General features: G+C 43.4%; 5 protein-coding genes and 2 long non-coding RNA genes across 29 annotated transcripts; 4 read left to right on the forward strand and 3 right to left on the reverse strand.

Annotated features, from left to right (window-relative positions):
* The first annotated feature begins 12,448 nt into the window (after positions 1 to 12,448).
* Positions 12,449 to 33,416, forward strand: LOC140898618 (serotransferrin-2). Of its 2 annotated transcripts, XM_073312683.2 has the most exons (17): positions 12,454 to 12,726; positions 15,783 to 15,946; positions 17,272 to 17,371; positions 18,572 to 18,748; positions 20,408 to 20,570; positions 20,689 to 20,753; positions 21,438 to 21,595; positions 23,711 to 23,897; positions 24,048 to 24,196; positions 25,073 to 25,163; positions 26,347 to 26,406; positions 27,061 to 27,243; positions 28,046 to 28,202; positions 29,104 to 29,186; positions 30,644 to 30,828; positions 31,256 to 31,442; positions 32,532 to 33,416. In XM_073312683.2, the coding sequence occupies exons 1-17, from the start codon at positions 12,618 to 12,620 to the stop codon at positions 32,570 to 32,572; spliced, it is 2,259 nt and encodes a 752-aa protein (XP_073168784.1). In that variant the 5' UTR covers positions 12,454 to 12,617; the 3' UTR covers positions 32,573 to 33,416. The 2 variants fall into 2 exon arrangements, 1 of the variants encoding a protein (XP_073168784.1); XR_012155040.2 differs by lacking the exons at positions 31,256 to 31,442; positions 32,532 to 33,416 and adding an exon at positions 29,626 to 29,703 and having other exon boundaries at positions 12,449 to 12,726; positions 30,644 to 30,724.
* On the reverse strand, positions 24,344 to 26,687 carry LOC140898619 (uncharacterized). Its single transcript, XR_012155041.1, has 3 exons — positions 26,394 to 26,687; positions 25,416 to 25,485; positions 24,344 to 24,579 (listed from the first exon to the last, which is right to left on the reverse strand). It is a non-coding gene; the product is annotated as an uncharacterized LOC140898619 (long non-coding RNA).
* A 2,573-nt stretch (positions 33,417 to 35,989) lies between the features above and the next one.
* On the reverse strand, positions 35,990 to 72,646 carry PRR14L (proline rich 14 like). 7 transcript variants are annotated; one of them, XM_073312461.1, is made up of 11 exons: positions 72,409 to 72,645; positions 70,952 to 71,106; positions 67,835 to 67,894; positions 67,138 to 67,674; positions 62,193 to 62,274; positions 48,009 to 54,108; positions 43,820 to 43,888; positions 43,107 to 43,275; positions 42,144 to 42,250; positions 40,527 to 40,598; positions 35,990 to 39,650 (listed from the first exon to the last, which is right to left on the reverse strand). In XM_073312461.1, the coding sequence occupies exons 4-11, from the start codon at positions 67,636 to 67,638 to the stop codon at positions 39,374 to 39,376; spliced, it is 7,377 nt and encodes a 2,458-aa protein (XP_073168562.1). In that variant the 5' UTR covers positions 67,639 to 67,674; positions 67,835 to 67,894; positions 70,952 to 71,106; positions 72,409 to 72,645; the 3' UTR covers positions 35,990 to 39,373. The 7 variants fall into 7 exon arrangements, with proteins under 7 accessions (XP_073168562.1, XP_073168560.1, XP_073168566.1 ...); XM_073312459.1 differs by lacking the exon at positions 67,835 to 67,894; XM_073312465.1 differs by lacking the exons at positions 40,527 to 40,598; positions 67,835 to 67,894 and having other exon boundaries at positions 72,409 to 72,646.
* On the forward strand, positions 72,550 to 137,974 carry DEPDC5 (DEP domain containing 5, GATOR1 subcomplex subunit). Of its 14 annotated transcripts, XM_073312467.1 has the most exons (44): positions 72,550 to 72,744; positions 73,204 to 73,290; positions 73,782 to 73,899; positions 74,463 to 74,550; positions 75,185 to 75,231; positions 75,618 to 75,703; positions 76,306 to 76,389; positions 77,121 to 77,170; positions 80,073 to 80,142; positions 82,695 to 82,773; positions 83,132 to 83,193; positions 84,206 to 84,275; positions 85,935 to 86,007; positions 86,881 to 86,984; positions 87,363 to 87,437; positions 88,148 to 88,282; positions 88,946 to 89,007; positions 89,108 to 89,181; positions 91,105 to 91,174; positions 91,658 to 91,694; positions 92,469 to 92,589; positions 93,813 to 94,036; positions 96,260 to 96,463; positions 97,137 to 97,272; positions 99,181 to 99,278; positions 102,866 to 102,931; positions 104,527 to 104,710; positions 106,060 to 106,220; positions 107,390 to 107,507; positions 107,673 to 107,840; positions 108,913 to 109,132; positions 110,044 to 110,177; positions 117,389 to 117,497; positions 120,263 to 120,325; positions 122,290 to 122,441; positions 123,326 to 123,403; positions 123,838 to 123,970; positions 125,022 to 125,130; positions 126,150 to 126,377; positions 130,854 to 131,023; positions 133,878 to 134,049; positions 135,417 to 135,477; positions 136,683 to 136,765; positions 137,163 to 137,974. In XM_073312467.1, exons 3-44 carry the CDS (start codon positions 73,842 to 73,844, stop codon positions 137,456 to 137,458), a joined length of 4,812 nt encoding a protein of 1,603 aa, XP_073168568.1. In that variant the 5' UTR covers positions 72,550 to 72,744; positions 73,204 to 73,290; positions 73,782 to 73,841; the 3' UTR covers positions 137,459 to 137,974. The 14 variants fall into 14 exon arrangements, with proteins under 14 accessions (XP_073168568.1, XP_073168567.1, XP_073168580.1 ...); XM_073312466.1 differs by lacking the exon at positions 73,204 to 73,290; XM_073312472.1 differs by lacking the exon at positions 72,550 to 72,744 and having other exon boundaries at positions 72,759 to 73,290; positions 126,150 to 126,317.
* Positions 137,975 to 142,038: 4,064 nt separating this feature from the next.
* Positions 142,039 to 151,622, forward strand: ANHX (anomalous homeobox). The gene is made up of 7 exons (XM_078848931.1): positions 142,039 to 143,346; positions 144,094 to 144,218; positions 144,450 to 144,573; positions 148,703 to 148,889; positions 149,778 to 149,910; positions 150,284 to 150,576; positions 151,468 to 151,622. Exons 1-7 carry the CDS (start codon positions 143,002 to 143,004, stop codon positions 151,620 to 151,622), a joined length of 1,362 nt encoding a protein of 453 aa, XP_078705057.1. The 5' UTR covers positions 142,039 to 143,001.
* Positions 151,623 to 178,724: 27,102 nt separating this feature from the next.
* On the forward strand, positions 178,725 to 190,317 carry YWHAH (tyrosine 3-monooxygenase/tryptophan 5-monooxygenase activation protein eta). The gene is made up of 2 exons (XM_073313271.2): positions 178,725 to 179,135; positions 188,861 to 190,317. The coding sequence occupies exons 1-2, from the start codon at positions 179,049 to 179,051 to the stop codon at positions 189,515 to 189,517; spliced, it is 744 nt and encodes a 247-aa protein (XP_073169372.1). The 5' UTR covers positions 178,725 to 179,048; the 3' UTR covers positions 189,518 to 190,317.
* A 12,808-nt stretch (positions 190,318 to 203,125) lies between these two features.
* On the reverse strand, positions 203,126 to 214,367 carry LOC140898816 (uncharacterized). Of its 3 annotated transcripts, XR_012155108.2 has the most exons (6): positions 214,205 to 214,367; positions 213,689 to 213,755; positions 211,157 to 211,256; positions 208,742 to 208,871; positions 206,634 to 207,169; positions 203,126 to 205,043 (listed from the first exon to the last, which is right to left on the reverse strand). It is a non-coding gene; the product is annotated as an uncharacterized LOC140898816 (long non-coding RNA). The 3 variants fall into 3 exon arrangements; XR_012155107.2 differs by lacking the exon at positions 211,157 to 211,256; XR_012155109.2 differs by lacking the exons at positions 206,634 to 207,169; positions 211,157 to 211,256.
* Positions 214,368 to 246,814: the final 32,447 nt, after the last annotated feature.

The raw sequence follows: 246,814 nt of genomic DNA on the forward strand, positions 1-246,814 counted from the left end.
ACAGGACTAATATCTGCAGTGAAAATACCTCTGATCTCGGTCTTCTTTAAACCTGGGGAGCCAAATGCAGCCCTAGCCTCAGAGGTATGACTTTACTAGGAACAGCAGTCATTAGCACCACAGCTGAATTAGGCCCAGGGTGTCATAAAGGTGCAAGTACATTTTAAATTGTCTGTAAAAGTACCATGCAATATGGGCCCAGTTGATCCAGTCCCTTAAAGTGAGCAGTTACGTCAGGAATCAATTTGGCGAAGGGTGACCAGATAGCAAGTTTGAAAAATTGGGGTTAGGGGAGAGAAAATAGGAGCCTATATAAGAAAAAGGCCCAAAAATTGGGACTATCCCTATAAAATGGGGACATCTGGTCACCCTAATTTGGCCTAATATGTATCTCCCATATGTTATTTCTCTAAAGTACAGACTATTATATTGAATCTTTCTTAAAAGGTCCCCTTTCTTCAGCTCCTATTACTACTACTATTATTGTTAGGAGATACAGTACCTATACTATATACTATAACTTTCTCCACCTTACAGGGCTGGGGGAAAATCCCATCCCTTCCTGGAGAGCTGGTCTGAGGAGGCCAGGGAAGCAGACTGAAGTAGGTGAGTAATGCTAAGATTAAAGTTAGCCATCACATGGGACTTTAAAACAAACAAACCAAAAAAACCTGCATGTGAAAACTTGCTTCATGCCTGTGTTGAGGCAGCTGAAGTAAGGATAACACAAGATGTAAGTCAGAGAGATGGGTGTGAGGGATTTGGAGTTGCCTGTAATAATGAATAAATATTATGTGTTGACTTGATAATTGTGATGCCTAGTGCGTGTATATATTGAATTAATGCAATAGCAGGATTGTCAGGAAGGACACCCAGGAAAGGTGTGGTGGTGGATACATATCTCTTAACCAACATGTGAGAGACAATCCAAAAGCCATTAATTTTGATGCCATAATTCATCCCTTTGGACCTGCCACACAGGTTGTGGCAGGAGTGACTCAGGCCCTGTGAAGGAGGATGGGAATCAAAAGAGCCAAGAGGATTAGGAGACACGCACTTGCTCAAGGAGTGTACAGGTGTCACGGAGTCCCTGGGTGATGCTCTGGAACTGCTCCCTACGAAGCCAGGCAGGACTCTGGGGAAGTCTCCTTTCTGTGAGCAGCCTGTCTGCAGGACACAAAGCTTACACAGCTTCCACCTTCCTGGGTCTGACCTCAGAGCATTCAGCATCCTCTGCCCCTCCGTGCGCTTCCCACAGCGAGTCCACTCAGGCGGGGTCCTGGGGAAGCCGGAGGGTCCTGCACCCCAACTCTGCAGTCAGACGTGACTCTCAGCCAGTCAGTAACACAGAAGGTTTATTAGACGACCGCAACATGGTCTAAAACAGGGCTTGTAGGTGCAGAGAACCGGACCCCTCAGCTGGGTCCATTTTGGGGGGCAGTGAGCCAGACAACCAGGTCTGCCCTTCACTCCATGTCCCAGCCAGCCCTAAACTGAAACTCCCTTCAGCCCCTCCTCCTCTGGGCTTTGTTCCTTTCCTGGGCCAGGTGGTCACCTGATTCCTTTGTTCTCCAACTCTTTAGCTCTCACCTTGCAGGGGGGAAGGGCCCAGGCCATCAGTTGCCAGGAAACAGGGTGTCGGCCATCCTCTGTGTCCAGACTCCTGCACACACATGCCCTCTAGGGCTCTGCAGTGATTATACACCCTTACCCCACCACCTAGATACTTAAGAACTGCGTAGGGGAAACTGAGGCACCCCCACCATATTTGGAGGAAACGTTAAGAACAGTCCCACTTCGTCACAACAGGTTTTTGAGATGGACACCCAGCCTCCAACAGTTATGATTCTCAGTAAAATAGATGTGTGCGTAGACCTCTTGTTTTAAATCCTCTCTCTCTTGTGATATTTTCTTCATACTGTTAAGATTAAACAACACTTTGGGTTAGGAAGGGTGCCTGGTCCCTGTATTCACTGCTGGGTATGAGCTTCTAAAGAGCAGTTTCCACACATTGTGAGCCTAGGCAGACCTGTTCTGGTAGGGACAGTCAATACATGGGACACTACAGGCCAGGGCCCCACTCTCAGAGTGGTAAAAACCACATGATTCTACCTTAGGAGAGGTAAAGATGGGAGATCTGAGACTAGGAAGAGACCCGAGAGAGTTCAGAGGTGGAGCTAGCCTTGTAACCATGACCATGGGAAAAGTTACAAGGCAACAAATGCAGTATAGTATGTGTCTTGGGAGCTTCTAAGAACAGAGAAAGGAGCAGTGTAGTCCCAACATAGAAGTGCAAAAGAAATAAGTGGGGAATGTGGAATGGGAGGAACACTGGGAAAATGAATGAATATAAGAGGGAGTGTATTAGGTGGGAAGGAAGGAAGTGTGCTGGGAAAGTTGGGAAAGGTGAGGGTTGGGTCACTGCAGGAAAAAAACCAGCACCACCATGACGCTAGGGATTTAGCCTTCTTTCTCCAGAACACAGGAACTGGAGTATATGTGCCCTACCCTGCCAGTGAATAGGAAAGGATATTGAAGAAATCCCTATTAGCAATAGCTTATGCACCAGCTCAGTTATGTGACAATGAGTGATTACACCTCTGTAGAAACTCTGTTTTTAATGTAGGCAGGATGGCCTAGTGTGCAGATAATAGGGCTAATCATATGCCCTCTCGAATGACTAATAGGTAACCCTTCATTCTAAGTGCTCAGGGAAGGGAGAATACATAATACAGGGAAACCTAGATTTGGATTTCAGAGTAACAGCCGTGTTAGTCTGTATTCGCAAAAAGAAAAGGAGTACTTGTGGCACCTTAGAGACTAACCAATTTATTAGAGCATAAGCTTTCGTGAGCTACAGCTCACTTCCTCAGATGCATATCGTGGAAACTGCAGCAGGCTTTATATATACACAGAGAATATGAACCAATACCTCCTCCCACCCCACTGTCCTGCTGGTAATAGCTTATCTAAAGTGATCATCAGGTGGGCCATTTCCAGCACAAATCCAGGTTTTCTCACCCTCCACCCCCCCACACAAATTCACTCTCCTGCTGGTGATAGCCCATCCAAAGTGACAACTCTTTACACAATGTGCATGACAATCAAGTTGGGCTATTTCCTGCACAAATCCAGGTTTTCTCACATCCCCCCCACCCCCATACACACACAAACTCACTCTCCTGCTGGTAATAGCTCAATAGATTTGGATGACATTCATAGTATAACATGAAACAGCAAGAGACAAGAAAGTAAGTAAAAGCAACTGCTCTGGCCTGAAGGTCCAGGTAGGCACAAGGAAATCACTTTTGCCCAGATTTCAAAAGTAAATTAGGAGCCTAAGTTTCAAAGTCAATTAGGAGCCTAATCACACTTAACAATTAGATTGACTAGCTACATCACACAAAGCCCTGGTCTACACTAGGACTTTAGGTCGAATTTAGCAGCGTTAAATCGATGTAAACCTGCACCTGTCCACACAATGAAGCCCTTTATTTCGACTTAAAGGGCTCTTAAAATCGATTTCCTTACTCCACCCCTGACAAGTGGATTAGCGCTTAAATCGACGTTGCCGGCTCGAATTTGGGGTACTGTGGACACAATTCGATGGTATTGGCCTCCGGGAGCTATCCCAGAGTGCTCCATTATGACCGCTCGGGACAGCACTCTCAACTCAGATGCACTGGCCAGGTAGACAGGAAAAGAACCGTGAACTTTTGAATCTCATTTCCTGTTTGGCCAGCGTGGAAAGCTGCAGGTGACCATGCAGAGCTCATCAGCACAGGTGACCATGATGGAGTCCCAGAATCGCAAAAGAGCTCCAGCATGGACCGAACGGGAGGTACGGGATCTGATCGCTGTTTGGGGAGAGGAATCCGTGCTGTCAGAACTCCGTTCCAGTTTTCGAAATGCCAAAACCTTTGTCAAAATCTCCCAGGGCATGAAGGACAGAAGCCATAACAGGGACCCGAAGCAGTGCCGCGTGAAACTGAAGGAGCTGAGGCAAGCCTACCAGAAAACCAGAGAGGCGAACAGCCGCTCCGGGTCAGAGCCCCAAACATGCCGCTTCTATGATGAGCTGCATGCCATTTTAGGGGGTTCAGCCACCACTACCCCAGCCGTGTTGTTTGACTCCTTCAATGGAGATGGAGGCAATACGGAAGCAGGTTTTGGGGACGAAGAAGATGAGGAGGAGGAGGAGGTTGTAGATAGCTCACAGCAAGCAAGCAAGCAGAGAAACCGGTTTTCCCAACAGCCAGGAACTGTTTCTCACCCTAGACCTGGAGCCAGTACCCCCCGAACCCACCCAAGGCTGCCTCCTGGACCCAGCAGGCGGAGAAGGGACCTCTGGTGAGTGTACCTTTTAAAATACTATACATGGTTTAAAAGCAAGCATGTGAAAGGATTACTTTGCCCTGGCATTTGCGGTTCTCCTAGATGTAGTCCTAAAGCCTTTGCAAAAGGTTTCTGGGGAGGGCAGCCTTATTGCGTCCTTCATGGTAGGACACTTTACCACTCCAGGCCAGTAACACGTACTCGGGAATCATTGTAGAACAAAGCATTGCAGTGTATGTTTGCTGGCATTCAAACAACATCCGTTCTTTATCTCTCTGTGTTATCCTCAGGAGAGTGAGATATAATTCATGGTCACCTGGTTGAAATAGAGTGCTTTTCTTCAGGGGACACTCAGAGGAGCCCATTCCTGCTGGGCTGTTTGCCTGTGGCTAAACAGAAATGTTCCCCGCTGTTAGCCACAGGGAGGGGGGAGGGTTGAGGGGGTAGTCACGCGGTGGGAGGAGGCAAAATGCGACCTTGTAACGAAACCACATGTGCTATGTATGTAATGTTAACAGCAAGGTTTACCCTGAAAGAGTGTAGCCACTGTTTTATAAAATGTGTCTTTTTAAATACTGCTGTCCCTTTTTTTTTCTCCACCAGCTGCATGTGTTTCAATGATCACAGGATCTTCTCCTTCCCAGAGGCTAGTGAAGCTTAGAAAGAAAAAAAAACGCACTCGCGATGAAATGTTCTCCGAGCTCATGCTGTCCTCCCACACTGACAGAGCACAGACGAATGCGTGGAGGCAAATAATGTCAGAGTGCAGGAAAGCACAAAATGACCGGGAGGAGAGGTGGCGGGCTGAAGAGAGTAAGTGGCGGGCTGAAGACAGGGCTGAAGCTCAAATGTGGCGGCAGCGTGATGAGAGGAGGCAGGATTCAATGCTGAGGCTGCTGCAGGACCAAACCAGTATGCTCCAGTGTATGGTTGAGCTGCAGCAAAGGCAGCTAGAGCACAGACTGCCACTGCAGCCCCTCTGTAACCAACCGCCCTCCTCCCCAAGTTCCATAGCCTCCACACCCAGACGCCCAAGAATGCGGTGGGGGGGCCTCCGGCCAACCAGCCACTCCACCACAGAGGATTGCCCCCCAAAAAGAAGGCTGTCATTCAATAAATTTTAAAGTTGTAAACTTTTAAAGTGCTGTGCTTAAAGTGCTGTGTGGCATTTTCCTTCCCTCCTCCACCACCCCTCCTGGGCTACCTTGGTAGTCATCCCCCTATTTGTGTGATGAATGAATAAAGAATGCATGAATGTGAAGCAACAATGACTTTATTGCCTCTGCAAGGGGTGATTGAAGGGAGGAGGGGCGGGTGGTTAGCTTACAGGGAAGTAGAGTGAACCAAGGGGCGGGGGGTTTCATCAAGGAGAAACAAACAGAACTTTCACACCGTAGCCTGGCCAGTCATGAAACTGGTTTTCAAAGCTTCTCTGATGCGTACCGCGCCCTCCTGTGCTCTTCTAACCGCCCTGGTGTCTGGCTGCGCGTAACCAGCAGCCAGGCGATTTGCCTCAACCTCCCACCCCGCCATAAACGTCTCCCCCTTACTCTCACAGATATTCTGGAGCACACAGCAAGCAGTAATAACAGTGGGAATATTGGTTTCGCTGAGGTCTAAGTGAGTCAGTAAACTGCGCCAGCGCGCCTTTAAACGTCCAAATGCACATTCTACCACTATTCTGCACTTGCTCAGCCTATAGTTGAACAGCTCCTGACTACTGTCCAGGCTGCCTGTGTACGGCTTCATGAGCCATGGCATTAAGGGGTAGGCTGGGTCCCCAAGGATACATATAGGCATTTCAACATCCCCAACAGTTATTTTCTGGTCTGGGAATAAAGTCCCTTCCTGCAGCTTTTGAAACAGACCAGAGTTCCTGAAGATGCGAGCATCATGCACCTTTCCCGGCCATCCCACATTGATGTTGGTGAAACGTCCCTTGTGATCCACCAGAGCTTGCAGCACTATCGAAAAGTACCCCTTGCGGTTTATGTACTCGGCGGCTTGGTGCGCCGGTGCCAAGATAGGGATATGGGTTCCGTCTATAGCCCCACCACAGTCAGGGAATCCCATTGCAGCAAAGCCATCCACTATGACCTGCACATTTCCCAGGGGCACTACCCTTGATATCAGCAGATCTTTGATTGCGTGGGCTACTTGCATCACAGCAGCCCCCACAGTAGATTTGCCCACTCCAAATTGATTCCCAACTGACCGGTAGCTGTCTGGCATTGCAAGCTTCCACAGGGCTATCGCCACTCGCTTCTCAACTGTGAGGGCTGCTCTCATCTTGGTATTCATGCGCCTCAGGGCAGGGGAAAGCAAGTCACAAAGTTCCATGAAAGTGCCCTTACGCATGCGAAAGTTTTGCAGCCACTGGGAATCGTCCCAGACCTGCAACACTATGCGGTCCCACCAGTCTGTGCTTGTTTCCCGAGCCCAGAATCGGCGTTCCACAGCATGAACCTGCCCCATTAGCACCATGATGCATGCATTGGCAGGGCCCATGCTTTCAGAGAAATCTGTGTCCATGTCCTGATCACTCACGGGACCGCGCTGACGTCGCCTCCTCGCCCGGTATCGCTTTGCCAGGTTCTGGTGCTGCATATACTGCTGGATAATGCGTGTGGTGTTTAATGTGCTCCTAATTGCCAAAGTGAGCTGAGCGGCCTCCATGCTTGCCTTGGTATGGCGTCTGCACAGAAAAAAGGCGCAGAACGATTGTCTGCCGTTGCTCTGACGGAGGGAGGGGCGACTGACGACACGGCTTATAGGGTTGGCTTCAGGGAGCTAAAATCAACAAAGGGGGTGTCTTTACATCAAGGAGTATTTCAGGCAGGACTTCACAGAGGGTTCCAATAAGAAATGGTGCACCTAAGTTATCGTTCTTATTGGAACAAGGAGGTTAGCCTGGCCTCTGATTGATACATGGTTAGATTTACCTCGCTGCACCTTCTCTGTGAGTGACTGCAGTGTGACCTAGAGGAATGAGTCCCCTAGACAGGGGAGGAGGCAAATGAGTACAAAACAAATCTGGTCTATTTCTTGTTTTGACCCACTCCATCTATCTTTTACATATTTGGCTGGCAGCAGACGGTGCAGAAGGACTGCATGCCATCCACATCTCATGGCTGCTCGGCAGAAGATGGTACAGTACGACTGCTAGCCATCCTCATCTCTTGCCTGCCTGGCAGAAGATGGTACAATACGACTACTAGCAATCCTCATCTCTTGCCTGCCTGGCAGAAGATGGTACAGTACGACTGCTAGCAGTCCGTATCGCCTGCCCGCTCACCATAAGACGGTTCAATAGGACTGACTGCAGGACTAAAGAGAATGACCTGGTCAAGTCACTCCAAATTTAGTCCCTGCGCCCATGTCTGCCCAGGCGCTCCCAGCCGACGTGGCCAGGAGCACCTCGGACACGACGAGGACGACTACCAGTCGTATTGCACCGTCTGCTGCCAGAAGGCAAGGGGTTGCTGCTACTGTGCAGCAAAGCCGTACCGCGTCTGCCAGCACCCAGGAGACATAGGGTGACGGTTACCTGAGCGGGCTCCATGCTTGCCGTTGTATGGCGTCTGCACAGGTAACTCAGGAAAAAAGGCGCGAAATGATTGTCTGCCCTTGCTTTCACGGAGGGAGGGAGGGAACGGGGGCCTGACGATACGTACCCAGAACCACCCGCAACAATGTTTTAGCCCCATCAGAGTGCTCTATTGTGACTGCTCTGGACAGCACTCTCAGATGCCCGATTGTTTGCCGTTGCTCTGACGCCAGGAGGGGCGACTGAGGACACGGCTTACAGGGTTGGCTTCAGGGAGCTAAAATCAACAAAGGGGGTGTCTTTACATCTAGGAGTATTTCAGGCAGGACTTCACGGAGGGTTCCAATAAGAAATGGTGCACCTAAGTTATCATTCTTATTGGAACAAGAAGGTTAGCCTGGCCTCTGATTGATACATGGCTAGATTTACCTCGCTGCACCTTCTCTGTGAGTGACTGCAGTGTGACCTAGAAGAATGAGTCCCCTAGACAGGGGAGGGGGGGGAAGCAAATGAGTACAAGACAAATCTGGTCTATTTCTTGTTTTGATCCACTCCATCTATCTTTTACATCTTTGGCTGGCAGCAGACGGTGCAGAAGGACTGCATACCATCCACATCTCATGGCTGCTCGGCAGAAGATGGTACAGTACGACTGCTAGCAGTCCGTATCGCCTGCCCGCTCACCATAAGACGGTTCAATAGGACTGACTGCAGGACTAAAGAGAATGACCTGGTCAAGTCACTCCAAATTTAGTCCCTGCGCCCATGTCTGCCCAGGCGCTCCCAGCCGACGTGGCCAGGAGCACCTCGGACATGACGATGACGGCTACCAGTCGTACTGTACCGTCTGCTGCCACAAGGCAAGGGGTTGCTGCTACTGTGCAGCAAAGCTGTACCGCGTCTGCCAGCACCCAGGAGACATAGGGTGACGGTTACCTGAGCGGGCTCTATGCTTGCCGTTGTATGGCGTCTGCACAGGTAACTCAGGAAAAAAGGCACGAAACGATTGTCTGCCCTTGCTTTCACGGAGGGAGGGAGGGAACGGGGGCCTGACGATATGTACCCAGAACCACCTGCGACAATGTTTTAGCCCCATCAGGCATTGGGATCTCAACCCAGAATTCCAATGGGCAGCAGAGACTGCGGGAACTGTGGGATAGCTACCCACAGTGCAACGCTCCGGAAGTCGACTCTAGCCTCGGTACTGTGGAAGCGCTCCGCCGAGTTAATGCACTTAATGCACTTAGAGCATTTTCTGTGGGGACACACACACTCGAATATATAAAACCGATTTCTAAAAAACCGACTTCTATAAATTCGACCTTATTCCGTAGTGTAGACATACCCTAAAAGCTGTAAAAAATCTCATGCCCTGACTGCCATAGTTATGTTGACCTAACCCCTATGAAGACAGCTAGGTGGATCGAAGAATTTTTCCATCAACATAGCTATCGCCACTCAGAGAGCTGGGCTAACTACATTGATGGATAGGGTTTTTCCATCAATGCAGGAAGTATTTACAGTATAGGGCTATGGGAGCACAGGAACAGTGCCGCTGCTGAGGTTATATAGCGGCTGTCATGTAGACATAACCTAAATCTCTTTGAGAATCTGAGCCTTTTTGATTATTAGTTATTTGTAACTATATAGCAGGTATAAACATTTAAAAAAAAAACACGACCACATTATTTTTGGCAGTGGCCCTCAGAGATGTATGGTCCAGTGGTCTGAACAAGTCTCTTACCTCAATCTCACAGATGGGGAAATTGAGGTTAATTCTTACCTACCTCAGAGGCATAGATGTCCAGTGAAAAGGGAGAGACCTATTAATTTTAAAAGCTAAAAAGTTAGCGTTTTCTATGTGTCTCACAAAAATGTATTTACTGCAATGCTTTCTACTAAGGATCTGTTTTTTGTCACTACAGTGGTTCTCTTACCAATGGCACAGATTTAATTTATTTCTCATGGTACAGAGTGTGTGTAGTTCTCACTAACAGTCTTCAACCACTGGTACACTTACGCAGGGAAGTTGTGAAGGTCAATCACACAGGGGCTGATTTTCAAAGAGTGAAAGCCCCAGATATGCAGATATTTTTACACAATTATCTTTATGCAGATATTTTTACACAATTATCTTTATTTACATGTTTAATTACTCTGCATACACAAATATCCAAAATAACTGAACAGGAAAAGACAGGCACAAGTCGGGTTCTTACTATTTGTAAAGTACTTTACAGATGAAAAGCACCATACTGAATTAATAATTCCTCATGCTGCGAAACTAGAATGGAAACCACAAAGTGAAACAATGCCAGGTAGGTGTAGGACAGACATTTAAATTCAAAAACACCACAACTTCTTCGTGGAGCACTGTGACATTACCCAGAGTACAGTCTGGACCAATGGACATCTGTGTCCCCTCAATTCTTCAACCGGGGGTGACTTTTACACTGCTTCTCTGTGAGACCAACCACTCCTGGTCTGCTCTCTCTCTCAACCTCCAGGATGAAAATCACTAGCCAGCCACTCCTGAATTATATTACAGATGGAAAGCAGCAAATTCCCAGTCCCAGACTTGTCCCCTGAAATGTGAGTCTTGTACTGCCCTGTACCCTCCTGGACAATACAGGCTCATAGAAAGTCCATCATTTCATTAATAGAAAATGATGTGCACAAATCTTGTTATTCCAAATGGAGTTTCCCAAACACTTCAGTCCAAACACACTGGCTTAGATAAAACAAGTTTATTAACGACCGAAAGAAAGATTAAGTGATTACAAGTAAAAAGAAAAGGAGTACTTGTGGCACCTTAGAGACTAACCAATTTATTAGAGCATAAGCTTTCGTGAGCTACAGCTCACTTCCTCAGATGCATATCGTGGAAACTGCAGCAGGCTTTATATATACACAGAGAATATGAAACAATACCTATTCCCACCCCACTGTCCTGCTGGTAATAGCTTATCTAAAGTGATTTCCAGCACAAATCCAGGTTTTCTCACCCTCCACCCCCCCACACAAATTCACTCTCCTGCTGGTGATAGCCCATCCAAAGTGACAACTCTTTACACAATGTGCATGACAATCAGGCTGGGCTATTTCCTGCACAAATCCAGGTTCTCACATCCCCCCCACCCCCATACACACACAAACTCACTCTCCTGCTGGTAATAGCTCATCCAAACTGACCACTCTTCAAGTTAAAATCCAAGTTAAACCAGAACATCTGGGGGGGGGGTAGGAAAAAACAAGAGGAAACAGGCTACCTTGCATAATGACTTAGCCACTCCAAGTCTCTATTTAAGCCTAAATTAATAGTATCCAATTTGCAAATGAATTCCAATTCAGCAGTTTCTCGCTGGAGTCTGGATTTGAAGTGTTTTTGTTTTGTTTTTGTTTTGTTTCCATTTGTGCTGGAAATCACTTTAGATAAGCTATTACCAGCAGGACAGTGGGGTGGGAATAGGTATTGTTTCATATTCTCTGTGTATATATAAAGCTTGCTGCAGTTTCCACGATATGCATCTGAGGAAGTGAGCTGTAGCTCACGAAAGCTTATGCTCTAATAAATTGGTTAGTCTCTAAGGTGCCACAAGTCCTCCTTTTCTTTTTGCGAATACAGACTAACATGGCTGTTACTCTGAAACCTGATTACAAGTAATGAGGCATAAAAGTCAGAATTTGGCTATAAGAAAATAAAAGGTAAGATGTAACTAATATCTCACTTAACAAGCTAAGTGAATTGAAAGCAAAATGTCTCTCTCATCACATGGTTTTGCAGTCTTATTGGATGCCTTTCAGCCAGAACCCATTCACCAATCCAGTGCTCCTTTCCTTGTCTTTCAGACGTTGTGGATGTTGTGAGCAGAGAGAAAGGGAGGAGAGAGAATCTGGGGAGTTTGCTCCCCTTTCTTATAGCAATTCTCTTATTTGAGACTCATCTCCAGCTGGGGTTCAGGCAACAGAAAGTCTGTTTTCAAGGGAACCTCTAGTGTTCCATTACCAAGATGTATATTTCTTGCTCAGACCCTTCTTCCTGCCAAAGAATGGCTGCTTAACCATGTGATAGTCCATTTGAATATGTTGACACCTAGCTTAGGTGTTGGATAGCCTTTTGTCTCTGGGGAACTGGTTGAAGTGGTTTCCCCAGACTTGGAACATGTCTTATACAATAGAACTTTATAACTTCACATACAACGTTGCCACTCATATTTTACCAGGATGGTAGTGTTCAGCAGATGAGTTTTCAAATGATACCTCACCAGGCATACTTTGTACAAAATCCAGTTTGTAAAAAGGGTGAACATGAGGGTACAGACTGTCACAAGCACAGACAGGGCAACTGATGAGTTCTGTTCAAGGTCCACGTGGTGTTTGTGAGCCTAAAGTTACTGCTGGAAGCCTTTGGACAGCAAAAAAAATTAGGCACCAGGATATTGCATGCTCCCATATTGTGTCTGCCTGAAGGCTGTCAGGACTGAACCTCCAGCAGAGGCTTGCGCATGGTAGAGCAGAAAATACACTAATGCTTTCCATCTGTGCCTAGGAATGGGGCCTCTTGCACCTCCTTAATCCTCCTCTCACCTCATGGCTGGCTGCCATTCCTTCTGCCTACTCAGACACACCATCCCTTTTTCAGTCTTCTCTGTTGTTTTTATTGGTTTCTTGTGCTGATGCCTAAACCCATTTTTCTTCTGTCAGCAGCTCCAGTCATTGCATTGGAATCCCTGGTATGAGACAAGAAGAGAAGGCTCTGGTACAGTGGGATTACTGCTGCATTGTTATGAAGGCAGCCACAGCCACCATACTTTTCCTAGCTACCTTCGCCTTGCTCTCGTCAGGTAAGACTGGTACAGAGGGGGAGGGAGAAGGGTGACAGTCATCAAAACAAGTCTCAGGCAGTTTATGCTTGTTCTTTTTGCTTCTTTTGGTTCAAAATGGTTGCTGTTAGGTCTGTGTCTACTCTGATTACTTCAATTCTCATCTGGTGTTAGTCTCCCTGTTTGATCTGTGGCAGATGTTGACTTCATTAGTGATTCTTGAAAACAGCTTAATGCAGCTGTTCCTTGGCACTTTAGTGCAAGGTTGTTTGCTTTGAATAGTTGATGGGACCTGTTTGTTCTCTAACCTTAACACAGTGAAACAATTTAGGCCTAGACTGCCTCTAAACTTTAGGTCAACTTACCTACGCAGTTTAGGACTGTGGAAAAATTTCTTGCCCTAAGCACTGCAGTTATATCAACCGAACTTCCTGCGTAAATGCAGCTAGGTGGATGGAAGTATTCGTCCACCAATCTAGTTACCGCCTCTCGGAGAGATGGATTACCTATATTGACAGAAAAACTCCTTTTGTCAAGGTAGAAAGCATCTGTGCTATAGAGGAACAGCTGCAATCCCATAGCTGTACTGCTGCAATGTAGACATAACCTTTGTGTATTTGGAATGGGGCATCTTAGAAACTAAGGGTCTCTCAAATCCAGCTGAACTATGATTAAAGCATGGAGCTTGGCAGCTCCTGACAGAGTTGGCAGTTTACATAATTAAACGTATACATTTTAAAATAAAATGCTAATTTCTGCAAAAAACAAAACAAAAGCAAAACCCAAATCCAACCCTATATTAAGAAAACATTAAAGTTACACAGCTAAGCACTTAAAAATCAGGGAGCTACAATGGTAAAGTTGAATATATAACACTTTGAATACATTTGACCTGGTCTTTAATTACATGTTTTTGTTTGTTTTGGGTCCTCTCTTCAGTGACATGATCACTTATTATTTTGCATATAACATTTTTTTTTTATAACTTTAAACAAACACACAGCATTTCTTCGTACCATGTATGACAATGTATTCTGGACAAAATGTCAATGAAAGTCATTTAAATTAAGAGTGCACAGTAATCTGTATTTATACAGTGCACCACAGATTAATTCTAGAGTTTAAGATAAGAGTGAAAATTTACTAGCATCTATAGGCCAGTTTAGGTCCCAATCCTGCAAACATTTATGCATGTTCTTAATTTCATGCATAAAACTAATCTCATTGACTTCAAGGGGGTTACTCGTGTGCACAAAGTTAAGCTTGTGCATACATGTTTGCAGGATTCAGGACCAAATCTGTAACTAAATTAGCTTCATAGCTAATTGCCTTCTCCACTGAATATCACTAAGGAAGGCTGTGCTGATGGCTGAAAAGAATGTATAGGATATGGGTGCTAACTATTAAACACATTCCTATGAGAACGTACTATATTAAAAAGCCTACATCAGTAAAGAGACCGACCATTATCACAGCAAAATTAGAATTGTCCAAGAATGAAAAATATTACCAAAAACTGTGCCTATGCAACTGAGGTTATAGAAAATGTTTTATTATATATATACTGTATTATTTCAGAAACAATAATACTTTGCACTTATTATGAAGACTGAACACATATGGAAATAATCAGAGATCAGACTTGATCAGTTTCTTTCGATATGTGCCATCAGGACATGTGATTCTCTCAGAATGCTTTCAAGCATTAGTTAACCTGTATGTCACCCCTGCAAGGTAGGCAGGGATGTTCATTTTACAGATGAGGAAATTAGCACAATAAGAAATCTGTCTCTGTTTCAGATTCCACAGTCAGTGAGAGAGTTGGGAAAAGAACTCAGAATTTGTGATTCACAGTCTTATACTGTAACCTCTAAAACTGAGTTCCCTCCCACAAACCCCACTGCAGGAGCTATGGAAATGTTTAGTCGGTTCTATGTAGAACTCTAACCTGAATGGATGCGGTCAATTTAGTAGCTAGTTCTTTATCTTGTCTCTGCTTTTTAGTATCAGTTCAAGTCTGCTACTGATCTGGGATATACAAACAATAGTCCTCATCCTTTTTACTGACAGTGTCATTTCTGCCCCCACTAACTTTGGGGTAAGGTGTGTCTAGGGTTAATGACAATCAGCTAACAATCACAACTTGACATGTCTACATTAGCTGCAAAATCCTACTTAAAATCATGTTAGTGAAAACATGGCAGCTAACCCAGTTTAAAACATAACCTATTTTCTGTGTAAAGAATGGCCTTCATGATGCTCCATTCAGCTCTATGGGCTGCTTTCATGGGAGAGAGCCAAGAACAGAATTCCAATTCCAGCTCTGGCACTGGTTTTCAGTCTCGTCTTGGGAAAGGCATGTAACCTCTCTGCACATCATCTATAAAACGAGGATAATATTTCCTGCCTACTTCATGGCAGAGTGGTGGGGTGGCAAGGATTAATGTTTGTCAAGTGCTCTGAGAATTTAAAATGTTCTAGAAACATTGAGTATTTACAAGCTACCCCAGTTCCTGTTCCTCCTTGGCAGATTTCAGCAAGTGAAGCAAACTTCTCTAACCAAAGGAAAGTCCAGGAAACAGTTTTTCATTGTCCCCTGGATAACTTAGGCAGCTATGTTGTTTAGGAACAGGCCCAAGCCGTAAAACTCCCATCGTGATCTCAAAAGCCCAAAGTTCGGTAGTGTTTGGATCTAGGGTTTTGGTTCAGCATATTATATATAGTGTCTGATTTTTGCAAATGACTGCTGATTGGGGTATAGATTTCAAACTCACCCTTAGAGTACCCTTTTTTTTGTTTTTTTGGATCTGGTGCTTTTAGTGTGGGCCTCTCATTATTGAAAACAGAATCCTAGCACTGAAGGGGTAGTCACAGGGAAATAGTCAGGAAATGCTGTTCCCATTAAAGATGAGACTTTCCTCCCTTTGGCACTTTGACCCTAGAAACTAGTCTACTTTTTCCCTGTTAAAGAACAAAAACTAAAATCAGCTATGGTCAGTTTCCTCCATCCATGTCCCTTCTTCTGAATCTCCCTCTCCCCATTTAAAGAGCACGTGTCTTGCCTTGTGATCCTTCAGGGAAGAAGTTCAGATGGTGCACGCTGTCTGACCTGGAGCAGAGGAAGTGTGCTGAGTTATCTAAAGTACTCCTGGCTGTCCTACCTCTGGCTACAATCAACTCCTTTGCTAGGGTTTCCTGTATCAGAGCTCAAAATACGCATGACTGTATCGACAAGATCAGGGTGAGTCTGCAGAGAATCCCAGAGTTTATCTTAACCCAAAGTCTAGTTCTTCTGTAGCAGGGCGGGGGTGGGGGTGGGGGTAACTACTACTACACAGAATCCATAGGGAATTGAAATCTAGGCAATCATGGCGATGCTATTTCATCTGTGACAAAATACACAGTATCTGCGCAGACAAGAAGAATCCAGGTGATAAAAATCACTAATCAGTGATACAGTTACTGCTGAGCCAAAACAGAATCTCTGCTACACCTTTGTAATCCCAATGAAATAAATAAGAGCTGTGTGGGAGCAAATGAGCAAAATCTGTCTCCTCCCAGCAGCTGTTAAATCATGAAGACATACCAAAAGTCCCCTTGGCTTTTAGGTTTCAATTCTAGTTCAACTATATTTAACAATTTTTCTGCCCCTCCCCATTTAACCTCTAGTTAATCTTTCCTGAACCAAAGAGCTATCCTTTTTCCAAATAAAAATATCTTTGAATTATAATTTATATGAGATGAGGCAGTGAAGTGACTGGAGGTTTAAGACAGCTTTCACTGATGGGATAATGCTTCTCATACTGCTGTGTGCATTTAAGGACAAATTCCTTTGGGGAGAAAGGAAAATATAGCCCTGGCCTTCCTAGTAGTAGTTCAGTTTCGCTAATGTGTCTGAAACCTGACTGGGAAAAGGGAATTCAGTCTCCATTATCATTCAGCCCTGGCTTCCTCCACTGGATCCCAGCTCTGACTTGGAAAAAACAGCTGCTCCTGAGGTCAGAGAAGAACCTTGTCTCCACCTCTTCATTCAGTCCTGAGCTCCTTGTTAATAGATTATAAAGCTATACTTAGTAGGAGCTGCAGATAGTATGATTAAGGAAGGAACGCAAGAGTATCTGAAAGGTTTCTGGGGATGAATGGTGAGGAGAATACTCAACCAGTATTGGTGGATATGGAAGGAAAGAAAAAAAAAAAAGATCTGGAGTAAAATCCAGACCTCACTGAAGTCAATGGGAGTTTTTCCCATTGACTGCAGCAGAACCAGGATTTCATCCTTGGGGTGGAAGGATCAAAGGAAAGGTGGAGAAGGGATGTCATCTTGCCAAATTAGGTTTGTGAAGAATACTCAGGCTTCATGCAGGATGAATACTGACACAGACAGACATGTTACATATTTGACAATCAATTCAGGTTGACATTCCACCATGCCAAGAAACAGGGATCCAACCAAAATTGAGGCAAGCGTTGTGAAAAGTCTGTGGTGAGAGCTCTAGTCTTCAAATCGCTCATTGTTCCCATGGACGGAGGGACTCTCTTAAATGGATGTTTTTATTTTGAAAAAAGGTGAATAAAGCAGATGCTGTCTCCTTGGATGCTGGAGATGTTTATTCTGCTGTGAAGCTGTATGGCCTAACTGTGGTGGCAAAGGAGATCTATGAGGAAGGTAGGTTAGCAGGAACGCCTGTTTCTAAAATACCTTCACTGTAACCGAACGTTATCACTAAGATAGAAAGCACTACAATGGATAACTAAGGAGACCTCAGCCCAGAGCGTTATAGGAGAATCAATCCTATCCTCAGCAAGAGAAAGTATCTGTTACGTAGTGAGCCACTGTCCAAAGCAGGAATAAAATCTGATCCTCTGCTCTAACCACTACAAAGTAATTTGCCCCATCTCTATGCCTCAGTAGCTCTGAGGAGCTCTCATCTATTTCAGAGGGGTTTTAAGAGGCTTAATATAAGTTTGTAAAGCACTTTGAGATAAAGATGTCAATAATATCCTGCACTTAAATAAAATTTTTCATCCTCCAATCCTGTCCCCAGTACCTATAACCCACCCCTTCTTCTGTCTCTGGAGATCCATTTCCCACTGCATACTGGAGTTCCAAGCCTTGCAGCTAGACTGAAGATACATCCCTACCTTTCCCCCTTATTACAAAGCCCTTATGAAACCACACTGAAAAATGGAAGGGAAAAGAACAACAGGACTGAACAGTGGGTTGGAGGGGGTTGACTTACAAGGAAGGAGTAAGAACTAAAGCCTGGCCCAACCAAAACTAAAATTTCATGATTGAAAAGATCTGAAGGGAGTAAACCCAAAAGGAGAGAGTTGAATTAGAGTGATATCTGAGGGAATAACTGGGAAAAAAGGGATGAAATTAAGGAAGGGAAAAATATTTGGCTGAGTATCAGAATCATCATGGAATTAAGATGTATTAGGCTGTGAAAGATTCAGAAGGTAAGTGCCAGAAGCCCCATTGGTTGCAGAATCTGAAACTAGATGGCACAAATGCTCAGTGCAATGTTTCATGAAAACAAGGCTACACCGGCCTTGGACAGATGGACTGGATTTTCTAATAGACCTTTTCCATCTCTAAGTTCTATATTGCTTGCTTTGCATGTTGGTAGCTCTTGGCTAGCTGGTAGTGTCTTGGCAAACCTGGTAGTAACATAACCAACAGAATGTTCCTTTCAGACCAACTCTCCTTTCCCTGCTTATGCTGGTAACTGCATTTCTTACATTTTGAGACTTTTTTCCTTAGCCCTGGAACAGAGATCCTCACATCGCTGTGCACCGCAGCAGTTGTCCTAAGTTTATTAAAGGGATAGTTATTCTTCCTGTATCTCCCCTTTCCCATCATTAGGAAACTGTGTGTTTGCTGTGGCCATTGCCAGACGAGGAACTTTGGACATCCAGAGGTTAAGGGGGGTGCGTAGCTGCCACAATGGAGCCAGGTGGACATCAGGCTGGAACATCCCACTGGGCTTCCTCCTGGCTAGGAATGAGCTCCTCTGGGATGAGGATCAGCCTCTGAGCCAAGGTGGGTGAGTGGACAGCGACCAACACCATGGGGCCAAGCTCCTGCCTATGTAAAGGAGAGTAAAGTGGTGACAGGTATAACACCTACTGAACTATGCGGAACACACCAAGACCAAAGAGCCTCTGCGTTGGTGGACCAGATATCCACTTGGGGAAGCTTAGCCACTTGCTGCTAGCCCTCTTCTGCCAGTGTCTTTTCAGTGATCCCTCACAACAGAAAATCTATGTTAGCAAGAGGAACAGGAAACATCTGTGTTCTGTATTCAATGGGAGGTTAGGGAAAGGGAAGCACTGTACAGTAGCTTCTACAGCATATCGTCTTACCTTTTGTCATAAATATAAAGGGAAGGGTAAACCCCTTTAAAATCCCTCCTGGCCAGAGGAAAAATCCTCTCACCAGTGAAGGGTTAAGAAGCTAAAGGTAACCTCGCTGGCACCTGACCAAAATGACCAATGAGGAGACAAGATACTTTCAAAAGCTGGGAGGAGGGAGAGAAACAAAGGGTCTGTGTGTCTGTCTAGATGCTGTTTCTGCCGGGGATAGACCAGGAATGGAGTCTTAGAACTTTTAGTAAGTAATCTAGCTAGGTATGTGTTAGATTATGATTTCTTTAAATGGCTGAGAAAAGAACTGTGCTGAATAGAATGACTATTTCTGTCTGTGTGTCTTTTTTGTAACTTAAGGTTTTGCCTAGAGGGATTCTCTATGTTTTGAATCTAATTACCTTGTAAGGTATCTACCATCCTGATTTTACAGAGGTGATTCCTTTACTTCTATTTACTTCTATTTCTATTAAAAGTCTTCTTGTAAGAAAACGGAATGCTTTTTCATTGTTCTCAGATCCAAGGGTTTGGGTCTGTGGTCACCTATGCAAATTGGTGAGGATTTTTACCAAACCTTTCCCAGGAAGTGGGGTGCAAGGGTTGGGAGGATTTTGGGGGGAAAGACGTGTCCAAACTACATTTCCCAGTAAACCCAGTTAGAGTTTGATGGTGGCAGTGGATATTCCAAGGACAAAGGATAAAATTAATTTGTACCTTGGGGAAGTTTTAACCTAAGTTGGTAAAAGTAAGCTTAGGAGGTTTTCATGCAGGTCCCCACATCTGTACCCTAGAGTTCAGAGTCGGGGAGGAACCTTGACACCTTTCTATCGTGCCTTTAATTCCAAAGGATCCCAAAGCCTTTGACAAATGATGGACCTGATTCTTCACTCACATCTCACCAAATGGAGGATTGGATCCTATGGCTGCCCAGCACCAGTGAAATGCAGCCACCTTTGGGATGGAGAGTAGCAATCAGCTGTGGTATAGCAAGTACACAACAGTGAGCAGAGGCTGGTCAAAGACTCCAGGTTCTTACAGAAAGTGCCACAGATTCTTTAATGAACACACAGAGCAGACAGGGCCCTGGTTTTTAAGGGTAGGGGGCCCACATGCAGGAAGTGCACAAAACTTAATTTAACTCCCTCAGAAGGAAGAAAGATGGACTTGACCCAACCAGGCTTTGACCCTGTAGTTTCAGGAAGTATTTCATACCTGAAGCTTGGACAACCAAGCCATCCCCACTGGAGACTAACAACTTTTTACAAGTAGCACTTAAGGAATGCTACTGTTATCTCTTCCAGCCTTTGCCACTTGACTGTTTTTCTTATGTCTACAGTGATCAGTCAATATTTCAATGCCAGCTGCATCCCTGGTGTTGGCGTCACCTTTCCTCAGCTCTGTGCTCTCTGTCAAGGACCGAAATCCTACGTTAGGAACAAGAACCACTTCTGTGAGACCAGCAGCAGTGAGCCCTTCTACAACTCTGAGGGAGCCTTCAGGTGACCTCACCCCCACTCTGCTTGCATTAGAGGTGGCTTGGGGGTTGGGAGGAAGAAGGGATGGCAGGAGGAGAAAAGCAGGTTTAAGTGCTAATGGATTGTGTTCATCTCTCTGCAGGTGCTTGAAGAATGGGGTAGCAGATGTTGCTTTCCTAGATCACTTAACTATAATGAATGGCACAGGTAAACCCAAGTACTCAGATTTCTGTTGGCCTGCAACTTGTATTCTTTTCTACATGGATGCTTTGTGGGGAGATGCCCAATTCATTATCGATTCCAGTTTGAGTTTAATCTAGGCAAGCAACTCTTGAGGGTATGCCTCAGATCTCCAAGAGTCAGAGGGAAATGGAGAGTGGAAGGTTAGGAGGGAAATGGTGGCTCACAGGAGATGTTCTTTGTCAGAACCACCAAAGCTTTCCATTTTAGATTATTGCCTTAGCTCTCAGTCACTATTTATACAGGATGGCTCATCGTATACCAGTGAGGAACCCTTTAAAATTCCATGGGTACCTCTTCTAGAGGAGCAGTTTTCATTGGCCAGGCTTTTTACTTGACCAAAAATTTGCATCATATACTCAAGGTCGGTCGTTCACAGGGGTCTAGCAGCTTTTTTCTTTAAAGAAGATTTAAAATTATTGGTTCTCAGAAAGCGTCTCAAATTCCCCAGCCAATGTCCTTGTGCTTTAACGTCTCTCTTTGGTAAGGGGAGCAGCACAGAGAGAAACCTTCCCTGCTGAGAGTTAGTATTCACTGCCCTGCTTGGGCACTGAGACTTGGAGCAGGCTCCCTTGAAATACGTTGTGTCTCCCATTCCTCTGCCAGGCCGGGTTTCACTTCACAGCTTTGATAGCTGCCCTGTTGTTTTAGATTCAGAACAAGAGGAATATGAGCTCTTGTGTCCTGATGGATCCACAGCAAAGCTGAGTGCCTATGGCACCTGTAACCTGGGTCGTGGGCCTGGGCGTGCCATCATCAGTCGCCACAACTTCCAGAAGATCACCAAGAAATTCCTCACCCTGATCCAGGTAATTTGCAACTGCTAATCAGGTTCCAAGCCCTCTCTGTGTGTAGATGGAATGAGCTAGACTGCAGGTGTTGAGGCTGCTCTGGGACATCCAACATGGCCATCTGCTAGGACAGGTACCCTGGTGGGAGTTCCAAAGGCTATTGGAGAGAGAGGGTGAGCGTGCACAGCCTTTAAAGTTAGATCAGAGTATCAAAGTAATACAGTCTTGGAGAGAGAGGGCAAGAGTGGAGGTCTCTCTCTGCTCTCCAGGATACTAATAGCTGCTTAGTGTAAATTTGGAGAGATCTTTGCTCTCGCTACATCCCTCCATTTGCTATTAATGTGCGGAGGGTGGAGATCTTTAGATAGTAACGTCCAGATCCTCAAACTTATTTAGGTATCTAACTCCCATTGAAGCCAATGGAGTTAGGCACCTAAATATCTATGAGACCATTTTTGTACATCATGTATTAAAATCAGTGCTTGATCCTGACTGGGGCCTCTGGGCATATCAATATATATATTTAACAATAGCGTCCAGCAATTACCAAGAAAATCTGACCCCGGCATCTGCCTGTACCCCCTTTCTCTGGAAAAAGGAGTCTCATTCCCAGTTCCAAGCGTGGACTCAAATCCAAGGGAAAAATAATCTGAAACATACTTAAGAGGGAAGTGCTTGGAAAGCAGTAATGCCATATATTAGGAGGAGGTAATTTAATAGTATGGGCTTGGACCACCCTTGTGGGCACAGGAGGTGGTTTGCCTCTTCTTTGGTCACAGGGGCAGGTGCACTCAGAGGAGAGATTCACCCATCGGGGAGCTTTAAACTTCCGCCAACTTCTGGCAGTGTCTTCCTGGGATACACACAGAACTAATGCGTCTCCTAGGCCTTTTGCCCAGCCACAGCCATTTTGTGGGCTATGCCCACCAGTTCCCAGGTGTCTCTTCCTTGTCTCTCTTCCCATTCCCCCCTAAATAGAACAGATTTGCAATGGGGTGATGGTGCTACAGTCCCAAGCTTTATCCCCTCCAGGTCAGGTTTCTCCCACCCCAGACCCTCACCTGTGCTCTGCTGAGGCACTGAAGCAGGCACTGGGTGTATAGCTTGACTAGGAGATGAGTAAGTGGGGGACAGTGTAACGACATCTGAGTACTCAACACTGCAAATGCTCAGGTGGGAGGAGTTACGCAAGAGGGAGTAACAAGGAATCTTGGCTAACAATTACGCAAGGGAAAATATAGGATGAATATCAGGAAAAGCTTCCTGACAGCAACCTCTATGAGACTCTGGAATAGTCTCCTAAGCAAAGTGGGCAAAGCGCCATCCTTTAGAGATATTTAAAATTACAAGGGACAAAGCACTACCTGAAGAACCATCCTGCTGTGGCCTGGGGAGATAGCTAGGTCTCCTCTAGCTCTAATCTGATTCACTCCTACAAGCTCAGGTAGGAGCGAGCAGTGGAGGGGGAGAGGCCAGGCCACTGAAATTGAAAGGAGGAACAAACAAGGTCTCCTGCCCTTTGACCTCCAAGTGCCCACCACTGTGAATTATTATGCAGTTTGTCATATGGTTCGGGGACGTCTGGGTGCAAGCCCTTGATTACTTCTCCACCCATCCTCATATTTACATTCTCTAGTGGATAAATAGTGCTTGTTGCCTCCGCCTCCAAGCATCTCATATTCATTCAAAACTGAACACCAACTGCATAAGAAAGTTCTTACAACCCTCCATATCCTGCCCCTGAAATAGCCCAGGGTAAGTGAATAATTTAACCAAAACAGATACATCTTATGCTGTAGTCTGGAGCTCCTGCCTGGATGCTGCAGACAGCAGTCTCCCCTGCTGGAGCAGAAAATGAGCATCGCAGCCAATCACAATAATCCGGATGGAACAGGAGAAGCAGCAGTTCCTCAAATAACTGGGTCCCAGACCATGTACAGATGGAAACCAACACTTAAGACTGATGCACAGAGGGTTTGCCCTAATCCCAGGGAGTGTTAGAGTTCTGAGTACGACATTATGATCACCCCGTGCTTGCCATGACTCTAGACAGTGGAGGTATAGCAACAAGGCTGCTAGTCACAGAGGAGATGAGCAGCATCTCTACAGCTAAAGCCATTGTACTTTTCCTAGCATCTCTTTGGGCAGAAGGGAAAAGAAAGGGCCAAGTTTGAGCTCTTCACTTCAGTGCCATTCAAGGGGAAGAACCTGCTGTTCCACGATGCCACTCAGCACCTGCAGCTGCTCAAGGACAAAGCACAGATCTCCCATATCCTTGGCCTGGACTACGTAGCCCTCTTGAAGGGACTAGGCCATGAAGGTGAGAGCTCACCCAAGGGAATGGGACAGAGAGGCCCCCCACCCCTTTGCAAGGGAGAGACATGCACAGACCCAAAGAAGCCAACTGGTAAAGACAGCTCAGTACATGGATGGTGCTAACCCCATTGCACTCTCTGTCCTGCTGCTGCAGGGAGCTCACTGGACAACAGTGTGGTACGCTGGTGCTGCATCAGCAATGCTGAGCTCCGCAAGTGCGAAGAGTGGGCCCTGAACATCAAATCTGACCCCCTTGTCTGCGTCCAAGCCGCTTCAATGACCAACTGCATTGAGCTGATCAAGGTAAGAACCGATATGGAGTAAACAGGAACGCAAGGCACAGGCATGTCTGTCCTTGTCCCAAACACCTGGGGGCAATGGAGATAAACCAACCGAGGCGCTGCAGAAATTGAGACCAAGGGGTCCTCAGGCCGCCCCCCCCCTGCAGCCACTGGGGTATGGGAGAGATAGACAGTTACACAGGTTATGCAGGTTCTAAATTGTCACTGCCACAATTTCAGGGTTAACTGCACCTTTGACAACACCTGTCCTGGTCTTCAAGGGCACCCACTTAAGGTCTCGGGCTCTCAGCCATCATCTACTTGCAGTCCCTCTGCACCTCACTGAGATTCCTCCAGCAGGTCTGACTTGGGGTCCAGTATCTGTCGTTAACCTTTCTCTATAGGCTACACAACAGTGTATAGCAGTTATCAACCAGCCTTCACACAGCAAAATATATTCATTTTTAGGCAAAAATACTAGAGAAAAATGTATAAAAACCAACACACATTCCTATATGCATGCTAACAGCTTATTAGATGTCACCCATCGGTCCTAGTAGGCCAAAGTCTTTCCAATCCTTCTAAAAGGTTCTGCCCTTTGGTGAATTAAAAGAAGACTGAAAATTAGTTTACACTCAGCCTTCTGACACCAAAAAACATTTTTTGTTTGAATCTATGAAAAACCAGATTGAATTAGTCCACACAAACCTCCCCAGGGGATGGTACCTCTCTAAGAGTTGTTTCATCTTAGTGACTCACCTTAATCATCCCCTACAGTTTCCTAAAGAAACTGTGGTAACCCTCCTTCATAAATGTAATATTGAGGTCCCCAAAGATACTGCATGGGGTTGCAATATCGGTCCCGGTCCCACATGTTACTCTCTGATATTGTTGGCAGAGTAATGAGGCCGATGCAGCCACGCTGGATGCCACGCATGCCTACATTGCAGGGATATGTGGGCTGGTCTCAGTAGCTGCAGAATGTTATGGTGAGTTTTCTGTTCCACAATAATCCCTCAGGGGCTGGCATGGGGGAGACCAAAAAAACCCAAAAAACACTACCGTTAAAAACCTGGTAAAATTGCCACACAGCTGTGTCTAGCTGCAAAGGCAGGGGAAGGAGAACCAAGAGATCTGAATATTCTTCCCAGTTCTTCCACTGACTGGCTGTGAGCTCTCGGGCAAGTCACTTCATCTATGCCTCAGTTTCCCCACCTATAAAAGGAAACAGTTATACTGACCTGCCACAAGAGAGATGCTGCAAGTCTCTAATAAAGTGTTTGAAGTGTTTCACAAGCCTTGGATAAAATGCTGTAAATGCAAAGGATTATAGAAATTAATGGATGGGGTGCAAGATTCTTAGCTTTGAGAAACCAAAATCTAGAGAAAGCTGCATCTCCTCAGGAACTTTTGAGGTAAGTCTATACTGCAATGAAAGACCTGTGGCTGGCCCATGCCAGCTGACTTGAGCTGCAGGGCTATAAAATTCTGTCTGTGGCTGGAACCTGGTCTCTGGGACCTTCCTCCTGAAACCAAATATCTACATTGCAATTTTATAGCCCCAAATCCCAAATCAGCTGAACCAGCCACAGCTGTGCCACAGGTCTTTTATCACAATGTAGGCATACCTTCAATGATGGGTGGAGGGAGGTGGGGGAAAAGAAAACTTTTTTCTGCACTTGTGAAGTCCATGACACCACATCCATTTTGGGAACAGGGAACGTGGCAGACCTTAAACCCTTCTCTGATCCAGCATGGCTAGGAAAGCGAGAAGACTATGATCGGATACTTGGATATGAGGAAGGAAACATTCCCATAGTCCAATTTTTCATCTAGCTGAGCAGAGTCCCTCTGTCTCAGTAACAGTCCGTGTCATTAGATCCTCTGCACTGAGTAAGTGCTCACTGCCAGACCCACAAGCCACGTGCACTTCATGGGTTCATTTTTCTATGGCGGGAATGCTGGCAATGTGAGTCCTAGCATAGGCCACCCCCCATCCACTGATTAGACTCTCCCAGATGCATCTTTCCTATACACGTGTGGTGTTCTTTAGTGATTATGTTGGTATCTAGTACATGCTCAGCGCACACTCAGCAACCAGTCACCAGTTCTTGTGTATATGGTTTTGGGTTTTCAAACATCACTCTGCTCTTGCTCGTCTCTCCTGCCCAGGAGAGGGGTGTGCCCCAGCTGCTGGGAGAACAAAGAAGCTGACCCACCTTGCAGATAAAGGTAATGAAGGATCTTTGAGGTATGGGTTTCTCCTTTAATGAAGTGGTTCCACCCGGATGCTCAGGCAACTCTGCTGGGGTAAGACAGAATTCCTAAGACCTGTGAAAGTGGGGTGACTCCCAACTACTCAGCAGAGCAGCTAACAGCAATTGCAGGGCTCTACTGGTTCATACTTTACCGCCACTGAGCCGTGAGGATGTCATGCAGCAGACCCTCAGCCAAAACACCCAAACGCTTTCAAACAAAGCTCCATTAGGGATAGAGGAAGGTTATGAGACAGGAAGAGGAGTTCTCGCTGTATGTAGAGGTCGTGATGGTACCTTGCCCTAGGCTGCGGCTGTTGGGACTTACGCTAGCATAAGGGGCATGCACGCACTGGTTCTGGAAGAAGGAGAATCCTTCTGTCTGGGGGCTAGAGACTTCACTGTTCCAGGCAGCAGTGCCAGGACTGAATTTTTGTGGCTCAGAAGACAATGCAGCTCTCAGTTCCCTGCAACTAAAAGAGCTCAGTACAGACGACAAGGGAAAGGGAGGCAGGAGTGTCATTTTAGGGAGGATACAACCGGTTCTAAAACTTACTTTTAACATAGAGACTGTTCCCGTCCAAGATGTCTTGCTGTCTCAGTCTAACTGGTTCTTGTCATTGTCACACAGCACTGCCACCTGTCTACGCTGTAGCCCTGGCAAAGAAGAATGCCAGGCATGTAAATATCCATAACCTGAGGAGACGGCGTTCCTGCCACAGTCACCTGTACAGTCCTGGGGGGTGGCTGCTCCTCTCCAGGTACACAGTGGGGGCTCTGGAGAACAACACTGTGAACTGTGATATCGGCTCTGGTAAGGACTGCACCAGAATATCTACCAACTGGACAAATGATGGTGCCAAGGGGTATGGGAAAGGAGGAGGGAGAATGGAAAACTTCCGTCATTCTTACACATCACTTAAGACATTCACCATTGCTCCACTATGTCCCTCCAAAATACTCTCCTGGTCAAATGGAGTTCTGGGGGAGCGCTGATAATTACCTCAACATTGGAAATTATTTATAATGTGCTTATCACCACATTATGTTTAAAAATATTAAATACTGCCCATAACAGATACCCCATCCTCTCCATCAACTGCCCTCCATACCCAACTTTAAAACCCATAATTTAATACCTAATCAAAGTGTCTTGCACCATGCTCTGAAGGTTGGCGGATTCAGTCTGTAATGGATCAGAGGGGTCAAGTGTTAGGAACCGAGCTGCCCTCAGTGTGGCTAATTAAAACTTCCAGATATTGGCAGGTGAGCAGCATCCCTGTTGGTAGATAATGTGATGCAGTCAGTATTCCCCCCCAGACAGCCTTACTCACCTGCAAGGTTTAGTTTTACTACTTTGCTGTTTGCTATTCTCCGTCACCCAAGCAGAAGTTAAATTTGTGAACTCTTTTATTGTAGGTCTTAGAGCATACCCACTCAGTGGATCAAGTGTCTGGTCCTCTAATCTTAGTAGCTGGGTGAGACAAAGGAAACAGGCTCTGGAAATGCAAACTATCTTACAATGGAGAAGTCAGTAGCAGTCCCTGTACTGTATTAGGAAAGAACATATTTTTAAATGCCCCACATTGACTAATCCCATAATTTCTCTCTCTTAGCTTACCAGAGTTACTTTTGGAAGGGTTGTATGCCAGGAGCAGACAGGAACCTATGCAAAGTCTGTATTGGAGGTGGTGAGATGGAAGGGGAGAAAGAGTCCAGCAGGTGTGCTGCGAATCATAATGAACGCTACTATGGAAACATGGGTGCACTCAGGTAAGTCCCTCTGTTTGAGGCAAGGACGAAGCTTAAAAGCATCACCCAGAAATGGCTCATTTATTTTGCCTGCTGGTTTTCTAGGCAGGACTCATATTTAAACGCTGGTAACCATAAAGATGGCCTTTGGGTCAGTGTATTTTATTTCAACTGTGATTGCTTTGGGACAGCTGAGCTGGCTGGAGATTTAAAAGTTATATAGCCATTTCTAATGGAAAACTAGATAAGATAGTGATTCTTAACTCATAATCCACTAATGATACTTGGTGCACAAACCCAAGCCTACTCTGAGACCAACTGAAGAGGTAACAATTGCTCCACAGGGTCAGCCAGCACAACTAGTGTGGAATTTGAGCAAGTAGTAGTGCAGGATATGAAAGGCAATTATGTTGACAGGGAATCATTCCCACCAGCTAATGGAAAGAGAATAAAAAATAACTGGAGACAGAGAAGGCATAAATAGAATGTTCCAATCTCTGTAGTTGAATGGTATTAGCTTGGCAGCCCTAGAGACAGAAATCCAGATACAATATGGTATTGCACGCTTCTTTATATTGCCCTGCCAATATGCCTCAACTCCAATTTGGGAGTCAGCTTTAGGAATGAGGAGGTTATTCAGTCTCCAGGCCCGCTGAGACTTTGGTCTGTTTGCTGAGATTGCCAGCAAGGAGGCAAATAGTTATTTGTAACAGACACTCATTCCCCAAGACCTCCACTGAGACCACTAACTCATTTCACACATAGATTATCAGTTGCTTCAGCATATGGTGGTACCTTTTGGCAGCCAGTGACCTAGACTAGACTCAGATTAGTATCCAAACCCTTCAGTCATCTACTGCTCCCAGAAGTTCTAGTCTCTTAATCTGATATTGTGATAAACTATTGCTTTCCCTTGCACTAGGTGTCTAGTCGGCAGTCCCAGTGGAAGGAGCTTTGGGGACGTGGCTTTCCTGGAACATCATAACCTGCTCAAGAATATTGAGAGTGAGATTGTTTGTCCCATCCTTTGAGTATTTCAGCTGGTACCAAAGTTTCTTCCCACACAATGATCATGATTCCAAAACATCCACATACAAAGGTCTAATCTGAGCATGCAGCTGTTTTGTCTGGGTTTCAAGTCACAAGGACCTTTCTGCATTTGAATGCGCCAATGAAGCGCAAAATTCAGTTACAATTTAGTTTGGGGGTGGGGTGGGGAAGAAGAGGAAATAATCAGTGTGAGCAGGAAGACAGGGAGAAACAAGACTTGGAAAGTGCCCATTTGGGAAAAAGACCCCTAAATAGCTCCAGAAAACCCATTGACTCCCCGTGGCATCACAGCCTTGTCCAGAGGCAGCTGCAGTAGTTGTATACGCAAAAAGGAGTACTTGTGGCACCTTAGAGACTAACCAATAAAGTACTCCTTTTCTTTTTGCGAATACAGACTAACACGGCTGTTACTCTGAAACTAGTTGTATACGGTTATGCTTGACCAGAGAGTGAAGAAAATCGGGGCAGTGAGGTAAGAGATACCACAGTATATGCTGAAGTGTAAAACCCTTGCTTATGCTGGGAAATGCTCTGTGGCTCCAACAGACTCTACATAACAAGAGAATTGATCTGACTTTATCATGGTGTGTTATTTTGGACACAAGAACAGTGAACATAAGTGGCTGCAAAAATCTCACTACTGAAATTAGCTACTTGTTCTCAACTAAGTTACTTCAGAAATGGCAAAAAGCAGAGCAGTACAACAGACAGAAGGGCTGCCAACTGGCATGTTTTAAAATGAAAATCAGTTTTGGTTAGAGGCGCTTACAATAGAAAAGCATTGAAACCCCCCAAACATTCCTTTTGCCAATCTTAATAGCAGATAAAACAGATCACAGCCTTCAGGGAGGGAAGGAGAAAAAGAAACTCCATTTTCATTTGGCCTTACAAACCACTAAGTAGAGTCTTCCCAACAGCACATTAAAATTTCTGCCGTCTAAATTCCAGGGAAAGGCGTTTGTAAGAGATTGTGTAGTCTTTCAGAAAAGATACACGTATCTATAAGGAATTGGACCTCCATTTGAACAGACACACTGATTAGCAATTTCTGCAGAGCAGTTAATGGCTGAATGGTCATGGAGACTGAATTAGCTTTTCTCTAAGAGGTCTTTCCAGTGGCAGGTTGAGATGGATTGATGGGCTGATATGGCACTGATATTCATTGCAGTTGTCACAGCCTACAGTCACTGAAATACAAAGCCTCCCTACAGAAACTCCAGTGTGCCCACTATACAGCCTCTGTAGAGGCCTGTGGCAAGTTGAACTTTGAACACAGTGCACTGATTCTTTTTTCCCTTTCCAATGGTAATACTTTGCATGGGATTTCACCTTGTCTCAACTGAGATCTAGCTGATGGCGTGGACATGGGATTTACTGAGCTGAACCCTGCTGCCTCTCCATCTCCTTTGCAGGTCTGCAAAGCTCAGGTTGGGGTACAGGTTATACCCTCAACGACTTTGAGCTGCTGTGTCTGGATGGAAGGCGTGTCGCAGTCACAGACTGGGCAGACTGTAACCTCGGCCCTGTTCCTCCTAACATAGTCATGACTCGACCAGTGACCACCACCAAGATCTACGGCTTCCTGATGAAATCCCAGGTAAGGCAGAAGATGGGAAAGATTGTTATCCTGTTCTGGTTACACACTACTGAAAACCCCATCAAGGTCCAGAGTCCAAAACCTTCCAAACAAAATAAGAAATAAAAGTACCTCCACAGCCAGCACTAAAGGTTTAAGACTGCACAGGAGACTAACGAAAAGACCATTCGGATTCACTAAAGGAGAGTTTCAGCACGAGTAGCTCCTACATCATGTTCATATTCTTGCTGAGAAACAAGCCTCTGTGGTCCTGTAACAGACAATGAGTTAACATGTGGGAGGAGTTTGCAAGAGCCCCAAATAAGGCTAGCACTAGCTGAACCTTATACATCTCTCTCTTTGCGAGGTTGCTACATGGCTGAAAACTCACCTGCTTCATCTATTTTGTTTTCTGCTTTCTGAGTTTTTTCTTTTCTTTTCTGTTAAGGAAACTCTGGAAACAAATCTGGATTCTAAGTTCCATCTGTTTCACTCACAGAAGTATGGAGAAAGTGATCTGCTCTTTAAAGATGCTACTCAGTATCTTGTTCACACAAGTCACCTGGGCTATCAGTCCATTCTTGGAGAGCCCTTCTTTCAGCTGGCAGAATCTGTGTTTAACTGCACACATGCAGGTAATGTGACGTAGTTCATGTTGAGCTAGAACATACAACCTTAGAAGCATGCCTGGACAGTAGCTGTCAGCTCCTACTGACAAACTCATTTTTGCTACTTCAACTACTGCTAGGGAGTTCCCCCACAGCCGAAATTCCTGACAGCAATTCCTGCCTGTGGGCACTGGCATGTGAATGTTCTAGGGCAGTGATTCTCAAACTTTTGTACTGGTGACCCCTTTCACGTAGCAAGCCTCTGAGTGCGACCCTTGCCTTATAAATTAAAAACACTTTTAAAATATATTTAACACCTTTATAAACACTGGAGGCAAAGCGGGGTTTGTGGTGGAGGCTGACCGTTCGCAACCCCTCCCATGTAATTACTTCGTGACCCCGAGGGGGCCCGACCCCCAGTTTGAGAATCCCTGTTCTAGGGAGCTTCCCCACAGACATTGTTAAAATAACCGTTGCTCCCAGCAGAGACAGCACTTCTGCAGTAACACCCATTGACTGCACAGTTTAAAAGATTCTCACACGAGGGGGAAGACAGTGAATAGCTAAGCAGGTTATAGTTTAATCTTGTGGCTAAATCAATGGTAGTGTAAAGCAGGCACAGGTTTATTGAAGACAAGTCCATTTATACCAGCTGTGATTTTGCCCTTTGATCTCCACAGACCAGCTCTGTGGCTGGGGGTAGATGGGAAAGAGTCACTGATTTCTTTCTTGGAGATGCCAAGATTGGGGGAGAGAGAGGTCAAGTTTTTTTACAGTTAAAATTTTAATTTTGCCTTTAAAAGGTACACTGTCACACTGAATTATTAAAAACCAAAACTCTTTTCAATAGTATGTCTGGAGAATTTTAAATTACTATAAAAGTCTTGTATAAAGCTACTGAGAGTAATATCAAGGTATGCAGCTGGCCATCAACAAAATCATGAAGCCAACTATATATAAAGTGCTGTTAAAGGCAGAGTAAAACTGAAAATAAAAAGATTCATACTAGCATTTCAGTTTTACTGACTTTAGGTGTGGTATGTATGAACTGTTCAGACAGAACTGTAATTTTATAGTTGAGAGTTTTAATTAAAAACATTGTATTTTGATTTATAGACATCTTAGAATTCTGCAAACAGGATATCTGCACATCTTAGATGTGCAGACATATCTACAGACATGACACACAGAAGTTCCGCAAGACATCCACCACTGCCACCCAAGTTGAAATCAAGAGATGCCAAGAGGATTTTCACCACTTGAGACTGGCTATTTTCTATTTCATAAAAGCAAGACAGACCTCGTTTAAATACTGAAAAAACCCAAACCTTGCAGTTACCTTGCACCTACTAATATATACACTCCCCCATGACAACTACTGGGCTGGAGGTGCTGATAATGCTTCTCAAATGTCACTCCCATTTCCTATCCAGAAGCACTGCCTGTTACCTACGTTCACTCCACTTGGTGTGGAGTATGGCACCATGCAGAGCAGTACAGATCAGACAGCAAACCTTGAGACTGGGCCACTGGCATCAAAAAAGCAGCACCAACAATTAAGATCAAAACGCAGTATTTCCAGTTTAAACCCCACTCCCCACCCCCACAATTCAGCATCTTTATAGGAAGGACAGGGCCACGCTGAGGGCCACATTGGGCCTAGGAATTATTCCTCCCTTTACAGACCAAGTACATAACACAGGTTAGTGCGTCGTTCCCCTAACATGTTTCATTTATACTACATTTTCATTTAAAACAACTTGTTATCTGAGGTAACTACAACATTACTTTTATATGCATAAATCTTGCGATAGTTAGCTGCTACACACTACCTATATATTTACATCTAGCACAGACAAGTGTATCCATTTCTGCTATGAACAGGGAAGGGTTTATTTCTCTTCTGTTTGTATGACCAGCCAAGAATGTGTACCAAATGAATCAACAGATTTTGCAGTTATCCCTTGGGAAATTAACAATCTATAATGAATAAATTTCTACCATCAGAACCAGTTCCTATATTCTTAATAGGAGGTGGGGATGGTGGGAAGGGAACAACAATGGAGTTCCCATTCTTGTCCAAAAAAGCAGCACATAACAGGGTATTTCTCATGACTGAGAATAATCTAATTTGTGTTCATCCAAACCTTTGGGAACCTTCTCACAATGTATATGGTTAAACTGTTCGCTTTTTACAAGAGGAGGTGCTGGAACACAGTGCAAGGTCTCTGAAAGGGAGTGGTGTCTTGTTCGCATTGTAGTTCGCATTAACTTTAAGAACTCAGTTGCAACCTTGTGGAACCATTGTACGTTACCAGGTACGAGGCGGATTCCTAGAACCATTCTCTTAGTTAGTTAGTTAGAATGGGCTGGGAATGCTGCACAGGCAGCCTCATTAGCCCAGGGTGCAAAGAACACCACCATTCAGCAGGATATTAAGAGTGGCAAAACAAATCCAAGCCAGTCCTCTTCAGACAGATGATAGGAAATTTAAGTAGGGATTGTGAGAGCACGTTAGTTTCATTACTTGTAATTTTTGTTTCCCATGATAGAGGACATCCCCTGGTCTGGACATTACTCATGGACAGGGATCTGTGTTCTCTGCAACATCATTTCATCAAATTCTGCAGCAAGAACTCCTAGATTAGGTAACAAGATTAACATATTTTGTTGCTATGAAATAGCCCTCATTTTCATCCCCTCCCATTTCCACTAGGTTTAGATTACCCTAAATTACCCAAGGGAGGAGGAGTAAGAAGTGAAGGCTAGCCTCCTGCGTTATCTGGAGAACAGGTCATGGGAGCCATGCCACTTAGCACAGCAAAAAAACCACACATAAAACTTGAAAATAATCATTGCTGAAAATATTTTACCACTTTTGATCACCGAGTATTTGACTGTGAAGCATTAGTCAAAAATACTGATGGATATAAAATTTGTTGATGAGAATTTCAACATTTTTGCTGTATTCTCCAGATGGCTTAATTCCATTTCCAGGCCTCTTTTCCTGTGATGTTCTCCAGGTTGTCTCATACATTCTAGGGAAGAGAGAAGCTTGTAGCCATCTCTATCAGCTTGTGTTTCCCTGGCTGCTGTGCTGTTCTCCAAGCAGTCTCTCTACTTCTGGCTCCCCTGTTCCCTGGCTCCTTTCTGCCTGGCTTGATGAAACAGTGCAGGGAGCATGCACTGTAATCCAACTCACTTGCCCTCCTGGGGAAAGCTACCTATAGCCGAGTCCCAATATGACAAGGAAACCAAAGAAAGTGCATCGTGCTGCAGCAAAAAGGAGAAGTCTGTGGCATCTTGGTGTCAAATACTGCAGCCACTGAATTGCAGAGTACACAGGGTCATGCTCCTGGGCTGAATCTGTTCGTTCCGCCATATTTAATGCAAGTTTAGGCTTCCTCATGCCTCCACTTCCTTCCTTTGAGTTCATACACCATCTACTGGACTGATGCAGCACTGCACTTTGAACCCAGGAGGGGACTTCCACAGCTGAGTGTACATAAACTAGTAGAAAACATTAGTAAGACTACTATAGAATGTAGGATTAATAAAATTAAAAAGCATAACAGCTTCAACTGCAAGTTTTGTTTTATCAGCAACATTTTTATAGGTAGTTAGGGTCTGTCCAGAATGCCAGATGTCCTTTGTTATGAGAAATGCGAATCACAGAGAAAAAAAAAAAAATCAGTCTTCTGCAGGAATGACTAGATACAAAACTTTAGAGCAATAAATCTGTTATATCAAAGTGATTAATTCTTAGTTTGAAGTCATCAGCCTGGTTTCTTCCAGATTGTAGTATATGAAGAGCAGGCCTAGTTAATTGTTTCTAATCTCTCATGGGTTATGAATTCTGTCTGACTGTTCAGTGTCTCATAGGCAGGAATTTACAATACCTTACTACTTTGCAGAGGTTAACCTTGTCATGCAACACTAACTGCTATGTATAGTGTAGTAGGCCTGTGTTTAATACCCCAGTTCTCTCCCCACCTTCTTTGGGGCAGCAAAGCTATATAGAAGCAGTGGAATTCAGAAGGAGCAGTGCAACACTCAGCAGCTACCCCAGCTAACCAGTGACTTCTTTGGCATGTTGGTGCTTGCAACATGTAGCCTCTGGTTTGGACAGGAGAGAGCAGAGGGGAAAAAAGGAATGAATCAGACAGGGACAGAATACAGAATTCATGCAGCCCATCCTGCACTTGCCAGTGTTGTTGGGTAGTTTATAAACAGGAAAACATTAGGACCAAGGACCTTACCTGAGCACCTAGGTGGTGTTTGGAGATTTGTTTTTCTGTACTGTACACAAGCCTGCATGCAGTTTCTTCATCTCATGTGTGTGCAAAATGTTACACAGTAGCCTAAACAGTTACTGGCTAAAGAGAAGCAATATTTGCACTTCTATTCAAGGATTTCAAAACACTTTACAGACAATGAATTCATTCTCACAGCTCCATTAAGAGACAAATATTATCCTCCTTTCACAGGTGGGAAACCTGAACTAACTTAAGGCACAAAATAAGAGTGGTATTTGAGGGATTAAAAACCCAAAGTCTTGAGTAAACAACTGAAAGATTCTCAAAAAAAATTTATTTCCATAAATTAAAAACACACACACAAAAGAAAAAAAAATCAGTGGAATTTTAGATTCACAAACTATTAAACAGAAACTAATCTGCAGAGGCATAATAGAGGCTAATGTTACAAAGAGAGTACAAATTTCCATTGAGCTATTTATTAACATGATAATATCAGACACACATCTCATTCAGGCAGTTAGCATCCACTCTCCAGCGGAGTGACTGACATCTACCACACCACAGAACCCAACTCTGAATAGGATACAGTAAATGAGAATGGCTTGCCAAAAACCATATCCGGAAAGCATCAGAACTCAAGCGTACACAGTCCTGGAGATACAGGATCATGAAAGCCCCCTCAATATGCATCAAGTACCTTTTGCTGCTTGGTTTGCAGCTGGATGAGAACATTAAGCTTTGATTTCAGTAAAGTAAAAATCCCATCCATCCCCAGCCAACTACGTTTGTCAGATGCTCAGCTTGCATTGCTGGGCTCTTTCCTGAGAGGGTACATGGGGACAACTCTGCAAATTCTCCTTTTAAATGCACTCTCAGTAATTCACAGAGCCATATGTACAAGGTCTTTTCCATACGACAAAAAAAATCCTCATTTGGGTGGCTCCATCTTAGGAAGAGGCAAGTGTACACTTCCTTATGCTAGAGAAAAATGTCAATACCCAAAAGTTTGCATCCTCCACATTTCTCTCATAAAAAGACTATATGGGACAAAAGCAGCTCAGATTGGAGTTTGAGACACCCAATCATTGCACTATTGTCCCTCACAGTATAAGTTGCTGCCACAAACAAAAGTCAGAGCAAGGCTGCTGCTCTAGGAGCACTGCAAACAGGAACAGAAGTTGTGGAGAAGCACAAAAGCATGATTAAGGTTCGATGACCTGAAGAGAGGGGGCAGGGGGTACCTAGATTAGCTTATACCTTCATTACACAGCTATAAAAAAAAACCCTTGATCATGATAATGCTGAAGTGTTAGAGTTTTCAAAAATCCTGGGGAATGTGGTATGTTGGGGAAATCACAGACCTGAACAGTTCCAGCGATTGTAAGAGAAATGGAGCTGAATATTTTCATTGTGCCTCTCTCTGCTGTAGCAACAAAAAGAGCTTTCTGTGAAATGTTATTTCAAAATGACAATAAACAAGGCTGAGAGGAAAGAAGCAGACAAAGAACAAAAGGTAAAAACAAATTAAATGTTTCAAAGCACATGCTAAGCGGGCAGAACCCTGCTTGGACCTGAGTTTTCTCCCCACCCACCCACTTCACAAACCCCCACTGAGGTTACATCCCAACTCCACCATAGAGCCAGAAGTTCCCTCATTAGCATTAATTCCACATCAGTATTAATTCATTTTGTAATAGTGTGTCATGAAATTCCACATTGTGGCATAAAAATGAAAGCACAGTCAGTCAATATCTGTGCTGATGTCATGAATGTATGGGGAGTTTAAAAAACATTTTAGAAGGCAATATCCACAGTACTGTGATTAGTTATTTTCAGGGATCCCTTTCATGATATGAGGAGGATTGATTAAGGTATCACTTAGTAGCCTCAATGGATCAAATGGACCTGTACAGCAGTAGCCAAAATGGTATGTCAATAGGCCCAAATTTTGCCTCCATCAGCGTAAAACAACCAAAGCGATAGTTTGCATTTCTATTTCAGTTTTCCTCACTGGGTAAAGATGATCAACCCCCAAAACAAGGGTGTAAACAGTGCAAGAATCACAGCAAATGAGCTGAGAACAAAACAAACCCAGAACATTATTCACTGAAGTCACACAGCGCAATCATCCAACATTTCCTGCCTGTTCAAAGTTCTTGAATTTAACAGATGGCTTGTCAGTTTAAGTTCTCTGTCAGGTCAACAACAAAGCTGGCAGACCAGCAAAAAAGATAGCGGGGTATCCTCAACCCATGTTTGGACTGGGTCATAAAGCTCATTCACGAGATGTCTGATGTACACGCTGATTTTGGAGGTAAATAGAAAGTTGCTGTAGGGGCACATAGGTAAAAAAAGTGCAAGTTGCAGGGAAAAGAAACAATGGAACTGTTAAACTTTGAGAATGTCAGCAATGACAGCATCCTATTAAGCTTTGCCTGAATAACTCCTGTAGGCACTGAAGAACAGAAACTACCTGAATTGCAGCTTCAAGTAAGGATCCCAGAGGGGAACACTGATCCCTCAAAAGTATGGCTGAGAAACTACCCAGTGCTACTTCAAATTACGAATGGCCTTAAGTTTTTCAAAACCAAACCAAACCACTTTTTATACATTAGGAGGCTTGAGTGAATCTCTTTGTACAACACTAGCCATTAAGTACAGCACTGCTGTATAGTGAAACTCTAATTATATAAGCTATGTGAAGCTCTATCCCAAACTAGAATTCTAAGTTAAAATGGTAGAAAGATGAGATGGAGAAAAATCTTCTTGGCTTGTTCAGGTCAAATTAGTATTCTTGTCAGAATTAAAAACGCTAAAAAGAGTATAAACTTCACACTGAAGTTCCTGGTGCCATGTCTCTGAGCATAGTCCCACTAACTGAACATTAGTAATATCCTTCTGCTACTCCCTACCTTTCCCCCTCCGCCCAAAGGCAAAGCACCAGCAAACCAGGTTAACAAATCCACTCTACAATTTGTTAGAACTTAGCAATTAGCGCCATTTTTCTTAATGTGGGATTAAAAAACCAAGGCAAGTAACAGTAAAAGGCGCCTTTCATGCAGCAAATAAAGGAAAAACACATACAAAGTGCAACTTGTTTAAGACCTGGTCATGGCTGCTGCTACTGAGTGTAGGAAGGGCAATTGAATCACAGAAGAAAACTTCTGGGCACAGACATGGAAGTAATTAAAAGCAAACAAACTATTTTTCTTTAATTTTTGACGTTTGTGGAATCTCAAGAACCCACCTACCTAAATTCATCTCTCTGAATTCATCTCACCTACCTCTATCGTCAAGTTGTCTGGACAAGCCACTACAGTAAACAGCAGACTCAAATGAATGTGCAAAACTTCAGGAGTATTTAGAATCCTAGTGTCATTGAAGGTGTACTATTTCCTCCTTTACTCTTCTTGTCCCACCTGCAGGTGGTGTTTAAACATTAGCCACAATTTCTAAAGAGGCTGGGGAGGAATAGCATGCCTCCTGGCTGTGCTACACTCATGCAGGGGAATTAAAGGATTCTTTCCTGCATCACTAAAACACACACACACACTAGCACCGCAAAGAGGGTGACAGCCAACAAATGATCATCAGGTATTAGAACTGAGTGGTTGGTAAGGTCTGGAGGAATAGGCAGATCCCTCCCCAAGCAGATCAAAGCATTGAAGGAACTGAGCCATTTCCCACTGGATGCTTCCCTCAGCTTCCAGATGCTTGCTCCCGTTCTTCCTCCTCTGCAAAGAAGGCTTCAAGGTCCATTAGTTTCTGAATCAGGAGGGCATCTAGCTCTCTGCCCTGTAGTGCAGCCTTTTTTGCCCGGGTGAAACTACCCGCCACTTTCACTCTGCTTCGTGCCTTCCTCTTCCGGGGAATAGTGAAGTCCTGGAACTCCAGAATTCGCTTCCTCTTCTGCTGACTGATTGAGATCAAGGATCCATTTTTCTCCTTGGGCTCCTCAAAGATGGTTTCCAGACACCTGGGAAGGGCAAAGGGTAGAAGTTAGAATATCAGAGTGATATACTTCTTCGTTCACAGAAGTGAAAGGAACCATCCTGCAGCATCAGGGAAATGGACTAGATGACTCAGGCCTTTTACATTTCTAACTTCTAGGATTCTACACTTCAATGATCCTTCTGGTGCCTCTCGCATGCAAATTTATCTGGAGCTCATGCTTCTAACCAATGACCACTTCTCTTTAGAAACAGTTTCACATCACCCAGCTGTTAGTATATTTTCTGGATAGTTTCTTGTTGGTGCATAGATATCCAGGTGGAATCTCCCTCTGCCTGTTTTAGTCCAAAAGCGCAGACCAAGGAACAGAGGCATCTTTATCCTAAGGAACAGAGGCATTTAGACCTAGACAAAGGATTTTTTTTTAAAAAGGGGGAAAAAAAATGTAAAATTGTCTGTAAAGCAGCATTCTTGTTATTTTGCACTGAGGTCCACATGGGGTTTGTCCAGTCCCTATATTCCATGTCAGTATAATTTTGGAATATCTTGTTTGCTTTTGAATTTTGGAAATAATGGGTGCTATACATTGGCTGCACAATTAAATGAGTGCAAATAAAAGTTAAATACAAAAAAGTGACATTTAAACATTCAACATGTATAAGTTCTCAATTCCTGCTACTGTAAACGCCCCATCCCCAATCACTCTCAGATATTAAGGACAGATTTTCAACCTGCTTTCTGAATTACCTTTCTTCAGCAGTTCAAATCAGAGCCATCATTTCAACTCTGTTTTGAAGGGTGCTTATTTTTCTCTTTTTATTTCCATAAGACCTGTAGTTTCATATCTCCAACCAGTTCAATTACATATGCCTCACCCCACCTGTTGGTGAATGTAACCAACCTGGTCGCTGGAGGGGACTTGTAGTTCTTGTTTGTGTAAATTTCTTCTAAACTAAATTCTTTCTTCTTCAGCCTGGAAAAACAAGTAGTGAATGAAGCAATGAAGCCAGGGGAATTTCAGAACCATCTTCCCCTACACAGGCAACCTGACATAGAGAAAGTGTGGTTTTCCTCCCACTCCTCAAACTCTATTAATTAATTTGTAATGAGTTTTAGAAAGAAATCTGAGAAGCTAGTTTTGATGAACCTTTCAAATGGTGCTTGACGAAGTTGTGGGTTGTGACCTGGCATTTCTGCAAGGATGAATGCTCCTCCCAGTATGAAGTGATATTTCTAAAAAATGATACTCAAAGACAAAATAGAAACATACCCTCACAGGACACTGCCTTCTGGGTTATGAATAGGGGTCTACCAAATTCGTGGCTGTGAAAATCTTGTCCATGAAATCTGGTCTCCAGCCACCCAGCTCTGAAGACAGAGCAGAGAGCAGCGGTTGCTGTCCGGGCACACAACTCTGAAGGCAACACCATAGCCAGCAGTATTGGAGAAGTAAGGGTGTCAATACTGCAGCCCCCTAATAGGCTTGCAATTCCCTTTTGGGTTGGGGCCTCCAGTTTGAGAAACGTTGCAGAGAAATCGCACATTTTTTGTGGGTTGGTCATGGCACATGGTTTGAAATTTGCTGTTTATGCCGTGACCAACCCACAAAAAAAATGTTCAATTTCTCCGCAATTTAAGTAGATCCCTAGTTATGAAAAATGGAGAGGAGGAAAAAAACATTTCCATGGCACAAAAGGTTAATTAAAATGGATTTCATCTCGAGACTTGGTTTAAAATTTGACTATAGACAAGGGTAATTCTTTTGATGCAATTTCAAATGTAATCTCTGAAGAAATGGATTATCCTCAACCATCCACCAACTTGCCACTTCTGCTCTTCAACAGTGGTCCTGGACTAGAACACGTCAGACTCAAGTAAATTGAAAACGCTGTGTATGTAGTTGACATAGAGTCTGCCCAAATTAACATTCAACTTTGGTTTTCCTACATCCTGTTGGACAGTCAGGTAAGTAGAGACTGCAGACAAAAAAATCTCAGAATTTGGGTTGGTAGGGGATTCTAGAAGGTCATCAGTTTTCTCTCCCTAAACTGTAGCAGGACTGATTTATTTCTAACATACCTGTGTCTACTTGAGTTATTCAAGGCTAGACTATAAGGGGAATTCCATCTCCTTCCTTGGCAACTCATTCCATTGCTGCTTCTAAAGTTTTTCATATTTACTCTAAATATTACTTGGAGTAGTTCCAGTCCATTATTCCTTGTTCTTTCTTTTCTGATTGATGAAAATTGATCTCTGTCCTCTGTAACATTCTATTTGTTTGGAGACAGCTATGTACCTCCTCATTCTTCTATACAGACAACATACTCCGCTCTTAACCTTGGCTTATGGAGAAACTGAGTACCAAGACCACCTAACTCGGAAAAGACTAACTGTGCAAGTAGAGAGAACAGACAGAAGAGGAAAGCCATTTGTTGGAATGGTGATGCTACAGTGCTGGACACACTTCTTAGAAATAGCAGATCCCAGTATCACTGTCCATTTAAGAGAGAGATCTCACCTTTTTGGTCTGGGGAGTCCCATGGGGGTGAGGTTAGGGTCTGGTTTGGGAACAGTTTTCCGGATCCGGATCTGAGAAACTCTCTTGGGCCTCTTCTCTGGCTCAGCCTTTTGGACAAAGAGAAAGAAATATAAAATAAAGGAGCAATTGATTACCTATCAGCAGTGTTCTCTTCCACTTGGGGTGTCCATTTTAAGTGTGTGTATGTAAAACATTGTATGAAACTAAGGCAGGCCACATATCAGGGAAATTTTGTAGTATAACACTTTTTTGGCAACAAAATGTACATGCTCCACGCAATACAAATGTATATCCATTCTGACGGTAATGTATGAAACATCAAGCCATTCAGCAAGGAGAGTGACTGAGTGATGCAGCTTCATCACTGAGTTTCTTCAAATCAAACCTGGATGTCTTTCTCAAAGAAATGCTCTATTTCCACCACAGATTATTGGGCTTGATGCAGGAATCATGGGGACAAATTCTATGACTTAGGACATCAGACTAGATGGTTACAGTGGTCCCATTTGGCTTTAAAAAAAAAAAAATCAAATCAATGAATCTTGCTAATGTTTTTCAGTGCAATATACCAAGGGCTTTCTGGGAAAGGTAAGGAGGAAAGCAGTCTTCCAGAATTCTCTTCTGCTCCCATAGGCCCTCTATCCCTTTATGTTTTGCTTATCTCTTTCTGCTTCAGCACCAACTACTCCCAATTAACACAGGAGTAGCATAGACCAGAGGAATGCAAGGAGCTCTCTCTATCAGTGGTAAAAGCTCTGCCTTTATAGTGATCCAGGTCCTGTGTGCCTGGGGAATGAAGGTCCAAGCTCAGACCTAAACCCTAATCCTTGTCTAGTTGCAATGCGACACTAGATTACTAGGTTAACAAAGCCACCATTTTACTGTGTGCACAAACACTGGCTGCCTGTCTACTTCCACTAATGAAGGCAAGAAGACACTCACTTTTTTCAGTTCGGTGGCGCTCTGGGATGTGGGACATAGTGGGAGAGAAGCATCGAGTTCATCAAAGGGATGGACCTGTAATTCAGGTACTGAAAGCCTGAGTGGAGATATTGCTGATTCTGGAAATGTGCAAGACTCTGGTAGCAAATCAGAGAGTGAATGTTCCAGCCTATAAATTTGGGGGGGAAGGGGAAGGAGGAGAGAGGGAAAAGGGGGATGAAGAAGAGAGAATATTTAGATTAATGATGGATTTTTATTGTGACAGTATTCTAGAATATAGGCCATATTATAAATTAGAACCTTGACTGGATTGCTCCAACTGTTTGCTTTGTTCACTAGATATATTTAAAAGGAGACTGATCTCCCACATAAGCACCAAAGGTACATGTGAGTGAATACCAGTGTTTGAAGTCCAGCTCTTGAACAAGATAAAGTACCTCAGGTGAGAAAATGGACCACAATAATTTCATGCATCTTCATGACAAGCAACACAGAAGGTCTGAAAGGTTATCTACATTTGCTACATTCAGCATCTACTGTTGTGTGTATAAACATACCCATACCCAGCCATTCAGAATCGGTGTTACACTGCAGTTTTGGCAAACAAACCCTTGTAAAGGGATCTACCAAAACCTGAAAAGCCAGACTGCCAGAATGTGGAAAAACTCACGTTCCCACCATATGTAACAAATATTACAGAGTAAGAGTCTTACCTTATCTCAGCACCCGTGGTCCTTGCAGCTTCTGTTCCCTGGACAGTCATGTGTGGTAACACGGCATAACTAGTTCAAAAAGAACAAACAAACAAAGCTAAATTAGGTCTACACCAGAAAAGGGGAGGAAAGACTTCATCAGTATAATCTAGACTCCAAGGAAGCAAAGAAATGTCAGGGATGTCAAAGTACCCTCTCTTTACCCCACTCCATTCCCACCAAAAACCTAACATGACAGCAACCTACATTTGTCATTAGTGTCTAAGATTCACTGACAAATTATCCAGGAGGGAAATACTTCTATTTTCACTTCTTAACTGAAAAGTAAGATGAAGAAACTCAGAAAAATTCAGAAGGGGAGGAAGTTTGTTTTAGTATGAAAGCTAGAGGTGTTTTCAAGAGACCCTGGGTTCTCCATTGCAAGCTGGTTTTGTGTGTTTGTTTGAAAGGTAAATTTAAAGTAACAAAAAAACAAGCCCTGACAGACTTGTCTGCCAAACAAAAGGAGCATGGTAGCCAAACAAGTATGATCAAGGACTTCCACAAGATTAACTCCACATCCTCTCTAACTCCTGATGGAATGCTCTTAATTGATGGGAATATCAAAGTCTATTCTATAAAGACTACTGGCTACACAGATCTATAGAAAAAGGACCAACACAGCAGTTTGGGATCTTCTAAGGCTAAGCTTCTATTTTTTGTATGTGCACTATTCGCATCACACACAAGAAAAATTAAACAACTCAGTTATCTGGAACAGTTTTGATTTCATTTGTTAAGTTTAAGGCCATGTCTACACTACAAAATTAAGTCAACCTAACCTACATTGGCATACAGCCACCACAGTAATTACATTGCTTGTGCAAGTATACACTTTGCTCCTTGTGTCGGTGGTGTGTCTCCTCAACAGGAGTGCCTGTATCAATTGTACTGTCAGTGTGGGGCACTGTGGGACAGCTCCTGAAAGCCAGTAACAATTGAAGTAAACACCACAGTGTCTACACTGACACTGTGTCGACCTAAGTACATCAACTGTGACTCTACACTGCTCATGGAAGTGGAGTTATCAGGTCAGCAAGCAGAGCAGTTACGTTGGCAGAAGCAAAATTTAAGTGTAGACACTTCCATAGTTAGGTTGACATAAGCTGCATTCTATCAAATTAACTCTGTAGTGTACACCAGACCCAAGTCCCTTACCTGTTCTCTCCATGTGCCTATAACTAAATATATTCAACCCTACTAAAGTTAGAAAGCTTGACACTTAGATTGGGATACATGGAAAACAATCTGTTAAGAAGCATATATATACTTTTGCTGTAGAATGCAGACAGCATAGCAGCAGTAGGCATGGAAGACACTTACATAGATACCCGATGAATTTATTTACCACATTTATCATTAAGTGACACATGTACAGTGCTTCTTCTCCACCAGTATTCTAGTCACTACTAGTCTGGCAGTGCTAGAATTTGAACTGGTAGTTTGTGCATGGAAGTCTCACCTGTTGGTAACAAAATATTCTGCTTCATGCAGTAAAAATGCAGGTAAGAATGATGAAAACATTCCACTCCTCTAAAAAGTTTAGTCTCAGAAAGGCAGTAATGTGGAATAAGGTTTTGCTTAAAGTAAAAATTCTGATCACTGTCTGGTAGCAGCAGCTTTACAGGAAGGAAAAAAACATTCCAGTGTTCACTGCCTGGTCAGTTATGAAAAAGCCAAAGCTAAATGAAAGAATCCAACTGGAAGGGAACTTTCTCATCACAAGAAAAGGTCCATGTGAAGCTTAGGCCTGCTATGATTGATAGTGTCAAACTCTGCTGACATTCGTACATGTCAAATCCTTTCCCGATATTCACCCATCCTCATCAGAATAGCCTAATAAATTTTTGATCCTATTAAGTGCGGACATGGAGATGGTTACTTGGCCTTGGCATATATTGCAGCAAATATATTTCTCCACAAAGCAGCAGCAATTCCTTCATGAAAGATTGAGTACAAGATTCAGTCCCCCTCGCACTTCTGCCTAATTTAGAGATTACACCCTTTTTAAAATAAAAATTGAACATCTTACTAGTTTATCCAAATATTTATAACATGTTTTGAGTTTTTAAATTTTTTAAAATATTTCACAGCTTCTGTTTTAAACATTTATGCTGGCTTTTCCTCCCACATTGTCTTATGACCAAATCCTTCAAAATATCACTTTGATTGCCTATTTTAGGAGCAGAATTTGTTCAGTGCTGTACTTGAGAGTTCATTGAGCATCACCCTTTCCAGCTATTATAGCATGCTCCAATGACTTCTCTTTAAAAAAGCTGTGAGTGGGACAGAAGAGTCAACCACAATTTCTTCTCACTTTAAGAACGTAACATTTCTTGGACTGAATTTTAGGGACCGCATACTGCATTTCAGACTCTTGTTATCTGTCCTGAGAAGTACTTAGATTTTACTTGGCTTCTCTCCATTAGTAGTAAAGTACATTTCAGAGTGATTTTTTAAAATTGGCCTTTAAATGCAGGGATTAAATCTTCACTTATGTTAACAGACTGATAGTCTGCAATCACAGCACAGCCTGTTAGATAGTCTGACTTGTGTGGAAAAGAAGAGTGGGAAGAAAGGCTGATGCCCAAAAAACTAGCTTATCAAGGGCTGCACTCAGCATTAGCTTCCCATGCCAAGTGCTACATCTCTCAGCTCAAAATAATAAAAACTCACCTGATACACAGATGTAAATTATAAAAAAAAGGGTTTACATTTTTCTTAGGATAGTGGTGGTGATTAAGAGTTACCAACTCTGCTCAGTTCTCAAACTATGGCTAGACCTGGTCACTCCAACACAGTTATGAATCTATATTATAAAAAGCTGTACTTGAAATATTGCTTCACAAAGTCTGGCAGAGAGATCACAGCTCCACAGGATGATAAAGTTGGTTCCATAGGATACTATTCAGCTCCATTCTTTTACTCCCTAGGAGTTTTATTTAAAAAGTTCCAAAGCTTATGCTTTACACTTGAACTGGTATAGAAGGTTGTCAAGACCTTGGTAGACCAAGAGAATTTAAATCAGTGGACTGAATACTTGATTAGCTCTGGCCAGCAAGGGCCACTTTAAACTTCAAAGGTCTCAGTTCACAGATAGTGAAATGTATGTAGTTAGTTATCTGGCAAGATTTTTTGCCTATACCAATAGCCAAACAGGGACACAGAGAAGCCAAGTTCAACATTTCTTTAGAGATCACAGTGGTAGGCAAGAGAATTCATCAGTTTATCTATTTTAATTTATAGGCTTTTCTATAGTGCTCATAATTGTAGTATTTGAGTACCTCTCAAACAGCCCACCCCTGTGAGGTTAGGCAGCAGAATTATCCTATATTATAAATGGGACAACTGAGGCACAGAAATGTCACACAGGAAGCTTGCAGCAGCTGCAGAGCCAGTGGTCCCATCTCTCTTCATTCCCCATGTAATGCCTTAACAAGTCCACCCTTCCTCTCATGTAATTAGCAGCAAAAGAAAAAAACAAACAGTCTTTATTCCTCTCTTACTCCTTTTCAGTTTGATAAAAAGGCCAAAATTCATCAGTGATCTCGGTGGAGCTGCACTTATTTATGCTAACAGTGCATCTTGCAGGACGGTCAACAGGAACAGTTATACAGAACAGGTTACAATTAAAATTAATGTAGAACAATTCATTAGAATGCGATTAAAAGTTCAACTGGGTGCAACACAATTATTCCTTTCTGTTCAGATTTAGAATTTGCCCAGCCACGTAAATCCATCTGGTCATGGCTCAAGCTAGACTGGTAACTCAGGTGTCTGAAAAACTTTCCTACCTCAAAAATCTAGTAGCTCTGCAGTCATTTAGAACAGAGTTAGTGAAGTAGCTCACCTTTCTGCAATATATATTCTGGTGCATGCTGTGTATGTATTGCAGAGAGGCAGAAGAAGAAGAGTTAGCGGTTCTGCCAGAAGAGATTATTAAAGAAACCAATGAAAACGTACTCAAATTCAGATAACAGAGATGGTTCTGTACGGAAGAGTCTTCTATTGAGCCATTTCCTGAGTGGAGTGTGCAGGAAGTACCGGAAACTGACCCTCTACTCCAAACTCTAATACCCCTCTCCCTCCCCAAAAGCTGCAACTATATACACTATGTATTTATTCTCAGAAAGAAGTTGATGGATTTTACCTGTTCTCGATGCCCAGACTTGGCTGCCACTTGCAGTGATTGGAATGGAGAGGAGTGAATTCGGAGGGACAGGCAGAAGGACCATGCTGGCTCCATATGGAAAGTACCCTGCCCAGTGAGTAGGGCCATGAAGAGAAGAGGTCATCTGATACCGAAGATGGAGACCTTAACCCTTTCAAACCCTGTGTGAATTGTGACATAAACAGTCTCTGGACAGTAGGAATTCGACGGGTTACATTTCTTCTTTTTGTCCAGATCCTGTAACATCCAGAGGAAGAAAGTGCTAACACTGTGTGAAGGCCAAGCATGGAGCACCCTGTTCTTCTTTTAGCTATGAGATTTCTCCTAATGTCATGACTAGGGATTACAGCCTCTGTGGTTGTTAGAGTAGAAGAGTGCAGCTCCTTACTGAGATTAGCGTCTTCCCTGAAAGCTGCTGTACCTGAGTAGCTTTGGGACAGGAGGAAAGAGAAGGTCCATTTTGAAGGCTGTGACGGATGTACTGGTGCCTCTCCTAAAGCTGGTATATCAGGTACACACTGTTGGGATGTAATCCCTCTGAGGTTTATCAAAGAATCAGAGTCCAATTTTGTATGAAAAGAAATTGGGGAAATGGGGGTATTGAAGACTGATGATGGAATGTTGCTACTCAAGTCTAAAATGTGTATTTTGGTGTAGTCTACAGGATAAAGTGCCAATGGCTGAAGGTTGAACATCTTGGTGCACAAGCCATCAGCCTGGTGAGAGTTTAACTTCATGTTAATGCATGAAAAACCTTCCAGTAGCTTTTTAGATCTAAGTTGGCTGAACCTTTCGACCATTGGACGTTCAGAGGAACATTGCAGAGTCTTTAACCTGTGGGTGCTTTTGGGTGGGGCCAGCAGTTTATTGGCCATAGTAGACAGCCTGCTTAACAGTATTGGTTCTTTGGTACATTTACTAAGTTTCAAGCTGTTCAACAAACTGCACCTATTGGCTCTCTGCTTTGACATATGGTCGAGTCTCATGGCTATTTCTGCTTCCATTACTGATGGTTTACATGCAAAATATACAGAGCTGAGGAGTTTGTGTTCTTGCATAGGAACAGTTTCAGGGAAATTCCTTATAAAAGCTGAGCTTTTAACTTTGTTACTTTTTCTTACAGTTTTTAGCTCATCTGGTGTGGGGACCTTTTTGCACTTCCTTCGTGGCTGCTTCTTGAATGAAAAAAGTCCTCTTAGTCTGTGTGTACTTCCAAAGGCACCGTGGATTTCATCATCCCCAGCAAAGCTTTTAGCTTGTGGTTGTGAGAGAGAAACAGGAATGAAAGGGGTATTATCTGCTGACAATTCAATGTGGGTCCCTAAATGAAAGCTCAGGCTTTCCACTTCTGAGTCCATAGTCTTCATATGCTCTGACTTATCTTCATCCTTGGAAATCTTTGGCCTTTTGACTCCTTGTAAAGTGCTATATATTTGTTTATTGTCACTATCATTTATACTGCTCATGACAGCAAAGAGCTGCTCTCCAGGACCTTCGATCTTCATGACTCTCGAAGATGCTACCAGTCCATCTGAAGAACTATCTAAAGGCTCACTATCAAACATCACACTCTCCTGCAATGGGATTTTTGCTTTCTCTTGATCTTTTGACTCCTTTATTTGCTGTGCTTGCCCCTTACGGAGTAGGATGTTTTGAGCTGGATATTCTTCAGTCTCCTCACACATCTTTCGCTTAAGAGTTTGACATTCGCCTACTTTGCCCAATCTCTCTGCATCAGACACCTCATTTTCTGCACTGATTGAGTCATGTGGTATCTTCATTTGGTCTCCTATAACCTCCTTCCTGTTGTCTTTGCTCTGTGAATTTAATTCATAAGGCAGACACACTTCGCTGCAATCGAGACATTTTAAAGATGCTTCTGTGTCGTTTTTTGACAGCTTATTGCTACATACTGTGTTATAATGGACTTCTGATGTTTCTTTGTTAACTAAGTCTTTAGATTGCAAATAATTGTCTACGATTTCTGAAAGCAACTTGACATCTCCTAATTCTGAATGATCTTTAACGTAAGTTTTCCCTTTATCTGAAAGGTTATTCAAACTCCATTCTGGGATCTGTTCAGTAGAGTAGGTTTGTGAAGGCTTTTCATAAGTCTCAGCATTCAGAGGCACACAGCTTCTAACTTCGTCACCGGAACATTTCAAGTCTTCTAGCAAAACTCCTAAATAATTTTTATGGTCAAAAATAGAATGCATTGGCTTCTTTATTTTTTCTGCAGTTACTGCATTTTGCCTCTGGTCGTCTACAGATGGTCTTTTAAACTTCTGTACACAATCAATACTGTCTGATGAAATTACATCCATCTCTTTTACAACTGGCCCTGCACTTACAGACTTCTCCTTGCTGTGAGCATGAGAAGCCGTACACACTTCTAGTTTAACTGCATCATTTAGGGAGCTAATTGCTTTTTCTCTCTCTTCAGATGGGCTGTCGTTGCCATCAGCTCTTCTCTCAAATGACTCTATCAGCTCAAGAGGTTCTATAGCAGAATAGTCATGACAGAGGGCATTTGCTGAAGACGAATCCTGGTCAACTATCTGTGCATTCTCAGATGATGCAGGCAGCTCATCTTTTTGAGGCAGGCAGATTTCTGAGTTCTGAGTTAAAGGTGTTTCTGAAATTACTCCTTTCAAACTGGAAAGCTCTTGATTCACACAGAACTCTTCAGACTGCACTTGATTTACGCGCTCTTGACCATCAGGAACTGTAAAAGTCACAAGTTCTGGCTGAGGACAAGCTTTATTTCTTTCTATGATTCTATGATTTACTGAAGAATCCAACAGTAAGCATGTTTCATTTGTGATCTCTGGAACGAGAGTCATATCTTCTGGTACACATGAAAGACTCTTGCAGGCTGACTGAGACACAGAAAAGGATTCAACAATGGTCTTAATTTTATTTTCCGGGCCCATAACCAAGCTACCCGTGTTCAATAATGCAGAAAGTTTGGTATTTTCTGCCAATATTGTATGTTCTTCTTTTTGATCTTCCTTTGCACTACTGAGAGAGTCTGTGTATTCTGAATGGTTCACATTTACCAAACTTTTGGAAGAACTACAGCCCACCATACTTCCTTTGAAAGTTCCTTGATCTTCCCTTGTACTGCTACCTACATTATCAGATTCTTTTAATTCTACTTTCTCCCCTTCCGATAGATCACTGATGGAATTTGTGTATTCGGAACAGTCTGTATCTACCATACTATTGGAAGAGTTATCCACCATTATTTCTTTGAAAGTTCCTTGAAAACTCTTTTCTCTTAAAGACTCATGAACCAGTGGAGTTGTTTCTTCATCTTTCTTTAGAGTTAATGATTCATTTTCCTTGGAGCGGATAGATCTTTTAGGTTCATCCACTGAACTTGTCAAAGTTTGTACACCAGTGTTGGACATGTCTAAGTCATACTGTTGGAACTCTAGAACTTGATCGGCTACTCGGATTTCATTTTGCTTGTATGAAACCGGCCCATTAAGCTCACTTTGACATGCAAGATATTGATTTCCCATCTGACAAATGGTCTCATTTGGTTGCTTTGAATGTTTAAAACCTGACAATTCTAAGTCAAAGGATTGGTCCAAATGTTTTTCATGACTTGGGATGCTGGAGTCTGTGTCATTCTTTGAAGTGCCGCCTTCAGAAAAATTGTATTCACAAGGTAACACAGTCTTCTTGTACATCTTTAATTCTCCCTCTCCCAGGACTACTGTTGTGTTGCCAAGATCAAGATGGATACCAAATATGGTTTTGTTCAAATCTCTGTTGACTGACTCTTCACTAGTCTCATTTTGGTGACTGCCTTCATGAGCTTTTACACTATCCACAGTTTCTATTCTATCAATTTCATCTTTCTGTAATGCACAAGAGTTAATTTGTTCTTGTCCCTTATCTGTATCAGAAGTTCTCTCTGTGGTGCCAGAATCTAGCCTTTCCTCTGTTATTTCACTCTGGCCATCATAGAGTTTCAAGCTTTCTACTTCGATATTTGTATTTGAAATCTCCACTTCTGATAATCTAGTCGTGGACTCATCTGGAGTGCAAGCTGAATGCAATAGCTTCTCTGCTGTGGAAGTACGATTTGCCATATACTGAAACATATTGCTGCAATTCCAACTATCTTCACAAGGAACAGATTCACATGCTACATGAGTGTTCTCCTCAGGACGGTTGACTGCTTTTTTATCATTATGTACAAGTAAGTCTCCTGTTTCCAAGCCATTGACTTCTTCAGTCTTCAATTTAGTCTGCACTTTAAAAGAATCCTTGTTCAGTGTAGTATTATCCAAGCTGGTTCTATCTGATAAGATGAAGCAGGTCTTGACAGCTGAACAGTGGTCTTTTATACACTGGTCATTATGAGTATACAGGTTACTTTCTTCATTTTCCATATCAGTGACCATCTTCTCTGTAGCCCCCAGTGCAAAGTGGATGCTCTTCTGGGGACCTTCACTTGCTACATTAGAAGTATTGAAATTCCTGTGATTTACTAAAGACAATTCTTCATTTTTATGAAGCAGAAGGCCCGTATGTTGTGTCTCCAGTTTTGCAGAAGCAAGGATGGATTCTTTTTTAGACAGTCTGTACAGGTACACATCTCGGTTTGAAACTATATCAGTATTACAAGAAGAAAGTTCACTTATAACTCCAAGAGACACTCTTAATTTTTCTGCATCATGACTAAGAGCTTCACCTAGTGTAGAAGCAAAGTTAGTTTCTTTGCATGCAGGCAAGTTAACATTAACACAATTTGCTTCTGGAGCGTTACCAAAACTGTTGTTCAGATCTTCTACCACTGAACTGCTGTTGGTTTCCTTTTCAAACAGTTGTGCCTCAAGGGAAACTTCACCTACCTTGGTGCCGTAGTCCAGAAAGTCATGAACAGTAGGAGGAGAGTTTGCATATTTATTGTAGATATTATAGCATGTATGCATGTCTCGAGTCTTAATACTGACAAGGTTTTTTGTGTCCACCAATAGAGTGCCATTTTCTTTTGTATGTTGTTTTACTATATCACCCCAGCACACATCATTAATAAATATTTTCCACTGGTCCCCATCCTTTTTCAAGCTATTAATTTTTGAGGGGATTCTTAAATCTCCTTTTGGAAACTCCTCAGTTGATGAAGCAACAGAACTAGGAACTGGCGAATTAGAGCTCTCTGAATGAACACTTTCTTGAATATCATGCCCACTATTCATGCCACAACTGTTCTTCATAGCAGTTTCTCTCTGGATTTCAGCAGCTTTCCCAGAACCATAGGTGTATGAATGGTCAGTGCAACTATCCATTTCCGATTGTTCGGGCTCATCACTGGACATTTCTTCACTCTGCACTGGAGAGAGCTGTTCTTCAACCATAGGCTTGGAGATCCAGTTCTCTAGAAACTCAGTTCTTTGACTATCATCATCACAGCTTGGGCTTTCTATCTCTTCTGCAAGATACTCCTCCTGTATTTCACAGATCTCAATAGTGTTGTCTTCTAGTGGCATATGTCCAGATTCCAGACTACACAAACTTCTTAATGAACCACATAAAGCTTCAGAGCTTTCTTTTGAGAGAGGCATATCAACTTCAACACTACTTTTAGATACAGAAACAGCACTGTTGTTATGAGGGCTCTTTTCTTCATTTTGCTGGTAAGTCTGGTAACTTGCAGGTGCTGCATTAGTTTCATTAACATGGCTTGATCTAGACAACTCTACTTCTCCAGTCTCTGAATCAAAAATAGCACAACCCATGGTGGTCAACGACATGGTAGTACAGGCTGTTAATCCTCTACATTCTTTTTCTTCTTGTGGATGTTCTTTTGTTGATCCAGTCTCCACAACTGTTAAAGGCTCTAAGGGAACTAAGGTGTTGGTTTCTGAAACCTCACCACCGGCCATGGTAGTGTCTATATCTGGGCATTCATTGTTCTCAGGTGGAAGACCTTTACTCACTCTGTCATTCCTGTGTCCTGCTTTACTAAATATCCTAGTCCCATCAGCCTTCATACCTTGTACTTCTTCAGTGGGCTTTGGCAGAATTTCAGGTGTCACCTGTACGTTTGTTTGGTTTTCTTCTGCACAATAAAAAAAAAAAATCAGTACTGCACAATAAATTAAAAAAAACTTCCGTTTTACTTTCTTCTCTACTTAATATACAATTATTAGCAGCACAGTTTTACTGATTGATCCTTAATCACTTTGACAAACCCTACCACCAGTCTACTTTAAAACAAATCAAAATTATCTTTTAATCCTAACTGTAACCTATTTGCATGGATATTAAACATACCTGGTATGGATCCAATACTCTGAGTTCTCAGATCACTGTAATTCAGGAGTTCAGAGCCAGAGCTCATAGGAGTTCTATCAAACTAGTGGCAGTGCTTATTTTCAGTAGCATTTTTCTGTGATGAACAGCAAATTAAAATACTGTATGTACAGATTTAGAAGTGTGGGAAGTAGACAAGATGTGTATTTAAATTATCTGGTGGGACAGAGTAAGCTGTTTCAAAATTGAATGAATTTATACTGTCTTAATTGTATTACAGGAGAGAAGATTAAAAAGTCTCCTCTTTTGTACTATAACTTTTGTACTGCCAACTACCGTTCTTCTGCAGACAAGGAACTAGAGGAAGATATGTATGCACTGTTGAAATGAAATTTTACAATGGAGCAACTCTTTCAAGAGCATTTTGCATTTTTATTCCCTTTCTCTCTTCCAATCTATCCAAATATTACCAAAGTTAAAAGTAAGAAGCTTGAGGTGGAAGAGACCCCATTAGATTGTTCAAGTCCATTTCAATACCGAAACAGTCTGATTACATCTTCTTTTTCGTAAATCTCTTCACTAATGCCTCTTCTTTCTCTACAAAAAACGAATGCCTCAGCTTCACCTTCAAAGATTTGAATAAATTTGTTTCCAAGTGTATCTTCTTTTCTAACCACTCCCTTTATTGCCTTCTCCCACTCTTGGGTAAAAAGGATTCTCCTTTAGCAGCCTCTACTTCTGTGCCAGCTAGCTTCCATCAATTCACTGGAAAATTTTTCCTAGTTTGATATTTCTGGATTGGGAATTCATGCCCCTTTTATACAGGTGTTCAGAATGTTATCGTTAAGATCACCAAAGATGTCTATGTGTATGGCTCCATGAACACACACAGCATTCTATTCATTCTCTGTCACTACCTAATCACTGAAGTGCCACCGCATGCAGAACTCTTCTGCCAAAGGAAGCATCCGATGAAACTTGCAGGTCTATCTTATACAACTGGTAAACATATTAGTAGAGATTCAAGTGTGTGCCTTACAAATTCCCTCATAAGTGCTACGGTCGTATCTGCCCAGAGAGCTGCCACAGCTCTTAAGGGTAAGGAGCAAGTCCTGAAGGGAGAGTACGAATTCTAGCTTTAGAAGCCTCTGATACACTTAATTTGATCCACTCAGATACTGAAACCTAAAAGGCTACCTTGCTCACCAGGCAGCTGGTATAGAATAAAGACAGTGTAAAAACATCAGATTGCACTGAGATGAACAGTATATTTTGAGTGCCCTTCTAACATCTACAGAGTATTGAACACAAGTGCTGTATTCCATACACATATAGATGGTTAATTAGCCAAGGTGTCCTGACGAACCTTCTGGTGTCAGGATAGAGTGAAGTCTATTTTCTTTTGAATCCAGTGCACTATTAATGCTTCAATGTTGGATTTTAAAGTCCGATATTTTAGATGTATTGTCAAGCCCTGACTTAGGGATTTCAGAACATAACTTTGGCCTTGACTTGTACAGTACTGCATGATTGCACCTCCATTGGTGCTTGAACCCATGACCAGGTTCTATAATACAGACTGTTGGGTAACAGTCTAGATGTAGGTAAGGTGGTGTAGAAGGCCAGCCTTCCCTTTTCAATTACTTCCTTTCAAGTGTCATGCAGCTAAACTTCACTTTTCTGGCTCATGTTCAGAACTGGACCCCCAACTGCATATTTTCTCCTGCAGGGAAAGAAGATGGGCAGACAGACCAATAGACTGATCAGGTCAGAAGACCAAGGCTCTTTGGACACTAAGGAACGATCAGAATCACCTTGGCTCTCTCCTTTATATCATTTCGCAGAGTATGAATACAGGAGGCAAGACATACAGAAAGGATTTCAGCCATCTCTTGGACCGGATGTCAACTGCTCTACCCTTGTGGTTCCTTCTCCTGGAAAGGAATCTGGGAGGTCTTGTTGCTCAATCTTGACATGACTAAATCCAGTGAGAGTCCACTCAAAAACCTGACTTGCAATTAAAAAATAATCTTGAGATGGAAGCTTGAATCTATTAACTGTCTGCTGAGCCAGTTTACCAGGACAGTCGATTTTCATTTTATGAGCTCCTGTCATGGATCCTTCCTCCTTTTGTACTGACTTCCCTTCTGTATGTGCACCCCAGCTGTTCAGGTGGCATCTACAGTTATCAAAATGCTGCTCTGGCTCAGTAATCCTGTGACCCGCTAGATACATATTGTTCTTTAGCCATTAGCACAGAGACTTAGCTATCTTTCCTGGAACCTAAGTGCCACAGGTTGATAAATTGGTAAGATATGCCAGGGCAATTAGAGAAGAAAACTAACAATTTCACGTATAGTCTTGCCCAACAGCATGACACTTAGTAGAAACAACAGTCCTTGGCTATTTGTAGTTAGGGACCTCTTTAGCTGTGTGTTTAACATCCAAGCTCTTTCCTCTCCAGAGAGCTTGTTGTGGCTCTTGCTATCAATTCACACTCTACAGTGAAAGATCAATTTTTCTGGCATCTACCTATTCTTTGTACTGACTTATGACAATAATGTTCTTGTCTAAACATTGAGCTGCATACTGGCTGGCCATTTCCCCTTATTCTCTGTGAGAGCACTCTTAGATATAAGCAAATCATCTAGCAAGGGGCAGACATAGATCTCATCTTGTTTGAGAAAAGTTTACTGACGTTACTAAGTTCTTTCATAAAACTTATGTATATTGCTAGGTGGGAGTGTATTAGAAATGACAGCTACTGTAAGGAAAGCATCCTCTTCTAAAGACAGTGTTATAAAGATGTACAGTCATATCATGTCTCAGCTTGATTGACAACAGCATTTCACCTTCGAAGATAACCAAAAGAGTGAACCTAAGCATTTCCCTCTTGAATCCCAGCTCCCTCAGACATCATGAATTTTGGCCTAAATTTTCAAAAGTGACGAGTGATTTTGTGTAGCCAACTTCAGACACATTAAGGGACCTGATTTTTCAGAAGGTAAATGCTCAATACTACACCTCTACCCCGATATAACGCGACCTGATATAACATGAATTCGGCTATAAAGCGCTGAAGCAGCGCTCCAGGGGGCGGGGCTGTACGCTCCGGTGGATCAAAGCAAGTTCAATATAATGCGGTTTCACCTATAACATGGTAAGATTTTTTGGCTCCCAAGGACAGCGTTATATCATGGTAGAGGTGTACTTAAAATCTGGTCTTCTTTAAGATAAATTGGTACACCCAAAAGTTGAGACAATATAAAAGTTACAAGTCTCTTTGGAAAAAAGTCAGACATTAAGGTCTGATACTACCCTGCATCCCCCTGGGCCTTTGGGAACCAGGAAGAAAGTATGGACCCAGGGCCACCTCCACTCTCCAAACTTCCTCTGTTTCCCAAATCTAGACTGTTGGGTTGCTGCCTCCATATTTCTTTTTTTTCTTTTTTTTTTTTTTTTTACAGAGAGGAGGTAATTCAATGAAGGAAGATCATTGACTCCCACATGCAGATTTGTAACTATCACTTAGCCCTGATGTGCTATGTTTAGAACCCATTTGTCCAATCCAGTTGGGATTCTCTCTTTGCTAACTTTGTGCAACCTGCCTACTAGGTAGGGCTCTAGTCTACTGTAAACCTACTGGAGACCAAGCAGTAAGCAGGACAATACGAAGAGCTTTCTTCGGAAGTCACCCTTACGTCATCCCGGTCATGTTTTATTCCACTTTGATTTAGCACTTTGATTTACTCCCATATTTCCCAAACAGCAGGCATGAAAGGCTTGGCTTGTACTTCCTCTTATACAGTGTAGCACTGGCCAAGGTCTTTCTGTAGGACTCCTTGATAAACCATGTCCACCCACTCCGAAAACAATCTTCCTCTTCAATACCTGAAGGACACTAATGGTTGGTTTGCCTGTATGTCAGCCTTCAGTCACCTTACCCACATGATTGTGAGACATGATTTTAGGTCCGAATGCTCTGTGGAAAAATATTAGGGTGTCCAATTAAGCAATTGCCAGGAAAGAAAAATTCCCCAATGGTGCTCGATGGCTATCGGACTTCCTTACTTTTAAGGAAATTAGCTCAGACAGGGAAACTGTCCAAGCCATTAATACCCTAACAAAAGATGTGGAAGTTGCCATAATTTCTTCTCAGGGAAGAATCTATTCCTTGGTACATTAGATCCTTAGACTGCATCTACTTTGGCCTTAACCATATTCTCATTCAGTCCCAATGGCATCCTCTATAGCTGCAGGCAGCAGAATATACAGCTCCAATGGAAAATATTTGGCTTCCTCACTCAGTTTCTTCCACTAGGAGGAGGCTTCTTAGGAGTGTTCCAGGCCTGCTACTATACTTCAAGAGAGATTCAAAACATTAAGACAAAAAGGCTTGTTCTCCTGAGACTTGGAGTCAGTCTGACAATTGTCTCTCTTCGCAAGCAGGGGACATGGAATTTTCCAACCTACACTTTTTTGGGGAGTGGGGTGGGGTGTGTGGGTGCTTTTCCTTTGATAAGCTAAGTTCCAGACATTCACGGAATGATGATGGGGAGGAAGACAGATGGATTTCTAGAAGATATGTTCTAATTCAAACAAAAATTAATTCAGGGAAGTCCTATAGCTTGTGTTGTACAGGAGGTTAGACTACATAATCACAATGGTCTCTTTCTGGCTTTCCCAGTTTATGAATCTATGTTGCTTGGGCCTGCTCTGTCAAGATATTAGAGATTTGATGAGTTTCTCTAGGATCTGCTCATTCCCTTAATCTGAATGAAAAACAACCGAGAGTCAGGAGAGGCTTCCAACCTTTTTCTCAATACGAAGGGAGGACAAGAGGATTTTTGCCTCCTTTTGGGTAGAACATGTTCAATTTTGCTTCTGTCCTTTTAAGATATTACATTTTTAGCCCTTGTGGCGGATAACCTTCTAAATGAACTGAACATAAGCCAATGCAATGCTGTCCTCCTTGCAGAACAACCTGAAACAGCTCAGCAAAGTACTGAAGGGGACACCACTATCTTGAAATTTAGTCATTTAAAAAAAAAAAATTAGAATAGTTACACATATGATGGCTACTCCTGAGTCCACCTTGCCATATATGGCTTTACCATCACATTCTCCTATTTTTAAATCCTTGTTTGTGTGTGTGGAAGACAGAGAAAACTTATTGCACAGAGGACAGAAATTTGTCAGTAGCCATTCAAATTCCCCATTAATTTTGAACAGGTGTTAAACCAAAAGAAAGTTTAACTGTAAACATTATTTCACTAATGATCACTTTAACAGAAACACTGATTTAATGTAAGTGGCACCAGTGGTAGCTAGTTACTGGAATCATAAAAAAGTAGGGCTGGAGGAGACCTCGAGAAGTCATCAAGTCCAGCCCCCTGGAATGAAGCATGAAGAGGAGTTCAAACCCCCAAAAGGTTGTCCCCTCCAACCCTTACCACAAAAGGAAGGGTCAGAAAAAGGAAGGAAACAATGATTTTAATGTACCATGTAATTTTGAATTTCTATCCAAATTGCTATGTTGAGACCATTAAGGTTGTACAGTTAAGTGCCTTACAAGTTAGGACATATGGTCGAAACAGGACTTAACCTTAACATTGCTTTCTTTTGCAGATGCATTACAATACAGTCTTTAATTACATGATCACATTTCTCAAAAATACAATTTTTTTGTAACTTTAGAAACAGATGCAGCATCTCGTGCTAGGTTTTCATTTTAATAAACTTTTCATTCTTTTATGCTCACATTTTCATTGCTACAATGGTGCAGCAACACTGTAGCTCACGAAAGCTTATGCTCAAATAAATTGGTTAGTCTCTAAGGTGCCAAAAGTACTCCTTTTCTTTTTGTGAATACAGACTAACACGGCTGCTACTCTGAAACCTCTCTTTACTGACTGAATTTTTACATGAAAAGTTTTCTTCTCTGTAACGTGTGTATTTTAGTAGTTTAGGCCCCAACATTGCCAACGTCGATGCACATGGATAAAGTTAGGCATGAGAGTTTGTACAACTGAGGCTTTAATCATTATGTACTATATGCAGTCTCTTCAATAAGCTACAAAGATTTCTTTTGTGAAATTAAATGGATGAGGCAGTTATCTGTAAAACTATTTTAGCTAGAAACATATGTAGCTCATGCATTCCAAAAAAATTTAAACATTGCTTTAGGCTTTACTCTTAAATATGGTATGCTACGTATGTAGGGTTTATTCCATGCTTTTCATATAAGCGACTTTCATGAACTGTCTAGCATGCACATTGTAGTACAAAATATTACAAGAGGCTACATGTATTTAAGAAAAAAATTGTATATCATAATTCAAAAATGGTACATAATCAGATTGTATCACAATGTATATACACAAGACACAGAATTAAAGGTTGCACATGCAACCTTAACTAAGTATTTCCTGATTTGAATGTTGAGCTACAAACATGAGGTTTTCTTAATTGTTTTCAATGGAATTTACTTTTTTTGAAAGAGTAGAAAAATCCAAGAGTTAGCAGACTTTTAAAAAATGGCAACAAGTAAATTCCATAATCTGGAAGCTATTTGGTTTAACACCACTAGAATTCCCTGTCCCAAGCACCTTCTGAGGCGTACATGATTGGGGCCCTTTGCCTTGCTGCCATTCAAAACGCACAGCAGCCCTCCCTAATCTCTTCATTGCACTCTTCCTTGTGCTAGTAGGTTAGCCATAAACATGTACAATGCAGCAGTTTTTCTAGCTGGCATTTTATGAATTGGTAAAATATACTGTGCACCATGGAATTCTCAAACTATTTTCAAATCAAAACTCTTTCCACCAGAACACTCAAAGACACTTAACAAGAGTTATTTCCACATCAAATTTCATTTTGTGTTTACTTCTGGTCATTTCAACAATAGTTTTGTTCAAAGGAGGTCATAAGTTTTGGAAAAGAATTTTCAATTTCTTTATTCAAAAACATCTGAACAGTATTTGCTCAAACATTTGAAGACTTGTTCCATACTTTCAGAGACCAAGACCGGAAAACTGGCCTCCAGGCAAGCATAAATTTGATGTGTTGCTTAAGGCTGGTCTTCTCTTGGTTTTGTTTTATGCTCAGTCTGAATGACAGTAATTCACAGAACAGCAGATACATCTGGTGCCACCAAATTACATGCAGAGACAGACCCAAATTTTCTATTTGAAATACTAGCTCTTTTAGTATGAAGTCAACAGAATCTGTGGTGATTGAGAACTCAAGATAGAACAGGATATTAGCCACAGCCAAGCAGGCCTGATTTGCAATAAACACAGGACTAAAATCAATATATGGTTGTTCCAGAATCCTGGAGTTAAATAGAGTCACAACATGCCTGCTTGTTGTGGAGAAAAAGAGAGAGAATAGCCATCAGATGCAGGCAAAGTGATCAAAGCATGTGTGGACAGAAGTGTGCAGGAGCAGATCATTAACAGGAGGACTAAGAATTAGGGCAGAAACCCTCTCACTTTGGAAACGGCATATTCTAAAGTGTTAGATGGTGACTGAGTCAGCCAGTTATTGTTTCTTTTGCACATTTCTACTGCTAACATTTTCATATAGTTTGGTTTTGAGAAATAAGACAATACAAAACAATAATTACAAACAAGAGTATCTGCACTGGAGTCAAAAAGTATTTCAGACTAAGTAGTACCAAATGCGGACTCTCTTCATCAGAGCATTTCAATCACATCAGCACATGGCCAGGAGAGAGCACAGGATTAAGTTTTGCTATTGTTCTACACAAACAGAGCAATAACTTCCACTACCAAAAAGAACAGAGGAGCTATCCCTGCAATCATTCACGCACGTCTGTGAATGAAAGAGGATCCTAAAGGAAAAAAGCTGAATAACTGAAATACACACCTTTACTCTTCAGAGGGACTGCCATTTCAGTACAGCAGATTCTTGAAAATTCTCCCCCACTTCGGTTTATCTGAGGCGTCTCCTGAAATAAAGGAACAAGTCACCATAGTAGCAGCAACACCTGAGACTAACTGGTAATTATAGATTTCAGAGACTATTCCTAGACTCCAGGGACTGTACCTGCTCAACCAGTTCTAACTCTGGATGCACTAAGCATTAGCATACCACATAATATGCTAGGCTTTTGGGGGGAAATGATGGAGAAAGTCATGTGTACACCATAAACACACTTACAAGGGTGGTAATACAAGAAAGTAATTAAACTGTAAGCACCTAACATGAGAAATTCTCCTTCCTTTCTCACCCACTGCCTCATCACATCTTTCCTCTTAATTTTTTTTTTTTTTTTTAAATTTACTCACTGTTGAAGATACTGCATTAGTCTTTCCTATCCTCAGGAGGAGACACATCCAGAAAAGATTTAAACTCAGCACCAGTAAAGTCTTGCCAAAATAGCAATTAAAGCAGTAAGTGGTTTAAATACAACAGAAAGCGTCCCAATATGAAACAGAATGGTAATTGTTCATCAAACCCCAAACCATTATTATAATCCCTCACAGTGGAATCCCTTGTGCAGATGAAAAACGCACAAGAAAATATTACCCTCCTCACTGTACTACCTGTGGATAGTTAACTCTCCTGCCAAACCTTAACTCCTGCATTTTCTGACTACTTTCATTGTGCAAACTTAGTATTGCATTAACAGTTAAGTAGTTTGCACCCAGATACACATGAAAGGGAATTCATTAGTAAAGGCACTAGAATGTGAAGGCTCTAGAAATTCATTAGTAAAGGCACTAGAAAGGCCAACTATGTGTTCCTCAAAAAGATTATTAATGAATTATTATGCATTTCTACAACACTTTCCTTATGGAGACCTTAAAGTGCTTTCAAACATTGTCTCAATACTGCTTATACTATTCCTTATAATACTGGAAAGGAAAAAGACTAAGTGACTCATCTTAAGTATTACAGTAAATACTGTAAATTGCAAAGCTATGAATAGAATCCAGGCCTTGTAATATTGTACCCCAGTTTTGAACCGCTAAATCACAGTTTCCTTCTTAAGGCAACAGCAGTGTGACAATCATATTTATTAACTTCCCTGCAATAAACCCTCACCCTCAAAATTTTTAAATGCAGACATGCTCCAGAACTGGCAAATGGATAAAAATGTATGTTTAATAAAAATATTTTAATATATTTATCTAAAAAATGACATTCATGTACTAAACATTCTCTAGTATATTTTGTAAAATAATGAAGTCTTAAATGAACAGGAGCCTTAACTACAGCATTTTGCTATTAATGCCTTGCTGAGAAATGGAGAGAGAACTGGCTTTGTGTGTATGAATTATAAATCTATCTACATTAGCAAAGTCTGTTATATTTAATTGGCAGTGATGGGTGAAGCTGATGGATGCAGAGTGAAGACTCTTGATGGAAGAAGCAGTTTTTCTATTTTGTCCCTTGGGGTAAGCTCTGGCTTGTGTGCACTCCAGCTTTAGCAGCTACTTGACATGTTAAAGCCCATGTCACATGTCCAGAGAATAAATTTTCAAACAGAAGCAGCAGTCAATTCACAACTGTACAGTCCAATATTTTCAGAGCATAGATGAGCCAAATCAAGTAAGACACGTAGACTTTTTCTTTCCAGTGACAAAACTCCAAAATCCATTCCATCTCACGATGGATGTTTCAGGTTTTATAAACATCTAGAGCAAATTTATAGTTATCTTGTCTTGCCCTCCACACTAATTTTCAATTAATCAAACCCAAACCCATAGAAATAGTTGGAAGATGTACCACTGATGCAAACAAATGTAAAGTCAGTCTACAGTGGCTTTACTGGAAAAGAAAATAAGAACTTTGAAAAAGAGAAAGTAGGATTAGTCATATGATTAGGAAGATTTCACTATGAAATCAGCTTTTTTTGGAACTGTAGAGAACCATCCTTGTTTAAAAATAAAAATTCAAAACTAACTTCTGTCTCCCATTGAAAACATGCTAAATTTAAATAATTCTCTAGTACAACTCCTACTATTTGCTTTGTAGTTTGTGTACCCACTGCTTCTACTACTAGAAAAAATAGCTTTTTGTTCACTACCCCCAGCAAAAAAGCAAAGTAGTACACTAAGTATGAAGTGTGGTTGTATAAAATTAAGTAACTACCAAATAACAAGCTTTGACTTAAATCTCCTCTCTCACATACACTTTTAAAATGATAGGGGATTTTGGGGAGAGATTCTGCTCAGAGAGAAAGAAAACAGCAGATGCAATTGTAAAGTTTAATGAGCATCTGTAACATTTAAACCATCTTAATACGTATTATAAAGACATCAAAGAAACCTAAATGTCATCATGTGACCACATTATGGAGAGACAATTATTTCTCAGAAATTTAAGTTTGAAGTTCACTTCCCCATATAAGCTCAATTTTCAGTTCCTTAATTTAATCAATCTTTCTCATTTACTGTATTTGCATACTTTCAAGTGTCTGGAATTCCTTGTGCCAAATAGTAAAACCTGTAACACGGAATTTTCAAGTTTTTTTTTTAAATAAAACTTGAATGTTTGTGGGGTTTTTCCCCAGCGAAGTATTAATTTCAATTTTATCTCTAAACTCACAAACTTTTTTGCCTTGGAATAATAATTGGAATGTCAGTGTCTGCTGGACAAAAACACAACATATAAGCTGAGAAGTAAAAAAGGAAATAGAGACACTGATCCACTGTCCAATTATTGAAGAGTTGAGTTGAAAGATACTGCAGAGACTGTACTTAAGACATAAGTGATGTCATATATAGCTTCAGCATCAGATCTAGCACTGTCAGTCATTTTAACCTGGTACCAATAGTATGACCACATAATGGCTAGTTTTGTTACCTGTATTATGACATTTTAGACTACAACATATCCTCCTCAACAGTTGGGAAGACGGACATTTGGCATTTGTGAGGGTTTGGGTTTTTTTAGGACTGCCAATTAATCACAGTTAACTCACACAATTAACTCAAAAAAATTAATCACGGTTAATCGCACTTATAACAATAGAATACCAACTGAAATTTATTAAATATTTTTGGATGTTTTTCTACATTTTCAATATTGATTTCAATTACAACGCAGAATACGAAGTGCACAGTGCTCACTTTATATTATTTTTGATTACAAATATATGCACTGTAAAAATAATAAAAAGAAATAGTATTTTTCAATTCACCTCATACAAATACTGAAGTGCAATCTCTTTATTGTGAAAGTGTAACTTACAAATGCAGATTTTTTTTGGTTACATAACTGCACTCAAAAACAAAACTGTGTAAAACTTTAGAGCCTACAAGTCCACTCAGTCCTACTTCTTATTCTGCCAATCACAAAAACAAGTTTGTTTACATTGACAGGAGATACTGTTGCCTGCTTCTTATTTACTATGTCACCTGAAAGTGAGAACAGACGTTTGCATGGCACTTTTGTAGCCAGCATTACAAGGTATTTACATGCCAGATATGCTAAACATTTGTATAACCCTTCCATGCTTTGGCCACCATTCTAGAGGACATGCTTCCATGCTGTTGATGCTCATTAAAAAAATAATGCGTGAATTAAATTTGTGACTGTACTCCTTGGGGGGAGAATTGTATGTCTCCTGCTCTGTTTTACCTGCATTCTGCATATATTTCATGGTATAGCAGTCTCGGATGATGACCCAGCACACGTTCATTTTAAGAACACTTTCACAGAAGATTTGACAAAATGCAAAGAAGGTACCCATGTGAGATTTCTAAAAATAGCTACAGCACTTGATCCAAGATTTAAGAATCTGAAGTACCTTCCAAAATCTGAGAGGGACGAGGTGTGGAGCACGCTTTCAGAAGTCTTAAAAGAGCAACGCTCTGACGCAGAAACTATAGAACCCAAACCACCAAAATAGAAAATCAACCTTCTGCTGGTGGCATCTGACTCAGATGATGAAAATGAACACGTGTCGGTCCGCACTGCTTTGGATCATTATCAAGCAGAACCCATCATTAGCATGGAAGCATGTCCTCTGGAATGGTGGTTAAGCACGAAGGGACATTCGAATCTTTAGTACATCTGGCATATAAGTATCTTGCAATGCCACCTACAACAGTGCCATGAGAACACCTGTTCTCACTTTCAGGTGACATTGTAAACAAGAAGCAGGCAGTGTTACCTCCTGCAAATTGTAACCAACCTTGTTTGTCAGTGATTGGCTGACCAAGAAGCAGGACTGAGCGGACTTGCAGGCTCTAAAATTTTAGATTGTTTTATTTTTCAATGCTAGGTTTTTTTGTACATAATTCTACATTTGTAAATTCAACTTTCATGATAAAGAGATTGCACTACAGTACTTGTATGAGGTGAATTGAAAAATAATTTTTTTTTGTTTTTTTACAGTGCAAATATTTGCAATAAAAAATATAAAGTGAGCACTGTACACTTTTTATTCTGTTGTAATTGAAATTAATATATTTGAAAATGTAGCAAACATCCAAAAATATTTAAAATAAATGGTATTCTATTGTTATTTAAATCGCACAATTAATTTTTTTTTAATCGCTTGCGTCTCCTGTCCTTCTTTAAAGGTTTTGCTCTTCACGTTGCTACAAACCTGCCAAATACCATTCTAGGAATATTTCTTAAAGTGAAAATAAAGATAATATGTTTAACAGGCATGTAGACAATTCAGACATATATTCACTTAAACTGAAACAGTGAAGAGCCAAACAATTACTCATAGAGCAAGATGCTATGATAGCAAGACTTAAAGAAAGAGAACAAAAAGCACATTGACATCAAGTTCCGAACAAATCCCTCTCTGCTATGTTCAAACATTCACTGTAATCAATTTATTTCTTACCTGTCTCAACCACCACTTGTCTTCAGAGGTTAAAGCACAACATCCAACAAGCTCTTCCTCAGCATCTTGTGTTTCTTTCGCAGATCCTCTCTCCTCTTTCTGGATCCCATTAGCACAAGTGTCCTGCTTCCCCAAGCTTCCACTTTTGGCCTCTTCATTCTCAGCAAGGTTTCCAGCCCCCATAGGCTCTTCAGAAAGGGATCCCACCAGCCCATCAGATGTAAGCTTGTCCCCATGATCCAGGTTATCAGTTTCCTGTGAGCAACTTTCCACCCCATTAATTCTGTAGGACTCAGACAACAAACTGCTACTACGTCCTAGCACAAGTGTTGATGCTTCAGGTTTTGTATCTAGTCTAACATTAGGATCAGACCCAACAGTAAGCTCAGCAGAGATGCTGACTGGCAGTCCAGTGTACAATTCCTGTACCACAGCAGACATGGAGGAATCAAGGGGATGTGGGTGGCTTCTCTCTTGGGACTCCACTCCAGATGATAGCATAAAGGCAGCTGAAGACTATGCCTTTCTAAATTCACCCTAAAAGTAAAGACAACACTAAGTCACTACACAGACACACACACATACACAAAAGTAATCATTGTTTTTGTTGTTGTCTGAGACAAAGGTACGTACACCCGAGAAGCAACAACAAGGGGACAGATATTTAGAAAGTTTGGTCCCTTTTTAAGGCACTCACAGTAGGAGGGTTCCTCAGTCAGCAAACCAAAATGTTCAGCCAGGTTCTTTGAATATTAACCTGAGCATGAATAAGTAATATAAAATGTAGTATGTTAACATTTTATTATAACTTTGCCTTAATAAAAAATTTAAACCAAAAAATAAAAGGCTAAGTGCTTCAAATGTGTGTCTTCTAGAAGAGTATGTTCCAAATGAATTCCTAGTAAGAAAGTGATTCTAGAATTACTGAGTGTTAGAGTAAGTGCCACACAAACCATGAATAAGGTTATTCCTCTCTTCTCACATAACACTTTCTCCCTACCCCAACATCACTTCTTAGCCTAAAACTAAGACCTTGTATGGGTGTCTGTAGAAAATGGGAAGAGAGGTAATGGGGAGGAAAAGTATTTACTAGCACTTGTGGACCTAAAACAGGGTGTCAAACATCCTGCCAGTTTGATGGTATAGTAGTAACCAAATTTCCTTTACTTTTCTATATTTTTAAAAATTTCTCATTAGATAGAAAAGCCATACAAGAAAATGCATCCTAACACATGCACTATCACTTGCCATTCCTTGTGACTTTCCCATTATAAACAGAGGAAAAATATGGTGCTATCACTAGGTTTGTTATCTAAAGTTAACCTTTGATTCATCCTATAGCCGAGAGCCCAACTCATCAGTATCCAATGGCCAATACTATGCTAGCAATATCTATGCTCAAACAGTTATTGCTAGTACAGTTCTAACCATAGTGTCAGCATGACCACAACATGGTTAACCACAAGTGCTCTGAACTACATTAAGTAAAGGGTCACTTAAAAAAAAAATTTTTTTAATAGAGCCCTGATGGAAGAATACTATATACTTAACACTGACATGCTCATGAATCTCCATTGAGAGTTTCTACACAAAGCTACCATAGGCTAGGTCAGGTTGCACCAATCACTCAGCTAACAGCCAACAGAAGGTTAATAAAACCCAATCCTATTACTCAAATGTTGATCTTGCCACTCTTTACACAGCTCAAAAACATAGATGAACATCAATCCCTTCTCCTAGCTCAATATTTCTATGCTATACATAACTAAAATCCTCAAGATTCTTTAAAAAACAAAACAAAAGAAACAATAGGGGAGGAGGAATGTTGCTCAAAAAAATTTAAAACCTTTATCTTCAAAAACTTACACCATTTCTAGCAGTACTGACTAGCGTATGGCTAATTTAAAAGAAAAACAACATAATATGGTCTCAAAACACTAATGAGCTACAAATAAACACAAACTCTGACCATCTACAAGTTAAATAAACACTACGCATGGCTTCTTTCCTCAGGAATTGGTAATAAAAACATGGGTTAAATTCTAGACCCTGATTTTAATCCCTCTTTAAAATGACAATATCAGTTGTAAGCAAAAGACAGCTGAGAGGCTGCAGAATCTTAGCATATATTTACCAAAGATAGGAAGAAGGACCCATTTACAAAAACACTTCAGATTTATTTTCTTCTAGCCTGTCTTTCAGCACAGGAAAAACACATTCCAGTCATCTACATCTTTTCTTGTGATCCAGAAATGCTTCTCACACACACAACCTCTACCAGGTATTAGGGAGGTAAAGTAACTTGCTCAAAATCAAAATAACAAAGAGTTGCAGACATAGGAATCAGAGTAGCAGCTGTGTTAGTCTGTATCCGCAAAAAGAAAAGGAGTACTTGTGGCACCTTAGAGACTAACCAATTTATTTGAGCATAAGCTTTTGAGAGTTACACCTCACTTCATTGGATGCTCATGAAAGCTTATGCTCAAATACATTTGTTAGTCTCTAAGGTGCCACAAGTACTCCTTTTCTTTTTCGGACACAGGAATAGAACCCAGGTCACCCAAACCCGTGACCTGCTCCAACATCTAGAAAGTGGCCCACCAAAAAGCAAACAATGTAAAATAAAATTATAAAAAAAATATTTATAAACAAGCTTGAGTAGGTTCGCTTTAATGAGGCCCCAAAGTTCATTTTTTGGAGAAGCCCAAGGAAAGCCAGCCATCCCAAATCTGAAAATGAAAACAGTTTTTCATAACCGAAGGGACTCTGAAACAAGGCCAGCAGTATCCACAGTCCTTATCCCAGCCATCTCAAGGCCCCTCGGGATAAAAGTACCAGGGCATCAAGCTGGTGCTGTTTTCATCATCCTGTGAAGGATGCCAGGAGACCCTGTACCCCTGTTGATGCACTCACAAGCGGCTGCCCCACACGTTCCCCCAGATGGATGGATTGTCCCCGCATCCCTCCCAGAGGGTGCCCCCCCACACACAGTTGCCAGGTCTCCGCACAACTGCTCCCTAGAAAGGGGTGCTCCCCCACAGGTGCCACGTCTCCACACAACCCCCAAAGGGGCCCCCCCGCAGGTGCCAGGTCTCCGCACCCCTCCCCCAAAGGGTACTCCCTCACAGGTGCCAGGTCTCTGCACAACTGCTCCCCAAAAAGGAGGGCTCCCCCGTGGGTGCCGGGTCCCTCCCTATCGGGAGCTGCCAGCTCCGAACTCGGCGAAAGACGGGACCGTACCCACCCCAAGGCGGAAGGTCCCCAGCACAGCCAGATCGTGACTGAAGTGCGGCCGGGGGGTACAGGGGGCGCACTACCCCTTTTACCTGAGCGGGGTACGGGCCCGCCGCCAGCCCCGCTTCTTCCTTCCAGAGCCGCTCTCTCCTCCTTCCCTCCCCCCCGCCTCCTCTCTATGGTCACATCACTTCCTCATCCAGCCATTGGCTGCTGCTCACTCGCCAGGAGCCAACTGCTGCCTCGCTTGCGGTTTCTTACACTCCCAGTGGGCTCTTCCGCGCACCTCCCTCAGCACGTAGACCGAGCGGGCTCCTCCATGCACCTCCCCCGGCACGCCGTCCCAGCGGGCTCTTCCACGCACCCCCCCCGGCACGCCGTCCCAGCGGGCTCTTCCACGCACCCCCCCCTTCCTCACCTGCCACAACTCTTCCAAGCACTACCACCCTCCTTGCCTGTCCACAACTCTTCTCAGCACCTCTCCACACAAAGGCTCTTAGTGTTCCCAGCTGCTCCTCCCACGCTACAGTACTACACTGTACCTCTCCCGCTGGCCCCACTTCACCACAGCACGACTTACCAAGTGAAATACATAAAGTCAGCAGCACTGTGTCACATACAAATGCCTTGTAGTCTACAAAGAGGTAGAACATGCCCAGGTTCCATGCTGATGGGCAGAACGCTCCTAACAACATGCTACTTGGTGGCATGATATAGTGGAACACATGCCAACTCCTGCAATAAAACAAAATTTGTCCTGTTATACTCAGCATGTGTGGATGAAGAGACATCGGAAAAGTTAAAATCCATGCAAAGTTTGACTGTGCATTTCTCAGAAATGGACAAAGAAGAAAGGCATGATTTTTTTTTTTCATACCCACTTATGTTCCTGAGAAAAGATATGTCACATACCTCCAGATTCACTATCTGATCCTTTTCCCATTGAAAGCAATGGCAAAATTCCTATTGAGCTGACTGGGAGGAAGTTTGGCCCTCTGAGACTTCATATTATTTAAAACATTTAACTCATAATCAACCCCCTAAAAGCCAACCCAACTAGAGCCCCATCGTGGTAGGCACTGTATAAATATATAATAAATTACAGACATTGTCTCAAAGAGTTTACATGCTAAAAGACAAGATCTGGCATTTCTTCTCATTCCTTTTTCTGATCCCTAAGATCAGAAGTGCTCATGTCCCCACAATAGCTATCCTAAAAGCATGTGTTTTCCCATTATTTCTTGAAGTTTCTTTCTTTTATCCCAATTCTGAAAATCTATCCATGTGAGTACACCATTATGCTCTCATGAAGACATTTAGTTTCTATACAAATGCAGGGGTGTGCCCACGATGATCAGTTTGCAGGATTTGGCCTTTGCTGATTTACAGCCTATTCTTCTCGGTCCAGGAGAAAAGAACCTGCATGACATAGGAAGGAAAGAGGACCAAGGCAAAGTAAAAGGAAATAGGGAGAAATTATGGTAAAAAATGATGAGGGAAAAGAAAGAAGCAAAATTTTTAAGTTTACTTATAGCAGTCTAGCAACCGCTTTTGTTTCTGTTTATAATTGTTCATATTTAAAAATTGAACATTTAATTTCAACCTAACAACCAGATGGTGCTTACTTTTAACTAACAAGTAACAATATCCCAGTCTAATAAACTCATTGGGCCTTCAATCTCAGAATGTATTCAGCCCACTCTGGGGTTATTTTATCGTCTAAACTGTAAACCCTTTCTAGTTACCCCACTGAAGCTGCCAAACAGGCAGCACCCGCGGCTGTGAACTTCTAGAATGCTTGAGACTATGAAGCTCAACGCAACCGAGTACGAAGTTACAGTCCGGAAGATCTTTCCCTTAAGGGAACATCAACCGCCTCATCCTCTGACCCCGGCCAAAAGGCTCACCCAACACACTGTCCTCACTCTGTTTTGTCCAAGTCATTCCTCCCCTCCGCCTCGGCCATGGGGGAGGAGTGGCGTTAACCCCTTGTTCACTAGTAGCGAGCCCTTTCCCCCAGCACGACCCCGTTTTCACCTGGTTAGGACTGTCTGATACTGTCAGCTGGGGGCTGCATGTTCCAGGCTTGGTCTCTGCCCACAGGTTTGGGGGACCGCCAGGGAACTGGCTAGGAAGGACACCTTCCCGCCCCGCCCCCGGGCCAGGACCTACAACGGCTTCCCCCGCCCACGGGCCCCGGCTCCCGCGGTGGCGCGGTCCCGCCTGAGGAAGCCTCTCTTTCCCCTCCCGTCTCTATGGTGCCGCACTCTCTCCGCAAGTCCCGGATGAGGAAGTGAGGCCGCTCTGTGGGCTGTGCTGGTGATTCGCCTCGGGAGCCGCCCCCTGCCCTGGCTCCAGCCGCCGCCGGGACCAGTAAGAATCGGGGAGCCGGGGCCTGCTCTGGCCCTTCCCCCACCCCCGTAGTTTTTGGCGTGGGGGTTTATTTGCCTCTCGCTCATCTCCTTCGCCGCGGGGAGCGGGGGAATTTGCCTCCCCTTTGGGGGCGTGGTTGTCATGGGGATGGGAGGAATTGCCCCTTCTCTAGGATGGGGGGGGGGGGGGTCTCTTTCTCTTTGGGGGAGGGGTTCACCCCCAGGCATGGTCACTGCGTTGTTGGGGTGGACACACACCTGTCAGGGATGGAGACACTACGTTTACATGGTCCTGCCTCAGGGCAGGGGGTCTGGACCAGGTCCCCTCCAGCCCTTCATTTCTATGTTTCTGTTTGCTGGGGAGTGTCTGCTCCCACGGGGGCTCGTTCCCACGGGTAGGTGGAGCATTGGACTGCAGGAGATCTGACACCCCTAATTGCGGATTCCTTGACCCCTGTAGTTGTCTGAGTAGCGGGCAGTGCTGGCTGGGGGCCTTTTGCTGGCCCAGGAGTTGTCATTATGCCGTGGGTTGTGTCACTGAGATGAGGTATTGACTCCAGTTTTTGTCATGGGGGGTGGGGATTGATCTGAAGGATTATGGACAGTTTGCAGCTCAGAAAAGCTACAGCATTTTGGTTAAAGAGTTAGGCTTGAATTTTACATTCTGGACTGTGTGTGTATGTGACTCTGTGAGAGAGAAAGTGCTCCTGAACTGTGTTGTACGGTCAACAGATAATAGAAATTCTTTTCTAGTTCAAAGTGTGGCATCCTGTCTTTTTCATATGAAAGACCCAAATTCTATCATAATAGTGACTGTCAAGTCGTAAGTGACCAGCATGACGCATATTGACAAATAGGAAATCTTAGGCAGCTATGGAATTGGTACAAGCGCATTGTTTGTGGAGCATGAGTGATGCTGGTGTTGCTCTGTGAGACTGGAACCTCCAAGGTTTCCTCTTGAAATGTAGAGCTGTAGAAGAGTTTTATAATAAGGAAAGGGCTGAGTTTCTTTGCTTTGTTTTTGTTTTTACTTACCAGGGAGACAAGATGTCATCTGTTCTCTTTACTTGGAGTAGCTGAGAAGAACCAGGATTCAAAATGAGAACCAACAAGGTCTACAAACTCGTCATACATAAGAAGGGATTTGGGGGCAGTGGTCAGTATCCATTGAGTCATAAGTGTTTTTAGGACTGCTGGTTTAATGAATAATCAGCAGTTTTCCATAATTTTTCTAATTTAACAGTGACAAAGCTGATTTCCATTTTTGTTAGGCTTTTTCAAACAAAATATTAAGGGATTAGCCTTTTTGTAACCTACAATGTCACTCGTCAGAAGGTGGAAAGCCGATTGATAGTAGAATACAAATTAAAATCCACAAGTGCCAGATTACAGTAAAAATGTTAGTTTCTGTGACATAAAATATCTTTGACACCTTTTCATTTGTCATTTTGGCCTCCTTTTTTGCTATCCCTGTTGCCTCTTGCTTAGCTACAGAATTGGGAGAGGCTCTAGTGCCAGGTCGTATTGCTGCACATGGATATGTGTGGACTCAGAGTTTGTGGGTCCCACTGGCAGGACCTAGGACTCTGTCTGAAGCGTGTACTGAGTTGTAAATTAACAGATGGATATACAGCATATTACAGTGCATAAGTTCCTGCGTTTTCATTTTTATCTGTTGATTGCAGGCTGCCTCACTGAATTGCTATCTTTGTTTTCCAGATGACGAATTAATGATGAATCCCAAAGTGTTTCTTCACATCAAGCTGGGAGATGTTGTTGAGATTGCACACCCTAATGATGAGTACAGGTGAATTGTCTTTCTGCTAATATCAGCCAAGTGTAGCTGGAGCACCTAAAATACTAATCTCTCCATTCCTTTAGTGTGTAACAACTTGAAGAGTGAGTAGATACTGAGGGACCACTGGGTATGCAATATAGATATTTTGCTGTAGCATAGAGGTATATCTTTCTGTTTGAAAGGAAATAAAGGGGTGACTTTATCAAATGGCCTTCTTCTGTAGTTTGACATGTTCCGTGTTATGTGGCATTAGAGGCTTTGCTGGCCATACTTGGGATGAGTAACAGCTGTTCTTGAAGTAGGTCCTCAGGCCTTTATTTTCTTTCTTGCTGTTACATAGCGATGGTTCCTTAATCCCATGGGTCCTGAGGAATAGGTTTGTATAATAATAATTAGCTTTTTTAGGGTAAAGAATGGTAATGGCTGATCAGATCAAGGGGAAGGGATGTTTTAACTTGTTCTCTTAGAAATTGTCTGGTTCTGAGCACCTTTTCTGCTAGGTGAGTATTGTTAATGCTCTAGCTTATCCCCTATGCTGAGGTGCCTTTACTGAGATGGAGGAATTCAAGCCCTCCATGGTGACAGCAGGATAGATGGCTGGTTTCTCCATGTCGTTGTTCACCTTCTGTCTTCTGTGTTCCAGCCCTCTGCTCCTGCAAGTGAAGTCACTTAAGGAAGATTTGCAAAAAGGTAAGATTCCAGACTCTTATAGTGTGACTATAAGGCTTAACAGAGGAAATCACAATGAAATTAACCACAATTTCTAGGTTTGTTTTGGGTTTTTTTTTTTAAATGACTCTCTTTATTGCAACTTGTCAAATCTCTGCTTTTCTCATGGAACTGTTGGGGGCTGCATGCCTGCTATCTGCAGCAAACTGCTTGGAAGACTCAGGACAATGGCAGTTTCCATTCACATTGTTCAAGTGGAATGTGGATACCTAGATCTAAAATGTATTGTCAAAATAATGGCTTACTTTGTATGTCCACAAGCAGGGCCCATTCTCTCATTGGGGCTATAGCAAGGGATGGATTAAATGGGAATAAGTATTCTCCTATTTTTCTCTTCCTTATGGCAGAAACTATAAGTGTGGATCAGACTGTAGCTCAGGTATTCCGACTGAGACCATACCAGGATGTCCATGTGAATGTTGTCGACCCAAAGGTATGTAATATTACAACCGTGAATAACAATATTTCCATCTGCCTCTGCACTTAGCACAGGGGAAGTCATTTTTTTTTTTTGTCAAGGTGCATATTTCTTTGTCAAGGTCCAGACTCCAGAGAAAATAATAAAAATAATAACGTAATCATAATAAGTAAATAAAAAGATTTCAGGGTTTGTTCAAAAGCATCTGGTGGTCTGGATTCGGCTCACGGTCTGCCTATTGACTACTCCTAATTTAGCACAAATGGGAGTCTTTCAGAGATCTTATTTGCCTTAGAGTTAGAATAAAGCTCCCCCTCCCCCTTTGTTTGTTTTTTGTAAAAAGGTATTTTCTCTTGTGCTTCAGATCAATGCTGGGGGTGGGGAGTGTGCTTAGACCTTTACTTTGAACTTCACTAATCCCCAGAATATGCCAGCCTGCCACTCATGATTGTCCCTGTATTCCAGCCATATGAGCTTTCAGTAGTTGTAGTTTTAGGCCTTCCCTTTTAAGAGCATTTACTTGCTTTGAAAGGGCCTTTCATGTAACATGAGGTCATATAAGAGAGTGCTGTATTGGGAACACACACTGAAATCTATGTACTGATTCCTTTTTTAAGGATGTGACTCTTGACCTGGTGGAGCTGACCTTTAAGGATCAATACATTGGGCGTGGGGATATGTGGCGACTGAAAAAAAGCTTGGTAAGGCCTATGGTTGTAATGTGTGGGATGGAGGGGACACTGTCTTTTCTCACTGTTCAGGAACATGAGACATGAACATGGCTATCATGCAAAGCTATGGAGCACTGAGGAAAAGCTCAAGGGCAGAAATCTGCCTCCTTCCTTTCTGTGTACTAGTGAGTGGGACTTGAGTGGGAACTGTATGTAACAATATTACAGTATTTAATTAAGTTGCTTCACAACCTTTTTCTGGAAAATAGTGTTCATTACTGTGGATCACTGGTAGCCAACAATGCTAATGGTTGTTCATCATACTCTTTGTTCAGTGAAAAGAATTTAGAATATTTGGAGAGGTTGGGTCCAAGTGAACTTCAGCCAAAAATGTGCTAGAATTAACTGTTTCATGACATTGCCATTGTTAGACAACAGCTGAGAATTCCCACATTTCTGTATTCTGGAGTGCAGCTAGTGTCCAATCAGATGAGCAGTATACCAGATAAAGGATAGCTGTTTTTCTTGCTCGTGTGCTCTCTGCTACATTAAACTATATCCCTTTACCTACGCAAGCCATAGCAGAATACTCCCTAGGTTGAGATGTTAATTGTAAATGTGCTAAGTGGCCTCCAGCCTTTAAGGTGGACTTCAGGGAGGGGGATCAGGGTCTCAGGGTTCTAACAACTGTTTCCTATGATTCATTCTAGCTGCTTTGGGAGTTATTGCTTTTTCCATCATCTGTAACTCTTGTGTCTTAGGTCAGCACATGTGCCTATGTCACCCAAAAGGTGGAATTTGCAGGTATCCGGTGAGTGCTGAATTGTCCTGATTTATTCTTATGAGTAGATGTAGAGAAGTGTTTATATGCAGAGATATCTGGCTGTGCAAGTAACTGAATGAAAGAAGAAATGCCTTGGGGGTTTGTATACCATATTTTTAACTCTGCTAGCTATTAATTAATGAAAATGTCAAGGCAGAAAGCTGCTGCTTTTAGCCGTCCTGCCCAGGTACAGTAAACATATTTGTTGTTGCCTGTGCCATTAGATCAATGAGCTGAGCACACCCAATATGAGAACAAACAAAGGGCAGGTAAATTTTCTGCACTCCAGTCTCTGAAATATCTTATTCTCTAGTACATTCCCTCTTCCCATCTCAAAGCTCTAAGTATCCCTTTTCTCCCCAGTTTACCTATTTAATCGATTTGTGGATTATAAAGCCAGAAGAGACCATTGTGATCATTTCGTCTGGCTTTCGGAATAACACAGATCCTGGGACTTCCCCTGAATTAATTCCTTTTTGAACTAGATCATATCTTTTAGGAAAACATCCAATCTTGATTTAAAAATTACCAGTGATGGATAATCTACCACAACCCTTGGCAAGTTGTTCCAGTGGTTAATTATCCTCATTGTTAAAAAATTTGAGCCTTATTTCTAGTCTGACTTTGTCTAGCTTCAGCTTTCAGCTATAGATTCTTGTTATACTGTTATTTGGGAGGTTGAAGATCCCTCTATTATCAAATTTCTGTTCACCCCTGTTAGGTACTTTAACAACTGTGATCAAGTGACCCCTTACCCTTCCCTTTGTTAAGCTAAATGGATTGAGCTCCTGGGATCTTTCACTGTAAGGCATATTCTCCAATTCCAATCCTTTATTCATTCCCATGGTTGTTCTCTGAATCCTCTCCAATTTATCAACATCCTTCTTGAATTGTGGACAACAGAACTGGATTCAGTATTCCAGCAGCAGTTGCACCAGTGCCAAATACAGACATAATATAACCTCTCTACTCCTACCCAAGGTTGCACAGTTTACAAGCATCACATTAGCCCTGTAGACCACAACATCACACTGGGAGCTCATATTCAGCTGATATTATCCATCATGACCCCCAAGTCCTTTTCAGTGTCACTGCTTCCCAAGATAAAGTTCCCCATCTGGTAAGTATGGTTTACATTCTTTGTTCCTAGATGTATGACTTTACTTTTGGCCATATTAAAACACAGTGGTTGATTGTGCGCATCTTATCAAATGATCCAGATTGCTCTGTATCTGTGACCTGTTCTCTTCATTGTTTACCATCCCCCCCATTCTTTGCACAATCTGCCAACTTTCAATGATGATTTTATGTTTTCTTTCAGGTCACTGATAAAAATGTTAAATCGTATAGAACCAGTCCCTGCAGGACCCCACTGGAACCGTATCCTCTCTGTGTCCCCCATTTACAATTACATTTTGAGATCTGCCACCCAATTTCTAATCCATTTAATATGTGCCATGTTGCATTTGTATCATTTAGTTTCTTAATGAAAATATTGTGCAGTACCACATCAAATGTCTTACAGATGTTCAGATATATTAATCAACACTATTATCTTATCAACCAAATTTATAATCTCATCAAAAATATATCAAATTAGTTTGCTGAGATCTAGTTCCCATAAACCCATGTGAATTGGCATTAATTATATTACCCTCCTTTAATTCTTTATTAATTGAGTCCTGTATCATTCATTCCATTATTTTGCCCAGGATCAATGTCAGACTGACAAGTCTATTACTACCCAAGTCATCCCATATACCCTTTTTAAATATTGGCACAGCATTCACTTTCTTCCAGTCTTCTGGAGCTGTTTGATCACTAACCTCCTTTACTTCATATATTGTGCTCAACTGTTTCCAGCAATGAGGATGATGTTTCCTGTAGAGACTGTCACTGCTGCTCTTATGTCACCCAGAGGTGTAGGTATAGGCTTTCCCTGCTATGTGCTGTTTGATAGATATCGCTGTTGATGCTGGACAAGGGAGTGATCATGCTAGTGCAGAACACTAAGCACTATGCTGGCCTTGAGAATTCTGTTGGTAGTGATCCCTCTTAAGTCAATGACTGATGGGGCAGAGGAAAGTATACCAAATGAGGACATGACCTGTTTGTCTGAGCAACACTGGGCCTCATTACAGGAATAACTGAATGTATGTCAGCTGTTTACTGTGGCTGAAATTATCTTGAATGCTTTCTGTTCCAAGAGAGCCATAAAGTATATTTCCCATGGTTACACTGGTTTTTACTTCCCTGGAATTTTCATTGTGTCCCTGTGTTCTGACACTGATTCAGTGGCATAATTCTTTGTTTGGTCACTTCATGGGTGTAGTGCAGGCTGCTTGTTTCTAATCTGGAATGAAAAGGAATGAATTGCACCTGATAAAAAATAAACCTGTGGCAGGAATTCTGAGCAGTATGCAAAAGACCTTAAAGCTCCACATTTTAGTGGTCTTCTTTATGTCATTTGGTGACTTGTGGGAGTTAGTGATGGGACAAATCTAATCATTTGGTTTAGGGAGTGCCACATAATTTGCCTTTGGTATTTGGTGATAACGGAATACTGTTGTGACAAGAGATTTGGTGAGAGGGAGCAAAAGAAGGGTTCCTTTGGATTGGTGTTGAGGTGACAAGAGGGAATGGTTGTGGTAGGGAGCTGCAATGGGAGGTCACTTGGCACTGGTGCCATGCAGGGGCAGCCATTTAAAGTATGTTTTGTTTCAATTGATTTTACCCAAAGACCGTTAAGGGCTATATTAATGTCCCAACTGAATGCAATGTTTGTCGTATCTCTAGCTAGAACATAGCGTGTAGTTCTCTAATCTCCATACCAACTCTCTTTAACAAAGGTTATTTTTGCATTGAATTCCTTTCTTTGTTTTGCTTATAGGGCACAAGTGGGTGAGCTATGGGTTAAGAGCGAGAAGGTCACATGTGGGTACATCAGTGAAGATACCCGGGTAGGATTTTTTAAAAATTTTTCTCCCTTTCCTTCAGCTGATGTTTCAGGCTACCAAACCAGTGAGTTTGCCACTGTGCCATTGGCTATAGCCATATTACTGGTTTGGTAGCAGTTTTGATGTTTAATATGTTACTGTATATCGGATTTCTCTCTATTTGATGATCTCCTTTGGTTGCTCTTTTCTTTGGACTGAGGTTGCTATGAGCAGAAAGTAGGGCTTGATTAATCGCAGTTAACTCACGCGATTAACTCAAAATTAATCACGATCAAAAAAAGTAATCACAATTAATCACACTGTTAAATAATAGAATACCAATTGAAATTTATTAAATATTTTTGGATGTTTTCTACATTTTAAAATATATTGATTTCAATTACAACACAGAATAAAAAGGTTACAGTGCTCACTTTATTTTTATTACAAATATTTGCACTATAAAAATGGTAAATAAAAGAAATAGTATTTTTCAATTCACCTCATAGAAGTACTGTAGTGCAGCAGTTCTCAGACTTCATTGCACCGTGATCCCCTTCACACAACAAAAATTACTACATGACCCCAGGAAGGGGGACCGAAGACCGAGCCCGCCCAAGCCCTGCCACCCGAGCACCATCGCCGCAGGTGAGCGGCCAAAGCTGAAACCCAAGGGCTTTTGCCCTAGGCAGGAGGCATGTAACCTTAGCTCTGGGCAGTGGGGCTTGGGCTTTAGACTTGCTGGGGCCCAGGGCCAACACCAGGCTTGGTAACCCCATTAAAATGGGCTCACGACCCACTTTGGGGTCCCAACCCACAGTTTGAGAACACCTGCTGTAGTGCAATCTCTTTTATCATGAAAGTGCAACTTACAAATATAGGGTTTTTTTGGTTACATAACTGAACTCAAAAACGAAATAGTGTAAAACTTTAGAGCCTACAAGTCCACTCAGTCCTACTTCTTGTTCAGCCAATCGCTAAGACAAACAAGTTTGTTTACATTTGCAGGAGATAATGCTGCCCACTTCTTATTTACAATATAACCTGAAAGTGAGAACAGGCATTCACATGGCACTATTATACCTGGCATTGCAAGATATTTACGTGCCAGATGCGCTTAAAATTGATATGCCTGTTCATGCTTCAGCCATGGTTCCAGAGGACATGCTTCCATGCTGATGACACTTGTTTAAAAAAAAAAAAAAAAGTGTTATTTAAATTTGTGACTGAACTCCTTGGGGGAGAATTGTATGTCTCCTGATCTGTTTTACCCGCAATCTGCCATATATTTCACGTTATAGCAGTCTCAGATGATGACCAAGCACAAGTTGTTCATTTTAAGAATACTTTCACTGCAAATGTGACAAAATGAAAAAAAGATACCAATGTGATAGCTACAGCACTCGATCCAAGATTTAAGAATCTGAAGTGCCTTCCAAAATCTGAGAGGGACGAGGTGTGGAGCATGCTTTCAGAAGTCTTAAACGAGCAACACTCTGATGCGGAAACTGCAGAATGCAAACCACCGCAAAAGAAAATCAACCTTTTGTTGTTAGTATCTAATTCAGATGATGAAAATGAACATGCGTCAGTCCACACTGCTTTGGATCGTTATCGAGCAGAACCCATCATCAGCATGGACGCATGTCCCCTGGAAAGGTGGTTGAAGCATGAAGGGACATATGAATCTTTCGTGCATCTGGCATGTAAATATCTTGCAACACCAGCTACAACAGGGCCATGCAAACGTCTGTTCTCACTTTCAGGTGACTGTAAACAAGAAGCAGGCAGCATTATCTTCTGCAAATGTAAACAAACTTGTTTGTCTGAGCGATTGGCTGAAGAAGAAGAAGGACTGAGTGGACTTGTAGGCTCTAAAATTTTACAATGTTTTATTTGTTATCAAAAATAAATATAAAGTGAGCACTGTGCACTTTGTATTCTGTGTTGTAATTGAAATCAATAGATTTGAAAATGTAGAAAACATTCAAAAATATTTAAATAAATCATATTCTATTATTGTTTAACAGCTCAATTAATCGTGATTAATTTTTTTAATTGCTTGACAGCCCTAACAGAAAGTTTTCATTAACTATTTGTTTTTTGTTTTCTGAACTGGCAGAAAATATAACAGAGACGCTGAAATGTAAACTCTGAACAAAATGGAATTTTACCAAAGGACAATGTGCTGCCCCATTCACCAACAAATACTTTAAGTGAAACCCTTGCAAGTTCCTTTTCATTATTGCTCACTCACAAATTAATGGTGACACATGCTGCTGGCTATGAAGGATGTGGAGAATAACAAATTCCAGAAATCACACGATTAACACTCTCCAGTGCAATGAGTTCAACTATATTAAGAATTACACAGGACTTTGAAAAGCAAACCCCTCAGAGGTTACTGTAGTGCAGTCTATGTAGGCGGAGCTTATGTGTAGCTTAATAATTAATGCCCATGTTAGAGAATGTTGGGATAACTGCTCAGGAGCTAAACAGCTTCCTTCTAGTTAATAACCTTATGAAGCCTTCAGCAGGTATGTCACCACATGACACTATCTCTCACTCCTCGTTAGGTGGTGTTCCGCTCAACTTCAGCCATGGTTTACATCTGTATCCAGATGAGCTGTGAAATGTGGGATTTTGACATCTATGGTATGTAGATAACTTTTTTTCTCACGTACTTGATTTAAATGTCCTGCCTTGTACGTAGACAATGCATTGGAAATATGAAGTTAGGGTCAGTTGCTATTGACACCAAAGTTGTGCTTTTCTTCCCATCATCTAAAACCTTAGCCCTGCTTGTTGTTGTTTGTCGTGTTCCTTTCTCTGGTAACATCAGCAGTGACTCTTAATGCCTGTAAGGTGGGCTGCCCTGATCCTAATACAACTTTTTGTACTGGAACCCTCAAGATAAGTTTACCTCAAAACAGGGAAGTGTGTGGGTGCGTGTGTAATAAAAATAATGGCAGCTTTCTGATACCTTTGTGCTGCTTTTTTTTTTTTTTTGCAGGGGACCTGTACTTTGAGAAAGCTGTGAACGGTTTCCTTGCTGATCTTTTCACCAAATGGAAGGTACTGTTGCAGTTTCGTATAGAGCCTGCTTCTAAAAGAACAAGTCATCCCATGTATTTGTCCATTCTCCAGTATCACTTGTTTATCTAATGTGCTGATATCCTCTTTAAAAAGAGCCACAAGCCGGCTATTCAAAGTTAAAAGATAAGACCCTGATTTTTTTACACATTTAGTGAGTCTTCAGTTGTAATTTCCAGTGGTCATGACTCCCTTAGTCATGGACCTTCACAAACAAGGGCCCTGGCACGAAAAAGTTTAGTTTAAATAAGGAAATCACAGCAATCTTGAATAAGACACTTAAGATAGGGGTGAATGTCAAATCAACAAATTAGAGGGCAAGGGTAGATTTAAATAATCAAGAGCCCTAAATCTTGAACATGTCAAATGCATGCAAAGTGTGTCTGACATTGCCAGGAGTCCAGGACGCGAGAAGTGTACACTTTAGGGTTGTCTTATCTCCGTGCTGCTTTTTGGCAATGTTATGAAACTGATAGGAGCCACGTAAGACTTTATGCAGCTGGAAACTGTGAGATGTGAGTATAGTTTGTTTTAATATTGGGACTGGGGGAAGAGGAGGAGAAGTTGCCCTCTGGTTATCCTCTTGGATATCTCAGTATTTCTTTCTCTCAACTCCTCACCTGGGCCCATATTTCCGTTTTGAAGGGAGACTGGGAGATCTGGTTCAGGTGCTCTCTACAGCTCATTAGTGCCATTTGTTGCATTGGCAAGAAGTTGTCCTCTTAGAGAATGGTGCGTAGTATGCCTCCTACCCCCTTCTACTAGCTTGGCACTACAGGACCTACACAGCAGTGTTGTACAGCCATATAAGCCCTGTGCATTGTTGATTACAGGTGTATCAGTGTTTGCTCTCCTTTTGTTTGTGATCATCTCTGCTCCCTATTCTTTTGTATGTGTGCACTATTAGTCACTTACTGATGAGTGTGTGATTTCAGGGAGAAGAACTATTTTTCTTCTCCCCCGCCCCCAACTTCTTTCTATTCCTCTTGAACAGGAGAAGAACTGTAGCCATGAGGTGACAGTGGTTCTATTTTCTCGAACTTTTTATGAAGCAAAATCCATAGGTAAGAAGCTATTGAATAATAATTTCTCCTCCTTCTCCTGCCCCACCTTTCCATACTCTTGTCTTCAGTCTGTCCCCCTTATCTCTTAGAGGCTGGTGTTAGCTAACAATAGTTTGTGCCAATGAGAAACTTAATTCCATTATTGGGTGCTGTGTTCTGGAGTTCATTAAGAATGTGTTACGCAGGGAGTATCAGTGACCGTGGATGCTTCAGGAGATACGTACAGTCCTCAAAATTGCATATGTACAACTTGCACAACTCTGAGTCTGTTTTTATAATTTCTGTTAAGTCCTTGTTATCCTCGGAAATGGTGGGGATGAGAAGGGATCAGAGTATCTGTAAACTTGCAGAGAACCTTATTTTCTTGTACTGTAACTCAAGTATATTTCAAAAGGTGAGCACAGCTGCCCTTTTTGTGTTAGGTGGATGCACTCTCTGTCCAAAGGAGTCCGTGCCAAACACAGTGGGTGCTTGATCAGTCCCTATGTGAATCCTTTAAGGAAAAACCTAACATGAAAGGATGTGGGGCTGTCATAAAAATAAAGGGAAGGGTAACAACCTTTCTGTATACAGTGCTATAAAATCCCTCCTGGCCAGAGGCAAAACTCTTTCACCTGTAAAGGGTTAAGAAGCTAAGATAACCTCGCTGCCCCACTGACAGACCTAACCAAAAAGAAACAGCCAAATGCAGTTCAGTGGACTGAAGAGTGTCAGAAGGCCTTTAATCAGCTTAAAGCGACACTCATGTCTGACCCTGTGCTAAGGGCCCCAGATTTTGACAAACCGTTCCTAGTAACTACAGATGCGTCCAAGCGTGGTGTGGGAGCAGTCTTAATGCATGAAGGACCGGATCAAGAGTTCCGTCCTGTCATGTTTCTCAGCAAGAAGCTGTCTCAGAGGGAAAGCCACTGGTCAATCAGTGAAAAGGAATGTTAAGCTATTGTCTACGCTTTGGAAAAGCTACGCCCATACGTTTGGGGACGGCGTTTCCACCTGCAAACTGACCATGCTGCGCTACAGTGGCTTCATACCACCAAGGGAAATAACAAAAAACTTATTTGGTGGAGTTTAGCTCTCCAAGATTTTGATTTCGACATCCAACACATCTCAGGAGCTTCTAACAAAGTGGCTGATGCACTCTCCCGTGAAAGTTTCCCAGAATCAACTGGTTAAAATCGTCCTTGAGATGTGGAAAATATTGTTAATCTTTATACAGTTGGTAGTATATTTAGAGGTGCATGTGTCTTATTAACTCTGTTTTCTCCTAGAGCTCCAGGAAGAAATCACAGCCAGTGTTTTCACCCTATCTGTGATTTAGGGGGCGTGTCATAAAAATAAAGGGAAGGTGAAACCCTTTGAAAAGCAAAACCCTTTCACCTGTAAAGGGTTTTGCCTCTGGCCAGGAGGGATTTTCCCTTTATTTTTATGACAAGAGCATATATGCAAATTGTCCCCAAAGTACTCACTCTTGTAGAAAGACCCCTGTGACTTCATTTTTAAACCAAATTTAATATTGTCAGAGAGATCTGAAGTTTTTCTTACAGATTTAGATGTGCTCTAGCAATAACTTCCCTTGGCTAAAAAGGGGAGTAAGCCTTTGGGACCCCCTTCAGATTTCTGAATGAACCATCTTCATCCTTGCTTTCCTCTCCATTTCAGATGAGTTTCCTGAGATATACCGTGCCTCAATTCGGCAGGATCACGAGGGAAGATTTTATGAAGATTTCTACAAGTATATTTTCCCCTGTGACTGTTTTGTGTTTTAGGGGATATTTTTGAACAAACACATATGTAATTCTTATTAATGAGACCCATTTCTTGCTAGAATACATCACAAGGGCAAGATCTTAGCACAATGAGAGACACCCCTCTCTGAGTCCTCGCATATTGACCAGTTCTCCCTACACTCACATTTGCTGAATTGTCTTTCTGAGTGGATGGTACACAACACAGTCATACTGCTGCTTAGTTATAGAAATCAGTGACAAACTTCAGAGGCTTTAGGGCTTTCTCTGTAGTGCTGATGGTAGCATTTTATGTAAGACTTGGCTGTCTTTAGAATTTTTACTTTTTTGAGTAGCCAAAGGACAGGTGAACCCTTTGTGGGTTGCCAGTGCTGAAACTTTGATTATATTTCCAGTTAAGTTCTGTGTCTACTGATCAGGATGGGATATGGTTATTGAAGCTTTCGCCAGCTGGTAAAGTTGGTCCAGCTTGGAATGCCAGTTCCTCCTTTAAAAAGAAATGATGCTTTTCCATATTAAACATAGAACATGTTACTATATTTCTGTCCTACATGTAGGCTATAATGTAAGATCTTGTATAAGCCATAGATTGTAAGGTCTTCAGGGCAGGGACCTTGCCTGCCTTGATGTTTGTACAGCACCTGGCACATTGTGGGTACGAATGGATACCAATACACATAATAAGATGTGTGGTAGCTATCTCACCTTGGAGACAGAGTTGCAGAAGTATTCACTCTCTTCTCTATCATTCATTTCCTCAAGCTGTAGCTTGTGCATCCTTCTCTGCCTCTTAAAACTTCATCTGAGAAGCCTCGTGCTCTCCTTCCTTCCATGGTTCTCAAAAGTTGTGTTCCTTTCAGGGTTGTAGTTCAGAATGAGAGACGAGAAGAGTGGACGTCCTTGCTTGTGACCATTAAAAAACTTTTTATTCAGTACCCGGTGCTGGTGCGACTGGAGCAGGCAGGTAGGGAGATCTTCCTTAGGTGTTTTGGGGGTTTTTTTCCCCGGGGGGAAGACAGGGAGTGGTGGTTTTTTTAAGTGAAACTTAGCTGCAAAGCTTCTAGCTCTCCGTCTAGCAACACTCTACACTGAGGTTGCCTGTTCCAATGCTTATGCCACAAATGACAGTCTTGCTGCCTCCAGTTTCTTGTGGCTCTGTCTGAGGTGGCCTAGGAAGTGCAGGTTGTGATTCTGCATAGGGGAGAGGTGTGGGAATAACTCTGAAGTATAGGAAGTGTCCATTTGTCTGCCTATATTAAAAATGAAAATTTACTAAATAAATTTAATAATTTAATAAAATAATAATTTAATAAAAAATTACTTCTTTCAATCTCTTGTCCAGATGGCTTCCCCCCAGGGTATAATTCTACCTCAGCACAAGGGAACTACCTGGAGGCCATAAATCTTTCATTCAATGGTGAGTAATGAAGCATAAATTTGTGCAAAGTACAGAGAGGTGGGACCACAGAGAGTTACAGCCAATAGCTTTCTGTGGAGTGCTGCTTGCCTAACACTAACCTGTGAAAGCAAGGAGGGGAAAACTATTTAAGTTGTCACTTCTTTCATTCAACAGTAACTAGTCTGTATCTATTTCAGTGAGAACTGATATTAAAGATGAAAGATCTGAAGCTGGACAGTTTAGGTTCTTGGAACAAACTGCAAAGCTGTGTCTGCATTAAATATTTAATTTTCCTTTGTCTAAATGTGTATTGGTGTGGCTTCTATACATCAGAGTCCTCCAGTCACCATAATGCAGTGGCTTTATTTTTTTGTAAAGAGGCATATCATACTATTTGATCCTGTTGTTCACTGTCATTGACATCTTGTGTAAGTGGCAGTAAAGCAAACTCTAGCTGACAGGACAGGCACCCATGTATATAGATGCCTACACCCATCATCTGTGCCCTTCTGCGTAACTCTACTGCCAATCTACCATGTCTTTGAAAATCAGGGTGCAAACATTTTTGGTCATGGCCTTGTAGGCACTAACTGGCTGCACTCCTGTGTTTGGGGAAGGTTGCTTCCTAGCACCATCAGTAGTGAGTTTATTTCTTGAGCGCTTATGAAAACTTTAACATAATTTTATTTTAAAATATGTCTGTTCCTTGATTCTGATTTATCTCATAGTGTTTGACAAGCATTACATAAACCGAAACTTTGACCGGACTGGACAGATGTCTGTGGTTATCACACCTGGGGTGGGTGTGTTTGAAGTGGACCGTCTCCTCATGATCCTGACCAAACAGCGCATGATAGATAATGGTAAAATAGTTTTCATAACGAACTGGCAATGTTTTACAACCTCCATGTATGCAAACAACCTTAGCTCTCCAAAAGTCACCATCACAAAGTCCTGTATCCATCTCAATGATTGTTTATAGCTGGAAGACTTATTTCCATATTAAGTGCAATAATGGGCTGATTTTTAGGGGTCCTAAGCACTTGCAGCTCCAGTTAGTTTCACTGGGATTTGTGAGTGCTCAGCACTTCTTAAAATCAGGCCATGAGGAACTTTCTGTTGAAAGACAATTTTATCTGATATGCATTTGTCATGGGGGAAACTTTTCCTATCTCCCTTCCTGCATGCTGTATAGGTAAACCACAGCAATAACAACATCTGGGCACACCTATGCTCTCCATCATTTTTTGGCATTGCAGATCACTGTTGTGGAAGCAAATCCATTGTGTTAAAGATTAGATGAGAAAGAGCAGCCTGCTTATAAAGAAGGCTGCTTCTGCTTCTCAGTAGTTAATGCAAAGAAAGCATGGGATCATTAGCAGTTTATTGTAATCAGATTTAAAAATTTGGTTCAAATACAGCAGATTTATGTAACTTTAACTCAGACTTGTGTCCTGTTTGGATTAGGCCAGCAGCAACAGTTCTGGATAATATGTGGCTTGACCCCTTCATTTCTTTGTTTTCAGGGATTGGTGTAGATTTAGTGTGCATGGGGGAGCAACCACTGCATGCTGTTCCGCTCTTCAAGGTAACAGAATCTTGGCTCCCCTGAAAGTGCTGCTTATTATGAGACTAGTTGGACAAAACTCACAGTGATTATTGCACCTGTGAACTCTCTCTTCTTTTAGCTGCACAATCGCAGTGGTCCTGGAGATTCTCGCTTAGGAGATGACTACAATATTCCACACTGGATAAACCATAGGTAGGTGTGTTGTTAGGGTTATAGGTAAATATCAGCTAGTGCTGAGCCTTCATGCTGCATGTTCTTCTTCTCCACTGACCTGCTGAAGTCTTCATTTCATTCCATGTTGTTAGTTTCTATGCATTGTGATAGGGTCGGGCCAGACAGCTACAGAAGAGTAATAGAAGGCAGATATATTAGCCCCAGGCTAAGTAGGTCCCTTTTCCCTGGGTAAGGTAATGGGGAGGGTTCCAGAACAATCAGGAACCTTCTGGAGACCATTAAGACAGACAGGCTGATTAGAACACCTGCAGTCAATCAAGAAGCTGCTAGCATCAAGTAAGGCAGGCTAATCAGGGCACCTGGGTTTTAAAAAGGAGCTCACTTCAGTTTGTGGTGTGCGTGTGAGGAGCTGGGAGCAAGAGGCACTACGAGCTGAGAGTGAGAATGTGGACTGTTGGAGGACTGAGGGGTAGAAGCATTATCAGACACCAGGAGGAAGATCCTATGGTGAGGATAAAGAAGGTGTTGGAAGGAGGCCATGGGGAAGTAGCTCAGGGAGTTGTAGCTGTTGCACAGCTGTTCCAGGAGGCACTCTAGACAGCTGCATTCCACAGGGCCCTGGGCTGGAACCTGGAGTAGAGGGCAGGCCCAGGTTCCCCACGAATCCTCCCAACTCCTGGTCAGACACAGGAGGAGTTGACCTGGACTGTGCGTTCAGAAAAACGGCCAAGCTGAGGGCTGCCGTGAAGCTCCAAGGCGAGCAAATCTGCCAAGAAGCGCAAGACCCACCAAGGTAGGGGAGGAACTTTGTCACAGCATGCAAAGCACAAGTAAAGCAAAGTGCATACATACAAAATTTTGAAGGTTATAGAGCAACTTGTAAAGGAAGGAGTCTTGCTCTGAGGCTCCATGTCCAGCAGACTCATTTCTGTCTTTGAAGTTTGCTTGGGCAAATGCAGGAAGTTATGGAAATCAGAATGGACTAGTCAGATCACTTCTACCAACTCAGGAGTAAATCCTGAATAAGCTGTTACGGGTAAGGAAAATGGGTCTGAAGTGGGTAAAGACTGGAGCAAGTATATGATCCTAGTGAAACACTGAGACCTATAAGTGTGATGTTCTCAACCACCAGGCCATGGTATAGTTATATTTCATTATTTCAAGTATCTTTTTGTTAAGTACTCTGACCGTATTCTCTGTTTTCATAAGAGGCTGGGCCAGAGGTTGAATTATCCCCCCTTCCTCTCCCCCCCCCCCCCCACACGTGCACACATTCAACAATATCAATATAGCTGCTGCTAGTAGAGGCAAGTTTCCTCTTCATGTCTCTGCATGCCTGGGTGTCTTGATCACTCACACAGATTGCTCATATTCTGTCCTTCCAAATAGATTGATCTTCTCATCAGTTCTTTGCCTTATATGAAAGAGTGCTCTAGGATTTCTCATCTGAATCTTTTCTTACGGCAAGATGCACATTATCGCAAATAGTTGACTGGTTGCAAATTCAGATGGGAGCAGCTTATAAACAATTATGGTGAGATCATTAGGGGCTAAGTAAATTAGGGAGAGAGTCACCAATGGCACGTAGCATCACATCTTGCAAAAGTTAATGGACGTGAACAATTTTCTGGAGAAAGAGGAAGGAAATGAGAGAGTTCAATTGTTAGATTATTGAGGTGAACTGTGGGTTAAGTTGCATTTGAGAGTCTAAGGCCGGGGCCTTTATAGATTCCAACTTTTTCTTGAACTAAAGTGCTTTTGTAACCATCTATCCGAATCTTTCCTGATGTCTACTTCATCTCTTTTCCAGAAAGAGCCTGGCTCAAAATTCTTCCCTTTTCCCAGTCTGTACCGGCAGAAAATAAACGAAACTCAACACTTTTATTTAAAATGCCTATTTCCTAAAAGTTAACTAAACAAGCTTATGTTTTTCCTTTCCAGTTTCTACACATCCAAAAGCCAGCTCCTATGTAACAGCTTCACCCCACGGATTAAACTGGCAGGAAGGAAGGTAGGCTGGTTGCTGGGATCTCTTCCTGTCATCTGGACAAACTGTTGCCTCCTTAGCTGAGGCATGGTGTTCAGTGCTTATCTTTTCCACAGTCCATACTAATTCAGTTGTGACCTAAAGGAACCCCTGTCTTCTTATCGTTCAAAAATACTTGTAATTCTTTTTGGTGCCAGGCATCAAAGCCCGCTACTAGCTCTGTCATAATTATTACATAATTATTACATTAGAAAGCCTCCGTCTGTCTTGGGAGGGAGAAGGGACACTGGGGAGGAGGAGGAAAAATGTCTCTGGGGGTTGTGACTGGGTATCAAACTTCTGCATCACTGAGATGGTCTGGCTGCCTGATTTGAGTCAGCAGAATAAACCCTGCAGTCTGATACCAAGTATTAAGTCTGACACTCCATCACTGTGGGGTCAAATTTCCTTAGTACATGCTAACCTGTTTTATTTTCTTTATCACATTTCCTGTGTCTGCTCCTCCAGTTGCTGACAGAGAAAGTGAAAAATGGTCGAGACCCCTGTGAGTAATTCAGTACTGGAATGACCCAGTTGATTTAAAAAAACAATAAATGGCTCTAACAAGCCAATGACACTGCAATGAAACCACTATTGATGGGATTGAAAAGGGGATAATTGTGGCAAAAGGCAGAAAACAAGACTCATGTGTCCTGGGATGCTGGTATAGGTGTCTAATCTGACTTCCTGGTATGTGATCAATGGGGTAGGTTCTTAGCCCTGACTGCTTGTCAATGGCTAGAGGAGATAGTGTCAAGTTGATTTATAGGCCTTGGCCCTCTAGCAGTGTGGCTCGTGGGAAGGATGGGCCTTGACTGCCGTGGTCGAGTGCTGGCAATGCCGTATATACAGAATTACATAATCTCTGGGTTTTCATACTTCAGTACCACCTTTTTTCAGGAATGTGCATATGAACAGAAGGGGTAATTATTTTGTCCTTACACAAGAGGTCTTCTGCAAACTTGCACGTCCTGATTTGGAGGTGGTCACAACACCTCATAGAAATAGGAAGACTTGTCTGCGAATGACTGAATGTAAGGGAGGAGTTAATAGTGAGTCTAAATTGCTGATTCCTAGGTGATTGCTTTCCCAGTTGAGCTAATAGATCTGGTTCAGTTGTTCTATACACAAGACTCTTCTATGCGGTTCCTTACCATATATTTGGGGACAATTCCTTGTCTCTGAAGTGATAGCTGGCTGCTTATAATTTGTCCAGCAATCTCAGAGCTTAAACAGTAATTATAAATGAGACTCCAGAATTAAATGTTCTGTGTTCCAGCATTAGGGGCTCCTAAAGATGCTGAGAATGCCCTTCCCATTCAAGTTGATTATGATGGCTATGATGCCCAAGTGTTCAGACTGCCTGGCCCATCCCGAGCCCAGCGCTGTACCACTTTCAGGTAAGACGCTTTCAAGCAAACTGATTCTGGTTCAGCTTCACCACTTCTGTGTGTTTGCTGTTGTATAAAATGCTCTTGGGAAAGATGGGGAAGGCTAAACACCAAGAGCTTAAAACTTGTCTGAGAATAGTGTTTAGAACTAATATTTTTTGCTGGTATCAGTGACCTTCCTGCTGGTGGCCTTCCCACCATACTACTGTGAAGCCACACTAATGCTATGGGGGCAAGTAAAAGGAATAACTATCAATATATTTCCATCCAATTTAAATTTTGCTTGCTTGTTCAAACAAATTATTGTAGCCATTTCTCCTTTTCCTGTGCTCCTGTCAGATTTTGCAAGCTAGGCATGGTTAGGCTGGTTTCATACTTGGATGACTTTTGAGGAACACATCGGAGTTGCTGGAAGTGGAAATGGTCATTCAGAGAGTGGTGCTCTGTCCTCTGAGATGATACCAAACAGAGTGGGTAGGGGGTGTAGAATCCCTGAACAACTGAAAGTGTTAATTTCTGGATGCAAATTGAAATAGAGCTATGACCATGGGGTCACTGAAACTTTGATAGGGTGTTCATCCTGATGTCCTGGCCAAATGCTTTTTTTGGCCAATTACATTCAATCTCCCTAAGTTCCAGGAGCAGTTTCACAAAAACGGGCCTAATGGGGCTGCTTCAGAGTGTCATCAGTTATATCTTTCCTTCAGGGCTTAGGAGGCATTATATAGGGGAGCTTTGTACACAAACATCTGCATACATGGATTCATTCCCTCATGTACTGAGCTGATCGAGTTCAGCTTGGAAAGATGCCAGTACCTTTTAAAGACCTTTAATTTAATTTTAAGGGCACTCTAGAACTCCCTGGGCAGTCTGGTTTTCTAGCTGTGTAGGGCTGGGACTGGTTCCTTCCAAATTCTGTCAATGCCATGGGTGGCTGCAGAACTGTGGGAGGTGCTGAGCAGGCTCCCTTTGGAGCACTGCTGCCTAGCTAGGAGATTTCTAGTGTTCGGTATCCTATGTTGTTGGATAACTATTTAATATGCTAGCTAGGGAAGGCAAATGTGCCATTGCACTCATATATTCAAAGATGGTGACACTAACCCTTTACCACTGGGCTTGGATTCAGCTATCAGTCTACAGGTTCCTGGATAAGTGGGAAGCTGTTGGATCCTCTTGATTTGCCCAGGAAGTGGGATTTCACTTCAGTGCTATTGAACCTATGTATCCTTCAGTAGGTCTGCGAGGGAGAGAGAGAGCCGCACCAGGAAGAGCTCTAGCTCTTATGATGTCTCGTCCAGCCCTTCTGTGCAGAGCCGCAGCCTGCTCCCAGAGGAGGTGAGGAGCCAAGCTTCCGATGACAGCTCCCTGGGAAAGATCTCCAACATCTTGATGATCCCACGGCCTCATTTGCACCAATACGAAGTCAGCAGCTCCTTGGGCTACACCAGCACCCGAGGTCAGACTGAGGCACGAATGGAGATGGGGAAGTCCCTTTGCTGTGCCCATTGGTTGTGGGGTAGGAAGAGAGAGGTCTTGAGTTCATGTCAGTCACTTCCAGAGCAACACAGAGGGGGAAATTTTCGCATCAGCATTCCTGTTACAGCTTTGGAAATGTGTTTATCAGCAATGCACACCTCTGCGCTCAGTACTGTCTCTCCCTTTATACTTGTCCAGTTCCCTTGTGTGTTCTTATTGGCTCACCCTGTATAGGCACTGACACTGATCTGCCCAGTTTCCTTCGCTGTTAACATCTTCCTTTAAGAGATCTGTATTCTTCTGTGACCCCTCCTACCTTTGGATCCTCTGCAATATGGATATGTGCAACTGATGTTCCATTTTCCAAGCCACTTATGAATCTGTATAATAGAATTGCTCTCAGCAGTGGGTCCTGTGGGACCCCCTTTATAACTCCTCTCCATGAGGATTTACTGTCATTAACTATAACTTTCTGGTTATAGTTTCTGATCCTTCCTCCTGCCAGCTAACAGAGCCATTTTGCCATGTTAGCACTGGTGCCTGCCCTTTTTATTAATTTCATTCACTGACAGCATGTGGTACCTTCTCCTAAGCCCTGCTGAAATCTAGGTAAATTGCACTCTGTCCACCTTTCACCGGTACTTTGATGCTCTTTAGAAGAAATCAGTCTGATTTTTTTTTTTTCACTCAATCTGCTCTTAATGAAGGCTGCTTGTGCTTTCCTTTTCACTGCGGTCTTGCCATCTCATCTGACACCAGTATCTGCCCTGTGAAAGGAGTTGGACATGCTGGCCTGTAACTGCCGACTGTCCTATTAAAAATGTACTACTGCTTTTGTTGCTTAAGTTCTCCAGTACTTTCCCTATATCAAGCAATGTATAAATCAAGATGATTGTATTTCAGATATTGCTTTACTTTTTAAGGAGACCATCTGGGGGACTGGGCTGAGGAAGGGGGTCAAAGACTTTTTCCCCATTTCTACCACTGACCAACTATGTGACCTTAGGCAAGTCACTTCCCCTCTGAGTCTGTTTACCCACTGTAAACTGGGGATAATTGATACTTACCTTTTGTAATGTACTTCATCATCTATAGGTGGAAAGTGTTCTATAAGAGCCAGATAGCTATCATTGGGCTCTTAAGAGTTCTGCAGTAGAGCCCATCTCCTCCTACTGATGGATGTCAGTGTATGTCATCTTCTGTAATCTGGAAACTATCCCTCTTGCCTCACTACAGGAGTGTCTGCCCCATATGGGTACGGTCTTAAGCCTCTTCTTTCCCCTTCACATTTTTTGCTATAACTATGCCCAGGATGTACTCTATTAGCTCTTCCATTTCTGTTTCTGTCACACCTGTTTTCTTCTTTAATTGGATCTTTTGTTTTACGGCTTTTGGGAACTCTGTTTCGTTATTGAATATCCTCTTTCATTGTTGTTTGCAGTTTCCTCTGCACTGCACACTTTTATTGCCTTGAGTTTCCTCTTGCATAGTCTGGACCTTTTTGTATTCTTAACTTCTTCACTGACTTTCTCTTAGGTGCCCTGTTTGCCTTTGTCTAAGACACTTCTTCTGTGTTCTCCAATCCTCAACACTTCCTTCTCCTGCATACTTCATTTCTTTCCTTCATTTACACTTAATTCTAAATAAATGCTTTTGTGCTGTGCATCAGATAGTAGTGACTTAATTGAGCTCACCAAGATCTTGTATCCAGTGGTGAAAGCATGCTCTAGTTTAATGATTCCTGCCACTTCTTTCAATGGTTGAAACTGCCCATTTTTTAAAAAATGGAGTACTTAGATCTCCCCTTTGTCCCATCTCTTATAACTTCACTGCAGTTGCTCTCTTTAAATTTCTGCTTCATCATCAATATTTTGTTATAACTTGTCAGGAATGTCTAGAGTTCTGGGTGAGAACCCCCTGTTTATTACTGAAAAACAGGAAGAAATAACAGTTCTTCATGGCTTGTTTAAAAATTGCTTCCTCTCTGGCTTTCCTACTTTAATGCTTTTAAATTCAGAAAATCCTGGTTCTGTCTTGTCTGGACTCCGATTTATAGTGTAATTTCTGGATTAGTGCCGTCTGCCTCCTTCAGCCTCCCTCTGCCCGTCCCCACTTGTCCTAGTGGCTCTTATTTTACTAAGTAGTGTACCTTCTTTTGTGTGGCTCGTTCGGTCTTCTGTTAACTGAAAATTGTGTTTTGCAGATGTCCTTGAGAATATGCTAGAGTCACAGCAACGAGACTCCAGTGCACCAGGGAGGTTTCATGTAGGCAGTGCAGAATCCATGCTGCACATTCGTCCTGGGGGGTATACACCACAGCGGGCATTAATAAATCCCTTTGCGCCATCCCGCATGCCCATGAAACTCACATCCAATAGGAGGCGTTGGATGCACACGTTTCCTGTGGGTGAGTCTTTGTTATAGTATGTTTTTTTGAAACTGTCAAAGCTTTTGAGCTTTAACATGGGGAGGGCACCCCTCTAGATAAGCTGGCAGAGTGAACTGTTCTGGTTTTCTGAGGTAGAGTGCAGCACAATGGGGACTGAGCCAAGAACTGACACAACCTGATGCCCTATTGTCTCTTGGGAATGTTGTCATCTGCTGGTGTCTTCAGTGCTTGAATATCATGGAGCAAGTTTGTGGAAGACGGAGGATATGGAAGCCCAGAGTTCTCCTTTTTTGTTGTCTGCAGCAGATGGGAATTTCTGGTGGCCTTTACTAGACAGGAGATTCTGGAGGGGCTGTGACTGAGCTCAATAAGCGAATTATTATGGAAGTGCACACCTTTATGTTCCAGGTTTGAGATTCAAATTATGAACTATGCGCAGCTTTCCTTGAGTCTTGTAAAAAGGCCTTCCAAAAAGTATGTCTATGTATTTTAGAACGGGAATCTTCAGTACTTCATTTGATACCTCCTGCAGATTGAGAGGACTGTGTCTTACAAAATTTCTAAGGGGCATTTTAGTGCTCCGTATCTATTAGTGGTGCTTCTGCTGTGGAGAAGGAGTTGGGGGTGAATTGGGGAAAACTAACGCAACAGGAGAAGATTGGGTGAGACTGATAAATATATAATTGGATAGGTCCATCAGGAGAAGCAATCCAGATCCACCACCAAACTCGTCAGAACATGGCAGAAATGCAGGGCAACGGGCAGCGGGATCTGACGCACTCCTCTGCTGAGCTGCTGGAGCTAGCCTACCATGAGGCAACTGGCAGGTAAGGCCATCACCCAAGTAAAGAAATTGATCTGAGTTTCAAAAAAAAATGTGTCAAAGGCTAGCCACGTGTGGGATAAAGAAAATAAAGGTTCAGGACATACATATTTTGTAGCATGCAGCACCAGCGCTGTGTGCGTATGCCACAATTATTATGGTCAGGCATAAGGCCCCAGGAGCAAGCATGGGAAATAGGGTTTATTTTCGCTCAGTTCATTCATACTTAGGTTACTTCTTGCTGGCTCTCTGAGACCCACAATCATGCCAGTGTATCGCCCCTGGGATCATCCAAGAAATGGCCATGGCAGGTGCCCCAGGCCTTCAGTAACTGCCTTACTTCTTGGTGCAGGGAAGCAGTTGCTATCTCAAAAGCGGTAACTTGCCATTCCAGAGAAGTATATTTTGAGCATAAGGAAGAGCTTTGCCTTATAGTACTGTTAAGCAATTTCAGCCCTCTTTTTCCCCACTACTGAGACCTGGTGAGAAATAACACCGTGTTTGACAGGATAGGGAAATGTGAAAAATGCCAGGCAAGAGCTGGACTGACTGTAAGAATGGCTACCTGTTCTTCAATTAAAGTTTTCTGTTTACCTACAAATCTCATTCAATGCACCAAACAGTATTGGGAGATTACACAGACCTGCAGTATCAGCATAGTCACTGCATCTTGCCCCCTGCGAGAGCTAAATCATTCATTAGTCACTATGTATATGATTTTTTTTTTTTAAAAGTTATTTTGGAAGTTAGCCTAGATCTAGTGATGGGTCTATCTGCTGAGCTGCACAGTTATCCTCCCACACTCCTCCCACGAAGGTATTCCCTTACTAGCTTTTTAGCTACATCTCTATTAACAAGGTCTTTATTATTTTCTGTATCCATGTTTTTCACTTTTTTCTCATTTAAAGTTTTTTTTTAATGTTCAGTAACTTAATCACTTTAGAATTGTCATTAACTTAATCTCTTTCCTCCGTCATTAACTTTAATGGGTCTGTTTCCTTTCAAGCATTACTTTCTCTTATGTCTTTGTAAAAGTCCTTATTGTTCCCCTTTCATCTCTTGGCTGATATTAACTTTTACTTTTTGCTGCTCTGTCATTTCACTTCAAGCCCTAGCTGTGATTGACCCTCCTTTTTTTTGGTTTCCTCTCCCTTCTCTATTTCCAGTACAGGGTTGTTTCACTCTCCAATCTTTTAAGCAGTTTTTCAGGAAGTCACACTGGTTAATTCTTCTTCTTTGCAATTTTCTTTTCAAGACAAGTTTTTGTCTCACCTTTAAACAATGTTGTCTTTTACGATTCTCTAGCCTCCTCCCACTTACAATGGATATTAATGTTCCCATTACACTACACTTACCAAGTTTTAGTTCTCAAATTTTGCTTTTTAAAAAAGAAATCTATTCATTTGAAGCTTTTCCTTATATGTTAAATTTATGATCACTAACATCAGGCTTTCCTACTCATACATTCTCAGTTGGTTCCTCCCTATTGAACATAAATAGATCCATGGTAGATTTGGATCTGGTTGGAATTTCCATTTTTTAAAGTTGGACCTGTGCATAACATGGGAATCTTCTTCATCCTTGTTTAGCTGTATTTGTCTCCTAGTGGATGCATGGGTAGCTAGTCATCCATGAAATCCATTATCCTGTGAGAAGACAGTATAGGTCACTGCCATAGATTGGGTACCAAATTATAGGGACCAATATTCTGCGTTGGTACAGAATCTCCTAAGATCCTTCCAGGCCTGTCCTGATCCCTGTGTGTCATATGGAGCATTGATTCACCAAAGGCTGAGCTTAGACCCCAGGTTGCTTTTGCATCTAAATTTTGATTAAAAGACTTGACCTAACTCTGAGAGGGGGTATTGTTTCTCTGTAATGAACCAATTTGTCAGCATCTTGTTCTCTCCAGGCACATCACTTCTCGTTGTCCAGGTGACAGCATCTCCTTCCTGAGCTTCGGTGGAATGAATGAGTTTTCAGGCAGTTTGGTCAGCACTAATGGTGCAGGTAATAAACAGTCAACAGAGCAGGCTTGGGGATTTTAAATAGAAGTATGAAAGGACTGGTGATATGGAACTACCAGAGGATGCTATGTAAGAGGATAACAGTCAGAAAGTAACAGAGCTAGGACCCATGGAACATGGATGGGTCCAGGAGCTGTAGGGTACAGGTGATGAATAACACTAAGCACTTAATAGTTCCAAACTAATATATAACTGTACATTGAGAAATTAATGTCCATTATCCCCTCTTATTGTTTTGTATCTGTCTTTCCGCTCCTCTAGTTACATTTTATAAATTTCTTTGTATAGAAAAGATGTCTATTGTTTGTTCTTAACAAATACGCTTTTACAATGTGTTCAGTTGAAAGTAAGATAATCTGTTCCATTAACGCAAAATCTGGTGTCCAGACATGGGGGGGGGGAAAAAATGGAGCAAAATTTTCTCTAATGCTCCATGGTGTGCTTTACTGTGCTATACTATATTGGGTGTTCCCCTTCTTGGGTTAAAGCAAAATGAATCTGAATATGTATTAAAATATCTGAGTTGCTTGTTTGAGATGATTCCATCTTTCTAATAATTCTCAGAGAATAAAGTCTGTGGTAATTAGTAGTGAGCTGTAGGCTTCAAGAGAAGTTGTAAATAGGGTTTTCCATTTTGAACTGTAGGTGCTGGGTTGGTAGCTTTTTACAGCCTTTAAGGCCTAGATCCAACAAAACAGTTAAGCATGTGCCTATTTTAAAACAAGATTACATAATGTGATTAATTGCTTTTTTGGATTTGGGCCTGTGTGAACAATTGGATGAGAATCTGTACTTGTGGAAATAAGATGCACTTTTAAACACTAAATTGCAGATTATTAGGAGTGTCTCTCTTATACTGAGACCCCAGTTACTGAAAATTTCTTCTGAATCTCTTAAAGCCAGTAAAACAAATTCGCCAAACTAAGCGTTCTGTTGCAGTAACTGTCTGTTTGTGGCCTAACTTTTCAAAGTATCATCTACTACAGGGGTAGGCAACCTATGGCACACATGCCAAAGATGGCACACGTGCTGTTTTTCAGGGGCACTTGCACTGCCTGGGTCCTGGCCACCGGTCCGGGGGGCTCTGCATTTTAATTTAATTTTAAATGAAGCTTCTTAAACATTTTAAAAACCTTATTTACTTTACATACAACAATAGTTTAGTTCTATATTATAGACTTATAGAAAGAGACCTTCTAAAAATGTTAAAATGTATTACTGGTACATGAAACCTTAAATTAGAGTGAATAAATGAAGACTTGGTACACCACTTCTGAAAGGTTGCTGACCCCGATCTACTATTGAGATGAAACGTGATAAATGGTAGAATTTTCCAACACTTCGAATGGAGTATTTTAGACTCCCCTTGTTCTCTTCTTCTTTCTAATTTCACGGGTTAATTTTGAGTTTTTGCCTTCCAATGTACAGTTATGATTTTTGCACTTATTACACACATCCCTCCACACAATACAGTGTCTGAAACAATTTGCTAGCAAACTTACTGCCAATAACATTTGTTTGCATCTATAATTGTGTGGAAATCCGTATCAGTTAACTAGTCACTGTAAAGTTATTTCTATTTCATGTCCTTCCCTGGGTTTCATTTGAACATGGTTAATATTCTTACCTTACTTTTATATCTTCCAAGTTGATTTAATTTTTTTGTTTTGGTAGTTGTTGGATTGCACCTCAAATACTGTATATAATTTGTGCAACATGAATGCACGGAATATATAATTTTTCCTAGTAATAAAAATGTTTTCCTTCTTCAACTGTATTGTTTTGAGAAGCCTCATAACCTCTGTAACAGCCACTACATATGTGATTTGTAGGCAAAATTATGTCTATAGTTATCATGCTTCTTAAAAGTCCCTATTAGCATCTCTTCATAACTGAACTCTCTAATGAGCTGAAGCCACTACTGCACGGCTGTGTCTCCAGCCTATATCTTTCCATTTCCTATGGCATGAGCCATCTATGATTCAGAACAGATCTTTCCAACACATCAGGGCATCATTCTCCTGCCTACAGTATAGTTCATCCAGGTATTGCAACATGTGCCTCTTTAGTAAAAAATTACCCCAACTATTTACATTGGCATTCAACATGTTATCTGTATTGTCCAGCAGATGCCAGATGGCAGTTTAGAGAAAACAAGTCTTACTGCATTTTCCTAAGTGGATGGCGGATGTCATTAATGGGTTTGACGTAAGATTAATGGCAACTTGTCCTTGCCTCCTCTTCTGATTTCCTGCCATCATCATGGAATCAAAAACCCATCTGTTCTTACAGTAATTGCTATATAATGTAGAGAACATGATTTTCTTGGATATTCACTCATTGGATAAAATAGTGGGTTCCAACTTTATAAAATCAGCCCCTGTGAATATTTAGAAACTGTGCCAAGTATGTGTTCTCCAACTTAGCTGAACTGTAAATCCATTTCATATCTTTAACATGATAGTTAAGATGTTAAACACAAAGGTTTAAACTCTGCAGTCAGTTGCATTAGTATAAATCCATAGTAACTCAGTTTAACTCAATGTTAGTTTTGATTAAGTCTAGCACAGAGGAAAATTTGGCTCAAAATCTGAAAATGCCCACAAGAGTTGTAATTTTTCCCTCTTGATCATGGGTAATTGTCTCTTTTCCCCTTTATGTGAGAATGGTGCAGACAAGTACAGTTTATATATTGAAAAATAATGAATGAATGTCCATATTTTCAGCACCTTGATTACTTTTATTATCCACCAATATTCTCCACTTAAAAATATTTTAGCAGGGTTTTTTTTTTGTTTTTTCCCCCCCGATATAATCTATTGCAATAATCCTTAGCAGCTTATTGCTTTCCAAATTTCCAGCTCAGTAAGTGCTAAGGCAGCCAGGTAGAGCTATACTGGCTGAATCCAAAGGACCGTCTGTGTGGTTTTTTTTCTCAGAAAGCCATGTACACTGGTAGTCTGTGTCTAAAACATCTGGGCTACCTTGAATCCCCATAATCTATTCTGATAAATTATTTGAACGCTGTAGTAAATCTTATTTTTCCTCTTTTGCTATATAAATATTTCTGTTGCAGTTTCCATTGTTTGTTTTTACTAACTTTAGCATCTTCCTCGATACATTCTATATGTATTAATTCTTCTCACTTTTTTCCCTTAAGTAAGAAAAAAATCTAACCAGAAACATCCTGCTTGTTCAAAAAAAGTGCCCAATTTAGGAAAAAATGGATTAGCCTTTAAATATAAAATCTAGAGGCTAGCAAGCTAAATAATTACGAGTAACTCTCAATTATTTTGTATTGCAAGCGTTTATAAAGGTGCCCATCACCGTGGTATCCATTTTAGTACTGGACCACTTTAATTGAATTTAAAGATGGTGGCTTTGTATGTGTTGGCTGTATTTACATATTTTATGTTATGCGGTGCCCTGAATATCTTGGGGGTGGGGAGAGGCATTATATAATTACTTAGAGCTTTACACACATTTGTCTGAATTTCTCTTGGAGGGAAGAGGAATGAATGTTATGCACAAATGATTATTTGTAATAAAATACATGTCTGCCTCTCATAGGGATGAACCTCAGAACGCAGAACAAAGATTCATTGGAAGATGCTGTTTCAACCTCTCTGGATCCAAGTAAGCGGGAGGGGAGGGTTGGGCAGGAGGCCTGTGTAAACATGGGCTGGGGTGTGTACATGTGCAAAGGCATTAGGGGGTTGGTGAGCAAGGAGTTGGGAGTCTAATTTTTAAGTGTAGACCAGGCCTCAATAGACTGATATAGCTATGTTGCTAAGGGCTGTGAAAAACGTCATGCCCTAAGCGATGTAGTTAGGTTGACCTAACCCTCTCTGTAAAGAGGGCTAGGTCAACAGAAGAATTCTCCTATTGACCTAATTACCACCTCTCGGAGAGAGTTTTCCATCAGTGTAGTTAATCTAACTTCACTGATGGAAAAACCGCTTCCGTTGATGCAGTATTAAACTACAGCACTGCAGCTGTAGTGTAGTTATGCCCTGACTATGTGGCAGCAGTCGGGTTTACATTCTGCTTCCCTGTCATTGTCCGTGGCTCTCCGTAGAGCCCTTATATACTATGGCTTTACTTGTTCCTGTCTAAGAATTCATTAAATCAATAGCTGTATCATTTCCTAAATTCATCCTCTGCCCATAATTTTTACATAAAGAGGTTAAGAGGCTGTTGGACTCTCCTGTGTCTGCTCCTGAACCATAAAGGTTCTGTTTGGTGCCAGCTGGACAATATAATGAGAGAACAGGAAGGCCAGCATTTTATGTACGAGATACCCTTTACTGACGCTTACATGCTTCTATCTATTACAAGAGTATGGGCATGGCTCTGCTTCAGAGAACATTTCTTGCAACAGTCTGTCTTGTATCAGTTCCTTGCAACAATATTTCCCCCCTCATTAATGTTAAAATAAAATGTTTAAGGTAAAGCGAAACAGTTTTGTCAATGAGATCTGTGCAACAATGATTTTTGTAACAGTAATCACCAAGAGCTCTTAGGGCAGGTTGATTCAGGCATCCCTGGACAGATGATTGATGTAGATTATTTGATGTTGAATTATCTGTGTTTTTAGATCTCCAGAATCTTACAATAGCAGTCGAAATTTAAAGGGGTGTGGGGGGAAAGCAGGTTACAAGATACTATTTTTCCTTTCTTCCCACCTCTTCTGGCTGTCTTCTATTTTTATAACTGTAGAAATGTTCTCTTTTCTGCTGTTGTATGCTACCTATTCCAGAAACAGGCTGTCATTCTTTCCCTCACCAACCTCTCCTACAATCATCCAGGAGGAGGAGCTGGTCTGATTTGCTTGTCCAGACTTGGAATGTTGATTTTTTTTCTTTTATATGTTTAATAATATGAAATTGCACTTGATCTGCAGTAACCTCAGCAGCTATTTCAGCTCTAGCTTACAATCAACAGATAATTTAAGGTATTAACTTTGAATCCCATTTGCATGATGGGATTGAATTAGCATGTGCACTGCATTGTTTAACAAACTGTGTCTTTCTCTCCCTCCCCTTTTCTCTCTTACTTGCCTTCTTTCCCTCCCCATCCAACCCACTGGTGACTTTCATTCATATCTTACACTTATCTTTCTTTCCAACTTTCCTCTGTTCACACATCCGTCTTCTCCCTCCCCACCCCTAATTTTTCATGTGTGATCACACGTGCCCCCATTGTCTGCTCCCCATGATGCAACGAGGCAGTTCTGACACTGTCTGCTCCCCCCGTAGTGCCAGGCTTCTGTTGTACAGTTGGGGTGGACTGGAAATCTCTCACTACTCCGGCATGCCTTCCTCTCACCACGGACTACTTCCCAGACCGCCAGAGCTTGCAGAATGACTACACTGAGGGCTGCTATGACCTGCTCCCAGAAGCCGACATTGACAGGTTTGTGCCAACACTTCCTCTAGTACACTCTCTGGCATTGAACTGAAAGGTTCCAGGTAATCCCAGGCAGGGATAATCTGGTGGAAGATGAACATTTTGTGCCTTTCGTACAATATATAGAGTTGCCAACATGGTTGGCAGTGGAATAGATAGCCTTTCTCTCTAGATGACAGCTTTGCACCTTGTCCACTGGTAACATCTGTCCATTTTGCCTCCCTCTGGATGTTTGTTAGAAATTTAGTTTGGGTACAAAACTTGACATGGTTGTTTGTTTTAAAAAAAATACAACCCCCACATTTCTTGTGATAAATGTCCTGGAATACTGAGTATCTCTTAAAAAAATAAATAAATAAAAAAATAAAAAAAATACTGCTTCTCCATCCCCTTTCTAGAGATGCTTTGTTGGGAGAATTTTGGAAGGAACGTGGTGTGATAAACCAAAAGACACTCTGAGATTCTCTTGCAACTCTGCAGTAGCCACCAGACAGCAGAACACTCTTCCCAAAACCATGCGTCTTCCTTTCAACATCTCTGAAACTTCCCACCAACTGTGAAGTAACAAAACAGAGCTATGTTGGCTACTGCCCTGTTAGGGAGGAATAAAACCTCTCACATGAGAGACTGAAATCTTACACTTTAGGCACTTAGAAGGTATAATAAATGGCAGCATTAAAGTCAATTAATCTGCTTGGAGAAATGTCTGCCCCTCTAAGAGCAGGATACCAGTGTTCAGGAGAAGAAGGGGATAATAGGGGCTCTTGGCTACAGCACAGCACTGGGAGTGAGGGCTTCTGGGTTTTATTCTCAGCTCTCCTGCTCATTGGCAATGATGATCTTTTAATCTCTTTGTGCTTTAAATTGCCCCTTTCTGAGGAAGGAAAGTATTCTCCCCTTTTTAAAGGTGTTTGAGTTTTAATTCACGTTACTGAGCTGCTTTGTGACTTTCTGATGGAAAGTCTTATAGAAGTGAATATCATTGTGAATATATTTGCTAAATAGTACAAGTGCTGAAAAATACAACTGTCAGAAGTTTAACTTCTGCTGTTGTAAATAAATCTTGATGGTCAGAATACCTCTTATTCTCACTAGCTTCAAAATTGTTTGCAAAATGCCAGCTAATATTTGCAGACAATTTGGTCATATCCATCCCCATGAACTGTTGATAGAAGCGATAGAAATGCAACTGTCTTACATCCTGATCTTGCAAGTCGATCTGTGCAGGCACAAGGCTCCACCGGTGCAGATTCCATTGCAGTAATAGGGCCTCAACTGGGAAAAGTGGAAACAAGAGCAGGTGTGTGGTCAGTTCATTATGCTGATTGTTCTTGTGATTAACCCCTTGTGCTCAGGAGAGATGAGGAAGGTGTGCAGATGACAGCTCAACAAGTGTTTGAGGAGTTCATTTGTCAGCGTCTTATGCAAGGATATCAAATCATTGTGCATCCCAAACCACAGAAACCAACTACCACTGTACCACCCCCTCTGAGCAGCAGCCCCCTCTACAGCCGAGGTGAGCGTCACCTGCTTTGTAGCTCCTTTTCTCCACAATAAATTCTGTCCTGTCTTTCCTTCACTCCTCTTCCCCCAACAGCCTCCGCAGTCATCAGGAGTAAGAGCTGGTGGTAACCCTCCCTCTCAGTGTGACTCATTCTTTCTCTTCATGTTTTACTTTGTCTTCTGTGATTGGTTACTTGGAGGGAGAGATTTCCAGTTGTTTGTTTTAATAAAAAAAAAACAAACAACCCCCGTATTTCTTGTGATACATGTCCTGGAGTACTCCACTGCAGACAATGGAGAGTCAGCTGTGACTGCAGGAGATGGATATGGGGTTGTGGGAGGGAGGGGATTGCATAGTGTATCCAGGAGAGCAGTTCTGACCTCTATTTGGAGACTTATAAAAAATGGGCCCTGTACCCACTGGGGTTTGAAACATGTAGGTGAGCCAGTTTAACATAGTTCAGGCTAACACAGGTTTAAATAGTTTGCCTAGTCACTGTTGAACAGGTACAGCTATTTCTGAAACTTTTTTTTCTCTCCAGTTTTAGTCTAGAATAAGTCTTTTTTGAAACATGACTTAAAAATGGCTGTGTCCAGTCCAGAGTGGGCATGGTTAGCCAGAACTGTCTTAAAACCATGTTTCCGCTAATGCAGTTTAATAGCCAGTGTAGATGGGCTCTAGATTATGTGGGGGAATGCGGTCCCACTTCCCTGTGTTGGAATCACAGTCTAAGTGCAAGCTTTGATTTAAAATTTTGTTAATGATGGTGTCTTTTGGACAGAGTTAAAGTAAGGGGAGGCTTGAGGGAGGTGAATGTAGGAACTAGAACTATTACCCTTCTTGGTTTCGGGTGGGAAGCGGAGGCTTAAATGGTGAGACTCGTTTGGAAAAACAACACATTAAGGGGCTAGCTCCAGGAATGAAGCACAGAGAAGGATGGAAAATGATGTTGAAATTACCAGCCCATCAGTTAGGTGCACAACACTTCCTGCAGCATGTCTACTGCTGATCTTGCTGAGCAAGCCTTCCTCAGAGAAACAGTATTAAAGATGACGCTTGGTTTAAATTGTGTTTGGAAGCTCATTCATGGAATGTTACAGTATAGGTGCAGTTTGTGCAACAAAGCTGTGACTATTAACATAGGTTAATAGAAAGATGTTCTCTTTATGCATTACTTATAGGCCTTGTATCACGAAACCAACCTGAGGAGGAAGATCAGTATTGGCTGAGCATGGGCCGTACGTTCCACAAAGTCATCTTAAAGGACAAAATAATTACTGTCACTCGATACCTGCCCAAGTGAGTATCTCTCCACTCAAGTAAGTTAGCACCACCTGTCCAGTAGACTTGCTGTCTCCTCCTACCTGTACTTGCTTGGATGACTGTATTCCGTGCCTTCTATTACAAGGAGGAGCTGCCGTTGATAGTGCCAGGATTGGTGAGGCTAGCTTTGTCTTTTGTCAGGTATCCATATGAATCTGCTCAGATAAACTACACCTACAGCTTGTGCCCTTCGCACTCTGACTCTGAATTTGTCTCCTGCTGGGTCGAGTTCTCCCATGAGCGGCTGGAAGAGTACAAGTGGAATTACTTGGATCAGTATATCTGCTCCGCTGGCTCTGAAGACTTCAGGTGAGAGATCTCATTTTCCATCCTAATTGCTCTTTGTCCTATGCTTTTTTTGTTTTTTTGTTTTTTCTTTTTTCCTGTTGATCTACAATTGATCCAACATTTTTCTCCGTAAAGGCTTGAATACCTCTGATGACATGGTACTTGAGGGAGTGTTTGACCTGCTTTCATTGATATGCTATTAGCAGCTCTGTTAACTTATTTGAATTTTACATAGCACCATTTTTGCATTGCCTGATTTTGGTGCAAAGTCTCACGCATGCTGGTATTTGTGATCTATTTTTTACCCTCCTCCATTCCCCGGGCATGCAAAGAAATATGATGATGTTTTGTCATCCTTGGAGAGTTTCCCTGACTTCTCATTCATTTCTAGATACAATTCAAATTTTCCTTCCTTAGTTTTTAAAACCTTCTATGGACTTGTTCAAGTCACAGACCTTGCTTAACTCTACTCCATCCCTCTGTCTACTTTAAAACTGGCCTTCTCTTTGTCCCTTCACAGAGTATCCCCAAAGGTGATGAGCCCCTTTTCTTCTATATCGTCTATCCAGTGAACCCACCTCCTTGTATCTTTCCATCTCATTTCAAGTCTCAGCTGAAATCCTCTGTGCCTTAGCCTGTATATCTTAAATTTATTTTCCTTTGCTTTTTACAGTAAAAACTTGTTACGGCATTGCCTAATGGGTTACATTAAAAGTGAGGGTCCGTGTGACATTATCAACCTGGAAATTAGTTTTTCTGTACTGTGTTTCAACATGCTTGGTGCTAAATACCTCCCACTGACATTCATCCTACTGAATGCCCCATCACATGTAGGACATTTGATGCTTAATGGCACAGCCATGAGATCCATTAAAACCATGGATGCAAGCGAGTATTAACTCCGTTAATTAAAGTGGGAGTGCAGTGGGGACATGGTGATCTTTGCAGATGTAACTCAGGGATATTGTCATCTACATGTTGGACTCTAAGCAAGCTGGCACGCAGCTATGTTTTATAGAATCTCTCATTCACAGCTGTGATGTATGCTGTACCGTCTGCTTTTTTTATTTGTCCATTGTGTTCCTTCCTCCAGCCTTATTGAGTCACTGAAATTCTGGAGGACGCGCTTTCTGCTGCTCCCAGCCTGCATCAGTGCCACAAAGCGGATTACAGAAGGTGAAGCACACTGTGATGTGTATGGAGACAAGCCCCGTTCTGATGAAGAGGAATGGCAGCTCTTGGATGGCTTCATCCGGTTTGTGGAGGGTTTGAATCGCATTCGTCGGCGCCATCGATCAGACCGGATGATCAGGGTGAGTCACTGTTGTAACTAAACCTTAGTGGGGTGAGAGCCTGAATTTTTGAAGCATTTCTAGCCCTCTAGTGACCTTCCCAATTGACTGGCATTGCAGTAAGCGCTGCTGTACTGTACACTAAGCCTGTTGGCTGCATTGCTTTCTGCTCAGAGACAGTCTGTTGCTGAAACAAGACTGATATTTGGGAACCACCATCCACTGAAGGACTCTTGCACTGCTTTGTACTGTGGCAATGGTGAATGTGGGGGCATTGTGCATCCTGCTTCTAAGGGAATGATGCTTGGGAGATCCCTGTTCTCGATGGAATGGAACAATTTACTTTTCCGAACTGAGCAGGCCGAGTGCTGCACTCAGCAGCTCGAGTGGAGGAAGTGATACAGGTTGGTGGATCCGTTGTCTATAATTGTACTTTGAGAATCACCAAATGGCCAGTACTATTAGTTATTGTTTGCAAGTGTATGAAATTCACCCAAAGAGTCCTGTGCAGCTTCAGAAGTGTATAAGTGAAGGAGGGTATGTTTCGTAACTTTGCTAGTTCAGGGCAGTCTAATTATTTTTCCTGTCTTAGGTTTTATCTGAAAGGGGGAGAATGACCCACTTACCTATTTCAGAATAACTCGCTTGTGTGGAGATACTGTTCTGGAATAAATTCTGAAATAATTACTCCATTTTGTGAGCACAGTAATTATTCCAGAACAAAGTCACTTTTATTTTGGAAAAGTGTCCCTATGGGGAGCTATTCTGGAATTGCTATTCTAGTTAGTTTCCCCGTGTAGAGAAGCCCTTGCTCTTTTGTTAGGTGCTGTCTCCAAAATATTATCACTGTTATAAGGTCTGACTTTATTGTTGTTCAGCTGAACCTTGAAGACCTTGACTCATTGTTTCCTCTTCTGTTCCTTTTTGCTTAGAAAGGGGCTGCTATGAAAGGCTTGCAGTTGGCTGGCCCAATCTCCACTCACTCTCTGGAGCCTTCTGGGCCGCCTGTTGGGAAGAAGGGAACCTCTGCCCTCTCAGCCCTGTTGGAAATGGAAGCCAGTCAGAAGTGAGTCTCAACACTTAAGTTAATAAACACCCTTATCCCAGAGCACCCACCTGGCACGGGCTCAGCACATTGGGGAATTTATCATCAAACAAAGGGAACAGCTCAGATTTTGCTCCCTGAGAGGAGTTACGATGGTGGGGAAATGCCATTCCTTTCAGTAGGACTGGGTATGTTACATCTGTACAAGTGCAAGGGTAGCAAAGAGATAAGATTATATTAGTAGCTTACAAGATCATCACCATGGTACCTTGGTGCGTCACACATGAAACATGTTTGTACCACTTGCTATGGGCAGCAGTACTGTCCCTACCCCTGAATTAATCACCTGCCCACTATGAGCAAAATAAGGAAAGTGGAGAGAGTGGTAAGGAAGTGCCTTCGTTTAGATCCACCCAGCAAAGTCTTGGCTAAAAAGATGAGCCTTGCACCAGGCTCTGAAGGATGACCATCTCTGGCACTGACAGTTCAGAGGGAATGAGCTCCACGTTTGAGATCCTCCCCTCCAGCTGGTAGGATACAGCGCAGTCAGTATAGCATTACTTTGTACAGAATTGTTCATAAAACGTTTGGGGATATGGTTTGTAGCGTCCAGTGATATGTCATTAACATCCTTGAGTTATAACATCAGACGGTCTCTCAACTACACTCACATTCCAGTAATGGAGTTCATGTTCATGCTCGTTTATATCCATTAGCTATTGCATATCTCAAGGAGGTAACACATCACTGTTTCCTTTCTATTACTGTTCTGAGGGTATTAAACATCCGATGTAATGTGTGTGATGTATTAAGACTAAGCCAACAGGAAGGCTGTACCAATGTCAGTGCAAACAGAACTATTTCCAGATCGTTGCTGAAGACACCCTGCTTCCAATCCAGTTGTGCCCATCTAGGACTGACAGCAATAGCTCCTCAGATGATCTAGTCCATTGGAATGGTGTGTGGGAGAGAGGCAGTCTCTAAGCTAACCAGATCCCAAACTGTAGAGATCTTTATGGATTAAAACCAAGATCTTTAATGACACAACGAGTTTATTTTGAATCTCCTGATTAATGTTGTTAGAATATTCAAAATCTTCATTATGAACTAAAACACTTCAGAGGAGGTGGCAGGACAGTTACTTCAACTCAGGAAATATAACGTACAGGGAGGAAAGAGACTAAACAGGGAATCGCTGGTGTGATTCCAAATTCCACTTTGTGATCACACAAGAGTCTGCTTTGCTCTCAGTGCTGTGGGTGGATTTGAGAGTAAGTCCCATTATCACAGACATTCTAACTCCTTGTTAACGCCCACTCGTGCTAATCAGTTTTACACACACACTCGAATGCACCTTCCCACACGAGGAGAGAATTGATTCAAGTCCTTGAGCAGGTGACACCAGCAGGGAGATGAGTCTTGCAGAAGGATTTTTGAAGCCACAATTCATACACTGTAGGATACGCTGCTGGTTAATTATGTTTGCGCATTAGTTTTGTGAGCTTCCTTCCCTCTCTATTGGAATACCTTCAGTGTATTTGATTTTCTGATGCAAGACTAAAGCCTTATCCACACCTGAGATTTCAGCCACCAGTGTAGCTGCACTAATGCAAACCCTCTAGAATAGACATGTCTTGCACTGGTCCAATGTGATTGATATTGGTGCATCTTAGAAACTGAGCTACCTTGTTTTAAATCATGTCTACACTAAAGATTAGGTATGGGTGTGGATGCACTGGTAGCTAACAACTCAGTATAAGCAAGTTTCAAACCTCCTAGGGTATGTCTACACTACGAAATTAAGTCGAATTTATAGAAGTCGGTTTTGGAGAAAGCGTTTTTATACAGTCGATTGTGTGTCCCCCCCCACATAAATGCTCTAAGTGCATGTAGTTGGCAGAGTGTGTCCACAGTACCGAGGCAACCATCGACTTCCGGAGCGTTGCACTGTGGGTGGCTATCCCACAGTTCCCGCAGTCTCTGCTGCCCATTTGAATTCTGGGTAAAAAATCCCAGTGCCTGATGGGGCTAAAACATTGTCGCGGGTGGTTCTGGGTACATATCGTCAGGCCCCCCTTTCCTCCCTCCTTCCGTGAAAGCAAGGGCAGACAATCGTTTTGCGCCTTTTTTCTTGAGTTACCTGTGCAGACGCCATACCACGGCAAGCATGGAGCCCGCTCAGCTAACCGTCACCGTATGTCTCCTGGGTGCTGGCAGACGCGGTACTGCATTGCTACACAGCAGCAGTTTATTGCCTTTTGGCAGCAGACAGAGCAGTATGACTGGTAGCCAACATCGACGTAGTCCTAGGTGCTCTTTTAACCGAACTCGATGAGGTTGGGGCGCCTGGGCAAACATGGGAGTGACTCAGCCAGGTCATTTCCCTTTTAAGTTTCGTCTCATGGCGATTGAGTTCTACTGGCAGCGCACTCTCTTTTAATCAGCAGCCAGAAGAAGACGATGGCCAGTAGTCATACTGCACCGTCTTGTGCCGAGCACCCAGGAGATGACGATGGCTAGCAGTCGTACTGCACAGTCTGCTGCCAGCAAGATGTATAAAGATAGATGAAGTGGCTCAAAACAAGAAATAGACCAGATTTGTTTTGTATTCATTTTCTCTTCCCTCCTTCTGTGAAATCAACGGCCTGCTAAACCAAGTTTTGAGTTCTGTCCTTGAGGCTTTGAGTTCTATTCTTCAGGGGGCCATTCAGTTTCTCGCAAAGCCACCCCCTTTGTTGATTTTAATTCCCTGTAAGCCAACCCTATAAGCCATGTCGTCAGTCACCCCTCCCTCTGTCAGGGCAATGGCAGACAATCGTTCCGCACCTTTTTTCTGTGCAGACACCATACCACGGTAAGCATGGAGCCCGCTCAGATCACTTTGGCAATTAGAAGCACGTTAAACACCACACGCATTATCCAGCAGTATATGCAGCACCAGAACCTGGCAAAGCGAAACCAGGCAAGTAGGCAACATCAGCACGGTGATGAGAGTGTTGAGGACATGGACACAGACTTCTCTCAAAGCATGGGCCCTGGCAATGTGGGCATCATGGTGCTAATGGGGCAGGTTCGTGTGGTGGAACGTCAATTCTGGGCTCAGGAAACAAGCACAGACTGGTGGGACCGCACAGTGTTGCAGGTCTGGGACGATTCCCAGTGGCTGCAAAACTTCCGCATGCGTAAGGGCACTTTCATGGAACTTTGTGACTTGCTTTCCCTTGCCCTGTGGCAGAAGAATTCCAAGATGAGAGCAGCCCTCACAGTTGAGAAGCGAGTGGCAATAGCCCTCTGGAAGCTTGCAACGCCAGACAGCTACCGGTCAGTCGGGAATCAATGTGGAGTGGGCAAATCTACAGTGGGGGCTGCTGTGATCAAGTAGCCAACACAATCAAAGATCTGCTGATACCAAGGGTAGTGACGCTGGGAAATGTGCAGGTCATAGTGGATGGCTTTGCTGCAATGGGATTCCCTAACTGTGGTGGGGCCATAGACGGAACCCATATCCCTATCTTGGCACTGGAGCACCAAGCCAGCGAGTACATAAACCGCAAGGGGTACTTTTCAATAGTGCTGCAAGCACTGGTGGATCACAAGGGACGTTTCACCAACATCAGCGTGGGATAGCCAGGAAAGGTACATGACACTCGCATCTTCAGGAACTCTGGTCTGTTTCAAAAGCTGCAGGAAGGGACTTTATTCCCAGACCAGAAAATAACTGTTGGGGATGTTGAAATGCCTATAGTTATCCTTGGGGACCCAGCCTACCCCTTAATGCCGTGGCTTATGAAGCCATACACAGGCAGCCTGGACAACTACAGGCTGAGCAAGTGCAGAATAGTGGTAGAATGTGCATTTGGACGTTTAAAAGCACGCTGGTGCAGTTTACTGACTCGCTTAGACCTCAGCGAAACCAATATTCCCACTGTTATTACTGGTGGCTGCGCGCTCCACAATATCTGTGAGAGTAAGGGGGAGACGTTTATGGTGGGTTGGGAGGTTGAGGCAAATCCCCTGGCTGCTGGTTACGCGCAGCCAGACACCAGGGCGGTTAGAAGAGCACAGGAGGGTGCGGTGTGCATCAGAGAAGCTTTGAAAACCAGTTTCATGACTGGCCAGGCTATGGTGTGGAAGTTCTGTTTGTTTCTCCTTGATGAACCCCCCCGCCCCTTGGTTCACTCTACTTCCCTGTAAGCTAACCACCCTTCCTTCCTCCCTTCGATTACCGCTTGCAGAGGCAATAAAGTCATTGTTGCTTCACGTTCATGCATTCTTTATTCATTCATCACACAAATAGGGGGATAACTACCAAGGTAGCCCAGGAGGGGTGGTGGAGGAGAGAAGCACCAGGAGGGGTAGCGGAGGAGGGAAGGACAAGACCACACAGCACTTTAAAAGTTTAAAACTTTAAAACTTATTGAATGCCAGCCTTCTGTTGCTTGGGCAATCCTCTGGGGTGGAGTGGCCGGAGGCCCCCCCACCGCAATCTTGGGCGTCTGGGTGAGGAGGCTATGGAACTTGGGGAGGAGGACGGTTGGTTACACAGGGGCTGTAGTGGCGGTCTGTGTTTCTGCTGCCTTTTCTGCAGCTCAACCATACGCTGGAGCATATTACTTTGATCCTCCAGCAGCCTCAGCATTGAGTCCTGCCTCCTCTCATCACGCTGCCGCCACCTTTCAGCTTCAGCCCTCTCTTCAGCCCGCCACTTCTCCTCCCGGTCATTTTGTGCTTTCCTGCACTCTGACATTGTTTGCCTCCACGCATTCGTCTGTGCTCTGTCAGTGTGGGAGGACAGCATGAGGTCAGAGAATGTTTTTTTTTTTTAGCCTTCTAATCTTCACTAGCCTCTGGGAAGGAGAAGATCCTGTGATCCTTGAAACACATACAGCTGGTGGAGAAAAAAAAAGGGACAGTGGTATTTAAAAAGACACATTTTCTAGAACAATGCGTACACTCTTTCATGGTAAACCTTGCTGTTAACATTACATACATAGCACATTTGCTTTCGTTCCAAGGTCGCATTTTGCCTCCCCCCCCCCCCCGGCGCGTGGCTAGCCCTCCTCTCATCCCCCTCCCCATGGCGAACAGCGGGGAACATTTCTGTTCAGCTACAGGCAAACAGCCCAGCAGGAACAGGCACCTCTGAATGTCCCCTTAAGAAAAGCATCCTATTTCAACCAGGTGACCATGAATTGTATCACTCTCCTGAGGATAACACAGAGAGATAAAGAAGGGATGTTGTTTGAACGCCAGCAAACATACACTGCAATGCTTTGTTCTACAGTGATTCCTGAGTACATGCTACTGGCTTGGAGTGGTAAAGTGTCCTACCATGGTGGATGGAATAAGGCTGCCCTCCCCAGAAACCTTTTGCAAAGGCTTTGGGAGTGCATCCAGGAGAGCCGCGAATGCCAGGGCAAATTAATCATTAAACATGCTTGCTTTTAAACCATGTATAGTATTTTAAAAGGTACACTCACCAGAGGTCCCTTCTCCACCTGGCGGGTCCAGGAGGCAGCCTTGGGTGGGTACAGGGGGTACTGGCTCCAGGTCCAGGGTGAGAAACAGTTCCTGGCTGTCGGGAAAACCGGTTTCTCCGCTTGCTTGCTGTGAGCTATCTACAACCTCATCTTCCTCGTCCCCAAAACCTGCTTCCGTGTTGCCTCCATCTCCATTGAAGGAGTCAAACAATACTGTTGGGGTAGTGGTGGCTGAACCCCCTAAAATGGCATGCAGCTCATCACAGAAGTGGCATGTTTTGGGCTCTGACCCGGAGCGGCCGTTCGCCTCTCTGGTTTTCTGGTAGGCTTGCCTCAGCTCCTTAAGTTTCACGCGGCACTGCTTCGGGTCCCTGTTATGGCCTCTGTCCTTCATGGCCTGGGAGATTTTTAACAAACGTTTTGGCATTTCGAAAACTGGAACTGAGTTCTGATAGCACGGATTCCTCTCCCCATACAGCGATCAGATCCCGTACCTCCTGTTTGGTCCATGCTGGAGCTCTTTTGCGATTCTGGGACTCCATCATGGTCACCTCTGCTAATGAGCTCTGCATGCTCATCTGCAGCTTGCCACGCTGGCCAAACAGGAAATTGAAATTCAAAAGTTTGCGGGCCTTTTCCTGTCTACCTGGCCAGTGCATCTGAGTTGAGAGTGCTGTCCAGAGCGGTCACAATGGAGTACTCTGGGATAGCTCCCAGAGGCCAATACCATCTAATTGTGTCCACAGTACCCCAAATTCGACCCAGCAAGGCCAATTTCAGCGCTAAGGTGGAGTAAGGAAATCAATTTTAAGAGCCCTTTAAGTCGGGGGAAAAAAAGGGCTTTGTTGTGTGGACTGGTGCAGGGTTAAATCGATTTAATGCTGCTAAATTTGACCTCAACTCCTAGTGTAGACCAGGGCCTAGTTACCTCTTCCTTCTGTTTTTGTGTTGGGCTTAGCAATACATTGTGGGATGGGGGAAGCACCTGTTCATTTTCTATGAAATGTCAATTTATCTTCTTTTCTATATCTGAAAAATATTTGTGTCCTGGCTCTGTTTTGACTGAATGTCCATATTTGAGATACGTCAGCTCAGGCAGAAATAGTCTATAGGTTCATGGTTTAAAAAAAAAAAAAAAAAAGACATAATCTATTTTTGCAGTCCCAACTGCCATTTTCCTCTTAAAAAACAACCAAATGCTCAGCTACTTGTAAGAGATTTTCACTCTAACAACTCCCATCATAAGACAAAGGAGTTGGTCGCGTTTTATAAACTCTAGTAGTATTCCTTTTGCAAATCCTGGTGGAAAGTGCTCTACGTTAGCTGCATTTGCACAAAAGTGTCTGCCTAAAATGGCTGTAAAACTGAGGCTAAGTAGATGTGTTACCAGCAATAATTTAGGAATGATGGTGAGTAAATTCCAAGAGTGCTGGTACCAGATACACCACTGAAAACAAGGAGTGTGATGCTAGTGTACTAGGGGAGAGCTTTGAACATATTCAGAGGGCAGCAAGTATTGTGTGTTAGGAAAAGCAGTTAATAGATTCAGGGCTCCAAGGTATTGTGTATATGGGGTAAAATCATCCTTTTCTAAAAAACTGATAGACCCCTTTGAGCTTGAGTGTAGGGGAAAGCATCTGTCTCTAGAAAGCACACCAATGCTTCCTCCCAAAACAATAGTTTTCAGCCAGTGTATGGTCCAACCTGGGACACTATGTAACAATCTTTATGGCTTTTTATCCTTTGTTTTAGGACCCTGGGGGAGCAGCAGGCAGCAATGCTTGCTGGGAAGAGCTCTGCCCAACCTGCTGAGAGTGGGAGTATTGCCATCACTCCCACCTATGTGGACAGCCCACGCAAGGTAACAACACTCTGGCCCAGTCTCTAGTTGATAATTTCAGAGGAGACATTCTCAAGTAACAGAGAGTTCTTGGAGTGATTGTACACATAGATTCCAGTCTTGCTTCGCATATGTGCCATGCATGTGAGGTCAGATTTTTTTAAGCTAGCAATGTCTGTTGGAGCTGCTGCTGCATCCTAAATGTCCTTGTGGCTCCCCCCACACCCCCAAGGCAGAAAGGGTGGGGCAGGTCCAGCTGTCCCTCAGTTCATTCTAAACACCTGTGACAGACAGAACCCCTGGCGCGTTGGCCTGCTTCTCTGCACACTGTGCTCAGTTAGTCGTAAGTTAGTCTTCTTGCCCATTGACCACACACAACTTGGTATGCTTTATTTTAGACAGGTTCAGGTTTTAAGACAGAAACACCACATACACAGCCCCATACAGGGGCTCTAGCAAAATGGCAGAAGCTGAATCTCCGAGGTTTGAAACCTGGCCCTTGTGGGAAGCTTCAATGCCACTTAATGATGAGCTCTCTAAGTGCCTATTTTGTTTAGGAGAGGGATGTGTTCCTGAGCGATGTACCATATATCACCTCTTTTCTAAGCAAACTCAAAGGCTGCTTAAAATTGTTACTCTGTAAGCCTCATTGGACACTGAAAGGAAGGATGCAGCTCTAGACCTCAGTCCTCCAGTCTGTCATTCTCCATGAGAGCCCCAGGGAGCCGAGATTCCACCCTAAGCCTCCAGGGCTATGTTGACCAAGAAGTTGCACTTATTTGCCTCCGTTCTGGCTTTCATAATGTCTGATGGGGTCGTCATGAGCACTGCTCCAGAGCTGAGGCACAGGTGCCTACTGAGTCATGACACAAGATTCATGAGTCTGACTTGTCTCACGATTAACTGTCAAGGAGCAGCCAACAGCCTGAGAAGGGCCCCTTTGGTGCCCTGGCACTGACCATTAAGAAAGTGCCCGATGGTACAGTATCCAGGGCATATACAGCATCCCCTTGAAGATCTGCGTTGGAATGTAGTTTGTATTGCCAAGTGAACTGGCACTGAAGTTTTGACCTTTTCACTAAGAAAAAAACTTATTTATGTTGGAGACATGGACCTCACTGAGCTCCATGAGAGGACAGGGTCAATACACTTAAACTTGGAAAAGCTAGATGCAGAACGTTAAGACTGAAGTACATTTGCAAACCTTCAGACCTTAATTTGTGCTATAAAATCTCCTCTTAAACCTCTACTGCATAGTAGCCTGCACTTCTGCTCTCCTCTTCCCTAGTTAAAAACCACACTACTTTTTGCATTGCTGGGATTTCACATAGCAGGACGTGGGGGAGGAGAGTGATATGGGGAACCAGCATGCTCTACAGATGGAGGAAGGAATAGCTTGGCTGTCAGTGATTCCTGCTGAGTCCACTGGCAAAGTATTTTATCACATGCTACATAGGAGACCTTGCTCTCAGCACAAATACGGCTGGCCATAATCAAAAAGTAGCCATATTAAAATCTATCCTTCATGGAAGATTTAGTGTAGAGTTCAGACAAGTTCATCAGTCACTGGCAGTGTCCGGATACTCCAGTGAAAAGCTCTTTTATAAATACCTACAAATAGAGATTTTAAAGAGAGCAATGGGTATTTTCACATTCACAGGTTACAGTTAAATGTTTCCATTAGTATATGAAAGATTCCGAACAATAGCAAACCTCATCAAGCAACTTCAGCCTCACCCAAAAACATCAATGAGAGCATGTCTCAGACTTCTGGAATACATCACCTCATGCATCACATAAACATCCTGGAGCTCGGAGCCATCCACCTGGCATGCAAGGCATCCTTGCTGCAACCCCAGGGATCAACAATCCAAGTGCTGACAGACACGACCACAGCTGTGTGTTATATCAACAGACAAGAGGGAGCATTCTGAGTCAAAGTCACACCAAAATGCACCTTCCCAGGCTGCAGGACACTATGGTGGATCAGCTTAGCGGGTAGTTCTCAGCCAACCATGAGTGGTTAGCATGATGAGTTAGCTTGGTACAAAAACCATTCGGGGAACACCTGGCAGTTTGTAAAGTTACTTGTATTAGCATTTGTGATTGGGGCCACAGCTTACCTGCCATGTTCCTGCACCAAAGAAGGTGCCAGGTTTATAACCACGTGGTGAAGTCCCTAAGGACTTAAGTCAGGTGTACATGTACCCGCAGGTACAGGCCCATCTTAGTAACTTCAGACTGGAGAAAGGCTTGTGCCTAAAGAAGGCAACAAAGAATGAAAACACAAATGAAAAGCTAAAGGGCTCAATTGCCTTATCTTTTTTCGGGAGAGAATCTTGGCACAATACCTTGGTTAGCAGCAAGGGAAGAGTCCATGCCAGGTATGTGTGTAGGAGGGGGCGTGCCCATTTAATTTGTGCATGCTTTGACATTGGTGAAAGAGCTTCTTTACAGTGAATTTCTCTCCCTCTCCCTTACACCATAATAGACTTTGAGGCTGTGCTTAGAGCTGCATGTGCTTGGCCAGGCCCCTGATTAGTGTGATAGTCTCATGTGATTGTCTGGGGCATTTGTAACAGGGAGGTGGAATGTCTCAGAGCAGAGTCTGCCGATGCTCTGAACTCTGATCTGCCTGCCTATCTGGATGGAGGTGTCTTTTTGGTTTTTCACTCCCTCCCTGTGGTGACTGCACACTTGCACAATGCTGTCTTTGCTTTTCTTCACCTCCTTGTTCCTGTCACTGCTGCTGCTGCTACTGCTTCTACTTCCTCCGATGCCTTCAGGATGGGGCCTTCTTTATGGAGTTTGTTCGCAGCCCACGCACAGCTTCGACCTTCTACCCGCAGGTCAGTTTTGAATCAGATCTTCCCATCCCTGACATCTGGATTGAAACAATGAATTGCATCTCAGGTCCTGAATTTGTAACTGAGGAAGCTAGGCCTGCGCTAGTTACCACCCGTGCTCATTGGTTTCTGCAGCGGTGAGATGTGCATTGCACTAAAAGGGTAGTAATTAATACAAAGGGACTGCTGGTGAATGCACTTATTTCCATCCACAGCTCTGTATTTGTATTGTGTTTTGGATGCTCCTGAACCCTTCCTTGTTATTCTTTACTTGCCAAATACTCAGACTTTTCCTTTCACATTGTTAGTAAGTTCCTGATTTCTACCTTCACTAAACAAGGATGGCAATAGCTCTTACTTGTCTAATTCTCTGTTAAATATCTCCTGTGGTATCTGCCTCGATAGCTGGTGCTGTAGAGAACCAGGTCAAGGTGCCACCTTAGAATTCTTAGCTTACTCAGGGATGGAAACATTGTGGAATTCACTGTGGTCTCATGGGGTAGTAAAAAGAAAAGGAGGACTTGTGGCACCTTAGAGACTAACAAATTTATCTGAGCATAAGCTTTCGTGAGCTACAGCTCACTTCATCGGATGCAGTGAGCTGTAGCTCACGAAAGCTTATGCTCAGATAAATTTGTTAGTTTCTAAGGTGCCACAAGTCCTTTTCTTTTTGCGAATACAGACTAACACAGCTGCTACTCTGAAACGTGGGGTAGTAGTGTCAGATGCCATTTGCGCACTCCTTAGTAGTTGATTACAGGGTAATGCATCCTCAGAAGGTGCTGCTAGTCCAAGCCAGCTCTGGGGTTGGGAGGGATGAATGTGCTGTAGCTTCAATATGGAGCATCTGCCACTTTTGGCTGTATCGAAAGGGCACAATTTGCAAAGTGTGAGAGCTTGGGTGATGGCAGTGAGGAGAGGTGACACAGAGTAAAAGCCTTCTCCAACCCCCCGAACTGGCTGTCATCCTCCATCAAACTCCCTGCCAAGGGGAGCTGTATGCCTTCAGTCAGGTCCTGTGCTTGACTCTGGGCACTGTGGAATCATAAAGGCAGATAAGCCCTCATTATACACCTGTTTGAGTTAGACTTTCTCTGCCATTCACATCTCCCTCACCCACTCCTCTTATGTAGCTTTTACATAATGTGTCTTTCCCTAAGCCATATGTGTTAATGGCAGATGGCAGCTGATAATTACAGCCTGTCTTTTGCTGAATCTTTCTGCATTCCTGTTCTTTCTGAAAGGCTTTTATGTTAATTTTTGCTAACTATTCAGTCTGCCATGGACTAGTACAAGTGTTTCTGCAGGAGGAAAGTGTCCTGTAGTATCACTCAGTGTCATGGCTGTGGGCGAGTGCCAATCAGTTTTCTGATACTACCCTAAAAAAATCAAAGATAGATGGATTATGGCTTCTTTTTAGAGAGAGAGAGAGAGAGAGAGGTGTGCATGGGTGTTTTTTTATTTTTTGTTTTCCATAATGAAAACTGAAATCCCTCTGGTGAATTCACATGCTTCAATCTCAGAGGAAGAGCAGTGAGCTTTTAAATTGCTCACCGCTTCCATTCAGCGACTTGAGTTCCTGTTCTGTCAGTCACCATGGCTGTGTGGTGGTGCTTATTCTCTTAAATCTAAATCCTTCCTTGTTCGTTTTTAAAATTTGAAAATATCAGGCTGCAGCCAGCTTTGCTACCTTGCTACCAATTCTGTTAGCACGGTTGCTGCTTACTTGGTGATCTTTATGTTAATCTGGGTCAATCTGGGACACTGATGTAATGAATTGCAGAGTTGTCAGTAGCTCCAACTAAAACAAGGCCGTGTTTGTCTTTGTTGTACATGTCTATGGTTGCATAAAGGACTGCTTGCCCTGTGAAGAGTCTGAGCTGGGGTGCTTACGAGAGGCAGGGAAAGTCGAAAAAGGAATGTGCTGTGAATTGTATAAAGGTGTTGCTATGTCTCACTCCTTACAGGTCTCTCTAGATCAGACAGTTCCTCCAACCCTAGATGGCAACATGTTGATAAACACAGGCCAGTCAGCTGATAGGGGCAGCACTCAGCCCTTTGGAAGCTCCCAGAATATAGGAGACCAGGGATATGCCACAGCTGGCTCCACTGAGAACAGGTAAGACGAGCACAGCAGTTCAGTAATGATATTCTGTTCAATACATTCCTCTTGCTGGTTACGGGGCAGGAGGGGTACTTAGCACAGGAAACATAGGACAATACGTGCTGTGCTCATTTCATGTGTGTCAGCACTGGAAGGCACATGTCACTTGAAGATCATGTTCTGTGACTTAGATGGAGAACGCTGTCCTTGAATAGTGGCACCAAAAACCAGCCTTCTAGCCCAGTTGTCCAGCACTGAATAGACATGAGCCGGATTTCCCTCACCGCAACGGTCTGCTCCTTCCAGAACTTTTTTGTGGCTATTCGTGGAGCACTCTGAGAAAGCCAGGGTTTGAATGGGTGTGGAAATCCATATCCCCTCTTCTCCGAGGAGACAGGGGACCCTCCAGTGCATCGTTAGATCAAGTGGGTTGTTGGAATCCAAGGGGTTCCAATCTGGTGGTGAAACACGATGGGGGAAGTGGTATTAAAAATAAACCTACAGTAGCATCTGTTTCCCGTGTTAATAACTTTCAAATGGCATGCTTTGAATTGCTTCTGAACTACAGTGCGTGCAAATAGGGTTTGTATAGCATGAGTAAATCCAGTGCAAAAATGTGCTTGCAGCTTTCACTTGTTCTTCTTTAGTCATCTCTGTTCCTTAAAGGTAACTAACTCCTCCCCTTTGCTCTGTGCTGCACTAAGGAGGTTTTCTGAGGCAAGAGCTGCATGCTTGGACTCTCCTCCCTTTTGCAAATTACTGGCACATGCACCAAGAACAGAAGATAAAACGTGGAACAATTATTGCTGTGAAGAGAAGAAACAGCAGCTCTCCTCAACATCTGTCAAACTAGACTGGCAGATACAGGACTTGTAAACACAATTTTGTTTACTTTCCAGCTCTCAGCAGTCTTCTGCGAGCTCCCTGACTTCTTCCTCTACTCTGATCGAGATTCTTGAAGCCATGAAGCACCCCACGTAAGTTTTGAGTCAAAACATGCCTAAAATCTCACTGTGAGGCTTTGAAGCAGGATTTGATAGGTGGGCCCCCAATGGAAGAGTTTCATGGTCTAGGGTGGAATAGCTTTTCTTAAGTGATCTTTGTATTATTCAGTTCTAGCCTCTCCCAGCAGGAGTCACTGTAGAAATTAGGGTACAAAATGTGGCTACACAGAGGTCAGGTGCTACAGTCCCAGGCCTGCCTAAGCAGGAGTCACTGTAGAGGGAGTAATTTCGGAGCTTTTTCCATTGTAAAATACAATCTTCTGCAGTCTCAGAGACTAACGGTACACAAGCTACAGAGAACTTCAGATTTCTCATTCTGGGTTTTCCTCCTCTGCAGTAGTAATTTTTCTGTCTTCCTGTGTGATTTCAGTTCATGTTAGTTACATGCTTAACTTGTTGGGATTCAGTACAGGGATCCAGCTGCTCTCTGAACAGAAGGGCCTCTCTCCGTATTGTTTCATCAGTGCTGAGGTTGTCCACTGGCTGGTGAACAACCTGGAAGGGGTGCAGACCCAGGCTATGGCCATTGACATCATGCAGGTGAGAGAAATGTCCCATTTACTGGGGAAAGCATAGATCTTGGGAAACTGTGTGTGTGCGTGTGTCTCTCTCTCTCTCTCATATTTAAAATCCTCTTACTAATATAGTTTTCAAGAGTGTCTCCACTACTACGTATGTGTAGGGAAATGTGACTTTCTATCACTAGGTTTTTATACCTCTCCTTCCCCCAGTAAGTATTAGCTTGAGATGGAGATCACAATAAATATGCAACAATGTTTGTTTTGTAAGTCAGATACTGGCTGGAAAAAATATTTTCTTCAGTGGTTTGATTTTAGATGTCCTATCACAGAGCAGCATGATGATGTGCGATAGGTGTTGCATTTTTTTCCCCTGCTGGTGTGATGGTGGCAGTTTTACATACAATCTCACACTGACTGGTGGTTACCAAAAGCCCTCGTTTTAGCTAGGAGTGTAAGTCACTGCAGTGTGATTGTATTTTCTTCTAATAACTGCTTTGGGTACTGGAGCTGTCATGAGAACAATGAGCATAAAACTGTTCTGTTCAAGGATACTTACATAAGTACACACACTATGTGTAATACACACACACGCCCTGTTGAACCACATCAGGGTTTGTGTTTTGAGGCTCAGAAATGCTCTAGAATTCATTTCTACTGAGACTCCACACCACACCAGCTAGCAAAGAGGATCCTAGAACCTTTCTGAGCCCTGAAGCCACATGATGGCTACTTACAGCTCCTGAAAACCCATATGTTAGACAAAGGCACATAAGTAAGACGGCAAACACTGGAGGTAGTACACAGAGTGGAAAGAGTCTAGTTAGTAGGGAACTTCAAAGGGACAAAATACAGTTTATCTGGAAGATGAGGACTTCTGACCCTATTCACTACTAGCCTGCTGGGTTTTCGGCACGTCTAGGGAAGCACTGCTGCCGTTCTCATCTTTACAGGTGAGGAGCTTGAACCTTTAATGTCTCCAAAGGAAAGACTCACTTTCCTAATGTCTCCCCGTTCCAACCCCAAAGCCCCGATTCACCACTGAAAGCTGCTTTTCATTTGTTTTTCTTTAGAAAATGCTGGATGAGCAGCTGATCGTTCACGCATCTGGAGAGGCCTTGCGCACCTTCATCTATGGGTTCTATTTCTACAAGATTGTCGTCGATAAGGAGCCGGACCGAGGTCAGGCTTTTATGTAACTACTGAGCTTTCCCCTATTGCCCTTCAGTGTAGCCCTTGAATTTTGTTGAGTTGTTGTAGGTGTTGCAGCAGAAGTGCATCTTGAGAAGGGATTTGAAAGGGGAGCAGCACCCTTAAATAAATGTTTGCAGGAGGGGGGATGGTGTATAGCAGGGGTCTCAAACTCAGTTTACCTTAGGGCCAGTGCCAGTCCTCAAATCCTCCCAGCGGGCCAGTAATGTCACTGAAGATGGTGTTCAGAAAAGAAAACGTTTATATTGTATTTTTTATTTTGAGTTTCTCAGAAATAATGAATCTGTCATACAACTTTATACAATTCTTTGCCTGCCAGAGAGGTTTTTAGTGTTTGTCAGGAACCTGGCAATGCTTCAGTTCTGTCAGTTTGTTGATGTTTAGCCTCAGTAACTGAGCAGTTTGAAACCTTCAGGATTGCAGCAAGGTGGGCATCAGATAGCTGTGTTCTGTATTTTGACTTGTTTATATTCTCTGTGGAAAAAAATGATGCTGCCTCCGTGGCTAACTCTGCCCGGCGACTGGTGATGGTATCTCTGTCCCTCTCCCCCAGCCAATGGGAGCTGCAGGGGGCGGCGCCTGCAGCAGACGTTGCCAGCAGCTTGTCTACATGCGTCTCTCCTCCACGGGCCGCAGTGGGGAGGTTCTCGGGCCGCAGATGGCCCGCGGGCCGGGATATTGAGACCTCTGGTGTATAGGGATCCAAAGAGATGTACTAGCCTTTGTGAATTTAACACCAAAAAATGAAGGGTAATTTAATGACAGCTGGACAGCTCAGCTCTCCCCATCCTCCTCACCACATACCCTTTAGAAAAGATCACCAGATTTCCTTGAACTGTCGACTCACAGGATGGGAATCGGAGGACAAATGTGAGATCTCCAGCTCCCTCTGAACCTAGACTCTAGAAACTCAGGAAGTGTAATGGTAACCTTGTGTGTTAAGGGGTCTTGTTCTTGACTGACCAGTCTTTCCCATTGCCTTTATCCAGTGGGTATGCAGCAGCCGCCCACCATGTGGCACACAGCAGCAATGGACGATTTCTCCACTTTCCAGAGGAAATGGTTCGAGGTGGCATTTGTGGCAGAAGAGCTCTTGCATTCAGAAATCCCAGCATTCCTCCTGCCCTGGCTTCCCAGCCGCCCAGCCTCTTATGCAAGTAGGCACAGTTCCTTTAGCCGCAGTTTCGGAGGACGGAGCCAGGCAGCCGCACTATTAGGTAGATGCGGAACACAGATGACATCTGGTGAAGTACAAGGGAGTAGTTTTGAAGGGGAATAGCAGCCAACCAAGGGTATGATCTCACGTGGACCAGCAACAGGCTGCAGATCTCATGCTGGCCGTACATTTGTCATGCAGGTGGTCTCATTGTCATGTCTCTGGGATGCGTTTCACTGGCTGAGAGGAACAATCTCTATTCATTGTTACCTAAAAGCAAAAAATTAAAATATTCCCACCATCCTCAGAGTTTGAGGAAGAGATAATACTCCTCTCCTGTCTCCATGTGGAGCTGGTGTGACTCTTCACAACCACATGATGGAGTTCGGTCCCTGCTGTGCACATGGAAATGATGACATGTCAGAACAACAGAGCACCAAAACTTCACTTAACTAAATCTAATGTTCTTCAACAAGTGTTTGCCAGTGGCAAGAGCCCTGGTGATACTCTTCCTGTTGAGAATGGAGTGAAGTGTAGGAGAGTCCTGTGTACAGTGACACTTGGAGACCGTGGTGGCACCAGTCTAGGGTGTAATGGGGAAGAACTCCAGGTCAGACACCTGGGGCCACAATTACAAAAGATACCAGCAGTGTGAATGAACTGGGGGTTTGAATCTGGAACATCAGGGCATGCAATGGGAGTGGATATCATTATCCCATCTTAAAATCTCCTTCCATTGTAAAGCACTTTTCACTAGAGTGCCACAGAGACCACACACACGGTGCCTTTTCTACCGCTAACAGCCAGTGAAACTCACTAGTTATATGTCCTAATATGTGTGCTTTGTCATCTTCTTGTTGCATTTCCAGGCCAGTTTGAGTCACTTGCTCCTGCCATATGCTATATGTTCCCTGTAAAACATGCTAGAAAAGTCCATTGCCATAACTTCAGATTTATAAGATGCATCTTATAAAATCTCATCTAAATTTAGAAAGAGAGAATCCCCAGTGCTCTTCTGTTATATGTTTGACTCCTCTGAAGAGAAGTGACATAACCCTTCTTCTTGTATAGTAACTGTATCTTCTAAATCTGAAGCTATGGTAATCTGTGTATATTTTTGAAAGCTTTGTTCAAAGAGGAACAGCATAAGAAACTGAAAAATGAGGGGAGGGGCCTAGACCAATAAGCTCACAATTCTATTATCTAAAGCTAAAGTGAGCAGGAGGCTCCTTACCTACTACACACTAAAGCTATCATTTTGGCCAGTACAAAACCTTATTGGCATAATTAATGAGCTAGGTGAACCTGAGCCCAGCCTGGTGTCCAGATAATGTGTGGTTCAGAGGACTGAGGCTCTGGAGACCTTGGTTCTGCTCATGACTCTGTCTGGCTCACCATGCAGCTTTGGTAAACCACTTCACTCCTCTGTTCCTCAGTTTCCCCATTATAAAATGGAGATAATGATCCGTAATCAGTTTTGCTGTTCTGGGATGAAAAGCACTTCCATACTGCTGCTGTTGTCCATTCTGGTTTGTTCTAAAGGATGATTGGATTTTCCTACAGTAAACAATGTGGTGTTACCTGTTCTCAGAAAGAAACAAGTTTGTGTGCCACTTCAATGCTGTTTCTCATCTAAACACTCCAAAAACATTACCAGTACATCTGAGGCAGGAAGCTTTACTAACCTCAATGGCAGCCGGTCCACGTGACTTCATTTGTTCCTCTCTTGACTTTGGCTGCATTTGATTTCTTCCCCTCCTCCACCTTCCCTAAATGTCAGCCTGTGATATGAAACAGCATGCAAGTGTTGGGAGCTCTGGAACAAGCTCTGTGTACCCGTAAAATCCTTATCCTTGCCAACTTCCCTATCACTTATCTGATGATTGTCCCTTTTCCCTTCCCAATGAAAATCTGATCTGTGATATATGTAATCTTGTCCCTTTTGATTTATAGCAATGCATGCTGCACTAGTAATTATAACCATGTACATAATTAATCTCTGGTTGAAGAGTAACCTGTCTGCTCCTCTCCAATGTGCACTATAACTCATTAGTTAATACTGGTACAAGACACAGTTGGGAAGCAGGTGAGTTCTCTTAAAATCAGCCAAGCGTATGGAAGCCAGAGGTCTTCTGTTATAACTTCAAATTAGGACCATTTTCTAAGAACCCATTTGAGTCTCCTAAATTTAGAGAGATTTAAAATGCTAATCCAGTGATAGTTTTGAAGTTGTGGGATTGTTAGGAGTGCTCCTATGGGGATTTGCCTCCAGTTGTTTGGTCTGTGAATAGAGGCACTGGGTAAGGTAGAACGAGACAGTTTGCAGTCTTGATAGAGAGTCTTGTGTTACCAGTAACTTGGAGGAGAAACGATCTAGCAGTGGAGCAGGGAGTTCATTCTTCAGCATGTGCTAATTTATACAAATTGGCTGGTGTATTGTTGTGTCTGGCAGCTGCGCTGGCAGACAGCACCTGCCTTCCTTACTGATTTAGTTGCTTCTGCTTTACCTCCTATTGGGATGCTTCCCTCAAACATCCCAAACTGGGTTTCTGTGGTGGTTCATCATTTACGTTACATTGCATGGCTCCTGAAAAGCTGGTATTGTAACTTTAAGCCACCCACAACAGTGCATCTTCAGTGATATCTGAGTAAAAAGCAGCAAGAAAAATAAAAGAATAAGATGTTGGTATGTCTGACAATACCTGGCCTAGATGGGAGTAGGAGGAGATAAATCTTTGCCAGGAAGTGATGAGACTTATTTACAAAAGAGCATCTGCATGCTCTCCAAGATGACACCTCTGTCATTTATTATTATTATTTATTTCGATCTCTTTTTCTGTTGCCAAGCTAAAGTAATTACAGCATAAACAATAGGATGTTGCACTGTTAACCCAGCCTCCTAGAAAATGGTCTTCTGACAAATTAGAGCAGAAGCAAAGGTGGGAACTCTGCCCTTGCCCCAATTCCCTCCATCTTGGCGCTGAATTTCAAAACTTAATTGGGAATTTTTAAATGCTAAGACTACAAAACATGAGCAATTCCTTTTCTCTGCTTAAAAAATACCAAACAGTTAATCAAAGACAGTTCAAATATTCAGGTTGGGAAATGTCTCAGCAATATTAACACAGCCTTAGTGCATATCGTTGGTATTTTATGTCCAATATCGAACAGCACAGAAACATATTAAACTAAGGCATGTAATAAGAAAATCAAGAAATGGCAGTCTAGTTTAAGGGGTAGGGTCCTGGACTGGGAGTCAGGAGACCTTGGTTGTATTCCTGGCTTTGCTGCTGACTTGCTGTGTGACCTTGGGCAAGTCCCTCCCTCTTCCTGTGCCTCTGTTTTCCCTTCCTACCCTTTGTGTCTTAGGGCTGGTCTACACTAAAGCTGTAAGTCGACCTAATGTAACTGAAGTTGATGTAACTTAGGTCGACTTACAGCGGTGTCTACACCACACTCTGTCGACGGGAGACACTCTCCCTCTGACTTACTTTGCGCTTTGTTGACAGGAAAGCGCTCTCCCATCGATTTAGCGGGTCTTCACTAGACCCACTAAATGGACACCACTGCATCGATTGTAGCCGAGTTAGTCGTAAGTGTAGACAAGCCCTCACTTATATAGAGTGTAAGCTCTAGGGTGCAGGGACCTTCTTTTACTATGTGGCTGTACTATGTGGCCTTGCACAATGTGGCCCTGGTCTTGGAGGGGTCCTCTACGCATTACAGAAATACTAATTTAAAAAAAGAAAAGAATGCTACCTAAATGCAATAAGCCAAAGATGATAATACTGTAGGAACCTTTTTGGTTTTTTGCCTTTTTAAAAATTGTAATGTGCAGCCTTAACATTGCATTAATATAGACCACTTTTACTCTGGAAACTAAATGCATTCCTCATCTCCTTTTTGCTGTCATTGTAAACTCTGGAATACTCCTTCCCTGGTGTAAAAATGTGCAGTGTTGTGATTTGTATGGAGAAATGTAAAGAACATTATAATCAAATTGGAATGCCTCAGAGGCAAATGTTACATGGGTAGCCCTCCATAGCACCTTCAGTTCCACACTGGAATACTACTAAATTATAGAACATATTATAGAATGATTTTCCACTGAATGCATCCGATGAAGTGAGCTGTAGCTCACAAAAGCTTATGCTCAAATAAATTTGTTAGTCTCTAAGGTGCCACAAGTACTCCTTTTCTTTTTGCAGATACGGACTAACACGGCTGCTACTCTGATTCCTAGAGGAGGGAGTCCCCATCTACCCCAGATTAGATGTCACTGGACTGATTAGAGTAATAATTTCTGGAGGAGGAATTGGGGCAGCAGAGTTCCCTGGTGTGGGTGGAATTCTCTTCTCCTTTTCATTCTTGTGATCTAGGCTAGCAAGATTCTTTGAGCTATTTTTGTTGGCCCTAAAAGTGCAAGGCAGGGGGATGAAGCAACCCATGCTTAAAACGAATCAGTCTCATTTTAATTTTCTTTCTCTCCCCTTCTGGATACATTTTTTAAAATACTCTTGACTCCGTAACTGCATAGCTGCCACAGTACCCGAGCAGCGAACAGTGACTCTGGATGTGGATGTGAATAACCGCACTGACCGCCTGGAGTGGTGCAGTTGTTACTACCATGGCAATTTCTCGCTGAATGCTGCCTTCGAGATCAAATTGCATTGGATGGCAGTAACAGCAGCTGTTCTCTTTGAGATGGTAAGGGTCCTTGTATTCTGGATGCTCTCAAACTTGCCAAGCTGACTAAATGTGTCCTTACCCGAGTGCGCAGGGAAATTCAGCAAGGCAATTAGTGGGAAGCCAGTGAGAAGTGCTAGGATAGATGCTGTGGTGTGAAGTTTGTATGATTTTGAATGACCATTTTGCTGCTTGTTGCTACTGCTATGAATGTGTGTTGCTGAGTTTGTGTCCCTTATCATTGCTATAAATCAGTGTGTTTAGTCACCCTATCCTAGGTGTAGCATTCTCTTTCTTTTAATGAGTTAAATTCACCCTGTGCAGAGAGCCAGCACGAGGCCAAGGCATTACTTTTAAGTCCCACTTGAGCCACTGTGTAGGATTTGACCCTGTGCAAAGAGCCAGTACAGTGTAACCCACTGTACCTTGAATTTTAAAATGAAAAGCAGTGAAAAATGTTAATGGAGCCCGTGGGGTAGGCAGCCTGTTGTCCCAGTTCAGCAAAGAGGCTTTTTAAAAACCCACTGAAAACACCAAGGATAAAAATACAAGAAGTTCTCTACATTTGCTGTTTACTTTAACTTTGTTTCTTTTTGTAATTTGGCAACTTCTGTATCAAGAAACTGGCATTCAGAAATCCCAGACCGTTTACTCTCCATTCAGACCCTTGGCATTGGTCACGTACATCCTCTTTCTAAATGGAAATTTTGTTCCAGTTAAGCAGTCCTTGGCCATTCACTGTAATCAGGCTAAATCAGTTTCCTTAGAAATATCCCATTTTAAGTGCATTCATAAGAACAGCTATAATGGGTCAGACCAGTGGTCCATCTAGCCCAGTATCCTGTCTTCCAACAGTGGCCAATGCCAGGTACTTCAGAGGGAATGAACAGAACAGGCAATCATTGAGTGAGCCATCCCCTGTCGTCCACTCCCAGCTTCTGGCAGCCATAGGCTAGGGACATCCAGAGCATGGGGTTGTATCCGTGACCATCTTGGCTAATAGCCATTGATAGACCTATCTTCCATGAACTTATCTAATTCTTTTTTGAACCCATTTATACTTTTGGCCCTTACAACATCCCCTGGCGATGAGTTCCACAGGTTGCCTGTGCATCTTGTGAAGAAGTTCTTTCTTTTTTGTTTTAAACCTGCTGCCCATTCATTTCATTGGGTGACCTATGGTTCTTGTGTTGTGTAAAGGAGTAAATAATACTTCCTTATTCACTTTCTCCAAACCATTCATGATTTTATATACCTCTATCATATCCCACCCGCCAGTCGTCTTTTCCAAGCTGAAAAGTCCCAGTCTTTTTAATTTCTCCTCACATGGAAGCTGTTTCATATCCTTAATCATTTTTGTTGCCCTTCTCTGTACGTTTTCTAATTCTAATAAATCTTTTTTTGATATGGGGCAACCAAAATTGCACACAGTATTCAAAGTGTGGGCGTACTGTGGATTTATAAAATGGCATTATGATATTTTCCTTTTTTTTTTTTTTTATAATCTGTCTCTTTCCTAATGGTTCCTAATATTCTGATGCTGCACATTGAGTGCATGTTTTCAGAGAACTATCTACAATGATTCCAAGATCTTTCTTGAGTGGTAACAGCTAATTTAGACCCCATCATTTTGTATGTATAGTTGGGATTATGTTTTCCAATGTGCATTACTTTGCATTTATCAACACCTGAATTTCATCTGCCATTTTGTTGCCCAGTCTCCCTGTCTTCTGAGATCCCTTTGTAACTCTTCACAGTCTACTTTGGACTTAACTATCTTGAGTAGTTTTGTATCGTCTGCAAATTTTTCCACCTGTTTACTGCTTTTTCAAATCTTTTAGGAATATGTTGTACAGCACTGGTCGCAGTACAGATCCCTGGGGGACACCACTATTTACCTCTCTCCATTCTGAAAACTGACATTTATTCCTACCCTTTTTTGCTATCTTTTGACCAGTTACTGAGCCATGAGAAAACCTTTCCTCTTATCCCATGACTAATTAGTTCCCTTAAGAGCCTGTGGTGAGGAACCTTGTCAAAGGCTTTCTCAAAATCCAAGTACACTATATCCACTGGATCACCCTTGTCCACCTGTTTGTTGACCCCTTCAAAGAATTCTAATAGATTGGTGAGGCATGATTTCCCTTTACAAAAGCCTTGTTGACTTTTTCCCAGCAAATCATGTTCATCTATGTGTCTGATAATTCTGTTCTTTACTGTAGTTTCAATCAATTTGCCTGGTACTGAAGTTAGGCTTACCAGTCTGTAATTACCAAGATCACCTCTGGAGCCTTTAAAAAAGGAAAAAAAAAAAAAAATTAGAGCCACATTAGGAATTCTTCAGTCATCTGGTACAGAAGCTAATTTAAATGATAGGTTACATACCACACTTAGTAGTTCTGCAATTTCATATTTGCGTTCCTTCAGAACTCTTGGGTGAATACCATCTGGTCCTGGTGACTTATTACGTTTAATTTATCAGTTTGTTCCAAAACCTCCTCTAATGACATCTCTAATCTGGGACAGTTCCTCAGATTTGTCACCTAAAAAGAATGGCTCAGGTTTGGGGAATCTACCTCACATCCTCTGCAGTGAGGACTGATGCAAGACTTCAGTTAGCTTCTCTGCAATGGCCTGATCTAATTGAGCATTCTGATTTATGTGACATGCCTTAAAAAATAAAATTTTGAAATCTTGTATTTGTGCTGCTTTGCTTATGAAGATGATTGCATGCTCAGTATGCAAAGCAGGCAAAGCCCTTGGTAACTGAGCGTGTCTGATTTGTTGTTGGCGAGACAAGCTGCTCTTATCCACATAAGTACTCCTTTCCATGCAGGTATACACGATGTGATTCATTATTTGAATCCCTTCACAGGTTCAGGGTTGGCATCGGAAAGCTACGTCCTGTGGTTTCTTGCTGGTTCCAGTCCTGGAGGGTCCATTTGCATTGCCCAGTTACCTATATGGAGACCCACTTCGAGCACAGTTGTTCATCCCACTCAATGTTAGCTGCTTGCTGAAGGAGGGCAGTGAGCATCTGTTTGATGGTAAGAAATATTCCCCAGCCAGCCTTGGGTACCTTCTTGCAGGGAGAACTCTCACTGGGATGTGTAGCTAGCATAAAGAATCACACCTACAATATGTTCTCTGGCTGCATAAGATGCCTGCCATTACATTCCCTCCTATCTGCTATTAAGGATACAGCTCATTCAGCATGATGAGGGAAAGATGAGGAGGGAAGCTGTACTTCAGGGCAGTTGGCACACACCACAGCATCATGTTGGTAATGAGAGGTGCCCATCAACAGGGAGAGTTCCATGTCCTTCATTCTCCTCTTTTGCCATGACACTGAATGCTTCTATAGAAACTATGTCAGGTAGTTAACCGTGCTGTCATTTTGTAAAAATTATAAAAGCCCATTCTGCCAACAGCTCCCATCCATCCTGCTAGCCAGTCTGCATTTGTATCTTGCATTTGTTCATTCCCTTCTCTCTGAGATTATACTGGCTAGGCTTCCTTGGTTGGCATCCTCTTTTTGTTGCCATGGTTACATTCTGGGTAGGAAGGTTTGCTTGTGAGATTAAGTGCCTGGAACTGCAATCCTTTTTTTCTTTAGTATGACCTCTCCCTTCCTAGTGACGCTATTGTGGTAAGCCTCAACTGTGAGCCTTGCCCAGAGGTCAGCGCTTCATGAGTCCTAGCACAGAGAGATGCATCATACAGAGGGATGATCTGAAAAGGAACACAGTTTACAAATTTTAAAAATTCATTTTATTGATTAAATTGTTCTCACCCCTGGTAACACTCTTCCTGGAGTCTGACTGTAAATGCAGAAAGAGCAATGAACACTCTACATGTTGTGGTACAGGTGTAGCCCCACTGGCTTTAAATAGGCTATTTTAATGCCTTGATGCTCAAAATGGTGGTCATGCTAATTTTTTTCCTGATCCTCACTAAATAAAAATATATTCATCATTTGGGGTGAGGGACCCTCACGGAGGGTGAGTTGGTTTTAACCCCAGACCTTCCCCCTTGCCAAAACTAAGTTCTTATTGATGCCCAAAGGTGGGCAAAGTAGAAACATGGGACAATATTCGATAGTATCGCAAGAGCAACAAACAGTGAAACCTCCCCTCTCAAATCCTATGTATTTACTGTTTTATGTATGTTCCTTCCAGGGTCATAAAAGCCAAATCCAGGGTTGGTTCATGAATCAACTGTTGGTGTTTTTAAAAAATCCTCTTAATGGGATATTGGGAGTTCAGGGCGAGTGCTGACAGATAAAATAGGACCAAAGGAGGTGGCTTAAAGGAATAGGGGGAAGCACACAATGGAGCTGGCCTGAGGAAGCCTCTTATGGGTTGGTTAAGATTAAATGGTTTCAGCTGACCTTTGTCTGGTTCTCTTGTTTCAGGCTTTGAACCTGAAACTTACTGGGATCGCATGCATCTGCTTCAGGAGGCAATTGCACACAGGTATGTGTGTAGCACGGTAGATGAGAGTCAAATCCATCTTTGGCTATGATGGTGGAGTGTGGTGTAAAGATCTAGTCAGATTTTGGAGCTTTAAAGTAGTACTGTTAAACTTGAGACCATGAGTTATGTGTCTCCTTGAAGTCCTCTGAAAGATACTAAGTTAATCAGAATGTCTTCAAATGTGCACAGTTGGCAGTGGGTGGGAATGGGATGGATGCTCTCAATATGTGGGAGGAACGTTGTCACTCATTAGCAAACCCTATGGATTGTCTTAAGTGTAACATTAGGTTCTAAAGGTGTCCCATTCTCTTAGGCTAGAAACAGGTAAATTGTTGTATCTCTGATAACGACTGTCATCATCTCTGTGTACAGCATTTGGGACAATCCTGATTTGAATCTCTGAGTGATAACTTAAGTGATAATAAGCAAGTAACTGGGATCTGACACCTGTAGTGAGAGGCTGGGAACAAGTTGAGGAGGAATTGATGGTGTTCTTTTGAACACTGCTTAGTGAGAGAAGGGCCAATAAGGGTGGAGGAGTTAATTGGAAGGCACAAATAAGCTTCCCAGTGCCAATCCTTCCTGCCTTTGGCTGGCTGTGTAACATCCCCTGTTATGGGTCTTCACAAAGCTTTCAGTGTGGTCCCTGACTGGAATTTGGTTTCACAGTGCTTAACTCAGGCTCTCTTTCTATCACGGAGAAGGTGGCTCTTGGAATGGACCTTTTCTTGCTTCAAAATGGTGTTTTCTTCAGCCCAGAGGGGGATGTGTGTTCCCAAAGCAGCACTAGTCATCTGGCAGAACTGTCCAGCCTGATCAAACAATTCCTATAACTTGATGCACCATACCAGAAGCTTTTCTGTAGCTTTCTCCTAATTTTTTTTGTGTATGTGTACGTACGTACATACGTGTGTACACACACACACAGAGCTGGGTCCTTTTAACAGACAGCCAGATAACATTCCAGATTGGGTTATTGGTTCTGTTGCTTCATACATAAGCTAGGAGACCAACCCCACCCCCATGCTCAGGAAAAAACAGGATTGGAGAACCTGGGGATCCCTTCCTTCCCTCTTTGCCTCCTTCCCTTTGGACCATGAGAAGGATGTGCATATGTGTTTCCCCATCCCACCCCTTTCCCATCCCATGGGTTGTAGGAGTCCCAACAGGAATAGCCTCATTCTTTCTAGTGTTTGTTTCCCCAGATTTGGATTTGTGCAAGATAAATACTCTGCCTCTGCATTCAACTTCCCATCTGAGAACAAACCCCAGTACATCCATGTCACAGGTGAGCAATGCTTGGCAGGCAATGAGAGCCATTCTTGCACTCCTAGTTCCAATGTTGTTCTTCAGTAGCACTGATCAGCTGGCCAATAGCTGTAGCAGCTGGGACAAAGGGTCATAAACAGAAGGCAATGGAGAGACCAGTCATCTCCTACAATAAGTATAAAGCATTATTACTTTTGCCACGAGTAAAAAGCAGCAGGTTGAGTACCTGCTTTAAGGAATCGATGAGCCTTGTTACCCTTGCAAGTAGCAGTGGGGTAATGCTGAGTGCATCTTTACCTGCTACACGAGACAATAAATGAAACTCAGTCTAGTTTTCCCTTAGAAACATTTGGGTCAGCTGACAGTGCTAGGATCTAGCCTTGACCACGGACTAAACTCCTGTCCGGTTCCCACAGGGACGGTTTCTCTGCAGCTGCCTTACTCCAAGCGGAAATTTTCCTGTGGACAGCAACGACGGCGGCGCAACTCCACCAGCTCAGCCAACCAGAACATGTTTTGTGAAGAGCGCATTGGTTACAACTGGGCCCACAATACCATGCTGACCAAAACGTGGAGGTCCAGTGCCACAGGGGATGAGAAGTTTGCAGATCGGTTGCTGAAAGACTTCACAGAGTTCTGCTGGAACAAAGATGGCCGGCTCGTCCTGTTCTGGACTGGCTGTCTGGATAAGATGCATGCCAGTGCACCATGAGATCGTGCATCTGCAGGAGAGAAAATTAAAAGCGTGGGAGTGTGATGAGGAAGAAGATTCAGAGAACTGCCAGATAAGGCCATTCTTAGGGTGAATTTACCTTGGAACCCAGCCTAATCTGAGCAGTATTCCTATTGATAATCAATAGAAGCTGAGTAGGCTTTTGGGAGAAGAGACTGTATCCCAGGGACACTCCTTTCACACCAATACTCATCACCTGAACAGAGCCATGCTTCAAATAGTTGCATCCCCTACTTGCCAGAACTCACCTAAACTGAGGTGAAGGCAAGACTTTGAGACCAGGGGTTTGTTACAGGGAAGAGAGGTCACCATACGTTTCTGTGACCTTTGGAAATGACCAGGTGTTGTAAGCCTGTGACATGTCAGGCAAAATCATGCCTCACATCTCTGGCATGTATGTTTGTGTGCATATGTAAGATACACTGTATCATACAATCATGGTAAGTGTTTATATGTTTTAATATATTATTAAATAAAAAATGCAGAAAATCAAAAGGGTAATGTGGTTCTGCCATGACTCAGGCAGTGAGTAAAAGAGAAGTTATTGGTGAATAGAGCCCTGTGCAGATACTAAGTGTGTATCCTCATCCAATCCACAGTCCATGGATTTGTAGGGCTCTATAGGTCAATAAAGGAGTATGCAGAGTATGGAGCCTTGCCCGAAGGAAGTTGTTTCTTATGGCAAGTATGAAGCTTTAATGCTTGTGAAAAGGTCACAATTACTTTAAATTTCAGTTGAATTGGGTCTCTGCCCTTTAAGCTGTCAGGACTTGCTGTTTTGGGGTACTCTGGGCCCAGAGATGTGTGTCATGCTGCAGGAGCAAGGAATCAGTTGCTGTAGGGGAAGATCCACGTCTCGGGAGAAATCAATGACTGCTGAACACAAGATGCCGTTGATTACAGGATTGAGGAAGATTGTGAACAGAAACGAGAGAGAGAGATGGGTCATAAACATTGTTTCAACAAAAACGTGTCTTTATCCCCAAAAAGTTTCTGTATCCAAGAACCAGTGTTTGAGTGACTGTATCTGATAGGTTTCAGAGTAACAGCCGTGTTAGTCTGTATTCGCAAAAAGAAAAGGAGTACTTATGTATGTACAAAAGTCTGGTTTGAGCTGCCACCCTCTTCATTTAATTCATCTCAGTGTATTGTAATTACCAGTGCATGTCTGGTTCCTATTACATTAATTTTTTTTTAAAGTTATTTCCTACCATTTTTCCATGCAGGTACCTTGCTGTAAACTGCTGTCACCTAGTTTACTCAACTGCCTTACTATGAAAAGTCCCTATTTTACACATACAATAGCCGCTCCCTCTAACTAAGCTTTTTGTTTAAAAAAAAAAAAAGTTGACTGCTACACTTTCCTAGGGGCAGGGAAGTATTTGGTGGGGGGGATAGAGAAGCGAATCCCCTTGCAATGTTTACTGAAAGGTTTTATAAAGAACCCCTTTTTTAAAACGAGACTGTCCCTATCACAGGGAGTTGCGGCTTTCCAACGTTCAGCTGCCCTATTTACTTCCGGACTGTCCGGTCTACCCTGAAACGTGGTTAGATTTTAAATCCCTCCGAAACTTCACTTTGAGTGGAAACGCTGCCCCGCCTCCACTGGCCCGGGCCTTGCTGTTCTTGCCGCACCCGCGTGGGGCCCTGTTGGATCCCGCACTGCGCACCCCGGGGGGCAGAGAGCTCTGGCCCTTGGCCGTGGGGCGTTTGCAGGCCACGTGCCAGAAATAAACCGGCCTGAGCCCAGGCGGCAACGGAGCAGGGGCCGGGCCCCAGCGCGGGTCCTGCAGGGGGTGCGTTCCCGGGGCGCGTCCCACGGGCGCCGCGTGTCCGGGGGCGGCCCCGAGCTCCTCCCCGCGGCAGCTCCCGGCAGCGCTGGGACTCGCAGCCCGGCCGGCGCCAAGGCCGCCGATGGCCGCCCGCGGGAGGTACAGCGGGGGCCGGGCGCGCCCTGGGCTCGGGCCCCCCGGGCCGGGGGTTCTCCGGCTGCTGTCGCGGGGGACCCGCTGGGCGCCCTCTAGGCAGGGCCCCTAATGGCCGGCTCCCCGCCTAGCCTTTCCCGTGTCTCCGCTGCGGGGAGAGGGGGCAGGACACGGCGGGGGGCCGGTTACAAAGCGGGGGCAGGGCTGAAGGAGGCCCGGAGGGGGTAGGCTCCTAGGTGGGGCAGCAGCAGCCTCTTCTGCGGGCCCCTGAAGAGCGTCTGGAAAAAAGGTTTTTAGGGTGTTCCAGACCCAGCCCAACACCCCTTGGTGGGCTTCCGCCTGCGTGTCATGGAGGAGCCCGAGCCCCCTTGCTTCTAGGGCTGGCATGAGCTTAGCCACTCTGCCCTGCGCCCCGGGGCTGGTTCACACAGTGCCTGGCTGGGGTGTGGGCCAGGCCTGGTAGCCCTGCCCGAAGATAAAGCTTTTTTCTCCCAAGTTCATGGAGTTTTCACAGCTGCATTTGTATTTCGTGGATACCACAGGGGAAATTCATGAGCCTCCATCAGAACAGTGTTAGCTGTCTGACACCGCCGGTGTTGTAGGGGTTTCCCCGGGGCAGCAGGTTTGCAGAAAGGTTGGTGGTGCCCAGAGCCTGCCCCTGCAGACTCTGCTCCCTACCTGCCTAAGGCACTGAGAGGGAGTTTGGGTATGGGGGAGGAGGTCTGGGGTGCAAGCCTTGGGCTGGGGCAGGGGTTTGGGGGGTAGGAGGGGTGCAGGCTCTGGGAGGAAGTTTGGGTGCAGAAGGGGTGAGAAGTTGGGCTCTGGGAGGGAGTTTGAGGGGGGTTGTGGGGAGGGTGCAGGCTCTGGGCTGGGGCAGGGGGTGGGGGTGCAGGAGGGGGGGAGGGATGCAGGCTCTCGGCTGGGGCAGGGGTACAGGAGTAGGGGTTGAGGGGTGCAGGCTCTGGAAGCGAATTTGGGTGTAGGCTCTGGGCTGGGGGTGCGGGCTCTGGGAGGGAGTTTGGGGGCGGGAGGGAGTGTGGGGGAAAGGGGGGGCGGCACTTACCTTGCGCTCCTAGGCAGGGCAGGCTGGGGGGGCTACCCCTAGCACTGCCCTTGCAGCTTCCTATTGGCTGCAGGGGCACTTGGGGTGGGAGCAGCGCGCATAGACATAGACCCACCCCGCCCAGGGGCCACAGAGAGGGGCCGGCAGCCACATGGAGCGAGCAGGCAGGAAGCTGCTCAGCTCCACTGCGCTGCCGGTGGTGGGTGGGGGCCCCGGGTGGAAGGTGGGGCCGTGGGAGAGACCCAGCCAGGAATATTCCTGGTGCCCAGGCACCACGGGCCCACAGAACTCGCCACTTATGGGGGTTTCCCCATTGTGCCCTGGAGAACCAGGAGACTGTTCTTAACCCACAGCATTTGGGACTTCCAACCACTGGATATGCACCACACCACTCTTGCCCAACTCTGAATATATTCAGAACCATAATTTCAGATGTGCGTTCTGTTTTAATCGCTGTGGACTCATGTAGGATGACTTCTTCCTCCCACCTCCCCACCTTTTTGTGTGTGTGGTTTTTGTTTTTTTTTTTAAGTGATGCCTTTATTTGCTTTTGGCTGTGTATTTTAGTTTTCCCCTGTTGTTTGCAGGCTAGGAAATTCTTTTTAAGGTGACTTGTCCAAGGACAACTGGGATCGACAGTGTGGTTGTCTGATGATAAAGTGTTTGTCCTGATTATTTTTGGAGCCAAAATGAGTTATTAAAATGAATCTGTTGTATGGATATTGCATGTCCCTACCTCAAGGACAAGTTGCAGAGCCAGTCAGCACTTAAAATTCTTGTGTGTGCTGATCCAGTGCCCCTTGAAGTCAGTGGAGAGATTCCTGTTGACTTCAGTGGGTGTTGGATTTGTTCCTGTCTGACTTGAGGTTGAAAATTAAAACTGGACTCCCAGTCCAGAACCACTGTAAATGCAATTAGGGCTTTTTCTTCGCTGTGGTGGGGAGTGCATTTTTAACCCATGTTAAGCTAACCTGTGTTAAAATCTTGGTGAAGACAAGGTTGTTGTAGTTTTAACTCATGTTAGCTAGTCAAAGTAAACTCTACAGTAGAATTTCCTAATCTTCTAGCAATAGATTAAAAATAAAATATAAAACTAATGCTAAGCATCCAAATGAAGGCATAATTTAAATAAAAAGGTGGGGGGGGTGAAAGGGGAGCGAGAAGACTTAAGCATGAGCCAACTATGATTAAATGCTAGGGTTTACCTTGACCAGGTAATATGTGTTAAAACCTACAACTGCCTTGTCTTCACCAGAATTTTAACACAGATTAGTTAACAAATTTAAAAATACACCCTTTTCCTCATCAAGAAAAGGCATATGGCTTTGTCTTCACCACAGTAAAAAGTGTGCTTAAATCAATGTAGTTGTCTCAATGTAAAATCCGAGTCGAGACCAGGCACTGAAGTTTTCACCTCAGTGAAACCTGAGACCAACCCCAGCTAGCTACATAGAGGTAAAAATTACCTGTGCCTTATCTCCACTAGGATTATACAGTGAGATGGCCAACTTGATGCAAAAACACACCTTTTTTGCAGTGAAGACAAAGCCTGAGGGTCAGCAATGGATGACTTGCCCATGTGGTCTAGTCTACTTAGCTAAACTCTGTCTCTCAGCAAGTTGCATTCTGTCCCAGGGGTTCTCAAACTTTATTACACTGTGACCCCCTTCTGACAACAAAATTTACTACGTGACCCCAGGAAGGGGGACCAAAGCCTGAGCCTACCCAAGCCCCACTGCTGTAGGTGGCGGGATCAAAGCCAAAGCCTGGGCGATGGGGTTCGGGCTTTTGCCCTGGGCCCCAGCAAATCTAACGCCAGCCCTGGTGACCCCATTAAAATGGGTTCACGACGCACTGGGGTCCCAACCCACAATTTGAGAACCACTATTCTGTCCTATTCTTCAAGAGGAGCATATGTAGCTAATTCTGTAGGTACTCCTTCCAAAGTTCAGTGTGCAGAGAAGTTACCACTTGATGGCATTTACAAGAATACAAGAGACCAGTGAATCACCTGCAGGTCACTTGTCCCTGTAATTTATTGCACTTGTGGAGTTTTAGATGCTCCAAGTCAGTGTTTTTCCAATGGGCAGAAAGTAACTTTATCTCACCGACCCAGATTGAGGTTTTAGTTACCCCATTCTGCTGGATAATTAGATTTTGCCCAACTGGTCGGTGGTTACAATTATGTAGCAGACTAAATTTTTTGTGGGAGGAGCATTTTTATAAATAATTACTTTAAACATGTATTCAATGTATTTTCTCTCTTTACCTTTTACTGATGCTCATTTGCCCTGTATTTTGTTCTCTAAGTTTGATGATTACAAAGTGTTCCACCGTCTTGTCATTTGGGGCAAGTCACTGTACCTCTCTGTGTCTCAGTTTTCCCACTTGCAAGCCTGGAATACTTCTTGTCTTAACAGGAGGATTGAGAGGCTTAACTACTCTTTGTAATTTGAAAAACTCAGGTAGAAAGTGCTATAGAAGTGCAGTGAAGTATTTTAACGTATAGTATAAGGGAGAATTAGAAGCTAGCAATGTGCCTTGATAGGGAGGGGAGTGTTCGTCTAGCAGCTCAAACATCAGATTCTGTTTCTTTGTTGCATAGAAGAGGTGTCCAGAGGAGTGTAAGCATGAAGCGGTTCATGGCGCTGCTTAAAAAGAATAAAAACAAGGACCCTCCCCAGGCCAAGCTGCTCGATCTAGCAGGACAGCTCTGCTGCAATCTTCAGAGCATGTCTCCCAGTCTGGAGAAGCTGGTTGAGGCAATGATGGGGTGCAAGCTTCAGGAATATTTCCTCACCAACATCAATGTAGTCCGAGCCTATGTGCTTGTCCATATCCACAGGGGACAGCATGACACAGCCTGCAGACTCCTGGAGGTAGGAATGTGTTCTTGGTCACTTCAGTGAAACTACAAGGAGGGCAGGAAGTCGTGTTAGACAAGCAATGATAACATACATGTCAGGAGTCAGAACATCAGTGCTTACAGCAACAACAAGTAGGAGACTAGCCTGTTGGGGTCCCTGAGGAGTTTGGGGGAGGGGTATACAGTGCTGATCTCTGAGGGAAATCATGGACAAAACATCTGTTAGTAAAAGAAAGCAATTTTTGGCATGTAAAAGACTCCAGGGACCACACAAGTGCAATTCCCATTAGAATTGGGATCCTTCTTGTGCTTAAAGCTCACCATGTCCTTAAGTGTCTCGCTGGATCAGGTCCTGAGTGCTCAGCCCCTTGTAGGATGGACCCATAGGTGGGATGGTGCGAGAGGATGGACTCATGGGTGGGATGGTGCGAGGAAGCTTGGGCTGCCAGTGATCGTGCTATGTGTGTTCTGTGAAGAGAAGAGACTTCAGCTTCCAGAGCTGTCAACTTAGGTCCATACACCAGGTCTAAATTCACTAGGTGCATAATGAGCTCTTTTCTTGCACAAGGAGCCCTGTGCAGGTTTGAGAAGTAACAGTGGGCCATAAGAGACTCATATTTCTGGGGAAGGCTACCAACTCAGCTGACCCAGTGTGAATCCCTTTCAGTAAGTTTCAGGATGCTGAGGGTTTTTTCCCCCTCTGTGAAAGACATTGGTTGACTGTCTGGAGAGGATGTGCTCAGCCCTGCCATTGTCTTAGTGTTGTAGGGTGAAAGAAAAGAAGGAGCTGGTGCAACTTTGGAATGAGATCCACTACCACAAAGTCATGGAGAAACACCACACAGATTCCCTGACACCGGTGCAGAAATTCCGGTGCAGGAAGAGGTACCTTGGCAGTGGGATGATCTGGTGCTCTTCTTTACTGTGATTTGGGGGTGTGGTGGATGGAAACTCAAGGGCTGTATTCACATCCTAAGATAGACGTTTATTGGGGAACAGGTTTCACCGTTAACCTGAAACTTTGGCCTATTCCTATTGCAATCAATGGCAAAACTTCCATTGAGTTTAATGGTGCAGTTTCGGGACCTTGGTGATTATACTTTCTTTTTTGCCTAGGAATCCTCCACCAGTTTCCCTCTGTCCTGAAGGAATAAAGGATCGAAACTATCCTGAAAAAGTGCGCCAAAAGCTGCACAGATTTGCTGCAAATGTGACAGTGAATCCAAACAAGGATCAGCGGGTATGGATGCTATATGCCACAGTAAGAAAAGGAGTACTTGTGGCACCTTAGAGACTAACAAATCTATTTGAGCATAAGCTTTCGTGAGCTACAGCTCACTTCATCGGATGCATGCAGTGGAAAATACAGTGGGGAGATTTTATATACACAGAGAACATGAAACAATGGGTGTTACCATACACACTGTAAGATTGAAGTGTTCTCCAACTGGTTTTTGAATGTTATAATTCTTGATGTCTGATTTGTGTCCATTTATTCTTTTACGTAGAGACTGTCCAGTTTGGCCAATGTACATGGCAGAGGGGCATTGCTGGCACATGATGGCATATATCACATTGGTAGATGTGCAGGTGAACGAGCCTCTGATAGTGTGGCTGATGTGATTAGGCCCTATGATAGTGTCCCCTGAATAGATAAGTGGACACATTTGGCAACAGGCTTAGTTGCAAGGATAGGTTCCTGGGTTAGTGGTTCTGTTGTGTGGTTGCTGGTGAGTATTTGCTTCAGGTTGGGGGGCTGTCTGTAAGCAAGGACTGGCCTGTTTCCCAAGATCTATGAGAGTGATGGGTCATCCTTCAGGATAGGTTGTAGATCCTTGATGATGCGTTGGAGAGGTTTTAGTTGGGGGCTGAAGGTGACAGCTAGTGGCGTTCTGTTATTTTCTTTGTTGGGCCTGTCGTGTAGTAGGTAACTTCTGGGTACTCTTCTGGCTCTGTCAATCTGTTTCTTCACTTCAGCAGGTGGGTATTGTAGTTGTAAGAATGCTTGATAGAGATCTTGTAGGCGTTTGTCTCTGTCTGAGGGGTTGGAGCAAATGCGGTTGTATCGTAGAGCTTGGCTGTAGACAATGGATCGTGTGGTGTGGTCTGAGTGAAAGCTGAAGGCGTGTAGGTAGGAATAGCGGTCAGTAGGTTTCCGGTATAGGGTGGTGTTTATGTGACCATCGCTTATTAGCACCGTAGTGTCCAGGAAGTGTCTCTCTTGTGTGGACTGGTCCAGGCTGAGGTTGATGGTGGGATGGAAATTGTTGAAATCCTGGTGGAATTCCTCAAGGGCTTCTTTTCCATGGGTCCAGATGATGAAGATGTCATCAATATAGCACAAGTAGAGCAGAGGCATTAGGGGACGAGAGCTGAGGAAGCATTGTTCTAAGTCAGCCATAAAAATGTTGGCATACTGTGGGGCCATGTGGGTACCCATAGCAGTGCCACTGACTTGAACGTATACATTGTCCCCAAATGTGAAATAGTTATGGATGAGGACAAAGTCACAAAGTTCAGCCACGAGGTTTGCCGTGACATTATTGGGGATACTGTTCCTGATGGTTTGTAGTCCATTTTTGTGTGGAATGTTGGTGTACAGGGCTTCTACATCCATAGTGTCCACGATGGTGTTTTCAGGAAGATCACTGATGGATTGTAGTTTCCTCAGGAAGTCAGTGGTGTCTCGAAGGTAGCTGGGAGTGCTGGGAGTCTAGGGCCTGAGGAGGGAGTCTACATAGCCAGACAATCCTGCTGTCAGGGTGCCAATGCCTGAGATGATGGGGCGTCCAGCATTTCCATGTTTATGGATCTTGGGTAGCAGATAGAATAACCCTGGTTGGGTTCTAGGGGTGTGTCTGTGTGGATTTGTTCTTGTGCATTTTCAGGGAGTTTCTTGAGCAGATGGTGTAGTTTCTTTCAGTAACCCTCAGTGGGATCAGAGGGTAATGGCTTGTAGAATGTGGTGTCGGCGAACACTTCAATCTCCCTGGTCACTCGATTACAGACCTAAAAGTTGCAATTCTTCAACAAAAAAACTTCAGAAACAGACTCCAACAAGAGACTGCTGAATTGGAATTAATTTGCAAACTGGACACCATTACATTAGGCTTGAACAAAGACTGGGAGTGGAGGTGTCATTACACAAAGTAAAACTATTTCCCCCTGTTTATTTCCCCCCCTGCCCCCACTGTTCCTCACACGTTCTTGTCAACTGCTGGAAATGGCCCACTTTGATTATCACTACAAAAGGTTTTTTTCTCTCTCCTGCTGGTAATAGCTCACTCTCTCATACCTGATCACTCTCGTTAGTGTGTGTATTGTAACACCCATTGTTCACAAAAGCTTATGCTCAAATAAATTTGTTAGTCTCTAAGGTGCCACAAGTCCTCCTTTTCTTTTTGTGGATACAGACTAACACAGCTGCTACTCTGAAACCTGTCAATATGCCACAGTGTTACTCAGGCTGTTGCTGAAGGTTGCCTTGCACGGGAACAGCAGCAACTACTGTGATCAAAGCCACATAAATGTTTCCAATCTAATCCCTTGTTTCAGTCAGTTTTTGGACTGAAGTTTCTCATGTTTGATCATTGCCCAAAGGGGTGTGCATTTTAATATTTTTTTAAGCTAAAGCAAAAGAAATCCAGTTGTTATGTGGAGCAAAGAAGTGGAAGAAAATGTATTCCCTGTTATAATAGTGTTTTAACAGCTCTAGTGTTGAAATGGCTGGGTGAAATTTGGCAGGGAAATAGCTCTTACTGAGAAGCACTGTAGGCGTTCTGGTGCTAACTGGTTGTGATTTGACTGAATTATAACCCATTTAAAAGTGCACTGAGTTTTCTTGCTAGACTTGTAAAGTTTGCAACCAGGATAGTCAGCCCTTGTGCGTATGTGCATGTAGCTTAGCTGGACAGAGACAAATGTAGTGAAAGTGGCCTTTGAATGAGCCAGGACTTGGCAGGAATCCTTGTCTGATTCCCTGTTTTATAAGGTAAAAACTGCAGTGCTCCTAAAATTTTCACTCAAGGGGCTCCCTCCTTCAAGCCCCCAAGGTTATGGGGAACAGGTTATTCTGGGCATGTTTAGCTTAGTTCTGCATTGTGAAATTTGTTTTTTTTTTTTAAATATTTTTCATTAAAACAGCAGCAACTTACAAAAATCTGTTTTAAGAGAATGCTAAGGTTGCTCAGTTAAGCACTTAAAAGTCAGGAAGTGACAGTGGAAAGTAGCACACTAGATCATTACTTTGTCCTGTTGTGTGCGGGCATTATGATACACGATCATGTAATTTATCAAGTAGTTTAATATAATAGATAATTTTTCTATAGCCTTAGATATGTGCATGTGTACTACTTCGAGTCTCTTAAAGTTATTTTATGCAATGCACACAACAAGCCATTCTTATGCAGTATTCTACTGATTAAATATAACAACATAGAATAATAGTGAAATTTGCTAGCATGCATAAGGTACCCAAGTCTGTGACCAAATTAGCTTTGTAGTTAACTTCCTTGTTCCCTGAATTACACCCCAGGAAGGTTGCACTTCTGATTGAAAAGAAAATATATAATACATGTATGTTGACTAAATTATTAAACTACTTACTTGAGAGAGAGGAAAATCTATTATATAAATAGCCAAAATCAATAAAGACATAGTTTCATTATCACAATGATAATATAGTACGTTTAAAAGTAAGAAAATATATTACAAGATGCTACACATGTATCTAATATAGAAAAAAATGTTATACTGTATTTAAGAAATCTGTGATCATTTAATGAAAGATTATAGTAATGATTATATATAAGGGAGAAGAGTAAAGGTTACATGTGTAACCTTAACTGTGGCATTTCTTGACTTTTGATTGCTTAAATCAAATGTTCTCTTAATGTAGTTTTTTAATGTAATACACAGGAGATTTTAAAGACCTGTCATAGATTATTTCTTAAGGCCAGAATGGACCATTATGAGAGTTTAGTCTGCATAAGGCAAGCCAGAGAATTTCACCCAGTGATTCCTGCGTTGAGCCCAATAATTTGTCTTCCAATGGTAAATTACGTTCAGTTTTAAAAATGTGCTTATTTCCATTAGTTGGTTATTTATATCAGTTAAATTACAAATAAGGCAAAAACCCATTGGGATTCTTGGGGTTCCCTTTCTCAAATAGGATGTCAAGGGAGAATTAACTTTTTCTGTTCTCTTCCTCTTTATGAGCTGATCAATCAGTGGGAGCTATGCATGTTCTCCAGGTACCTGCATAAGGGTCTGGAAGCTCATACTGTCTGATGGCTTTTGGAAACTGGAGGGACGAGCATGGTTATTTGGATGTGCTTTATTCTTTTTCCCCTGATTACCTGGATCTGCAGGAGGGTTTGGCTCAGGATATGAACCTGCAGCCAAATCAGGTCTATAACTGGTTTGCCAATTACCGTCGTCGTCAAAAAACCCGGCTCAGTCGGCTGGAAAAGCTCATCAATTCAACCAATGAGGAGCCGTCAACTCACCAAGCAAAACATCAGCCTGATAGTGGATCCTGCATTCCACAAGCTGCAGGTTGGTCTCCTCCGAGTGGGCTTGGGATATGGAAGCCTGTTTTAGGATCACCTCATGATAAACAGAGGGGTCACTATTAGCTACCCCTGCTTCCTTGGGATCAGTAACTCAGCATTACTGAATCAAGCAGACATGGCAGGATTATGCTCTGGTATACAGGCCTCCTGTTTGCGCTGTCAGCCATTAGTGTGGAAATAGGGAGTTTGTATCAAAGTCATCTCCTCCTTGCAGCACTCTATTCCTGTAGGGCATCATTGTTGACACAATGGGTGTCAAAAGAGTTATAGCAGAGTTGACTCCTACTGCTGCATCCAACTGTTAACATGGTAGACACCACTCTGGAGAGGGTATAGCGGGTGTCATGGCAGTTGACAGTGCTCACGCATTGGTGAAGTTGGCATCTGGTTCCTTCCAGCCCCACACCTCCATGGACGTAGCATGTCACTTTCCTAATGTCTTGCCCTTCACCAGCCTGGCAAGTGAAAATCTGAAGGTTGCACCTACGTCTCTCACACTACCCAAATGCCTTGTCAAGGTTGGACAGGGTGCAAAGCGCCAATCTAGATCATGAATACTAAGAGTTGCTAGCAACACAATAATAGTTTAGAAGAATCCTGTTCCCCAAGCTAATAAGTGGGGTAGCCTGGTGCAGACATGTGACCCTGGAGCCGCAATTCACTCCAGTAAAACTTAGTACAAAACCTGAGCATTTCCATTGCACCCTTCCAGGGTCATAACCAGAATTCAGTCATCAATAATGACAGGGGGAGCCCTGTTGTATTTGCCCACTAGCACCAACCTTTGTTAGTTTCCTTTCGGCATCACAACTGTACTGACCCTAGGGCTCCCAGGAGTATTGGGTCACCTACCCTGTTCTGTGTCTTGCAGATGCATTTCATGCAGGCGTTGGCTCGGAGCAGAAAGAGATTACCCTTGTGCCCTGTGGTCCGGGGTGGGAGCAGTCAGCTGCGGGTCTGGACTGGTCTGCTGATGGGACCTTTTCAAAGTTGCTAGAATCCAGGTGATGTATGAGGGAATCTCATCATTCTAGGAGAAGTGCAGTGACTGCGTGACTTTAATCTCCCTCGCAGGACTGACATTCCCGTCAAGCTGGCAGTGCCCAGTGAGACCAGTTTGGAGTCTTGACTCCTTTCATAGATGGGAGTGATCAGTGCCCCAAAATCAGCTTCAGCCATTCTGAGCAGCTGGCACAGACTCGCCATCCCCCTGGATTGGTGCTCCGGGGTTCAGTTGGCAGTGACTCCTTTCTAGGAGACAGGGGGCTTAGGGGTGGAGCTGCTATAGGTACTGAGCAGCGGTTTCTCCCATTAAGAGATGATCATGCTCTTTGTAGAGCAGTAAAGTCAAGCCTCTCATTCACTGCATCACTATAGCTTTCTGCAGAGCAGTGAGTTACAGGAAATGAGGTCAACTAAAACTTCAGTGACCCCTCTCAACACTGAAGAGCCTACCGCTTTCTGCACTAAGGCTGAGCACAGAATAAGCCTTAGCTCTTCCACCACGGAGACCAGACAGACGTCAAGTTTTACTGCCACTAGCCCCTGGCTGGAGAACTTTGTCCTGTGCTCCTGTCGCTCGCTTCCCTTCCAAACAGAATATCTGGACGCAACGCAGCCAACTCCCAGTGCAGAAGGAGTCTCTGGCGAGAGCAGCCCTGGTAGAGCAGGTAAGTGGAACTGCCCTCTGTTCAGAGCCATTGTTGGTTTGAAAACAACTTGATTTGTTGTCTTAGACCTTCCTGCTTCCACAGGCAGCCTCCTCTGTCTAGTGACAAGCAGGGGAGCTGGACTTAACCTGAGCTCTTGGGTCCTGCTCTCAACAGGTCAGGGAGCAAGTCTGAAAATTGAGATCACTGGGCTTGACCAGCGTTTATTTTTACCCCTGTACCTCTTTGCTCAGGCTGCAGGCCCTCCAGCCACTTCTGTGAGGCCACACTTACTCCTTAGCTGCTCCCCTGGCCAGCTCCCTTCAGCTGTTTGCTGTTCACCTTAATCGGCTACTAGCTTTTAAATATTTAAACCCTCTTGGTTCTCAACAGCCGAGTGCTGCTTGCCCTGGCACTGGCTAGGCAGTCCCTCTCAGCAGGCACTCACCTCCTGGCTGTGTGTCACTCCAGGGCACCCAAGCCCTCCTGCTAGCAGAGCGTATCAGTCCTTCAGAAACATACCCTTTTTCAGTTTCTTGTCCTTACTTGATCTTCCTTGTCTTTTGCACCTCTCCCTTTCTTTCCCCTGCCTTCTCACTCGCTCCATCCTGTCCCACCCCATGTAGTTCACTGATCCTGCAGCTTTCCCTGTCTTCTCCCCCTTCTCTGGAATGGTCTAATTTGGACACATTAATTCATGTCTCCAGAGCTGAGAAGGGAAGTTGGATGGAAGTGGTGGGGAGAGGAGCAGCCAGTCTTGCAGCAGCTAGGTGCCAGTTAATTACTGTGGCTGGCCATAATTATGGGTGTGGGATTGTGGTGCGTCTGTCATGCAGCCTCTGATGAGGAAGGCTGGGTTTGTGGGCTGAGTCTTGTTATCCGCAGCTCGCTTAACATTGGCATTTACTCCAGCAGGTGTCAGAGCTTCTGGGAGCAGGGTCCCTCGAGGTGGCTGTACTGAGGCCAGTTCAGAAAGCATCAGTCACCAGGCAGATTTAGAGATTGAAAGTTTCATGCTTAGAGAAGGACATCTAGGGCCCCTGGAAGCCATTCTTCCCCACAGGTAACAGGCGTGGAGGACACAAGTGAGAATGGAGTTCTGTGCTCCGTTCTTTCCCTGGTCTCCAGGCTCCCTGCCTTTGAGCAGGGCTTTGGGAACAGTGTGATGATACTTCCCACACCGGGGGCCTGATTCTCCCACTGCCCTGGCCTTGTGTTGACGTCTTCATCTGTGCACAGGGGTGTGAAATGCTACATAATTGCACTCACTGTGCGCAGCGTAAATGCCTCCACATAGTACAGGGCAAAGGAGAATCAGGCCCCCAGTCTTGTACGAGAAGGGACAAATCCATCCCACCCCCATCTGAACTGGGTTCAGTGTCTGAACTGCTTGCCCAGCTTGTTTCTAACAGTGGATGCCACCTGTCCTGAGTGTGATGGGCCCATCCTCAATCCTGACAGCTGGGTTTATGGAGCCTGTGAATCATCCTGAAATAGCTTTTGGAGATGCACAGCATCAAAACAAGTTTCTTCCATCCAGCAGGATATCAAAGGTGGCAGTCCCTGAACTCCAGCTGCACTGTCTGTCTGTCTCTGCACCAAGGTTTCTGTCTGTACGAGATGTTTCATGGTTGCAGGTTTTCCCCTACAGGTTTTGCAGCTCATGGGATGCAAAAATGCCCTGGTACCATCGTAATGTTACATAGCAGTAGATGTCACAGAGAAAATATCATGAAGTTGCTTTTGTTTACTAACCTGCAGGAGAAAATACAATCAGCAACCTCCTATCCCAGACCTTCTCCTCCATTCTTTCTACCATTTGTGTAATAATGACATTATCAAACACTATGTAATTAATTCTCACAGAAGTCCTAGTAGATAGATAAGCATTATTATCCCCATTTTATAGATGAGGATACTGAGGCATGGAGAGGTTATGTGACTTGCCAAGGGCACAAAGGGAGTCAGTGTGAAGGTTGGGAATAGAACTCAAAACTTCTCATTCCCAGTCCCTTGCTGAAATGTCTTGACGCTTTTCCTGTCTTCCTCTGCAGTTTTTGCCAGGACTAGCATTTCAAATATCCCATACTGGGTGGTTTGGGATTGCCCAGGCCTGGGGATTGTAATAGACACAATGGGGCAGGGCTGCAGGCTGAGTTCTGGGATTCATACAGTCTTAAATAGCAACTAAAGGTCAAGAAGGATCATAGAGGAGCCGCTGTTGACGTTATGGCTGGATTTAAAACCGTATGTTCTGTTTCTAGAATGAATCATATTTATTTTTAAAATATATTCTGCAATTGGGGAAAATATAGGGTAAATGTCTCCTTGTTGCGGTATGTGACTTGGGTACATAACCAATGTCAAGAAGCTGCATGCCATCCCTCCTTATCATACTCCGGCAGTGGTAACCCTTGCTGATTGCAAGGACACCTAGACATGAGGACAGAGTTAGTTTCCTCTTCTCCTATCCCTGCTGCTACTGCTGCACATTGACTTATTACCTGCCTCAGTTTCTCCCAGGAGGGTTCTGAAATTGGCACAAGATGTAGAATTTTCAGAAGTGACTTAGGCATTTAGGGATCTGAGTCTCTATAAAGGCAATGGGACTTAGGGGCTCCTTAGTCACTTAGGTGCTTTTGAAAATGTTACCCATGGAGACTGGAAGCCACAGAGGATTGTCCTTCATTGTTATGGGCTAGACCTCTAATCAGTGGACATCTGGCCCAATGGTGAAAGGGGAATATCTTTGTGCTTGGTGGGCCACTGTAACCCCAACTAATCTTTGCCTCAGAGGAAAAGTTCCAGTTCCTTCCACTCAATAATAACAACAGTAATTAATAATAATATCACACTTAGCTCCTTCCATCTGAGGATCTCAGATATTAATTAAAGGAGCCTCTCAAACACCCTGTAAGGCATGTCAATGGCATTGTCCCCACTTTACAGATGAGAAAAGTGAGGCCTAGAGAGGGACATGACTTACCCAAGGTCACATGCTGTCAGTGCCTGGAATGGACTTCCAGCCACATGCTCTCACTACCAGATCACCCTCTATCCCTTATTGATTGGTGACAATTGCAGGAGCAGATCTACAGGTCAACTGAGAGCACCTCAGTCTGCTTCTGTGTCATTGTAAAGGTGCTCACCCTGACTGGACTCAGCCTGAAAGCTCATTAGAACAACTCCAGGAGATTTCCTGCATCTCTTCATAGTCTGTCTTAAGCCCCTGGACTGTATCCAAATCCGGCTTTGTGATTTGCAGGGCCCACGGCTACAAGGAAGGAGTGTGGGGGAGGAATTGGACTATCTGGTCATGCTGCTGGGTGGGAATAGTTGTGTCCAGCAAGTAAACTATGGCTCCGTGTGGGGCCCCAAGCCACTGCTTGTTCAGACCAACCTTGCTGTGTCCTCCTTGCTCCTCTGGTTGGAGGGGGTGAAATTTGACGCAGCTCATGATTCATGCAGAGCAAAAGTCCCTAGTGATGGGCATTTGAAACAGAAAAGCCCGCTCACCCTCATGGAGCAAGAAAACCTGGATTTTCCAGACAGCATGTTGGTTTAGGATGCACAAATGCTTTGGTGCTCATTGCAAATTGTGGGTGCTGCCTGCATTGTTGGGAACCTAACTCAGGCTGGTGGGAATGGTTCTAGCAATGGGTCCTCTGCTCTGCATCTGCTGTAAGCCAAGTGACAGTGAGGAGTGTTGCTGGGAGCAGCATGGACAGTACTGCTAACACAGCGGGCAGGATCTGGAGGTACCTCTGAGACTTGGAGGTGGTTATTGAGAGAAAGGGAGAGATGCATTCATCCCATCTGTCAAGTCATCTCCCCCCACTCCCCTTTCCCTGGCCTAGCACCTGTGGCTCTGAGCATAGCCAGCATTTCTGTGGCCCCAAGATGGGACCCTTGGGGGAAAGCCCAGATGTGATGTCTGGATGAGGGGCAAGCTGCAGGCTGAGATCTGAGACTCTCAGCTAGAGGCCTTGACAGATTGTAGAGGCAGCATTAAGGATGTTTTGGTTAGTTCGAAAAGCTGTGTATTTTGACTCTAAAATCATTGTTTTTGTCCTGTTCTCCAGGATAGACACAATCCTTGGTAGATGTCTCCTTGCTGTAGAGTGTGTTCTGGGTACACAGATTCCTGATTTTGCTTCTGTGCCAGCCCTCTTTAGCCCTGCTGGCAGTGACAGTGTTCTCACTGCAGGATCTGTTTAATTAAACCATTCTAATAAGGGTAGGGAGGTGGCGTGGGTTTACGTAAGTGCTCACCAGTCTGTGCACAGAAGCTTCTCCTGCAAATGTCCCTCCAGACCTGCTGCTGTGAGGCTAAAGTAAATGATGGGTCGTGCATGATTGCAAAGGGAACACCCAGGAGGTCTCAGATTCTCATGTGAGCTAACTTGTTCCGATGGTTTTCCAGTTCCCCCCAGGCTGTGCTTGGCAAATCCCAGTGTCCACCTGTTTCCACATCCCATCTGGAGGAAATCCAGGCCTTGGGACACAGCCAGGTAAGAGAATGCACTCAACCTATAAAGGAAGAGACATCGGGAGCGTAATCCTCTCCAGATGGAGATGGGAGATGTGAAGTAGAAAGTAGGGCAATTCTTTAAGGATCATCATGATGGGACAGGTAACAACAGCATATCCCATTGCTGATGTTCTTAGGATGTGGTGAAAACATGCACACAAGTGTTCTATTTCCAGGCTCTTCCACCAGAGGTAGGTCCCCTCCACTGACCAACATTTTCAAATGTGGCTGTCTAAAATTAGTCACCAGAATTGGTATAAACACATAACTCAGTGCTTTGATTTTGATAGGTGCTGAGCACTCAGAATTCCCATTCATTTTCAGAAGAGCTCAGCACAGTCAGTGCGTGTTGGGTCCTGGGCCCTTTTGAAAGGGGGTGCTGAACTCTGTATAGAAAATCCAGCCTTCCTTGCAAGGGAGCCACCTAGCTATTCCAGCCACAGCCTTTTACAAGGTGACATTTTCTTTAGCAGATTGAGCATTGGATGTCTAAGGTTTAATTTCTACTGGCTTTCTCCCTCAGTACAGGTGGGATTTATCTCTTGTAAATGAAATGTTTTTATCTCCTCCCTCAGCCATGGCATCATGTCCCGTCCTATAAAAGAAAGTGAAGATATTGGTAAATTTCTGAGTGTTTCTTTTTGAGAGCTGTGAGGCAGGTTTGACTAGTGTTCTCCTTTCTCCTTTCCTATTATCTTTATTCCTGTGTCCCTTAAAGGTCTTGGATCCTATGTAAGGCAGGCTAGCCTGGCTCTGACATTCATGCACAGTGACTTGGATATTTGGGCCATTGCAATCTCAGGATATTTACAGTGTGATAAGATTTCTTCCTAGGAAGAATATAAACTCCTTCAGTGCTGTCCATTGCTTACTGGCTTTTGCATGCTCAGAGGCAAATCCTTGAAATGGGAATAGCTGGTAAGCAATTTGGGTCTCTGACTGAGAAGCCTGGTATGGGGAATCCCAGCCGTCTATTGCTCACTCCCATTATTTAGTCACAGAGTCCAGTAGGCATTCAGGAAGGATTAGCTCCTGGTGGCATATTAAAGATGTTGATTCATGTCCTAGCAATTCTTCTCCTTTTAATGCTCAGAGACACCCCTCGACCCCAAGGTCTCCGAACCCAATCTAGGCAAGTTGTCAGAGGCCAATTCCCTGGGCAGTGTCCACCAAATACTAGAGAGGGATTTTCTTTCACATAAATTGCTTATCCAACCCTGATTAAATTAAACATATGTCACTGTAGCTGCTGATCCTGCAGAACATATCGTTTAATGCACTGTTTATGCACACTGTAGGAGGTCTGCACAGAACTGTGTATAGCTAACCACCCTAGATTGTGCATGCTTAAATGGTATGCACCTTCTAACAGCAGCTGTGTGGTTTGAATTAGGGATGTAAAATATTAAATGGTTAAACGGTTAACCGATAAGTATTAGTCTCACCGTTAATATATTGCAGTTAACGTTTGGTTGGGGCTGGCGGGGGTGAGGGTGTCACATGATGGGATGGAACTGCAGAAGCGGAACTTTCCCAGCCTCTGAGTTCTAATGTTACTATGACAATTCAGTTGTCACCAGCCAGGAAGGGAAGGGAGGGGACGCATGAGGCTCCGCCCAAGCTGTTGGTGTGACCAGATGTGGAGCGTGTGACTCTGCCACCCCCTCCCCTGAGGGGAGAATCCCTGTGATGGGGGACAGGGAGGAACCTCCTTCCTGAGGCAACGACCGGCCGGGCAGAAGGGGCATCTCCTACAGGGCGAGTGTGAAGTGCCGGTCTGCCTCATGGTGCCACAACCTGTCCCTGCCCCCCTAACCGCTCAGTTCAGACAGCTACAGCCCGTGCCCCCTCAGGAACCCCTATGTGTTCAGCATGGGTTTGTCTGGGCACCCAGACCCACCGGTCCCATGGCCTCCCACGGCTGCCGTACAGGCTGGGGCTCTGGGGATCACTGCCTCCATTTGCAGACCCCTTCCCTCTGGCTTGTTTGCCGTGTGTCTGCAGCGGCTTTCTCGGGACCCGTCAGGTGAAAAATAATATATTTAAAGCACAAATCTTCACTTGGGTGCCAGTACTAGGCTAGTACTGCCTCTGAAAAGTGACAAAGATAATAGATAGGTGGGGTAGATTGTGAACTTGTTAATGATTAAAGGGTTAACCGATATAACCGATGTTTAAATAGGTACTTTTAAAAATATTTACATCCCTGGTTTGAATCTGTTCTCCCAGTGTCATTAGCATTTTAGATATGACATTCTTTACAAAATGTTTCTTACTGTCCCTGAAAAGGGATTTTTCCCCCCGTAACAACCATCTTATAGAAGCAGAAAGTAATGCTGCAACAGGAAATAGTAAACAAAACAAATGAGTTAGTTTCCTTAGTAGGTGACCTGCTTTTTAACACTGCTATTTAAGGCAGCAGCATCCCTGAGGATGGAAGCAAGAAATCCAGTGTGCTGAGAGTTGTGGTGACACATTTCTGAATTGGATGATAAACAGTACAACCTAAGAAATTTCCATCTGACATCCATCTTGAACTACCTGTCACGTTTATTTCTTGGCCTCAGATTTACTGGTGTAGAGACCACTTAGCATCAGTTTCTGTTTTTCTTATACTGATATAATCTGGTGGAACAAATGTTTTGAAAAGATAGTTTAAAATGTCTGTTAACCCTATTGTGGGAGGCAGCTGCAGCTCTGAAGACAGTAACAGAGACACCCTTTGAGCCTCTAAGAGCAGCAGGATGAAGATCTTTATCTTGGAAAATGACCTTTTTACAGCCATAACATGAACCAGATGACTAGGAAAGCTTTGGACATTGATGATGAATGAGCCTGTTCTAAGATTTCCAGGGCTCGCAGTCTCTCTGTTGCTAGAGCTTTCACATTTCTCCCATCTGGAAGGGAGACATTGTGGGTAAACAGTTTTTCCCTTTCTCTCTCTCACTCTGTGTGATGATTTGCCCTGTTGGTATTCAGTAAAAGGAACAAGAATTCCTCTTGCTTTCAGCCCCCTCTGTACATATACTCCATCGTTACCCCGGTACTCCCACACACATCTGTGCTCTTGTATCTCTGCTCAGGAAGGAAAACAGGAGCTCCTCTGCAGATGGTAATTGCATCCTTAAAGGAAGTGTACAATGAAGTTTGTCGTTCTTTATTTTGTCTTTCAGGTGCTGGAGAATCCACTAAGCGATCCCATGACCAGCGACACATTCTGGGCAGCATGGCTCCTCTTTGAATTCTCAGTTGGTGGTCGAATGTAACTCACATAGCTAGACTTTGTATGGTGGTCTGCAGTTCTCCAGTGATTGCCCCTTTCTCGCCAAAAGAGGCTGTGAGATAACACAGTGTAGTTAACTGGGAAAGGAGACCTTTTCTAATTGTTACTAAGTTCATTTTGACTACAGTTTTATCAAGAGTTTTAAAAGTAACAAAAGCAGTGCTCTCTGAGGTTCTTGCCGATCACAGACTTTAACTGGGACAATTTGAAGCTGCGTAGCCCGTTGCAAGTATTTAGTCACTGGTTCTATGGAAGTTAAATTGTTCAGATCACCCCGTATTCATAACTGGGGTGTATCTGGATGAGATGGTTCTGGGTCCACCTATTGTTGTTGTTGATGAAGTTGTGGAAAAAGACCTTCAATTCAAAGGGAGTAAAACCTCAGAAATGTCGTCTACAGTGTGGATGCCCTGTGGGTTTGTTAGGGCTGGAGAATTTGGGACCTAGCTGAGCCTTGATACAAAGCTGCCTCCTCCCGCCTCTGCAGTTCACTTGTGCTGTGAATTCTGGGGCACTGCAAATCCCATAGTGCCACAGATCACACGTTTTGGAGCACTATAGAATTCATAGCACCCAACAAAACTGTATTATAGAGGATGAGATGGGGAAAGCCAGAGTGTCAGGGCCCAGTAGCAGGTGGACCTTGAATTCCCCATGAAGGTCGGAGGAATGGAGAGGGTGGGGACATCTGAACCCTTTCAGTCCACACTTAGAATCCCAACTCCAGCTGGACAGGAGCTCTGCAACTGGTCCTAATGGTTGCCTTTCCCACAGTCTACTGAAACTGAAGGCCTGATTCTCTACTGCCTTGCACTTACACCTGTACAAAGTGAATGTAGAACACTACCATTTTCATTTGGTAGCATATTAAATTGACTTTGCATTTATTTTGCAGGTGCAAATGACTGCTTGAGGTGCAGGGCAGTGGAGAAGCAGGCCCTGTATGTCCCCAAGTACCTTGCAAAGCAGCTTTTGAGTTGTGCAGCCCCAGATTCCCTTAGACTGCAGGAGTATGTGGCCTCTAATAGAAATTGGTAACTGTATTCAGCTGAAGTCTAATACCTGAATTTTGGGCAAATAGCTGAGGCTCCTCAAATAACTGAGGATCGGAGGAGTGTACTGCGAACCGTTCCTCTGTCCAGATACTTTTTCCCAAACCAGCCTCCAAGCCATCTGCTTCTGCTCCCTCTCCATTGTGTTTTTTTGTTATATCACAGATCAGGAGCCCTGCACTTTTCCTTTTATCTCAACCTGGGGCTAAAAAATGGAAATTGTGAGAGAAATAGGGGAGGGGGGGTTCATTTGCACCCAGGCTTAAAAAAACTGAGGGGTAAATCATTGTTTAGCTTTTTAAGTATTTACCTCAATTGTGTATCTTTTAAAAAAAGATTCTGGATCACAAAAGAGGATCCTTCTTGCCTAGAGTCCAGGCCTGGGGTTCACGGGTGGAAGGCTGATGCCCACATTGACTCTCTTGTAATGAAGTAAGTTTGCAAATAAAGGTTATGAATGGACATCTCTCTCCATGGTTCATTTTCCACAGAGTAGAATATTGTGTGGTTATAAAAAGTCTTTTAAAAAGCATAATTCCACCAGGCCTCAGGCACGTTTGTGCTGTGAACCTACTACTGCGGGGTGTACAGGGAGCTCCCTCAGGAATTCATCTCTATAGTTCTTACCTAAGTCTCAGTACCAGCACTGGCATTTGATTGCTTTTTCTAACTCGGGTTCCAAACTTTTTGCATCTGAAACACTTGTGTTTGGAGGGGGCTATATGAGATTGTTGCTGTTTTTTAGTGAGGGGGATTTAGGTGAATTGGAGTGTATATGTGGTCAGGAGGGGAGCAGTCATTTGATGTAGTGGAGGCAGAAGGACTCTTTCAAGTCATTTTGAAATGTGTACTTCCTATCGTAACAGACTGGCTTTGTGCTGTCATTTTCAACACTGACTGGCTAGTTAACCCATCCCTCTCATGTGTAGAATAGTCTTGCAGCATGGAAGGGCTGCCACAGGCCATTTGTCGTTCTTAAAAACTACATAAATAATAAAATGCAGAGAAGAAAATGCTGGTCCCTATAGAGAGCTGATGTTTCAAAGCAAGTCCCAGCCCTGCTTCCGTCTGCCTCCTGATTGGGTATGGATCCTGGTCTGCCTTTAGCAACAGAGACAAATATATCCATCTCCTTCGCAATTGGCTGTAGCATGCTGTCGAGCCATAGCAACAGCGGAAGATGGCTCTGTCTGACAGATACATTGGGCTGCAGTATCTTACAAGAACAATAAAGCAACGGGCACTTCCCTTGTGCATCTAATGTGCAAGTGGCACATGAATAAATAAGTATATTCTGGAGGAAATGCTGGAATCTTCACAAGACGTGGAAAAATAAGCAGGCAGATCCAGAAACTGCTTATAACAGGCATTTCCAGTGTGAACAAAGGGCTGCATTGTGATCTCAGCGACACTGGTGTAAAATCCAGAGTTGAAATGGCCTTCTGTTACCATTCATGAGGGATCCTGGTAAATGTAGACATAGGACACCAGAGAAGGTATTTGATCACTTACCCCCAACAAAATAATCTTCCACTGTCATTATCTACGATACAGTCATTCTGTGCTATGTGATGTATATACATGGAACCATGGAGGGTTCCATGTCACTGTTACTGAAGAGTGATACCTTGAATCACAAGGGAAATTATGCCTGTGCTGTAGTGAGGCATATTTCTGGCAGCTTTCTGTGAAACATCTGGTCCTGGCCACTGTCAAAGACAGAACACTGGATTATTAGACCATTTGTCTGACCCAGTGTAGCAATTCCTATGTTCTTATTGATTACAATTAAAGACACCATTTCTAAGAGAAATAACATGCCAAGGCATGCAGTTGTTTGAGATATCATACTTCTTGAGTGCTGGAGGCAATTATCCTTTGGTCTCTTACCTTACAACAGCAGTCCACCTTGGATTGTTTTGTTATTTTTTTAAAACTATCCAAGAATTTAGATTTTTTTTGTGACGCAAGAATGAAGCTCAAATCAGCAGAATCCCTGAGGTTGACTTATCTGGAGACACTGGTAGCTACTCCATAGTGAAATTTACATGAAGCTTAGTACTTAAAGCAGGAATAAAACCGCTCTGTTTCATGGTTTAATGAAGTAAGCTGTAGCTCACGAAAGCTTATGCTCAAATAAATTGGTTAGTCTCTAAGGTGGCACAAGTCCTCCTGTTCTTTTTGCGAATACAGACTAGCATGGCTGTTACTCTGAAACCCATGGTTTAATTAATTAATTATGTTTCCAAATTTGGTACAAATGCTCTTCAGAGGACAGTTGAATTTTCTAGGTCGTTTCCCAGATGAAATATTTTATTCCTTCTCTTTTAAGGTTTGTCTGTTGTACCCAAAAAATCAAAAAAGTGGGTTCTTCATATTCATCTGCAAGACACATGAAGTCAGGTGGCTGAAGCAGAACCCCAGTCTGACCCCCAGCCAGTCTTTGCATCATGTAGCCTCAATAATATTGAATTTTTATGAGAGACTTTGAGGCGATAAGTGCAGTTGAACAGGTATTTGGAAAAGACATTCTTGCAGAAAGTCTCAAAGGATCTGGCTTTTCATGTTGACCTACTGGGAGCAGAGAGGAGTCCAGAAATATGCTATCATTTCCCCGTCTGTGAGCTGGCACAGACTGGATCCATGGTGAGGGTATAGAAGAAAAGCCAGTGAGTCAGCGCTGTACATCAGTGACCCCCTATAGTGTGATCCTCCCCGCCCTACAAAAAGTGGGGCTGAAAGGAGTTAGTCTTTAAGGAAGAAGGCAGGGAAATTATTTAAATGATGTTATCTAGCACTATCTGGGTCAGTATTAAAATCACCCACTTTGCATCGTGCCTTGTTCTAGTTTCCTGTGGTTTACAGCCCAGATTTTTTGCTGTGGCTTCCTGAAGGTTTTGCCTGTTGATACAATACAGTAAGAGAAACCACAGGAGTGCAGAACTAAACAGGTTCAGGGTAGCCCAGCCAGGGCAAAATCCTGTATTGCCTACTGTGGGTATTCTAGCAGGAAAATGGGTGCAAAGAAAATCTTCACCTGTGCAACAGCAGGGTAGGATTACAGTCCTGTGCTCCCTTCAGTGCTAGACCAGGACCCAGCTAACACAGTGTTGACCCAAGAAGTGTAGCCAGGTCCTTCCCTCCTCCATGCATATGCTGCCGAATGTAGCAGGCTGTGGATATGGATGTATGTGGTCTTCCTGTTTGGAGCAGCAGTAAGAAGTACTGCTGAGCATGTTGCTGCTCTGCACTGGCACTGCTATCATTCCTCCACCCTTAGAAGATGGCACAGCCTAGGAAAGGAAAGATTTTACCCCAAATTGGAAAGCCAAAGTTACAGCATTTCTGTCTTAAAATGCAAGTATGACCCCAGAGAACAAAACCCAGTCTCTGTCTACCCACTGTGTTAAATGATCATGGAAAAAGAGATGGAAATTTGCCATAAGCAACTTCTGCAAATCCTGTTTTGTAGTCACTCTCTGCAAAGAGATGAGTGTTTTCCATCCATTTCCACATAGGCAAGTATCCACATTTCTAAACAAACAAACAACAACAAAAAAACAGCCACCACAATCAGCACCTCTGGGAGTCCCAGCAGAGAGGCCAAGGACTGAGTGGGACATGGAGACTGAGCTGTCACCTTGCTCAGCAAAGATGGTCCTTCTGGGTTAGGAATGAAGAACATTAGCCAGCAGTTTAGGGAAGCTTGCACTGCAGTTGCTCATCAAAAGTTTCTCTGAACTCAATCTGCTGCAACACCAAAGAGGATTAATTATATGGGAAATAGATTTGCCTGCTTTGGGTCCCCTGAGCAGTCTCTGCCAGCAATCGTGTATTGAAATGGTTGTTCAGAGACCTATCCTAAACAAATGGTAGGAGAGGCAGCTTCCAAAGCCAGTATTTTCAAGTGGCTGCTCAGCGCTCAATTTTCAGTGCTCAGCTTGAGTCACCTTGGGCCTCGTTTTCAGAGGAGCACTTTTGAAAATCAGGCACCCTGTGACTCAAGCTGGGCCTCTAAAATAAGGAGCCATTTTGGAAAATGTAGGCTGCAGTACCTTCATTTTGTTTCTCCACCCCATTAATCGTATCCCTAAGGTCTTTCATGACTCAAAATAGAGTGTAAGGTTTGAACAGCAGTAAAAATTATTTCTTGAGAAAGATTTGGGCCAATTTTTTTAAAGTGGCCACTGATTTCTAGTGCATCAGTTTTGGGTGCCCACCCTGAGACATCTTGGACCTGATTTCAGAAATACTGAACACCGAACCTGCATATGAAGCCAAAGGAAGCTGTACGTCCTCAGCCCCTCTGGAAAACACATGCAAAATATCCTATTTTTATTCCTTTTGATGTTTACTGATTATAGAAGGAAGATTTTTCTCTCCTATTTTCCCCTAGTTTGTTCTAGTGAATTTTTGTGATGACAACTTATCTTATTTTCTTGTTTATTCCTGTATCTCTAGTTAGTTTACTTTTGATTAATTCCATTATTGTGACTTTTTTTTTAATTTCCTGTCTCGACAGGCCCGTGGAGGGCATTATGGTCTGAACCAGCCCTCTAAGAGTTAAAGATAAAGCTGCTTTGCATTAGCTGCTATGTGCTCGCCATTGCACAAATGTTCCACTACTGAGCATGCTTCACAGCTCCCTGTGCATATCTTTGAATCATTCTGGCAAGGGAAATCACAGCCATAATCTTTTATTCAAACATAGTGCTCATTCTTCATTGGACTCTGAAGTGAAAAATGCTTGAGAATATTGTATTTCACATTGTGAGGGGTGTTTATCATTATCTCATGCCTGGACAGAGCTTTGAACACGCAAAGGGCTACTGTTTGTAAATGCTGAGTATTATTAAATATTGTGCAATGGCCCCAGGCAGGTTTCACTATACAGATCTCCCTCCCCACTACCCTAGTGAGCAATAGCCTCATTGATCTTGCAGAATCCACTTCCCTTCTCTCTTGAGTACTTCCCCACATTTGCTGAATATGTTCTCACAGCATGACCCCTAATGCTTCTGTGTAGAAACCTGTGTAATCTTTCTCATGCGTCTCTCTATGCCATCCTTTTCCGTTGTGAGGAAGTTTCAATGCAAATGTGTTTGAAATGGTTGGTCAGAGACCTGTCCTAAACAAATGGTAGGAGAGGCAGCTTCCAAAGCCAGTATTTTCAAATGGCCGCTCAGCGCTCAATTTTCGGTGCTCAGCTTGAGTCACCTTGGGCCTCGTTTTCAGAGGAGCACTTTTAAAAATCAAGCACCATGTGACTCAAGCTGGGCCTCTAAAATAAGGATTTTACAGATTATGATCAAGGTGAAATATGATGAATTATAGACCATACCATGACTGCTTGGGAGACTCTACCAGTTGTTAAAATGGGATGTATGGCTTGACTAGAAATATGTGATTGAATTACAGTCTTTCCTAGTTTGCGAGAGATTCAGTTTTTCTACGTGATACTTAAACTGTGCCCTCTCCTGTCTTCTGCTTTGATCCCACCATTGCTTGCAGCATTCTGCCCTCACTGATGTGAAATTATCTCACTTTAACGCAATAACAGTGGTGGCCCTTAGCCTGCTAGACTGTACAATCCATCATCATAGTATCACCCAATGCTTCTAGTCCCAGGTGAACTCCCCAATACATCCCAATCCAGACCCTCAGCATCTCCCTCTTCACCCTTCTGCCCTCTTTACTTCCTGGCAAATTCAAATTCTTCTCTGGAGGAAGCTAGTTAGCCTCATCTGCCCATCACTTGATAACTGCGCCTCTTCTCACTCTCCTTTCCTCAGTGCTTTGCTCCTTTTTCTCTCTCCGCTTCTCAGAGTCCCTAGGGGAAAAGGTCTCCTTGCTGCAGGGGAGGGGCAGACAGAGGGCTGCTTGCTCCAGGGATGAAGAGGCTGTCAGCAGCAGGGACCTTTTAGGCTGCCATTGCAGTGTTCCCATGACCCAGAGGGCATACAGAAGTGTGTGCCTCCACTGTGCAGTCTGCTTCTGCAGCTACCCTCAAGGGTAATGAGAAGGAAGAGGATGCTTCAAAGCCTCTCACCACCTGTAACCACCTGTAACCAAGGCCTTGAAGCAAAATGAGGGAGAGAGAAGATGGTTCTGGGAGAGGGTGTTTGCAGCTTTCCCTGCCATCTGCTTCCTCCTTGCCAATGGCCCCTGCAGCTCTGCCCCCTGTCTGCTGCACTCTGTCCCTGCTCCATGTCAGTAACAGGAGAAAAACTGATCTAAGACAGCTTTGCTCTTCCTATTGATCCAATGTGTAGTAGAGCAGTGAGGACAAATGACATTTTAACAAGGGACTCTAGCCAGCCAGATGTGGCATGTCAGTTCTTTACAGCTGTCTGACATGCAACAAAGTACTGGTTCTGCCCGGCATGGTGATGAGATTCTCAGCACCATAAATGTCCAATCTCTCCAGCGATAAATCCCTGCTCTGTGTGGTAACCATGCCAACAACTTTTGAATCCCATTTTATAAGAACAATATTTCTGAGCTCTGCTGGGAATCCTGGAGCTCTACAGCATTATGCAAAATGCCTGGAGTCTGAAGTTCTGTGGGAAGCCCTGGCACTCTGCAGCGTGGTACACTACATGTAATGCTCTGCTTAAGGGTCTGTCAGCATCTCTGTTTATAGTCTCATTTTTTCAAGGCGTTCATAATTCAGCCCCTAAATATTGTGACAAAATGAATCTCAGTGCACAAGTTCTTAGTGACATACTAATGGTTATTTCTTATTTGTATTGTGATAGCTCCTAGAGGCCCCAATTAGGGACTGAGGCCCCATTGTGCTTGTCTATGTACACACGTTTAACAAAAATAAAGTTCCTGCCCAAATAGCTTGTGTGTTTTTAAATCAATTATCTGTCCCTTCTTTGGCTATAATCAAGCTATCCAAATGCTAGATAAAATCTTGACTGACTTTGGATTTTGCCACTGTCAGATTCGGAACGGTCTTTGATTTTAAAGGAATGATGTTTGACATCATGTGACATGCCATTTTGCAAATTCATAGGAAAGGATGTGTAGTGGTGCAGGTGGCCCACTCCAGCAGGGGTTGGGGCAGAAGCAGCCAGGGAGGCTCTGGAAACCTGCAGCTAATTAGGGTGAGGCTTGTTAGGAGCCAGACAGGAGGCCGCTGCTGGGGCAGCCCAGATATAAGGGGCTGCCCATCAGAGCAGAGAGGAGTCTCTCCCTGACAAGCAAGGGAATCATAGAATCATAGAATATCAGGGTTGGAAGGGACCTCAGGAGGTCATCTAGTCCAACCTCCTGCTCAAAGCAGGACCAATCCCCAATTAAATCATCCCAGCCAGGGCTTTGTCAAGCCTGACCTTAAAAACTTCTAAGGAAGGAGATTCTACCACCTCCCTAGGTAACACATTCCAGTGTTTCACCACCCTCCTAGTGAAAAAGTTTTTCCTAATATCCAACCTAAACCTCCCCCACTGCAACTTGAGACCATTACTCCTTGTCCTGTCCTCTTCCACCACTGAGAATAGTCTAGAACCATCCTCTTTGGAACCACCTCTCAGGTAGTTGAAAGCAGCTATCAAATCCCCCCTCATTCTTCTCTTCTGCAGACTAAACAATCCCAGTTCCCTCAGCCTCTCCTCATAAGTCATATGTTCCAGACCCCTAATCATTTTTGTTGCCCTTCGCTGGACTCTCTCCAATTTATCCACATCCTTCTTGAAGTGTGGGGCCCAAAACTGGACACAGTACTCCAGATCAGGCCTCACCAATGTCGAATAGAGGAGAACGATCATGTCCCTCGATCTGCTGGCTATGCCCCTACTTATACATCCCAAAATGCCATTGGCCTTCTTGGCAACAAGGGCACACTGTTGACTCATATCCAGCTTCTCGTCCACTGTCACCCCTAGGTCCTTTTCCACAGAACTGCTGCCTAGCCATTCGGTCCCTAGTCTGTAGCGGTGCCTTGGGTTCTTCCGTCCTAAGTGCAGGACTCTGCACTTATCCTTGTTGAACGTCATCAGATTTCTTTTGGCCCAATCCTCCAATTTGTCTAGGTCCCTCTGTATTCTATACCTGCCCTCCAGCATATCTACCACTCCTCCTAGTTTAGTACCATCCGCAAATTTGCTGAGAATGCAATCCACACCATTCTCCAGATCATTTATGAAGATATTAAACAAAACCGGCCCCAGGACCGACCCTTGGGGCACTCCACTTGATACCAGCTGCCAACTAGACATGGAGCCATTGATCACTACCCGTTGAGCCAGACAATCTAGCCAACTTTCTACCCACCTTATAGTGCATTCATCCAGCCCATATTTCTTTAACTTGCTGACAAGAATACTGTGGGAGACCGTGTCGAAAGCTTTGCTAAAGTCAAGAAACAATACATCCACTGCTTTCCCTTCATCCACAGAACCAGTAATCTCATCATAGAAGGCGATTAGATTAGTCAGGCATGTCCTTCCCTTGGTGAATCCATGCTGACTGTTCCTGATCACTTTCCTCTCGTGTAAATGCTTCAGAATTGATTCCTTGAGGACCTGCTCCATGATTTTTCCGGGGACTGAGGTGAGACTGACTGGCCTGTAGTTCCCAGGATCCTCCTCCTTCCCTTTTTTAAAGATTGGCACTACATTAGCCTTTTTCCAGTCATCCAGGACTTCCCCCGTTCGCCATGAGTTTTCAAAGATAATGGCCAATGGCTCTGCAATCACAGCCGCCAATTCCTTTAGCACTCTCGGATGCAACGCGTCTGGCCCCATGGACTTGTGCACATCCAGCTTTTCTAAATAGTCCCTAACCACCTCTTTCTCCACAGAGGGCTGGCCACCTACTCCCCATGCTGTGATGCCCAGCGCAGCAGTCTGGGAGCTGACCTTGTTCGTGAAGACAGAGGCAAAAAAAGCATTGAGTACATTAGCTTTTTCCACATCCTCTGTCACTAGGTTGCCTCCCTCATTCAGTAAGGGGCCCACACTTTCCTTGGCTTTCTTCTTGTTGCCAACATACCTGAAGAAACCCTTCTTGTTACTCTTAACATCTCTTGCTAGCTGCAGCTTGAGGTGTGATTTGGCCCTCCTGATTTCATTCCTAAATGCCCAAGCAATATTTTTATACTCTTCCCTGGTCATTTGTCCAATCTTCCACTTCTTGTAAGCTTCTTTTTTATGTTTAAGATCCACAAGGATTTCACCATTAAGCCAAGCTGGTCGCCTGCCATATTTACTATTCTTTCGACACATCGGGATGCTTTGTCCCTATAACCTCATTAGGGATTCCTTGAAATACAGCCAGCTCTCCTGGACTCCTTTCCCCTTCATGTTATTCCCCCAGGGGATCCTACCCATCAGTTCCCTGAGGGAGTTGAAGTCTGCTTTCCTGAAGTCCAGGGTCCGTATTCTGCTGCTTACCTTTCTTCCCTGTGTCAGGATCCTGAACTCAACCAACTCATGGTCACTACCTCCCAAATTCCCATCCACTTTTGCTTCCCCCACTAATTCTTCCCGGTTTGTGAGCAGCAGGTCAAGAAAAGCTCCCCCCCAGTTGGCTCCTCTAGCACTTGCACCAGGAAATTGTCCCCTACACTTTCCAAAAACTTCCTGGATTGTCTATGCACCGCTGTAGTGCTCTCCCAGCAGATATCAGGAAAATTAAAGTCGCCCATGAGAACCAGGGCGTGTGATCTAGTAGCTTCTGCGAGTTGCCGGAAGAAAGCTTCATCCACCTCATCCCCCTGGTCCAGTGGTCTATAGCAGACTCCCACCACTACATCACCTTTGTTGCTCACGCTTCTAAACTTAATCCAGAGACACTCAGGTTTTTCTGCAGTTTCATACCGGAGCTCTGAGCAGTCATACTGCTCCCTTACATACAGTGCTACTCCCCCACCTTTTCTGCCCTGCCTGTCCTTCCTGAACAGTTTATAACCATCCATGACAGTACTCCAGTCATGTGAGTTATCCCACCAAGTCTCTGTTATTCCAATCACGTCATAATTCCTTGACATCACCAGGACCTCCAGTTCTCCCTGCTTGTTTCCAAGGCTTTGTGCATTTGTATATAGGCACTTGAGATAACCTGCTCATTGCCCCTCATTCTCAGTATGAGGCAGGAGCCCTCCCCTCACAGATGTTCCTACCTGTGCTTCCTCCCGGTATCCCGCTTTCCCACTTACCTCAGGGAGGAGGATTGGCTCCCAGGGATAGCACCTGAGAGAGTCCAGTGTTGGGCAGGTTCAGGGGAGCGGATGGTGAGCTCTGGCTGGTTACCTGCTAGGCTGCAGGCCCCTGCCAAAAAGGGTCAAGAAGGTGCAAGGGCTAAGGGGAAGAGGTTCAGGGATGATAGGCAGACAAGGGGAGAGAAGGAGGGCACAGAGGCTGCTGCTAGAGGGTCCTTGGGTTGGGACCCAGAGTAGCGGGTGGGCCTGGGTCCCCCTTTTGCACTGCACCTGGCCGGGGAGGAGCATGGCCAATACAGACTGCAACTTGCCCCTGAAGTGAGGGGCTAGACTTTGAGTTGTGGTTGGCTCCTGTGGCGGGTGCAAGCCAAAGGACTGCCGTGACTCCAGAAAGCAGGGAGAAAAGTAGTGGGCACTGCCAGAGGATATCGTTGAAGCGGGGGAGCAACGCAGGTCCGAAACAGCAGAGTAGAGCAGATAATGGGCAAGATGCCACTTGCAGAGGGCGCACCAGAGCTGGACTGACCTAATTCCCAGAGCAACCAGCGGGAAGCGCCGCTGTGGTGAGTCCCATACTTGAGATATTTTAGACTGAAGAATGGCCATTACACAGGGGAAGCAACTTTTTAAAAGCCATTTCATGAGAGTGTTAGTTTTTTGTGGGTAAATCTACATTCATATGACAGACTAATACAGATTATCTGGTTTAGCAGTTTAAATAAATACACCAGTTTTAAAAGTACATGTTCATGTGTGTTCCTCAAGAGTCTGAAACAGCTTCACATGACTCGAAAGTACACTGCAAGTTTCCAAAAGTGTAGGCACAATTTATGGGGCCAGCTAATTATTACTAGAGAGAACCCAAGCTGCAAAGTTTGTCCCTGGATCCAGCTCTTTCCAAAGTTTGAGCATTTGATCTGTGGTTTTGGTTTGGGCCCATCTTTTATTATTACAGATTAATGTAAGAATAAATAAGAATATCTCCAAAAAGTCTCATTACCCCTTTTTCAGAGCCTGATCCCACTCACAGAAAGCTCCTTTTGACATCAATGGGACTCTTGCATGAGTAAGGATTGGACTGATCATATTCATTCTGCTATGGTTTTAGAACTGATAACGCTGCCTTCTCTTAAAAATATATGCTAAACAAGAAAAGAAAATTAAGTCACAAAAGAACTACACTAAAGGACACAGAATTTGCCAAGCCTTATTCGACCATTGGCCTCTCAAGACCAATATCTTGGCACCAGCCATGATATGTGCATGGTTGATTCTTCAGAGGAAGACAGATCCTTCACCCCATAATGCACCTGTCTCTCGTCCAATGCTGCACATTGGGACAAGTCAAAATCCTATTGACAATCAGTTATATTTTTAAACATAAGATTTTATCACCCATATTTTATGCCTAATTACAGTTTGTTGTTATTGACCATAAAATGTATTTAGTCCCTTTTAAAAACTAATTACAATTAACATTAAGGGTTTAACCTAAACTCCTAGGGAATTTGAAGATAAGGCTAAAATTTAAGATTGACATAATAGGCCAAATTGTACTCTTGGTTACAACAGTGAAAACAATGGGATTGTACTTGGCATGAATGCAAGCAGAATTCACCCCCTGTCTATAACTCATATGAATGAGCTTTTCCCATTCTTGTTGGTAGAGTCTGTATGTCATCCTGCATTTTTAGGGAGGCAGTGTGGTCTAGTAACTCTGTCACTCACCTTCTGAGACACCTTGGACACTTTTCACCTGTGTATGCCTCAGGGTATGACTACACTTAGGGCTGGTCTACACTTGGAACTTACTCTGGCATAGCTCCATCTCTTTGAGCTGTGAAAAATCACACCCCTGAGATATGTAGCTATGCCAATCTAACCGCTGGTGTAGACAGCATTAGGTCAATGGAAGAATATAGAAAAGTAGTGGGAGATAGATATATTAGCTCCAGGCTAAACAAATCCCTGGTACCAGGATAAGTGAAATGGCAGCTGCTCCAGGTCAATTAAGACACCTGGGGCCAATTAAGAACTTTCCAGAAGGCAGGGAGAAGGCTAGGTTGATTGGGACACCTGAAGCCAATCAGGGGCTGTCTGAAACTAGTTAAAAGCCTCCCAGTTAGTCAGGTGGGTGTGCATGTCAGGAGCTGCGGGAGGAAGTTGCGCTGTTGGAGAGGCTGAGTAGTACACACCATATCAGGCACAAGGAAGGAGGCCCTGAGGTAAGGGTGAAGTGGAGCTTGAGGGCTGCTGTGGGGGAAGTAGCCAAGGGAATTGTACGTGTCATGTTTCTAAAAGGTCAGCTGCCAGAGCTGATACTATTAGGGTCCCTGGGCAGGAGCCCGGAGTAGAGGGTGGACCTGGGCTCCCCCCCACACACACCTTTGCCCCCTGATTAATCACTGAGACTGGGAGACAACAGAGACTGTGGAAGGAAAGATAACTTCTCCTCACCTCCCTCACTGGCTTATGATGAAAATGGCTTAGTAGACTGTGACCCTTGTCTCTAGAGAGAGAAAGGTTATGTGCAGGGTCACGGTGAGCCTCTGAGACTAGCGAAATCCGCCAGGAAACACGGGACCCATGGAGGCAAGGACAGACTTTGTCACAACTGGTGTCAGGAGTGGGACTTCGTACACAGCGTGGCAGAAGAAAGAGGTTTTTAAAAAAAAGTGCACTGGGGTTTTGGATTTTTTTTTCTTTTGGTTTGTTTGTTTGCTTTGTGCATTGTGGGTAGTGCCACAAAGGAGGAGGTGGTAAGAGCTCTGGTACAAGCCATGGCAGCCCAGCAGGAGGCCACCCGGGTTCAGGCAATGGCACAACAGGAGGCTATGTGGCTACAGCATATTATTGATGAGCCAGGCGACCCAAGATCGTGCCCTCTTGAGAGAGGTGGTGGACCAGCTGAAGATCCTCACCACCCAGGCCCGGGGGTCCGATGGGACGCGAACCCTGAGGGCCACTGGTTGTCTGCCAAAGATGACGTCAGGGGATGATGTAGAGGCATATCTCCTCTCATTCGAAAGGACTGCTCAGTGTGAGGCGTGGCCTCAGGAGCAGTGGGCCAGCATTCTCGCCCCTTTTTTGTGTGGAGAGGTCCAGAAGGCCTATTTTGACTTGCCTGCCACGGATGCCACTGACTATACCCGTCTGAAGGCAGAGATCCTAGCACGATCGGGGGTAACGGCAGCGGTAAGGGCCCAGAGGTTCCATGAGTGGAAATACCAGGAGAACAAACCCCAGAGGTCCCAGCTATTCGACCTCATATACCTCACGCGGAAGTGGTTACAGCCGAAGTTGTGCAGGCCAGAGGAGATTTTGGAGACCCTGGTCATAGACCATTACATGCGGGGACTGCCGCTAGATCTCCGCTAATGGGTAGGCCAGAACGATCCATCCATGTACGATGAGATGATCACGCTGGTAGAAAGACGGATGACAGCTAGGGAACTGACCCGACTACCCAAGGAAGGCCCCTTTTGAAGCAAGCACCCAACCCCAACCCTGGAAGGTTGGGCAGCCAAACCCCTGGGGAGTCCTAGGTGGAAGAAGGGGGGGGTCAAAAACCAGCGGGGACCCCAGAAGGAAGGGATTGGCCTGAGTGGGGGGAACCCTGGGACTGAACCCCCTAACCCCCGAGATAGGGGAGTGATTAAAAGTAATTACAGATGTTATGCATGTGGGGAGTGGAGACACATAGCAGCACAGTATCCCAGCACCGAGGAGCCTATGCAATGTAACTTGGGGGATTGGGAGGTCCAATGCTCCCTTATCCACCTCGTGGGGGTCGCATTAGCCCCGCATATTTACACCAGGCCAGTGAAGATAAATGGAGCGGAGACTGCAGTGCTTGTGGACTCTGGGAGTGCTATCACCCTCATATCGGGTAAGCTGGTAAAAAATAGTCAGCTACTACAAGCCAAATGCGTAGCAGTGACATGCGTGTGTGGGGCTGTGAGCCATTACCCCACCATCCCAGTGGAGATGGAGGTTCAGGGAAACCCCATTGAGGTGACTGTGGGCGTAGTTCCTAAACTCCCATATCCTGTAGTCATTGGGAGGGACTATCCAGGGTTTGATAATTTACTCCCCCTGGAGAAGCTGGAGGGAGGTGGGGACCCTGAGGACAGCGAATTGTCACCGGGGGAATGTCAACCCCCGATGTTCGCTGAGATTTCTCAGGATCTGTTCTCAGCCCCCCGAAAGACCCAGAAGACAAAAAAAGAGAGGAAGGCCATGAAGGCCTTGGGAACCCGGATCCTGACCCAGGGCCAGAAGACCTCCCTAGTAGGCAGATGGACGCGAGCAGCCAACAGAGAAACTTCCACCACAGAAGGTGAGCCAGAAGCTGCCCCCAACCATGACGGCAGCGAGCTGTTGGAAGAAGCAGAAGCTGGCCCCTGGGAGCTTGGGCAGGTTAGTCCCGGGAGAGAGACTTTTGGGTGGGACCAGGCGGAGGACCCCAGATATGATAACGCCAGGAAAGAGGTGGCCGAGATCGATGGGATACCCGTGGATGGAAAGGTCCGGGGTCCCAAACCTTACTTTATAGTAAAGAAAGATCTCCTGTACTGCATGGTGCAAATGCAGGAGCAAGAGATACAACAACTCTGGTGTCACGAAAACATCAAAAAGCCATATTGAGTCTCGCCCACAGTCACCTGTTTGGAGGACACCTAGGGGTAGAGAAAACCCAGGCACGGATCCTGCGTATGTTCTTCTGGCCAGGAGTACATGAAGATGTCTGGCGATACTGCACCTCTTGTCCTGAGTGTCAGTTACACAGCCCTCACCCGCACTTGCAGGCTTCTTTGATACCTCTTCCAATAATAGAGGTTCCTTTCGAACAGATAGCCATGGATCTGGTAGGGCCCTTAGAGAAGACAGCTCAGGACCACCAACATGTGCTTGTTGTACTGGACTATGCAATCCGGTACCCAGAAGCTGTTTCCCTGCGCAACACAGCTTCCAAGAGAACAGCTTCCAAGGCAATAGCTAAGGAGCTAGTACAGATCTTTGCCCGGGTTGGGCTACCCAAGGAGATACTGACTGATCAAGGGACACCTTTCATGTCCAAGTTGATGAAAGATCTCTGTTCATTGCTCCATGTACAAGCCCTACGGACCTCTGTATACCACCTGCGAACAGATGGCCTTGTGGAAAGATTTAATAGGACCCTGAAGGCCATGATCAGGAAAGTGGTGAGCCGGGATGGGAAAGATTGGGATACCCTATTGCCTTACCTTATGTTCGCCATCCGGGAGGTTCTGCAAGCCTCCACGGGTTTCTCTCCATTCGAACTACTATATGGGCGCCACCCTCGGGGCACATTGGATATAGCCAGAGGAGCCAAATCCCGGAAGGAACATAGTTGAGCATGTACTGCAGATGAGAGATTGGATAGCCCGAGTTATGCCCATTGTACGGGAACACTTGGAGAGAGCACAGGAGACCCAACGAACCCATTATAACCACCAAGCGAAGCTTCGACGGTTCCAACCAGGGGATCGGGTGATGGTACTGGTGCCCACAGCAGAAAGTAAACTGTTGGCCCAGTGGCAGGGACCCTACGAAATAATCAAAGCCGTGGGAGAGGTGAACTGTAAGGTGTGGCAGCCAGGCTGCTGGAAATCGGAACAAATTTACCACATCAATCTTCTAAAACCTTGGCATGATCGAGAGGCATACTTAGTCATGCAGGAGACCCTTCCCCAGGAGGATAACTTACACGAGCAAGTGAGGATATTATCCAACTCGACGCCAATCCAAAAGATCGAGGCAGCCGACATGATTAATCGCAACCGAGATGTGTTCTCTACAAAACCAGGGTGGATGACTGAGACCTATCACCATATCCGCACGATCCCCGGAGCCAAGGTAACATTGAGACCCTACCGAACCTCAGCAGCCAAAAGAGAAGCAATCAAGGCCGAAGTAAAGAAAATGTTAGAATTAGGGGTTATTGAAGAATCTTACAGTCAGTGGTCCAGTCCCATTGTTCTAGTGCCTAAACCTGACGGTACCATGAGATTCTGTAATAACTTTCGCTGACTGAATGAAACATCCCAGTTTGATGCATACCCCATACCACGCATCGACGAACTGGTTGACCGACTGGGTAGTGCCCGATTCTTGACTATACTGGATCTGACAAAAGTGTACTGGCAGATTCCTTTGACCAAAGAAGCTAAAGAAAAGACAGCATTCTCCACCCCGGATGGGCTATTCCAGTACACCGTCCTCCCTTTTGGGCTACATGGGGCCCCAGCCCCATTCCAGCACCTCATGGATAAGCTGCTGCGCCCCCATACTAGTTATGCAGCTGCATACCTAGATGATGTCATCATCCATACACCAGACTGGGGAACCCACTTGGAGAAAGTTGAGGCAGTACTGCGCCCCTTAAGGCGGGCTGACCTCACTGCTACTCCTGCTAAATGCGCCATAGGGCTAGCAGAGGCTAGGTACCTGGGATATATTGTGGGAAGGGGCATAGTGAAGCCCCAAACGAATAAGCTAGAGGCAATTCAAAATGGCCCTGGCCGACACGAAAGAAGCAGGTCCATGCGTTCCTAGGCGTGGTAGGCTACTACCAATGGTTTATTCCCCACTTTGCCACTAGGGCAAGTCCCCTAATGGACCTGGTAAAGGCCCGAGGTCCAGACATGGTAAAGTGGACCGACACAGCAGAGGGGGCATTTACAGACCTTCGGAGGGCCCTCTGTAATGACCCCGTACTCATAGCCCCAGACTTTAACAGGGAATTTATTTTACAAACAGACGCTTCTGAGGTGGGGTTGGGGATAGTTCTGTCGCAAATGGAGGGAGAAGAGGAACACCCGATCCTCTACCTAAGCAGAAAGCTTCTCCCAAGAGAACAGAAATACGCAGTAGTCGAGAGAGAATGCCTTGCTGTCAAATGGGCTATGGAGACACTGCGTTATTACCTCTTAGGACAGTGATTTACTCTTGTGACGGACCATGCACCCTTCCAGTGGATGCAGCGGAATAAGAAAAAGAATGCAAGGGTCACCAGGTGGTTCTTATCCGTCCAACCATTCCAGTTCCACATACGGCACAGGGCTGGATGCCACCCTGGCAACGCTGATGGTCTGTCACGAGCATACTGCCTGGCGTCTCAAGTTGCCCAACTCTATGGTGTTGAGCAGAGGGGGGCAGATATGTGACAGGGCAAGGCCAGATTGCTATAGAAAAATAGTGGGAGATAGATATATTAGCTCCAGGTTAAACAAATCCCTGGTACCAGGTTAAGTGAAATGGAAGCTGCTCCAGGTCAATTAAAACACCTGGGGCCAATTAACTTTCCAGAAGGCAGGGAGAAGGCTAGGTTGATTGGGACACCTGAAGCCAATCAGGGTCTGGCTGAAACTAATTAAAAGCCTCCCAGTTAGTCAGGTGGGTGTGCATGTCAGGAGCTGTGGGAGGAAGTTGCGTTGTTGGAGAGGCTGAGTAGTACACACCATATCAGGCACAAGGAAGGAGGCCCTGAGGTAAGGGTGAAGTGGAGCTTGAGGGCTGCTGTGGGGGAAGTAGCCAAGGGAATTGTACGTGTCATGTTTCTAAAAGGTCAGCTACCGGAGCTGATACTATTAGGGTCCCTGGGCGGGAGCCCGGAGTAGAGGGTGGGCCTGGGCTCCCCCCCCCCCCACACCTTTGCCCCCTGATTAATCACTGAGACTGAGAGACAACAGAGACTGTGCAAGGAAGGATAACTTCTCCTCACCTCCCTTGCTGGTTTATGATGAAAATGGCTCAGTAGACTGTGACCCTTGTCTCTAGAGAGAGAAGGGTTATGTGCAGGATCATGGTGAGCCTCTGAGACTAGTGAAATCTGCCAGGAAACGCGGGACCCGCGGAGGCAAGGACAGAGCTTTGTCACAGTATCCACTTACTAAAGGAAATGCAGCCCTAACAGAATACTAAAAACTGTACAGAATCTATATTTGAAAGTAATAAATGGGCATGTTTTGGGAGTGGGTAGGGAATAAGCACACACCTTTTTTAACAACACTGCAATGCATGAGACTGAGCTTTTTGGATGCATGAAGTGGGATAACAATCCACTGCTGGTCTGCCCTGACTACAGTGAGCTTCAGGGATGGACAAGACAGCTACATTTGGGTTAGCTTTGGGTTGATCTTGATTTTATTTTAACTTTTATTTCTGCAGATGAACAATGTGGTAGCTAACATTTCTGCAGGCATGGCCAGCATCTGCAGGACTTCTGTAATATTGCCCATTAGAGGTAGTTTTTATGTACACCATTTACTTTGTCAATTCTGTAAATAAATATCTAATCACTATGAAATAAAATATATACTAAAATATAAATTAGTGCCATCACTTTTAGGCAGCATCATGTGAACGGCATATTCCCACTGACCCCATTATTGGAGGGTCGTAATAGCTGGTATGCAGGGTTTACAGTGACCAACAGTTTCAGTGAAATGGAAGAAAAAAATAGTATGTGAAAAATACAAAGCTTATATTGAAGGGAGAACTCTTGTGTTTTATTACACATACAAAATGACAGTCATACACAGCCAAAATCATGCACTGGAGAAAATACCCCACAAGCAATGGCTGTACACAGGAGAAACATTGTGCAAAATTGTACAGAGGAGAAAAATCTCTCACATTTGTAAGGCAAGGTATGATGCTTTGCATGAATGCTGTTGGCATACAGCTGACACTGCTGTTTGACCTTCTGAGGCATTAGTCACCAGCTGAGGGTTGCCTGGATATTGGCTAGTGGGGATTCTCTGCAGTGGTCAATGGATTTCATGTCAGCCAGGCCCTTCCTTTCTCAAGGGGTTCGCGACAGCTACCGTCAGTGCTATAGCTACAGTGTGTATGCATGGGCAGCAGGCCAGACCCAGCACCGCCTCCTTCCCTCAGCCGCTCTGCAATACCCCCTCCCTGTCTCCCACCTCCACCTTTGCAGCAGTAAAATGCAGCATTCGTAGTGCGCATGCGTTTGCCCCAGTCGAGTCCTGGTTATTTATAGTAAGTGACGTCACCTAGAAATAGAACGCGGGGGAGCAGCGCCTCCTCCCCTCCCCTGCAGTCTCCTGAACTCCGCCCACCCCTTGCTCTCACAGGGCGCAGGCGCGGGGGGCGGTAACAGTGCGCGAGGCACAGAGCGGGGTGAGACAGGCGCGACTCGCGAGCTGTACACGCTGGTGAGGGAACAGAGCGAGCGCGCGATCTTCGCTCCGCTACGGTCACTGAGGTACCCACTAACCCCTGCCCGGCGAGCGCGACGCGCCAACGGCCGCTGAAAAGCCCGACGGTCACTGAGCGCAAGGCGCCAACGGCCGCGGAGTGAGCGCGTTCGCGCGCCAGGTAGCCCGTGAAGCGCCACCTCTCCCCTCAGTCCCCGCGTGAGAGGGGTGCCGCCGAGTGCCCAGCCCGGCAGTCACCACGGAAGCGGCCATGGGGGACCGAGAGCAGCTGCTGCAGCGAGCCCGCCTGGCCGAGCAGGCGGAAAGATACGACGACATGGCCTCAGCCATGAAGGCGGTGAGTGGGGAGAAAGGTGTTGGCGGCGGCGGCTCCCACGCGGAGGGAGAGCGGGAAGCTGCTCGAAGGCGGAGTTGAGGCCCCGGCGGGTGAGGCGGGCCGCTGGGTCCCACCGGAGGGAGGGAGGGAGGCAGGGCGGGGTGGGGTCCGGCACCACGGCACGCTCGCTGCTGTGTCCCCTCAGGAGTCCTGGGTGGCGCCTTATAGCTCGGCACTGGGAGCCTGGGCTTTATCTCGGCAAAGCTGGGAGTGGAGGGGGCCGGTCCATTTTCAGCCGACGGAGCCAAAATCCCCATGGCTGCAGCGGGGTGTGCAGCCCTTCCGCTCTCCAGCTCCCCCCGCCCCCGCACGCTACGGACACTTCCTCACAGAGGGGGTGTACTTGGGTGCCCCTCTTCCTTCTCTCTCAGCGGTGAGTGTCCGGGGCAAGCGGATGGACTAACACTGTCTCGTCCTGTCCTTGCTGGGGGAAACTTCCTCTTCCCCATCGATCCTGCCCCGCCCCTGTCTGACGCCGGCCCAGGGCCCCCCATCCTCTGGGGTGGGCGGGAGATGCTGGGTTTGACCTTGGAGCGTTGGTTTAGCGCGTCCAGCTAACCTGGGACCAGTCTTAAAGCTGTAGGCGTGGGCTGATGGTGCTGTGTGTGGGGCCCGGTCAGTTTCTGTGTTTAGAGGTGGGTCTGGAGAAGCCTAACATGGCAAGAGGACCTTTTCCTTTCTAGATGTTTCTGTTGCATCAAGAAGGCATGACTGGAGGAGGCCTTACTCGCCAACCTGGGGAGCTTTCATTCAAAGATCATGTAATAGCTGCATCCGGGAACATAATCACTCACAGCACAAGATCCTTCAAGACATGCCTTTCTTTTTCTCAGTGCTATATTGCCTACAGTCTGTACATAATTTTGAATACTGAAATGTATTCAAATAATATTTAAAGGTGGATTAAACCTGCTCCTTTTTAAAACGAAGCATTTAACAGTAACTTGTACTGAACAGGTAATAAATTAGCAAACCGAAAGTCTCATGTCTAAACTTCTCTTACTATATGTGAGATCCAGTGAAGAGTATTTTAGCTTTTTAAAATTAAATGTTGAATTAACATTCAGCATCCTTCCAGCTCGTCTGCTCTACCTAATTCTTATTTATGATCATATTAATTTGTACGGTGTTAGCCCCCAAATGCCCCGCCAGTTCATAGCCATGTTGTGGGGTGGTGCTATCTAAATAGACAGACAGTCCCTGCCCAAAGAACTGGGTTTCAAATGGAGTTCATATCATAACAAAATCAATCTGTCCAAGATCAAAAATGTTATGATGCATCAAATTCTCCGTTTATATCACACACCTTAAAATAAAAATTAAAAAACCTCTCAAATTCTGTTCGGTACTGATTTTTATGGTCTGCTTTGTATGTAATCTAGTACAGCACAACCTGTTATTTGGCTAATACAGTTCTTACACAGAAGGGCTCTTGCATATATCTGTAACAGAGCTATTATGTTTGAAGTGAGAAATTATATTAATGGCACTACTAGATTTGCTAATTGAAGTGGGAATGACTCTACCCTTAGAAATACCTTTCATTGCTCATTCTAAAAAATACTGAATTGGACAAGCCCATATACAGGTTTTAGTGAAGTCTGTTGGTGATCCAGGAAATACTTTGTAAAACTGGGATAAATTTAGAAATACAAAAACGATAGCTGAAATATTTTTACTATTTAAAATTTCCTATTCAAATATTGGAATGCATGAAATTAGAACACAAAAGCAGAGTGGAGCTACCATCTTTCAGGAAATGCTGCGGATAATTAGTGTTTGTCTAATAGACCATTTTAAATTTAAAAATATTTTTCTATTTTTTTTATCATTCCGTCTTGTTTCAAAATCATTCGCCTTTGCTTTACCATATTTCCTTTGCCCTCCAATAATGCATATGACAGTGCAGTTCCTTTCGGGCTCTTACTTCAATATTTGGCTCAATGCATTGAATTTTGACAAAGGTGCTAATTGCTTCTTTAATGTATACCTCACATAAGCAATTAAAAACCAAACTAAAATGGAAGTTAAAATGTTTCCACTTTATTACACATGGTGAAATAACTTTAGTTATTCCTTGAATACAAAAGTAGTTCACTCCAGTTTCTCCAAATATATTTTTAATAAAGTGTTGGTTATCTGGATACTTTTTTGCAGGTGTTCATTCTAGAACATGCTGTAACTTAGAACATCCATTTTGGGCAGGTTTTGGGGAAAGAGTGGGAGCTTATATTGTCTTTCATATAAAAATGTATTATGTGGGCTCTTACAGTTACACACAACTAACACATTTCTTCTAATTTCAGTACGTATAACCTAAGTAAAAAGCTTCTGTCCTTTAAAGTAGCCCTTCCCCTGTTTTAAAAAACAAAAGCAAATATTTTCCTCTGTACATTAGTTTCTCTGACAATTACATGCAAAAATGTAAACTGACGTGAATATTCTTAAACTAAGACATTTCTTAATATGAGGATTCAAAAACTCTTGTGTATAGTGGGAGAAATACATTTCACATTTTCTGCCAAAGAGACTAAAGACTTTAACAGCATGTTTCAAGTTAATGGTAGTTTTGTAAAAAGCTAGTTGATGTAGCAATTCTAATAATTTAAACCTTATAGGAAATACTGTATATTTGTTAAAGTAATAGAACAATTATTAACTGCCGTCGAGTTTTTCTTCTTGGCTGAATGCCAGCCTTTTCCCACCTACCATGATGAGTAGCAAGAGAGGAAGATAAGACTGCAGTGTGACATAGACAGTGAGTTTGGTTTTCTTTCAGAACCCTAAAGTTCCCTCCATGAGAAATAGTCAAATGTACCTCTGTAAAATGGCATTTTGCCAAGGGGTGTGGCACATTCATTTAATAAAACCCTTCTCTAGGGCTCCAGCAAACTAACATTCCTTCTTCTGCTGGACTTCCGTATTGATGTTTTTAATTATTATACAGAGAACAGGAACAGGCCATAGCTGTGAAAAAACAGAGTAAATAAAAATATGCTTTTAGTATAAGAATGGCACTTCATATGTCTGATGTTTGAAAAATTATATGAAGAAGCAATATTGCATTAAATGTTTTGTTGTTCAAATGAATTTCAGAAATGGTATGAAATATTGACTAATAAAAAAAAGAGTTAAGCTTATTCTGCTATATACACCATGAGTTGTAGAACTCAAAATATATGAATTCTTGTACATTTTGCTCAAGATTTTGATTAGTCTGTGTTGCTATTTAGTGACACATCTTATACACTAATTAGAAATGAGTAAGTTAAGTAGAACTGAATTATTAATTTTGAGAGGAAGTAATCTTGAGTAATTCTTGTGAGATATGTGGACTACTGAACTCCTTGCCAAGGCTCACTGCAGATGGAAAAAATATATAGAACATAAATGAATATGGTAAGCACATCATTTTCACTTTTTATCAGTATTTTTGTCTATCTAAAATAGGGCTCTAACTTAATTTTTAGGGAGCTGTTGAAATTTCCTTTTTCACATTAGGTGTTAAAGAATTTTGACAGATCTGCACTTTCAGTATTACATCCTCTGGCTCTTTTTTCTTTTTCCAGTGATTGTCCCTTTTTGGTAATATTGTGTGTGTGGAGAAGCAGGTAGCAGGGATGCTTTTGATGTAAGTAAAAACAACGAGGAGTACCCCTGCCTGCTGCAAGACTGTCTAGCGCTTTGTGCTGGTTTGATACTAAGGGTATGGTTTCAATACAGAGTTAACTTGTGAGATTGGCATCCAAGTTAGCCTGGCCCAAGTGTGAGCAGCCACACTGCAAAGCCATACCCAGATTACTGCGTTCTCACTGATGCTATTTGTCACCTGTGTTTCTCTAGGACTTTTGGGGTCCTATCCCATGTTCTTTGTGCTATGGTAAACTGAGCCTCTCTGAATCTTTCTGAGCCAGTTGTGGGAGAACTTGGGTGCCCAGTTAGTCAGACCTGGGGAGAAGGGTGTCAAATTGTAGAAAGGCATTGGAGAACTGTCAAACTCAAATAATTTAGTGGATGTCCCCACTGCACAGTGGGTGGGTTACTACCTTGAGTTAAATCGGCAGCTGGACTTTAATCCACGCTCTCAGAAAGGCCAGCTAGCCTGAGTTGAAAGCGCAGGTAGACTCAGGTGAGTGGATTTTCTGTGTGGATGCAGGCTTGGCAAGCTGGTCAGTTGCCTAGTCAAAAAGGTTACTTGACCGCTGCTTATTTGACGGTCAAATATTCAGCAAGCATATCCTGATATAGGTGCCAGCCTATTTTTTTGATTGCATCATGGTGCCATTCTTTTTTTTTTTTCGGGGGGGGGAGTTAAATACTTATACCTCATTTACGAAAAACAAGTTACTTAACAGGGGTATTTTAACTCAGAAAAATGCAAAACAATAAAATTCTATCTGAGGCTAATCTTATTGGGGACCATAAAGTCTTATTCCTTTTATTACCGTTGTTTATGTTCTAATAAACTAGTGCTTGAAAATATTTGACCATTTCTGACATTATCTGATCAAGCCTGACTGGGCAATTGACCAGTTATTTTTGAATTGGTCAAATTTCCAGTCTTACATGGATTGGGGGAGGGTGGGGGGGTGTTAGGGGCAACACCTGAATAAGAGCCTGAGTTAACTGGATGAAGACGCACCCTCAGTGGCTCGTTATCATACTCCTAGCACTGCTGTGACTTTTACCATAGTAATGCGAGAGCATGCTTTTTGCTGACCATCAGGTAATAGGTAATGTTTACCCACTGCAAAGCCCAAGAGTCCTCTATCTCCAACAAGAGATGGCTATGGGTATAGGGGAAGAGAAGCTGCCTTCTGTCTTTCAAGACAGTGTTTTTCACCCATGTGTGGGAGATGGTGGGGTTGAGAAGCTGTCTGCATGCCACAGACCTCTACATTACATCAAAATGTGTATCATCCACCATTAATGGAAATTTATTCCTGCAGTGGGTAAAGCAGGAGGTGACTTCTTGATAGCCACCTGCCTTCCATTTCTGCTCCCACAGTATACCCAAATGCTGTTGGTTACTGAAGCAACTTAAATCTGCAGGCCTGTAACACCCTGCTTCTCTCACTCTTCATGCACTGAAGTAAACTACAGGAGTAATGTGATTGGAACCTTGAGACTCCTGTTTGTTGTCCATCCATTTAGAAGGCTATCTGAGTGAGTGAACAATAAAATAGTTCAAAAAAACCCTTTCGAAAAACACACACTAGAAGAAAGCTGGTCAGGAAAAAGAAGATGGACAGAAAAAATGATATCCTGGAACATAGGGCAAGGGTGACATTAGAAAGGAGGGGTACCCATCAGTTGATCACAGAAAGGCAGGGAGTGCTGCTTCAGAAGTGTAGAGCAGTGTTTCTCAAGGACTGCTTTGTAGACCAGTGCCGGTCCCTGAGATTTCCCTTACACAGTTTAGGAAGACAGCAAGCTGGTCCCTGGAATCAAAAAGACTGAGAGACACTAATGTAGAGAACTTCTGCCATGAGCAGAACAAAAGCAGTGCTGAAATTAATTCAGTACACTGAATAGCCTCCTCCTACCATGAGCTGCTGCTGAGTTGCAGATTTTGAGGCCCTTTTCCTCAGTTGTAGACAACTGACAGGCCAAACAGCTGAGGTTACAGTGGAGTTTTACTCCATTCAGGCAGCCCTTGATGAAAAACAGGTCTTTCCAAAACTGTGTTGAGATTTAACAGTGTATGGTCACTACAGTTCTACACTGAGTTTAATGCAGTGTATGTACCACATACTGTATTATAGTCACAATTGTGTACAGAGGTGAATGTGCCCATGCCTATTTTGAAGGTAATCATGTCAGTGTCAGTTTCTACATGAAACTAATCTGATTATAACCCTGTGGTGAGGGAGGTGGGGCAGGGGACAGATAGATTTGGGAATGGTGTGGGTGTGTTGTTTTCACTTGTATGTATTGCTCATCTAAAAAAATATTTTCAGAATATGATTCCAGGTTGAAGATTCATGGTGATGCATAGATAGCTTCAGCATACAACCTACAAGATTCCATACCTGTCATGTCTGACAAAGGCAAATGTGAAGTGGTGTTGGGCCCACTACAGGGTGAGATAGTTAAAGGTACCCTGTACTTTTTTGTACTTTTTTTGTTTCCTTGATTTATAAAGACAGCCTGAAAGCGCTCTTTCTCTCTCACACACACTGCAGGTTTCAGATGTTTTCTGGAAGTTAATCCCTTAATTAAAAGAATGGGTGCTGAATCCTTGATAAAGCTCTTCTCTCAAATATTGTAGTTAAGCAGGTGTTATTAACAGTTTTGAACTAAGAATAAAAATAACTGAGTCAGTCAGGTTTCACTTCCTTGGTACTTGCAATCTTAAAATCTTACTTCTTGTTCCACCATCTGTAGCTTTTAAGGGCAGAAAAATTATTTATTTTATTTTTTAAACAAGGTAGGGGGGCAGAATGAATCTTTTAACAAAAATTCGTTCACTTTCAGGCTACCTTAATAAATCATAAAGTAACAAAAAAAGTACTCACAACGCTTTTTAGGCTTTTTATCACCTTTTTAATACCGTGACTTCTTGTAAAAAAAAAAAAAAAAAAATACTTGCTTCTTTCAAATTGAATGCTAATTGTCCTTCATGACCCTGGCTTTGCACTCACTGTGGGAATTACATGTTTTGCCAAATGACTTCCCCAGTATGGATTTGCAAAGGGACTGTATCTATAGAACAGCTGTGTGGAAAGCAAGCCCTGTTTGTCAAACTATTTTTGGGATGTTGAAGTTACTAAGCTGTTCTTAGACTTCCTTTAATAGGAAAAAAATTCTTGAAATTTATGTATGGCAGACCAAAATCTTCTGATTACCTTTGGAACCACCCACTTAATCTGGCATTGGAGTATGATACAAAGACACTGCTGGTCTCCTTGCTTAGTGGTATTACAGCAATGGATATGAATTAGATGTCCATACTGCTTCTTCTGTATCTTTCAGCAGCCTCTGTTCCAGTTGACCTGCTTGCAGAAATGACTTGAGAGGTCTCCAGACTGTGGTGTTGAGGAAACTGCTTATTTGCCTTGAGGTTGCTGCTTATGTGGCATGCCACTGGATACTGTTCTGTCAGTTCCTCCTGGTCAGTACATAATAGGTCACTAGGAGAAATAGTTAGACAGTTTGAGCTATGTAGCCATATGTGCTGGTGATACCCAGTTCTGTCTTTTTTTTTTTTTTTTTAAATCAAATCCATTAGGTGCCTATCTGTGAGAGGATCCTGGATAATGTTTTTTCTCACAGATACTTCTGGCAAGGAGGGCGCAACCTTCCTCTTGTGTAATACAGGCTGCATTTAGTCTCATGTTTGTGACTTGTTTGTGCCCCTAAACACCTTTTTGGAGTTTCAGGTGATGCAGAATCTAGTGGCTCACTAACTGGTGCTTCTTGTGTGGAGCATGTTAGACCTGTGTTCTCGAAGTTGCACAGCCTCCTATTTTTCTTGTAGGTGTAATAAATTGTGTTCATTTTGATCTATAAAACCACGTGTGGTTTGGATCCTGGCTGTTGTGTAGACTATGTGGAAATTATGTAGCTTTATGTGGAAATTAAGATCTGCTGAGACACTTAATTCAGTTTTTAAAGTTGTTAGTTGTCAGGGGCTTGGGGGAAGGTGTTCTCAGTTGAGATCTTTCCAGTCTGAGCTTTCCTGTGTTGGTCTGATAGTCAGTTTCACTTTTGCAACAGTCCCCTGAGTATTCTAGTTGCTCACTCTTTTGCTTAAGGATGGGTATATACATAACTTGAGTTTCTGTGTGATTGGCGAGGGAGAGTTCTTCAGTTATTTTTGTCAAATGGCTTTGTAATTAATGTATACTAATTTGCTGTCCAGTATCCACGTGTTATAATGCACTTTATTTTCAACTTTCACACTTTTAAAATTTTCATTATGCACACAGTTGCGGGGAATTGGGGATGCTAAAGTTTGAAGTGGAAAGGAGAGAGAAACTGAGGGGGAAAGATATAAAGGCAGGAGTATGAGAAGCATGAGCATGGAAAGAAATTGGACAGCTGATGGATTACATTAGCTTTAAAAAATATGCTATAGATACAGTGAACTGAGGCTAAACATGGTGTATCGTTTCTCTAAATTGCAAGCACAACCAATAGTTTTGCTTAGGTTATTATTCAAATTGTCTTTTTAAATGAAGATGTCATTAAAGAGGACTGTAGCTGGTTCTTGGGAACCTAGCTTTCCATAGGTTGCCTTGGAAAGTGATGGGGAGCAGTATACTCTGTGTTTGAGTCACTGAGCTGTAGAAACAGTGCATTATGGAGGAATGGGTAGCAAATAAATACTAAAGAAGTTAGTGTGTCTTCAGAGGTTCTAAATGTGGTGCAACCATTAGTGCCATGAGAATTCTAATATTTCATTAAGATGAACTGTTTTGTATTTGAAAAATTAGATGCCATTCTTGAATAGTTTATCGGTTACTGCGGTACTCTAGAAATATAAGTTATCCTCTTGAATTTGGTGAGGAGAACTTTAAATGTCTGATTTAGTTATTTGTAGCATGCCTGTGTATTGCAGTGTAAATATAAAAATTTCTTTTTGGCTTCATCTCAGTGGCAATGGGAAGCAACCATTTCCTTTGCCACATTAGTTTTTTTCCACAGTTGTCATAAATTTTTAATATAGTGTTGCTAATGAAGTATGCTTAGTATTGTAAACTTAGATAAGTCAAAACACTTGCATTCATCAAGAACCATTCTCCAGTTTAGAACCTCCAATTGTTTGCTAAAATAGAACTAATCCTAATCTATAGAGTTCAGAAACTTTCTTCACAAACTATAGTAAAGTGCAGTAAATTAAATGTATTATAAACATGCAATATTTAAAAATGTTACTATAGTCATGAGTCAGTATAAAAGTTGTAACAATTCATTTGTAATTATTGCAATATGTGTTTTTAACTTTTTTATTTTTTACTCCCAACGGACATTCCTCTATCTTTTGAACCTTCCAACCTACTCCATTTTATGTAATTTCTTCCCTTGCCTAGCTTCAAAATCCTGGGTTACAACCACCATTTTAGCTGAAAACAGGACAAATTTTAATCAGATTGTATGAATTAAATCCATAAGACACAATAAAGGACGTGTTGTGGAGCAGTACAACCCAGTTCTCCTCCAGTGGCTGAGCATACTGTCTCCTTAGTACACACCTTGAATATAGAGAGGAACTGAATTGTCTGGCTGCCCTATACTGTGGCTAGGCGATTTGGCAGTATAACGCATTTGAATTCAATAGGAAAAGTGTAGTGTATTTGCCTTTTTGGAAAGACTTTCCAAATCAGTTGTCTTCCTCTTGAATACTTCTGCATCTTGCCAGTTAGATGAACACTGTTCAGTGGCTGTTCTTAATAAAGTCTCCTTGATAAGACTTAAAAGCGTAGTATATAAATGTTTACAAATACCTTAGGGAGGTGATATGGTGAAGTTTAAAGTGAAATATGAATTTTCTTAAAGGAATTGACTTGCACTCAGGTCTTCAATTTTGGTTAAACTGAACAAGAACACCATCATGTCTAGAAGGAATTTTTTTCCCCTTGCAGTTTCTAAGTTGGTATGATGGAAATATTGAATGAGGATTGCATTCTCTTCTTCCTCAATGTCAAGCTATTTTAAGTTGATCTTTCTGTGTATATTTGCAGGTGACTGAGCTGAATGAGCCCCTCTCCAATGAAGATAGAAACTTGCTGTCTGTAGCCTACAAGAATGTGGTTGGGGCTAGACGATCTTCCTGGCGAGTCATCAGCAGCATAGAGCAGAAAACTATGGCGGATGGGAATGAGAAAAAGCTGGAAAAAGTTAAAGCTTACAGGGAGAAGATTGAAAAGGAGCTGGAGACAGTCTGCAATGATGTTTTGGCCCTCTTAGATAAGTTCTTGATCAAGAATTGCAATGACTTCCAGTATGAGAGCAAGGTCTTTTATCTGAAAATGAAAGGAGATTACTACCGCTATTTGGCAGAAGTTGCTGCTGGTGAGAAGAAGAACAGTGTTGTGGAAGCTTCAGAGGCTGCCTATAAAGAGGCTTTTGAAATCAGTAAAGAGCACATGCAGCCCACTCACCCGATAAGGCTTGGGTTGGCACTCAACTTCTCAGTGTTCTACTATGAAATCCAGAATGCACCTGAGCAGGCCTGCCTTTTAGCCAAACAAGCCTTTGATGATGCCATAGCTGAGCTGGACACACTAAATGAGGATTCCTACAAGGACTCCACACTTATCATGCAGTTACTTCGAGACAACCTCACTCTCTGGACAAGTGACCAGCAGGATGAGGAAGCAGGAGAGGGCAATAACTAAAGAGCTTTCATCCTAGCCCTCCATCATCCACTTCACCATCCCCATTATCACCATCCCACAATATTTCCTTGCCAGTCTCACTAAATATCTAGTGCTAAGCATATCTGTATTGTCAGCACAGCTGTTCAGATCTGCAGTCCACTTTATCAGGAGGCAGTTTTGGATAAGTCTTCATGAGCATTGCTGGATTGATTGATTGAGCTGCCCTGTTTATCATAGTTGCACTTGAGTGGTGCAGAAAGATGCATATTAAAGAGGCATTTTAGTTTGCCTGTTGATCATAAAATATGGGCAAGAATAATAGAAAGTGAATTAATCAGAAATCTAATCTTTAAATTTTCCATTTGAAACAAGCTGATAGTGTTTTGTTAAGCAGTACATCTTGTGCATGCAAAGCAAATTAGCCACCCTAAAAACTTTTTCAACCGATGAAAACAGTTAAGCTGATGTGAAGTGACAACTTAGTTCTATTTATCAGTTTACAAACTATTCAGAATGTGAGGTTTTGGTAGCAACTTGTTTTTTGCCTCTTTAACTTATGATGTGCACAGACTTTCATTTAATGCAGTGCATCTACTTAAAAGTTTTGATACTTGTAACCTTTTTTGCAGTTGTTTTGAAAAATCATGAATTTATTTTTTGTAAACTCTTTGGCTGTTTAGTTGTCTGTGTTCTGACAGCGCCATGTCAGTGTTAGCCCATGTTAAGATGGATGACTCTCTGAGATGCCAGACTTCTAAATTTAATGTTTTGGAATTAAAAGAATAAAATAAAATGCTGCTTCGGAAATATTATCTCTACGTGAGCTGTCCTGTCATCTTTTCATAAGAATGGAGATTTATAGAGGTGTCCAGCTTGCAAAGATTTAAATTGTCCTAAATACATTGAAGAGAATGTAGCAATCCAAACTAAATACGTAACATTGCTCACCTATATCCCATTGGGGCTGCCAATTGCATATTCAGTGCAGCTGTAATGCAAGCCTGCCAGTTAATGTTTACAAGATTCTAAAGAGCATTACTTGTTGACTTACTAATTAGGTACAAAAAGACTTGTATTTATTGCTTCTGTCCATAATGACTTGTAGATTTTTTTTCTTAGAAATCTCAACCGAGTTGCTTGTACCCATTAATGAATTCTGAATTAAGTTTCTTTAACTAAAATCATAGCCTTATGTTGCACTTGTCTATCCAAACAAAATGCAATCATGTTGCTTAATTAGTGTTGGATCTTAAGGAGTTCCTTTCAAACTAACTTAAATCTGATTCTCAAATTCACTTAATTGCTATATCTCCTCTTACAAATTAGTTAATATGTATTGATTCCTTGTCTGCTCTTGCATTAACCTATTTAGTCATTTTCTCTTCCTATCTCAGCCACGTTTTTATCCGTAACAGGCCATCACCTCTCACCGTGTGGTTTAAATTCAGCCTGAAATCACTGGGCCATCCAGGCAGCCCCTGAAGTTCCTGAGAGTCCTAGGCAGCAGAGTCCCACTCTGGAGTGGAGTTGAGCTGGCTGAGTCCTGGCTGAATAAAGACACTTTTTTCTGACCCAACAACTGGTCAGTCAGCCACAGAGGTGTCAGAGAGGAATTGCTTCACACTCTGCTTCTCTCACTGATTGCTCACAGCTAACAATGTAATATGTAGAGGGAGGAATATTCAGCTAATGAGTAGCATACTTTACTCATCCAGTTTCTGCTATGCAAGGCTGTGGTTGTTTCACAAACAGCTGCTGTTCTGAGCAGCTTCGTCCTATGTCCTTTCTGTGTTAAAACCTACTAAGTCCAGTTACGCTTTTTCAGCTATGCTTACCTGATGCAGTATTAAAAACACCTCCATTTCTGCCTACACTACAGTTAAAAACATTAGTAATACTGTTAGCATGCAGTTATATTAAAAATGATTGAGTGTTTTTAGGAGGAGACAGCAGTTGTATGGTCATATCTATGAGCAATTTGAGGAGGGAGAAGGAGTGATCTAAGAAGTTATGTGGGGAGGTAGCAGCCTTGCAGGGATTGAAGAGTCTACTTCCTACAAGAATTACCTTGGATAGTTAAAGACTATAATTGAAGGTGTGTGAATACTCTGTGTGGCATGAATTTGGCTGGGAGGGAAAATAGGGCTGTGAACAGGAGAGGGGTATGCATGAGGTGGTGATGCTTCTTCCCTTAAACATTTGCAGGAATATGGGGAAAATCACTTTTTCAAATACTAAAGGAATGCCCTGAGGTAACTATTTTCTTGAGCTCTTATGAGAGACTTTATCAAAATCTTTCAATGCCTATATAAATTACATTCAGTAGTTCTTAGTTTTCAGGGAATTTGTATAAATTAGTGACTGAACCATTGATTTAAAAACTCATTTTACTCTTAATTTAGACATGCTTGTTTTTTTTCATGATGTACTAATCTAGGTGTTTTATTTCATCTAATGAATTTTTTTTCCTGATTCTCTTGTGACCACAGTGTAATATTAACAAGGTTGATGGATCCTTCTGTTGGAGCCCTTAGAAACTTGCTCACCTGCTCCCTTTACTACCTACCAGTGAAGACTGGCTTTTTGGCAGCTGTTGTATCAATTTGAAGGGTAGGGGAGATTTGATTTGGGACCTCATTGCATGTCCCCCTTGTACAATGTATCATAGGACAAGGTTATTCTGAGGCCACATCCCAAGTACCTGCCCAAAATTCTTTTGAGTTCTATATGAGCCAATTCATTCATCTAGTCTTTTTCAAGCCTCACCCAACTGTCTGGGAAGTTACTACATCAAATATGTGAAGTTTAATAGTACACCTCTACCTGGATATAATGCGGTCCTTGGGAGCCAAAAAATCTTACCACGTTATAGGTGAAACCGCGTTCTATCGAACTTGCTTTGGCCTCGAGCATTTCCATTATTAGTCAGCAAATCATTTTTGTTAGAACTAACACGGTGTATGCAGTAAATAGATCTGTTCTACAGTGGTTAAATTATCTCCTTTAATTACAACAATTATTTTTATAAGCTTACTTAAAAGATACAATGTATTAACACAGGTAAACTAAACACTGCTAAATGCAACCATGTGGGCTAGGTTTCATCATACATCAATTGTTCTGCGTGTAATGCTTAGGAAAATGCAAAATTTACATAAAATATCAGAAAATGCTTTTAATTACACGTCCTTACACATAGTTGTAAAAAAAGATTTTGGTATTTTAGCAAATAGGAGCATGGGCCACTTTGTCACTTAGCCAACTATGTTATATGTAGATTTTTGAAGTACTGTAATATGAACTGTTAACTATTAAATAGACTGCAGTTTGAAAACATTTTGGAGATGGGAGTTTTTACTTATAGAAAAGGTAAAAATGAAGCTAAAAAGGTAAAATAATCCAGTTTTAGAGACGTTGGTAAAATGGTAAATACCCTCTTTTGGGGGTACAAGATGCTTTCTTATTTAAGATGCACCCCTTAACATTTTTTTAATTTAAAAAAAAAAACTTGTTATACTTTGTTGCTTCATACTACCGCGAGCTGCCTTCTTCGCCAGGTCAATTATGGATTTTAACTGCAGTATTTGCAGTCTATCCACATCCTGGCTTTCTAGCCACTTAAGACCAATATCTAACCCTACAACTGCATCAGCAGCTTTGGGCGGTGGCTCTTTGTCACTATCCTCAGGGTTAGACACATTTTCTGAGGCACCAGGTGGTTGAGGGGCAACATTATGAATTATATTTTCATCTGTAAGTCGGTTCATAGGTTGGACACATGGCATCCACCTCCATCCACTCTTGAACATCAGCTATTCCGGTTTGAGCCATAAGTTTCCTGTAGACTTGTTCTGCCTCCATGGCCTCTTCTTCCGTAAAACCTTCAAAGTTGTTCTCATCTTCGTCGTCTTCCTCATCTTGGTTGTCCTCGCTTTCAGCGACAAAAGCACTTTTGAGACCACGATGCCAACATGTCTCTATCATTGACGGAGTGATTCCTAGCCAGGCTGTCTCGCTTAAGTTAAATACATCCAGCAAATTCAATTTCTTGATTACATCCCATTATGTTACTGTTGTTCTCAACAATTTTCTTTACAAAGGCTTTACAATAGTTCATTTTAAATGTGGCTATAATGCCTTTATCTAGGGGCTGTATTTTGGATGTCGTGTTCTTAAGAAGGTAGCTCACCTTTGTCTTCCCGTCTTTGCTGGTTAAGGTCTCAACTGGGGGGGGGGGGGGGGCAGAACAGTTGTCAAGTAGGAGCAATGCCTTTGGCTCCAGGTTTTGTCTGCATAGGTGGCTCCGGACAGCTGGTCCAAAATATTTCTTAAACCATTCCTCGAAAATATCCGATGTCATACAGGCACTTTTTGAATGGTGATAAATGAATGAAAGCAAATCCATGTTCTTATGGTGGAAAGCCTAGGTGACCTGGATTTGCCTATGCACAGAGGTTTAAGTTTATGTGAACCAGTTTTATTCACACAGAAAAGTATTGTTACTTTCTCTTTTATCACCTTAAAACCTTAGGCCTTTGCTTCTTCGGTCCTAGAAGCAAGTGTTCTATCTGGCAGCATATGGTAACATAAGCCGGTTTCATCGGCATTATAGATTTGCTCCGGAGCATAGTCACCCTCGGTGATGACTTCTTGTAACTTTAGCGGGTATTCGTCACAAGCTTTTATATCTGTGGAGCGCGTCTCTCCTGAAATTGCAACTTGCCGAATGCCATGACGTTTTTAAAAACGATTAAGCCATCCACTGCTAGCTTTAAATTCATTACCTTAGTGTGCAGAAGCATTCTCGGCTGAGCGTCTAAAATTGAGATCCTTCTTCAATTTCTCCTCTTGTTTCCTTATAATGTCACTGGAAATTGGCATGCTGTTGGAGCATTCTTGGGTAAACCATGTAAATACTACTCTTACCTAATTGGTTATCCTGGGCAGTTTTTAGGTGCTTCCTTTCCAGACCTGCACTTTCATCCAGTTCAACTAGCATTGATCGTAATTTTTCCTCATCTTTGATCCACCCTCTTAATGTTGTTTCCCGCACTCCTAGTTCTTTTGAGACCTTCGTTTGCCTCATTCCTGATTTCAGTCTGTCCAGAGCTTCCAGTTTTTCTTTGACTGTCCATGCCTTTCGTTTCCGTGGCTGTGAACTACTTGCCATCACGTCAATGGTATTTTAATGCTAACAGTTTTTTAAAATTGTTTAGAAAATGTCAGCATAGAGTTACAATGTTTCCAAAATACAACTAGTGAGACAATTTAAGTTTAGTCTATACTGAACACAATTTAGAAACGAAGTTAAAATAGGTGGGAGAGATGAGAACGCCTAATGCAGGGGTGGGCAAATTTTTTTGGCCCAAGGGCCACATCAGGGTTCAAAATTGTATGGAGGGCCAGGTAGGGAAGGCTGTGCCTCCCCAAACAGCCTGGCCCTGCCCCTATCCGATCCCTACCTACTTCCCGCCCCCTGACTGACCCCTCAGAACCCCCGACCCATCCAATCCTCCCCCCACTCCTTGTCCCCTGACTACCCCTTCCAGAGACCCCCTTGTTCCTAACCACCCCTCCCAAGACCCCACCCCCTATTTAAGCCCCCCTGCTCCTTGTCCCCTGACCGTCCCCAGTCTCATCTCCATCCATCATACTGCGCAAGATCACTGAGCCTTTTGGGGCTAAGAATTCAGCCCTTCAGTGTACTTTAAAAAAATAAATAAATTTTGTTTTGCTTTCATCAGATTGTTCCAAAAGTGACCTTCATTGCCTTTTCATTCACCTCTGCAGATCTAGCTTCTAGAATTTATATCCTATGTTTCCTTGGTAATGGCACGCAACCAGGGTATTATTCCACACCACCTGGTCATTCAACTTCACAGTGTGATTGTGAGAGTCTGTAAGTCCTCTAAGGGTCATACAACTCTGTGTATAGGGTAAAATATTTGAACAAAGAGAATGTCTATGCTTGAAATGCTGCAGCTGCACAGCTGTATCTCCTGGAGAAATTGTAGCTAGGTCAGTGAAGAATTCTTCCGTTGACCTAGTGCTATCTACACTGGTGGTTATGTTGGTATTAGCTATATCAGGATTGTGGATTTTTCACACATTAGTACAGCTATGTCTCTCAGGGGTAAGTTCCTAGTGTAGACCAGCTCTGAGTGGGACCTGCCTGATGTCAGCTCTGATCCTTTTTATAGGAGATGAAAGGTAAAGGGATGTTGCTCCTTGGCTATAGAGAGAATGTTTGTTCTAGTCTGATCTAAGGATTTTGTCCCATGTCTAATAGAGAGTCTTCAGTGGTGTACTTGGAGTAAATGACACAATCATTAGGATCTGGAGTTTTCATATATTCTCCTTACCCCTTTCACATTTTCTTTAATTAATGGAATTATTGCTACATCCCTGAAAAGCCTTATTTGGCTGCATTTGACATATTTTGAGCTGACAAATAGCTATAAAAGCCATCCAAAGGATAAAACAATGAGGAGTCCTTGTGGCACCTTAGAAACTAACAAATTTATTTGGGCATAAGCTTTCGTGGGCTAAAACCCACTTTCTCAGGTGCATGGAGTGAAAAATTCAGTAAGCAGAATATATATTATAGCACATGAAACGATGGGAATTACCTTACCAAGTGGGGGACCAGTGCTAACAAGCCAATTCAATTGAGGTGGAAGTGGCCTATTCTCAACAGTTCACAAGAAGGGGTGAATACCAACGGAGCGACAATTACTTTTGTAGTGCTAGCTAGATGCAATGCAATCAGGGTGGCCCATTTCCAACAGTTGACAAGAAGGTGTGAGTATCAGCAGAGGGAAAATTACTTTTTGTAGTGCCCATCCACTCCCAGTCTTTATTCAGGCCTAATTACCCACCTGGTGAAATGAAGAAACCGATTGACAGCGCCAGAAGGGTACTCAGAAGTCACCTACTACAGGACAGGCCCAACAAAGAAAGTAACAGAACGCTGCTAGCCATCACCTACATCCTTCAACTAAAACCTCTCCAGCACATCATCAAGGATCTACAACTTATCTGGAAGGACTATCCTTTGCTCTCACAGACGTTGGGACACAGGCCAGTCCTCGCTTACAGACAGCCCCCCAACCTGAAGCAAATACTCACCAGACAACAAAAATACTAACACAGGAACCAATCCCTGCAACAAACCCTGTTGCCAACTCTGTCCACATATCTATTCAAGGGACACGATCATAGGACTTGACATCAGCCGCACCATCAGGGGCTCGTTCACCTGCACATCTACCAATGTGATATATGCCATCGTGTGCCAGCAATGCCCCTCTGCCATGTACATTGGCCAAACCAGACAGTCTCTACGGAAAAGAATAAATGGACACAAATTAGACCGAGAATTGTATCATTCAAAAACCAGAAGAACACTTCAATGTCCCTGGACACTCAACAACAGACTTAAAAGTGCCAATTCTTCAATAACAAAAATCTTCAAAAATAGACTCCAACGAGAAACTGTAGAACTGGAATTAATTTGCAAACTGGACACCATCAAATTAGGCCTGAATAAAGACTGGGAGTGGATGGGCACTACAAAAAGTAATTTTCCTTCTGCTGATACTCACACCTTCTTGTCAACTGTTGGAAATGGGCCACCCTGATTGCATTGCATCTCGTTAGCACTACAAAAGTAATTGTCGCTCCGTTGGTATTCACCCCTTCTTGTGAACTGTTGAGAATAGGCCACTTCCACCTCAATTGAATTGGCTAGTTAACACTGATCCCCCGCTTGGTAAGGTAATTCCCATCTTTTCATGTGCTATATATTCTGCTTACTGAATTTTTCACTCCATGCATCTGATGAGGTGAGCTGTAGCTCACGAAAGCTTATGCTCAAATAAATATTAGTCTCTAAGGTGCCCCAAGGACTCATTGTTTCTGCTGATACAGACTAACACAGCTATCACTCTGAAACCTGTCATCCAAAGGATAGTTACAGCTAATTTAAACCACTTTTTGCCAAAGTTTAAAGTCTCAAAACATAAAGTATATTGCAACATTGGTTCTTACTGTAATAACCACTGGAATCAATGGTTACTGAATCCCACTGTGTGACGGGATATACTCTTTTTGTAATCCTGATCTGATTTTGGGTGACTGGGAACAGGAAATAAAGTTCAGCCTCTGGGCAGCCCTCCTGTATATGACACCTTTATTAAAGTTGCTGCTTTAATGTGAAATACCATTTCGTTTTGGTCACACCAAGTTTGTCACTTTGATATTTTGATTTTGTTGGTACTGTCCTGAAAGTATTTCAGTGAGGGTGTGATCCCTTTCCAACATGCTTTACTGAAGGTAGGTTCATTGTGGTATGACTGATAGGGGAAATGGTTGGTTTCCACGGTTTAAGAATTATTCTGATTTTGTCTTTATGTAAAGTTAATCTAATTGCTTGAGATACCTGAGGCTTTAAGTAAAGAACAGTGCAAGGAATATCTTTTGGCATTACCAGTCTCCATTCATATTATACTAGAGTATCAAAGCACAATTTCTCTTTTGTTTTAATAGTTCTCCACACCCTGGGTGACTCATGAATCAGAGGCACAGAAATTAGTCAGTCACTGGCAACAAGTCCAACAAGTGCATTTTGGGACAATAGTCCTTGAAAGTTTCACTCTTGTTGGTAAGAATATTGTGGTGGTGGTGGACAAACTTGATAGATTATATGAGGGTTAGTTATTCTGTAAATGTTATGAATTACGAATGCAGGCTTCTGTTGGCTGCTCCCAAAAGAAATGAATTCCTTAGTTTTATTTGATAGCTCATTTTATTGTGTGTGATGTTACACTGAAGACGTGATCCAGATGTTATCATTTGACTGTGGTTATCATCTATTTTAAGGAGTGAATATGCACATTTGATTGCTGTTTAAAATATCTTTTTGGTACTCTAATAGTAGGGAACTTGGGGGGGCCAACATGGTGTTCTCTGGCTCCACTTGACAATTCATTTTCATTTTGCATTCAAAATAAGAAATGCAATTGTGAATCTTTGGCTGTCTGAAAACTTGTAGTTCTCATGAACAGCCATTAAATTATCCTAATTTTAGTTTATTTTTGCTTAACTAAATTATTTTTCCCTATCACTGATTTGATTTTTGTTCTTCAGATTATTTAGTTAATGTTTGTAAAGAGCTTTTGAAAATGAAAAGCTCTATTGCTGAGTGACCCAAAGGGTCAAAAGTGAAAGTTAGCGAACTTGATATTTTTCAGATCTGATATTACTTCTTAGTTACTAAAACTGCCATTTTGCAATGTACCTTTTTAATATCTTGTCACTTGGCTGATGTTTAAATTGGTGGACATATTAGATCAGATATGATCTCACTGTGTAAATCTGGAGTAACTGTTGACTTTAGTGGGGTTAGTTTGGTTTTACTTTGATGTAACTGAAATCGGAATCTAGTTCATTTAGTAGAAGAGCCATCTAATATAAACTCTGCTACCTCTGTTGCCACTGGCCAGTAAAATAGAGTAAGCTTCAGGACTTTAAATTATCAAACTCAGTACTTCTAGATAAATTTGTTCCACCGTATGTGGTTATCTCTCTAGAATAGAAAAGGTCACTGAAAATCCAATTTAAATATTGGCTTTCTGTGTTTAGTTGAAGGGATTTGCAAATCAGACACACCCAATGGCTACATGCTTAGGAGGGCGAAGTGTGTAGTTTATTTTTGAGATAAGGCTCTATCAGTTTGCAAATGTTTTGTCATCATAAGTCATTCAGAATCTGAAGTTCTGAGGGAGCTGTTCTGCCAGACTGTCTCCACCTGGTTCAATAAATAGAAGCTATTTCTTTTCCTGTCATTGATAGCTTTACTGGGAAAGTTATGGAGAAAACAGATGTGTAACAAGTTCCCAGGACCAAAGGCAGGTTTCTGTAAATTTGAGGGAAGCCTTAAACAAGATCAAGGCTATGCAGACAATCTGCAACACTTTTATTTCTAAAATAGGTTTATAAAAAACATAACTACTTCTTGCCATCTTGTCCTTATGCCTCTGCCTCCAGACATGACACCCCCACCACATAAGGGCTGGGTGTGACAGTGGGATGTGTCTATATCCAATTATAAACTTCATTTTGTATTATTTACTGCACTTATCACATGTATAAACTTGTCCATGGCAATTTACTGTAATGTATTCCAGACAATGCACTATCCAGGAAAAAGTCTAGACAACTTTTTGATGGCTTCTTGATGATAGTTTTTCAAGATGGCAATCTAGGGCTATTGATTCTGTCTTTGAACTACTGGCCTATCCTCATGAAACAATGGATTTTCCTATACAGGAGTCCACAAGGGGACATGCATGCTATGTGGATCACACGGCAAAAGAGACAGAGACTCATTTTAAAAGTGGGTGCTTCTCTGTGCAGGGGGCCAACCACTGCCACAAGTAGGCAGGAAGTGCAGGAGAGAAGGTAGGAGGGACTCTGCCCAGCCCGAAATGCTGACAAACCTTGGAATTGGAAAGTGTAGTTCAGATCTTATTTTTCAAAGATCTGCAACCCTTAAGTGCTTTTTAAGAGTAAAATGACTATGGTTAAGAAATTGCTTTGCTAAGCCGGTGTTCTTGGCTTTCCTGCCATATTTTACCCATACGGATAAATGTAGAAGCCCAGAGAGCCAACAGACTAGATGGAGCTCTGGGGGAGTTTGGATAAGTGACTAGGAGGGTTTGGAGGTCTCAGACATTGGTTTGCTGGGGGGGGCAGTTAAAGTGGCTGAGCAGCTGTGGCCCAAGGAAGGTAGTCATCAAACAGGAGGTCTGAGCCTGGGTATGTACCCTATTGACCAGTGGTCACTGACCAGTTGATCGCGATCTCCAGCTGTGGTGGCTCAGTGGGGCTGCCGCTAAAGCAGGCTTCATGCCTGCCGCATACCGCTCCTGGAAGTGGCCAGCATGCCCCCGCGGGTGAGGCAGGGGTCTCCATGTGCTGCTCCTGCCTGCAAGCACTGCCCCCGCAGCTCCCGTTGGCCAGGAATGGGGAGCTGTGGCCTATGGGAGTGGTGCCTGCAGAGAGGGGCAGCGCGCAGAGCCATGTGCCCCCCCTCCCCCCGGGGCTGCAGGAGCATGTTGGCCCCTTCCGGGAGCGGCATGGCCATGTGGTGCACTACCAGCTGGCAAGGTGTGGTGTTTGGCTCAGCTCATGATGGGGTGGGGGTGCCAGTGTGCCTGAGTGGGGCTGGGGCCTTAGCCCCACTGCGCTGCAGACTGGGAGACCCCTCCCAGAACCTGCACCCCAACTCCCCTCCTGCACCCGTACTCCTTCCCAGAGCCCGCACCCCCTCCTGCACCTCTACCCTTTGCCCCAGGCTCAGCCCAGAGCCCCCTCCCACATTCCGAACCCTTCAGTGCAGAGCCTGCACCTCCTCATGAACCCCTGCCCCAGCCTAGTGAAAGTGAGTAAAGGTGGGGGAGAGCAAGCAGTGGGGGGCGGGAATGGAGTGAGCAGGCTGGGACCTCAGGGAAGGGGCAGGGTAGATCCTGGGTTGCACTTACATTTAAAAAAGTGATCTTGTGCATAAAAAGGTTGGAGACCCCTGCTGGAGACCCAGATCTGGAAACGGTGGGTAGACCTATCCAGACCCAGTTGCTTTACCAGCACATAGGACCCAGTAATTAGGTCCACTTGCAACTGATTGGTGACCGTACAGTGGGTTACTAGGCCAGGCTGTAACAGTGGGTAATGCAGCACAATATCATCTACTGCTGCTTCATGAATGTTGCAGAGGCTCTTTTATGTGTGGCTTATTTCAGATAGTTACTTAATTGTCATGGTAATATAATTGATGGTGGGGCTGATAATTTAAACTCCAGCTATGTTGCTATGATTCAGCTATTGCTTTGTGCACCTCAGTTTTGAAACCAAAATGTTTTCAAAACTTTATTAACCTAAAACTAAATAGCTTCTAGCTTTGGAATTTGAGGCATCCATGGGAGGATTTGCTCAGGAAATCTACTTTTGTTTTAGCTCTTAACCAATGAGATCCCTCAGAGCTCAGCTGAGTGGGCAGATTTATTAGAGAAAAAGATAAGTTTCATTTGATAAGTGAAAGAAAAACGTACATGGATCAACAACAATAATTTAGAAACATTTTCAGGCTTAAGACTATTTTAGGTTCGTCAATGAGCTCAGCTCAGCCACCCAAAAGCTTGAAATATATATTTGAAAACCAAGTTTTTAATTTAAAATGGTATTTCTCACGTTTTCTAGGCAACAAACTCAAAACACCTCAGGATTCTCTCTCTGATTATGTCCATGGCTCTTTTGGTAGTGGACAGTGAATTACTCCTGCACGAATTATGCACCACTGTACATGCACAGAATTCATGTCCCCAGCAGATTTCTTTGCTTCCCCGCAGAAAAATTACTTTCTAACAGGGAAGCAAAGGGAAGCCACGAGCAGTCATGCAGCCCTCCCCTGCAATATATTTCAGGTGCCCAGGGCAGCCTGCAGAGAGGTAAATCACTGTGGGGCAGGAGGTAGGCCTGGGGAAGACCCAGCTGGTGGCTCCTACCCTGCGCCAGGCTCAGCTGCTAGTCGTGGCTGGGCTGGGGAAGATGGGACTTTCTTTTCCCCTGCATGGCATCCGGGGCTGGGTCAGACCCACTCCCAGATTTCTCCCCAGGTTGCAGGAAACTCTCTCCAAACTCCCCACCCATTGCTCCTCAGCTGCAGGGGGACGGATCACTGTACAGGAAGCTCCTCCCCCATCCACCCCCCAACCCCCGTGTATCCAGACTCCCTCATACCCAGACCCTCCCACCAAACCACACCCCCCACACACACCCAGAACCCCCTCTGCTGAGTTCCACTCCCCCAGCACCCAGACGAGCCACCCTCACTTGGTCCCCACCCCACTGAGCTCCACTCCCCCAGTATCTGGACCCCCCACTGAACTCTCCACACCCAGATTCCCCTGTCGATCCCCTGCACACCCAGACCCTGCCCTGCTGAGCCCCAACCACCTTCACCTGGACTCCCCTGCAGAGTCCCATTATTGTTGCACGCAGAATCCTCCAACAAGTTCCTGTGCATCTAGATCTCTGCCCCCGGCTGCCCCACTGAGCCTCCTGCACCCAGATTACCCCACACAGAACCTTCTCAACCCACACCTGAATTCCACACACCCCTCCCCCCCCGAAGCCCCTCCACACTTGGATACTGCTGGGCTGAGCCTGCCCGCCCACACCTGGTGCACCTGGTACGGAGGGGCAGGGCCCTGAGGTGTTTCTGGGGCAGGCTTGGTTCTTGGGCTGTGCCAGGGTTGGGTGCAGCCTCACTGCTGAGCCATGTCCCGGGAGGGGGAAGAGCTACAGCGTGATGATCTACCTCTGTGCAGCCGGTGGCCTGTGCTCCCCAATGCCAAGCTGGAGCCTCCACGTTTATTTGACAAATAACATTTACAGAATTTTAAAATATTGTGCACCGAATTTTTATTTTTTGGCGCAGAATGTCCTCAGGAGTAAGTGAATTCCGAGAAGTAGTAGTAGATCCCATCCTGGTTTCCTGTTGTAGCTTAGCAGCATGGCAATCTTCAAATCTTAAGTTCATCTCTTGGACAAATGGTCAGAGAGACACTTGGCCATTAGATTTTGTTAGTTCCAGTCTTCCAAAAAAAACCCCAAAAAACAAAAACACCAACCCGGCTTAATAGAAAAAAGGCAAATTACAATTTTTTTTACATCTATTTGTTTGATTCTTGCCTTATTCTATTGTGCTTTTAATTAACCCCAGCTTTTCTGTTTTGTTTTGTCTTTCACTTTTGTTTGATATAGAAGGGTTACAATCAGTGCAGTAATTCCGGGGTTGTGGCATGCTTGTTAGACTTAACATACTGTATGTAGAGGGACTGTATGCTATAGTGTTTCATGTTTTTACTGTGTTTGAGACTGTTTTTCATTAACTAGTATTTCCTTCATTTTGCTAGTTGTATCCTGCCCCCTCTCCATTTGTTTTTTCTGTTTAGATTGTAAACTCTTCAGGGCAGAGACTATCTCTTCCTAGGTATTTGTACAGTGCCTAGCACAATGAGACCCCAATCCTGACTGGGGCTTTTATGTGCTATTGCAATATAAATAGCAATATTTGTTTAGATGGGAGGCCTATCTAGCTATGCATAAATGTCATAAGACAATGTGTATTCCCTGTTCAATGTACTACCGCGCATCAGCTGTTTTCCTTGCTCTGTCTTTCTTCTGTTGTGTTTACTTAAATCTAAGCTTGGAAACATTGCGTGTACATCAGAAATATTTGTATTAGCAATATTAAAGAGAGCAGTTATGTTAAGCGGATAATTATAAATGGAAATAAAAAAGAAGTTTAGAGGCTGAAATATGCCCATCTCCAAATTTCATAAGAGGTCAAGATTTCTCAGAATGTGATCCAATCTAGACACATGCCCAGGGGTTAAAAGCCATGCTACAAAAGCCTACCAGCTCTGCATCCAGTGGTGGTGTTCTTCAAGACTCTCTTGCTCTTTCATTGATGCAATTTGATGCACCAATTTTAATGACATATTTTGTCCCTGTTTGAAATTGGCTATGCATACACATCTTATACATGAACCATGCAAAATCTTTGAAAGTTTTATTAACACCTGATTGTAATATGTAATCAAGTCTAGAAATTGGCCAAATGACTGAACCTGTTGCACATTTGCAAAATAAAGAGAAAACAAAACACAATTTAGTTAGCATGAAAACTACTTAGGAGATTATGCAGTAGGATGGGGTATTTATTTCAAGCGTAGTAGGAATACACTGCATTGGTATTCAAGCTAGACACAGTAAAAGTTAACTCCCACTGGAAATTGTGCATAATTCCAATCTGCTTTCAGTTTTTCATAAGGCTTGCTCTTCAGAAGATAGTTTAATTAGATGTTCAAGTGTTTCCTAGAAAAGCAAATGTTATATATGCCTCATGTGGGATCACTAACTTGAAAAACAGTCACTGCTAGAGGTTTTCGTGTTAGAGAAAATGATATAGTATGGTATGCCTCTGCGACGTATTAAGTACTCAGTTGGGAAATCATAATTGATATAAATAAATTATTTAATATTCATATTACAGCAAGCCCCAGAGGCTTAATTTGGGATCAAGGCCCATTTGTGCTCGGCCCAGTACAAACAGAGAGGTAGACAGAGTGTCCGCTCCAAGAAGACAAGCAGCATAAAAAGGTGGGAAAGTGAAGGAAAACAAATCAAACATGCCATTTTATGGATATTTGCTTTTTTGTTTTTAGTTCCATAAACATGGACTTTTCCCAAGTGCTCTTCAGCCTCGCTTCATATGTTGTCTGGTTTCTTGACGGGGTCACAGCAGAAGTAAGCCCTCAGGAGGGATTTGAAGGTAAGGGCTGTAGCTCTATGGATCAGTTAAGGAAGAGTGTCCATGCATAAGGTATGGTGTAGAAGAAAGAGCGTAAAGACTTGTGGAAGGAGCAAATTGTGAGCAGATGTCCTACTGTGACTTCAACATTTCAGGTGCTGCAGAGATCTGGGGTGGTGGTTGAGAATAACTTAGTTGGAAAGGGACACATATCAATCTAGGACACATGGCTATCAGTATTAATGATTTGGGATCAAGGCCCAGGATTCTCATCCTCATTGCCAGTAAGAGTCTTTGATGGATTTTATAGTTAGAATCAGCAAGCTATTAGATTTCCCTCAGTTGTAAACTAGAGGCGATAAGAACTAGGATATAACTATGAGCCTTAGCTGTGGAACTCACTGTCTGTTGCAATTAGAGATGCTCATTTTTTCTTGTCATAAATGGGAAGGCTAAAGATACACTCATTATAGTTGATAATGTCTTAAATATTCTATAGTTAGTTGCACATCGGTGTTGGGCATGAGTGTGAAGGATAGTATTTACGTATGTGGTGTTGTTTTTCTGGTAAGCCATAATATGGTGAGAGCAACCAGCAGAGGAGTCTAAGGATTGTTAACGTGAATCAAACCAATCAACCCTTTCATAGAATCATAGAATATCAGGGTTGGAAGGGACCCCAGAAGGTCATCTAGTCCAACCCCCTGCTCAAAGCAGGACCAATTCCCAGTTAAATCATCCCAGCCAGGGCTTTGTCAAGCCTGACCTTAAAAACCTCTAAGGAAGGAGATTCTACCACCTCCCTAGGTAACGCATTCCAGTGTTTCACCACCCTCTTAGTGAAAAAGTTTTTCCTAATATCCAATCTAAACCTCCCCCACTGCAACTTGAGACCATTACTCCTCGTTCTGTCATCTGCTACCATTGAGAACAGTCTAGAGCCATCCTCTTTGGAACCCCCTTTCAGGTAGTTGAAAGCAGCTATCAAATCCCCCCTCATTCTTCTCTTCTGCAGGCTAAACAATCCCAGCTCCCTCAGCCTCTCCTCATAAGTCATGTGTTCCAGTCCCCTAATCATTTTTGTTGCCCTTCGCTGGACTCTCTCCAATTTATCCACATCCTTCTTGAAGTGCGGGGCCCAAAACTGGACACAGTACTCCAGATCAGGCCTCACCAATGTCGAATAGAGGGGAACGATCATGTCCCTCGATCTGCTCGCTATGCCCCTACTTATACATCCCAAAATGCCATTGGCCTTCTTGGCAACAAGGGCACACTGCTGACTCATATCCAGCTTCTCGTCCACTGTCACCCCTAGGTCCTTTTCCGCAGAACTGCTGCCTAGCCATTCGGTCCCTAGTCTGTAGCTGTGCATTGGGTTCTTCCGTCCTAAGTGCAGGACCCTGCACTTATCCTTATTGAACCTCATCAGATTTCTTTTGGCCCAATCCTCCAATTTGTCTAGGTCTTTCTGTATCCTATCCCTCCCCTCCAGCGTATCTACAACTCCTCCCAGTTTAGTATCATCTGCAAATTTGCTGAGAGTGCAATCCACACCATCCTCCAGATCATTTATGAAGATATTGAACAAAACCGGCCCCAGGACCGACCCTTGGGGTACTCCACGTGATACCAGTTGCCAACTAGATATGGAGCCATTGATCACTACCCGTTGAGCCCGACAATCTAGCCAGCTTTCTACCCACCTTGTAGTGCATTCATCCAGCCCATACTTCCTTAACTTGCTGACAAGGATACTGTGGGAGACAGTGTCAAAAGCTTTGCTAAAGTCAAGAAACAATACATCCACTGCTTTCCCTTCATCCACAGAACCAGTAATCTCATCATAAAAGGCGATTTAGATTAGTCAGGCATGACCTTCCCTTGGTGAATCCATGCTGGCTGTTCCTGATCACTTTCCTCTCATGCAAGTGCTTCAGGATTGATTCTTTGAGGACCTTCTCCATGATTTTTCCAGGGACTGAAGTGAGGCTGACTGGCCTGTAGTTCCCAGGATCCTCCTTCTTCCCTTTTTTAAAGATTGGCACTACATTAGCCTTTTTCCAGTCATCCGGGACTTCCCTGGTTCGCCACGAGTTTTCAAAGATAATGGCCAATGGCTCTGCAATCACAGCCGCCAATTCCTTCAGCACTCTCGGATGCAACTCGTCCGGCCCCATGGACTTGTGCACGTCCAGCTTTTCTAAATAGTCCCTAACCACCTCTTTCTCCACAGAGGGCTGGCCATCTCTTCCCCATTTTGTGATGCCCAGCGCAGCAGTCTGGGAGCTGACCTTGTTAGTGGAAACAGAGGCAAAAAAAGCATTGAGTACATTAGCTTTTTCCACATCCTCTGTCACTAGGTTGCCTCCCTCATTCAGTAAGGGGCCCACACATTCCTTGGCTTTCTTCTTGTTGCCAACATACCTGAAGAAACCCTTCTTGTTACTCTTAACATCTCTGGCTAGCTGCAGCTCCAGGTGCGATTTGGCCCTCCTGATAACATTCCTACATGCCCGAGCAATATTTTTATACTCTTCCCTGGTCATATGTCCAACCTTCCACTTCTTGTAAGCTTCTTTTTTATGTTTAAGATCCGCTAGGATTTCACCATTAAGCCAAGCTGGTCGCCTGCCATATTTACTATTCTTTCGACTCATCGGGATGGTTTGTCCCTGTAACCTCAACAGGGATTCCTTGAAATACAGCCAGCTCTCCTGGACTCCTTTCCCCTTCAAGTTAGTCCCCCAGGGGATCCTGGCCATCCGTTCCCTGAGGGAGTCGAAGTCTGCTTTCCTGAAGTCCAGGGTCCGTATCCTGCTGCTTACCTTTCTTCCCTGCGTCAGGATCCTGAACTCGACCAACTCATGGTCACTGCCTCCCAGATTCCCATCCACTTTTGCTTCCCCCACTAATTCTACCCAGTTTGTGAGCAGCAGGTCAAGAAAAGCGCCCCCCTAGTTGGCTCCTCTAGCACTTGCATCAGGAAATTGTCCCCTACGCTTTCCAAAAACTTCCTAGATTGTCTATGCGCCACTGTATTGCTCTCCCAGCAGATATCAGGAAAATTAAAGTCACCCATGAGAATCAGGGCATGCGATCTAGTAGCTTCCGTGAGCTGCCGGAAGAAAGCCTCATCTACCTCATCCCCCTGGTCCGGTGGTCTATAGCAGACTCCCACCACTACATCACTCTTGTTGCACACACTTCTAGACTTAATCCAGAGACACTCAGGTTTTTCTGCAGTTTCGTACCGGAGCTCTGAGCAGTCATACTCATTTTGGAGGATTATATGGAGTTTGAGAGAAATTTTACCCCCTAGCTGAGCTCTGTTGTTGCAGCTGTGATGGGTTGGATCACAGAAACCCCCTGGGAGCTGCCACCTGATGTGCCAAGACTACTTCTGCCCCTGCTTTCCTGCCCAGACAGCTTAGGACTTCAGTGCCCTGCCTAGTTTGAGCCAGATCCGCTAGCCTGCTGCAAACCCAGACCCAAGTGTGAACCACATACCCTAACAACTGTAGGCTTAACTGAAAGCCGCTTACAGAAGTGTGCCTGTCTTTAACGCTCAGATGCGCAACTCCCAAAGGGGTCCAAACCCTAAATAAATCTGTTTTACCCTGTATAAGCTTTATACAGGGTAAACTCATAAATTGTTCACCCTCTATAACACTGATAGAGAGAGATGCACAACTGTTTGACCCTCAAGTATTAATTAATAAGTAAAAAGTGAGTTTATTAAATACAGAAAGGAGGATTTAAGTGGTTCCAAGTAGTAACAAAGTGAATTACCAAGCAAAATAAAATAAAACACACCAGTCTAAGTCTAGTACAGTAATAAAACCGGAATATAGATAAAATCTCACCCTTAGAGATGTTTCAATATGTTTCTTTCACAGACTGGAGCTGGACACCTTCCTAGTCTGGGCACAATCCTTTCCCCCGGTACAGCCCTTGTTCCAGCTCAGGTGATTGCTCGGGGATTCCTCCTAATGGCTAAAAGAAAAGGAGTACTTGTGGCACCTTAGAGATTAACCAATTTATTTGAGCATAAGCTTTTGTGATCTGATAAAGTGAGCTGTAGCTCACGAAAGCTTATGCTCAAATAAATTGATTAGTCTCTAAGGTGCCCCAAGTACTCCTGTTCTTTTTATATAGATGTAAGCAGTGTCAGGATGAGCTCCACCCTGACATCTGGTGGTGAGGTGTGGCAAGTTGTGGAAAAGAACTTCAGGGGCCGATCTCATTTGCATAGGCACACCCACCACGCCTAGAATGAGACCATAGCTGCCCAAATGGTCACTTTGGCTGCTGTGGGATCCCCAGTGTCTCTGTTATTGGGGCAGGAAGAATAAATTGTTATTACCCTGATTATGGGAACTGTGCTTGGAACTGTACGTGGCCTTTTGTTATGATGGAGGGATTCACCATCAACTAAGTAGCACTCGCTAGGCAAGGGTCATGGGTTCCAAAACTGCATGAATGGAGAGAGGCTGGGGACAAGTAGTAGTACTTGGTGGCATGGGCCCCTTGGTGAGGGCCTTACATGCTGATTGCACTTCCTCCTCTCTCCACTGTGGAATATCAGAGCTAATTTTGATTTCATTAGAAGTCTAGTTATAGGCTGCTGAGCTCACTTTGGGCTGACAGTGCACCAGCACTGGGGCTCCCCTACTATAAGCTGAATTCACCTAAGAGCTGAAATCACTGAGTGTTGTGTTAAGTAGTGGGGGAGCCTGAAGATATATTGTGGAGCAGTTTGCGGGACGGCTGGTGAAGCAGTTCGACGCGGAGCAGTGTGTGGATGGCAGGAGCTGCTTGTGGGCCGTGGAGCTGAGCGAAGGAGTTCGTGGGGCAGCTGGCGGAGCGGAGCGCAGCTGAGCGAAGGAGTTCGTGGGGCAGCTGGCGGAGCGGAGCGCTGCTATGGAGCTATGGGGCGGTCAGCTTCAGATCACGTAAGGTGCCTCTTACCCCCGTCCCATTTCCACCCAGGTTGGGAGGTAAAGCTCCGCCGATAAACTTTCGAACTCTGGGGCTGCCCTGACCAGGGACAGAGACTTTTGGGGCATTGGACTTTTGGGACTTTGGGTGATTTGGGGTTGCTGGACTCAAGAACCAAAGGGAAAAGGGCATGCCCCAATTTGCCTGGGGTGGGGTTGTTTTTGCTCATGGGTTGTGTTATGAATCCTGTTGGTGGTGTTTCCCCAACATAATGCCACATTGTTTCTCTCTGTTATTAAAAGACTTTTGCTACACTCAGACTATGTGCTTGCGAGAGGGGAAGTATTGCCTCTTGGAGGCGCCCAGCGGGGGTGGTATATATTTTTCCCAGGTCACTGGGTGGGGGCTCGAGCCGGTTTGCATTGTGTTATTGGAATGGAACCCCTAGATATTGAACCCGGCCCTTGTTGCTGCCAACTCTGACGGGCAGAAGGGTTACATAGAGGGTGCGTCGCAGCAGCATCAGTGTTTGCAGTAGTGTCAATGGTTCCTGAAGCCCAGCTCTGCAAGGGCCAGTGGCTGGTGGATGGGCATAGAAACAGATTCACTGGCTCTGCTGTATTAAATACAGAGAAAGTGCTCTGTCTGGGATGAGAAAATAACACGTAGTCTCCATGTTTACTGTGTCTTAAAAAAAAATACTAGACCCAAATTCTGGCATCCTTAATTTGTACTCCAGCACATTCCTAATTACTTCAATGAGTTTTGCCTGAAAGAGGGCTGAATATAAATTGAATAAGGACCTTAGTACTTTAGTCAGATTATGTGAATTCTTGATGTGTGCTGCCAGGGGCTGTGTGTTGTGAGGACTATAAGAGACAATCAGGGACCATCTGCAGCAGCTTCCTGTCGCCATAGCAACCAGAGCAGTGCTGAAGTAAAGATCTCACATTACTGTTTTTGCAGCCTGAATTCAGAGATGGAAGCAGGTGGCATGAGTATGTTTGGCTGGAAATAGTGTAGCTGTCTCCCAAGTATTTTGCTGGTTGGCCAGCATGGTGATGTAGTGTAGCCATGTTGGAATTCCAACATGTCCTTAGGGAAGGAATATCTCTTGTTGCTCAGTAGTGCCCCCTCTAGCTTTCTAAGTATTGTATTTGCTGACTCTAACAGATGTCCCATTAAGGCTTCCTTGCCTATAAAGATTCCCCAGCAAGGGGTCTCAACGCATGGCTGACTTGGATTTAAAGCATATGCTGGCACTCATCTGTTATACTGGTTGATGATACCAATAAATAAAAAGAATCTGTCCACATTAGTGCACAAAAGTGGTTTGATACCTTGAGTTAACCCTTGTCCTGGCTTCCATATCTGAGGTTTGCAGTTCTCTTGGTTTTCAGTTAGTTGCCCTAGCAATTCTCTTTCCTTGAATTAATATTTCTTCCATTTTTGTAGTTAACATTGTATCAAACATAAAAGAAATTGTAAAAAGTATGTCTTTATAATAAAAATCAACAGTATTTCAAGTTTACAAAAACATAATAGAGAGTGCTATTCTGCCTCATTTTATGAATCAGTGCCACTCATTGGAATACAAAGCAATCTGTAAAGACTACATATCTAAAATTTCCATTGATTTATGAAAAATTCCATAATGTGTACATTCAGATGGGAAAAGAAACAGGTAAGCCATTTCATTTTCCTGATTGAGTGTAAAAACATTTGGTTGTGCATTTTTAGGCTTATTTCTTTGTTCTGGTTAGAAACTGAAGGATAAGGTGTGTGAACTCAACAGGCCCCTTATCCAATTTCCATGCCTGAGCTTTTCTTTGATACCTGGTGACAGCTGGCCAACACTCTACCAGCCTGAAACTCTGACAAGGTGTACAGCCAAAACCTAGAGGGGAAAGTTTGACTTTTTGGGTCTAATAAGACTCTGATCATGTAAGTAACATCGTGTGTGGACTGCTTCAGCTGCATGGAACCCCATTGTATCCAGAGGAGCTCCATGCAGGTGTAAAGGTCTGCCTGCCCAAGTAGCTGGGTATCTTAGCGATATTGTCAGGCTATATTTTGATTGCAAATGTAGGTTTTGTTCTTTTAAAAAAAAAAAAAAAAAAGCATAACTAAAAACAAACATCGTTATTTCCTGCCTTTTTTTTTATTCCAAGGAAAAGAGTCCCGTCCCCCCAAAAAACCACAAATGTTTCCTTGTTTTTCAAAGCCAATATCAGATTATAATGGTAGTGCATGAGAAGTTGAAAGTGAAATTGACTAAAAGCAAACTATAAAAATCAGTGAAATTTTTAAGTTCTTCTTGCCCAAACTGAGATGCAAAATGTGAACAAATGGCATAAAAATAACAGGTAAATTAGTTAAAAATTTTAAGCAATTTCATATGATCTAGATAATTAAGCTTGAGATGTTACATATCTTTTCAGAATAATATCCTCACAGCTGCCGCTTTTTCTTTTGATTTGAGTGAGTTCTTAACAGAAATAAAAATTCTATAATGAGATATGTTAGGGCCTGAATCTGATCTCAGACTAATTATATTACTGATGTGTAACTTCATTGTTTTCAGTGCAGTCAGTCCTTAAAGACTTGTTTACAGTTGGAAATTTACCAAAATAGGTATTCTGGAATAGCTCCCTGTGTGGGCGCTCTTATTCCAGAATAAAAGTGCCTTTTTCTGATTTAGCTTACTCCACTTTGGAAGTGGAATTAATAATTATTCCAAAATAGCTATTTCAGTAAATTTCCAAGTGTAGGAAAGCCCTTACACAGTTGTCATAAATATAAAGGGAAGGGTAAACCCCTTTGAAATCCCTCCTGGCCAGGGGAAAGCTCCTCTCACCTGTAAAGGGTTAAGAAGCTAAAGGTAACCTCGCTGGCACCTGACCAAAATGACCAATGAGGAGACAAGATACTTTCAAAAGCTGGGAGGAGGGAGAGAAACAAAGGGTCTGTGTCTGTCTGTAGTCGTCTTGGCCTGGGACAGAACAGGAATGGAGTCTTAGAACTTTTAGTAAGTGATCTAGCTAGGTATGTGTTAGATTATGATTTCTTTAAATGGCTGAGAAAAGAATTGTGCTGAATAGAATAACTATTTCTGTCTGTGTATCTTTTTTGTAACTTAAGGTTTTGCCTAGAGGGGTTCTCTATGTTTTTGAATCTAATTACCCTGTAAGATACCTACCATCCTGATTTTACAGGGGGGATTTCTTTATTTCTATTTACTTCTATTTTTTATTAAAAGTCTTCTTGTAAAACACTGAATGCTTTTTCATTGTTCTCAGATCCAAGGGTTTGGGTCTGTGGTCACCTATGCAAATTGGTGAGGCTTTTTATCCAACATTTCCCAGGAAAGGGGGGGTGCAAGTGTTGGGAGGATTGTTCATTGTTCTTAAGATCCAGGGGTCTGGGTCTGTAGTCACCTAGGCAAATTGGTGAGGCTTTTTATCCAACATTTCCCAGGAAAGGGGGAGTGCAAGTGTTGGGAGGATTGTTCATTGTTCTTAAGATCCAAGGGTCTGGGTCTGTAGTCACCTAGGCAAATTGGTGAGGCTTTTTACCAAACCTTGTCCAGGAAGTGGGGTGCAAGGTTTTGGGAAGTATTTTGGGGGGAAGGACGCGTCCAAACAGCTCTTCCCCAGTAACCAGTATTAGTTTGGTGGTGGTAGCGGCCAGTCCAAGGATAACGGGGGTAATATTTTGTACCTTGGGGAAGTTTTGACCTAAGCTGGTAAAGATAAGCTTAGGAGGTTTTTCATGCAGGTCCCCACATCTGTACCCTAGAGTTCAGAGTGGGGGAGGAACCGTGACAACAGTGTAAATTAAATCAGAATCAGACCTTCAGCACCCTGTCCTACCTGTCTTTTGTCCTGCTATCTTTTGTTGCAGGCATGTTATCCTCAGTCAGTATGACATGTAGAGAGCCTGGAATTTACAATATTTAACTGGTCAGTTTAGCCTTTCTGGGGACGAAAGAATCTGCAACTAACAGGTTTTACAGTTTCAGGGTAACCACACTTATATTCCCCCTTTATGGACCCTCAAGGACATTCACTTAAGGTTTCTGGCTCCCAACTGTCACCTCTCTTGAGTGGAGACCTACATCTCTCCCTTCTGATAGGAGGTTTTAAGGCTGCACAGCTCCCTGCCTTACACTGTGATATACCCATCAAACCAGACTGCCTAAAAAGGTCAGTGCCTGTCCTTTGCTCTCTCTCCAAGGACTATGAATAGTATAAAAGGGCTATGAACTATGTATTGCCCAGTTACAAGTTACCACCCATCTTTCTAAGCAAGCATATTTCTATTAATGCATTTACCTTAAGCATAAAGATAATAAAAACTATAAACAGATTGACACACACTAAACGTACCTGGAGTCATCCATCAGTCTTGTGGAACCCTGTCCGCTTGCTGGTTCAGAAAGAAAGACCTGAGTCAGTTTAAACCTAGCCTTTTTAAATCAAAAGCCCTTTTTGCCTGTTTCTGGGGGGGAAAAAAATTGAAACAGTATATGCATGCCTCCTTAGGAGGCGGTACCTCTCTGGAGGTGTTTATAACCTAGGGTGATGCACCTTAATCATCCCACTGTTTTTATTTTTTGGCAGACCTCTGGCAACTCTCCCCCTTGGAGCCACATCTAATCTCTGGCCCACAGTGATACATAGCTATTCATAACCTTCATGCAATATGTTTCCACAATATGTCACACAGGCATGACACACAATTTGTGCCATGAAGTGTCACTGTGATTAGTATCAGTTGCAAAAGGTTCACAATGGGAGTATAGGAGATGGTTTTGAGTTTATCTTCGTATTTCAATCTTAAGCATTTCACACATGATTATTTATTCTGTTTGTATGCCATGTATATTGCTTAATTCTCCAAAACATTTCTAATGGTTGCTTGTGGCTTTAATAGGAAGTGCTGATGGCATTGTGTATCTGGTGGGAAACTTTACACATTATTCATTCATCTATCCCAATGCCAGTCACAATTATGTCTGGGTTCTAATCTCCAACCGGAATGGCTTTTTCTCTGGAGTCTGCTTTGTCTTACTGCAATACACATTTACTGGGAAAAAAAAAAAAAACCTCTTAGCATTATACCCCCATTTCCTATGTACTTAAAACTCCACAGGCACTGTAGCAACTGATAAAGGAGGCTTTGAGTCTCCACGTTAATTAGGTTTTATTAATACATCACACTAAATTGCTGCTGTTCATATCCTTAAAGTGGATTTTCCCTGTGATATCTAGTGGACCAAATTCTGCTTGTAAATAAGAGCAGAATTTGGCTCATACTTAATGGCTGCATTATACCTGTATGTGCAAATATAAAATGTAGTATTTTCCATGGTAATTTTAACGTATTAGGCATTTGTATATATTCATTCATTATAATGACTTAAGAAAACGTATTTAAAAAAACCTTGTAGTGAATTTTCTTTTCTTTGGTTAGCCCATTTCTCCTCACCACCTAGGAGCAGAACCCTGGCAGTTTCTGAGAAGTACACATGTGTGTTGTCTTCTGTCTTTATAGGAACTCAAAATCTAAGGGCATCAGCAGTAAAACTGAAACTGGCTTATATTTTGCCACCATTTCTGTGTCATTAAAAATACCTATTTTTGGAGATATGACAGCCTAGAATGAAACATAAGTCTCCATTCATGTAGCTGCCGCAGCCTTACAGCTCAAACCTGTAAAACATGTTTTTTCCTTTCTCCCACTTGCTGTTCTCTCTTGCATTCTTTTCCCTTCATGTTGGTGCTGGGCTCTCTAAGATTATCTCCCTTTTACTTTTCCTTCTGCAGAGGCAGCATTTGGAACTTGTGAAAACCTTGGGTGATGGGCTGGGCTACCTGATTCTAGGAGAACTGTTGTGGAACAGGCATGAATTGTACATGGGGCATGTGTAATTTGCTATTCTCTGAGTGCATTTTTCAGAGAGGGAGGGGGACAAAAATAACCTTGCTGAATTAAAGCTGGCCCTGCTTTCCTGCACCTGTCTCTCAGATAGGGTGTTTATTTTTGGTCAACAGTATGTGAGACTTTCTTTCTCCCTTTCCTCTCCCCATCTCCTTTTCTTGTTTTTCTCCCTCATTCCCCATATCTATCCTTGTGCTGCTGCTATCTCCCTGAGATTTTCTTTCTCTCCACTCTCACCCTGCCTGTGATTAAGTGCCTGGAATATTTCCAGCCTGATGACTGCAGAGTTTTGCAATGAGACTCTTGTGGGAATTACTGCAGTAGGGCTGTATCTCAAAATGCCCTACTCATAGGAGCCAGGCTATACTATACTTGACTGTGTGTGTTTCAAAGTGACTAGTATGTTAAAAGCACTGCTGCAAATCAAATAATAATGGTCTGGTGCAGGAGTACCTGATGTGAGATTGTTTAGTTACTGATTATTGCTACAAAACATCTGATATACTTAGCCCCAACCCCCCATCTTCCTTTCAGTTGAAATGTATAGACATTTTCACAAGTTCCAGTAGCACTGACCTTTCCATTCTGCTTATCTGAGAATTAGGCCTGAACCAAAACCTGTTTCTAACCCCATCTCCGCCTCCCCACCCCCCTCTCTGATTGGGCACGTTTGAAATCCAAACCCAAAGCCTGATCCCAAAAGTCCTGAACTTTGGTGGTAGTTGAAATCTGAATTCTGTGACTTGAGTTTCTCTAATGATCAGAAATGAACTCTGTCCCTTTTGGTCAAAGAAGTCAGTCACGTTATCACATTGCAAATTTGTTTGGTAGTTTTCTTGTCCTTTGTTAAGCCCTCTTGTGGGAAGGAAAGGTGGAGGAGGCGTCTTCAGGGCATGTAGCTGAACAGAAACCTTGTGGGTGGGTGGGTGGGTGTGTGTGTGTGTGTGTGTGTGTGAAATTGAGTTGGGATTTTCCTCAAGTCATGAGATAACAATAGCACTGAAGGCAAGGTTATGTGCACACACTCATTCTTAACCCATGGCTTTTATCACAGTGTCTACTCACTAGGTTGAAAAACAGGTAGGATCTACTGTTTTCTCAGAAGCTTGAGGGGATAAATGGATCTTTTCTTTAATTCATTAGCTTCCATGATGAGGTTATTTTTCAGAACATGAATATCCAAAATGTTGTAATTTGTTGCAGTGCCATATTATTGCATCATGTTGTGATGTTATAACACAGTGCAACAGCAACACAACACCAAGTCAGCCCAGAACTAAGAAACAAATGTTTTATTGTTGTTTTTCTGTTTTTCTGACAGAGGCTGCTGTCAGTATTACCCACTACCTGAGACTGTCCAGAATTAATAAGCAAACTAATTCAGAACGAAGGTTAAACTTTCAACAAACCCAAACATTTGAAAGTATGTAAGCAGGGGGGAAAGATCTAGAAAGGTAGGGAAGAGGAAAGAGGCACAACTGACCTCTTGATTCCCCTCTCTGTGGAGGTCTGACCATTCTGGTCAATGGAAACAGGACATTTTTAGCAATAATTGGCCAGATTGTGGCTGGTCCTGTATGGATCCACAAAGGGCAGAGAGAGGACAACAACTGAGCCTTCACTCTGTTGCCCTGCACAGGAGTATGAATGCTGCCAGGTTAATGTCACTGCTACACTAGCTCCCCAGTGGGGATGGTCAAGGGTAGGACTGTGACACAGCCCTTCCTCTGCTGGACTTGCTGCACTCTGGGTGATTACACTCTCATTCCAGTCAGCGCTTTCCTGGAGGAATTCTGGCAATTCCGGTAGAGACTCCTGCTTGCTGTGTGGCCCCTCCTCACTCTGCTCCAATATCTCAAGCCACAGTCTGACCTAAATAATTTATCGGTTAAGGTAGATCAGAGTGTCTTTATTGTTTTTTTACATAAAGTGTTCTAAGATTCCTCCTCCCCCATACCTTCCACTCCATTTCCCATCCCCCTCTCCTCTTTCTCCTCACCAGTTTCATGCTTTATCTTTCATTCCCTAGGTATCTTTTATCCAGCTTCCCCCAACAGAATCCTCTTTCTGTTTTCTTTCCCACAATCCACCCACTTAAAATATTTTCTCCCTGGCCTCATGGAGCATCACTATGGTGATGTCATGATGTCATTGTACTAGGAACTGTTACCTAGGAGATGGCGTGATGTCATTGTACTGGAGACCGTTGCTAGGGTGATTGTGGTGGGGAACAGGGGCTGTCATGTGACCCACATCAGGAAATGTTCCCATTAAGGAGGAGGGAGAATGGTGTGTGTGGTGGGGGAATGAAAAAGAAGCCGCCAAAGATTCAAAAATCTCAGTTTTCAGTTTATCTTGATATAGAATGCTCAACTAAGTCTCAGCTTATCTGTGTTCTTATCTTTCTGATCTCTCTCATATATTTCCTAATGTGCCTGCCACCATAGGCAGCATTTGGCCATAATAAAAGCAGAATAAGCCATAGTCCAGTTGTGTTCCCTGGTGGCATGGGTTCTTTTCTTTATTGCTCTGTCCATCCTCTTTTACTGTCAGGTTCCTCTCATTTCCATGATGAATAATCCAGCACAGTCATTGACCACACAGACGTCTATGGTATGTTACATGCGTGAGCTTCATGCGGCTGAGGGGGATATAGTTCTGTACCTCAACCAGCAATCTGAGTTCCCCCCCCTTCTGCCTCCCCCATTCCTGTTTCCAGTCTATCACTGATGATGGGAACATACCTTAGTAATTCCAGCAGCTCCACAAAATGTCTAACCTGAAAGGTGAAACATGTTAACAAAAAAGAAGATTCAGCCATTATAGGTCAATAATGGCCAGCCCTAGGTGAAATCCCTTCCGGAAGATACCACAAAGGTGAAGCAAGCAGAATCAGGTTGCAGGAGTTCACAACTTTAAAATGCAATATAGTCAAGTAACTGGGGAAAAGGTTTGAAGGAGAGAGGAGGGTTCTGATATCCTGGATGAAGCACTGAATCACTGCGTTATCTCAGGCAACCTACCTGGCTTCTGCCTTAATCAGCCCAGCAGGACAGTGTGTAAAAACCTAGGGATCTCACTGACCAACCCATATAGCATCTGAGATGAACTTTCCTGCAGAAACAAATGACCAAAAATAGAAAGTAAGATTTCATCTGACCCAAAGACAAAGAAGAAGAATTGTCCAGTGCTTGGGGTGCTAGTCAGAGACCTGGATTCAATTCTCCTGTTCTGCCAATAACACCCTCTGTGACTTTTTGAAAGTCACTTAGTCTCTGTGTGCCTCAGTTCCTCTATCTGTAAAATAGGGACAGTGGAACTGCTCTACCACACAGAAGAATTGAGGATAAATGCATTGCAGTTTGGGAGGCACTCAGATATATAAATGGCCATATTATAAATACATAAATTAGATAGATTATATAGATTTACCCAGCCAATAAATGATTGTGCTGAAGTAGGAAATATGTTTAAGTTGATACTGTCCTGCAATGGTAACATTGGCTTCAGTCTTTGGGTCTGGTGTAGCTGTGCTTGGTGCAAGACTTGGGGGGCTAGGAAAGGTGACTTTGTGCTTCGCCATCTTTGGATCTGCCTGGCCCCCAAAATAATTTAGAGCAGCCTCAATAAATGCAGTAAATAATGTACAGCTACCTGCAATAGTATACAGGGACTTGTTATGGCACCTGAGGAATCACTGGAGTACAGTCCACTCCAGCATTACCCCTGTGCCAAAGGCTATGCAGGGGAAGTGGCAAGGAATAAACTATATGCCATCTGAGGATTTCTCTCTGCCCTTTTCAGATGGGCATGTAAACCAGTTTTTGCTCCATTAGACAGAAATGCCTTATAAAGCCTGAGAAGCTGACCCATTGTCTCACAAAACAAAACTGCTAATGCTGGAGACATGAATAGATGGGGAGGGAGATGGATGATGTGTCCAGGTAAAATGGGTGGCTTGAGCCTGTTGCTCCAAAATTGCATGTGACTCAGAATGCTGTTTGAATGTTCTGTTAGAATGGATCTTCTTCCAATATTGACCATATATAGCTTGTTGGGAAAACCTTGGACCATGTCCTTCGGGTAAGGACTTCAATTCTAACATTAATGGACATAAAAAGATCTGGTGCCTTTGGCTTGAGTTTGCGTGAATGTGTATATGTGTAGGAGTGTTTGTAGGGGTGTGCGCTTATGTGCATGTACATTTGAATAAATGCAGAGGTGTGTGAGATTTCATGTAGGACAGTGTCTGATGCACTTGAATGTGCGTAGGGATGTGTGGGAATGTAGCTGTGTGGTAGGAATGGCATCACGTGGCAGGTGTGTGTGTATGAACGTACATGCGAGTACCTCTGGTATAGCAGTGCGTATGTTTTGCCTGCGGTAACCCTGTGGATGAATACACTGTTATGAAAGCTGCTTCTCTAGACTCTGTGTATTTCAAAAGAATTTCTTGTTCCCCATGCAGTCATGGGAGTAACTAACTCTACTCAACAGCAGAACAAATAGTCTCTGTACTTAATGTCTGCAAATTTTCCAGAGCTCTGTTAGAAACTAGCTTGCAAGCTACTGCATTTCAGTGGCATTAAGCAGCTGCAGAAATCTGCCAGAAGCATTAGCTAATAAGCATAATTTCTGTCTTCTCTGCATCTGCTATGGAGCCAGGATACGTATATGCAACTCAGATCTCCTGTTCCATATAGCCGCAGCCTCAAAAGGAACAGAGGAGAGGGTCTTGATAAAGACACAGGGTTTATCTCAATTAAATAACTACCAAAATAATCAGTTACCAAACTCCCTCAGATATGGTGAACAAGAAGAAATGAAGTACAAGTGAAGTGCATGCATTTTTGTGTGTCCTGATAAAGAGAACCCTGAAGCCTTGTGTCTATCTTCCAGTATCTCTCCAGGCCATTGATTCTCAATTTTTTTTCATACCACAGTGTGTTTCATCGGGAAAACATTTTGGGATCCTTCCCCGCATAGATTTGGGATACCTCCTCTCATCTAGCTGTACAGAGAGGCTGAGTCATGACCCTTAGGCTGAGAACTCATGTGCTAGGCTAAAAACCTGAAATCACACAACTTTTATTGCATTTTGAGCTGGGAACAGGAAATTAATTAGAGAAATCATTGGGCACTGGTGGCAATCCTGATCTGAGAGGCAAAACAAGAGAATTTTGCAACCCCTGAGATTTGTGTAGGATTCCAGGGTTCCTGATATGAAAGGTGTAGTATAGAAACTTGTGATTGGGGTAGGATTTGAGGTTCATTGGCTTGGTCATTGTCATCAGGCAATAAGAGTAGAACTATTTGCCTATTGGGATGTTGAGAAATAACCTTACAATCAATATGCAAATCAGTCCCCTTCAGCCAATCAGACTTCAGGGACTTGCATAATTGGGAGATGTGGGTCTATAATTGCACAGCTTTCCTCACTGGCTGAGGTAATTCCATTTCAATATCACTAATAATAAAGAATTCTGTAGAGTTTCTAGATAGGCCTGATTTATTGCTCAGCTTTGCATCCCTCGTCTCCCTCCTCCCTATGTCCTCTTTTTGTTAATGGGTACAGGACAGCCAGCCCCTCAATAACAATCTGATACTAATAACCAGAGATGTCAGACTAATAAGGGATTACACTGCTTTCTAGCAATTAAGAAGCACAAGGGACCAGGGGTCAGTAAAACCCTGAGGGGAGGGGGTTAGGAGCGGGAGAAGTGGCATGCAGCAATGCTGAGCAGATAGCTAGCTCTGTGTGCAGTTTTCAGAGTAGCAGCCATGTTAGTCTGTATTCGCAAAAAGAAAAGGAGTACTTGTGGCACCTTAGAAAGCTTATGCTCAAATAAATTGGTTAGTCTCTAAGGTGCCACAAGTACTCCTTTTCTTTCTGTGCATAGGGCAACTCAGCTTTTACTGGGCAATACTACCACCTAGTGGAGTAGTTTGTTTTTACATGGAGTCTGTACTGTGCTCTGTAGATGAGATCTGAAGTCTTATGCTAGTAATAAAATCAAGGATAGTTCTTCGGGCATCTTAAGTGACTGGCACAGAAACTGCTCTGTAGGTGCCACACTGTTTTAAATTTGAAAGATGTTTGTATAACTGTTTGCCAAGTCTGAATCTGGATATTTAAAACATTTGGTTTGGAAATATATCCTTTGTTCAGATATGGTATGAATATAATTTACATTTCCAGAGTGTTAATTCATCTATAAGGATTCCAAATGCTTTAGAACTGTATGCATACATACTTAAATGCAGCAATCTCTGGGGTGGAAGGGCTGTAACTGACTTACCGTATGCTAACAGTGTGGGGCTGGAAGGAAATGTCTGACAGTCAGCAGGGATAATCCCCAATGTAAGTGAATTTAGTGATCATGAAAGGTGCTAGCCTATCTGAAATCCTGGAAGGATGTGGAGAGGGGCCACGGAGCCAGGAATAAACTGAATGGACAACAGATCATGAAATGGGAATGGGAGTGGGGTCAAAGGTGTGAAACAGGGGAAGCAGATTGAGATTCACTGCTCAGTATCCCCAAAAATATCCACTGCTCCATGAAGGAGTCCAAGGAGACAGTGAATATTACCCAGAGGAGTCTCTGCCCAGATGCATGAAATGGCCAGGGAATGGAAAAAGGCCCAACAGTCAAAGACAAGTTAGAGAGCCTCTAAATCCTCCTTCATTAGTAGATGGCCATTTTGGCCAGTGCAGAGAGGAGGTTGATGAGAGAGTCTCGTGACTTAGTGGGGCCATGAATAGGGTGTGCATAGAGGAGCAGGTTTCAGCCAGAGCCTCAGCAAGAGACAGATTTAAACTAACTTGGTATGTTATACTTCATGACTGCAGTTTAGAAATATCCATAAAGAGAGGCTCTGGGGGGGTGTTCAGAGATGGAACAGTAGGTGAATGTGCAGCCTGCTCAGGTAGTGTTCTGGAGTTGGGCAGGGGAGCTCGCAGGACAGAGGCCAGTTAAAAAGCTGCTGTGGGCCAAGGAGATTAATGTCTTCATTTATCTCATGCAGAGACAGGAGGAGAGGAATCCAGACAAGATGACAGTGAAGAAGTTACAGTAACCCATGGCTGGCCTCCTCATGAAGTGCAAATGCAAGACCTGCTCATCTCCTGGTAAAATGGTGATAGTGGATAATAGGTACTCCTTTTCTTTTTGCAGAAAAAGAGAGTGAGATGAATATGCTTCGTGGGAGTTGTTGTACCCACAAAGGGGAAAGGATGCAAGAAGGCAAGGTGTTTGCCTTGCAATGGACAGGAAAGGCTCTGATATATTTATATGGATGATTTTTAAAAGCCATAAGAGTCATCAATATATAGATTAATTTAGTATCTAATAATATAGAGTGCAAAGTGCCTTACAAAGGAGGGTTAGCATCATTATCCCTCTTCTACAATTGAGGAAACAAAGGTGCAGAAGTCAAGTCATTTGCCCATGTTCATATAGTGAATTAGTGATACAGTCAGGTATAGGCTTCAGGCTTTCCGACTCCCAATACCCTGGACCAGACCAGTTCTCTGTCTACTGAATGGAATTGATTTGGAATATTTTAATCATGGTATCTGATATTATAATGGTAGGTGAAAGTAATTGTTAAAGAAGTTTACAAAGTCAGCTTTCGGGGGGCAAGGACTATGCCTCCTGATATGTTTGTAGAGTACTAAGCACAGTGTTGTGCTCCATAAACAATAGGAGCAAACTGCCTACTTCAGAAAAAGAAAGGTAGGAGACAAATGATCTGATGCACCCAGTGTGTGGAGTCTGTCAGGAAATCAAACTACTCATGGATCCTGGAAAGATGGGGACTGAACATTGCAGCTGATTATTTATGAATCCATCTGGTGAAACTCCTCTGCAATATCAGTGCTGTTTTCACTGGAAACTTTCTGTGCTCTGGCCCCTCTGCAGAACTGTGAGAGGCTGATTTAATGCACATGGAGTTCCCTGTTGAACCTTTGTGACTGATGCCGCAGTCTGCAAGCTTCAAAGGGGCTGCACTCACAGTTGAAACTTGCTGATCGAGTTTTACATTGATCATGCTGTAGTCTAATGCACCAGATTGATTCCTGGTGTACTTCCACTGAAGCCAAAGGATTAGTGACATGGATGAATTTGATCTGATGTTTGATGTTCAGCGAGGCTTGTTATGACACAATAACAGCAATCTTGATTGCATCCATCAGGCTCCTTGTGTTTGTGTGGTGAAAGAGATTAAACAGGTTCTTCATTTAAACAAACTCGCCATTTGGAACAGCTCTGCTTTCTTTTCTTCTTCCTTTTCCTCACCTAAGCTCCCTCTATTGTTTCAGTACAGGTTGCATTTACTCACACCTATTCTATTCAGTTAACCTTGAATACAGGAGGTTCCCCATGCTAATTGTTTTGTTATATTTATTAAGTTCTATCCCCTTTCTTTCCACCTGTCTCTCAGATCTGGTTTCCATTCATTTTATAATCTTTACACTGTTGCTCTTGTTCAAATGCAACAGTTAAACACCTTTTTTCTCTGACTAAAGTTTCTGATTGTTTCAGATAACCAAGCCAAACAGATAAGCATAGATTACAGAGTGACAATGGCAAAGCAGAGTTTCCCTCTCTGGAGAAAAGTCAGTGAAGTTTGAGAGGGAGCAAGCTGAAGAACGAAGAGAAGAAAGGGTCCATGGACTGCTATTTGAGGAAAAAGAAAAGGTGATCAGTCAGATGTCTATAGCATAGCACAGACAAACCTAGTTAAGTTTTACAGTTCTGTTGCACCAGAAGCAATTCTTGAGGAAAAAGTCCCAAAGTATAAACTATTTGTTTTTAATTTGAGACTGTCCAGGCTTTAATAGTGGCTGTCTCCAAAACTGCCATTTTTCTTTGTTTCATTTTCCCATTCTTTTGATCTTGGAGCTGTTGTCACCTTCCAATGTTAAGAATCTAGTCTTCTGCTTACAGAGGAGGCTCTGAGGAACCATCTGTTGACAGAATCTGAATCTAAGCGATTTAAACATTGCTGCCAGCAAAAATAGAGTAAGAGAGGGCAGAAGTCACTTTGAGCATGAGCTTGATTCTTGTGCACATGTTCCTGAGCACTCTTACCAAAAGGCATTCTCACAGCAGATGTACCAAAGAAGTACAGATGCTTGACATCTTTAACAGACAACAGGGCATCTTTGGTTCCCACTCCATGTATTTTGGCTGGGGTACTGTCAGAATAAGTTTTGTTATATGAGCCTAACCTGGGAGGTCAGAAGTGGGGTGTCTGACATTCAGCCTCATCACAGTGGCCCTCCAAGATGTTAATGTCCAATTCTATTCCCATACTGTTCTGAGCAGGGACAAGTGTGTGTCTAGAAGACAGTGGAGATGGCTGTACCTGGCCTCTTCAAGAATCAATCCTTTGCCAAAAGACAATGAGGGACTAGAAGTGATTCTCAAATCTAGCCTAGTTATGTCAACTATAACATTGATGTTAACATCGGCTCAGGATTAAACAAAGATTGTGAATGGCTAGCCAACTACAAAAGCAGTTTCTCCTCCCTTGGTGTTCACACCTCAACTGCTGGAAGAGGGCCTCATCCTCCATGATTGAACTAACCTCGTTATCCCTAGCCTGATTCTTGCTTGCATATTTATACCTGCCTCTGGAAATTTCCACTACGTGCATCCGACGAAGTGAGTATTCACGAAAGCTTATGCTCCAATATGTCTGTTAGTCTATATAAGGTGCCACAGGACTCTTTGCTGCTTTTATTGAGTATATATTCTACCTCTGCCAAAATTGGGTGAGGTGGCTGCAAATGACTTGTATGGAGTTCTGTAAACAAGATAAGGCTTAGCATTGTAGCTATCTGAAAAGCCCCACAGAATGCTTTTGCCATATGAACCCTTCACATCTTCCATTTCCCTCTAACAGAAAAACAGGCTGCACGCACTATGGATTCAGCAAGTAATAAAGGACTGAATCATGTGGATCTAGTTAATTCTGTTCAAATACATCTAGTAGTATATATTACAGGAAGAAGGATACTAATTGCTTGTAATAGGTAGAGCCCAATAGATGTGGAATTGTCAGAGGTATGAGAGCCTCTGCCCGTACCCATGATAGGTTGGTGAGTGTAGTATCCCTTCCCCAATCCTGGCTGTACCGAAGGCCATACTTCATATTTTAGGATTAAAGAGCCTAATAACCTCCCCATCCGCAAAAGAGATGCATCCTTTTTTTGCAAGAGGTAATTCTCCATTTTTGCTTGGACCCTACTGAAAAGCACTATTCAGAGTATTAATTCTGGGGTATTTGGGGGTGAGGTGGGCTGGAGGGAGGAGATATAACCTGCGCTCAGCACAAAATAGTCTAGACAATTTATTCACATACACAACCTCAATAGGGTCATCAAGAACCTGCCCCTCCACAGCTCTGTGTCACAATCAAACCTAATCAAGAGCCCACAGCTAACTGAGGGGGACTTTTCTTCACTAGAAAATTAGGTCAATTTAGCACACAAACATGAGTAGCTGCTTTAACTACTATGATGTAGAACATAACTTTGCAGTCAGTGTAGATCGGGACAAGTCATGTGTAGCTAACTGCGGTCAGGTGGTCATAGGTAATGCTGGTTTCAGTAAGGTTTACCCATAACCTGCTGGCATGAGTTGAAACCCAACAGCCCTAGTCTATGCTGACCGTTAAGTCGGGTTTAACTTCAGGCTCGTTAATGAGAGTCCTCAAATGTGGCCAAATTTTCTAGTGAAAACAAGCCTAGAAAGTATAGGCTAAGTTTTAGTACCAATTAGCAGTGCTGTGAGTCAGCTCCTCAGAGCTCCCACTGAGCCCAGAATTGGGGCAGAGCTCCTGGCTGTTTTGGTTAACTTTGGGTACTGTGTAGAATGCTGTCTGTAACTGCTATTCAGGTTTCTACAGGGCATGTGTCAGCACTCATTTAATATTTCATATACCTTGTTATATCAAATGACACCATTTGAACTACAGTATGAGAGTATAAATGATCTAATTATCTGGCACCTTGCATGAAAGACTCCCTGTTCCAACACTTGTCTTCTGTTGCCAGACGTCACCAGTGTGATGCTCTGCTCTGTTCAACGTTGATAACAGTTGGCTGCGTGCATGTGTTCCCTCTGTGTGCTGCCCTGGCTCTGCGCAGATAGCTGACACAGCAGACCCTGAGAGAACCCCCAATGACCGCAGACTCCGATAAGGTATTAAGGCACCCGGCCAGGTTTATTGTCAAACAAAACACAGTAATAGTTTCCCGCAGACTCTACAGGACATACTATGGATATGTGCCCCTGACAGTGGACTCAGTCAGTCAGTGGTGGTACTTATCACTACCCCCTAGGCCAGACAAAGACAACTCTTCAGGGCTACGCTTTTATACACAGATACAAACAAAAAGAAAAGGAGTACTAGTGGCACCTTAGAGACTGACCAATTTACACATCACTCCCAACGTATAGAGGTGCAACCCCTCTACGTGTTAGGATGCTGCCTCTCACCTTGTACATGTTGGTTTGAACAAAACAACTCTGTACAGCATGTTACCCTTTTAATGCTATCTTTAGAAGGAGTGAGCATGTTCCTTGTTATCTGTGTGGAATGTGTTCATACCGGAATGTTCTAGTACCATCCTGGCACTAGTGCTTAGTACCTTTTAGGTATGTGTATGTCAGGGTTCCCTCCCCACTCTGAACTCTAGGGTACAGATGTGGGGACCTGCATGAAAGACCCCCTAAGCTTATCTCTACCCGCTTAGGTTAAAAACTTCCCAAAGGCACAAATTCTTCCTTGTCCTTGGAACGGTATCGCTGCCACCACCAAGTGAGTTAGACAAAGATTTAGGAAAAGGACCACTTGGAGTTCCTGTTTCCCCAAAATATCCCCCAAAGCCCTTCACCTCCTTTCCTGGGGAGGCTTGAGAGTAAACAAGGTGAGCACAGACCAGATACTTGGGTTTTTAGGACACTAAAAACCCCAGTTAGGTTCTTAAAAGGAGAACTTTATTATAAAGAAAAGGTAAAAGAAGCACCTCTGTAAAATCAGGATGGAAGGTAATTTTACAGGGTAATCAGATTCAAAACACAGAGGATTCCCCTCTAGGCAAAACTTTAAACTTACAAAAAGACCCAGGAATAAACCTCCCTCTTAGCCTAAGGAAAATTCACAAGCTAAAACAAAAGATAATCTAACTCATTTCCTTCCTTTTACTTACAATTTGTAATCTTAGGTGCTTAGTTCAGGTATGGGTTTAGGAGATGTATTTTCCCTGCCCTAGTTCCTCGCTGACCCAGAGAGAACACAAAGAAACACCCAACAAAAACTTTCCCCCACAGATTTGAAAGTATCTTCTCCCCTTATTGGTCCTTTTGGTCAGGTGCCAACCAGGTTATCTGAGCTTCTTAACCCTTTACAGGTAAAGGAGGGATTTTATGCTACCCTTAGCTGTATCTTTATGACAGTGTATAATTGCAACGTCAACCTTCTTGCCAACTTCTGTGAGTAGAGCCTGCCTCTGGCTCACAGTTTAACTTTGCTTTATGTCAGCAAAGTCTTGACCATTACTTTAGTTCAGGCTTTAGGTCTCATACCGGGCCTCTGATACAAGGGTTTATGTTTCAGGGCCTCATCTTACCACGTCTTCTTTTGTGCTGTGATATGGAGGTTAAAGTCCACTAAACTATCTTTTCAGCATTTATCTGCCCTTAATTAGATTACTTATTCCCAGGAACATGACACACATCTGTGACTTTTTCAGTGTTACCTGCCCGCCTCCAGCTCCATTTCATACAAAACTTGTTTGCTACTTTCTCCATCTGCAAGTTTAGTCTTTTTTTTTTTTACATCATTCTCAGATTTATTTCCAAGTGTCTATATAGTTCCGATATCTTCAGACAGAAGATGCTCATGGGGTCATTCTGATGGATTAACTACATGATTTTCCTTGCAGTGAACAAAATATTAGGGATATTGTGTTCGTGTATGAGAGCAACATAGCCAGCTCAGATAGAAAGGAACACCCTTACCCCCACACCTGTTGTTCTAGTGAAGTGTTGTAGTGGGCTTATGAAGGGGAAGAATGCTATATTAGGATGGGTGTACTGCACATGGAAACAGTGTTCTTTGGAACACGTAACAGAAACAAAGGGACCTGGATGGCTCAAAGTGTCTTCTACCTCTGCAGTAGCATTTCAACTCTCTAAGTCAAATCCAGTCCATGCTGGTAGTGATTTGATGGCTGATTAATTGTTTATAAATTGTATGTGAGGTAATTGGGTAGCCTCAGTTCAGTTTCTGGTAGACAGGTGTAGCTGTCCATATTCCTAAAACAATCACCAGCCTTCATCTACCATCATTTAAACCACCATCATGACAACTGGTGGCCCCATAAACAGTCCGCAGGGATGCCATGGAACATAAGTACATGGAAACTAAACTCTTCTCTCACTTTTAAGTTTGGTCCCTTCCAAAGAAGGGTTGAGGAAAATTCACAGGGCAGACTGGGAGCAGAGGTATGTTGCTGACACCCACACAGACTCCTGATTCTGTGTCTCCTCTCAGCTTTTCAGTATCTGTATCTTTGTTGCTAAACAGAAAGGTGAGGCACTGAAGAGGCACACTGCAGATGATTGTGCCAAGGCTTATGCTTCATTAGCCTGACAATGACCTCTATGGTGTTTTGCCTTTGACTTAAATTAATGCAGGCTAAGGCCGTATGAGCTTTTCAGAATTTGAAGAAACATCTTGTTCAAGGAAGGCCTTTGCTTGTTCACTAGTAACAAGGAGGTCTAAGGAGTGAAATTAAGTAAGGTTAGAAGGCTTGATTTTTCTCCGTAGGTCACAGTAGGCTAAAGTGCAAATTTGACTCATGGGACTTGGTTCTGCTTTCACCCAGTACAGGGTATATCAGGATGTCTTTGGAATTACAAAAACAATGCTAGTGAGATAAGGATCAGATCCATGGAGTTCTACACTACAGTGTTTAGCTCTGATGAAGAGAGAGCATTGCATGCTGGGACTGATGGTCCACACATTCTCCTTCACTATGTTAAAGATAAAGGGATCTGCACCATTTATAAAAATTTAGATGAGGCTCTTGTTCCCCTTGCCAAGTTGCCAGTGTGGCCCTCAGCTGGCCAAAGTATGAACCACTTCTCTGGGTGCCGAATGTACCCTAACCTTGTCAACTGGGATTTACCCAACACACATGCAAAATTTATTGAAACAGCAAATGAAGTGTTGCCAAGGAAACATGAGCTATTAAACTCCAAAAGCATAATTTATAAGAAATAAATATGGTTGTAAACATTCTTTCTCTTAGTGCTGTGAAAACCCTAATGAAATAGTCTTGCACCCTTCCAGCTAATGGAAACAGTGTGCCTGGGGAATGAAAGGGTGAAAAGGGAAATTACAAGTCATTTAGCTCTAAGTTTGGGATAGAGCAAATGGGAGCGGGGCCTTTGTGTGCTTTCTTCCTCTCACATCAGTAATGTATTGAATGCTTGATTCTCCACGTATGTTATAAATCAGGAGTAACTCAGCTGAAGTCTCAGAGTAACAGCCGTGTTAGTCTGTATTCGCAAAAAGAAAAGGAGTACTTGTGGCACCTTAGAGACTAACCAATTTATTTGAGCATGAGCTTTCGTGAGCTACAGCTCACTTCATCGGATGCATCTGATGAAGTGAGCTGTAGCTCACGAAAGCTCATGCTCAAATAAATTGGTTAGTCTCTAAGGTGCCACAAGTACTCCTTTTCTTTCAGCTGAAGTCAGTGCAGTCATGTTAGTGTAAAGTCAGTGTAAGTCGGAGGATGATCAGGGCCAGGATTTCTAGAAGAACCTTTAGAATATAATACCAAAAAAAAAAAAAAAGGGTGAAGGAAAGAATTAGACAATTGGAAACATTTTTATATTAGTTTGTTTTAATACCTTAGACATTTAAAATTAGATTTCCTCCTCTCCTTTCCCCATTGTCGCTGGTGGTATCAGCCACCATACTGACCATAGCAAGTCCCCAGCCTTTAAGAACTGCCTGTCATGTGAGGCAGTGAAATCTGCAGGTCCTTCTTGAAGCAGACACAACACTAGAGGTAGGTGCACCAGAGGGCTTTCCTCATGGAGTAGGTGGTGAGAGCAGACTCTGACCCCAGATTCCAGATGGCTGGATCTGTGGGGGACCAGAGGCAGTTGAAATCTGTCCCAGCATCAACTTAAAAACCAGACATAGGGTCACTCAGGCCTGCGGCTTCCTTGTCTGGGAAGCGTGGACAAATCAGTCTCAGAGTTTAAGTCTTAAAAGGAGAAGAGGTAAAAATCACCCTCCCTGGATCTGGCTTTTAGACCAAATAAAGGTACCAGGCTGTCAGACACTGAGTGCCTCAAAACTTAGGAAAACTTCCCTGAGCACTTTGGAGCCAACATCAGCTGAGCAGATCTGTCCGCAATAGAGGCCCTGTCCAGCCATGCCATGGCTGTTTTAGCCTCCTCAGTATCAAGGCAATCAGAAAGATCACTGGCAAGTGTGGTACTGGGTATAAGTCTGACCCTGGTGCTAGCCATTCTATTGCCTCCAGCACTGGCTCCAGTGTGTCCCTTCAGCACAATGACCTGTGTGTGACTTCTGGACCCATGTTCACCCCAATGCAGTGCAGGTTCTTGGTCCCAGTGGCTTTGATGGTTCCACCATCCAGTCAGGCCTCCCTACGCCGAGACTCTGTGCCAAGGGTGATGGCAATGGTGGTCACACCATCCAGCTCCCCCTGCTAGCCTCAGTAGGCACACTGAAAGAGTTACAAGCGACTACTGAGGACCTGCCATTCAAGGGCTGCTCATTCTTCCACAAGAAGACTGACAAAGCAATGAGATCCCTCTAGCATTCGAGGGCCACCTGCAGATCATTGGCATTCTATGCCCTGGCTTCCAAAAGGAGGCATTTCAGTCCCCAACCCTCAGTGGCAGCCTTTCTTCCAGTATAGGCTGTCTGAGCCCCTGGGCCATAGGCAGAAGCCCATGAGAATAAAATCCACAGGGGAGGTCTACCTCTCAGTTGCACCACCCTGCTTCAGCATTGACTAGGCAGCAGATCTGATTCAGTGCCTGAAGACGGTACACTATTAATTCTGCTATCCTTGCCCTTCCTTCCATTCAGCAACTGTCTGGCTTACATCCAATAGGCTTGGTCCAGCATCATCTCAGACCATTAGGAATTTGGCCCAGAAAGCCTATGCCATTCAGTTCCTCTCCCTTCCCCCCAATTTCACCATCCCTCATCAGGAACCCTTCCAACAAGAGCTTGCTTCAACAAGAAGTGCACCCCCTCTTTTCTTTGGATGGTCTAGAGGAGGTTCTATTCAAGGTATTTCCTTTTTCCCAAGAAGACTGGGAAACTTTGACCAATATTGGACCTTAGAGCCTTGAACACCTGTGTCAAGAAACTCAGGTTCAAGATGGTCTCTCTTGTGTCCATCATCACTCCCTAGACCAGAAGGACTGGTATGCAGCCCTCAACCTCAAGGATGCAAATTTTCACATCATGATACACCCGGCACACAAGTACTTCCTGATGTTTGTGCTGGATGACAATCGCTACCAGTACTGTATTTTACCTGTAGTTTTCTCTGTAGGACCCTTATTTTTATGAATGGTGGCAGCCTGCCTGAGAAAGTCAGGTGTCCAAGTGTTCCCATACTTAGACAACTGACTGGTCAGGCGCCACTCAGTATCTCGAGTCCAGGCCTACATCACATCTATTCTCTAGCTGTTCACATGTGTCTGGGCCTCTTGTTGAATGAGAGAAAGTCCATGTTAACACCTACATGGCAGATAAAGTTTATTGGGGCTGCACTCAGCATGCAGACAACTGCTTACCTACAATCTTTCTGTTTCTGCCTGCAGTTCCAGCCAGTGATGTGAGTAAGATCCTGGCTCAGACTATTGGGTCCTATGGTGGCATGTACATTTCTTATTCCATAGGCAAGGCTCTGCTTCTGACGACTTCAGGGATGTTGTCTTGGGTAGTTCACAAAAGACAGACATTACCTAGGCAGAGCGATGCATCTTCCCTGGTAGTCCTCAGTCACTAGACACTGTTTGCAAGGGGGACCCATACAGCCCCAATTTGCCCACAGAAACCATGATCACGGAAACCTCCATGTTCAAATGGGCGGCGGGGGAGCAGTTCATATGGGCAATGTCATGGCTCAGGACTTGTGGTCAATTATGGAGACGGCCTTACACATAAATATTCTAGAATACAGGTCCATATAAAGTTTATATTTGGCCTTCCTTGGTAATGCTGGACAATATGGCAGCAGTCTTCTATTTAAACAGACAGGGAGGGAGCAAGTCTGAGCTCTTGTGCCAGGAGGCCATCCAGCTTTCGGACATTGCCATAGGGCACATTACCCTGACAGCAGTCCCTGTCCTGGGGATGGACAATGTGAAGGGACATGGCCTGAGCAGATACTTTTGGAACACTCACGAGTGGTGGACGCATGAGCGGGGAGGGATAGCTCAGTGGTTTGAGCATTGGCCTGCTAAACCCAGGGTTGTGAGTTCAATCCTTGAGGGGGTCATTTAGGGAGTTGGGGGATTGGCCCTGCTTTGAGCAGGGGGTTGGACTAGATGACCTCCTGAGGTCCCTTCCAACCCTGATACCTTCAGGACTTTGTCCAGCGACAGGGAGGTTCCCCACATGGACTTTTTTTGGAACAATGGAGAAAAACAAGTGTTGCCGCTTCTGTTCATGCAGGAGGGGACACGGTCCCAGCTCTCTCTCTGATGCTTTTCTCTTTATATGGACGAACAGACTGTTCTATGCATTCCCTGTCATTCCCCTGCTCCCCAAAGTGCTGTGGCAGATCAGGCAAGAGAAAGCCAGATTAATCCTGATATCCCTGGATTGGCTGAGGCAAATGTGGTTGAGGGATCTCCATGACCTCTCCGGAGTAATGCCAATCTGTCTATGCTTGATCCCTTACCTAGTTTGGAACAAGGGCTCAGTCTTGCACCCGAACTTAAGCTCCCCCCGCTCGACAGCATGGCTGCTCACTGGTTGACGCTAGTGGAGAGCAACCGTTCATCAGATCCTTATTAGTAGCAAGAAGGATTTCTCTCTGTTCACCTAGCTCTCTAAATGGATGAAGTTCACCCACTGGGTGCAACAGCACCAGATATACCCTTTACATTCTGGGATACCGGAGATCTTACTGCACCTGAAGAGCTCTGGGCTCTCTGAGTTCATTGTGGGTTCACCTGGTGGCCATTTCCATGATCCACCCACCGAGTGACCAGTCCTCAGTCTTCTCCCACCTGATGGCAAAGGGGTTCCTGAAAGGCATCTCAATACTGTACCCACCAGTCGGGGACATGGCCCCAGGGTGGGACTTTAAACTTATCCTCTCAAAGCTGATGGATGTCCCCTCTGCACCTCTAGCTGTGGGCTCACTGCCCTATCTAGCCATGAAAGTGGCCTTTTTCTTGGCAATTACATCTGTCAGGAGGGCCAGGAACTGCAGGCTCTAATGGCTGAGCCACGTTATACAGTCATTCATAGTGTCCAAAGAGTCTCCGAAGTTTCTATGAGATCACATCCCAGATTTCTTCCCCAGGTGGTGTCCAAATTCCACACCAACAAGGTCATCCACCTGCTTGTGTTCTTCTCCAAGCCTCACACTGGGAGAGTGGAGCAGAGGCTGCACCCGGTGGGCATCCACTGGGCCATATTCTACCTGGACTGGACAAGGCCTTCAAAAAAAAATCTCCCAGGTGGTTTCTTGCTTACACAGAGAGACTCAAAGGATGGCCCATGTCTACGTAAAGACTATCCAACTGGATTACTGAATGCATCAGGTCATGTAACTGGATAGCAGGTAGGCAGCTGCCCGACAGAATGACAGCTGCCTCCACCAGGGCACACTCCACCTTCGTGGCCTCTGCAACAAACTTGCCAGTTGAGGATATTTGGAAAACAGTGACCTGGTCATACGTTCATGAAGCACTACAAGCTGGTGAATGTAGCCAGGGACTATGCAAGATTTGGAAGAGCTGTGTTACAGTCTGTATTTACAGAGACTCCCTGTACCTGCCCCCAGCGATGACTACTGCATGGGAGTCACCAACTGTGGAATATGTACACAGAGAAACATTCAGAGAAGAAGAGGTCACTTAGTCATACAGGAACTGATGTTGTTCTTTGTGATGAGCAGTCCGTATACATATTCCACAGCCTACCTGCCATCCCGGCTACTTCAGAGTCCTGATGTCAGCCTCTTGTGGAGGTGAAGGAACTGATTGTGATGAGGCAGCTCTGCCTGTTGTACCTTTTGTGAAGTGAACGAGGAAAGGAAGGGGTACATGTGCTGTCCCGTTAGATATCGCTGACTAGAAAATTCTCCGACATGTGTGCACTGGATGTGCATTCACCAACTGTGGAATATGTACATGGATTACACATCTCGAAGAACATCAGTTACTGTACAGATAAGTAATCTCTTTTTCACCATTGTCCCCCAGGGCTAAAGGAGGTTACATAGTGCAATAACTGGGATAGGTAACCTTGGTCTCCAAGTGATGCTCAAAGTGTTTGGAATGCATAAAGCAATAAACTAGGGCTGTTCACGGGTTAAATCCTGACATCCACAGTACCTTAGCTCTGTCCTTGCTCAGATAAAATGCCCATCACTCCAGAAAGTGCTGGCCTGAGTATAGACTAAGCAAACGGTGAGTAAGGATTTCAGGACTAAGCCCAGAAAGAACAAACCATGACACTGCAGTATGGGTTGATTCCTTCAGTCCCAACTTAGTTTCTGCTCAGATAAAACATCAATACAATATGTTTGCCAGACCTTAAACTCTTTTTTCCATCCTTATTTAAACAAGGCTCCCATTGGTTTAATGGGATTTTTCCCTGAGAAAGACCTGCAAGATTTGGCCCATAAACTAGAATTTGTGAACAAAGGCATGATGCGTTAACTTGTTGAAAATTTTACATACCCTTTTGAAATGCAGCACACTATCTAGGAATACCCATTTCCCTTGTTATAGAAGTTTAAACTGGGAAATTAGCAAAGGCTATTGTCTCAGCATTTGTGGCTAAACATCTTCCTATCTTATGGGCTTGTATATTAGGAAGCTGTCAACAAAATACTTAACTTCCTTGTTCTATTAATACTCAGCTCATTTGGCTGTCTTTGTGTTTGTACTCTGGACTTTCGGGGATATGTTTAATAGCCCTTACTTCTTCCAGATGGCTTTGCTTTTGCAAATTTCAGGAAGCCTATTACGTTAGGTGTAACAAATTTGTGGGTGTAAGTTTTCCAGGACAAGTGATTGTGTTCTAAGATGCAGCTAAATACATAATAATTACTACATCAAATGGAAGTAATAAAACAAGTATTGCTACAGAGAAGATTGGCCAGGTCTAGTTATGACCTGTCACATCAATTTCGGGCCAAAAATTTCCCGGGTACTGAGCTTTCAGGCTGTTAATGAGCTGCCTGACCCAGTTAAATGGATACGAATTCCTGTGTTGGTGGTTTTACCTTGAAGACAAGTGAGCCTATTATGTCCCTGTTATCTGTACAAGCTTTAATGAAAATTTGTTTTCTATTTCCCAGTAAGGCCCAATAGCTTCCTTCTCTTGGTTTAGAGAGGAAAATTGGATTACTTAAACCCATATGATGGTAATATGGCAGCCTTATCCCTTTGTTGTTAGTAAACAAAAATGATGTAATCTCAGGAGGTTCCTCTCCATCCAACCCCTCGCCCCACCAAATTGGCTTAGTTTTCCTGTACACAATTTTGTTACTGTTTCTACATAATGTTGTTGTTTACTGTGAACTGCCTAATTCAATATGTGTCCTGACGTAAAAATAGGTCTCTTCTGGAAGTCATCTGGAAAGTGGGCAATACATCTGACAAATGAAAACCATCTCTCTTTGGAGAGAGTACTTTTCGAGAGAAACAGGTACATCATGGTAATGGATAGTGTTACCGGCACTCAGTGCCGAGAGGCAAAACAACAGCAGGGGTTCGTTACCCGGTGTGCTTCACTCAATAATCACAACGGGGTGGAGAAGCAGAAAAGTTTATTTGCAGCTGCAAACAAGGTACAGGGAGAATAGAATCTCAAATCCTGCACACCAGAGCAGGTCATTACACACACTTTTATATTTCTTAATGCTACTGCACTACACATTAGCCAATCAAAACTTTACACAAATACTCTGCCTTCCTTATATGGGTTACAACAATGTTTATTTCCTGCAACCTTTAACAAGCATTCCTAGCAACTTAAACAACCAGCACATTCTGTCTGGCCTTGTAACTATCTCCTATTATCTTTAACTTGGTGTCAGCAAACCTTACACTATAAGGCATTATCTGCGGCTGCAACATTGTTTTAAGAGCAAAAGAGCTTACTCAAACCAGCCAGGCCTGAATTCTATTAAGGGGGGTTGAGAAGAAGCCCTTAGGCCTTCAGCAGGGAGACTTCCTTGACCCTTATGGCCTTCCATCCCCTCAATTTAACTAGTGGCCATACCCTGGGGTCTCCAACAATAGGAAGTTGAGATCCAAGAGGGCGTCCTTTCTTAGAAGGGATATTATTTGCAGGACTGGAAACGACACCCGTTCTTTAGATAGACTTAGGGGCTATAGCCAATTAACACAATGATAAATGGATGATAAAATGAACTATGTGATGTTATGGTCAATTTATGTGCTCTTTCATATACAATTAATGTATGCTAAATAGATTTAAATTGTAGGAATATAGAAGTATAGTGTTAGTAAAGCATGGCTGAAACACAAGGCCTACAGGCTGAGACCTGTCAGATTTTAGCTTAGCCAGACTATGTCATAGACTTAAGAATCCTTAATATGAGTTGGGTGGCCTAGGAATAACCCTATGCCAGCAAGGTCACAAGGTTACCGCATAAAATGTGCGAACAGATGAGATTACTGAAAAATGGATTGCAATAGATTGCAATGTATTGTCCAAGACGACGAAAAACCTGATTGTAACATCTTTGAATGTCTGTCTTGACTGCAGAGTACATGTTATGTGTAGATGCTAATGAGAATAAGAGGAACTACAAACAACCTATGAAAAATGGGGCACCCCAATATTCCTGGGGTGTGGAAGAACAGATAAGGAAAAGAGGGTTGACACCTTAATGCATATGCATAAGGTGTTAGATGTATAATTACAGAATTAGTCAGAGTTACAATATAAAAGAGGGTTCCCTGGTTGTATAAGAGTGGGAAGACCCAAGGGAATATCCATGGGGAAACCCCAGCAGGGACCATCCCTCTACTGATGATCAATTAGTGAGAGGTCCATCCGACCCAAGAATATCTTTGAGGATATGAGTATGATTATGACTACAGTTATAATTATTGCATAGGTTTTTGTAGGATTTCTATATGTACGGATAATTGTAACTTTACTTATTGCTTTAATGTAGCTTGTCATAGTTGTCAAAGATAGTACTTTGTACTCATGATTGTGTCTGTGGTCATTATCCTTGGACTTTGTGTGTTCCTAGAGACTCCAAATTTGAGAGAAGCACCAGAGGCAATTTTACTCTGTTGAGCTTGAAACTGTAGCATCTGGAGCTGAACCCATGGTGGTGTAATACAACATACTATGTTCACTTTAAATAAAATAAAAGGCTACAGGCCAGATCCTCAGCAGCACTGGAGCAATGCCTGACATAGGTGAGGAGCAAGGGAGTGGATGATGCAATAATGATTTCCACTCTTATTTCCTTCCAATCCTATGGCTATCCAGAGGGTTGTTTGGACCCCGGTACAGCATAGAACAGATTCAGGGGGTTTTGGCCACAAGGCACATTTCTAGCTGTAGGGAATAACCAAAGTGCAGCATTGCTCCAGCCACATCCCCTTTCTTCTGGAAAAGCCTCCTACAGTGTCTCTACATGAATGAATGAATGTGTTAGTCTCTGAGGTTCCACAAGTACTCCTCGTTCTTTCTACATGAGGGAGGGATTATTACTTAGCTAGTTAAGCTGGATTGCTGTCTGTTTTGAGATGTTAGTTCTTAGAGCAGTGGTCCCCAAACGTTTCATGTTACGCTCACCCTGGGAGTTGCATTTGGGAGCCAGGGCTGGGAGTGGGGCTGTGGCTTCTGGGGGGGCATGGGCAGGAGTAAGGGGGCCAGGGCTGGGGGCAGAGCTGTCGCTCGGCCAGGAGCCGAGGCCGGGGCCAAAAGCTGGGGCAGAGCTGGAGGCAGAGTGAGGCTGGCTGGCACTCCCTCTCCCCTGCCCATGGGGGCTGGCCTAGGTCCTGCTGTGTCCCCTTGAACTTTCCTCCATGCCCTCCTAGAGGGGTGTGCCCCACAGTTTGGGGACCACTGACTTAGAGGAAGATGTGGCCCTTAAAAACGGCATACTCTTGAATACATTCCATCTTTTCCCTGCTGATTTGTGCATCCCATTGGTTATAGCTGCTTTGTGTGTTCCTTTCCCTTTCTACAAACTGATCCCATCTGTGGGTGGGAATAAGGGAGGGCCTGGCTACCAGCCAGAAGGCTTGTTCCTTATTGTGCATGAGCACTAAAGTTGTGTGTTAGAACATGTCAGATCCTCATTGCGTCTTTATAAAAAAATATCATAGACTCTGTCTATACTAGGGACACTTTCCACATTTCCTGCCATTGTTGACATTGGTTCAGCTCCACCAGCTCCCAGCAACACTGGGAGCACTAACATAGAAGGCCCAGTGGCTGCTGCTGCCACTGTTGCAATTAGAAGAGCTCTAAGCAGAAGTTTAAATATAGCATTTAAAACACCAGCAGTCTGTCTACACTAGGGCTTTCAGCATTGCCAATGCTAGGTGAGCTGATTCAGTGTTAGCAACAGTTAAACATTTTAAAAAATGTCCCTAGTGTAGAAAGGACCATAGAGAGAGACTAATCATACGCTTTGCCTTTCATTTGGGAAGATGGAGTACTTCCTGTACACTGGTATTGTCAAATGCACACCCATTGAACATAAACAACTTCCTCATGCCACAGTCCCAGTCCCTGAAAGACACTTACCCATCCATATGCCAACACTTATAGATCTACTTCCACTCTAAAACACACATGCAGATGCTCGCATTCATACACATACTATGTAACCGGGCACTCTCATATCAGAGAAATCAGATTAACTATTGCTTTACTCAGACCAGGTCTCCCAAGATTTGTGAGAGTGTGCATTATTAAGGATCTACAACCTATCCTGAAGGATGACCCAACACTCTCACAAATCTTGGGAGATAGGCCAGTCCTTGCCTACAGACAGCCCCCCAACCTGAAGCAAATACTCACCAGCAACCACATACCACACAACAGAACCACTAACCCAGGAACCTAACCTTGCAACAAAGCCCGTTGCCAACTGTGCCCACATATCTATTCAGGGGACACCATCACGGGGCCTAATAACATCAGCCACACTATCAGAGGCTCGTTCACCTGCACATCCACCAATGTGATATCTGCCATCATGTGCCAGCAATGCCCCTCTGCCATGTACATTGGTCAAACTGGACAGTCTCTACGTAAAAGAATAAATGGACACAAATCAGATGTCAAGAATTATAACATTCATAAACCAGTTGGAGAACAGTTCAATCTCTCTGGTCACGCGATTACAGACATGAAAGTTGCGATATTACAACAAAAAAACTTCAAATCCAGCGAGAAACTGCTGAATTGGAATTCATTTGCATTGGATACAATTAACTTAGGCTTGAATAGAGACTGGGAGTGGCTAAGTCATTATGCAAGGTAACCTATTTCCCCTTGTTTTTTCCTACCCCCCCCCGACGTTCTTGTTAAACCCTGGATTTGTGCTGGAAATGGCCCACCTTGATTATCATACACATTGTAAGGAGAGGTTTCAGAGTAACAGCCGTGTTAGTCTGTATTCGCAAAAAGAAAAGGAGTACTTGTGGCACCTTAGAGACTAACCAATTTATTTGAGCATGAGCTTTCGTGAGCTACAGCTCATGCTCAAATAAATTGGTTAGTCTCTAAGGTGCCACAAGTACTCCTTTTCTTTTTGCGAATACAGACTAACACGGCTGTTACTCTGAAACTTGAGGATTCTTATGATCATTAGTATTTTTGGAAACTTCATGTTATGTCCACATCCTCTGTGGTCACCAGAACAGGTAGCTATTCTGGTTTCTGTCACATCATCACCTGGTAAGAAGGGTATCCATGCCCAGAGAGTTGGGATAGTCTGTGGTCTGCAAAACAATCAGAGTTTTAGCCAGCAGACTAGATTAGTATTTTTCTCTGAGATAAGAGCAGGTGGTTACCTTTACAAATCTAGCATTGTCTGTAAATTGTACTGAATATATAGAAATAGATATAATTTCTTTCTTTCAGTGAGACTTCATGACTGATACTTTATATATCACCCTATTACATGCTAAACTACACTTAGTGTGAAAAAACATTTATTGTTCTGTTCTGGATGTGTAAGGAAATTGGGGACGAGCTGAAAGAAATATCTGGACAGTGTATGAGGTAAGTTTGCTTATGTTTATTTCCAGATTCAGCTAATAACATTTTCATTCAGTACACAAAGGTTCCTTCCTATTCATTATTCCAAATTCTCAGTCGCTCAAATGTGATCCTTATTTCTAATCCAAAAGAAGAAAAATAAGATTTCTTCCCTTTTGTGGTGCTCCTATCTGGGTCTTTCTGTTCCTTCCTTCTTTTGGTTTGGATAGGTCTGCTGTTCTTGTTTTCAAATTCAATCCATCCATCTGTCTCTTCTAAGAAGTCCTACTGACAAGCTAATAAAACTTGTGGCTTGATCATTTTATATATTGTCTATTTGTGGACTCTTCTACCTCTGGACTGATAGGTGATTTGGGGCCATTCTGCCAGCTCTATGCTGTGATGGATCTCCCTTATGTTGGGGATGATCCTTGGGGGCTGTTTCTGGGGCCTTTAACCTGCTGGAACCATTAAGTAATGTGTATTAAATGTGCCCATTACCTGTTCTAATTCATACTCATCTAATAGTCTTTCCTCTAGTTCTCTCACTATCCCACCTTTCCCCCCCACCCCAAGGGTTTGCTGTAGCTCAGAGCTTTCCCATAGGTTTCAAAATGCTGCACATCAAGGAGATGGCTGTGTTGTTCAGATTTTTATATTTTAATTTTCAAAACAAAGCGCAAATAAGAGGCTGGCTGAAATGTTTCAAGGATTCTGTACAGGAAGTAATAGATATCAGACTCATACATTAGCAGATTATATTTTCCATTTTCCTCTGAAATTTCTTTAATCAAATGTAATCAATAATATGATAGTGCTTATGGCTCTAGAGCAATCGAAGCATCTCCACAGGAGCTGAGCCATCCATTGTTTTAGAATGATTGATTATTTATTTCAAACAAAATCCAACCACCAGTAAATGGTGGTGTTATTATAACCTGAACAATCAGGGAATCATTTAGGTTGAAGGGACCTCAAGAAAATCATCTACTGGAGTATGTTACCCTGTATTGTATCAGTGGAGACTTAATTATTCCTAAAACATCCCTCATAGACTTAGTTGTGAGTGATGTAATGGTGATTCTGCATCCATTCTTGGTAGTCTGTTCCATTATTTAGTTGTTCTTGTAATTGTGACAGAAGTGGCAAATTCCCATTTATTACTATAATACTTCATCAGGAAACATATTTTAGGTTGGGAAGGGAACCCAGGGAAAGTATTATCAAGCACTGCAGATACACCTAGTTCCGTGTCCCGTTGGGTTAATTGTTGAGCGTTCTGAAACGTGATGTACTGGTAACAGAAGACACTCATGTTCTTGTTTTTAAGAGGGAGTGTCACTGAGTTTAAATAGGTTTTGTGTTGCAATGTGAAACAGACAAGGAGGGTGACACCTCTGCACCGCCCTTAGAAAAACGCAGCTGCTTTGTCCCTTTGGTTATTGAAGGTGTTGCTATTCCAGGCATGTACTCTTGGGCAGGGATTTTTAATCTCTTAGGGAGGAGTTAGAACACAGTCTTGTAAAATTTAGCACTCTGAAATGGAAATGCCAGTTTCATCTCTTTGTTGTTAGCTTTCTCACAGTAACCTCTGAAGATGGCAAATGATGAAAACTAAAATAATAATGAATTAATAAACTAAACAAAGACCAGCTTTATCTCACTTATTTTCTGAGGACATCACCTGGGCAGAATGCAATCTTTGTACTGTTTGCTTTTATAATCCTGGTAATGCTCAGATACCATGGGGATGGGCACGTTATAAATGCATAGATAGGCAGAGACCACAAATTGGCTGAAGGTTTGAAAATAGCTGCTTGTTTTGAATTCAGTTGTGCTACATTTGTGCATTATAAGCTGGACTCTGTTTTTGTCTTCCAATAGCTCTATTCAGCAATAGATACTTGGTTGAAAATTAGATTAGGAATACAGTATTTTGTGTTCATATCCATTCATTTCTCTCCCTGCAAGGAAATAACCTCACCTATTGTCCAGATCTTAACTGTGACATAATTATAAAGCTTTTCCTGTGCATAATTAAGCTTGTTGCTTCTTGATTTGCTCCTCTGAGCTGATAAGGAGCCCTACCTTCTTTTTGACATCCTTTTAGACAGGGGTTACTGTCTTCCATTCTCTCTAAACTGTACATTTCTATTTTTTAAAATCCCTCACACAGGTTTAATTTTCAAACAGTCATCACTGTTGCTCCCCTTCTATGAAATTGCTCAAATTAGTCAAATTAAAATATTGCTCAAAATAAACAAGAGTGCACAAAGGTGTAAAGACCTAGCACTAGAGAAGAGACAGTAAGTGCTCCACATCTGCTGTCCTCCAGCTGCCGTATTATTAGAGCCATCTCAGCAAAACCCATTGGAAGCCTGTGAACGCCTATCTTGTCCACTTCCAGACACTTCCCGATTTAGTACCGGTGATATGTCACATTCAGTACCATCCTAGGGTAAAGTTTCCTTAAATAAATGTCCATATTATTAAAAATGGATAACAACCCAACCAGGGGATGGAGAGAAGGGAATATACCAGCCTGCTGCATGGCTTCTTGCATATGGGAGTTAAATATCTGCATGTTTTCAGCTTGGTTTGTCCCTTATCCGCTGTACATAGACCACTGTGTACAAAGAGGGATGATGTCACTGATGAGTCCTCCACCATGATAGAATATATTACTGCAGAGGGATGGTCAGAAGAGGCTTAGTGGAGATGCCCCTGTTTCCACGCCATTTCTACTGTCACTCCTCAGAATGAGCCCTGTCACTTTCCATCCTGAATAGCCTTTAAAAATGGAATTTCCTCCCATGGGATGATGGTTCAAAGTATTAGCTCTTTACCTCTCTGATATGGAGGTAATCTGTGGGCTTCAGGTAATCTAATTCATCATTAGTAAACTTCTCTTTTGGTTTGTGTTTTATCATTTATTGTTTTGCTTATTATTTTCAACATCATTTGCTGCATTCAGGAGGAAGGCTAACAATAAGGGATGATCTGACATTTTGATCTGGGAGTGGCCAGCTCTTGTAAGACTGTGTCAGAACTCCTCTCCGGAAAATTAAGTCCTCTCCTAAGAGTGTGTCTCTGGGAGGGCACCAGCCTCAGCCACCTGCGGTCCAAAGTGGCTGGATTTTTCCCAGGGCTGGGCAGGTGTGTCACTGTCCCTGTGACTGTTTTGCATTGCAACAAGAAACCCATTTTCACTCACAGAACCTTTCTCATCAGCAAAAGGATTTGAATGTCTGCTGTTACCAGTACAGCATGTTTAAGAGAATTTATTCTCATCTGTTAACCAGCTCGTCCTCAACTAGATGCATCTGTAGGGCTGTTAATCCTTTTTGTTGGCTCCAATCCCCACCGAAAAACTACATCAATGTACACTGTTAATTGCAATATTATCAACAAGCATGTATTTAACACTTGTGGCTGTCTACATCACATGCGTACCACACTATGCATCGCAATAATTCTCTGCTGAGGAGAGAGGCCTAAAGATTGGACTAGCAGAGGCATTTTGAGTCAGGAGAAGCAAGGGGCATCAACAGAACTGTCTGGGGCCCAGGAATGAAATAGCACTGCTGTTGCATACAACGTTCGCAATGGGCAAGCAAAGCTGTGTGGGGATCCAAGAGTGACCTATTAAAAGGTACAACAGGTTGAGGGGGTTTGTCCCGGGCCCCACACCCCCCCAGGGATGGCCCCGGCAGTGGTCCCCACCGTGGGGCTATGTGGGGCGCATAGCCCCGGCTCCAGCCCCAGCCACGGCTGCTGACAGCTGAAACCGAAGAAGTCACGGAGGTCTGGTAGAGTCATGGAATCTGTGACTGCCGTGACCTCCGTGACTAAATCGTAGCCTTTCCAATAATTCACCTAGCTAATTGTGAATGCCCTGCTCAGTGTTGTGCGGTGGAAGAGATTCTTTCTTGCCCTCTGCTGAGCAGCTCTCACCTTGCAGCAGAAAGTTTAGTTACTTGTATCTGTGCATGTATAGGGACAAATATTGTTGGCCAAATTTTTTTTAAAACCAGCTAGAGCAGTGCTTCTCAAGCTTTTTGATACTGGGGACTGGCTTGCTGCCTTCCTAAACTGTGTCAGGGAAATCTGAGAGACCAGCGCCGGTCTACGGACCAGTTGTTGAGAAACACTGAGCTAGAGTACCTGAGTGTTTGACCGCCTGCACTGCAGTGAATTCCACAGGCTGACTGTCTGTGCTGTGTGCGTGCAAGGCTGTACAGTGCTGACGTTCTGCTGAGTACAACGCCTCTGTGGGATTCTATATGAACTGCAGGTATGAGGATATGGAGGCACAAGTATTGTGATTACCCCACAGCCGGTCTGTAATCAGTGTCCCAGTTATGTCTGTACCAGACATGGAGAAAGCAGAACCAAACCAATACAGCCACCACAGGTAAAGATGTGAATTGTGTGATTATTAATTCTTGGGGTCTGAGTCTCTCCTGTCCTTTGCATGTTGTGGAATCATCTAGACCTGGCCAAAGTGTGTGCAGTGGGCGTAAAGCTGAATTCTCCACTCACTCACACCAGTAGTAGCATCTTACAGTCTCTTTATTGTTGCTTTGCGCAGGGATGGATGACCATTCACGGGGCAAGGCAGTGGAGAATCAGGCCCATGTGCTCCACAACCTACTATTTTCTTATGTTGGTTGGTTGTGGCTACAGGAGCTGAAACTGGAATTCAATTCATGAACTAAGAATGAGTGAAAACAAAACAATTCATTTGTTACAAGGACACATGGGAATCCATTTGCATCAGCCTTTGTATGAAAGGCCAGCTACATGCTATCTTAGACAAACTGTTGCCTGGTAATTAGGATTAGTAAATAAGACCTTTTTCTGTGGTGCAGACAACAGGAAAGGTTGAAGTTAATGGGAATTGTGGGTGCTAAGCAGCTCTTAGGGTTATTTTTTTCACCTATTGGCTTTACAAACAGCATTGTCACTGACTGTCTGTAGAACAAATAAAAGTCTGTGCTGAAGAGATGCCTAAATGATCAGAGGGCAGCATTTTGTAGGAAATTGGTAGGTATCTTTCTCATTTCAATGTATAGATGAGAAAGACGGAGTTCTTGTTTTACTCTATAACTTCAGATTAATGGTCCTTTGTTATGGTATTTTACATATAGATATGCTTCTGTTTAGCTACTACTACTACTCCATAATAATTTTTTAAAAAGCAAAATGTCCTAGGATAATTACACCTTGGAAAGGATTCCCTAACAGAGGGTCAGATCTCAGTTGCACTACTGAAAATCAGAAGTAATTCCACTGAAATCAATTATGTATAACCAGCATAAGATCAGAATTAAGCCCACTATGCTTTGTATGTTCTGTACTGTTCATTCTCTTTAGGGTAAATACAATGTGGCAATCAATTCCTGGCTGGCAGCCTACTGAACTGTAAATGAGTTATGATTGCGTGGGGTAAAGCAAAGGTGGAGACAGACTTTCAAATATCCCCAGAGCCTTGAAATTCTTACACCTGTCTGTTGCCTATGTCC

This window comes from Lepidochelys kempii, chromosome 15, assembly GCF_965140285.1.
Source record: "Lepidochelys kempii isolate rLepKem1 chromosome 15, rLepKem1.hap1, whole genome shotgun sequence".
Taxonomy (NCBI): domain Eukaryota; kingdom Metazoa; phylum Chordata; order Testudines; family Cheloniidae; genus Lepidochelys; species Lepidochelys kempii.

Coding starts and splice junctions, on each gene's coding strand:
- YWHAH (XM_073313271.2), top strand. CDS start 179,049: ATGGGGGACCGAGAGCAGCTGCTGCAGCGAGCCCGCCTGGCCGAGCAG. Junction 179,136..188,860: donor TGGCCTCAGCCATGAAGGCG/GTGAGTGGGGAG, acceptor GTATATTTGCAG/GTGACTGAGCTGAATGAGCC.
- PRR14L (XM_073312462.1), bottom strand. CDS start 67,638: ATGCTATCATCTGGAGTGGAGTCCCAAGAGAGAAGCCACCCACATCCC. Junction 43,889..48,008: donor AGTCTGGGCATCGAGAACAG/GTAAAATCCATC, acceptor TTTTTGAACTAG/TTATGCCGTGTTACCACACA. Junction 39,651..40,526: donor AAGTCCCCTCCAGCGACCAG/GTTGGTTACATT, acceptor TGCCCTTCCCAG/GTGTCTGGAAACCATCTTTG.
- LOC140898618 (XM_073312683.2), top strand. CDS start 12,618: ATGAGACAAGAAGAGAAGGCTCTGGTACAGTGGGATTACTGCTGCATT. Junction 23,898..24,047: donor GAAGGGACTAGGCCATGAAG/GTGAGAGCTCAC, acceptor CTGCTGCTGCAG/GGAGCTCACTGGACAACAGT. Junction 25,164..26,346: donor AGTAGCTGCAGAATGTTATG/GTGAGTTTTCTG, acceptor TCTCCTGCCCAG/GAGAGGGGTGTGCCCCAGCT.
- ANHX (XM_078848931.1), top strand. CDS start 143,002: ATGTGCCTTGATAGGGAGGGGAGTGTTCGTCTAGCAGCTCAAACATCA. Junction 148,890..149,777: donor CTGCATTCCACAAGCTGCAG/GTTGGTCTCCTC, acceptor TGTGTCTTGCAG/ATGCATTTCATGCAGGCGTT. Junction 149,911..150,283: donor TCAAAGTTGCTAGAATCCAG/GTGATGTATGAG, acceptor GCATCACTATAG/CTTTCTGCAGAGCAGTGAGT.
- DEPDC5 (XM_073312467.1), top strand. CDS start 73,842: ATGAGAACCAACAAGGTCTACAAACTCGTCATACATAAGAAGGGATTT. Junction 89,008..89,107: donor ATGCTGTTCCGCTCTTCAAG/GTAACAGAATCT, acceptor CTCTTCTTTTAG/CTGCACAATCGCAGTGGTCC. Junction 107,841..108,912: donor GCTGGCTCTGAAGACTTCAG/GTGAGAGATCTC, acceptor TCCTTCCTCCAG/CCTTATTGAGTCACTGAAAT.